This window comes from Phoca vitulina, unplaced genomic scaffold (genome assembly GCF_004348235.1).
Source record: "Phoca vitulina isolate PV1807 unplaced genomic scaffold, GSC_HSeal_1.0 scaffold6, whole genome shotgun sequence".
In the NCBI taxonomy this organism is placed as follows: Eukaryota; Metazoa; Chordata; class Mammalia; order Carnivora; family Phocidae; genus Phoca; species Phoca vitulina.
Window position 1 is genome coordinate 52,146,365 of NW_022589709.1, and position 288,358 is coordinate 52,434,722.

Here is a 288,358-nt window from a genome sequence, read left to right on the forward strand (position 1 = left end):
TTTCTAGTGTCTGGGTCTTGGTTCTTAAGTGGTTCACACACACTTTTCACTTCTAACTATAGCGGAGGGCAGTCAGCCTTTAAAGAGGCCAGCTCCAGCTGTGCTAAGATTTACTCCCCACGGAAGCTGAGGCAGCTTTGATGTCCAACAAACAGCCATTTGGTTTTGGCTGCCCGGTCTTTATGCCCTCCTCCTCTCAACCAACCCTCATGCCCCCAAATCCAAAAGTAGTCCAGCTGAGATGAGATAAAGCTGAACTAATCAAATTCTCTTACGTATAAAAAAAGTTATTTTAGTATACATACAACAGTAGCCTGCCATTAATGTTGTAGGAATTGGAGCATATAACGGAAAATAATAAATGGTCACAGGACACTTAGCAGGAGTTATTAGATTACCACTCTGGCCAGACTTGATTTCAAGCTTCCTGGGCCTCAGGCCAAGGGTTAATCCAAACAAAAAAAAAAGGTTACTGCTTACACTGAACAGCATTAACTTCCTTTTCATAATTTACTGGAACTGAGCAAAAAGTATAACAAAATGTATACAATTTAGTAATTGTACAAAACATTAATTTAGCAAGACAATATTGGTTACAGTCACCAGAATGAAGACTCACACTTCACTGCCACTTCCATGAAAAGTTCAGATAAATAAGAAGTCACTGGCTGAAAGTCACAACAGAAGCAATTTAAACTTTACATACAACAGCAAAGGTCAATCCTCCACAACAGTACTGCAGACACAATCACTCAGAGGCTCTCCATGCTGCCACGGCATTACTGGAATGTTCTTCAGAGTCCATCTTCTCTCTCCAAGACCAATACTTGAAGCATTAGATGTAATATAAAATAAGGAGTTCTTTATTATTTATACAAAACTTGTACATTAAAAAAAAAAATTAAGATTCAACAACTCTGCTGACCCCCCTGAGGAAGCTAAGAGCTTTTATGGGTCTATCAAAGAGCCCTGTGTGAATGTTTCAGTCTCCAACCTCCTGGCCGCAGGAACGAAGCACACTCCTCCAGGGCCATTCACGTGGCACCTTCACTGGCTCTGAAAGCTGATTTCCCTTTCAATGGGCTCCACGAGCAAGCCAGGGTTTCCTGGACAACATTAAAGAAAACTATCTTCTCTGGCCCAAGCTTAGAATGTTTTATCAGTATACAAGTTGATTTTTATTTATTTCTTTAACACTTTCAATAAACTCCTAGCAGAAGAAGCTTTATTACAACATATACAGCTTTGATACAGTTCTTTACAAAAACCCACCTAGATTTTTCCGCTAAATAAATTCAATTGTCTTTTAAGTAATTAAAGTTGGCTTAGAGAAATGGTATTTTTCTTTCAAACCTGTGTTTTCCACCCTCTGAGCTCTGAGAGGTCACAGACTTACATGTTCTTGAGGAAGAGAGTCACCTTTGTCTAGGCGATATTAAAAGCTCTTGTATCTTTAACAAAGAATGCAAAACTCTGTTCCTTAAAGCCTTATGCTAGAAGATACGTTCTAGCAATCTAGACATTTATACTTAGACAAAAGGCCTCTCTGAACAGTCTGCAGAGATTAATGCAGTGATTTGTTTTCTTGACAGAGAACGATTTAGCACTGCTTAGCACATAATTCAGTAGTTGGGGAATAAGAGTAATTCTTCCCTTGAAGAAAGGAAGTCCCCTCCTGAAGAATCACAATGACTACCCCCCAAAAAATCAAAATAGACCAGCACCAAATGAAGTATTAGTTTACAAAAAAATAAACTTAGCTCTTATCTCTTAAAGTCCTATAACCCAGACTTAATAAATTAACTATGAAATCAGTTTGTCAGCTAGAGTATAATTTAAAAACCCACTTTCAACCAGAGGGGAAGGGAGGATGGAGAGGGTCAATCTCACACTGATCATCACGAACTCCATGGATTTCATCAAAAGAAAACACTTTTTTCCAGCCTGTATTCTCTTTCAGAAGTGAGCTGTAGATTACCATCTGTGGATGCTTTAAAGCATGGTGTTCATGTTGAGATCCTTCCAGAGAGCACAGCATGTAAAGTACTACCCTATTTTTAGATCTGAGAAATCTGCATGGAAAGAAGGATCTCAGACCTTTCTGAAACAGCCAAACACCAAGCAGTCGGCTCACAGATCATGTCTATTCATCCTCAACATGTTAACACCGCATTGAGCTTTTTAATTCACAGATTTTATGTTAGTCCTTTAGAACCCAACGCCCATGTTTCAGTTCAGAGCTGCCGGGCTATTCAAGCAGCCTTCTTAGTGCAAGTTCCTTGGAGGTCTTGTAAATTTATTTTTGACCTAGGGCAGAAAAAGACAAAGTAGAGATATACAAAATATCAAGAATGCAGAATTTTAAGTTAGGACTATTGTACCTGCATAGTAGGTCTTTGTACTGCAGATCTTAAGTATAGGGAAAACAAGTTAAATAGATCTTTAAGTCTTACCTGTTGTGAATCATGTGACTTTTGACAAGATGTCCGGCTGCCAACGCTGCCATCAGTGACAGTTCCCCAGCCATTACTGTACCGCACACGATCCTGGCAAGCTGCCGGGCATTTTCCCCAGGATTGTCTTTGCATGCTCCTTGAACGCCTAGCATCTGCAGCCAGGGAGAGACACAGCAGGACTCACCCTTAAAGTCACGGCAACAACTTCCTTCTCTACCAGCTGAAATAAGGGCAACTACAATGGCATCAGAATAGAACCAGACCCCAGCAGAAGTACTCAGTTTCCAAGATTTGATAGCCAGTACCGACAATAGAGACCACAGTGCACATAACATCCACCACCTGGTTTGCAGGGCACTTACTCAGTGTGGATGGACATTCACTCGCTCTCTTAAACTACTTTCTCAATTTACTAAGCATATGCCTCAGCATGCTTACTTGGACACACTAGATTAGGCTGGTGTGAGAAGCAAAAGAATGAAAAGACCAGCTAAAATACAGGTGATTGAGAAGTGATGTCAGGCAGAAATAGAGGATCCCCGGAAGTCAGAACGAGGCTTGAGGTCAGCCGACTTTGGGGCCGAGGTGTCATACCTGCAAGCAGGCTTGCTGAGGGGGCAGGTTGGTGCCGCCACCCACAGTTCCTAGTTCTATAGACGGCATGGTGCAACTGATATATAAATCTTCATTTGTGGGACCACTTGCTTCCATTAAAGTAATACAGTTTGAACTACCAACATTTTGTGCTGCATCCTGAAAAAAATAAAAAGGAAAAGTATAGAACTTCTCTTCCTTAGAAGTACAAAAGAGAAGAGAAGTGGAGGCTGAGCCCTCACCTGTCCGCAGGCAATGTAGATGGCAGTTACAATGTTCGCCGCGTGCGCATTGTAGCCTCCAATACTCCCGGCCATGGCAGAGCCCACCAGATTCTTACTAATGTTGACCTCAATCAGAGCTTCTGTCGTAGTCTTTAATACCTAGCAAACAGAGTTGTGGACATTTTACATGTTCCACCGGAAGATTCAGGGCACACTACCCAGATCTATCTTTCCGTAAAGCAAGAGAGTTTAGATATGGTCCCACTTAAGTCTTGTCCTCAACAAAGAGTATCAGTTAAGTTTGTTCAAGTGAATACCACACACAGATGGGCAAGATACAACAGTCATCTTTAACATAAAACACACCCATATATTAAGCTTTACTTAAAATGTTAATATTCCTTTCCCCAATCTTTAACCCAATTAAAGATTAACAAAATAAAATAATCATCTAGTCACTCACTTCTCTGACAACCTTGGCTGGAATGACAGCTTCACAAACCACAGACTTCCCTCTTCCCTCTATCCAATTTATAGCAGCAGGTTTCTTGTCAGTACAGTAGTTACCGCTAACTGCTACAATCTGCATTTCAGGGAAATATTCATGAAGCTTTGAAAGTGCCTTCTCTGTGCCCTGCCAACAACACAATAAAATTAAAATGCATAGATCAGAAGCTTTATTTGTATCTAATAATACTAATAAGTACAATAACTATAATATTTCTAAATACAAGAAAGTGAGCATAAAATAAAAACAGCTTTATTAGCCATCACAGTCATGAAGTTCTCAGTCAGGTATAGACTCCTAGTGTTTCTTTCTAGGAGTGAAAACTAAGTTCTTTGTAGTCACTGATGAACAGGGATGTAAATGAGAATATAATGAGAATATTAAAATGGGAGAAGATATTTGCAAATGACTTATCAGATCAGGCTACTATCCAAAATCTATGAAGAACTTATCAAACTCAACACCCAAAAAACAAAAAAGCCAGTCAAGAAATGGGCAGAAGACATGAACAGACACTTCTCAAAAGAAGACATACAAATGGCCAACAGACACATGAAAAAGTGCTCAACAACACTTGGCATCAGGGAAATACAAATCAAAACCTCAGTGAGATACCACCTCACACCAGTCAGAATGGCTAAAACTAACAAGTCAGGAAACAACAGATGTTGGCGGGGATGCGGAGAAAGGGGAACCCTCCTATACTGTTGGTGGGAATGCAAGCTGGTACAGCAGCTCTGGAAACCAGTATGGAGGTTCCTCAAAAAGTTAAAAATAGAGCTACCTTATGACCCAGCAATTGCACTACCGGGTATTTATCCAAAAGATACAAATGTAGTGATCCAAAAGGGTACGTGCACCCCAATGTTTATAGCAGCAATGTCCATAATAGCCAAACTATGGAAAGAGCCCAGATGTCCATCAACAGATGAATGGATAAAGAAGATGTGGTGTGTGTACATACATACAAACACACACACACACACACACACACACACACACACACACACACACACAGGAATATTACTCAGCCATCAAAAAGAATGAAATCTTGCCATTTGCAATGACATGGATGGAACTAGAGGGTGTTATGCTAAGCAAGATAAGTCCATCAGAGAAAGACAAATACTGTATGATTTCACTCATGTGGAATTTAAGAAACAAAACAGATGAACATAGGGGAATGGAAGGAAAAAATAAGATGAAACAGAGAGGGAGACAAACCATAAGAGAGGCTGAACTCTAGGAAACACAACTGAGGGTTTCTGGAGGGGAGGTGGGTGGGGAGGGATAATTGGGTGATGGGCATTAAGGAGGGCGCTTGATGTAATGAGCACTGGGTGGTATATGCAACTGATGAATCACTAAATTCTAGCCCTGAAACTAATAATACAGTATATGTTAACTAAATTGAATTTAAATAAAAATTTTTTAATTAAATTTAAAAATGAATTTAAAAATACTCAGTGAGAACATTAATACTCATAATCATGTCACTGGGAGAAACTCAACCCATGATTGATGTGTAATAAATTACCTCTTCTAGTTATTCAAGTGTTACCCAAAAGCCCAAGTTACCAAGTCAGTAAAGAGAAATCAGACATAAAAGTAAATTCTATTATAAATGAAAGTCATTGGGATTAACCTTACAAAAATGTAAACAAGACTTCCAATTAAGTGAAATTAATTCAATTACCAACTCGTACCTCAATAACCGAAAACATACTTACTGGCAATTAAAAAAAAAATGTGTTTTACTTGTGGTTAAAATACATGTGACATAGAACTTACCATCTTAACTATTTTTAAGTGTACAGGTAAGTAGTGTTAAGTACATCCACACTGTGGTACAGCCCATCTCCACAACTCTTTTCATCTTACAAAACTGAAACTCCAAACCCATTAAACAGCAACTCTGTTTCCTTTCTCCTCAACCCCTGGTAACCACCCTTCCACTTCCTTTCTCTATGAATTTAACTAATCTAGGTCCCTCATAAGTGTAATTTTGCATAGTATTTGTCTTTTTTGTTAACCAGATTATTTAACTTAGCAAGTGATCCTCATTTAGCATATGTGAGAATTTCCTATTTTTTTAGGGTTTAATAATATCTCATTTATGTACTCACCACATTTTATTTATCCATTCATCTGTCCATGAACACTTAGGTTGCTTCTACCTTCAGGCTATTGTGAATAATGCTGCCATGAACATGGCTGTACAAATATGTCTCTGAAACCCTCTTTTCAATTCTTTTGGGGAAATACCCAGAAGTGAAATTGCTGGATCATAATTCTCTTTTTAATTTTTTGAGAACCACTGTATTGTTTATTTTTAAGAACTTTTAAAAACTACATATTTAGTCACTATTCTCTTTCTTTTCAAACAGTTCTCATATACAGGTAAACCACAAAATAAATTTTGCTAACCTAATTGACTTTAACACATTTGGGAATGTGTTAATATTCACATTTGTGAATATTTGTAAATAACAAATATCAGTAGAATAAAATGTAAGCCATATACAATCTTCTTATAAGGATATAATTAAAATAAATGGATTATACAAATGAACTTGGCCTCTTACATAAAAGTCTTGGGGTCTCCTAGAAGAGGTGAGCTTTTAAGGCTTATAGGACAATGTTAAGAAACATTACCCCAAGATTCTTCCCAGCCCTTCTGAGTAGACCCAGAACATGTATAATGCCAAATCTAAATTAAACATATCAAATACAAATACTATTCAAGAAACGCCTGATGACACTAATCAATGTGACTGAAGAAAGAGAAATTAAGGAATCGATTCTATTTACAATAGCACCAAAAACCCTAAGATACTTAGGAATAAACCTAACCAAAGAGGCAAAGAATCTGTACTCTAGAAACTACAGAACACTTATGAAGGAAATTGAGGAAGACACAAAGAGATGGAAAAACATTCCATGCTCATGGACTGGAAGAATAAACATTGCGAAAATGTCCATGCTGCCCAGAGCAATCTACACTTTCAGTGCAATCCCTATCAAAATACCATCGACGTTTTTCACAGAGCTGGAACAAACAATCCTAAAATTTGTATGGAACCAGAAAAGAACCCAAATCGCCAGGGGATTGTTGAAAAAGAAAACCAAAGCTGGGGGCATCACAATGCCTGACTTCAAGCTATATTACACAGCTGTGATCATCAAGACAGCATGGTACTGGCACAAAAACAGATACATAGATCAATGGGCCAGATTAGAGACCCCAGAAATGGACCCTCAACTCTATGGTCAACTAATCTTCGACAAATCAGGAAAGAATATCCAATGGAAAAAAGACAGTCTCTTCAATAAATGGCGTTGGGAAAACTGGACAGCCACATGCAGAAGAATGAAACTGGACCATTTCCTTACACCACACACAAAAATAGACCCAAAATGGATAAAAGACCTAAATGTGAGGCAGGAATCCATCAAAATACTTGAGGAGAACACAGGCAGCAACCTCTTCGACCTCAGCTGCAGCAACTTCTTGCTAGACACGTCCCCAAAGGCAAGGGAAACAAAGGCAAAAGTGAACTATTGGGACTTCATCAAGATAAAAAGCTTCTGCACAGCAAAGGAAACAGTCAACAAAACTAAGAGGCAATCCACAGAATGGGAGAAGACATTTGCAAATGACATTACGGATAAAGGGCTGGTATCCATGATATATAAAGAACTTCTCAAACCCAACAACCAAAAAACAAATAATCCAGTCAGTAAATGGGCAGAAGACATGAACAGACACTTCTCCAAAAAAGACATACAAAAGGCTAACAGACACATGAAAACATGTTCAACATCACTAGCCATCAGGGACATACAAATCAAAACCACAATGAGATACCACCTCACACCAGTTAGACTGGCAAAAATTAACAAGACAGGAAACAACAAGTGTTGGCGAGGATGTGGAGAAAGGGGACCCCTCTGACACTGTTGGTGGAAACGCAAGCTGGTACAGCCACTCTGGAAAATATATGGATGTTCCTCAAGACGTTAAAAATAGAGATACCCTATGACCCAGCAATTGCACTACTAGGTGTTTACCCCAAAGATACAGAATGTAGTGAAAAGAAGGGGCACATGCACCCCAATGTTCATAGCAGCAATGTCCACAATAGCCAAACTGTAGAAGGAGCCGAGATGCCCTTTACGGATGAATGGATAAAGAGGATGTGGTTCATATATACAATGGACTATTACTCAACCATCAGAAAGGAGGACTACCCACCATTTGCATCAACATGGATGGACATGGAGGGGATTATGTTAAGTGAAATAAGTCAAGCAGAGAAAGACAATTATCATATGGTTTCACTCATATGTGGAACATAAGGAATAGCAGGGGACCACAGGGGAAGGGAGGGAAAACTGAATGGGAAGAAATCAGAGAGGGAGACAAACCAAGAGAGACTCTGGACTCTGGGAACCACACTGAGGATTACAGAAGGGGGGGAGGTGGGAGGGGATGGGGTAACCGGGTGATGGGTATTAAGGAAGGCATGTGTGGTGATGAGCACTGGGTGTTATACGCAACTAATGAATCGCTGAACACTACATCAAAAACTAATGATGTACTATATGCTGGCTAATTGAACATAATAAAAATAAATAAGTAAGTAAATAAAATAAAATAAAATATAAACCCTCTTCAAAACCTAAAAAAAAAAAATGCCTGATGAGTTATATGAATCAATATTTAGCTTTCAATAAAAATCTTTCAATCAATTAACTCTTTGAGTAAGTAGTATATATACATGAACAAAATTCAAAAATACAGGACATAAACAGCAAGTCTGCTCCCCACTCTTATCTCCCTGACACCCCATTCCCCTCCCCTGGGACAATCAGTCTTGCAAGTTCTAATATAGTCTATCCAGGCTCACCTTTGAAATCATGTTCATCCCCATGGCATCACCTGACCTGGACTGGAAACGAATATAAAGATTGCGACCAGCCATACTCATATGAAGTTTCTGTAGACGTGCAAATCTGTAAACAAAAGCAAAGATTTTTTATTTTGTTATTTTTTTGAGAAGATGGAAGTTATCTTTTTTTTTTAATTTTTTTATTGTTATGTTAATCCCCATACATTACATCATTAGTTTTAGATATAGTGTTCCATGATTCATTGTTTGTGCATAACACCCAGTGCTCCATGCAGTACGTGCCCTCTTTAATACCCATCACCAGGCTAACCCATCCTCCCACCCCCCTCCCCTCTAGAACCCTCAGTTTGTTTTTCAGAGAAGATGGAAGTTATCTTAAAATATCCAGTTCAGCTGATTTATTTTATACATAAGAGAACGCTCACGGAGATTACTTATTAAATGTATTTTCTTCTTTAACTAAACATTACGTTAGAACACTAATTCAACTGTCTCATTCTTATATGCCACAAGAAGAGAGGGCTGCTGCAGATAGCCATCATCACAGACACACATTAAAAGTCAAAAAATAAATAATTAAACAAAGATATGAGCTTGAACTAAAATGGAGCTATCAATGGCGCGCCTGGGTGGCTCAGTCGGTTAAGCGTCCAACTCTTGGTTTCAGCTTGGGTCATGATCTCAGAGTCCTGGGACGCAGCCCCACGTCAGACTCCATGCACTATGGAACCTGCTTGAGATTCTCTCTCTCCTTCTCCCTCTGCCCCTCGCCCCACTCATACACACACGCTCTCTCTAAAAAAAATAATAATAAATAAAATAAAAAAATAAAACGGGGCTATCATTTGTACTGATTATGCTTCTTTATAAATTTAATTTTATGTATTCAAAGTAAATCTACTATACAAATATTTACTTCTATCCTGCTTGGAAAATATTTTTTTCAGGCAACTCCTCCCTAGGGCAATTCTAAAGCAATGCTCTTCTAGGACAAAGTAACACTCTAATCAAAGTGAACCTTGTAAAACCAACACACAAACTTACTAGCTCACACTATTTTTTTCTATTTACTCCTATGGAGGTATTCATTTGGATCAACATTATGTCCTCACCCACATCCCCCAAACCAAGCATAAATATTACTCATTTTGTAGGTTTTTTTTTAAAGATTTTATTTATTTATTCATGAGAGACAGAGAGAGAGAGAGAGAGGCAGAGGGGGAAGCAGGCTCCCAAGGAGCAGGAAGCCCGATGCGGGACTCGACCCCAGGACCCCGAGATCACGATCTGAGCTGAAGGCAGACGCTCAACCATCTGAGCCACCCAGGCGCCCTCTTTGTAGGTCTTTACATGAATCAAATATATGTAACAAATTCAAATAATCACTACTGTGAGATAATTATTACTCATTTTGAATAAATGGACTTCAAGTTAATATTTTGTTAGGTCACCTGAAGCAGACAATATATGTTAATAGTTACATTTACCGATCACAGAAGATGACACTGGCTCTGAAATAAACATAAATGCATATACAACCCCCCGCCCCCCATACCTGCTGGTACTGTCAAAAGCCTCCTTTATCACTGTGAACCCTTCAGGTGTCTCAAGCCAGGCCTTCACTTCCGCAGAGTCACAAGCACGGGGAAGACGCACCACGGGGCCTCGAGTCATTCCATCTGCGAGGATTCGACTGCTGGCACCTCCACCAAGCTACACAGAGGATGTTACAGAAGCACGTTAATCCTGCAAACACTTCTGCTTGTCGCAAAAGGTGTCCTTGATTGTCCCCAAATCTTTTCTCATTGCCTAGCCTCAGGGCCTATCTTAAAACAGGCAAATATATAAATGCCAACTTACACCTATTGCTCTGCAGCCTCTATTAGTGCTGGCCACCAGACAACCTTCTGTTGTTGCCATTGGAACCTGAAATTCTTTTCCATCCAAGCACAGAGGTCCTGCCACTCCAACAGGGATGGGCATATATCCAATAACGTTCTCACAACAAGCTCCCATCACCTAAAAGGTAAAGTCAGGCACCAGGTGACAATCTGTATCGCAAATACACAACCCTTGTCATTAATAATTTTCTTCAAACTTAAACCTTTAGTGTATTTTTCAACAAAATCTTTTATTTACTTTTTTTTAAAAGATTTTATTCATTTTGGGGGGCGGGGCACGCGCAAGCCGGGAGGGGCAAAGGGTGGGAGAATCTCAAGCAGACTCCCTGCTGAGCATGGAGGCCAACGCAGGGCTTGATCTCATGATGCTGAGATCACCACCTGAGCTGAAACCAAGAGTTGGGATGCTCAACCAACTGAGCCACCCAGGCGCCCCTTTTATTTACTCTTTAGTATTTAAAAAGTATTGGGACGCCTGGATGGCTCAGTCGGTTAAGCATCTGCCTTCAGCTCAAGTCATGATCCCAGGGTCCTTGCTCAGTGGAGAGCCTGCTTCTCCCTCTGCGTGCCGCTCCCCCTTGCTTGTGCTCTCACACACACACACACACACACAGACACACACTCTCTCTCGCTCTCTCATAAATAAATAAATAAGTACTTAAAAAAAAAGGAAGTATGTAAAAGTACTAAAATCACTGAGTAATGACTACAAGCAACAGGAAAAATATTTTTACTTTCTAGGGCCTATAATCATAAAGAGAATACAAAATTAAAGTACAATGATTTTAAAAAATGTTTTATAACACTATGTACATATAAAAGACTAGTCAAGAAAAACACTAAAAAGCTAAAGAGTAAAGCTACAAGAATAAAAGCTTCAAAGCAAACTTTCCCAAACCAAGAAAACAACATACCAAGGAGTAATTATAGTCCCTGTACGGTAGATACTGGAGAGAAGAAGGCTCTGGAAGTTTTCTGGAAAGTAACTGTCGGCGAATAGATACACCTCGTTCATGGGTTTCCATCAGAGTTTCTAATTTGTAAGCTGGGATGTGCTTAGCATTGACTAATTGGATGATTTCAGCATCACTAAGGAATTTTGCACCTTTCTAAAGAAATGAAACAAAAAAATTGGGAGGGATTGGTGGGAAGGGGAGGACAAAAAAACCTGAAGAAGTGCATTTCATATTCTTCATAACAAATAAGGCATTTAATACAAACAATGTTCTCAGTAGAGGAGAATTCAAAGAACTTTGGAGTTCTAAAGGAGATGATTTGAATGGAAATAAGAATATCAAAATGAAAGCAAATTCTTTTTTTTTTTTGAAGATTTTATTTATTTATTTGACAGAGACAGAGATAGTGAGAGTAGGAACACAAGCAGGGGGAGTGGGCGTGGGAGAAGCAGGCTTCCCGCTGAGCAGGGAGCCCAATGCGGGACTCAATCCCAGGACCATGGGATCAGGACCTGAGCCGAAGGCAGACACTTAACGACTGAGCCACCCAGGTGCCCGAAAGCAAATTCTTTATAAAAAATGACACTAAACAAATGTAAAACCAAAACACTAAATTTCGCAAGTGAAGTTCGTAGGAAAAAAAATTCACAATTAAGATTCTGAATCCCACCCTCTAAATTTTGTTAACCCTGTATATAAGGAAGACAGTTGAAATTATCGATACACATTTTAAGAGGAACGAGGAAAAGTGAAAAAAATAACAAACCTGATGCTACTCTCACTCATGTGCACATAAATTAAGAATGAACCAGATTAAGCGGATACAGATGGAACACAATATTCACACTAAAGCATGAATGGACTCATATGGTCATGTAGGCAGAACATCCATTCACATGTCAGAAAGGAAAACAAGTTTCCTTGTGAGCATCAAGCTTATTTTCAAAGCAAACAAAAAACAAACAAAAAAAACTTTCTTCTGTCTTTGAAGCTCATTTTTGAGTTAAGCCTTTTCTAGGCCCCAAAACTCACGAGAATAGAGTAGTGGCTTATCTCTCTGGCAAACACTAATAAAGTACAAAGAGCACTGACCTTGAGTCAGTAAATCTTGGACTCTTGATCTGAGCCTTCCCATTTCCTAAATGTATTACTTTGGGAAATACTTAAGCCTCCTAGAGCCTGAGCTTTCTCTTTCTTATCTGAAAAATGGAGGTAATTCCAACTATCTCACAAGGTTGTGGGGAATAAATAAATAAGGCCACTACCTGCAAACCACACAACACAATGCCCAGAATTTAGCAGGTACTCAGGAGCTATGACTTCCTTCCTTCCTCTAATAAAAAAAAAAAAAAAAAAGCTCCTTTTCTTAAGAAAGATACAAACCTTGAGTTAATTTTATTTTCCTCACCTCCGAATTCCCAAGTATCTGTAGACATTCTTCATTAGGCCGAGGCTCCATGGGAAGTTCAATTTCAGGTTCCTGTGTCTCTAGTTCCAGTGAAGTATCAAGTAAGGAGTTACCAACCACAAACGTAGCTCTGTTTGGGCTGTCAGCTTCTGCCACTAAGGGTTTTATGACCTCAACTGTTCAAGAGATCAAAAGGAATCTCACAACTGTGAACATACGTTTTGTTTTCTTTTTTCTTTCCCCCAACCCGCACCCTGGAGACCCTGAGCCCAGTCCCAGGAGATGGTGGGAAGGATATGAATATAAGTTTTAAAATGAACCCAACTTCTTGACAAATCAGAATTGGAAGAATAGAAAATAAAGAGAACAAGAAATCACCTTTTCTTTCTCTGTTTATCCCTGTCTCCTCCTCCGCTGCATGGACTTTCTGGCTATTTCTGACCAGTACAGGCTTACGTCTACAACAATCATCTGGGACTTTTTTGGGAGTCACTACAGGAGATGTGATAGGGTTTTTTAATGAGAGTGTAGATTCTGTCTCAGCCTGTTCAAAGAAGATGTACTTGACAGCCAGAAGGAGAGCTAAACTTAGGGTAATAACTTGTTCAATATCCATGCTGATCATTCTAAAGAAAAGAAAGCAAATTAAAATGTTATTACTCAGAAGTAAAAAAGGCACAACTAACTTTTAGTAACAAAGAGTGCTATGATTAATACACAACAAAGCAGGTCTCAGGTGACTTACTTAGAGAGATAAAACTGCCAGAGGGAAACACTTGGTTCAATTCTCTTGGATACATTTTCATCCAATCCTAAAGAAACCTTAGAATTTTCTGCCGTACTGTTTTGAGGAGAAGGATCAGCTATCCAGCGACTATGGGCATGAACAAGAACCAAGCCTAGAGACTGAAATAAAATGTTATAAATTATGTATCCTCTGCATATCAACGGCACCTCAACTTCTCATCCTTAGCATCTGGATAACCAGATACTATCTCCCATGGCCTCCCCCTTAGCATGAAATGAGAGCCCCACGCTTGTGACTAAAGCAGTGGCCCACTGAACTACTGGAAACATTGCAAACAACAGGTTTTCAAAGAGCAAAGAACAGGTTTTCAAAGAGACATAAAGTGGAGGAACTTGAAAAATCTATTTAGGGGAGAGAGATGAGGAGTCTCAAAGAAATGAGAAACAAGAAAAAAAAAAGGAAGAGGAACATCAATGAAAGAGACAATTGTAGAAAGATAACCAGAAGGAGAGAAAAAAGTCAAAAAGCAGAATATGACACTGAACTAAAGATACTAAAAGGAGAAGAAAACTATGTAATTACCATAATCATCTTAACCCTCTGAGTAACAGGATTTGGTTTATTTTCTTCTTCTTCTAAAACTCGAGCAAAATGGCTCAGTTGCCAAATTGGACGACCCTCGCGGCTTTCCCGAGAAAGCTATGAAGTAAACCAGTGTTACATTAGAAGGTACTGATTTTATCTATGTGAACGGATGTGATAAGAAACATCACTCTTCTATTGATGCCATACGTAGGAACTGCTCTTACCTCTAAAACCAAGGAAACGCAAGCTGGGAAGAAAGTCATGAACACAAAGTAGTTGGCAAGAACTGACATGCAGCCGAAGCAGCACATAATTTCAAGTTGACGCACCCCTGGTTAGAGAAAAATTAAATGTATAATTAGTAAAGTACATGTATTTTTGATAGAGCATACATCACAGGGACTTTTCCTCTAAGCAGACAAATACAAGAAAATATTAGTGGGCACCTGGGTGGCTCAGTCGTTAAGCATCTGCCTTCAGCTCAGGTCATGATCATGGAGTCCCGGGATCAAGTCCCAGGTCAGGCTCCCTGCTCAGCAGGGAGTCTGCATCTCCCTCTGACCCTCACCCCATTTGTGCTCTCTCTCTCTAAGAAATAAATAAAATCTTTAAAAAAAGAAAATATTAGTATATTAAGCTCTTTGCTGTCTACTGGAAGAAGAAGGAGGAACTCCAAGGTGATGCCAAGCCTTACAGCACAGCAGGAATAGCTCCCTCAAGGAAGGAGAACTTGTCTTCTCCCATGTCTCAAATCCGTCACGATGCCAGGCACAGTTGCTGTACGTAATTATACATCTGATAATCCCCTTTTATTAAATGGTAGTACTCTGTTTTGAAATAAGAATAACAAGGCCAGGCTATACTAATGTGCAAACCTCCCACAGTTAGGACCCAATTCCACTCTTTACCAGAAAAGCAATTCACCTGTGGACCAAAGACTTTTTATTAAAGTAAACCTTACTACCAGCTATGCCATTCCTGATACAGTATCATAATAAAGACGTCATGTGTACTACTGAACTCTCATTTCAATATAACCTCTATTGTATCTATTTATGTTCTTATAATTTTGGTTAATTTCACTAATCTATCTGAAAAATTAAATAATGTGCAAAGGCAACTCAAGATCCAAAATTAACAAACATTCCACTATAAAATGTTTAAGATATCACTCGGTAATCTTCTCAAATAGAAGGTAACAGAATTTTAGAGCTGAAGAAGACCTCTGATTACCAAATTCTATTCCCTCAACATTACAAGTAAACTTGAATATAAAACATATTTCTGATGTCACTCATATTAAATATAAAAATGTTTTGAAATGTAAATAAAGTTATTCCCTCCCGTTACAAAACTGCTAATTAGAATACAAGAAACTCAACAGTATATTGTTTTTGAATTATTATAGATCATTTGACTAAATAATAGAACGAAAGCATACACTGTATTGTTCTTAAAATTCTACAGCATCGTGTCAACTATACTTCAAAAGAAATCTACAGCAATTACTCTCAAACGTGGAAATTCAAGAGAATATACAGCTGTAACAAAAGCATTGCAAACAACCTATACTTTAGATAGTAGCCAGATGTAATCTTTTCAGACTTGAGAGCACAGAAACAATACTTGACCAATGCTTTTACAACTTAGTTATCAGCCGTTTCCGCCTGCACACAGTAACTACTGTTGTTGCCATATGCTCTGCATTCTTCCTCACTCCATCCCAGAACAGTCTCTCTGTGCCACTCGGCTACTACAGGAAGAGACAGCACCAATCTATGTATTTCCAAGAAGTTAAGACTTTTTTTTTTAGTGGATTTCCAAAGGGCTACTTCCTCATTAATATGTGTTAAACCTGTCCTCTTCTACCCTAAGCCAAATCCCTAATTATATCATTTCTGTATAGCTGTACATGTCTCCTAATTTCCAACTATAAATCTTATCACGTCCTTTGTCTACTTCTCTGACCCAGCATGCCAAAATTCATCACCCTACTTTCCACATCAATTTCAAATGAATAATCCTTGGTTTCATGGCTTACTGCCAGTTCCTGGCTAATCTTCCTCACCTTCCTACATACTCTTTTATTTGAATAAAATCACATAGGTATGTTTTCACCTAATCAAAAACATTTTTCTTGATTGTGGTGGTGATTTAATAATTTTTTTTTTTTAAGATTTTATTTATTTGACAGAGAGAGTGAAACAGCACAAGCAGGGGGAGGGAGCAGCAGAAGGAGAAGAAGAAGCAGGCCCCCCTCCGAGTAGGGAGCCTGATGCGGGACTCAATCCCAGGACGCTGGGATCATGACCTGAGCCGAAGGCAGATGCTTAACCATCTGAGCCACCCAGGTGCCCGTGATTTAATAATTTTATCTTTGTCAAAACTCAAAACTATACCTCAAAAGTAGATTTTAAGGAATATTCATTTTTTTTTTAAAGTTTTTGTTTATTTATTTGTCAGAAAGAGAGAGAGAGCACAAGCAAGGGCAGTAGCAGGCAGAGGGAGAACCAGAACTCGATCCCAGAATGCTGGGATCATGACCTGAGCCGAAGGCAGACGCTTAACCGACTAAGCCACCCAGGCCTCCCAAGGAATAGACTAGAACTGTAGTTACAAAGGGTAGCTCCCTGAGAAAACCATAAAGTCTAGTCTTAGTGATTAGGAAACCTTAACAACAGCATGATATATTCATTCTGGCAAATTTCCATGCCAGGCCACAATATTTGTCCTGTATAATGGAGTCCTATGTTTGATATTTAACATCTAACTCTCTACTATCCAATTAAGGATTAAGAAACATGTGTTGAGACTAATGCTAGGTACTCACGAAGATGTACTGCATACCATCTGATTAAATCTTCCCAACCAGCCTATTAGGTGGATCTAACTTAGATCTGGCCCACTCCTGACTCTTCACTGTCTCCTACATGACAATTAAAACACAAGGAACCAAGTCACTAATTTAGTCTGGGTAACAGCAGGGACTGGAAGGTGCTTTCCAGATGAACCTTGGAATACAATCTTGGTTAAAAACTAAATAAAAAAAAAAAAAACACAAACACTACAAAGTCATCAAAAGAGTGGAGCATAGAAAGAGAAGGTGGCATTAGTGAAAAATCAGTAACCTGCTACTAAGTTTTCACTAAAGCAGACAGACATAAGGTCAGATAAACCCATATACTCATTCAATTAAAACCTTTTTAAGAGTAATGTCAGACTTTTAAAGTCAGAATTTAAGAATAATCAATGCAATCTAAGATGTTCCTTTTTCCCTTCATCTACAAACTTATTTTAAAATATATTAAAAATTGCTTACAAACCTGACATGGTACCAACTCCAATCACCAGACATTCTACAAGAGCATCAAGGGTGAATGTGGGACCTAAAATTGCCATTCCACGAGCGATGTTTTCCCGCACTTCATCCTAAAACACAGACCAAACATATCAATGAGAATAAAGTACAAAACAACTTTCAAAAACGTTAGAGAGCATCCCAGGACCTCTACTAAAATCTAATTTGCTATACAAAGAGTAAAACAGACAATGTAATACCACTAACAGGCATTCCAGATGCAAAGGATTAAGAAAAAGGTCATGTACAGTGCCCTGCTTTCCCTTTCCACTAAGTGAGATGCTACTTGGGAAGATTCCTCTGAGGCGTGCATCAATCCTGCCATTTAAATACTGCATAATGAAATACTGTAACATTTTATATTTGGCTACTATTGATCGTTCTTAGTTGCAAATTTTTTGAGACCTTAATACTATGAAACCTAAACCATATGTTTGTCAACATGCGCAAGGGGTCTAGACATTCATCAAATACATAATCAAGGCAGAATTACATGCTATTTTATACTAAGGTACTCTGATGCAAGATTATTAAAAATGTTTATTTAAAGTGACTAATGAACATCAAGATAAAACTTTAGATGGAAAATAACGCTAGGGTTAATGCTAAAGTTTTAGAAATAAATCTACCCTGAGCCTCTCTTCCATTACATCCTGTCCTGTTCTCTGATAGGTTTCAGTAGGTAGATACTCTTACTTATCCAAAAGTCTTACTACCTTAGTTTCTAAAACCTTCACATAGGAAAATGGGGAAGATTCCAAATTCCAGGAGCTACGGAATTATAATTAAGTTGTCAGGTAAATGGGACAGTTCCTGGGGCACCTAGGAAGACCAGTGTTAAGTCTTGACAAGTAAACTTAAAACTGCGGGTAAATCCTGAATCTTGAACTATGAAGAAACTATTAATGCTTCCTATTAATGTAAACAAACTGAAAGAAAGGAATACTATTAACATTCATGTCTTAAAAATAATACTTACCTGTGAGTTGGAACTGAGAGCAAACTTTGCTAGAGCACTTGCTCTGGAAAGGTCAATCAAAAGTAGGAAAAATGGCAAAGCTTCACTGGAAAAAAAATCAAGATGATGAGGTACATTTAACAGGAAAAAAATGTGGCTTAAAAATGCTTTCTAGGGGCGCCTGGGTGGCTCAGTCATTAAGCGGCTGCCTTTGGCTCGGGTCATGATCTCAGGGTCCTGGGATCAAGCCCCACATCAGGGAGCCCGCTTCTCCCTCTCCCACTCCCCCTGCTTGTGTTCCCTCTCTAGCTGTCTCTCTCTGTCAAATAAATAAATAAAATCTTTAAAAAAATAAAAAAAAATAAAAAATAAAAATGCTTTCTAAAATAAAACAACCGCCTCATACACTGTACGATTCCTTAGTATGTATACCTTTCTGCAGCCTAAAAGGTACACCTTATACTCACTCCCCTTTGACATCCTGAAAGCTAAACATATGAATTGCTCAAAATATTTGTAATGTTAAAAAATGTAAATGCATTTACACAGAAATACTTTTTGATAATTTTATAGCAAAATATCATCCTAAGTAAAAAATATATCCTTGAATTAACATGGGAAAAAAAGCGGAATATACACAATTTTTAAACATTAATCACTATTTGTGGAAGGATAAACTGAACAAGTTTTCTGGAGAGACAGTTGGCAATATCAAAAGCCCTAAAAACTTAACACAGCCACTGTCTCACTCCTAGGAATATATCCTAAGAATGAATATGAACACAAGTTTAGCCACAGAGACATTAAATAACCTAACAATCCAATCCTGGAGAATTAAGTAAATGAACTACAATATATTCACCCAGGGGAATACTAGACAACGAATACAAATAATTTAGTTTAGCATTAAGAACATGCAAAGATGTTGATAAACTATTATTAGGCATAAAGAAATTATAAAGACATAAAGAAGTTGTATGATCTCAGAATTTTTGTTTAAATGTAAAAAAAAAAGTAGTAAAGAATATATACCAAAATGTTAACAGGTATTAACATTAGCTAAATGACAGCATGAAAATTTTCCCCGTATTTCCTATAAACTTTTTAAAATGTATATATTATAATACTTTATAACTTGGAGAAGAACAGTTCTTAATAATATATTTTGAAAAAAAGTGTATTTATGTTTTAAATACTTACTTCAAGCCTGTCAATTCTTTATCTAAGAAATGAATGACAACTGTACTGAACACAAAACTTGAGAAAATTGTGAAGAGGCCAGCAATACCTAAAATGACAAAATTCAAACGGAAAAAAATCATCCTTTATTACAAAAATAATAACGCACAGTCCCCTACAATATTCTGAAAGAAATATTATTTTCGATGATTAAGATCTTAAATATCAAAATGTTTACTCCCAATTGGGAAATCACTAAATGCGTGCAGTGCACTTTAAGCAATATACACACTTCCATATACATGATTTGAACAAACAAAATTATGTATTTCCATAGCAAATCAAAAATTTGATAGCACAAGAAATTAAATGTATAAAATGATTACCCAAAATATATTTTGATCCAAGTTGACGTAAATTCTGGAACTGGAAGTAAATATACAGGATTGCTATGCATCGTGTTATTGTCAGAATTATAATGTCACTGCTTAACACATCCTATTGGAAGAGATAGAAAAAAAATCCCAATAGCTTTACCTTTTAAAATAAGCAACTAAAAGAATTTTTATTTTGTATGTATCATTAGTTTGTATATTACCATGAAAATATAAATATAGGCACAATACAAGTCAAATAAAAATATTAAACATGCAAATCAAAAATTAAATCCAATTTTTAAACAATCTGTTTAAAGCCAATCATTTTTCTGTTAGTCACTTTTAAAGCTATTATTTTCTCAAGTAAAGTCAATTACACTCATTTTATGCAGAAAAGGCAAAAAGTGTATTTCCAAACTATACAAGTAAATAGAAATTTGAGGTATGTTCATGAATACTAAAAGATTTTACTTGTAACTTTTTTTTTTTTTTAAGATTTTATTTATTTATTTGACAGAGAGATAGAGCGCACAAGCAGGCAGAGCAGCAGGCAGAGGGAGAGGGAGAAGCAGGCTCTCCACTGAGCAGGGAGCCCGATGCGGGGCTCGATCCCAGGACCCTGAGATCATGACCCGAGCCAAAGGCAGCCGCTTAACCGACTGAGCCACCCAGGCGCCCCTACTTGTAACTTTTTTGATTATATGGTCACTAAGAGGAAATGCTCTTCAGAAACTGAAAATGAAATTTAGTGAATATCAAATTAATTTCACAAACCTCTTCAAACTTTGGGCACTCATAATTCCAACCACAGATCTTATTGTTACCAGTAAACATGTTCATGGACATCATACAGATGGTCAGTGTCACTGTCCCCACTATGACTTCCCACGGATGGGAGGCCACAAAAAGGCCGTGCATTCGGAAAAGTCTTGACAACATTGTAGTTACAGAATTCTTGGATCCTGAAAGGAATATCAAGTGTGAACACTCAGTACACAGCTCACTGTATTTTTAGGAAAAGATTTTAAGATTTTGCACTGTAAACCCTGCTTTTGTAGGCACAGTGTCTTATACATATGTATAACACTATTTGACAGTGTTCCTTATTAGTTCCGTAAAATAATTATAAAACTAAAATAAGAGGACTCTGATATTACTTTTTTACTCACAAAACTTAAAACCTCTATCAGTCACTAGCAACCAACTTAAAAACTAGCTATTTCTTACAAGTTGTATGAATTCAAGCATTTATGATGAAACCAAATAAATATCTCAGCCCACGATATTATCTGAGCCAAGGAGGAGAGCAATAAAGCAGGGGGAAAAAAGTGAGAAACAACTATTAACATTTGTTTTCTAATTACCCTGGTATAAAATGCCCATAAGCACCCTCTACATTCTCCATTCTGGTTACACAAAAGGCAGATACCAAACAATCTACTTGTTGAGTGTCCTCCTCAAAGGAGGGGTCCATTACATTTTTCCATCCCATCTAACATATGGCATAATGTTACTAGCAAAATGATGTTTAATAAAACTTCCTACTCTTGCTGTCACCAGAGAAAAAAGTCTTTTCCAAATTTTACAGCTAATAAAATGCCACTACAGTACTGGAAAAAGAGGATGGCTGGCCAAAGTAGATGTCTATGACATTCAAAAATTCCCAACAGATGGGGCGCCTGGGTGGCTCAGTTGGTTAAGCGGCTGCCTTCGGCTCAGGTCATGATCCCAGGGTCCTGGGATCGAGCCCCGCATCGGGCTCCCTGCTCGGCGGGAAGCCTGCTTCTCCCTCTCCCACTCCCCCTGCTTGTGTTCCCTCTCTCGCTGTCTCTCTCTGTCAAATAAATAAATAAAATCTTTAAAAAAAAAAAAAAAAACAAAACAAAAATTCCCAACAGAACATACAGGTAATTTTTTTTTTTAAAGATTATTTGAGAGAGAGAGAGAAAAAAAGAGGGCGCGCACGCAGAGGGGGAGGGGCCGAAGGGAGGGAGAGAGAATCCCAAGCAGACTCCCCACTGAGCACGGAGCCTGACACAGGGCTCAATCTCAAGACCCTTAGATCACCATCTGAGCTGAAATCAAGAGTCAGACGCTTAACAAACTGAGCCACCCAGGCGCCCCTGGAGAACATACAGGTAATTTTGACCTAATGACTACCATGACTAAACTTCCTCATGTCTGTTGGCTAAATTACAATAATTTTGATATTCTGATTTTTTAAAAAATCTGACATAGTCACTGGTCTCTAATACAGGAACTTGTAAACCTACTTATATTAAAATTAATGTTTACAATAAAGCATATTTAACTACCCATAAAAATCTATTTCAAATTAAGATTTAAAAAGTAAGGCTACTGATTGAGACACTAGCAGGAATTCAAATGAATCTCATGTTTGTGGTAATAACTAAGAAAATGACTCATTTATTGAAGACAGAAAATTAAAAGGCAACAAATGAAGAAAAACAAAGTTACTCTATCTAAAGGGTTAAGGGAAAGAAAATAAGAGTAGCTTTTAGGAACCAAAGCAATTCCTGAACATCATCCCCCACTGTGTCACACGATGTTCTCCCCATTTCAGCTGCACCAGGCCCCGACTGGACAGCTGGCTTTCCCACTGTAGGTGACAACCTTTCATTGGATCAATTCAATCATGAAATCAATTTTGTAAGTAAGAACAAACATTGTTTAATAAAATAAAATAGAAAAAAATAGCTGTAAGAATATAGTATAGGTAGGTTTTGTTTTTTTTTTTAAGGTTTTATTTATTTATTCGACAGAGAGACACAGCGAGAAAGGGAACACAAGCAGGGGGAGCAAGAAAGGGAGAAGCAGGCTTCCTGCAGAGCAGGGAGCCCAATGTGGGGCTCGATCCCAGGACCCTGGGACCCTGGGATCATGACCTGAGCCGAAGGCAGATGCTGAATGACTGAGCCACCCAGGTGCCCCAGTAGGTATTATTTCTTAAAACTTGATGTTTCATGAAACTATATATATATATATATATATGAGTGTGTATAGTTCCAACATAACATGTATTACTTACTGTGGGTCTCAATTTTAAAAGGCTGGCAGTCACTAAGTTCTATAAATGTGGCATGCATCTGCCTGTTTATTCATGCTTTTTCAACCTTCTTCCCTGAGCCTTGTTCCTCGTTTTATCCTCCAGAACCTTGCACCCACACACAGCAGTTGCTCAACAAATACCTGCTTAATTAAAAATAAACTCATAAACTACAGTAGCATGTATTTTATTGATCCATCTTGAAATAGACCTAAAAATGACTTTAAGCCAACAAGATATAAATACAACTGCCCACCTGCTAGCACACCCCCACCCCCCTACCCCCCCACCCCCGGTTAAAGGCAGAATGTGGAGCATTCAGTGAACATATTAAAGGGGAATGGGGTAGGGAAGAGAGGCTACAGTCTATACACTGTTTCCAAAAATGAACAATAACAAAAATAGTTTCTATTAAATGAGCAGGGACTTCGACTTAAAGCTTTGGAGAGTATTAATCATATCTTAGATTTGAATCCTACTTCATTATAACCAAAAGCCTCATAAAAGCCTAGATTTTCAGGATAGTTTTCCTTTTTTTTTTTTTTTTTTAAGATTTTATTTATTATCTGACAGAGAGAGACACAGCAAGAGAGGGAACACAAGCAGGGGGAGTGGGAGAGGGAGAAGCAGGGTCAAAGGGAGAGGGAGAAGCAGGCTTCCCGCTGAGCAGGGAGCCCGATGTGGGGCTCGATCCCAGGACCCTGGGATCATGACCTGAGCCAAAGGCAGACACTAACGACTGAGCCACCCAGGCGCCCCTCAGGATAGTTTTCTATCACATAACATCTTTCTTATATTCAAAAACAAGAAACAAAATACTACAAACTGGTCTAAAGGATCAACTAGCATCAATGTTCCAGAAAACGAACCAACTAAAAATACATATCAATACTAGGTCAAAACGATTTCTAACATTCTCTCCCCGCCAAAAAACTCTCAACTTAGGTTATTCCCTATTAAGTGAATGTATTCTTCACTATTAAAAAGTTAATTCAGTTCAATTAAAATATGAGCTGCTAGCAGGAAGACACCCCAATTTGATCACAAATTGGTTTAGCATCATTAACCCATAATTGTATATTAGGCACATTATGTTGTCCCTTTAAAAGATTTCATGGGGGGGTGGGGTGGGAGGATGGGTTAGCCTGGTGATGGGTATTAAAGAGGGCACATTCTGCATGGAGCACTGGGTGTTATGCACAGACAATGAATCATGGAACACTACATCAAAAACTAATGATGTAATGTATGGTGATTAACATAACAATAAAAAATTTTAAAAAATAAAAGATTTCATGGTAGCTTTGTCAATTCTGGGACATTTCTTTCCTAGGTATAAACTTTGCAACACTCAGAAAAAAATTACACGATTCTGTGAACCAGCCCCAAACACAGAGAAGCTCACCTATTTGGAAACACAAACTCAGTAAAAGAACGTACAAGGTGTGTCAAAAGTAACCATAATTGTACACGTTCTCATTTCTCATAAGCACCCTACCCATTTCCCTGTGATTATGCAAAGTATTTAAATGCCAAAGAATCCAGTCTTCCACCTTCATCAGCAGTTGCAAGTGGCATTAGCAGGCTATAGGACAGCTCATGCAAATTCAATGGACACTATTCAGGCTATGCTGCAGTAAAAACATTTTACTTAAAAAAAAAAAAAAACAAACAAGCTAAATAGGCAATGTATGCCTTGCTTATGCACACTGAAATATGCCACAAACATTTCACAGATTCTTCAAAAGAAAAGATGATTTAAATTCAATGGAATCCTCAAACTCCAGTCCAATATGTTAAGAAACCACTACCATAGCCAATTGCAGAAAAGGATGCTTTGGCATCCAACTCAATCTCCTTCCTCCTACCCTGCACTCTTCCTGCACTATACATCCTAGCATTTGATTATACCTTACACAGCTCTCAAATTAACTGCTGTGTAAATTTTGACTCTTTGAAGACAAGAACCATGTCTTACATTGTGTCATTTTTACTTCCAACAGGATCTAGCATTCTGTTGCTCAATCTAGTATCCTAGGGGGGAAAAAAATCTTGCACTGGAAATCAGGAAACCTGGATTCTACACCCCATTCTATTACACACTTGTGAGTAAGTCACATCTTTATTTTTGTAAGTCACATCTCTCTTTATTCACTTACTAAGCTAGAGCTCCAAAGTTCTTTGACAAAGACAAGTATTAAGTGGAACCATATGAAACTACTACTTTTGTAGGTAAAAAAAAAAAAAAAGTCAAATTTCAAATACCTGCAATTTCATAGGGGTCAACCTAGATAGATATTGATATACATGTAGTTATCCATCCATGGTTTAAAAAGTAGATCATACAAGAATTAAAAAAGCACACACGAGCACATTACACACTTCATCCTGAAAGGCTCATGCCACACATGAGCCTCATATGTTAATAATTAATCTTTGCACATTTTTTTAACCTCCATGTTATTAAATCCCATTTGTCCTTACTATCAAGTTTATCACAAATCCTGTGAAGACACAACAAAGCAGGCCCTCAAAAACCAGTCAGTCGATCCCATAGTACACTCCAGGCCTTTGCTAGATTACCTCTAAATCAGAAAATGTCTTTCATTGCATGGAGAGTAAAATATATTCATGAGCAAAAAACACATTCTCTGCATTAAGATGCTGAAATTATCCATGATTATTTAGTATAGCCCAGAAACAAATGTTTCTTATGACTTTTCAGGACCAAATCTAAGGCGGCATGCCCTCAACCAAGCTATGAAATATTTCAGACGACCATTTAAGATGGAATACATCTGCCTTCTACGACAGAAACCGACTGTTCTTTTTTTTTTTTTGTCTTTTTTTTTTAAAATTTTTTTTATTGTTATGTTAATCCCCATACATTACATCATTAGTTTTAGATATAGTGTTCCATGATTCATTGTTTGTGCATAACACCCAGTGCTCCATGCAGAACGTGCCCTCCTCAATACCCATCACCAGGCTAACCCATCCTCCCAACCCCCTCCCCTCTAGAACCCTCAGTTTGTTTTTCAGAGTCCATCGTCTCTCATGGTTCTTCTCCCCCTCCGATTTCCCCCCCTTCATTCTTCCCCTCCTGCTACATTCTTCTTCTTCTTTTTTTCTTTCTTAACATATATTGCATTATTTGTTTCAGAGGTACAGATCTGAGATTCAACAGTCTTGCACAATTCACAGTGCTTACCAGAACACATACCCTCCCCAGTGTCCATCACCCAGTCACCCCATCCCTCCCACCCCACCCCCCACTCCAGCAACCCTCAGTTTGTTTCCTGAGATTAAGAATTCCTCATATCAGTGAGGTCATATGATACATGTCTTTCTCTGAGAAACCGACTGTTCTATATGTGAACCTCCAAGGTACGTCTTTCCTAACCCAAACCAAATAATTCCGGAAAGCCTACCAGGTTTGGACCCAACTATATCAGCACCAAGGAGACTAAAGCCCCTTACAAAAAAGAAAACTGGGGCGGGGGGGGGGGGGGCAGTAGAAGAAGAAGAATACTTAAGTCCTTGGGCAAGTCCCTACATTGGGCTCCGCATCCTCTCAACTCGTCTCTCCTGGAAATGACCCGGCACCTCTCTGCAGATCCACGGTTCTTTTCATGGCTCTGTGTGAGTCAGGAGCATTTATGGAAATCTTCCCCATCACTTTAAAGAAAGGTGCTGACGAACAGCAGCGCCTGGGCGTGAACGCCTGCACCTGATAGACCTCGTCGAGGCCTCTCCTCGAGCTGCGGGCCCAGCACATCACACACACGCACTCCCAGCATTTCTCGAATCGAGGGGCTTCCGAGGTCACGCTACCTGGCACCCTTTCCGCCCCGATGATCGTGACTGCCAGCCTACACCGACTACTTCGGACTGGGCGGGCGACCGCGGCTACGCCCCGCCTACGCACCGACGGTGACGACCGCAGCCAAGAAGCCGGCCCGCCGCCCACCCCTCAGGCCCAGGCCGGCCACCGGGCTCCCCCAGCATTGGTGCGGGCCGCCACTCGGCCGGCCGCGCCTCAAGGACGTCTCCTTGTAGTCTCCGCGGGACCGGGCCGCCACACCCGCAAAGCCGCCACTGCAGCTCCCGCCAGGTCCGCAGGAGCTGCCGGCTGCCCCTTCCCAGGGCCAGGAGGAGCCCGAGAACCACCATCAACCCGGCCTTAATCCCGCTTCCACCCACCACTGCCCCGCTCCCCGCCGCCCCGGCCCCCCTTCGCTGCCACCGCCCGCCTCACCTCCGGATCTCACTAGAGGCCACCGAACCCGGGAGCCGGCGCTCCGCCTGTCTCCAGTCAACGGAGACGCGAAGCGGAAGGAACCTTCGACATACGCACACTCGGAGCCGGCTGAGCCTACGACCAATGAGAGAGGATCGTCCGATCGTCTAACCAATCACCTGGGTGCTGCTCGGCCTCACGGCGCTACGTCACGAACGGTCGCCTTAACAACCTCCCACAGCTCTCACTGCTGCGGAGAACGGGCACCGCACCATCTCTCACCATGGCTCGGCCAACCAATAGCCAGTCGAGTCTCAAAACTAGGGTCTGCCTATTGGTCCAAGGGCCATGGGGGCGCAAGCATGGAAGCTGCTCAGGCGAAGGCGATAGGGGATCTGGCGGGTGGAGTGTCCTACAGGCCAGGACCTGACCTGTGGCCGTCCCGGCTGTGAGAGTACTATGGGAAGCACCAGTGGGAAGCAGTGGGCGACAATAAACGCAGGGTCAGGTTGAGGGTAGAAAGCCCAGTTACTTAGTGGAGAGAGAGAGAGATGGAGAGAAGAGGTGAACCTGAAAAAAAGAGAAGGTGGCAGCCAGGTGCAACCCAAACCTCAAAGGTGACTCATATTCAAAAATCTAAAACGACACCTTCCTGCGACTTACCCATCTGTATAAATAGTTCCAGTCACTGGGGCCCCTCAGCACAGTGCTTCTGTGTGGAGCGCTCGCTAGTCACACACCGCTGATTCTGAAATGTGCTTCTCCTGTGTCTTCTGCATTCTCTCTGCGCTACCCCTCGCTGCAGGCCTTTATTTTCTCTTAGACGAAAGAGTGCAATAGCCTCTCCTATCAGGTCTCCCCACTCTTAAGGCACTTCCACCTTAGGATCCTATTATTCCATAGGCCTGCCCCCTGGAATTGCTCATTGTCTACTTGATTAAAGAACCTGACACCACCAATATGTCCCCCCCCCCACATTTCTTGTGTATCTCTCATTACTTACCTGTATCAACCCTACATTTCAGCCAAGGGTAACTAGCCTTTTTTTCAGTCGCACTCAGTACCGTTTTACCTCTCTGCTAATGTTCTCTTTGTTTAATCTGGATATGCCTACCCATTTTAATTGTTGAAATTCTTAACTATCCTTTAAGGACCATTTCATAGGCCACCTCCTTTCTTGATTCCTTCAAACACATGTCATTCCCCCCTACTTTGAACCCTTATATTTCCATAATATTCTGTGACTTGTCTAATATTATTATGTGGAAATTTCTTAAGAATAGGGATTATAGGGGCGCCTGGGTGGTTCAGTTGGTTAATCATCTACCGTTGGCGCAGGTCATGATCTCAGGGTCCTGGGATAGAGCCCCTGCTCAGCGGGGAGCCTGCTTCTCCCTCTCCCTCTGCCGCTCCCCCTGCTTGTTCCCTCTCTCAAAATAAATAAATAAATAAATAAATAAATAAATAAATAAAATTTTTTTTAAAAGAACAGGAATTATAATCCACTGAAGTTTTAAAGCCCTATATTTTGAAATGCAGTCCCTGGAACATACTATACACTCAGTAGGAGTTTTAGTAAACTATCATCTTGCTAAATTTTCATAATCCTTATAAAACAGATATTATCTCCACTTACCTAAAAAAGTTAAGCAACTTGTTATAGACCCCTTGATAATAATTAGGAAAACTTGGATTTGAGCCCACATCTAAAGCTTATGCCGATCCTTCTATACTTCACTGCTTCAGTATAGGACCTTTATTCACATCTCTTTACCTAATACTTTTGGGTCACCCCAATGCACCATGGTTGGCATTGGAGATACAGTGACAAACATGATGGAAACTACCTTTACGAACCTTATATCCCTTCCCAGAATAGATGGTCATTAAATATTTGTTGAATTAATTATAGTAGAAGGAAACAGTTTTTAGTGAAGAAGATTAGGATTAACCAATGATTGCAATATTCTGAGTCTTATCAAAAGGAAGAGGAAGGAGAATGAGAAAAGAATAAGAAAAAGTGGAAGAAGTGAAGAGGAAGAAGAAGAAAGAGGAGGGAAGGAAGGAACGAAGGAACGAAGGAAGAAAAATCTGTAAGTACTGACAGCTCAAAAATTTTGTCACACTTTTAATGTCCCTAGAAACCTAAAGGGCCAGATATTACAGAATTAGAAGTTATAGTTTACACAAATACATACTAATACAAATCCAAATAAAGATTATGAAGGTGTTTCCACAAAGGCTTTAGACCAAGATTTGGAAACTTTTATTCCCAAATTCTGCTTAATTGAGAATTCCAATGAGTATATCAGTTCAAAATCTAGCAATAAAGAAACTTTGTCTGGTTTTATGTTTTATGTACTTAAAATAACTATATGGGTCCCAAAATGTATTTCAAAAGAATCTTTATTGCACTTAACTAGTAATTTGTACTTAATGATAAATCACAAAATTTGGCATGGACACAAGATAGAAGGGGAATGAGGGGGATGGGGCCAAGGGAATCTATGTGTCTTCTGTGGGTTTACTTGCAGAGCAAGGAGTTTATAAAAGCATAATTTTTTTTTAATTTTAGAGTTTATCTATTTGAATAACTGTTTTTTTATTTATTTTATTTTATTATGTTATGTTAGTCCCCATACATTACATCATTAGTTTTTGATGTAGTGTTCCATGATTCATTGTTTGCGTATAACACCCAGTGCTCCATGCAATACGTGCCCTCCTTAATACGCATCACCAGGTTAACCCATCTCCCCACCCCCCTCCCCTCTAAAACCCTCAGTTTGTTTCTCAGAGTCCATAGTCTCTCATGGTTCATCTCCCCCTCTAATTCCCCCCCCTTCATTTTTCCCTTCCCACTATCTTTTTTTTTTTAAACATATAATGTATTATTTGTTTTAGGGGTACAGGTCTGTGATTCATCAGTCTTACACAATTCACAGCACTCACCATAGCACATACCCTCCCCAATGTCCATCACCCGGCCACCCATCCTTCCCACCCCCCACCACTCCAGCAACCCTCAGTTTGTTTCCTGAGATTAAGAGTCTCTTATGGTTTGTCTCCCTCTCTGGTTTCATCCTGTTTCATTTTTTCCTCCCTTCCCCTATGATCCTCTGTCTTGTTTCTCAAATTCCTCATATCAGTGGGATCATATGATACTTGTCTTTCTCTGATTGACTTATTTCATAAAAGCATAATTTTAAGAGCCTCTTTTAAAGTAATGGATGGCCCATATTGCCATCTTAATCCACATTACATTAAGCATTTATTTATGTAAATAATGTATATGTATATATATTATATATGTGTGTGTATATATTTATATATATATAAAACTTCATTTTTCCCTCTTTTTATGGCCATGGTCATGATTTAAGACAGGGAATTATAACAACAACAAAAATAATAATAATAATAAATACTTAAGTAACTCTGTGTATCAGCCACTTTCCTAAGTGTTTTATTTATATTAATTATTATTAATATTATTTATAGTAATTCTCATAACAGTTCTATGAGGAAGGCATGGAGAATCTGCATTTTACAAATTATGAAGCTACAGAAACAGGAAATTAAGTAACTGGCCTAAGTTCACACAGCCTGGAAGTGGCAAACTGGTATATGAACTTTGAAATCTGACTCCCAAGTACATTCTCTAAACAACTCCACTCTACTCTCTTTTGCATTAACATAATATGTACCGCATTGTATGACACATGTAATTATTTAAGCTTCTGGCACTCCATTGCAAAAGACCTTTCATAATATCAATAAAGAGTTGTATTTATTTATTTATTTATTTATTTATTTATTTATTTATTTCTCATTCACAGTTCCCAGCTGTGCTCGGATTTGTATCTTCCAACCTTGGGCAGTTTTCTCTCTGTGTGTCTTACACAACCTTTTTTTTTTCAGGGAATAATTTTTTAACTAGTACATTGTAAGTGATAATTGGCCATTTTGCTTTTGGCAGATACTATGATTGATTGCCTCTCTGCCTAAGGTCAAGAAATATTCACTGAGGGCCTACTCTATGCTAGGCAAAACACTAGGCATCCAAGAAAGCATGGGGCGCCTGAGTGGCTCAGTCGGTTGAGCATCTGACTCTTGGTTTCAGCTCGGGTCATGATCTTGGGGTTATTGGATCGGCCTCATTGGGCTCCATGCTCCACAGGGAGTCTGCTTGGGATTCTTTCTCTCCCTCTGCCTCTCCCCCTCCCCCTAACTCTCCCCCTCCCCCTGTGATTCTCTCTCTCTCTCAAATGAATGGATAAATCTTAAAAAAAGAAAAAAGAAAGGAAAAGAAAAAAAGAAGAGAAAAGAAAAGAAAAGAAAGCAGACACAAATAGAACCTTTCCAGATAACATAGTCAGTGCTCTGAGTGAGATCTGCAGAGGGTCCACTGAGAAAAGGGATAAGGTATGGAGTTTGGGATAAGGACGTGGTTTGAGGAAAGGCTATCCGAGCTAATAGGGCCAAGATTGTGAGAATAAGAATGGTGGTGAGATGGATCAGGAGTGGAAAGTTTAATTAAGCAATATCTTAAAGTACTGTGGAATATGAGAGATTTAAAAGGTGGGGGAAGTCATGAGCAGGTTGGCAGCAAATCCCAAGTTTCTACTGTCACCCAAGGTGACATCTCCCAGTGGCTAAAAGCCTCAGCTACTCCTCTTCTGCTGCTGCTTTAGTTCAGTGGGGAAACTGCTTCTTGTTTGTTCCTAAAACTTCCTAGAACTGCAGCACCTGGATCCTCTCTTGCAGTTAGGAGCAAAGGTCTCCACAGGAACGGGTGCACACGATTCAAGATGTCTTCTGCCCACCGAACCCGCTTTCACTGTTTAACTGAGTTTTTGTTTGTTTTATTCCTCACAGTTCCCCATTCCTCTCTTTAGGCCTTTCCCCAGCTTTGTAGAACCAATTGGGAGTAGGTATATGTTTTGGAATAATTTGTTTTTCTTTTAAAGAAATTTACTCGCCTCAGGAAAAAAGAATGCTCGCGCAATGTAGAAGCAGCCTATCTATAATCAGAAGTGAGTGTCCTCTATCTCCGAGATTCTTAGGGATTCTTAGCTGAGGTGACTGTTTCACAAAGGAGTCAATGAAAGACCAAGAAAGGAGGGGAAAGGAAAGAGGGAAGAATGAATTTTGACCCAAATATGAGCACTCTTTTTTCCTCCCTCAATAACAAGCAGGGTCCTAGTCTCAGTTGTTAAGAGGGGAGTGCACTGTTCATGACACAGGCTGTAGCCAGCTCACTAATCGTGTCCCCATATCTTCCTCCTGTTTACTTTCATCCTCCCAGTGCCATCTTCTCCTTCCAGCTTTGAATGGCTCCCAGTTGAGATACAGCAGAAGAAAATTGTGACAGTGAAGGGGGGAGAAGAGAAGAGCTTGGAAGGAGGTAGAGAAGATCACACCAGGCAAATGTGAAACAAAGGATAATGACCCAAGGAGGCCCTCCTCAGCTTTCCTGAGCAACCCCATTGAAAGAGAAGCCAAAGAGGAATTGCCCAAGGCTGCACACAGTAGGTAATATTTTAATACAAAATTACTGTCACTGATAGGTAAACGTGGCCCAAGCAGTGTATAGGACCCTAACTATATCTGCTAGAAATTGCAATAAACTTAGTTACAAGTAACAGAGAACCTAAACTAGAAGTGGCTTAAACAAAATAAGCGTTTCTTTCTTTCTTGGGTAAAGGAAATTGGAGACAAGTAGTCTAGGATTAACAGGGCAGCCCAGGATGCTTCCAAGGACCCTTCTATTTGTCTGCTCCACCATCCTTAGCATGTCTTCCATCCTCACGGTCACCTTGAGGTTCAAGATGGCAAGTAGAGCTCTGGCCTTCATACCTTCCTTTCAATCCTCTGGAGGGAGCAGAATAAAAACAAGAGGGGGAAAAGGGGCCCTTTGCAGCAGAGTCCACCCCCTTTTCACAGTTTTTATCTCAGTAACCAGGAGTACAAGGTCATATCTAGCAACAAGGGAGCTGGGAATGTGATCTTTATTTTCAGCAGCAATGTGCCCAGCTCAAACCTGAAGAAAGGCTCCCACTTCTCTTACTTCTATGTTGTCCCTCTACACGGTGAGCACACATATTGAGGACCAAATACAATTGCTGACTAATTAACTCAAAAACAGGAAACAAATTTTACTATCAAGAGTATGGGGACATAGGAAAGGACATAAACCTAAGATCAAAGACACATGATTTTATAAACATGAGCTTAAAATGTCAATGGAACTCTCATTAACACCTAGACTTGACTTTTAGCTAAATCCGCCAAAAATATGTACTGTTACAAATGGTCCAATGTAGAGAAGTAATCTGATAAACTAGCAAAGCGGGCTCTCTTCTTAGAATAAATACTGGGCATCAATAGTCCTATTCATTGCTCTGTCTTCAGCACCTATAACACTGAATGAATGAATGAGCTCCAACAACTTTCTAAACAGTTTTATTGTCTTGATTTTCTCATTATCCAGACTCACTGCTTTTTCCTGTGTATTTTAAATACCTAGCATGTCTCCATGTGATTTTAACTCTATACCACAATAGGTTCCCACTCTGAAGTTTCTTCTGCCTGTGGATCTTGCCTCCCTGAGAAGGTTTCCAGCTCTTTCCACATATGTCTCAGCTGGACTAAACTAAAGCTACAGTTAATGATGCTTCCAAAGGCCATTCCTTCAGAGGTCCAGTGAACCCTGATAAATCAGTGTTGGCTCATCTCTAAAAATTGACTTTTATCCTTCCATTTTGCACTTTCTAGGCTTTGGGTAACTTGTGCTACGTCAATGACAGCATGTTATGAGATGTTCTTGGTAAACTCTCCCTAGTTGGGTCCCAGCCTATCTGAAGCTAATTTTCCCCCTCTCATAGGAAGTGAATAGGGTTAGCAAAGTATCCACTGTTCTCAAGACAGGCACTGCCAACGTCTCTGTGCTTCTTTCAGAAAGAGAGGCTGCTCATTGTCCCCAAGGCAAAACATAAAACATCTGCAAATATTCTGCTCAATGCCTCTTTTTGATCTACCACTTGCTTGTTCTTCTGAAATATACTTCACTATAAATAATTTAGGAAGAAATCTGACCCATATACACCAAGAAAAGTTAAGAAAATTATAATTGATGTCACCATGGGCTAATAATTTTACCCTCAAAAAGGTGATGAAAGCAGCCAGGGCAACCCCTCTCCTTCCCTGGCCCTTTATTGAAAAAGTTGTTCTGGAAACTCTAGAGGCTTGGCTCCAGGCTGTGGACAACACCCTGTGTCTCTACCCTACTCCTCACCAAGAGAAACATATTTCTTTTGGAATCTAGGACTGGTTGGACCACCAGATAATCCCAGTTTTGGTAAAGAGCTCAAAGCACAGATGGCAATATGTGGCCATCGTGTGACATTGTGTTTAATAGGGAATAAAGTGAGAGTAAAGCAGTTGGACTGGTCTCTGTCTTTAGGTGGCCTTCTTGCTGCAACAAAAAGAAAAAGAGAGAAGTATAGTGTGGTACAGAGAAGGAAGGCATCCCGACTCTGACAGGCCTCAGGTACGGTGGAGGCATTCCTCTCCACTCTTTTCCTCCTGACATATCCACTTCCCTCTGGTCCACTCTTCTCCAGCAGGCCCAGCTGAGTCTAAAACTTCAACCTGCCTCTTTAGTGGATCCTGTTCCTCCTTTACCATAGGAAAGGAGTAGGGCCATCTTGGTTTGGGTTCCCCAAAGGCAAAGACTGAGTCAAAAACTGGGGCACAATGGCTTCTTCGGGGGATGACCTGGAAAGTCAGAACAAGCATGCAAAGTGTAGAAGAGAAGGAAAGGCCAATATCCAGCTAGTTACCATTGTGGGCAAGTGGGGCTCGATCCTGCTGGGGACCCTCTGAAGAGCCCTGTAGAATGAACCTCTGAAGGATGGCCAGGTGAGGTGGGACCATTTATTCACCAACCCCAGTCCCTCCTTGGTTGAGAAATGCCTTCTGGAGCATACTTCCAGCTGTTGTGTGCAAGGACTGAGATACTAAGGCTTTGGCAAAGCCCCGAGGCAAAAAAGTTGAAAGACCTGACAGTGGGCACTTGAAGAGAGAAGATTTCAGCCTGCCAGGAATTGTCGACCACACTTGCACCTGAAGGTGGCACGTGGTGAAGAGATGTGACCGCAAGTACCTCATCCGCTATGAGGACTGCATTATGAGCTACCTGTCTTCTCATTCTTTTACTTTCTCATTGGGCCTCTTTTGATTACATCCCTAAGGTACTTTAGGAGATGGCCTGAAACTGTTCCCCTGAAATTGTTATGATTCCCTCCTCGTGGCTAGGCAATAGTATTCCATTCATCAATCATGTTCCAAAGGTATCTTGTTTTCTCACTCTGGTTATCCTTGGCCTCTGAGTTGGCCTGGCCCCTGTAACTGGTACCAGTCAAACTTTGTAAGCTTGCCAGTACTCTAGCTTACAAATGGAAAGTGATCAATATATATTTGTTGATGATTCTAACAGGAAAACTCTCTTAGAAACACTGTTAAGCAGGAACTTGTCTAGTCATATGAAATCAACAAACATTTCTTGCAGTAAGTATTTCAAAGAAAGGAAAAGAGAGCAGATGGGTAGTTAAATAGAAATTCATGGAGAATTTATGAACAGATGGAGTTACTATGTTTCCAGTATCTAAATTTTCATCTTTGCCAGACAGAGGAGGCATATTATCTCTGGGGCGGGGAGGGGGGGGCGAGTAGGCTCTAAAATCAGTGTAAAAATGTAAAATTCCAGTAAAATCTCAGGCTTCTTTTTTTTAAACAGCGTGGGGAGGGAAAATGTCAGAGTCAAAAATATTCTTGAAATCTCTTTACATTTCATAAAATATAGTGTGCATATTTTGTTTTTACAGATTTGACAGAAATTCTTATGCACACTATGTCTGAAACCCCTGACTATTGGGAGAGTCTACCTAAAGATAGTTAAGCATTTTCAATCTTTCTGCCTTTAAGATTTAACTATTGAATCCTAAAATGAATGGGAGGTAGGTGGTGAATGCTACTATGTTCCTGCTTGCCCACAGGATTGCTCTAATCTGTGTCACTCCACTCTGTGCTATTAGATTTGAGATGTGCCTGTTGTCAGTATTCACCCATTACTGGTGATATGTTCTGCAAATACCTTCGTCCAGTTGGTCATGTGTACTTTGACTTGGCTTATAGTGATTTTTTGCCATGCAAAAAGATCTTTAAAATTTTTTTAATGCAGTCTTTTCTTTCACGGCATCTGGATTTTGAAATATAGGTAAAAAGCCTTTTCCTACACCTGGGTAGTAAAGGAATTCATGTGCATTTTCCTTTAATACTTATTTGGCTTTATTCTTTATGTCAAGATCTCTACTTCCTTTGGAGTCTATTCTTGTGTGTAGTGTGAGGTGTAGATATAATTTTATCTTTTGTCAAGTGGTTATATTCTGGTTTTCTTATATACAAAACACTGTGTTCTCTGCAGCCACACCTCTGTAAGCTCTCTCATAGGGTGAGTCACTTCTGCCAATAGTGAATCACGCTCATTTTTTTCTTTGGTTTCAAAGGGTACTACTCTCTGGTACTGTTTACAGATTCTAGGGGTGTACCTTATCTGGAGTCCTAGTGCTTCGTGAACAGAATATTGTATTTGGAAAGCACTTTTCTGATGGTCCAGCCCTGCACAGTGATTGTGGGAATTGTAAATAAGGTGGATGGTATGGCTTCCATGTTTTAAGTAGTTCATCTGGTGGAGGGACATGTGGAGTGATTAGAAAACAATTGAAAGCAGCATAGAATTAGTGAAATGTACATTTTGGTTACTGCCTACTACCAGGAAGTATTTCTCTGCACTAAGACCATGGGTGTTTATGGAGGAGCTGCTTTTGAATAGTTCATTTCAGCTGCAGGTAATGGAGAACCTAACTCATAGAGGCCTAAACATATTTTTCCCCTTTTCCCCTTTTATATCAAGAAATTTGGAGGTAGGTGGTTATGAGCATTTCTTCACCAGCTCAGTGTCAGGGATAGCACCTCTACAATTCTGTTGGCCTTTGGCACATGGTTCCAAGATGGTTGCTGAAGCTCCAGGTATTAGATCCAAGTTCTTGAGAGTAGCAGAATATGCCACCTCAAAATATGCCACTTTGGCAGAAAAATTATTTTGAGCTAGAGACACTTGAAAAATACCCCATCAAAAAAGGGCATTCTGACTTTCCCTTTTCTTCTTGAAAGCAGAAGATAAAAATCCCATGTGAAAGATGCTCTCCTTATGCCAGAAGGAAAAGAACATTCTTATGACCAGAGATGAGAAGTTGAGGCCAACGAAAATCTGTACAAACAGACCTTGTTAAAATAACCCTTATCTTCCTTTAGCCTTCCCATATGTTTTAGTTACCTTTTCACCATTACTACTCTTTATTCAACCTAGTATAAAAACACTCGGATCCAACCACTTTTTGGGACTTCATTCTCCTATGAAGTCTCCCTGTAGATATAAATATAAAATTTGCACGCTTTTGTCCTCTTAATCTATCTTATGTCAACTGAAGAGACCAGCCAGAGACCCTAAAAGAGTGGAGGAAAAGTTTTGCCTCTCCTACAGTTCAAAGGAAGAATAAGATGAAGGGGCATGCCAATTGCATCTATCTCTTTAATAAGAAAAAAACTTGCCCTAAACTTCTTCAGAAGCCTTCCGCTTATGTCTTCTTGGTCAGAACTCCATCACATGGCCACCATTAGATGCAAGAGAAGCAGGAAAAAGAATATTTAAGTTTCTTTATCTTATATTCTCTATCAGGAGAAACTGCAAGGGAGAGGGGTTTAGGAATGGCTACTTAAGTCAGCCAATCAGTGGAGCCAGCCACAATGAAGTATCTCTTTTCTGCTTGCCGAAAGCAGTGCTTGGTATGGTACAAATCTGAAAGTGCAAGGCCAGATCTTGTAAAATCTAAGAAAAAGTTTAAATAAGTGGCTTTCAGGGAGGGTAAGAGCTTCACCAGCACGAGTTCGGGGACCTTCTGGTTAAAGTTCTGCTATGACAGTAGTCCCCCCTTATCTGCGGGGAATACGTTCCAAGACCCCCCACAGATGCCTGAAACTGCAGATAGTACCGAACCCTATATATGCAAGGCTTTTCCTATACATACATACCTATGATAAAGTTTAATTTTATAAATTAGGCACAGTAAGAGATTAATGATAACTAATAATAAAATAGAACAATTACAGCAATGTACAGTAATAAAAGTTACGTGAATGTGGCTTTTCTCTCTCTCTCTCAAAATATCTTATACTGTACTCACCCTTCATCTTCTTGTGATGATATGCGATGAAGAATGCCTACATGGTGAGATGCCATGAGGTGAATGAATAGGTACTCTGACATCTGGTGACTCATGAGAAGGAGGCACATCTGCTTTGGGATCCTGATCCAGGTTGACCGCGGGGGGACTGAAACCACAGAAAGCGAAACTGCAGATGACAGAGAAGTACTGTGATGACAGGCAGCTCCCAGCTCCCAGCCTCTATGCCCCACAATTCAAAATCATGCGGAAGAGGCTAGCTGGACCAGCTTGGGTTAACTGCCCATGCCTAGTGAGGTCATAGGCAGGGGACAGGCCTCCGAGTGCAAGCCTGACCGCTGTGGGGTTATCCCTGGGGACACTGAGGCAAAAGCACAGCATATTTTAGTATATGTAAATATAAGTAACATAAACATGTAAACATTGTGGTATGCTCATATGTGATAATTGATGGTATGTTGTCAGATCCAGAAATGCAACGACAACTGCCCTTTAAATAATTTAGGGCAATTTTTTTGCTGTTAGGTAGGAATATCTTGATTCCCAGTTTCAGAAATTTAGCAACTGATGGTTGAATTGGTTAGTTTTTGTTTTGTTTGGGATACTGTGATATAATTAAAAAATAAAGATTAGAGGGACGCCTGGTGGCTCAGTTGGTTAAGCATCTGCCTTTGTCTCAGGTCATGATCCCAGGGTCCTGGGATTGAGTCCCACACAGGGCTCCTTGCTCGGTGGGGAGTCTGCTTCCCCCTCTCCCTCTGCCTGCCGCTCCCCCTGCTTGTGCTCTCTCTCCTTCTGACAAATAAATAAATAAAATCTTTTAGAGACTCCTGGGTGGCTCAGTCGGTTAAGCGTCTGCCTTTGGCTCAGGTCATGATCCCAGCGTCCTGGGATCGAGCCCCGCATTGGGCTCCTTGCTTGGCAGGGAGCCTGCTTCTCCCTCTGCCTGCCGCTCCCCTTCCTTGTGCTCTCTCTCTCTCTAAAATAAATAAATAAAATCTTAAAAAAAATGTTTTAAAAAATAATAAATATTTGATCTTGTCCTGGTCCCTGGCACACAGCTACTAAAATCCTCAGAACCTGTAGAGCAATGAGTCTTTTGTATGCTAATGAGAAGACGAGTAGCTGGGGGCCTCTAGATACCATCAGGATGGAGGCTGGTCACCGGAAAGACCAAGGCATGATTAGAAGGTTAGAATTTTCAGCACCTGCCCCCTTCCTAACCAACCTCCAGGGAGGGAAGAGGGGCTAGAGATTGAGTTAATCACCGATGGCTAATGATTTAATTGATCATATCTGTGTAATGAAATCTCCATAAAAATCCCTAAACGGTGAGGTTCAGAGAGCTTCTGGGGTGCTGAACACATCAAGGTGCTGAGAGAGTCATGTGCCCTGAGAGGTCATGGAAGCTCCCCCATACCTTGCTCCATGTATCTCTTCCATCTGGCTATTCCTGAGCTGTATCCTTTATTAAAAAAAAAACTGGTAAGATAAAGTTCTATGAGTCATTCTAGTGAATTATCAAACCTGAGAAGGGGTTTATAGGAATCCCTGAATTAATAGCGAGTTGGTCAGAAGAGCACATGACTGGTATCTGAAATGGGGGCAATCTTGCAGGACTGTGTCCTTCACTTGCAGAGATCTGACTCTAATGCCCAGTAAATAGTGTCAGAATTGAATTGAATTGTAGGTTACCCAGCTGGTGTCAGAGAGTTGGAGAAGCGTTGTCAGAAAAGACATCACACATTTGGTATCAGAAATGATAGGAGTAAAAACAGCTTAGAGATACCAACAGAGCAAAAAAATGTAGAGGATGAGTTAGAACAACTCTGGAGGCCTCTCACTATAATACAGGAGGACCAGCCTACGCAAGAGAGGGTAGCACCCTTGACCTGTAATAGTGAGTTCAAAAGACAGATAATGGTGGAGTTAAGAACAGTGAGCTTTAACACAAAAAGAGACAATGCTTCAGAGAGATCAACAATGAGAGCTATGAGTAAAAAGGAGTTTAGAAGGACTTCAGGCATGGCAGGCAAGTTGATCAATGGCTCCGTGGTAGACATTTATGGCCATCTATAGGGGTGAGGTCCAAGACCTGAGAAGTAGACTAGGAGCTGGAGCAGGTTGGCAGTGCCAGAGCTCAGAAGGGGTGACATATTAAGGGCTGGTGTAGGTGGTAAAGGACCAGTGTCAAGGAGACAAGTTGGATCCAGGTCATGTTCCTGAAAAGAATTTCTTCAAAAGCCAATTTACCAATTGACCAATTTGCTAAAAGCTGTCAAACACCTTAAATGAGTCTATAACAATGTCAGTTTCCTAACTTTCAGAAACCGAGCTAACTCCAGGACTATTGGGGGTCTGGCCATCTGATTTGGTTAGATCTTCTCAGCCTACGCCAAGTGGGTTAGCCACTGATGGAAATCCAAGAAACACATAGTTACAAAATTATTTTCCCACCATTTTATGGGAGTTTATATAGCTATAGAATTAAACAGATGGAGATAGTCACAGAATTTCTTGAATTTTTTTACAGCCTTCTGGGACCATCAGTGCTTGGGAGGCAGCTGGGGAGAAAAGTGCTAATGCATTTCCTGCCTTTTTATCTTCTGCTCTCTTCTGGCCCACACCTCCAGGAGTGTCTCCCACTTGCGCTGGACCAGCTTTACGTTCCCTCATGAACTATAGCTGTGGAAGGGAAACCCGTAAGCCCAAGGCAGGTATAGATGGCATTGAAGAGTTGGCCCTCTCCTGGATGTGAGAAATGGATATTGATATCTGGCTGCTTGTTCTGTGTTTACCTAGACTAGCAAATTGCAGAGAAGTTCCAAATGCAGCACTTACAGAGAATATAGTGTTTTTGTGGCTCCTTTCTCCCGTGATATTTTGGCTCTTGACTTGGCTGTCCATGTGGAGACATCTGTCTCTTCAATCTTCTTCCCTGGGGCACTTCAGGGCACTTCCCATCCCTGAGGATGGGAAGACTGTATCTATTGACAAATTGTGCCCTACACCCTGTGATTCTCAGTAAATGATTATTAGTGAGCTTAAGTGTTTTGAAGGTACAAAGCTCTCACTGGTGATCAGAACACGCTGTGTACACAGCTATTTGCCATGAATGTTTGAGGGCAGAAAGTGTGGACTCTGATGCACAAATGTCTGTGGATTCCTCCATATATTTTGAAGAGTAATGAGGATGTTTTCTCCATATCATAGATCATACACATATGAACAGATAGCCCTGAATAGGAGTTCTCAACTTGAGCATTTAACAGTTTGGGACTAGATAATTCTTTGTTGTTGGGGACGGAAGGTATCCTGTGCATTATAGAATGTTTAGCAGGCCCATAACTTCTATCTGCTGGATGCTGATAGTAAATACCACACCCTACTCCCCCAACTGCTGCCCCAGTTGTGACAACCAATAATGTCTCCAAATATTATTAAATGTTTTCTGGGATGCAAAATCACCTTAAGTTGAGAACCACTGCTCTAGAGCCCAGACATGACAGACTACTTTAAACATGAGCAAGAAGGGAAAAAATGGCATGGCAACTAGAGAAACATACCATACTAAAACAAAGATGAATTAAGTAAGCTAGCAAGTAAAATATAGACAATGAACTCACTCTAGAAGAAAATACAACTCAAGGTAAAGAACATTCTCCCAACTCTTTCTCATTATAGAATAGTATATTAATATAAATTCAATAGAACAGAAATTCAAAGACTAGATGATTAAATAACAGAATGGACAGAAAAAGGAGGTTGCAGAACTAAGTAAATGAATTGAGCTCCAAAATAAGGCCATTATAGAACTAACAAATTTTAAATATCAGTGAATTGACTAGACAGGATTAAAATATACAATTACTGGTAAAGAGAAAGGTTTGAGATGCCATAGAAAATGCAAAGTGAAAAAACAAATCAATTAAAGCAATGAGATAATAAAATATAAATATGTAGGACATAAAAAAAATTAGCTAACATAAGATTAATTTGCTATCCTTGAAGTAAAGAACTCTCCAAGTGAAACAAAACAAGTATTCAGAAACAAAATGGGGGGATGTTGATAAATGATGATGCTGGATGATGGATACATGGGATTTCATTATACTATTTCCTCTGTATTCATGTATGTTATAATTAAAAGTTTTTTAAAGCAGCAAAAAACATACTAGAAAAACATTTGTGAATTCAATATATTGACATGCCAGGTGAAAGGACATGCAATGGATCAGAAAAAAATTGAAAGAAAGAATGTTGTAATTAAGACATTGTCCGGTTCAGTTGCTAAACTTCACATATAAAGAAAGAAGTCTTTATTTTTTTAAAAAGATTTTATTTATTTATTTTGAGAGAGAGAGAGCACAAGCAAGGGGAGGGGCAGAGGCAGAGGGAGAAGCAGGCTCCTCACCAAGTAAGGAGCCTGATGCGGGACTGGATCCCAGGACCCTGGGATCATGACCTTAGCTGAAGGCAGACGCCTAACCAACTGAGCTACCCAGGTGTCCCAAGAGAATTTTTAGATTCCAGGCACAAAAACCGTAAGAGAAAAAATGTTTAACTTAGATTTCTCTATAGCAACATTTAATGCCAGAAGACAATGGAGTTATGTCTATAAGCTCTTAAAAAAAAAATATGACCCAAAAATATTACACCCAGCCAGGTTGAACTTAATTGTAAATGCAGCAGACAGAAATTCCTAAACATGAAATTACTTAAGGAATGTAACAGTCATTCATAAAAAATGTATAGATGATGAATCCAGCTAATGAAGAGAACATTTGGAAATCAATATTAAGAGGACAAAAGGCAATCCAATGCTGCAGGAAATGGAGCAATATTTACACATTGTTAGAAGGAAAATATATGTGACCAAAATCTACTGAAACCGAGCAAGTTGTCCTCCAGGTATAAAGATAAAAGGCAGACTTTATCAGGATGAAGATACTCATAGAGTACAGCACTCATCAGTGCTCTTGGATATGTTACTTGTTGAAGAAATTCAGTGACCCAAGAAATAAATGAAAACAGAGAGCCCAAGTATGAAGAAAATGCAGTAATAAGACTAGTAAATTTATATCAATTTAAATATAGAATTAAGACTGGGCACCTAGGTGGCTCAGATGGTTAAGTGTCTGCCTTCGGCTCAGGTCATGATCCCAGGGTCCTGGGATTGAGTCCCCCATCGGGCTCCCTCCTCGGCAGGGAGCCTGCTTCTCCCTCTCCCGCTCCCCCTGCTCGTGCTTTCTCTCTCTGTCAAATAAATAAATAAAATCTTTTAAAAATAAATAAATATAGAATTAAGACTAATATTGGCAAAAGTTATGATTCTATAACTATATAAGTATACCTTTAACTATAAATATAACCTCTGATAGTATAAAAATAATATAACTAAGAAAAATGAGGTGATGGGTATAGAGTACAAAAAGAATACATAATCAGTACAATAAGACTGATAATTTTGTCATATTTCCTAGCAAGCTGGAAGTCAATCCATGTTTGATTAGTCAGAGTATTCTTTGACCACTGGAATTTAGCTAGAAGTCACAAAAAATTCCCTATAACCTAAAAATTAAATGATATACTTCAAATATCCATGGGTCAAAGAAATAATCACAAAGCACATTAAAAAAATTGTTTGAGCTGAATGATAATATTCAATATATCCAAACCTTGAAATGTGGCTAAAGTGGCACATAAAGGAAAATTTGTCATCTTAAATGCATATATTTAGAAGAGAAAAAAATGCTAAAAAATCAGTTACTTAAATTTCCTTGTCAAGAGGCTATGAAAAGTATGTCAAATTAAACCTAAAGAAAGTAGAAAGAAGGAAATAATAAAGATGAGAATAAAAATCCATAAAATAAAAAACCTACAATGAAGAAACAAAGCTAAAATTTGGGTGTTTAAAAAGATGAAGAAAGTTGATAAAGCCAACAAGACTGATTAAGAAAAAAAAAGAACAAACAGAAATTAACAATATTCAGGATGAAAAAGGAGATCATTACAACATGTTGATATTAAAAAGATGAGATAATATCATAAACAGCTTTATGCCAATAAATTTGACAATTTACATAAATGAGAAATTTTTTGAGAAACACAATGAAAGTATAATAGAACATCTGAGTAATGTAGTATCTATCAAGGAAATTGAGTCTATCATTAAACACTTTCCCACAAAGAAAATCCCAAGCTCAGGGGCATCTGGGTGGGTCAGTCAGTTAAGTGTCAGCCTTTGGCTCAGGTCATGATCCTGGGGTCCTGGGATAGAGCCCCACGTGGGACTCCCTGCTCAGTGGGGAGTCTGCTTCTCCCTCTACCCCTCCCCCCACTTGTTCTCTCTCTCTCTCTCTCTCTTTCTCACTCTCTTTCTCAAATAAATAAATAAAATTTTTAAAAAAAGAAAAGAAAAGAAAACCCCAAGCCCAGAATACTTCATCAATGAGTTTTCCCAAATATATAGGGAAGAAATAACACCAATCTCACATAAAATATTCAAGAGAATTAAAACAAAAACATTTTCCAACTTTTTTTAATGAGCATAACCACAATACCAAAACTTGAAAATTACAGCCCAATCTCTCTCAAGAACATAAATGCAAAAATCCCAACAAAAAGATTGAAAACTAAATGCTATGAAATAGAAAAAGGATAATACACTACATCCAAGTGAGATTTAATCGAGGAATGCAATAGATGTTTAACATCTGAAAATCAGGCATTTTAATTCACCATACTAAGAGAAAAATTTTATTATTATCTCAATGGATGCAGAACAAATATTTTATAAAATTCAATACTCACCCATGATTAAAATCTCATAACAAACAATAGACAGGAATTCCCTATTCTGGTGAAAAAAAAAAAAAAGAAGAAAATCATTTTAACAAATTTGTATACACATTAAAAATACTTTGCTATAACAAATTTCAAACATACACAAAAATTGATAGGGAAACAGAAGCAATTTTCCTGCACCCTTCAACCATCTTCCTTTGTGGCCAGTCTTATTTCATCTATACCTATATCTGCTTCCCCTACTCTCATTTTTTTTTTTTTTTAATTTAAATTCTAGTTAGTTAACTTTTAGAGCAACATTGGTTTCAGGAGTAGAATTCAGTGATTTATCACATATATAACACTCAGGGCTCTTCACAAGTGCCTTCCTTTATACCATCACCCATTTAACCCCTGCCCTGCCCACCTCCCTCCATCAACCCTCAGTTTGTTCTCTACAGTTAAGAGTCTCTTATAGTTTGTCTCCTTTTCCTACGTTCAGCTGTGTTGTTCTTAAATTCCACATATGAGTGAAATCATATGGTATTTCTCTTTCTCTGACTGACTTATTTCCCTTAGCATAATACACTCTTCCTCCATCCATGTTGTTACAAATGGCAAGATTTCACCCTTTTTGATGGCTGAGTATTATTCCATTGTATACCCACCACATCTTCTTTATCCATTTGTCAGTTGATTGACGTTTGGGCTCTTTCCATAATTTGGCTATTGTTGATAATGCTGCTATAAACATCAGGGTGCATGTGTGCCTTTGAATATGTATTTTTGTATCCCTTGAATAAATACCTAGTAGTGCAATTGCTGAGCTGTAGCAATTTTGTATCAGATATGTCATTTGCAAATATCTTCTCCCATTCCATAGGTTGCCATTTTAATTCTGTTGATTGTTTTCTTTGCTGTGCAGAAGCTTTTTATCTTGAAGTCCCATTAGTTCATTTTTGATTTTGTTTCCCTGCCTCCGGCAACATGTCTAGTAAGAAGGTGCTACCAACTAGGTCAAAGAGGTTGCTGCCTCTGTTCTCCTCTAGGGTTTTGATGGTTTCCTGTCTCCCATATAGGTCTTTAATCCATTTTGAATTTATTTTTGTGTATGGTGTGAGAAAGTGGTCCAGTTTCATTCTTTTGCATGTAGCCATCCAGTTTCCCCAACACCATTTTTTGAAGAGACTGTCTTTTTGCCATTAGATATTCTTTCCTGCTTTGTTGAAGATTAGTTGACCATAGAGTTGTGGGTCCATTTCTGGGTTTTCTAATCTGTGATAGACAAATAATTTGTGATATATTTCCACAATGAAATACTGTACATATAGCAATGAGAACAAATGAGCTGCAACTACAAGCAACAATATGGATAAATTTCACCAACATAATTTTGTAGGAGAAAGCCAACACAAAATAGTAAATACTATGTGACTCAATTTACATGAAGTTTTGAAACAGGTAAAACAAATCTATGCTGTTATAAGTCAGTGCAGTGATTATATGTAGGCAGGAGAGGGATTGGAGGGGTACAGGAAGGGGCTTCTAGGTGCTGGTAAAATTCTATTTCTTTTCTTTTTAAGATTTTATTTATTTGAGAGAGAGAAAGAGAGAGCATGCACACAAGTCAGGGGGAGGGGTAGAAGGAAAGGGAAAGAGAGAATCCCAAGCAGACTCCCCACTGAGCAGGGAGCCCAATGAGGGGCTCGATCCTAGGACCCTAGGATCATGACCTGAGCTGAAGGCAGACGCTTAATTGACTGAACCACCTACGTGCCCCTGAAGTTCTATTTCTTAAGTTGGTTCCATAGATGTCATTTTGTGAAACTCTCTACACCTGTGATTTGGTCACCTGTTTTTTAAGATTTTATTTATTTATTTTAGAGAGAGAGAGAGAGAGAGAGAGCACACATGAGAGCAAGTGGGGCGGGGCAGAAAGGGAGCATGAGGGAGAAAGAATCTGAAGCAGATTCCACAAGCACAGAACCTGATACAGGGCTCAATCCCACAACTGTTTCTTGTCTTTAAAATGAGGATAATAATATTACCTATCAGTAGAATTGTTGTGATGATTAAATAGTTTAAAAAGTGTGAAAGGACTGAAGAGTAGAAACATGTCAATTCAGCCCACATTAATATGTGGATTTAATGTAACCCCTATCAAGTTCCCCACAGGAATTGTTTGGGGAGGAGAGTGCTTGACAAAACAATCCTACAATTCACGTGAAAGAACTGGTAAGAATGACAAGGAAAATTTTGTAAAGAAGAATCTTTAGGGGGACTAGGCCTACCAGATACCAAAATATCAAAAAACCATGATAATGAAAAGTTTAGACACAGCTCAAGAATGCAAAAAATGAATGGAACCAAAAAGTAAACTCCCGTTCCATTATAATATATAATAGTAATTCAACATACCTTATAATTCAATTGAGAAGAAATGAATTGGTCAGTCAATGATTAAGGAGCAAGGGTTAGCTATCGAGGGAAAAAAATCCATCATTTAAGACTTTAATGCCATCTATGTATCTATCTATCTAATGTTTCCCAGACCATAAAAACTGAATGCATTCCTTAATACTTCCCACCCCAGGCCCCAGACCCCAGTCTAAGTGAAGTGCCTCCCATTTCACATACTGCATTGCAAAAATTGGCTTACTTGTGTATCACTGAACTCAGACTGAGACAAGAATGATTATCTATCTGTACCATCCCTGTTTAGTTCATATTAAATGCACAAGAACTTTATTGTTAAGGACGCCTGGGTGGCTCAGTTGGTTAGGCATCTGCCTTCAGCTCAGGTCATGATCCCAGAGTCCTGGGATCGAGTCCTGTATCAGGCTCCTTGCTCAGTGGGGAGCCTGCTTCTCCCTCTGCCTCTGCAGCTCCCCCTGCTTGTGCTCGCCACCCCCCCGACAAATAAATAAAATCTTAAAAAAAAAAAAAGTGTAGCATTAATTACAGAAGGAGGGCCCAGGATTGCAAGCAAGGACCATATGATAGCTTTTATTACCCAACCAAAAGTTGATGGTTGGATTACTTAAGATTTCCTTTGAGCTGTACAAGTCTGAACAATAACAATTTCAAAACCAAGGTATTAAGACAAACACACACACATACTTTTTTTGACTTTTAAAAATGAAGATAAACAATAGTACCCCAAAACAATAGAGAGCTTTCTGCCAAATCCAATCTGTCTCTCCTTTATTCTATGTGAAATAATACCATCTTCTTATGTAATCCTAGACTCCACGCAGTTGTATTTTTTCATCTACAGATTTTAAGAGGAAACTACAAGACTCTTTGGTATTACATATTTTTCCATGGTGGGCTGATAGTGTAAGTTGTCATTACTTAGCTTGTTATAAACATTCATAAAGGTTATTACTTTCCCTGCTATGTTGGAGGGGACAGCTACAATGCATTCCAAAGAACCATGCATCCTCATGATGGTACAACAGAGCAACAATTCATAGTTGTGCAGGGTAGAGGTAAGAGAACATGATGTTATAGCAGATTTTCAAACAATTTAACAGCAACAACAGTGAGGTTTGTATATATGGTAATGGTGGTAGAGTGTTTTTGTTTATTTTGTTTTAATATATATCTGTTTTGGGAAGATCTTTTTATGAAATCTGACAGGCGGACTGTTCCTTGATGAACTTACTGTTATGTGGAAGGAAGTGTTTTTTGCATTAAGTAATCAGGCTGCCACAAGTAATTCAGAAAGAAAATCAATGTTGCAGGGGCGCCTGGGTGGCTCAGTCATTAAGCGTCTGCCTTCGGCTCAGGTCATGATTCCAGGTCCTGGGATCGAGCCCCGCATCGGGCTCCCTGCTCCGCGGGAAGCCTGCTTCTCCCTCTCCCACTCCCCCTGCTTGTGTTCCCTCTCTCGCTGTCTCTCTGTCAAATAAATAAATAAAATCTTTAAAAAATAAAAAATAAAAAAATAAATAAAAAAAAAGAAAATCAATGTTGCAGAACATATATATATTTTTTACATGTATAATCCCTCATTGTCTTCTAAAGGAAGGCAGATGGTCTATGGCTTGTTATTCTCCTCAATATGGTGACCCTTCTCAAATTAAAGACAGTATTAGTATTCATGAGCAGGTGGAATATGCAGACTAGCGTGAGAAGTTGAATAAGAAGGAGAGCTGGTGGCTGCTAGTTGGGGAAAAGAAGATTAGGGAGAAGTCTGAGGAATTTTCTAGAAAATTCTGTGAGCTATGCGATATAAATTCCTTCATCCATCTCTCCTATGAAGTAATCAGTAAAATTTACATCTTTAACTATTGCTGTGGTGAGTGGATTGTTTTCTTTACGAAAACGTCAGGACAGCTTAACATGAAATATCCAAACAATTACATTCTAGATTTTGCCCCTTCCCACTTTCCTGAAACTGCTTTCATTAAAATAGCCAATGATCTGATGATTACTATGGCCAAAATTTAGGGGAGGGGTTGATGGATAACAATTAAGGAGAAAAAGAGAGACTCGTTAGTTATTGGTGGAAAAAAAAGAACAAAGACATGTCTAAAGGGTGTTTTTCAAGTTAAACATTGGATGGGGCAGTGTAAACTTCATTTTTCATTACTTCTCTTTAACATTTTCAGGGGAAAAAGTGCACAATACGGTGCCATTTTGTACCCATAAGAATGTTTACAATTAAAAAGACATGTATTAAGAACATTAATGTAGCTGCTAGAAAGTGTTTTCAGTTTTCAGAAATACTAAGATAAAATCTAAAATATTATGGTACTTCATAAATAAAACACCAATGGTATAAGATGTACCATAACGACAGCATTATCCTTTGACTTGGTGTGACCTTCATCTAGTGATGTGACCCTTTGAAGCAATGGACCTCAATATATCATTAAGGAAAGACCAACAACCTAGCAAGAATGGGCAAAGGATATGAATAAAGAGTTTATAGGAAAAGAAATGCAAATGGTTCTTAAATATCACTTACAGTAAGATAAAAGCATATTAAAACTACTGTAAGATACCATTTTCACCCATAACATTCTGTCTTGTGGCTGGCACATGAACACATGGGCTATTACAAGTCGCTGCTAGTTGGAGTAGAAATTGGTACAGCCGGCATGGAAGTATTAATGGAAATTAAAAATGCATATATAAAGATTTCCATTTCTGGCCAAGAAGGAGTAACTGGTACTGTATTTACCTTCATACCTAGACAAAATTTAGACCAAATGTATGAAACAATGATTTGGAAGATATTTGTGGTCAAGCAGCAAACAACAGTTGTCTGGGAGAGATAAGAAATAAGCAAGGCAAACCTTTTGAGTGTCCAAGCTCACCACTTAGAGAGAGATTCCAGGCTTATACGAGCCAGAGAAACCCAGGCAGAGCCCAGAGGTCTCCCTGAGTTGGGGAATAGAGTTTGGAACATGAAAGGCCTGGGCAGATAGAATTTGTGAGCAGAATATCAGAAAGGAGGAAGTACAGAAAGAGTGGCCAGAGGTCTGCAGTGGAGTCCCCTCAAGTCCGGCTAAGTACTTATCACTGCAAAAGTGTGAGGAAACCAAGTCAGGGAAAGACCCATGATTACACCTCTGGTCCATTCTTAGGGATGTATCTTCTTGACTCATGTGTGCCCAGGGCCACACTGTACTATTGTGCAAGTTGTTCACTGCTTGAGTGTCTTTGGGTCAAGCTGCTGAAATCCAGTCTGTCTTCTTTTTAACTGAGCACCCTGGAACTGGGGCAGAGGTGAGAAGAGCTTAGAGAAAGGAGACTTTTCCGAATTAACACGGAGATGCTATGAGAGGCAAGATCGCCCCAGCTTTGGGTGGAGCACCTTCTTCTAATTTTCTTTCTTTTTTTAAGATTTTATTTATTTGTTTGACAGAGAGAGACAGCACACAAGTAGGGGGGGAGCAGCAGACAGAGGGAGAAGCAGGCTCCCCGCTGAGCAGGGAGCCCAATGCGGGGCTCAATCCCAGGACCCTGGGATCATGAACTGAGCCGAAGGCAGACGCTTAACCGACTGAGCCACCCAGGCGCCCCAACCTTTCTCTAGTTCTCACACAGGCAAATATAACTGATGTTTCTAGTAATCACATCACATAGCTCAGCCATCTCTCAGCCACATCAGAGTGGACAGTTTTATGGTCTCAGGCTCATCTCTGTTGACAGGAGCCTTCTTTGAGCTTTCTTTCCTTAGGGTAAAATTAGTGCTGGGAATGTGAGAGGATAATGCATCAAGGGGCAACCTTTATCCAATGGGGCATGGGAGGCAATGCATAAATGCACCAACCTTCTCTTCTTCTATGAACAATTCTGGGGTGCTCTGTACACTTCTTAGGAGGTCTGAGAAACTTCTAAAGTACACCCTAATATTGGCTTTTCCTCCTCCCCCATCTCACTCTCTCTACTCCCTTACTTCTGCTTCCTGGGATTACATCTCATTAAACTAACTGCACCCAAGCCCTTGTCTTAGTGTCTCTGAAGTAGGGAATAAGGTGGGGTTAACTAAGACAGCACCGATGGGCCAACAGTGGCCTTGCTCTCATGTGGGCAAAGTGATATACACTGTAGTATTAGTCACAGTAGCAAAATATGTTCATCAATAGGAGATTAAAGGAATTTGGTACATCCATACAATGGAATACTATCCATCTTTTAAAAAATGCATAAGGTCTCTCGATGTACTGTTATGAAAAGAGCTCCAAGAGATATTTGCAAAAAGAAAATGCAGAAAGCTCTACAGAGTGTGCCGACCTGGTTATCTGTCCAGTTGTTTGCTAAGTAACTCTATGTAACACAGTCAATGTGGTGTATGTTGTCTCTACCATAAGAAAGGCCCGCCAAGCATTCTGCCTCTTTTAGGAACAGGCAGCGTAAGGGGCAACAACTTATATTCCACCTTTGAAAGAATATGTCAACATGTTCCAGACTGTTGGATCCCCAGAAACTTTACTGAGAGAGCAGGCCCCTATATATTCATGGAGTCCAAATATCCCCTATTAAAATTGAAGAATTAAGCCTTTGGTCAGAAGGCAAGAACAATGTGAGGAATATCACAGTATTGCTTGGCATTGCACTTGATGGGAATAGGTGAGTGGAACCCTATAATAACTCTATATCCCTTATTAAGGCATCTAAGGAACTTACAACTTCTTGATGATTTATTCAACCAATAAATGTAATTGGTGTGGTGGGACCAGTGTAATGCTTTATAGAATTCAAGACCATCAAGATTTCTGCTAATCTGGGCAAACAGCAGATGATCTGACCTATCCCCAAGGCATGACTCTGAAGGTGTATTGCTGGTCCTGCCAGATAAAAATAAAAGTGTACTATTTATTGTCAACTCATTAAATCCAAAATTACTGGTAAATATCCATATCAATACATTTGGCCTGCCAAGTGTTCAATTTTATCCACCTTGGTCAATGATCCTTAGGACCCACTCATACACTTACCTTCATCTTAATCCAAAGAGATGTGCCTATTCCAAGTTTTGTGATCTCAGTCTTTCCTAGCCAATGCCCTAACTTTTACATGAGAGATTTTGTGGCTAGAAGAAAAAAAAAATTAGAGCTACCATAGAAGCTCTCTGGTTCTATGACTATGATTTGAGCTGAGTTTTTTAAAGGCCTGAGTTCATTTTCCATCTGTAACTATCCCTATGCACTCAGAAAAATCTATTCCTCACCATGTCCTTATAGTCATCATTACTGCTATAACAGTATCAACCATAGTTGATCATCTGGGAACTGTAGTATTACTGCATACACTGTGTGGTAGATACACTCTCAGATGACCTTCCCTGGCATGAGTCACACCACTGTATAATTCCTTACCCTGTGTAGAAATGACACCCATCACTTGCTTCTAGTCAATAGAATATGCCAAAGGTGATGTGGTTTTTTTCTCTATGATTATATAAGACTCTATCTTAACAGACTCTCCCTCGCTGGCTTTGAAGACATAAAAGGGCCAATTAGAGGGTCAGGTGTCAAAGAGTTTTGGGTGGCCTCTAGAAGCTGAGAGTGTCCACCAGCTGATAGCTAGCAAGAAAATGTGGGCTGTGGTCCTAAAATCTACTTAGTTCTGCTAATAACCCCATGATCTTGGGAAATGACTTACCTGTGAGGTGCCCAGGCTCTTGACACATAAAAACTGTAGGGTAATAAATGTATGTTGTTGAAGTTGCTAAATTGTGATAGTTTGTTATGCACCCTGGAAAACTAATACAGATTATGGTACCAGAAGTGGGATGATTCTATGGCACATACTTGAGGATGCAGGAGTGCCTGTGGAGCCAGATGGGGGGCACATACTGGAAGAATTTTGAGGAGAATAATAGGGAAACCCTAGATCACCAACTCACTGTTAGTTTGTTACACAGCAATTGAAAACTAAAATACTATGGATTACTAGCATTCCACTTCCCATTGGTAGGGAGCTCAGCAATGCATTTCAGCCCAGGGACATGACTCAATCAATCCTCAAATCTTCTTTGAGGACCTGTTTTCTAGGACCATTCCTAGGACAAGTTTCTATATTTTTCAGGGTCCAGTCAGGAGAAAGAAACCACACCAGTTACTTTAACAGAAAGAACTTAATATAAAGGATTGTTAACTAGGCGTAAAGTTGTTAACTATGCAACAGAAAAGGTAAAACCAGAACGCTTAGGTAAGGAATTATTAAAATTTAGAAGTTTGAAGGAAGGGTCTCATGGAGGTGATACTCAGACCTCTGAGGAAGGGATAGCGCTTGGTTGGTGACGCTGTCTCTGAGTTTGGAGAGTAATCCTTTTGGATCTAGGACCCATCTCTCTTAGGAGGAAGCATAAACTGGCCATTGCTGGTTCCGTGAAGGGAGGTGACAAGGCTGGTTCGATGAGTGACAGAGAAGTTGCAAACTGGTTTCAGCTTCTGCTGTGGGAAATGAATTGCTGCTGTCTGAGTGGGAAAGGTTGCCAAGAGATCTCACAGGAACCGGAAGCAGGAAGGTAGCTGAGGGGAAGCCAACAGGAAAGAGCAAGTCCTCTTTCCTCTTCTAGCCTCAGGGCGCCCCCCTAGCATCTTTATTGGAAGATCTTGCTAGGGAGCCAGCTAGCAAGGCAAAAATGCGATTTGTTGAGTTCCAGGCATTCATCACAAAGGAGGATAGAGAAGGGTGGTTTGGAGCTGAGAGACAATAACTTCATAACTAGCACAGTCACAGAGCTTCATGCATCAGATCTGCAAAAGTCAAGAATGAATGAAGTTATTTTAATAGTAAGTCAGTAACTTAGAAGAAAGGCTCAGGCTTCAAGACCTAGATATAGGGATACCTATTTTTGTTTGTTTTAGTTTATCCTCAGGTGCAAACTGACTGTAAGACATAATGTACACACTTATCCATAATGGAAGGAGGGGAAGGTGTCAGTTTTCCTTCCAAAGATAAAAATTCCGAACGTTTCATTGTTCGTGCAGCTAAGGGTAACCTACTGTTCTTTAGTTCAGTTTTCTTTCTCTTTTCCAGCTCCTTCCCCATCAAAACAAAACAAACAGACAAAAAAGGATTCCTCCTTGTTGGGAAAGAACACAGGTTCATTGGGGAGAGGGAAAATAAAAGTTACTCAGTAGGCCTGAAGCAAGTCTTTGGAAATTAAATGTGTGAGAAGTTCTGGGACTTCGGCAGGATGCAAGAAGTTGCAGAGTTGAGGGAATTGAGGATAGTCAATGTGGGTTACGTAGTGGGTCCTATTAATGTTCCTCAGCATTTGGAGGAAAGAATGGAACCTCTTATTAATTATGTTTGGCTACTTCAGAGTGCTCCAAAAAGCAACTCTGTACTTGTACTGGATGATAAGGGCCACTGGGTTTGCTAGAGTTGCTCAACTTTCTTTTGTTCACAGACACATTGGCTCTCGGCTGAATTCTTGCTTTGGCTGTTTACACCTTGTCTGTAATTGTCCCAGACAGGTTATTGTACTGTTCCTATGAATTCTCATATGACTTATATAGCTCTTTGGAGATGAACAAAATTGCTTTTGCAGAAGATAACTTGGGTGAGTTGGGCCAGGCAGGTGTTAGCTCTCTGATGAAGCCAGTGCCCCAGTATGACATCTGCCTCAGTTTTTTTCACAGGGCTGCAATCAACGTGTCAGCCAGGAGGCAGCCATTTCGGGCCTTGACTGGGAAGAATCCCTTTCAAGCTCACTGTTATGGTTGTTGTCATTTCTCTCTGACTGTTGGACCAAGGCCTTGGCTCCTCATTAGCTGGTGGCTGGAGGCTTCCCTTGGCTTTTTGTCATTGGGCTTCTCCATAGAATATTTCAGAGTATGACACTGGTGTTGTCAGAGTAAGGAAGCAAGAAGGCAAGAGAAAATCAGAAATTTGGATTACTCTTTTATGGCTTCTGCTTTTCTTTAATGCTCCAGAAAACCTCCTTTGTGTTTTATTGTATATTTTCTTCTAACACCTTTATAAAGCACTGTTTTTAAAGCTTTTGAATACAAAGGTAGTGTGTGTGTGTGTGTGTGTGTGTGTGTGTGTGTGTGTGTGTGTGTTGGGATGAGATCAGTTGGTTGAGAAGGTGAAGGAAATGCTTTTTCTCCATTCCTGTTGTGCCCTTCCATGTGGGGATGTCTTTACTTATAGGACACTCCTGGTGCTTTCTGTCTCTTGTTCTGATTTTCCCCCCAAAAGAAAGGATGACCCAACAGATTGGTGGGATTGGTTAAGTGTAAACTGACAATGTTCAGCTCAACTATACCCTCTTCCTCTTGGGAGCAAACTACCCAACAGAACCATAAATTCTGCCCTTTTCCTCTACTCCCTGTGTTTACTGGGAAGGAGATTAGGGGGACCATGGAGGGGCACTATAGTATTCCAGTGCTGGGTGGTTCAGTCCTTTTATTTTATTTTTTTTACTAAAATATTTTATTTATTTGTTAGAGACAGAGAGAGAGCACAAGCAGGGAGAGCGGCAGGCAGAGAGCCCGATGTGGGACTTGATCCCAGGACCCTGGGATCCTGACCTGAGCTGAAGGCAGACGCTTAACTGACTGAGCATCAGTCCCTGGGTAAGTCCTTTTAATTTTGGATTCCATGTTTGGAATTCTATCTGCTTGCAGATGTAAGCAAATTTTCTAGTATTAGCTTTATCACTAATAAATGTGGTATTGTAGTTTTCTATCTGACATATTCATCTGTCTCATTCCTCAATTATTCATAACATGAATAAGGAAAACAGGGATGTCTTTAATTGGGCTCCCTCAAGTCCCAATGTTTAATTTAGCTCCTTTTAAGTCTCATAACCATTTTGTGAGGTAGTCAGGGATGCATTTTCACACCTCATTTATAGATGAGGAAATTGAGACCTAAAGGAGGAAAGCCCGTGGTTTAATAGAACACTTTCCCCCTCAGAACGATAGAGGGAGTAGGTAGCCAGAGAGGCAAAATAAGCCTAAATAAAGGCTAAAGAACCTTACTCTGGGGGAGTAAGTAAACAATCTAGGACAGGAAGTACCCCATTTGACAGTATGATTATTTGTGTTATGCTTTTCTCCTTTTATTGTCTATTGCTTACTTTACCAAATAAAACATTTTAAAGAAGTCAACAGAAAAATACTAGGATTGGACACATTCTAGACTTTTGGTCCTATCAAAAACAGCCCACATTACAGGCTTTCAGATGCTATCTCTGAGATGACTATCTCTCAAGCCAAAAGCAAGGTCACATCAGGGGAAAATGAGGATGAGGCTTGGAGAAGTAATATCAGAGCTTCTTGTCAACTAGAGCTTTCAAAACAGTAGGTGGCCTGAGAAGAAGGAAACAATGACTGTCTCATCCACTGCCCCATGACTTCCATGAGACCACCCATTTCTAGCAGGGGCAATGAGGCAAGTAGTCCTTTACTCTCCTAAGCGTTTGCCTCTTTTTTTTTTTTTAATTTAAATTCAATTAATTGACATATAATATTTGTTTCAGGGGTACAGGTCTGTGATTTGCCTTTTGACCTGCTCAGTATTCTTTCTGATTTCAAGTGAGAGATAATTGGTCTCAGAAACTCTGTTAGTTCTTTGTTTCTTAGGTAATTTTTCTTTTTTTTTTTTTTTTTTTGCATTTGGAGCAAAGGAGCAGTTACTTGGCCGTTAGCAGTTTCAACTGCGTTCTTATTTGTGTTACAACTTTCTTTCTCTTGCTTTTTGTTGTTTTACTTTGATTAGAGCAAGTCTCGACATTTTCTCCTCTTTTTTGAGGCGTTTCAGCTAAATGAATGATTTTTTAAAAAAGATTTTATTTATTTATTTGACAGAGAGAGACCCAGCAAGAAAGGGAACACAAGCAGGGGGAGTGGGAGAGTGAGAAGCAGGCTTCCGGCCGAGCAGGGAGCCTGATGCAGGGCTCGATCCCAGGACCCTGGGATCATGATCTGAGCTGAAGGCAGACACTTAACGACTGAGCTACCCAGGCGCCCCTAAATGAATGATTTTTTTTTTCCTCCAAGACAGTGTTTTCACTCTGGGTTCCTGTCTCCTTGATAATCTTGCTGTCCCATGTTGAACAACCTGGAGGAAAATATGATGGCCCAGCTCTTTTGCCTCTTTCCTTTGAGTATATTATCAACTCCAAGCACTAGATCCCTGTGTCCTTTCCATTAATATTTAAACTCCATTAACCAAGAAAAAAAACTTGCAAGAAAACAAACAAAAATAAACTCCATTAACTATATTATTTCAATAGTGAACTACACAATCATGTATCATAAAATGTTCTTAATGATAAAATATGGTGTATGGGATCTTTCCCCCTCCATAATACAAAGGAATGAGGAAGAGAAAGAAAATCCAATCAGTTTAAGTGACCAATGAACACCTTATTTACCACCTCAGTGGTAGTCATTGATCAATTTTGAGCAGGTCATGGCAATGCTAATGTTACATGGTATTCTTTTTTTTTTTTTAATTTTTTCTATTTATTTGACAGGGAAAGCACAAGTAGGGGAAACAACAGGCAGAGGGAGAAGCAGGTTCCCTGCTGAGCAGGGAGCCCGATGTGGGGCTAGATCCCAGGACCCCAGGATCATGACCTGAGCCAAAGGCAGCTGCTTAACTGACTGAGCCACCTAGGCGTCCCTTAAATGGTGTTATTAATATTGCCCTATCCTAGTGGGTTTCAGGATCATTCAGTTCATTCTTCTCTGACAAGTGTAGGTATATATAAGAAATTCCCACTCATCTAGGTTTCTAGCCACACACACCACGCACCTTTCCTGGACTTCCATATTCCCTGGGTAATGTAATGTAACACTGGGGGTTGAGGGTTGTTGTTCGGGGTTCAGGAACAGGGAAGTTGCCCACTTACAGTGTTATCAGAGACCATTCGAACAATTCCCTAAATGGGACTTGAGACGTATGCCACAACCATATGATGACTATTGTTCTTTTTTTTTTAATGAGGTATGACTGACAAGCAAGAAGTGGTACATATTTAATGTATACAATTTGATGAGTTTAAAGATAAGTATATACCCATGAAACCATTACTTCATTCTGTGCATTAAACATATCCATCACCTCTAAGTTTCCTTCTGTTCTCTTTATTATTATTTTAATTACTTTTTTTTTTTTTTTACAAGAACAGTTAACATAAGATCTACCCTCTTAGCAAATTTTAATGATGACTGTTCTTAAGCAAGGCATGCCAGGGTTGCCCTAGTAAATAAAACCATATATCTATACCCATGGAGCCTCCTACCTCACTTTGCTGTTTTTCCTTGTTAGACTTATGGAAATTTTCCCCTTTTTCTTTTTGTTTCCCTCAGGTTCTGTCTTTCAAATTGTTGTCTCTCTCTAGGTAGTCCCTGAAACCTAGAACCCTGATCATCAGTAACTGAAAAGTGAATCTCTCTTTTCTTGAGAACTGTAAAGTAAGTGTGGCTGGTGGCCTAATCTTCAAATCTTTGAAGGATGTGAAGCATAAATATTTGAATTTTATTTTTCTTGTGCATGAAGGGGAAATATATAAAAATTACATTTTCATATTTAAGACAATCTAAATACTCATACAGATGAGAGAAGAACTCTCTAAAGGTCTGAATATAAGGGAAACAATTTTGGATTTATTTCTAAATCAGCGTGACTGTACATAAACATTGTTTAAACCAAAAGCCTCATTCGTGGCCTGCCAAGCTTTGTAAATGAGTAGCCTAAAGGAAAACCATCTTGTCCTTAAGGTATTCCCTGAGCTCCTTGATGTTAAAACTCGTGATTCCTACTTATATGTTAATCTACAATTTTTTGTGCTTTTATGAGATGTAAAAAAGTATATACCCCATAAAAACCGTTCACTTTCTGGAACACTTGCTTCCCTGTTAAGACCATGTTTCCTAGGGAGTTGTCCTAACTTGGGCTCAACTAGAACTCTCTTTCTTTCTTTTAGAGATTCTAAAAGGTTTGTTCATTTTGCATTGACAATATTGTAGGGGAGGAGACAAAATTTTTTCCCTCTACTCCCCTAGGTTCCCTAACTGAGGTTCTGCAAATTAGACTATAAGAGACCAATTATCAAGAGAAAAACAGAAGTTCACTGACATTGTGCCTAGATGTGGAAGAACTCAGTGATGCGTAACTCAAAGGGGGCAGTTAGACCTTGAGTTTACATACATCTTAACAAAAGAACAGTAAATTTTTAGAGAAATGACAAGACAAAAGAAAAAAATTGAGTTTCTGGGATGGCAAATTGTGGGAAGGTAAATTTTGGGGGAGCCAATGGAAGATAAGGACTAGTTCACAAAATTTGTTATGTAGATTTCTGTGCACACTCTGGGCAGATAAGAGTCTAGAGTTGTCTCTGATGACTACCTTGTGTCCTTCCTTGTAGAGAGGAGTGATAATGTGATATAATATGAAACATATAGTTTGGTCTTTGACCACCATTCTTGGCTCATGGCTCCCCAAACTCTTGTAATTTCCTAAGTTATTAGAGCAATGGGAACATCTTTTGCCATAATATTTGGTCTTTTGTCCTCAAATAGCTCCAGAGTGATTAAGGTGAAAGTGTCTTTTCTTATTCATAACAAGCCCCTTCAACTACACCTGAATTTATGTTAATAAGGTGACTTTTGGAAAGTTCCTAGATAACAACAGGATGGGGGCTGATGGCCTACAGGAACCAACCTTGTGCGTAGAGGGTTGGAACTTTCAGCCCCATCTCCTGACCTACAGTGAGTAGAGAGGGGATGGAGCTTCAATCAATTACAAATGGCCAATGATTTACTCAATAATGCCTGTGTAATGAAGCCTCCATGAAAATCCTAAATGATGAGGTCCAGAGAGCTTCCAGGTTGGTAAATACATGGAGGTGCTAGAAGCGTGGCTCACCTGGACAGGGCATGAAAGTTCAGGCCCTTCCCACATACCTTGCCCTCTGACTCTCTTCCACTTGGTTATTCCTGAGATACAATCTTCTATAATAGACCGATAATCTAGCAAGTAAACTGTTTTCCTGAGTTCTGTGAGCCATACTAGCAAAAGATCTAACCTGAGGAGGGGATCATGGGAACCTTCAATGTGTAGCTTGTTGGTTGTTACCTGGACTTGTGATTAATTTTTGAAGAAGGGGCAGTCTTGTGGGACTAAGCCCTTAACCTGTGGGATCTAAAGCTATCTCCAGGTAATTTCAGAATTGAGTTAAATTGTAGGACACCCAGCTGGTATCTGAGAATTGCTTGGAGGAAAAACCTCCCACATATCTGGTGTCAGAGTGTTCTGAAATTAGAGTGTAAGAGTAAAAAAGAAACATAAGAGTTTTCTCTTTTCAAGAAGGGAGGGGGGACACCTTTACAAATTTATGTCCTGCTTTTAGACAAATGAGGGAGAACAGAGAGCTTTTCTTGTATTTACTTCTTCTCATTTGCCTTTGGCTCAAAATAATCCTTATGCCAGTGTGGAATATTTGGGGGTGGCCTATTTTTCTACCCTTCAATACCTTGCCACATGATATTTCAAGGTTCATCAGAACCCATGGATTCTATTAATTCAGAGCTCTTCTCAATTTTGATATACTCAAGTCTCAGTATTATAAACATTTTTTTTAAAAAGTGTATTCCAGCTTTTAGATTAGCAGTTATAAAAGAGAATGTTCTTTCACTGTTAGAGGAACCCAAACATTACCTTATGCTTGAGTGAAGCTTGCTAGAGGCCGGAATTTTAAGACAGTTTTACTAATTATATATTAATATTTATCACTTCAGGAAAGCTGTGCCTTCTCAACACAATTTGGTTTCAGATCAGTTTAAACTTATTGGAAAGGTCTGTACTCCAGTTACAAAAACTTAAACAATGATTCATACTCAAAATATCTGAATTCTGGGTTTTCAAAAATGGTGATTTAATTGTGGTGCCCACATGGGGTGTCTCTCCATCCATTGGGGCCCCCCAAATGTGGGGCAATGATTGGGTGGAAGTCAGTGGCATAAGCAGTGAAAGAATTCACTTGAGGTAGAACAAAGGAGAAAGAAGTTTATTGAATACATGGCAAGGGAGCTGTGAGCAGGACAGCAGAGGAGAAGAAGTGGGTGGGGACCGTTTTTAAAGGGGGAAGATGAGGAGGTATGGTGACATATGGAATCTTCCCTTTTTTGGGAACTGTACCTAGTTGTAAGTAGCCCATTGGTCAATTAGGGACTATGGACATTTTGAGGTGGGCCCATCTGTATTCAGCCAGGTGTTCAACGTGGCCCTTTCTACATTCCATTGTGCAAGCCTGTTTGCCTACAAGTGGCCTCCACCAAATAGTTCTGCAGTGTTATCAAGACCTGTGATTTCACTGAACTGATAGCAATTAAGCAGTGGGAAATACCTGTGTCTAAAATTTCTTTTTGAATAATCCACCTGTCTGATTTGTGTTTGAATAGCTGCATTTCCTTAAACAACACAGTGAAGTACAATCTTGATCCCCTAGGATCTCGACTGATTTAGTTTCTTAAAGCCCTTCCACTTCAAAATGTCTTGAGTTTAGAAGACTATAGACTGTGGAGTTGGACCTGGGAGCACGCCTAGTCTCCTTCCAATCTCTCCTTCCCCCACTCTCTGTGACTTGGGGCAAGCTGCTTGACTTCTTTAAGTCCCTTTCCTCGCCTATAAAATCAGATGATTTACTTTGCAGAAATGTTGTAAGGTTGAATATATGTATAGTAATTGGCATGTTCTCACTCAGTAAATTGAGATGACTGTAACTGTATCTTAGAACATTCCCAAACAATATCTTCTAGACTTTCTGCAATCTAGCCATCTGACAGCTCGGCAGACAAACTGTACATACACTCTTTGCTGCAACTTCTTCAGAATATGCCATGCAGTGGTAAGCCCAGAATGAGAGCATAACCTATTTATCCTACAGGTTCGAGAAAGTCTTAGTATGGTAGAGCAGAGGGCCGTGAGAATGGCAGAAGTTCCTGGGAAAAAACTCATTCTCAACCTAAGGAGTTAGGGCACGAGAGCTTGGTCTGAAAATATAGGGCCTCTTGGGAAGGGGCAGTTCTGAAGTCAGCAGGATATGCACTGACCTTACCTTTTCCAAGGATTTGAAGAAAAGTAGAGAAGGAAAAAAAAAAATTCAGTGCCACTTTAAGCTCAGTGCTACTCTAGAATGCCTGACATTAAGTAGGGGAAGTGTCGAAGACAGAAGACATGACATCTGTAGTTGAGGGATCTGTACAGTCAATACCTGGAGCCTAAGAAGGCCTCAGAAACCTGGAGTGGAACCACATGGTGGCAGGCAATGTCAAGTAATGGCCTAGGATCCTTCAGTCAACAGTACAGGCAAATAAAAAGAATAGTGAGGCACCCCAGATGACTCCCTGTATAATTTATGAAAGGGATTTGGACTGACGCAGGAGTGTCATTCACCCAGTTTACCAGGGACTACTGAGCAGAGGGCTCCTGTTTGAAATTATTTAGTGCTGGCGTCACTTGGAGAAGGTGGGTTTCATTGTCAGCTGGCACCAGATAAATATATAAATACAAATAACCCTGTCAGAGCCCCTTCCTTTATGACACAATAAATTTGACTTACAAATGTCACAAACTGTACAAAATGAATGGTGCAATGGCAGCTTGGACACCTGATTTTACTTTGACCTGAATAAATGTTGAAATTTAAAGGCTATATATTGCTTATTCTCTTCCACAGCTTTTCCATTTAGTTTAGAGTTTCCTACAAAGTCATAGGAGATGCCTACTAAAAATACAAGTTATTGAACCCTTCTCCTGGGTGATTAGGCCTTACTAATTGACATATGAAAACAACTTATACATTTGAAGTGTTTTACTAAAAACTAACGTGTGTGTTATAACTGAGGTAGGTCATACAAGCAGCACAAAACAAGGCACCAGGAACCCAGTGAAGGGACTCCAGAAAAACACCATCATCCACCTTCACCCTCTGCTCAAAGACTTAAAATTACATTCAGTCATGTGAGGTCTTAACATGGGAAGGAGAGAAGAGAATGTCTCTTTTCCCTCTTTGTCCCAGGGTAGAAGGGCTCATCGTTCTCTTCATCTTTTCTTGACTGATGTATCAAAAAGCTACTTGGCCTTTCTGCATTGGTTCATTAAACCTCTATTTAGTCCAGACTTGGGGCACTTGATTATCACAGAATCCCTCTCTAAAGAGGCCAAATAGAGGGGTATATGTTTTCATGTCTCCAAGTAGATCTAAGCCAGAACAAGTAGAAACTCAATCTCCATTGTCATCAGGATCTATTGCTTGAAACAAAGAGGCTCCTAATGTGTTCAGCTTGGCCAAGATTCATTTTAATCCTACAGGACCCCAAACTAGGTTTAGGAGACCAGAAAATAACACCCCCTCACTTCTTCCTATCTGCGCCACTCACCTGCCATAGAAATATCCTTGTCCTGTATCTTATAGTGCCTGTATCCCTCATGGGTGGACGTGTGGGCCTATTTGGGTCATACTTAAGTTTTCAAGACTTAAAGCTTCTCAAACTGTAGTGTGCCTAACAATATGCTAGGAGAGAGTTGTGTAATATGCACTTTCCTGAGCCTCCCCACCAGATGTTGATTTCCTAGGTGTAGGAAGGGGCCTGAGTAATTTATATTTTTAAAAAAGTACCCCAGGTGATTTGGATGCACAGTATCAGTGGATCTCACTTAGAGAAAAAGAGGCCTGAATGTCCATAGGTAGGTCTAAGTAAAAAGACCACAGGAGAGTTTTAGGAACATAATTCAGAAGCAGAGTAGGAAAGATCAAAATTCCAAAGATTTTGGAAAGCAACTGAAGTATGCTTTTCAAACTTTTTGCTTGGGCCCAACTGTAAAAAAAAAAATACACTTCTCCCATCATCATAATGTATACATAAAAAACACAGAAACATAGGTAGCATTCTTATGAGATGCACATTGCATCTTTATTCTTTTCTATTCTATTTTCAGCAGTTGCCCTCAGTATGGAATTTTGACAGCCTTGTCTGGTTGTCTTTCCAACTTCACATGGCCTAACTGCTTGAGTCCTTTTCAGACTTTACCAAGGACCCTCATACTCATATCCCCTGTTGCATTGGACAACACCCTTCTCCATTTAAATGGATGTTCTGAGATGGGCCCCTCATGCTTTCCAGTGAGTACCCATTGGCTGTTTTGGGGCTTGCCTGTTCTCAGCTCTGTAAGACATCCCTTGTTTCCCTTGGCTTTCTCCTGTACAGATCTGCTACCACACAACTCTTGTGACTGTGGGTGTTTATTTTTACCCATTTGTGTTTTCTGGTCCGTGGAGAGACCTTGTTGTTGGGTTGACTGGTAAGTGTTATCGGTGAGTTTTTGGTTTTGCCATCTAGTTTCTGTCGTTATGTGAGAATTTGGAGGATTAATTAATTTGGATTAAAAAACTGTGCCACTGCCACTTCACCTTGATTGTCTTTATAATGTTATATGATCTGTGTATCTTTGAACAATGTATTTTGAATAGTTTTGGCTTTTCCTTTGGAAGTTATATAAATAGGCATGTTCTTACCATACCTTACTCTTTGGCCAAACTTTATGTTTCTGAGTTATGTGTGTCTTATAACTGTATTCATTCATTTTTGCTGCTACAGTTATTACAGGAATATTTCACAATTTATTTATCTATTCTCCTGTTAATAACTTTTCCCACTTTTTGCTAATTATGAATGAGGCTCTGGTGAATATTCTATACTTGTCTCCTCATACACATTTGTAAGATTTCCAAGGCAATATACTTGGGTAGATATGAACTGAATGACAGGTGAAGTTGAGCATCTTTTCATGTGTTTACCCACCAGTCGGTATCCTCTGTGTGAAATGCCTGTTCATGACCTTTGCACATTTTTCTATGTCATTGCTTGATTTTTTCTTATTGCTATAGAATATTTCTTTATATACTCTGGATATTAATAATTTCTTGGTTATATATTCTACAAATGTTCTTTTTCCAATTTGTGCACTGCCATTTCTACTCTCTCCTTGTCTTTTCAAAGAACATAATTCTTAATTTCTGTGTCATTTTATCAACCTTTTCTTTATTAATTTTGCTTTTTGTATCTTGTTTATGAAAGCCTTCCCTACCTTTAGATTATAAAGATGTTCTACATTTTCTTCTAAACATATTGAAACTTGGCTTTTTCATCGATACATATGGAAGTGATTTTTGTGTATCATTTGAGGTATGGGCTTAAATTTAATATTTTGTACACAAGTAACTGTACCAATGCCATTTCTTAAATATTTCCTTCTTTCTCTATTGATCTGTGTTGCCAAGCATTTTCATACACGCATAGATCTGTTTATGGGGTTCCCATTTTCTTTAACTGAGCTATTTGTCTATCTCTGCTCCAGTGGATCATGCTATTTTCTATTAATTATAGAGCTTTAAAATACATTTGGATGGCTGATAGGGCAAATCCCCCCTATCCCCAGCCCCATTTTTGTTGCCTCTTCACCATACCGCCTCAAGAATTCATCAGTAATGCCTCTATTTCCCTTTCCCACAAGCCACATTGGAACAAAAATGGTCCCAGACTGCAGAACTAGGTTTCTGAACTCATGTGGAACTCAGCCCAGCCTCACATGTTGATAGCTTTAAGGAGAAACTAGTTTCCTACATGTGCATGGGAATGTTAATACTATTATCTTGTCTTTGTGGATTTTTCCTACGAGTAAAAGCATTTTCATAAATAATTGTTAATTGATTAATTGTTAATTGATAAATAATTGTTAATTGATTTTCATAAATAATTGTTAATTGAGAAATGTCTATGAAAATTTCAGGGCCTGGATTAATCTCTACCTAATTTGCAGCTAGAAAATTAAAGCAGAGAGAGGTTAGAGAAAGTTTCTAAGGTAAGAGAGTTAAGAAGTAAAGAGGCTGAAGGGCCCAAGGTGCCTGATCTCAGCTCATCTCTTCCTTGTTACTGGATAATGTTGAGAGAGGGTCCTCATATACTGAAAACATCAAAGTGCAAATTACTTTTAGGAATGTGTCACCAGCTTTCTAGGGAGAGAGCTGTCTTTGATAGGACTCAAGTTTTGGTAAGGACCAGAGGGGTTGCAACCATGTTTTCTTTATCTACATCTAAAGACTGAAATTCAGAGCTGCTTTTCTGTCACTCATCAGCTACTACCCATTACTTATCTAGGTCCAGAACTTTAGTGAAAGTGAGGTGGGAGAGGTAATGCAGCAAGTCAAAGGGGAAAAAAAAAATGGCAAAGATCTTTGGGGAAGTTTATATTCCTGGAAACTTCTATTCCTTATAGATGCCATTCTCCACAAGTTCTTCCTTTTTGCTTTTGGAGGTTTTTACACAACTCTGTAACTCTTGATAATGCCCATTATATGCAGTAACAACCGTCAAGTTCACAGCAGGCCAGATGAGGAGATGCCAGCGATATTTTACCCTAAGTGTTTGCATACACACCCATATATCTAAAGTTATTTAATCCCAGGAGAGATTATTTTGTCTTGAGGACTTAAGACTTATTTTGCTAAGTCAGATTTGCCATCAAAAACTGTTGCTCTTTAAATTAAATAAGAAAATGTTTGTCTTGTCCTGTCTTTAGATACCCACTAGATGTTGCCAAAGGGCTGTGGGAAAAGGAGTCATCATTTTCATTCAAGGCTTCAGTGATAGAATCAGAACTCAAAGGAACCATAGAGCTGTCAGAAATAGTAAAGATAGAACTTAAACACAGAAACAGGTAGTATATCTTCAAAAGATAGAAAGTAAGTAAGACTGACTAGGGAGGACTGAATATTTAAAGGCAATGTTGGCATAGTTGAAATTTGTGCAATAGCATTGTGACATTGTGACATCAAAAAAAATTACTTTTTTTGGTAAAAGTATTATATTAGCATTTAAGCAATTAGGACAATGTAGAAAATTATAATGGGGAAAATAATTACATAGAACTCTACCACTCAGGGTGACTATCTGTTAGCGTTTTAGCACATTTATACCCTTCCATTTTTTCCCTATACTTCTTTAACTATAAAATATTATATATATATAGTATATGTACACAGGTAATTTTTGTTTAATTAAAAATACATATATACTTTTGTGTTTTATTATAAAATATTGCATGTATATTATATTTGTAATATATATAATTTTTTTATTTTCTTATATACATCATATGGAAGCTATGAAACATAATAATAACAGTCAACTGTGATTAACTACACAACTGAAGACATAGGACATTACCAATTCTTTTGAGTTTCCTGTGAACTCTTCCCCATACCACTCATCTGCCTCCCCAGAGAGGTGATCACTACCCTGAATTTTCTTTTTAAATTATCCCTTTAGTTTGAGTTTTATCACATATCAATGGGTTTAAGTAATATACTTTTTATGTGTGTTTTTAAACCTTGTAAGAATGGGTTCTAGAACGTTCATCAGTGTTGGTATGTTCTTTTTTTTTTCTCAGCCATAAGATATCCTATCACATAATATCCCACAATTTATTTATCCATTCTCCTCCTGATAAACATTTAGGTCTATTCTCCCATGGAAGGATAATTGGGTTGTTTATATTTTCGGTTATTATGAGTAATGTTCATGTGTCCTGATACCAATGTGCAGAAATTTCTCTAGCAATAGAATCCCTGGATTACAGGACACTTGTTCTATTATTTACTCCAAATTATTTTTTTGTGTATGTAATAACATAGGGGGCAAGTTTCATTATTTTCTCCCATATTACTATCTAGTTGTTCTAGCACCTTGTGTTAAAAAGGTTAGTGTTTCTTCGTTTAATTGACCTGGCACTTCCATATATTATTAAAACAGTCATGGCATATTCCCTGACATATGACAACTGCCAGTTAAATGCAGATAAAGCATAATTAGACTATATAGTGTTCGTTTCTTCTATCATCTGTATTATGAAAAAAATGTAAATGTGTATTCGTTAGTTTAAAATATCACTGTAGACAGTGATTACAAAAGGAGAGGTGTGGCACAGTAAAGGAAAGCATTAAATGAGACAAAGGAAGATTGAGAAGAGAAAGGGAGAAAGGATATTCTAGGTAGAAAGACCGAATGTCATGGCACAGGCACAGAATGCCATAAAGCTGGAACTGGCTTTTCAGTTGGTAGTGTTTCCTAACAAAGAAAAAAGTAACATGATTTCTTTATGGCAATTCAAAGTTGAGATCTAGTTCATCATTTCACAAGCCAGTTACATAATTAAAGAAGTCGTAGTCAACCCATGTTGGCAAGTTTGACTGAGGTAGATTACGTCTAGGCGATGCAACCACAATTAACATAAGCCCAAATACAGTGGTTGTTGTTATGTTTTGTCACCTTTCTCCTTTAGCAATCATTTCACCTCTGTTTTCTTTCTTGCCTGCCCCCCTTCAGTCCTCTACCTTTTACATGGTCTTCCTACTGTAATATCTACATTGTTGAATGCAGGGCTAATTCACTCTCCCCCAGGTAGGACTCTCAGAGAACTGAGACTTCCAAAACCTATTCTACACATTACTTTTTCTTTCCTGGTTCCCTTGCCCTCATCTAACCATTAAGTCTTACCACTCTGGCCCTGGAGTATGGGGAAGACAGAGAAGGGGGAAGGAGGCCAGGAAGTTCTTACAATGGTGGAGTCAAAGGAGCACTGGACCAGCTTCTACTAGTTTCTAAGAGCCAAGTGTTAAGTTTTCAGGCATTTGTAAGTTATTGAATATAGTCACTATTAAAAATTAAAGTATATAAACTACAATTGAATAAATCATCTTAAAAATAAAGGCAATAAATACCCACAACTCATTAGTTCCTCATTATTCTATTAGATTTTACTATGGGGCCAGACTCTGTGGTTAACAAAGTGAAGGAGGAGGAGAAAGAGGAAAGAAGAAATAATGTGTAGAATAAGTTTTGGAGTATTTACACCACAGAAATCTGCCAATTCTACAAATCAGAACTCCCCATTCCCCTCCCAGAGGGCGGGTTGTTAAACATTTACCAACATAGCATTAAGTGATACTGTTCTAAGGCAGCTTTGCACTTTCTGGGTCCACCGTTTGTTTAAAGCTGACTCTATCATAAGTGATTTTGTAATGTTTTTGGAGACCTGATCCTCCACTGTTGATGTCTCTCCTGCAGTTCCCTTAATCTGGGAGCACATATCCTATTAATGATCCCTTTTCCATTCTTGGAAGACAGAACACAGAAGTCCACTGCTGAGGACTGTTTTCCCTCCAGACAGGATATAACTAGGCTGGTTCTCTTTTGAGCATACCCCCTATCTAGCTTGTGAGAAACACTGTTTTCCCAAACAAATATTGGTAGCACATACTGATTATACCCTGTGATCTACTATCAGAACCAAGCATAGCTTCTTACCCATTAGGTTTCTCAGTTTCCTCTGCTGATTTAATGGACTTCAATATTATGATATACCTTTTGTCATTTATCAGAATAACAGATGCTATTAGTTATTCTCCAGAAGTTTTTCATCACAAAATATTAATTTTCTATTAGGTTACTATCTTAAATTTCATAGTACTTCTGAAGTGTTTTCATATCTATTTTGTGCCATTTTAAAGTTGAGCTTCTATCTTAAATTCTGCACTAAGAAAGGACATACGTACAGGAGTTGTGGTCAGCATATCCCTATACAAGTGAATCAACTATAGTGATGACTAAAAAACAACGAGGGTACTGAACCTGAACCGACATCCAATCCCGTGTAAGCTTGCCTTTGTGTGCTCTCACATTTTGCAGTTTTTGAGAAATGGTTTCAGGTATCCTGATTTTTCTGGTTATGTCTATATCTCATTCACAAAACAGTTCTTTTATTTAAAAAAAAAATTTTTTTTTTAAAGTAAGCTCTAGGCCCACTGTGGGGCTTGACCTTACAAACCTGAGATCAAAGGTCGCATTCTCTACTGACTGAGACTGTCAGGCATCCCTCATTCATAAAACAGTTCTAAGTTGTGCTTGAGTGGCATTTTCTAAAAAATGTTTAAATCTTAGAGTAAATGAAGATTCTCTTGGAAAATGCATTTTAAAATACTATAGAATACTCGGTGAAACACTTTATATAGCTTTATTTTGGGGGGAGAATATTACTTGAGTGAAAAATATCTGCTGGGTTTACTCTTTTGGAGATTCATGTTGTGTTTGGTTATGATAAAACAAATCTTCCATGAAAGTCTCACCTTTCATAGTTCTGGGATCTAAAGCAACCTGGATAGGATGTAAATGATATGAAGCACTAGGCAGAAAAGAATTTTAATTATAAAAGCAAATATATTGTGTAAGTACAAAATAATAAGTTTTCTTTTTTTTTTTTTCAAAATCCATACTTGCAAACAAGTTTCATCACATTACACCTTGTATATACTCTACTTCTTGCTTAGTGCTTGGGCCTCATCTCATACCACTCTCCCCTACTCCCCAGCTCCAGGCACACAAGCCTCCTTTCTGTTCTTCTAGGTTGTCTCGGAACCTCTGCAATTATGTCCAGGCTTTCGGTCTTAGGTCAAATGTCACCTCCTCAGAGAGGCTATCTCTAATCATATTCTCTATCTCAGCAACCTATTTATTTCTTTCAGGCATGCATCACTCTCTGGATTATCTCATTCATTCATGTACTTCTTTGTTGTCTGCTTCATCCATAAGAAGGCTAGGCCAATAAGGGAAAGGCCCTTATTCTCAGCCCTCCTTCAGGGCACTGACCCTCACCAGCATTTGTGGGTTAGCATACATGCTATTGGATATGATTTTGGAATTTTTCTTCCGAATGCAAATTTGAGGTGGTAGAGCTGACATTCTCCTTTTAATTCACCTTTAAAACAAGTAAAGAATTCCCATATAGGACTTTTTATTTAAAGACTTACAGCCTAGGGGCGCCTGGGTGGCTCAGTCGTTAAGCATCTGCCTTCGGCTCAGGTCATGATCCCAGGGTCCTGGGATCGAGCCCCACATCGGGCTCCCTGCTCAGGGGGAAGCCTGCTTCTCCCCCTCCCACTCCCCCTGCTTGTGTTCCCTCTCTCGCTGTTTCTCTCTCTGTCAAATAAATAAATAAAATCTTTAAAAAAAAAAAAAAAGACTTACAGCCTAAATGGAATCAAGCTATAAAATTTGATTATAGTTCTTAAGGATTAATTGGTTTCATGAATCCTCAAAGATTTAAATTTTACTATAATCAAATTTAATTTTATTCTACCTTGTGTTATTCAATTTTTACAAATATTTGTTGGTTTAAAAAGGATATAATGCTCTTCTCAAGGTTTTTTTCTTTTTTTGCTAATTCACTCTGTATTAGTATTTATATTAACAATCAATTTTCCTTTTTAACTACTTGATTTTTTTTCCCTTTTCTTAGGGTCTCTCTCTCTTTTTTTAAAGATTTTATTTATTTTGACAGAGACAGAGACAGCAAGAGAGGGAAAACAAGCAGGGGAGTGAGAGAGGGAGAAGCAGGCTTCCCGCTGAGCAGAGGGCCTGACCCCAGGACCCTGGGATCATGACCTGAGCCAAAGGCAGACGCTTAATGACTGAGCCACCCAGGCGCCCCTCTTAGGGTCTCTGTAAATGTAAAAGAGTTCTCATTCCCTTTTTTTAAATCCCATGATATTTAATTGTTGAAAGAAACCAGGTCATTTGTTCTATAGAATTTCCCATAACCTAGGTTTGGTAAATTTCATCTTCATGGTGTTAGTCTATTCCTCTGCCCCCTCTTCCTGCATATAAATAACTGACAGATCTAGAGGCTTGATTAGATTCAGGTTTTTAACTTTTTTTTTTTTTTTTTTTTTGGCTTAGACTACTTCACAGGTATTAGGTAAGTGCCATTTATTCATATAGTGTTGTGCCAGGAGGTACATATTTGGTTGTCGACTTTTATTGATGTTAAGATTATTATTGGACTTAAGTGTTGTCATCCTGACTTGTCTATTATAAAATTCTCCATCAGCCTTTTACCTAGGAATTTAGGAATGATTTCAACATGGAAGATGTAGGTGTGCAGGTGTGAAAAAACAAAGGTGTAGTTGTTTACTTTACTTTTTTTTTACTGTTCTGCCTAACTATTGCAGCTATTGCTGACCATTGCCTAGATCCATTGCTTCATGGGTTGCAAAATGATGATTTTCTAATTCTATTGTATCTCTTGTATTTGTTAGCTGTGATTTCTCTCTAAGGAAAATTTTCCCTAATCAACAATTTGGTCACCTTGAAATACTGATTGTATAGAAACATCTGGATAAATGCTTTCTTTCCTCCCCTTTATTAATTTTTAAAATAATAAAATGGTACCTATCCACCTTCTAAATTACCAATTATTATTTTAAAATGAAGTTCTGGATTTTTCTCTTGATGAAGTCCCAATAGTTCATTTTTGCCCTTGCTTCCCTTGCCTTTGGCGATGTTTCTAGGAAGAAGTTGCTGCGGCTGAGGTCGAAGAGCCTGTGTTCTCCTCAAGGATTCTGGATTTTTATACATTTGATGTGTTTCAATTTATTTCAGTGTTTAACTAACGAATTCAGAAGAAAGCTGAGCTAAATTTCCTCTCAACCTGGGTACTTATGGATGGTTCAGTTACATGACCCAGCTCACCCTTTTTATCTGCTTAAATCAGTTTGAATTGTATTTTTTCTTGTCATTTGCAACGTAGATTTCTAACACAGATCGGTCATTCTTCTTTCTCTGTCCTGCAGTGAAACTTTGGATTTTATAAAAACAAAAAAAGTTTCCTTTAAAATCATACTGGCATTTATGTGGATCATCTTTGCTATTTCTTCTTTATGCTTTGAATCTTGGCAACTGTCTTGAATAATATAAAAGAACTGAAGATGCAAAAATAACTGACTCTTATCCACCAAAGGAGAAAGTATTTTAAAAAGGAATCTGAATTTCAGACTCCGAGTTTTCTATACTTAGCTAGAGTTACCAGACGCCTGCAGCAAAGTCTTTTATTAGTGCAAAGTCACCTTCTGGCATAGGGCATTTAGAGCCACCCACCAGCCTTTTCATGGATATGCACTTTCCATTGCTGGCAATTAACAGAGTTAGATGATCAAAGGAGTAGGTGAGCAGGAGAGTGGATGGGGATTTAGGACTGATTTAAACATGGAGGATGTAGGTGGAGAGGTGTAAAAACACGGAGAGGTCTAGTTCTGTAAGATAAGAATGGAAAAGCCATTGCATGTAAAGAAAAGAGCAGTGAATTGGGGAGTCAGAAAACCCTAGTTCCATCCATTTATTCAACAAACCTTTAAAGACCCAATATGTGCTAGATGCTGGAGATTTCAAAGTGAATACTAAACACTTGATGGGGGAAGGGGTTCTCATCCTTAATCTACCTCTCTTGGCAAATGGAGTTCACTTGGTTTTGTTTTGAATGTTCAAATATATAAAAATCTAGTACTTCATTCAAAAGTCATAATTGGCTATTCTTGGAAGTTGCTAGACACTATCATTCTAAAAATTTATATAGGAAAAAAAATAAAGCATTTATTCTCCTCTATCTACACAACCTGTATTTCAAGGCAATTAAAGAGTTAATGAGGGAAAAATACAAATACAAAATACATCAGTTAGATGGGTTGATGATCTATAAACTTAGGATAAACATGTTTGTCTTGCCTACCCGAAAGGACACTCGAGGAAGGGGTGTCAAAGGAATTAAGGAGAAAGGCAGCACTTGGTGGACTGCAACAAACACTCTTCCGGTGTAAGGTAACATTCTGGCTTCAGAATGTCAGACGGACAGCGGGGGTACTGGATCGGGCAGAAGCTGACAGTTCTTTCCAGGTCTGGGTCTCACAAGTACGAGGCGCACTGCAGGTAAGGTGACCTAAGTCTCCCTCCTGCCGGTGGCGTTAGGCAGGCTCGGACTGCGGTCTTGTCTGTGGCAGCGCTCCCTTTCTGGTCCCCACAACCGCAACCCCAGTCACTCCGCCCAGCGAATGAATAGGTAAGAAAGCACGGAAAGCGGATGCGGCGGGGGGCGCCACGCCCCGGGCGGCGGGGAAACCCGGAGCGGGCGGGCGCTCCGCCAGGCACTTCCGGCCACCGGCGTCGGGGGGCGGGGCCGCACGCGGCTGAGACGTGCGGCGGGCGGCGAGGGGGCCGAGCGGGACCGCGTCCCCAACGACGAACGTTGCTGCTGCTCTGTTCCAGGCATGTTTCCCGCGTCTCGCCTCGAATTTCATATTTCGCTCAAAGTTCCCCCCGACCCTCAGCGTGCCCTTTCTTTTCGCAGGAAGCGGGGCGTTAGAGAAGGAGAATAAACAAGGCTCCGGACGTGAGGCGAAGATGGAGGAAGGCGCCCAGGCCCCAGACTGGGACAGTGATGAAACTGTGATAGACGGGTCGGTGACGGAGAGCGACCTGGATGACGAGGAGCTGCCCTGGAGAAGGTGACCACCGTTAGCCCCAGGCCTTGGACAAGGCGCCCGCCATTGTGCTGGGTACTGGAGGTGGAGTGGCCCTCGCAGACTGAGTAGAAATTATTACCAGATGAATGTGTAATGAATGGCAGGCGGAATTCGAGTCTTGTGAGGTAGCCAGGCGTGAGCTAAGAACTTGTAAATAAACGAAACACAATCCCCCCAGCCTCCAGTTTAGGACAAAATGAGCTTTATGGTAGATGGCTTTATGGCATCTAAAAAAAAAAAAAACCAGAAACAAACAAAACCCTTTCCTTTTAGCCTGAGGCTAAGTCCTTTTGTACAGGCAAAAAAAGTGTTGGGTCTAGATTTCTGAAATGCATTTTTTCAGAAAATGCTGAAAAGCAACTGAAAGCTGAAAAGCAACTGGAAGCTCTGATCTAGGAGATGGTTAACATAATTTTAGGAAAAGAATGTGTGATGGGGGAACTGTTTACTACTAAATTGGAAACGAATAGTTTTATAAGAATCCAAAAAAGATGGTGGTTCAGTTCATCAAAACCTTGAACATATCTAGTTCTCTGTGCTAGATCCAGGGGAACTATAGAAGAGATGAGTCTTTGAGAAACCTACAGGCCAGGGAGGACACATAAACAGATAATTTCTTTTTCTTTTTTTTTTTTTTAAAGATTTTATTTATTTGACAGAGAGCGAGAGAGGGAACACAAGCAGGGGGGGTGGGAGGGGGAGAAGCAGGCCTCTGGCCGAGCAGGGAGCCTGATGCGGGGCTTGATCCCAGGACCCTGGGATCATGACCTGAGCCGAAGGCAGACGCTTAACGACTGAGCCACCCAGGCGCCCCCTTTCTTTCTTTTTTTATAGGCAGATAATTTCAATAAAATGCGATAGTCCAGGGATGGAAGTATGCTTTGGCTGGTTTAGGAGCCCAGGTAGTCCTTAGAGATTGGTACAGTTGACTTCTGAATAGAGGCTTGAAGGTGGTTTAGGAATTAGGCAGATGAAGAAGAGGTGTTCTAGGCTGAGGGAAATGCATGGGTAAAGGGGACATAGCATTGTGTTGTGTGCTGGAATGTACAAATAGTGAATTCTTACTCAAGTGAAGTGTTAAATGGTGAGGTGGGGAGTGGTGAAAGATGAGCCTGGAGAGGAAAGTAGGGTGAGGTCATGGAAGGCCTCATATATCCTGCGTGTGTCTTTTGTAAAATGTTAAGTGGAGGAAAAGCATAATCAGATTTTCATTCACTCGAGCATGCCCTAGAGCAGGGCTTTTCAAATTTTAATACCCTTGGGGCGACTGGGTGGCTCAGTTGGTTAAGCATCTGCCTTCGGCTCAGGTCATGATCCCAGGGTCCTGGGATCGAGCCCCTCATCGGGCTCCCCACTCTGTGGGGAGCCTGCTTCTCCCTCTCCCACTTCTGCTCCCCCTGCTTGTATTCTCTCTCTCTGTCAAATAAATAAATAAAATCTTTAAATAAATTTAATACCGTTATAAAATCACTCCAGAATCCCATTAAAATGGGGAGTTCCAATTCAGGAGTTCTGGGGTGGGATCCGAAATTCTGCAGTTCTAGCAAGGTTCCAGGTTAAAGTTGGAATTATTTAGAGCAGAGATGATGATACCCAGGTTTTTGGCTCATTTATATATACACACAGTAATATTTGCTCTTGCTGTACAGGCATCATTTCGACTAACACAGTGAGTCTTGTAACAACCATCACAGTTAAGATCCAGAATAGTTCCATCACTCCAAAAAAACCTCCCGTGTGCTGCCCCTTTGTAGTTAAGTCCTCTCACCCATTTAAATCACTATTCTTATATGTATAATGTGTCATTTTTTTTTATCTGATTTCAGTTTTCCCCCATCTTTGGTTCTCAGCAGTTTGATTACAGTATGTCTGGGCATGATTTTGTGTGTGTGTGTTTTTCCTGTTTGGGGTTCATTGAGCTTATTGAATATATAAATGTCTTATTGAATATATAAATGTCTTGTCTTTTAGCAAACTTGGGAAGTTTTCTGTCATGATTGCTTTGTATATTTTTTTCTATACCAATCTCTTTCTCCTCTTTTTAAAAAAAATTTTTTTTTAAGATTTTATTTATTTGACAGAGAGACAGAGAGAGGGAACACAAGCAGGGGGAGTGGGAGAGGGAGAAGCAGGCTTCCCGCTGAGCAGAGAGCCCAGTGTGGGGCTCGATCCCAGGACCCCGGGATCATGACCTGAGCCGAAGGCAGATGCTTAACGACTGAGCCACCCAGGCGCCCTTCTTTCTCTCTTCTTCTGGGACTTCAAATGACATGAATGTTAGACCTTTTGATACTATTTCCCAAATCCCTGAAGCTGTTTTTTTTTGTTTTTTTTTTAAAGAAAATTTTTTTCAAGATTTTATTTATTTATTTGAGAGAGAGAGAGAGAGAAACAGCATGAGAGGGGAGAGGGTCAGAGGGGGAGAATCAGGCTCCCCACTGAGCCGGGAGCCCAATGTGGGACTCAACCCCAGGACTCCGTGATCATGACCCAAGCCGAAGGCAGTCGCTTAACCAACTGAGCCACCCAGGCGCCCCCCTGAAGCTGTTTTAATTTTCTTCTCTCAGTTCTTCAGACTGTATAATTTCTGTTGCTCTATCTCTGAAGTTACTTACTCTCCTTTATCATCTCCATTCTGTTGTTGAGCCCATCCAGTGAATTTTTAATTTCAGATATTATAATTTTCTCTTCTAAAATTTCCATTGATTCTTTATAGTTTTTATATCTCTGCTGCAAACTTCAGTGTTTTCATCTATTTTATGAGTGTTTACCTTTATCTCATAGATAAGTGCTTTAAAGTCTTTGTCTTGTCATTCCAACATTTTGGTCATGGGGGTGTGGTTGGCATCTGTTAATTATCTTTTCTCTCAGGGCACCTGGGTGGCTCAGTCGTTAAGCGTCTGCCTTCTCGGCTCAGGTCATGATCTCAGGGTCCTGGGATCGAGCCCCACATCGGGCTCCCTGCCCGGCAGGAGGCCTGCTTCTCCCTCTCCCACTCCCCCTGCTTGTGTTCCCTCTCTGGCTATGTCTTTATCTGTCAGGTGAATAAATAAAAAATCTTTTAAAAAAAATTATCTTTTCTCTCAAGAATTCGATTTTCCTGTTCTTTGCATGTTGAGTAATTGTGGATTATATCCTATGTATTTTGAATCTTATGTTCTGGATTGTTGGTCCTGTTAAAATCCTCTACAGGGTTGATTTTTGTTTTGACAGGCAATTAGCCTAATGAGTTAGGTTCTCACTGCACATTCTGTTTTGCCTCCTGTGGGTGGTGGTTATATCAGTCCAATTTTCAGAGCCTTTACTATGCTTTTTGAGTCTGACTCTACCACTCAGGGGTTAATCTGGAACTTGAGCAGTAGTTAATATCGTAGTTCAGTTCTCAAAGTCTTTGTCATGTTTCTTTGAATCTGCTTTACATGTGGACAGCTCAGGGTTGAGCCTGAGACTTATGTTGAATCATATATAGAATTAGGTGATTCCCCTTTTCTGCTCTTTTTTTTTTTTTTTTTTTTCCGTGCAGGAGTCTCATGCACCCTTCCTTCCCCATACCCACATGCTGGTTCATATGACCAGAAAGATTTCTCTGGGCTTTCTTACTTCAGAGCAGTCCCTTGCAACTAAGGCCACCTCCAGGGAAAAGGGTTAAGAGAGAGAAGGAAATAAAAGAGATGCTCTCCATACTCGTGAGCATGTGGTTCCTCTAGCAAGAGAGACAGGTTCTCTCTTGGGTTTTAAGTGCCCAAATTGCCACGATTGGTAGCAGTATATTTCTGAGGCTAAAGAGAGAAAACAAATAAAACCCAGAGATTTCCCCCCCATGCTTTCTGGCATTCACAGGGATCCCTTTCCCTAGTCTTCTGGATAGAGATGGGGGTTTCTTCTGGAGTTTTTGCTGTCTGAGCCCACTGTGCAGTTTCAGGATTAGGCCAAAGCTGGAGACAAAGGACTAACAAAACAACAAAAACAAACTCTGAAATTCACCTATTACATGGTGTTTAGATTTTGACTTCAGTCCTCAATCTACCTGCTATTGTTTACTTTTCAAATTAGGTAGCTTTTAAAAAATACTCAGAGTTTTTGTGTAATGAGAGGAGAAATAGGCTTTAGATGGCTCACTCTGTCTTGGCTGGCCAATCTTTTTCTTCCCCCTTAATTCATTTAAAATGCTTCTCTGCAGTACCATACAAACATCTTTTTTTCAGACCTTATAGCTCAAGGTTAAAAACTAGTGTTCTTCTTATTGGCATGGCAATATGGCCAAATTCTGAGCATTGCTGGAGCTGAATTGGTGGGGCCATTGTTTTGTTTTTTGGTTTTTTTCATCTTCTTTGCTTGTGTGCAGTTCACTTTGGCTGTTTTTTTTATGCACAAAGTCTCAACTTTAGTATGAGGGACACAAGTTCTAGTAGAGATCCCCAAGAGGGAAAACATACAGGTTCACGTAGCTAAAAAATCCTTTTTTTTTTTTTTTAAAGATTTTATTTATTTATTTGCCAGAGAGAGAGAGAGAAAGTGTGAGAGCACAAGCAGGGGGAGCGGCAGGCAGAGGGAGAAGCAAGCTCCCCGCTGAGCAGGGAGCCCGATGTGGGGCTCGATCCCAGGACCCTGGGATCATGACCTGAGCCGAAGGCAGACGCTTAACTGACTGAGCCACCCAGGTGTCCCGTAGCTAAAAAATCCGTAAGTGTTGCAGCTATTAAGGTCTTTTTGCTGGGCGCCTGGGTGGCTCAGTGGTTAAGCGTCTGCTTTTGGCTCAGGTCATGATCCCAGGGTCCTGGGATCAAGCCCCGCATCAGGCTCACTGCTCAGTGGCGAGTCTGCTTCTCCCTATCCCACTCCCCCCGCTTGTGTTCCCTCTCTCACTGTCTCTCTCTCTGTCAAAATAAATAAAAATAAAATCTTAAAAAAAAAAAAAAAGGTCTTTTTGCTAAGACTGGAGAAAGGGTTTGATGACCTTTGGGATTAGGAAAGGCAGGGCTATTATAAAGAACCAGGCTGCCAGGTGTGTTAACTGTGTCTGAAAAAACACTCTTTGAGAGTCTGGATTTAGTCCTAGCCTTCCCTCAAAACCATGTCCGAAAATGCATCCAGTGTTTTTTTTTTTTAAAGATTTTATTTATTTATTTGAGAGAGAGAGAGAGCACAAGCAGGGGGAGGGGCAGAGGGAGAAGCAGACTCCCCACTGAGTAGGGAACCCACCATAGGGCTCAATCCCAGGACCCTGAGATCGTGACCTGAGCCGAAGGCAGATGCTTAACCGACTGAGCCACCCAGGCACCCTGCATCCAGTCTTTTTTTGTGGCTTGGTAGGTGTTGCTCTTCATCTTTTATAAAAATTCAAGGTGCTGAGTAGTAATATTTTGTTAGCTTGTAATTTGTTTTCTAAAAGGCATGATCCTTTTTTTCTATGTGTGCCCTGGGAAATTTTTACCAACCTTGTATTCTGTTACAGCCTCTGGTTAGGTTAACTACTCTATAACATGAAGGGATATATCTCAAATTAATCCTATTCAATAGATTAAAACAGAACCACCTTAGTTCATTGTTACATGGATTTCCGTATGTGTTCAGGTCACATGTCTTCTGAACATTATAATTGAATATAGTAAAAAGCTAATTCAACATAATTACCCTGCAAGATGAGTGTTAATTCTGTCCCTCAAGTCAGACCAACACTGTCTTCATGTGAATTGTCTAGATAGAAAAATACTTGTTACAAAGGATATACCTGGGGAAGGAGGAAAAGAAAGCAAAGTACAAGGAGACAAGGATTTAATAACCACATTAAATTGGCTAAAGAAAGCAACATTTGGGGGGCTCCTGGTAGCTCAGTCATTTAAGCGTCTGACTCATAATTTTGGCTCAGGTCATGATCTCATGGGTCGTGAGATTGAGCCCCACCTTGGGCTGCACACTCAGTGGCGAGTCTGTTTGAGATTTTCTCTCTTCCTCTGCTCCTCCCCTCAGTCATGCGTGTGTGTGTGTGTGTGTGTGTGTGTGTGTGTGCGCTCTTGCTCAAATAAATCTTTAGGAGGGCAGCACGTGATGTAATGCGCACTGGGTAGTATATAAGACTGATGAATCACTGACCTCTACCTCTGAAATCAATAATACATTATATGTTAGTTAATTGAATTTAAATAAAAAATAGTGGATGGAAAATAAATAAATAAAACAAAAATAAATCTTTAAAAAACAAAAGGCAACATTTTGGTCAGGGTGTATATCAAAACGGTGGCAACTCCAATGATAAAGCACAGTGGTGCCAAGTACTATGTTTAGAACTGTTAAACTGAAAGGATAATTAATTAGATTTTTTAATGAATCAAAGCCTTAGCATGATATTAGGACTGTGCTATCAAAACTTTGATAACATATAAAGTTGAAACCCCAGTTGTCCCCCAAAATTTTATTTTACTTTTAACAAAACAGTGAAAATTATTTGAAAATTTCAATCAGATTTTTGCCTGCAAGTTTTCCTTTTTTTTTTTTTTTTAAAGATTGTATTTATTTATTTGACAGAGAGAGACACAGTGAGAGAGGGAACATAGGCAGGGGGAGTGGGAGAGGGAGAAGCAGTCCTGATGTGGAGCTCAATCCCAGGACCCTGGGATCATGACCTGAGCCTAAGATGGATGCTTAACGACTGAACCGCCCAGGCGCCCCCCCCCCTTTTTTCTTAAAGAAATTTTCCTTTTAACCCAGCCATCTAATTTCTACTTCCTCTTCTGTTGTTAGTACTTGGTACTATCTCATTTTTCCAGTATTTCAAAATTAAATTTTATTATTAAAATACTGCATCTGTAATGAAGTGGTCAGTGACTTTTAGAGTATTAGTTATTAATGTAGTCTAGTAGTTTGACTAGAATTCACTAAGAAATTAATGTCTATTTTCAGTTAATTTATTGACTGAACATGGATAAGTAATTTTTTCTGGGCCGCACTCTTCATTTTCCTTTTAGTATTAAAAATAGCCCTGACTCCTTTCTTAAAGGAAAAAAAAAAAACCCAAAAATTTATGTATAAGGAAATTATCTCAGAGGCATTGCAATAATGAAAAATTAAAAACAAATGTTTTGGAATTACATAATGCTTAAATAAATTATACCCTCATGCTTAAATAAATAAATCATATATCCTTATGAGGGAGTATTATCAATATTTAATGGTTTTAGGAAGAATTTTAGTGACATTGCAAATATTTAAATATAATGCTAAGTGCAAAATGTAGTTTCTAAAACTTTCTACAGATTGATCCAAATTTTGTGAAAGAATTTATGGTTCTATCATAGATAAGCCTCCATAGAAAGCTGAAAGGAAGTCCACCAAAGTCTTAATACAGGTAGAATCATAGGGGATTTCTATCTTATTATTTATACTTCTCTTTATTGCCCACATTTTCTACAGATTTTGTGAATAGGTAATATATTTACATGGTTCAGGAAAGTTTTTTTTTAAGTATAAAAAGGTATATAGTAAAAATCTCCTTCTCATCCCTATCTCCTCAGCCACTCAGTCTTCTTTTCCACAGGCAACCAATGTATTTGATTTTTTGTCCTCCCAGAGATATTTTCTAAGTTATGTATATATGTTCTCAAACATATATAAAATTGTTTATTTTGACAGAGAAATACTCTGTCAAAGGGTTTGGGTGTTTGTAATCTTAATAATTGAATTATTTGGGTTTATCTCATAATTAGAAAGGCTTTTTTTCCTTCACAATGATAAAAGAATCCCTCCTTGGTTTCTTTTATACTTTTTGTTTCATTTTAAACATTTACATTTTGAGGGATGCCTGGGTAGCTTAGTTGTTAAGCATCTGCCTTCAGCTCAGGTCATGATCCCAGGGTCTTGGGATCGAGCCGTGCATCGGGCTCCCTGCTCGGCCGGAAGCCTGCTTCTCCCTCTCCCTCTTCCACTCCCCCTGCTTGTGTTCCCTCTCTCGCTGTCTCTCTCTCTGTCAAATTTAAAAAAAAAATTCAAAAAAAAATTTACATTTTGAGTCATGTGGGATTTTTCTGGAGTACAGTGTCAAGTATGGATCCAACTAAATTATTTTCCAGATGTCTCCTTCATTGTCCCAATATTATTTTTTTTTTTAGAAATCCTATCTTTTTCTCTGATTTGAGGTGCCACCTTTTTAATATACTAAATTCTTATATGTATGTGAGTTTATTTAAGAGATTTTATTCTGTTCATTGGTCTGTCATTTTATGTGCTAGTTTCACATTTTAAAAACATTTTATATCCAAAAATATTTTAATGTCCTTTTGGTTATTACCTCCTTACTGTTAATTTAAAACATTTTCCTGGCTGTTCTTATTTATTTTACCACATGAACTTTAGAATCAGTTGTCCAGTTCAATAAAAAGTCTTGGTACTTTTATTGGTATAAAGTTAAATTTATAAATTTATTTATGGAAAATTAACATCATCGTGTTACTTTTTTCACTTTTTTATTAACATGCAAATTACATACAGCAGAATTCATTCTTTTTAATGTACAGTTCTGTGTGTTTTGATAAACACATACAGTTGTGTAATAACCATTACCACAATGAAGATATAGAACAGTCCCATTAGCATCCACAATTCCTTCCTGCCTTTTTTGTGTTATTTTTAGATTAAAAAAAAAAAAACCTCAAAAATTTTAAAAAGTAAAATAATTCTGACTTTTAGGGACATTAAGATGAATAGATTTTTTTACTTCTTTTTTTTTAAGATTTTATTTATTTGTCAGAGAGAGAGAGGGGGGAGAGAGACAGCACGAGCACAAACGGGGAGCTGCAGGCAGGAGAAGCAGGCTCTCTGCCAAGCAAGAAGCCTGATGTGGGACTCCATCCCAGGACCCTGGGATCATGACCTGAGCCGAAGGAAGACACTAAAGCAACTGAGCCACCCAGGCATCCCTAGATATTTTTACTTCTTAGAAAAATGTGCTATAGTAATGGTATTACCCATATTTGAATAATAAAATTTTCAATCCTTGGTAATGGCCAGTAGTAATTGAGCCAAAAAAGATGCTTTTTCTCCTTATAACAGGAGCCAGCATTGACTCTCATAGAGGGTGTGTTAGATTAAGGACTGGAGTCCTTTTCATTATTAGTTTTGCTGGTGCTGAGAACTATTAGGAGGTATGGGTTTTGTTGTTGTTGTTGTTGTTGTTATTGATGACTTATTTTTCTTAGTAACCTGTTCTTTCTTCATAATGTATGTGAAATTATATATGTGATATATATTTGTGTTTGGGAATGGAAAACAAGGTAGTTCTGTAAATTTTCTTACTCTCTCCCCATTTTTTTTTTTTTAAACTTCCACAATCATCTTTTACTAAGCTTTTAAAACTGAGAATAGGAGTGCCTGGCTGGCTCAGTTGGAAGTGCAACTCTTAATTTCAGGGTTGTGAGTTCAAGCCCCATGTTGGGTATAGAGATTACTTAGATGAATGAATATTTTTTAAAAAGTGTGTGAGAATCCACACAGTGGTATACTATGAATTAATAAAGAGGAATGAAGAAAGTCTCTTTCCCCTAGACTGATCAATCTACTGGATTTATTGTTAAGAAAAAAAAAAAGAAAGTAAAGAGATATATATAGAATGTTACTGCTTACCTAAGACTGGGTGACGGCATGTATACTCATATTGCTTATATTTTCAAAAACACATTGGAAGGATAAACCATACAATTTTAAAAAATGGGAAGTGAGAGAACAGATGGGTGAAAAGACAAGACGAGACAAGACTAGACTTCTCTAAATAGATCTTGTCTTATACATTTATGGTTTACATAATTATAAAACAAAATTAAACCAACATGAAAAACTTTCTAAAAAGCAAAAATAAAAAAGCAAGATTAAACAGGTGAACCTAATTATATTTTGACTTGATGGCATAATTACACCAAAAGGAACTAAGTGCCTTTTAAACATAGAATTAATCTATACATGCCAGGTAAGATATACTCCAAGGACATAAATAATTACAAAGTAACTTCAGTAATCATACTGTTAATGATAATATTAGTATTGTGGACTCTAAATATTATATGATATCTAAATACGATATGATACCTTATTTTGGGAAGCTAGGGAAGACTAGTTGTGTATTAGTTTGCTCAGGCTGCCATAAAAATACCACAGACTGGATGGCTTACCCAACAGAAATGCATTTTCTTATGGTTCTGGAGGCTGGAAGTCCAAGATCTAGGTGGTGGCAGGCTAGAACAATACTTGACTCATAGAGAAGAGACAAAACAAGATCAGCTTCAGTAGTAGGTATCGGCCCCCACAGCTAGCAGTCACTCTCTGCAGTTGATGCAGGCCATTGGTCTGTACACACTCCTCTTGTGCCACAGAATGACTTCATCTTGTCCCAACAGAGGACATATATATTAGTGGGGTTTTCCAGGTAACCTATGACACACAGAACTTTCACAGCAAAGGAGTACACACCAAGTCTGAAACTGGGAAAGGTATTCTCATTCAAGGTAATAAGTCCAGCACAGGCTGGGAGGACTCTAAATCTTGGTAAGAAAGTGTTCTAGGCCCAAGGCTGAAGGGGGGCTGAAAGACTATGCACAAGACTACCTTTCTCAATACATACTTTATTATTTCCTGTAGGAAGTACACACATGCCTCCCACCCCCAGTTAACTTGATAGATAAAACTTCTAGCTCTAATAACCAGTTTATAGGAAGTATATGGGATAGAAGAACCTGTTAAATGACATGCAGTTAGAAAATTCAAAATGTGGGAGACTGCAGGAAAAAAACAGTCCAGTTACTTCAACTATTAAATTGCAGTGGGAGGGGGGTAATTTATATATTTAAAAAGATACTTAGATATAGTAACCAAAAGCAATGTGGGCACCTTGTTTGGATCTTAATTTGAACAAAACAACTAAAAACAAATAGTTGGGGAAATGTGACAACAATCTGTTTAGTTTTCCTTTGCTGTAGAAAAGCTTAGTCCAAAACTTAGCAACTTATAACAGTAAACATTTATTATCTTGTAGTTTCTGTGGGTCAGAAATTCAGGAGTGGCTTAACTGGGTCATCAGGCTCACAGACTCAGAAGGCTGCAATCGTCTCTAGTTCTAGTCTTTTTGTCGTTGTTGTTGTTGTTACAGATTTTATTTATTTGAGAGAGAACCCAAGTGGGCTGAAAGGCAGAGGGAGAAGCAGACTCCTCACTGAGCAGGGAGTCCAATGCGGAGCTTAGGACTCCAGGATCATGACCTTAGCAGAAGGCAGACGCTTCATCGACTGAGCCACCCAGGCGCCCCTCTAGTCTTGAGAAGGATTCACTTCCTGTATAGTGCTTGTTAAGATTCAGTTCTCTCTGATGGTTGACTGGAGGCCTACCTTGGTTTCTTGCTACATGGGATTCTCCGCAGAGTGTTTCACAACATGGCAAGCTTCCTTTTTAAGGCTGAATAATACTCCATTTCATTTATGTACTGCATTTTGTTTATCTACTTCTCTGTTGATGAACGCTTGGGTTGCTTCCACCTTTTGGCTCCTGTGAATAATGCTTCTCTGAACAGGAGTGTGCAAATATCTTCAAATCCCTGCTTTCAGTTACTTTGTGTACCCAGAAATGGAATTACTAGATCAAATGGTGATTAAAGATCTCTTTTTTGATGAACAACCATACTGTTTTCCACAGTGGTTGTACCATTTTACATTCCCACCAGCAATGCACTTGTTATTTTCTGTTTTGTTTTTGTTTTTTGTTTTTGATCATAACCTAATGGATGTGATGTGGTATCTCACTGTGGTTTTGATTTGCATTTTCCTAATATTTAGTAGTGTTGAGCATCTTTTTGCGTTCTTGTTAGCCATTTGTACATCTTCTTTGGATAAATTTCTTTTCAAGTCCTTTGCCTATTTTTGAATTCTGTAGGGTTTTTTTTTTTTTTTTAACAGAACAGATAAACACTTAAGTCTGCCTACTAGCATACTCACCATGGTGTATCATTGCTGTTTTTTAGTTTTGTATTTGTCACTGGATTTGAAGCTTCTTGAGGGCATGGACTGTGTGTCTTCTCTCTTTGTTACCTTGGTGCTGCTTAGAACATAGTAAGAAGTGAATCCAAAATCTGAAGGAATTCTGTCATTTTGTATTCTGAAAATACACACTCAGATTCAGTCCTTAGATTTTAATCTCAAATTCTCTGTGGTATAGACAAATGTGAAGGAGAAAACCTACCAGCACTGTTCCCTCAAATCATCTCATTTCATCTCTGTTCAGAAACTATATTGATATTCATTCCTTACTCCCAAGTATTCAGAAATAACACGGTATTATAAAAATAAACTTGACCATATAAGTAAGTCTTTATATTTCATCTTATATAAATTTTTAATTAAAGGGTACACATCTGAAAAAATATTTTGGTATAGATATTAATAGTGTGGTGTAACTAAGAATTTTAGCAAGTTTAGATGTAATAAAAAATTGTGGTTAAATTGTTAGTCTATGTTTAGGAAACATAATCTGTATCTTCTGTTTTGGTATTTGAAAGGTTGCTCTTTGATCAAGACACATCTCTTAGATCTGAATTCAGTCTCCATCCTGGTATAAGTGAAATGTACAAAGGTGAGAAATAATTTTTTTTCACTAAGTAGTCCCTTTAATTTGCCAAGTGTTATTATTCTATCAGCTTCTCCTTTTATGGTTAGTTTTGTTTTTAACTTTACACAGAATTAGTTTCTTATACTCATCTGTAATAGACCCTAAGGTCTACTAAGGTCTATTACTATAAGGATAGCAAAGGGAATGATAACTTCTGGAAGATGTTTATGACTCCTAGAGAGGCCGTCAGAGATATGCAAGTGACACCCAGATAGTTCTTCCCCTTTACAAAAATTTCCAGCTTCACCCTAGAACTTGTTTATTTGCAAAAGTGAATAGTACTTTCTAATACCAGTCTGATTATTTCAGAATGAAATACCAAATATCCTTGGTATATTTATATATATTTAATTTTTAATTTTTTTTATTTTTTATTTTTTTTACTAAATTTATTTTATTTTTTTTTAAAGATTTTATTTATTCATTTGACAGAGAGAGACACAGCAAGAGGGGGAACACAAGCAGGGGAGTGGGAGAGGGAGAAGCAGGCTCCCCGCTGAGCAGGGAGCCCGATATGGGGCTCGATCCCAGAACCCTGAGATCATGACCTGAGCTGAAGGCAGATGCTTAATCAACTGAGCCACCCAGGTGCCCCTATATTTAATTTTTTAAACTTGAGTATAGTTGATGCATGATGTTACATTAGTTTCAGGTGTACATCATAGTGATTTAATTTTATGGGTTATGCTAGGCTCACCACGGTTTTAGTACCATCTGTCACATACAGTGTTACTACAATATTATTGACTATATTCCCTATGCTATGCTTTTATTACTGTGACTTATTTATTCCATAGCTGGAAACCTGTATCTTCCACTCCCTTTCACTCATTTTGTCCATTTTCCCAACCCCTGTCTCCTCTGGCAACCATCCGTTTGTTCTCTGTATTTCTAGGTCTGGTTCAGCTTTTTTTGTGTGTGTGTATTCGTTTGTTCTGTTTTTTAGATTCCCTGTATGAGTGAAATCATATGGTATTTGTCTTTCTTAGTCTGGCTTATTATACACTAATAACAAAGTAGCAGAAAGAGAAATTGAGAAAATAATCCCATTCATAATTGCAGCAAAAAGAATAAAACACCTACGAGTAAACTTAACCAAGGAGGTGAAAGACCTATATTGTGGAAACTATGAAATACTGATGAAAGAAATTGGAGATGACACAAATAGAAAGATATTCTATGATCATGGATTGGAAGAATTAATATTGTTAAAATGTCCATGTCACCCAAAGCAATTTACAGAGTCAATGAATGCTTATTGAAATACCAACAACAACATTTTTTACAGAACTAGAACAAATGCTAATATGTATAGAGCCACAAAAGAGTCTGAATAGCCAAAGCAGTCTTGAGAAAGAACAACAAAGCTGGAAGTGTCACAATCCCAGATTTCAAGGTATACTACAAAGCTGTAGTAATCAAAACAGTATAGTATTGGCACAAAAGATTGATGGAACAGAATAGAGAACCCAGAAATAAACCCATACTTTTAGGGTCAATTAATCTATGACAAATTAGGCAAGAATGTGCAATGGGAAAAATAGTCTTTTCAAAAATGGTGCTGGGAAACTGGACAGCTACAAGCAAAAGAATGAAACTGGACTAATTTCTTACACCATACACAAAAATAAACTCAAATGGATTAAAGACTTAATTGTAAGACCTGAAACCATAAAAACCCTAGAAGAGAACACAGGCAGTAATTTTTCTGACATCGGCCCTAGCAGCATTTTTCTAGCTAGTTATGTCTCCAAAAACAAGGGAAACAAAAGCAAAAATAAGCTATTGGAACTACATCAAAATAAACTTTCCTGCAGTAAAGGAAATCATCAACATAATGAAAGGCAACCTACTTAATGGGAGAAGAGATTTGCAAATGATATATCTGATAAGGGGTTAATTTCTAAAATGTATACGACTTATACAACTCGATACCTAAAAAACAATCTAAGTAAAAAATGGGCAGAGGACCCGAATAGACATTTGTTTTAAAGAAGCCATGCAGATGGCCAACAGATATATGAAAAGATGCTCAATATCACTAACCGTCAGGGAAATGCAAATCAAAATCACAAAGCGTTACCACCTTAGACCTGTCAGAATGGCTAAAATCAAAAAGACAAGAAATAACAAGTGTTGGTGAGGATATAGAGAAAAAGGAACCCTTGTGCCCTGATGGTGGTAATGTAAATTGGTACAACTGCAATAGAAGACAGTGTGGAGGTTCCTCAAAAAATTAAAAATAGTAATAACATATCCAGTAATTTCACTACTGGGTATTTACCCAAAGAAAATAAAAACACTATCAAAAAAATATGTGCACTCTTATGCTTATTGCAGCATTATTTACAGTAGCAGGATATGGAAGTAACCTAAGTGTTCATTGATAGACAAATGGATAAAGAAGATGAGCTGTGTATATATAGTGGAATAGTACACAGCCATGAAAAAGATGAGATCATGCCGTTTGTGACAACATGGATGGACCGAGAGGGTATTATGCTCAATGAAAGAAGTCAGACTGAAAAAGGCAAATACCATATGATTTCACTGATATGTGGTATGTATATTTTTTGAAAGTACCTTTTACCTACCAATTTTTTCTACTTCCTGAGTCCACTTCTAGGTCAGTTTAAATGCTTCTAGAAAAATGTATCACTGATCATCACTGTTCAAAAAGATAAATTTTGCAGTAGCTGTTTAAGGGGTACATTATTTCCTTTTATGCTTCCTTCTTGTGAGCCATTTTTTATTTTCAAGGATGTCTGAAAATAGGTATGGGAAAAAAGAAAAATTTCCTAAACGCCACAAAGATCTTTTATATATAGTTCACAGAGTCTTTTCACTGTACATCATCTTACTTGGTACTCCAAAGGCAAGTTGCAGTTTCATTTTGGAGGGATTTTTCCTACATGTAGTTGGAAGAGGCAATGTGTAATAGTAGTCTCCAGAACCTGCTCTTATGTTATATAAAGTACCACTAGGAAGAAGTTAGAGGTATGTTTTAGTATTCCAACCAAGTTTTTTCTTTGCTTTCCTTCTTCTTTTTCTTTCCTTTTCCAAATTGATAGACTTTTATTACTTTTGCTAATTATTAAATGAATAAAAATTTTCTAAATACAAAATTATATAATGTAGAAAGTGTAAAGTCCCACCCCTTACTCTTCCCTATAATTCTACTCCCAACAATTGCCAGTGTTTAGTATTTGTATATTTTTCTAGACTTTTGTATGCCAATATGAATATCTTTTTTCATAATTGGTATTATGTTAAATATATTGATCTTCCTCAACCTTTTAAATTGCTACATGTTATTCTGTATGAATGTACCCTTATTTAATGAATTGATAATATTTTTGGTATTTCTCAATACTGTAATAAATGTGAATATTCTAATATTTACACCTTTGCCTGCTTTTCTGATTATTTCCTTAGTATAACTAGCTAAAATTAGATTTGTTTTTAAAGGATGGGCACATGTCAGATCTTGACACATATTACCCCTAAAAAAGATGGCTTTTTCCTTTAGATCCAACAAAGGATATATTCAGTCTTTGCCAAACTACTAAATAAAAAGTATCTGATTATTTTAATTTGCATTTTTGAAGAATACCAAGGTTAGACATATTTTAATATTGAGTATTCATAGTTTTTGTGTATCTGAATTGCCTTATTTGTCTCCTAAATTATTCTCATTTTATTATTGATTTATAAGACCATTTTATATATTAAAGATAATAAAACTTTGTCATATATATGTTGCAATAGTTTCACTCAGTTCCCTAGTTAACTTTTGATGTTATTCATGATATATTTTGTATGCAGAAATTTTAAGGTTTTTTAAAATTTTACTTATTTTTATTTTTTAAAGATTTTATTTATTTATTTGTCAGAGAGAGAGCACAAGCAGGGGCAGCGGCAGGCAGAGCAGGCCGAGCAGGCAGAGGGAGAAGCAGACTCCCTGCTGAGCAAGGAGCCCAATGTGGGACTTGATCCCAGGACCCTGGGATCATGACCTGAGCTGAAGGCAGGCACTTAACCGACTGAGCCACCCAGGCGTCCCTAAGTTTTTTTTTTTTAAGATTTTATTTGAGAGAGAAAGAGCGAGCATGAGCGGGTGGGGGGTGTGATGGCATGGGGGAAAGGGCAGAGGGAGAGGGAGAAGCAGACTCCCTGCTGGGCAGGGAGCCCGATGCGGGACTCGATCCCTGGACCCTGAGATTGTGACCTGAGCTGAAGGCAGATGTTTAACCGACTAAGCCACCCAGGTGCCCTTAAGTTTTTACATAGTAAAACCTGTCAGTCTTGTCTTCTGGGGTTTCTTGGTTTTTTCAAACTTGGAAATATTTTATCTACCACAAGACTATAAAGGTTTTTCTTTTACCTTTAGTTATCTTTGTTATATTTATTCATCTCGTTGTCACTGTTTAAAATACCATCATTGGGGCGCCTGGGTGGCTCAGTCGTTGAGCGTCTGCCTTTGGCTCAGGTCATGATCCCAGGGTCCTGGGATCGAGCCCCGCATCGGGCTCCCTGCTAGGCGGGAAGCCTGCTTCTCCCTCTCCCGCTCCCCCTGCTTGTGTTCCCTCTCTCGCTGTGTCTCTCTCTGTCAAATAAATAAATAAAATAAAATAAAATAAAATAAAATAAAATAAATAAAATACCATTATTATTTTATATTAACTTCCCAGATATATATAGGTCTGTTTTCTACTTCTTGTTTTGTTTCATTGTTCTATTTAACTATATTTAGTAATGTACCATCACTACGTTATTTTATCAGCCTTAGCTTTTAGTACATTTCTTTATCTGGTAGGGAAGATATCCTCCTACACAAAGTAACTGGCTATAGCATTCATTCTGAGCTCCTTTGGAACAAATAGCAATCTCTGTGAAGTAGGAGAGTACCCATTGCCATCTTCCAGTGTACCCTCTTTCATCTTTGGTTGGTGGGATTTGCTCTGAGCTGGGTGGTTTTCTGAGATTCTCATGGAAGAAATCCATATAGTTATTTCTGAAGGAGCCGCTCCTTTTCCCATGTAGAGTGACATAGTGTTTACCAATGTTTGGTTTCCCTTTAATCCATTATCATCTTCTGACCTATAGTGGGTATATTTCCTTTTTTCTCATTGCTGCTTCAGATTTGCTTTTAAAAAAACGAATTTCAAAAAACAACAACTAATTTCTTTGGATTCTTCTTAGGAACCAGGAAGGGAAGAAAAGTTAAAATATGAGCTCACTTTCCCATCTTAAAAATACAAACTCTGTTTTTGGATTATATACTAGCATTATGAGTTTTTATTTTTATTTTTTTATTTTTTAAAGATTTTATTTATTTATTATAACATATATATTATATTAAGTTATTATATATATATTAAGTTATATATATATATATAACTTACAAACTTTGATATATAAAAATGGCAGTTAGGAAATTATAATTTACAAAATAATTTTTAATGACATTTGTAATTTCTATAAAATCATAGAGTCCTTGTCAAAGCAGAGCAATAAAACTTGCAAGTGATTTATGATTATATTTCATTCTAGGCACACCTTCTCCTGAGATTCAACTTGCGTTCAAATTCAGAGAGGATCCACAAGAGCAAAAGAGTAAAAATAAGATAATGCCTCTTAGTGAGAATGCAGTCTTACAGGTATGTAGCATATTGATTAAATACATACTTATTAAAAATTGGAAATGCTGTTTCAAAGAGCGGTAAATTACTAATGATTAATTCTTTTTGTGTATTATTTTCCTTCTTTCTTCTCTTACTCAGTTTTTACCCTTTCTTAGCTAGTCATTCTGTTTCTTCTTTGCAACTTTGGTGAAAGGCAGTTTTAGAAGGGGATGTTTAAAATATTTCATTTCTTCCTCTCTTTCCTTTTCTCTCTTTCAGGTAGAGATGTGGAAGTGAGAGAAACAGAAGGTTAAAATAGAATATAATAATTATGATTTTCATCTCCATTGTATGTCAGAGATCACTTTAAATTTGTGAAGAAGATGTTAGTCTGCATGGTATAATTTGAGATATGGGCTACTGAAAGTCCCTTCTATTATCTTATGTGTGTGTGAGTGCATGTGTATGTATACACACTTACATACACAAATTTTTATTTGTTTCTTTTTAATGCAGTCACCCTGGGGAAAGATTAGGGGTGATTTAGTTAACACCTGTGGCATAAATAAGTCAGCTAACCAGAGATACCTACAAAGTCTTAAGGAAGGAAGGGATGATAGATATATTTTTTTCCTCTGAGGATAAAAAGTAACATTCCAGTGTGTTCATGTTTTAATTTTCTTCAGAAAAATACCAAGAGGTGGAATTACTGGATTGTATGGTACTTCTATTTTTAATTTTTTTAGTAACCTCCACACTGTTTTCCATTGTGGCTACACCATTTTACATTCCCACCGACAGTGCATGACAGTTCTCTTTTCTCCATATCCTTGCCAACATTGGTTGTTTCTTGTCTTTTTGGTTTCAGCCATTTTGACAGGTGTGAAGAGATATCTCGTTGTGATTGTGATTTGCATTTCCCTGATGGTTAGTGATGTGTATCTTTTCATGTGTCTTCTGGTCACCTGTTTGTCTTCTTTAAAAAAAATGTCTGTTTGGGTCCTCTGCCCACTTTTTAATTGTACTGTTTAGTTTAGGTTTTTTTGTTGTTTTTTGCTGTTGAGTTGTATGAGTTCTTTATCTATTCTGGATGTTAACCTCTTATCAAATATATCCTTTGCAAATATCCTCTCTCATTCTATAGGTTGCCTTTCATTATTCTAATGGTTTCCTTCACTGCATAAAAGCTTTTTATTTTATTTTATTTATTTTTTAGAGAGAGAGTGAGGGGGCGGGGCGGGGAGAAGAGGGAGAGGGACAGAGAAAATCCCAAGCAGGCTTCTTACTCAGTGAGGAGCCTGACACAGGGCTCAATCCCACAATCCTGAGACCATGACCTGAGCTGAAACCAAGAGACAGATGCTTAGCCAACTGAGCCACCCAGGTGCCCCATGATTTCAGTCTTTTAAATCAAGAGTTGTTTTGTGGCCTAACATATGATCTATCCTGGGGAATATTTTATGTGCACTTGAGAAGAATATGTATTCTGTTTTGGGATGGAATATTCTGTATATATCTGTTAGGTCCATCTGTTCTAAGCCATTGTTGGTGTCATTTAAAGCCATTGTTTCCTTGTTGATTTCTTTCCGGAAGATGTATCCATCGATGTAAGTGGGGTGTTAAAGTCTCCTAGTTTTATTGTATACTGTCAATTTGAGAGAAAAGTATTTTAAACAGATGTTATCAGTAACTGATGAATAAATAAAACACTTAATACCGGCAATGTTTATTCTGCTATACTGAATGTGAGGATAGTTTGTGTGAGTATCTGGTGCTTCCTGGCAAGCCAGGGTTGGTTAGGCTGATTTGACTGTCTAGACTTTTTCCACTCCACTCCCAGTGATCCACGATTCAGTTGAAGAGAATGGTTTCAGATATTTTTGGTTGAGGATGTATAAATAGATTTGCCTCTTTTCCAGATCCTCCAAATTAGCACAATTAATTTAAACTCTTTTTCACCTCCTACACCCTACCCCCAACAGATGAAATAAAACAAAACCTGTACAGCTTAAGGGACCATCAAAATATAGGGGTGGTAAGGGCAGAAAAAAAATGACAGACACATGAATCAAAAGGAAAGATAGCAATTTGGATCCCTTAGGAAAGAGTTGATTGAAATGTGTCCTTGCATTTTGTTAATTAACAAATGACCAACTCCAGCCCCCATTATATTCAGAGGCATTAGCTCTTAAGTGTTATTTTTGCCTATGGAGGAGGGGAAAGAAAAAAATGGCTGTCAGGAGCAAACTTCCTTTTTACTTCCTCTCTTATTTTTTGCATTTTTTTTATGTAGGTAGGGTCAAGTCACTGATCTATAGTAAGGGAAATAAACTGGGTATTACAGGTATTTGGATGAATTATTTTGTGAAGATGCAGAAATATCTAGTAAGCATATAAGTATACTCTATTTAGTTAATACCTGGGAGTGTCTAGGTTTACTTCTTGTCTCTGGGCCTCTGAGCTTTGTAAGGTCTGCTTGGGAAGTATATGTATGTGGAACCAATGTGATAACCTTGAAGTATGTAAAGATTCATTATCAGTAAATAACAGTGAATGTTCATTGGAGAAGATTGAAATTCTCACAGTACTTTGTGTTTTCCTGTTATTATAGCTTTTCATTGATTGAACAATGCTTGGAAATTCATGCTAAAGGCTTTATTTTCAGAAAGCTTTGTTACTGATCATAGAAACATAGAAGGCCCTCCAAGAGACATCTTTTTCTAAAGATCCACTTTGATGGTAACAAGATATTAAATGTAAGGATTCCTTTTAAAGTGATGAAAGCCAGTATGCTGTAAAACTTAAAATGAAGTCATTTTATCCGTGCATTTTATCTTTTTTTTGAAAGGGAAACAACTTCAGATTTTCTGGCATGACTTGAGAATTAGGCAAAAGTCATTTAGCACTTAACATTGTAATGCAGAGGTTGTATGATTTTTGGCCCTCAAGAGAAATATTAGAACTGAGAACCTGACAAGAATGGCTTATCAGAACCATTATGGATTAATGAACTAGGAATAAAAACAGGACACACATCCTTTCTCTTTATTTAATTTCCATAAATTCTTTTATGGAAAGAAATTAAGGAAAAAACTAAACACAAGAGCTAAAACTCCTTGAGGAAAACATTGGGAAAAAGTATTGCAACATTGGATTTGGCAATGATTTCTTGGACATGAAAGCCCGGCAACAAAAGAAAAAATAAATAAAGCTAGACTCATGAAAATTAAAAACCTTTGTGCATTAAAGGACACTATCAACAGATGAAAAGGCAACCCAAGGAATGGGAGTAAGTCATGTATCTCATAAGGGATTGCTACCCAGAATATATAAAGACTGTTAAAACTGAGCAACAAAAAAACCAAACAAACTGATTTAAAAATGGACAAAGGGCATGAACAGACATTTCACCAAAGAAGATAGACTAGTGGCCAATAAGCACATGAAAATATGTTCACCATCATTAATCAATAGGGAAATGCACTTCAAAACCACCCTGAGATCCCACCTTACACTCATTATGATAGCTGTTATCAAAAAACCCCAAAATAACCAGTGTTAGTGAGGATGTAGGAAAATTGGAATTCTTTCTCATTGCTGGTAGGAAATGTAGAATGGTGCCACTGCTGTGGAAAATGGTATGGTGATTCCTCCAAAATTAAACATTTTATCATATGATCCAGAAACTCCACTTCTGGGTTTATACCCAAAATAAGTGAAAGCAGGGACTCAAAAATATATTTATACATCCATGTTCATTGAACCGTTATTCACAATAGCCAAAAGGTGATAGGAAACCAAGCATCTACCAAACAGATGAGTGGATAAACAGAATGTGTTACATACAATGTAATTAGAAAGGGAGGAAACAACATGGGGGTGAACCTTAAAGACCTCATGCTAAGTGAAATAAGTTCAGACACAAAAGGACAAATGTTGTATGGTTCCTTTTATATTAGGTACTTAGAGTAGTCACAGTAGAGACTGAGTAGTAGAAAGAAAGGAGCAGGGTAGGTACCAGGGATTAGGAGAGGGGTGAATGGGGAGTTAGTGCTTAGTAGGTGTGAGTTACAGTTGGAAAAGATGAAAAAGTACTCTAGATGGATGCGGGTGATGGTTGTACAACAGTGTGCACAAAATGCCACAGCACTGTATGTGTAAAAATGGTTAAAATGGTGAATTTTATATTATATATATTTTACCACAGCAGAGAAGATGCTAAGAAAGAATAACACAAGAATTATTTTAAATGTTAAATTTTTAATTGTTGCATTGTATTAGCATTTATCAGTTAAAAGAAAACTACCTTTTTCCCCCTAGCAACCTCAAGATGAAATGGAACAAAATGAAGCTCTGTTCCAGTAGGTATACTAATTTTTGGCTTTATTAAATTGTAGTGGTTTTTTTGTTTTGTAATTTTGCACTCTAAAGTGAGTCTTCATTGTCTTAAGAGTTTTAGAATTATTGTGTATTTTTTAATAATTGCCCCTTTAGCAGCATAAATATGTTATTTTTAAACATTCTAGATAAGCTTCATTTCATGAGAAAGATTGGTTCAGATTGAGTTGATTCTCTATTAATATTATTTAAAAAGAAAATTTATAGCATAGCATGAAGGAAGGATTTGTAGACTTTATTGAAATTAGACTTTATAGGACTATTATACTTTAAAAAACTTTATCCTTTCAGTTCTTTTGAAACCGTGGTTCTCAAAATATGGTCTGTGGACCCCTTGGGAGTCCTTGAGACTTTCCAGATGGTCTTTGAGGTCAAAACTATTTTCATAATAATACTAATACATTATTTGCCTATTTCTTAGTACTGACATTTGCACATAGAGTGCTAAAGAAAATGGTAAGTAAAATGCTGAAGCCTTAGTAGGAATCAGGGCAGTGGCACCAGATAGTACTAGTAGTTGCTGTATTTTTCAATGCCATGAACTAGCAGTTAAAAAAGAAAAGGAAGGAAAAAAAGCTAGCTTCACTTAATGCATTTGATGAAGCAGAAAACTTCTTGTTTTATTAAATTTCTACTCTTGAATATGTATCTCTTTGATATGCTGTGTGATGATGGAGGAAGTATGCCTAAGTACTTCTGTGCATACTGAAGTGTGGTCGTTGTCTTGAGAGCACTTGTGTGACTTGTTTGAGTTGTAAACATTGTAAGAAAATTAGCTCACTTTTTCTTTTAACTTGAAAGAATAATTGACAGACAAAATAACATTCACACTTGGGTATATGGCAGACATTTTCTTGAAAATCAATGAAGTAATAAGCCAGTCACTTCAAGGAAAACAGCTGATGGTATTTGTTGCCAATGAAAAAATTCAAGCTTTCATGTGAAAATCAGTGTAGGAAAACTTGTTTTTACCACCTTGACTTTGATGGCTTGCCAGTACTTAAAATTTTCCAGTGAGATCAGTGGTAATATTTACAAAGGTGATCTTTTTGATGTTTAACAGTGTTATCAGTATAAGGAAGATTTGCATAATTCGGTGAATCAGTATTTTCTAAAAGACAAATGCACAATGTCACAATCACACACAGGTGAAAGATTCATTCAAAGTACAAGGTAGACCAATGGGTCATAGTGCGACAGAATACAGAAAGTTCATTGGTGTTGTTTCAATTTTTACATTTCCAGTAACCTTTAAAGAAGTTATTCCTTTTAGAGTTTTGGTATGATATTTGCTTTGGTGTGATACTATAGTTATCCAAAAAGGCTACTAAAATACTCCTTCCTTTTCCAACTGTATATCTGTGAGAGGCCAGATTTTTGTTATAAATAAAACAAAGTATGGCAAAAGATTGAATGCAGTAGCAGATATGAGATGACAGCTGTCTTCTATGAAGCCATATATTTTTTTAAAATGTGAAACAGTGCCATTCTTTTCACTGATTTTTTTTCATTTTGTAAAATATAATAAATTTTCATAAAAATATATTTACATGTTAATGGATTATTACTGTTATTTTTATTTATTTAACTTTAAGTTTTTTATGTTAATTCCAGTATAGTTAATATACAGTTATATTAGTTTCAGATATATAATGTAGTGATTCAGTAATTCTGTATATTATTCAGTGCTCATCATGATAAGTGTTCTTTTACTGTTCTTTTTAAATTAATGATTATTTAAAATTTTTCCTATTTTAACTTCTAGTATGTAAGTGTAATTAAGTATATGTCACATAAATAAAAACTTTGGGTTCCTCAATAATTTTTAAGAGTGTAAAGGAGACCAAAGATCAAAAAGTTTGAGAACCACTGTGTTTAAATAACGCTATTACTGAAGAGATCAGCACTATAAGTTCATCTACAGAAATGGGGGAAACAAGAAAACTAGGGAAGACAAACACAGTATACATAATCTCAGTGCCCAGAGAGAACCATTGTTAGCATTTTCGTACATTTTATTTTAGGCTTTATATATAGCTTTATTTATGTTTTCTATGAAATTAAATCATTCTGCAGATAGTTTTTTGTATCCTATTTTAAAATCTTAAGTAATAATTTATCATAATTATTTTCTCATGTCATATTTTTAAAAACATGAATTTTAATGGCCTCACAATATTTCACTGTATAACTTGACTGTACTATAATGCATTTAATTATTCCTCTACTGTTAGATGTGTACATTGTTTGCTGTCTTGCCTAATATAAATAACTATTTTTTAACAATTTTGTTAAGAGTTTGCTCTATTTTCAGACTTATGTCTTAAATTCTCTTGTAATTAAGGGGGAAAATTCTGTTGTTGACTCAAAGTATGATTCAGTTTTGTTTTAAATCAGCTCGTTCTTCTCAAAGAATTGCATTTTAGGGAAAAAATCAGAATTCTTTTCTATTTGCCTCATAGAAATTATTATATATATATAAATATATATATATATATATATATATGAGCAGTTTCATTTCCATTTTCAAGGTAGCTTATATTGATCACTTCTGGGTTTTTTTTTTTATTAACATATAATGTATTATTTGTTTCAGGGGTACAGGTCTGTGATTCATCAGTCTTACACAATTCACAGCGCTCACCACAACATACCCTCCCCAGTGTTCATCACCCAGCCACCCTATCCCTTCCCCTTCCACCCCCCTCCACTCCAGCAACCTGTTTGTTTCCTGAGATTGAGAGTCTCTTATGGTTTGTCTCCCTCTCTGGTTTCATCTTGCTTCATTTTTCCCTCCCTTCCCCTATGATCCTCTGTCTTGTTTCTCAAATTTCTCGTATCAGAAAAATATGGAACGCTTCATGAATTTGCGTGTCATCCTTGCACAGGGGCCATGCTAATCTTCTCTGTATCGTTCCAGTTTTAGTATATGTGCTGCTGGAGCGAGCACGATCACTTCTGTTTTTAGACAGGAGAGAGTGTTCAATTTATTATTCTTGCTTAGGCTTCAAGTAGCTATACCTGGTATATAAAAACTGCTGTTAAAACAGCTGAAACAAGAGGCTTTTTTTTTTTAAGGGAGTTATCTTGATTGCGTTTGCATATAGTAAATTGGATTGAGGAAAAAAGTAGTTAACTGACTGCTTTTCTTCAATCAACTTTTAATTATCCCAAGGCAGATGATAAAAATTGCAGATTAGGCATGACCCTTATTTTGCTTTCAACCTCTTTCCATCAATATTTCATATATGTTCTTTGCCTACTGTGAAATACAAGAATGATAAATAATACCTGAGAATTTTCTCATTAGTGACTTGCACTTACATCTAAAACTATAATGACAAACTTTCAATGTATTTAAGGATTTAGATAACCAAGATACATAATTCAGAACCAGTTTTTTCTCCTCCACTACCCTTATTTGATACACAGTCATCCCAAAGTGACTTTCACACCTAAACTTAAGGTTATCTTGTTTACACTCCTGAATTTCATCCATTAATTTTTCAGCTTGTTCCTTCATTTTTGCAATCACTTGAAATGTAAATGTTAACAAATTTGTAGTAATTGTAAAAGTAATTGGAAGGATGGAGCAAAAAAAAATTATGCAACTTCGAAATTCCTTTAAATGAAAAAAACCCTTAAATTATATTTGAATGAGAAATAGTGTTTTTTGTTTTCATTTCAAAATTTATATTTATTTATTAAATAATTGATTTATTTTTTAGGAATAAAAAAAGTTTTCCAATGATCACTAGGTCATTTTCCCAGGCTGAACTTTCAGTGAACCACCAAAGCATTCAAGGTATGTTTTTATGGGTAGAGTCATATAAAGTAAATTTGTCTTTGCCTAAAAATAGAAAGCTTAGTTAGATATGGATTTATTTGCATTAATGGCTCTCAAAAGGCCAAATGGGTAGGAGGTTAGAAGTGTGGGAAATGCAGGACATTTGGCATTTTGGGAGCCATTAATGCCATATGATGCTTTTGGCATCTCTGTACTTTTACCACCACCCTATTGAACTTCTAAGTCCTAAGTCCAATTTATGCTTTAACTGGCTGTTCCTTTATAACTTTGTGGTGTTTCTTGCTGCCATAAAGCTGATGTTACTACACCATAGAATTGGTAGTCCCCTTTCCTTCTGATAACTTCATTGCAACTCCCTCTTCCCTTCATTCCTTTCAGAGTGTTCAGAACAAAAGTTCGTTTTATTTTCATCCTCGATTTTAGGTAAATCACATATAAGGAAACTGTTAAATTGTTCACTAGTTTAGCTAACTCTGTTTTAATACAATCCTATCTTCTTCCTCCCAATTCAAAGAGTAATTCTAACCAAATTGTAGAATGGTCAAAATAAACAAATTATCTTTAGTAATTGTTGTATATTGTATATAAGTTAAAATTCCGCTCTCCTGAGCATTTTCTTCTCATTTGGTACTTTAGAATTTTATGTATGTATGTATGTATGTATGTATGTATTTTGAGAGAGAGAAAGAGCACAAGCAGTGGGGGAGGGGCAGAGAGAGAGGTCAGGAGCAGACTCCCCGCTGAGCAGGGAGCCTGACGGTGGGGTTCGATCCCAGGACCCTGTGATCATGACCTGAGCAGAAAACAGACGCTTAACTGACTGAGCCACCCAGGCGCCCTTAGAATTATTTTTTATACATACATACTACTATTACTACCTGTTGTCTCTTTCAGGTGTTAAGTAGAAAATGTACAAAATCTTTTAATAATTTATTAAAGGATAGACAAAAGCTCAAAAAAAATTTTTTTAAGTTTTTTTTTTATTTATTTGAGATAGAGCAGGAGTGAGAGAGAGAGAGAGAGAGAGAGAGAGTGCACACAAGCAGGGAGAGCAGCGGGCAGAAGGAGAAGCAGGCTACCCACTGAGCAGGAAGCCCGACGCAGGCCTCAATCCCAGGACTCTGGGATCATGACCTGGGCCAAAGGCAGATGCTTAACCAACTGAGCCACTCAGGCACCCCCCCCAAATTTTTTTAATTTGTAAAAACTATTTTAAGTGAATTTTGTAGTTAGAAAATGAGAATTCCTTAAATATGTTTATTTTTATAAAGTAGTCAAATTAGCATAATAAATACCAACTTACCAAATTTTAAAAATACCAACTATTGGCATAAAAGAATGATCATTTTGATTATGAGGTGATTAAAAATATAGAAAGAGATGGCTTTGAGGATTTTCTTTGCAATTGAGAGAAGGAGAAAGGAGGATGAAGTCATCTTCTCTTTTTTTAAACTAACCCACCGAGGATCTGACAGTTAAAAAAAAAAGAATATTGAAGATGTATCTATTACAGTGTTTCTTTCATCTGTACTAAATTTTAAGCAATCAGAGATAAAACTTTAAATAACAAGATATACGTAGTAGAACATATTATCATCATTGCTTGGCATAAAGGATTCTAATGCAAGGATAAGTTATTTATTCCAGGGGCGCCTGGGTGGCTCAGTTGTTAAGCGTCTGCCTTCGGCTCAGGTCATGATCCAGGGTCCTGGGATCGAGCCCCACATTGGGCTCCCTGCTCTGCGGGAGGCCTGCTTCTCCCTCTCCCACTCCCCCTGCTTGTGTTCCCTTTCTTGCTGTGTTTCTCTCTGCCAAATAAATAAATAAAATCTTAAAAAAAAAAATTTTTTTTAAAGTTATTTATTCTTAATGTTTTGCTCATCATCCTGTGAGGGTGTGCAATACCATGATGTTAGCCCTCCTAGGTGATTTTCATAGCTTACCATCATCAAATGGCAAAGGTGAAGCAAAACAAAATAAAAACAGAAACAATAAAAAGCAGATTCTTGTACGATATAAAGCTCAGCAAGCATATTTATGCTTATTTTTTTCCCCTGAAAAACCTGTCTTGCTTGTGAGGATGCATGCTAAGGTTCAGCAAATAATTACTTATGCTGTAGCTCTAGATATGGCCTAATCAAAGGAAACCAAAAGAATGACTCAAACATATGCTTGAAACAGCAGTGAGCCCTAAATTCCTACCTAAATACGTCAGAGTGCCTGGGCCTTAATGGTGAAGGTAGGAGGCAAGAGGAGTGGTATAGGAGAACTGTCTTTTTTCCTGATCATCCTTCAACTTCTCTTGGTATGAATGAGGGAGCAGGATGAGGAGGGGATGATAAAGTGGCAGTCACTTAGGACAACCTCCTGATTCCTTTTGGCCCCTACATGGGTTGGTCCTTTTCATGCCTAACTTGACAGCATGATTTTAATTTATATTCTGTTACCTATACTGGAGGAGATAATGACCCTGAGAAAGTAGGTATGATTTTTCCTCCTGTAATTAACCCATACTTAGAATAACCCAGCCAAAACAGTGAGAGGCTTTTAGCTAAACTAATTCTAAATAATTATAATTTTACCGATCTTCACGTAAAGTATTTTTTTAAGAAATGGAAGATTTTTTTTGTAAATTTATTGCCACTGTAATGATACTTTTATATCAATAAATAGGTATGATATTTATAAAATATTTTATATATCACATGAATGCCTGAGAGAACCATTTCAAGTTATTTTGATTAAGAAATGCTAAATGAGAAGGTATGTTTTTAGTGCTTTAATAAAACTGGAGTAAAACATATTGTTGTCTTCTAGGGCCTGAGGCTGAAAATCCTGAAATTTTGCCAAACCCAGATAAGGTTGGTCTATATAACAGACATTACCTTTGCAGATCATGTGTTTAGATTTTATTTAAAAATTATATTGAGGGCGCCTGGGTGGCTCAGTCGTTAAGCGTCTGCCTTCGGCTCAGGTCATGATCCTGGGGTCCTGGGATCAAGCCCCGCGTCGGGCTCCCTGCTCGGCGGGAAGCCTGCTTCTCCCTCTCCCACTCCCCCTGCTTGTGTTCCCTCTCTTGCTGTGTCTCTCTCTGTCAAATAAATAAAATCTTTAAAAAAAATAAAAATAAATAAATAAATAAATAAAAATTATATTGATTAAAGTATCAAGCCCATTAGGTTCTTTCCCTGGGTGAGAATATGACTAAACCATTTCAGTAGATAGAAATGTATTCTTGTCTAAAAACCCCTTCCAATATTTGTTCTTCCCTATCTCTAATGAAATAGTATTTTCTTGATCTGTGTTTCTTTTTTGTATTTTAATTCCAGTATAGTTAACATACAGTGTTTTATTACTTTCAGGTGTACAAAATAGTGATTCAACAATTCTATAAATTACTCAGTGCTAATCAAGATAAGTGTACTCTTAATTCTCTTCATCTATTTCACGCATACCCCCCCATCCACCTCCTCTCTGATAACCATGTTTGTACTCCATTTAAGAGTCTTTTTTTTTTTTCTTGGTTTGTCTGTTTTTTCTTTATTTGTTTGTTTCTTAAATTCCACATAGGAGTAAAATCAATGGTATTTGTCTTTCTCTGACTAACTTATTTCACTTAGCATTACTCTCTCTAGATCCAGGCATGTTATTGGAAATAACAAGATTTCATTCTTTTTTATGGCTAAATAATATTCTTGTGTATGTATATACCACTTCTTCTTTATCCATCTTTCAGTGGACATTTGGGCTCCTTCCATAATTTGGCTATTGTAAATAATGCTGCAATAAACATAGGGATGCATATATCCTTTCAAATTAGTGTTTTCATATTCTTTGGGTAAATGCCCAGTAGTGCAATTAGTGGATCATATGGTAGTTCTGTTTTTAATTTTTTGAGGAACCTTCATCCTGTTTTCCAGAGTGGTTGCCCCAGTTTGCATTCCCACCAATAGTGCAGGAGGGTTCCTTTCTTCCTACATCCTCGCCAACACTTGTTTCTTCTGTTTTGATTTTAGCTCTTCTGACTGGTGTGAGGTGGTATCTCATTGTGGTTTTGATTTGTATTTCCCTGATGCTGAGTGATGTTGAGCATTTTTTCATATATCTGTTGGTCATTTGTAGGTCTTCTTTGGAGAAATGTCTGTTCATGTCTTCTGCCCATTGCTTCATTGAATTATTTATTCTTTGGGTGTTGAGTTTGATAAGTTCTTTATAGATTTTGGATACTAACCCTTTATCTGAAAAGACATTTGCAAATATCTTCTCCCATTCTGTAGGTTGTCTTTTGGTTTTGTCGACTGTTTCCTTTGCTGTGAAAAAGCTTTTTTATCTTGATGAAGTCCCAATAGTTCATTTTCGCCTCTGTTTCCCTTGCCTTTGGAGATGTGTCTAGTGAGAATTTGCTCTGGCTGAGGTCAAAGAGGTTGCTGCCTGTGTTCTCCTCTAGGATTTTGATGGATTCCTGTCTCACATTTAGGTCTTTCATGCATTTTGAGTTTATTTTTACATATGGTGTAAGAAAATGGGTTAATTTCATTCTTCTGCATGTGGCTGTCCAATTTTCCCAACACCATTTGTTGAAGGGACTGTCTTTTTTCCATTGGATATTCTTTCCTGTTTTGTTGAAGATTAGTTGACCATAGAGTTGAGGGTCCATTTCTGGGTTCTCTATTCTGTTCCATTGATCTATGTGTCTGTTTTTGTGCCAGTACCATACTGTCTTGATGCTTACAGCTTTGTAATACAGCTTGAACACATTGGACAAAATAGACTTTAAAACAAAAATTAAAACAAGAGACTAAGAAAGACAGTACATAATCATAAATGGAACAATTCGACAAGAAGATATAACAAATTGTAAATATTTACATACCCAACAAGGGAGCACCCAGATACATAGAGCAGTTAATAACAAACATAAAGGAAGTAATCAATAGTAATACAATAATAGTAGGGAACTTCAACACTCCACTTACATCGATGGACAGATCGTCCAAACAAAAAATCAGCAAGCAAACAGTAGCTGAGAATGAACATTGAACCAGGTGGATCTAACAGAAATATTCAGAACATTCCATCCTAAAACAGCAGGATACACATTGTTTTCAAGTGTACATGGAACATTTTCTAGAACAGTTCACATATTAGGCCACAAAACAAGTCTCAACAAATTAAAAAATGTCAAAGCCATACCATGCATCTTTTCTGACCACGATGCTATGAAACTAAATATCAACCACAAGAAAAAATATGGTAAGACCACAGAAATATGGAAGTTAAAAAATATGCTACCAAACAATTAATGGAACAACCAAAAAAATCAAAGAGGAAATCAAAAGATACATGGAGAGAGGGGCGCCTGGGTGGCGCAGTTGGTTAGTCATCCCACTCTTGGTTTCAGCTCAGGTCATGATCTCCGGATCATGAGATCAAGCCCCATGTTGGGCACCATGCTGAGCTTGGAGTCTGCTTAGAGTTTCTCTCTACTTCTCCCTGTTCCTCTCCTCCCACCTAAAATAAATAAATAAATCTTTAAGAAAAATACATGGAAACAAATGAAAGCACAACAGTTCAAAAGTTTGGGATGCAGCAAAAGCAGTCTAAGAGGGAAGTTTATAGCAATACAGGTGTAACTCAAGAAGAAAGAAAAATCTCAAATAAACAACCTAAACTTACCCCTAAAGGAGCAAGAAAAAGAAGAACAAACAAAACCCAAAACCAGGAGAAGAAAAGAAATAATAAAGATTAGAGCAGAAATAGGCAAAATAGAAACTAAAAAAATAATAGAGCAGATCAATAAAACCAGGAGCTGGTTCTTTGAAAAGATCAACAAAATTGATAAACCTTTAGTCAAACTCATCAGAGAGAGAGAGAGAGAATTCATATAAACAAAATCAGAAATGGAAGAGGAGAAATAACCAACACCACAGAAATACAAAGGATTGTAAGAGAATACTATGAAAAATTATATGCCAACAAGTTGGACAACCTACAAGAAATGGATAAATTCCTAGAAGCATATAATCTCCTAAAACTGAATCAGAAAGAAATAGAAAATTTGACAGACTGATTACCAGCAATGAAATTGAATCAGTAATGAAAAACTCCCAACAACAGAATGTCCAGAACCAGATGGCTTCACAGGTGAATTCTACCAAATTATAGAGTTGATATTTATTCTTCTCAAACTGTTCTAAAAAATTGAAGAGGAGGGAAAGCTTCCAAATTCATCCTATGAGGCCACTGTTACCCTGTTACCAAAACCAGAAAAAGACACCACAATAAAAGAGAACGACAGGCCAGTATCTTTGATGAACATAGATGCAAAAGTCCTCAACAAAATATTAGCAAACTGAACCTAACAATACATTAAAAAATCATTCACCACAATCAAGTGGGCTTTATTCCCAGGATGCAAGGGTGGTTCAGTATTCACAAAACAATCAACATGATACATTACATCAACAAGAAAAAGGGTAAAAACCATGTGAACATTTCAGTAGATGCAGAAAAAGCATTTGACAGAGTACTGTGGGGATTCACAGTGCCTGGATAGATAAAATCTGACTTGTATATACCTCCCTGGATGAGACTAATTGAAAAGCAAAGGAGGAGTGCCCAGAATGCTGGGCGTCCTTTGAAGTTTCTTGGCTGAAAGCGGCCAGATTCTTACTGTGGCTCAAGGTTCTCATCTAGGGAGAAAATGTTTAAATTTTGAAGAAATACAGGTACCTGTAGTGGTCACGTACTTCACGAACTCCTTGCCTTGCACGTATGTCACGAGCACTACTCCTACCACATGCTGCCCCATATATTGCTGTCCTGATCATTAAGGCTACACTTTCCTTCTTGTTTTTCTCTTGCATGTGGTGTATTGATAAAATTAACAATAAAAGTGGAGACAGAGCTTGGCTCGAGACCTTTCGCCATTAGAGTGTCTGTCCCCTCACCCTCTCCTTTCTCCTACTTTGGTGTCTGGAGTAATCTTTTCATTTGCCGTCTCAGGGTTTGCTGGCCAAACCCGACAAACATCCATTCATGATAAAAACCCTCAACAAAGTAGGTTTGGAGGGAACATACCTCAATAATAAAACCTTTATATGAAGACCCATAGCTGACATCATACTCAATGAGGAAAAACTGAGAGCTTTTTCCCTAGGGTTAGGAACAGGGCAAGGATGTCCACTCTCACCACATTTATTCAACATAGTAGTGGAAGTCCTAGCCTCAGCAATCAGACAACAAAAAGGAGTTAAAGGCATCTAAATTGTGAGGAAGAAGTAGAACTTTCACTATTTTCAGATGGCATGATACTATATTTAGAAAATCCTAAAGACTTAACCCAAAAACTACTAGAACTGATAAATAAATTCAGTAAGGTGGTAGGATACAATATCAACATACAGAAATCTGTTGCATTCCATACACTAATAAGCAGCAGAGAGAGAAATTTAAAAAAAAATTCCCATTTACAGCTGCACCCAAAACAATAAAATACCTAGGAATAAGCCTAACCAAGGAGGTGAAAGACTTATGCTCTGAAAACTATAAAACAATGATAAATGGAAGACAAACAAATGGAAAGATATTCAACACTGATGGATAAGAAGAATATTGTTAAAATGTCCATACTACCCGAAAGCAACCTACATATTTAAAGCAATCCCTATCAAAATACCGACAACATTTTCCACAGAACTAGAAAAAAATGATCCTAAAATTTGTATGCAACCACAAAAAATCCCAAATAGCCAGAAGCAATCTTGAAAAAGAAAAACAAAGCTGGAAGTATCACAATCCCAGATTTCAAGTTATACTATAAATCTGTCATAATCAGAACAGTATGGTACTGGCACAAAAACAGAAACATAGATCAATGGAACAGAACAGAGAGCCCAGAAATAAATCCTCGTTTATATGGTCAGTTAATCTTTCACAAAAAAGGCAAGAATATGGAAGGGAAAAAGTCATTTCAACAAGTGGTGTTGGGAAACTGAACAGCTACCTGCCAAAGAATGAAACTGGACCACTTTCTTAAACCACACACAAAAATAAACTAAAAATTAAGAACCTAAATGTGCTGGCTGAGTAGTATTCCATTGTATATTTGCAATGATGTGGTTGGAACTAGAGGTTATTATGCTAAGTGAAATAAGTCAAGAGAAAGACAGTTATCATATGATTTCACTCATATGTGGAATTTAAGAAACAAAACAGAGGAGCATAGAGGAAAGGAGGGAAAAATAAAACAAGATGAAACCAGACAGGGAGACAAACCATAGGAGACTCTTAATCATAGGAAACAAACTGAAGGTTGCTGGAGGGGAGGTGGGTGGGGGAATGGGGTAACTGGGTGATGGGCATTAAGGAGGGCACATGATGTAATGAGCACTGGGTGTTATATGGAACTGATGAATCACTCAACTCTGCCTCTGAAACTAATAATATACTATATGTTAATTAACTGATTTTTAAATTAAAAAAGTGTTTTTTTATGAGCTATTCAAATAAAAGGACAATGAAACTCCACTTGTAAAAAAAAAAATAAAGTCTATTTTGTCCAGTGTATCATTACCCTGGATTTTTGTTCATATCCATTTGTGTGATTAATGCTTCTCCATCCCTTCACTTTCAATCTGCATGTTTCTTTAGGTCTGAAACAAGTCTCTTATAGGCAGCATATAGATGGGTCTAGTTTGTTTTTTTTTATCCATTCTGACACCCTCTGTTTTTTGATAAATGTTTTAGTCCATTTACATTCAAAGTAATTATTAATAGATATGTATTTATTTCCGTTTTGTTATTGTTTTATGGTTGTTTTTGTAGTTCTTTGTTCCTTCTCTTGCTCTCTTCTCTCACGATTGATTGGCTTTCTTTAGTGATATACTTGGATTCCTTTCTCTTTATTTTTTATATATCTATTACTGGTTTCTGATTTGTGGTTACCATTATGTTTGTATATAATATCTTCTTTATATAAGTTGATGGTTGCTTAAGTTTGAACCCATTCTTTATTCCTCTCCCCCTGTGTTTTAGGTATATGGGATCGTACTTACATCTTTTTATTTTGTGAGACCATTGACTGATTTTTACAGATACACTTCTTTTTACTGTGTTTGTGCTTCCTACTTTTCTTACTCCTCCTTATGGTCTCTTGTTTCCACTCAGAGTTCCCTTTAACATTTCTTGTAGGACTGGTTTAGTGGTGATAAATTCCTTTAACTTTTGTTTGTCTGGGAAACTCTTTCTCTCTTCTCCTTTTCTGAATGATAGCCTTGCTGGATAGAGTATTCTTGGCTGCAGGGTTTTTCCTTTCCACACTTTGAATATATCATGCCACTCTCTTCTGGCCTGCAGAGTCTCTGCTGAAAAATCAGCTGATAGTCTTAAGGGGTTTCCCTTGTTTGTAACTATTTTCTTTTCTCTTGCTGCATTTAAAATTCTCTATCACTACTTTTGCCATTTTAATTACTATATGTCTTGGTGTGTACCTCCTTGGGTTGATTTTGTTGGCAGATCTCTATGCCTCCTGGATCTGGATTTCTGTTTCCTTTCCTAGATTCAGGAAGCTTTCAGCTATTATTTGTTCAAGTAAATTTTCTCCTCCCATATCTCTCTCTTCTCCTTCTGGGATTCCTATAATATGAATGTTATTATGCTTGAGAGTGTTGCAGAGTTCCCTGAATCTATTTTCATTTTGTATTTTTTTTTCTCTCACCTGTGTGGCTTGATTCTTTCCATTACTCTGTCCTCCAGGTCACAAATCCATTCTTCTGCTTCTTGTAGTCTACTACTTATTCCATCAAGTGTATTTTTAATTTCAGTGAAATTCTTAATCTCTGATTCTTCTTTATGTTTTCTATGTCTTTGTTAAGGGTCTTACTGAGGTCCTCCACTTGTTTCTCTGGTCCAGCAAGTATCTTTATGACCGTTATTTAAATTCTCTCTCAGGTACATTACTTACCTCTGTTTCATTTGGCTCTCTTTCTGTGATTTTGTCTTGTTCTTTCATTTGGGACATATTCTTCTGTCTCCTCATTTTGTCCGAACTCTGCATCTGTTTCTATGTGTTAGGAAAGTCAGCTACATCTCCTGCTCTTGAAAGCGGTGGCTTTATGAAGAAGAGTTCCTGTAGTGTCCTGCAGTGCAGCGTTCTCCAGAACCTGGTGCGTTGGGGGCGTCTTCTGTGTGTGTTGTGTTCACCTTGCTATTGTGGCAGAGCCACCTTTTCCTTCAGTCCAGTTGTCTGCAATGGCTCTCTTTATCTCTTGTGGGTAGTATTTGGTCCCTGTGTTGTTAGTGGGCTAGTTTGGAGCCATCTTGGGGTTGAGTTGAGTCAGACCAGGCATTTGCCAGAGAGGCAGAATCACCAAACTGTGGGGCACTTTCCCTGTGTTGTCCCCTTAGGAGCTTTTGTTGGTGGGCAGTGCCTGCAGTTAGATCAGCAGTCTGCCCCTAGCCCACTGCTGGGGCTGCATTTGGACTGGTTTATGTGGTTTGTCTTTCCTTCTCCCTGAGGCAAGAGTCACTTTGGAGTGGTGCTGGCCCCTGTTGGGGCTGCTTACACACTGGGAGTCTTATTGTACCTTTTTGGATGGGCTCTGGCAGAGAGCTTATTGGAGGGGGTGGACCCACAAAATCTGCGGGAGCAGGAGGTGTGTTGTTAGCAAGTTAGGTAGCAAGTGTCTGCATCCCACTCGTTCCTCCACATGGCCATGTGTTTAGACTGGGGCGTGGATAGGGTGTGAAATGGCACCTGCCAGCCAGCTCCTTTGTTTCTAGAGAAGTCTCCCAAGGATCCCTGCACCTCTAGCACATGCTCTGAGATGAATAAACAAATCTTCCTCCCCTATTCTCCAGGTGTTTTTCCAACTGCTGCTTCTATGGTGTATCTCTGCAGGCTGTTTTTTTGTGCCGTCTCTTTAAGTGAGGACTGTTTCCTCTCATCCTCCTGGCCGAGCCCACTGATTTTTAAAGTTCTAGGTTTTAAGTTCCACTGGGGTTGTAACAACTTACGAAATTTAACCCCTTTGGTTTTCAAAGCCAAATGTTATAGGGATTTGTCTTCCCCAGCAGGCTTCCCCTCAGGGTGATAGTATGTTTCTCTCCTCTCTCTATCCACGTGGAGTTCGTCCCTCCCAGGGAGGGTCCTGCAGGTCTGTTTAGCTCCCCACTGCATCTCTGCCCTTCCTACCCTCTTCATTGTGGCCTCTTCTCTTTGTTTAGCTATGAGTTTGTTCTGCCAGTCTTTGGGTCATTTTCTGAATTATTTACACCAATGTGAGTGTTATCTAGTTGTATCTGTGGGATGAGGTGAGTTTAGGGTCCTTCTGCTCCACCATCTTCCTTAGAATGTACCTTGATCTGTGTTTCATATCTAGTATCATTAGTCTTTTATTGTGTATCTAGAAGAGAAGTGTGTAACTTATTATCAAACTGTTGAGATGATGTAGCAAAAATGCCTTCTGTTGGTTTGTCTGTTACCACAGTTCTTTTAATATTTCCTGCTAGATACTGCTTTCCCATCTTCCAGATGTTGTTCAGTAACCACATATTGAGTGCTTCTTTTGGCTTTGCTTTCTGCTTGGTGCTATGGGAAATTAGAAGACTGTGAGACTGACTCTGCCCACAACAGACTCAAGGAGTCCAGGATCTCTCCAGGTCAACCCTACCATACCTATACCTGTACCTTATTTTATCTCAACTATAGCTTATACATTACCACCTCCATGCCTTTGTTCAAGTCAGGAGCCAAAAAGCAAGGGAAAGAACATAAAATATGGAACCAGAAAGTGTGTGTTTCAAGGGCAAATATGTCCATTTTCATGTGTAAAATACCAATAGCAATACCCATTTCAGACGATTATTGTGAGAACTGAGAGCAATGATAGGTCATGGTGTCTGGCACCTCCTTGGGGCTTAATATGTATTTTTCCCTTCTTCAACTCCTTCACAAATCTTTAATTTCTGGTTCAAGTCCTTCTTCCTGTGCGGATCTATCTCAGATGACTGGTGATCTTGACCAAAGTAATTGTTCCCTCTTAAACAATCATTATTCACTGACTATATTAGTATTTCTCAATCATTTGCATCCTATGACATTAATAGATCTTCTGAAAAAAAGGATCTTTGTGAACAAAGAAGTTTGGAGATTACTATATTTTAAAGTCTTCTCAGAGATTTTAATGCACATGTTCTGAGAAGTCTTGTGGTAAAGAAACCTGGTTAACTTTGTTTAACCAAGCATTTTTTTAAGCAATCGTGAAAACCCTCCACTGCCTCCTGTTCCTCCCTCCCCAGAAAACTTCTTGTAACACACTGGGCTCTTTTGTTTATGCCATTCATTTGAATTCATACAGTGTTTTTGACATTATTTATATTTATTTAATGTCTTATGTATTTATACCTTCAGTCTTCATTTAGAAATTAAGTTCCTTTAGGGCAGAGTCCAATGTATATACCTTATTACATCTATGGCCTTGAATTTAGTAGATATAAGTTCTTCAAATAGGAGGACTGTGACTTAAAGAATGGATAGATTCTGGTTCTTTAATTTTTTCTAAATTCCTTTTATCTTTCTGAGCAAATTATATTTTACATTACTAATAAATATATCTTCTTAAGCTTTGTATGCTACATATAGAGAAGCAAAATGGTGGCAGGTGGAAAGGAAGGGGAGAATAAAATGGTTTTCACTTCTCTTATTCAAATCAAATCAGAATACCAGAGAGCTTACAGATTACAGTGCATTGTGTCAGAATGGTGTGTCAATGGAAGATGGATTTGATTTTTAGAAATAGCCAAAAGTCATTGAAACCCATTCTGTTATTTAAGGTCAAGCAAATTAACAGGTTTTTTTTTTTTTAAGATTTTATTTATTTATTTGAGAGAGAGCACACGCACACATGTGCACAAGTAGGGGAAAGGGCAGAGGGAGAGAATATCCAAGCAGACTCCACTGAACACAGAGCCCAATTCAGGGCTTGATCTCACGACCCATGAGATCAGAACCTGAGCCAAAACCAAGAGTTGGACACATAACCACCTGAGCCACCCAGGTGCCTGGCACATTAACAGTTTTTAATGGTAAAAAAAAAAATGTTCAGTGTCTTCAAAGTATTGAGACTTTTTTGAATGGCTTATAAATGGTTTTTGACAGCAATTTCAAAAGAGGAAGTCTAATAATATCTTGATCATTGGAAAAATTATAAGAACAGGTATATATAACCTGTTAAGATGATGTCTTTGAAAAGTAATAGTCATTTAGAAATACAAGTTTTGTGTAATGTGTTTAAATTAACCATAATGCAGAACCATTGATTTATAGCTAAGGCCCGTAATATTTATATAGAGCTGTGTCTTTATTTTTCTTCTTTTTCCCCTCTGATCTTCTTTCCTTTGGCCTTTTCACTTCATAGTCACATCGTGATACAGAGGTGGGGAATAAAAAGAAGGTGAAACTACACCAATTTTATTCTTGATTAATGATTTTTATAAAGTTCAATAGTGATTTTTAAATATAATTAATTTATTTAGTTAGTTTTAAGTAGGCTGTGCACCCAGCACAATGCAGGGCTTGAACTTATGACCCTGAGATGAAGACATGAACTGAGATCAAGAGTCGGATGCTTAACCGACTGAGCCACCCAGGCACCCCAGTAGTGATTTTAGGCAAGGGATAATTTTACAGTCATTAACTGCAATGGAGTTTTGAGATGAGCTACTAATTTAACTATTCATGCCACTCTATCTCTTCTCTTTGCACAAATAATTTAAAGTTAGCTGAATAGATAATTGGCATCTATAATTATGACGCAGCCAATTTTACTCTTGGTCCTCTGTGAATGTTTAGCCATGTATTCAGAGTCATTAGTAATTTGGTATAGGAGATTAGTAGAGTATTTTTATTTATGGAAGGGGAAGAAAATTGATAAAACTTGTTAGTGGTAATTTACCTAGATGATAAACTAGAAAACTATGAAGTTTTAATTTTAATTTTGGCATATGCTGTAGTGACGGAATTTCTGTTTCTACACAGGAACTAAGCACAGACAGAGACTCTCCTGAAATTAGCTTTCTCTCAGGTACTACTACTAAAGTATCTGATGTGGTGGTTGTAAAGGAGAAACCATTACTAGAGCCAGAGAAGATCTTAGCAGTACCAAACAACTTTTCTGAGTCTGGAAAGGAAGCCACATTGACCATGAATTCTGAAGAAACCAAGGATGAAGAAAGTTCTCTTAAAACTTTTGTGTCTGCCTTAGAAAGGTTACTCACATCACCAGAAATCACTCAGGAGGAAAGACTGTTGGAAATAATGAGTGATTTTGAACCTAAAGAGTTGGCCAACCCATTGAGCAACTCTCCAAGTTCCATATCAGTATCTTTGACATGTCACAAAGATTTACTAGAAGACACAAAGGATGATGCATTGCCAACTGAGTTGTTAGCAGTCCTAAACACATTATCAGAGGGCAACGTGGGACCCGTCTGTCATGGAGAAGAGGGAGGCAGCAGTCTCAGGGCTGGAAATGAATATTCTGGAGTGGAGCCCAAGAAGTCTCAGACCACTGAAGATTGTACACAAATAGCAGAGGTGAATTTTGAGTCTCTTTGTTCTGCTCCACTCTTTGAACAAGATTCCAAGTTAGGGGAGCTGCAGGACAAGCATCTTTCACTGCAGCATGTAAGTGCAAGTGTGAGCCTATGATTTTGCCTTTTATAGTGACCTTTACCAAGTCTTCATTGCCCATATACTTTATTTTAAATTCAGATCCTCTTGGGGCACCTGGATGGCTCAGTCGTTAAGCGTCTGCCTTCGGCTCAGGTCATGATCCCAGGGTCCTGGGATCGAGCCCCGCATTGGGCTCCCTGCTCTGCGGGAGGCCTGCTTCTCCCTCTCCCCTTCCCCCTGCTTGTGTTCCCTCTCCCACTGTCTCTCTCTCTGTGTCAAATAAATAAATAAAATCTTTAAATTAAAAAAAAAAATTCAAATCCTCTTCCCAAATATCAACACTCAGAAGATGCTTTTTGAATTTGAAGCATAAACTGATCTTTCTAGAGATTCCAGGGGTAGAGTTTTCAAGGGATTTAAGTGTTGAAATAGATAAGTTTCTCATCAAAGACCTGAGACTTATTATTAGATTGCTTGTATATAGGAAGGAAATAATTATCTACCAGATTTTTTCCTGTTAGCTCAGAAAATCACTATGCCTACCTGGGTGCAGAGTAGAGAGGTAGATATCCCACATTAATTTCTAGTTGAGGATAGAATATATGCGGTTGGGCTGCCAGGAGAGGGAAAAAGTTATGCTTGGCTTCAGCAGAACTTTGCAATCAATGTCTGAGGCTACTGTCAAGTAGCACAGTTCCTGGGGTTTAGAATTCCTGCAGTATTATGCCTGGAGACCGTGCAGTGGGCTACCACTAGCCAAGTCTCTTTTTTACGTTAACAGGTTTTTTTTCCTTTTTAAAGGAATCTTATTTTTTTTCCTGATTACAATAGTAATACACCCTCATTATAAAAAAAAAAATCAAACATTACGGCAATATACATAATAATATAATAAAAAAAGTCCCTCACAATTCCACATTTCAGAGATAATCACCATTAACAATTTGGTGTATCTGTCTTCAATTTTTTCTATGCATATTCTATGTAAGTTTATTTTATATAAATGAGACTATATTATACATAATGCTTTGCAACTTTTTAAAATATTTTTTATGAAAGTGTAGTTGACATTTTGCAACTTGTTTTTTAAATTTAATAATACATCTTGGTTATCTTTGTCAGTGAATGTAGCATACTAAAATCTTTTTACTTGCTAAATACTATTCGACTATATGGATATTTTGTGTGTGTGTGTGTGCGTGCGTGTGTGTACATATATTATATAAATATAATTTACTTAACTAATTCACTAATGATGGTCATTTGAATTATTTTCTTTCTTTTGGCTATTACCAGGCAACTTTAATGAACATCCCTGGGACAATTTGAATAACACATTACTAAGCTCATGTTGCAAAATACATACCTGGCATAATACTGCATGCAATTCTCATAGAAAACATCTCAAAACAGACATAATAAAATTTAAAAAATCCAGAAAAAGAAAAACTAATCATGGGGATAGGGTATGAAGATTAAATTAAACATTCCAGTATTCTAATCTGAAAAGAGGTAATATAAGTAAAATGTAGGAGATTATAATTGATTGGTATTAATAGAGTGAGCATGAATTTAGCAAGTGTTCAAAAAAAAAAAGAGGTAAAGTAAAAAGTAAAAAAGAGATTGATTTAGAACAAATTAAATACCCTTTTACTCAGCCATAATAAAAATATGGAACTTGTTATGCTAAAAAGCTTTGCAAGCTGGATATATAAATAAGCTCAAGAAAGGTTTACATGATATGTGTAAAAACATGTATCTTCATGAAAGTTAAATCTATAATGGATTATTAAGGGGAAGTTAGAGCCATTCATGATATACTGGTAACCTTTTAAAATCAATGTAATAGAAGTTATGTACAATCTTGTCTCACAAAATATTACTCCCTGCTGTCAAACAACAAACACTGGGCTGAACAGAGCATTGATCTGGTCTAGTATGACGTTTCTACTGTTTTTATATGTCATTTTTTGCTGCGTAGTTAAAGCATCCAGAGTAACCTTAGTTTTGCTCTTGAATTTTAAGGATGAATATTGATAAGAATAATTTTTACTTATGCTCTTCTCGTCTGAGGCTTTTAAAATCTGCATTGGCTTTTATTATATTATTAAATTTTTATTGTGTAGCCTGTGGATTTTTGTACTTTCATCTTATAAGAGGCATTTTTGTATAATCAAAGGACAAGATAAAACTTAATTTCTTCTCATTTTAAATCTTTTGCATTGTTATAATTATTTGTGTATTTACATCTTATTACAGACTCTAGAAGATCCAAGTCTATCTGGGCTGCAAACTTTAGTTCATCAAAGTGTCACCTCTTGTGATCCACTAAATAATAAGGGAAATTCAAATTCGGTGGAAAATAAGTCTGACCAGGACCCTCCATGTGTGTTAAGGAGATCGTCCAGACTGAGAGCAGGCAGAGATGAAAAGCACACAGATGACAAGTATAAGATGCCAAAAAAGATTTTACCAAAGATACTTGTCAGTGAGAATCAAACAAATAATAACTCTTCAACTAAGAATTTCAGGTATACTCCCAAATTACATCTCTCTCTCTAGATATGCTACAGACTTTATAGATAATTCTATGCTTGGGACACTAGAGTCAATATACAGTTACCCCTAAGTGAAGAACTTTATTTTTTAGTGTTGTTGCCTTATTTACTGTGCAGTTATTTTTTTTTAACCCAGAAAATTCTACTTTTTTTTAAAAAAAGAGTAAAGGGAGATTTGTTGGATTTCAGCCTAATGCTAATTTCCATTCTTTCTTTTTTAAATTAAGTTAGTTAGCATCCATCATCACACAGTTACAAAATTTTCTTTTCTTGAGAATTTCTAAGATTTACTCTCTCAACAGTTTTCAACTGTGCAATACGGTATTGTTAACTACAGTTACCGTGCTGTACATTCCATCCCCGGACTTATTTATCTTATAAATGGAAGTCTGTACTTTTTGATCACTTTCACCCATTTCACTCCCCACCCCCCTGCTTCTGGAAACCACAAGTCTGTTCTCTGTATCCTTGAGTTTGGGTTTTTTGTTCGTTTGTTTGTTTTTTTGATTCCACATATAAGTGAGATCATACAGTATTTGTCTTTCTCTGTCTGACTTATTTCACTTAGCATAATGCCCTTTAGGTCCTTTCACATTGTCACAGATAGCAGGATTTCCTTTTCTATGGCTATTCTGAATAATACTCCATTGTGTGTGTATGTATGTATGTGTGTGTGTGTGTGTGTGTGTGTGTGTGTGTGTATGTATATACCAATTTTCCTTATCCATTTATCCATCAATGGATACTTAAGTTGTTTCCATGTCTTGGCTATTGTAAATAAAGCTGCAGTGGACACGGGTGCAGATATTTTTCAAGATAGTAATTTTATTTCCTTTGGATAAATATCCAGAAGTGGAAATGCTGTATCATGTGGTAGTTCTATTTTTGATTTTGTGAGGATTTTTTGATTTATACTGTTTTCCATAGTGCCCTCACCAGTTTACGTTCTCACCAGCAATGCACAGGGGTTCCTTTTTCTTCACATCCTCAGCAACACTTGTTCTTTCTTGTCTTTTTAATGATACCCATTATAACATGTATGAGGTGATATCTGACTGTGGTTTTTATTTGCATTTTCCTGCTGGTTAGTGATGTTCAGCACCTTTTCCTGTACCTATTGGCCATTTGGATGTCTTCTTTGGAAAAATATCTTTTCAGTTCCTCTTCCATTTTTTAATTGGATTGTTTGCTCATTTGCTATTGAGTTGTATGAGTTCCTTATATATTTTGAATATTAACCCCTTATTAGATATATGATTTGCAAATATTTTCTCCCATTCAGTAGGTTGCCTTTTTATTTTGTTGTTGGTGTCCTTTTCTGTGCAGAAACTTTTTAGTTTGATATAGCTCTAGTTGTTCATTTTTGCTTTTGTTGCCTTTGCTTCTGGTGCCAAATCCAAAAAATCATTGCCCAGACCAGTGTCAAGGTGCTTACCCCTGTGTTTTTTCCTACGAGTTTTATGGTTTCAGGTCTTACAATGAAGTCTTTAATCCATTTTGAATTGATTTTTTGTGTATGATTTAAGATCGATGCTCAGTCTCATTGTTTTACATGTGGCTATCCAGTTTCCCAAACATCATTTATTGAAAAGATTGTCCTTTCCCCATTGTATATTTTTGGTTCCTTTATTGTAAGTTAATTGACCATATATACATTGGTTTATTTCCTAGCTTTACAGTATTCCATTCAGCTGTGTGTCTGTTTTTATTCTTTATTCCACTATTTTGCAGTTTTTGATCAGTGTAATCCCACATGGCAAGTCCTGTTTTCTTGCAAAGAGCCTATCTTTTTCCCTAGAAGGTGATTAGATAATGGCATGCCAGCTTAGGGAGTGAGGGGCAAGAGACTCAGAATACTTGTAGATGACTGCTCCTAAAGGAGAGAAACCCACAGGTGGCACAAAGAAAAGGCTAGAAGCCACAAAAACTGGCATGCCTGTCACAGAATTATCTGCAGTTTACTCAGGAGCCATCTCCATATTTTAAACTGCCATGCTCTTTGGGTCCCTGGGTGGCTCAGTTGGTTAAGCGTCTGTCTTTGGCTCAGGTCATGATCCCCAAGGTCCTGGGATTGAGTCCCACATCTGGCTCTCTGCCCAGTGGGGAGTCTGCTTCTCCCTCTTCCTCTTCCTCAGTACTCAGTACTCTCAAATAAATAAATAAAATCTTAAAAAAAAAAAAAATAAACTGCCATGCTCTTTGATAGCAGCTCAGTAAAATACCTTTCAGTTTTAAAAATTGAGTAAAATTTTTTTTTTTTTTTTTTTTAAAGATTTTATTTATTTATTTGAGAGAGAGAGTGAGAGAGAGAGAGAGCACAAGAGGGGGGGAGCGGGAGAGGGAGAAGCAGACTCCCTGCTGAGCAGGGAGCCCGATGCGGGACTCGATCCCGGGACTCCAGGATCATGACCTGAGCCGAAGGCAGTCGCTTAACCAACTGAGCCACCCAGGCGCCCTAAAAATTGAGTAAAAATTTAGTATGATTCTCTATGAATTGTTGCAGAGAACATGATAGTAATTTTAAGAACACATTTATGTTTCAAGAATGCAGGATCCTACTTTAATGATTAAAGGTAAAGGGAAGAATATGCATTCAACCAGACTCAAAAGTGGAGAACAGATGCAGAGAAACAAAAAACTTGCTGGAAAAAATGGTGAGGCATATTTGATTTTTTTTTTTTTTTTTTTAACCAAGTAACTTATAGAAACATAGAATACTGGTACTGAAAAGGATTTAGAGATCATCTATCTCAACTTTCTCATTTTACTGATGAGGAAGTTCATAAAGGTTAAGGATTTTTCCCAGCATTGCACAGCTTATTAGTAGCATAACTAGGACTTGATCATGAACTTCTGGCTTATAGGCTGGTATTTTTTCTATACTTCTATTTGGAGAGAATAGTTACAGAACCCTTTTCAAATTTAGATATGTTATCTATTTGTGGTGTGGCAAACCTAGCATAAGGCTAGGTGTTGGATGTTATTTCTTTGTTCCTATAAAACCCCAAAGAATAACCTAAGAAACTGAGAAACTGTAAGAATCTAGAAAGACTGGTTAAAATATAATAGGGGTACAACTGCCAAAATTAAAATATGGATTGTAGGTTAAATAATAATATATCATTGTTAAATTTCCTGAACTTAATAATAATTTGGTTATTTAAGAGAATGTCCTTGTTTTTAGAAAATACACACATAAGCATTAGTGAGTAGTGGGACATGGTGTATGTAAGTTATTTATATATATGTGTGCATGCATGTGTTTATATAAAAAGGGAGATAGAATGATGTAAACAGGTGGCAAAATACTAACAATGGGTGAATCTTTTGTTCTGTCTTTATAACTTTTTTTAAGTCTGAGGTTTTTTTCCAGATAAGACATTTAAAAAATTCAGTGAACTGAAACAAGACAAAAATAAATACCTTTCATATGTGTAAGTATTACCCAGTTAGAAAAATATAGGAGAAAGTCCCATTTATAATAACTATAAAAGAGAAAATACCTGCTTGTATACCTAATAAGAAATGTGCCTTACCTGTAAGAAGACGGTTGAAAATTCTGCTGAGGGACTTAACAAAAAAAGAGACTTGAATAAAAAGAAGAACTTTATTCTTGACCATAAGTGTTCAGTCTTATAAGAAATTTATTGCTCCCTAAATTACTCTATAAATATGTGAGAGCTCAATCAAAAACAGATTTTTGTTTATTTGCTAATTTGTTTTGCTTTATAAAGCTGGAGATTAGTTATGAGAATGTTATAAAATGATACTAAATATGAAGGACTAGCCTAGAAAATTCTGAAAAATAAAAGCACAGGGAGAGTGGAGAGACAAGAACCTGCTGTACATAATATAAAAGCAATTAGAAGGCCATAGAAATTAAAATAATTTGGTACAGGCAAGGAATAGACAGATAAATTGTTGAAACAGAATAGAGTTTAAATGTAGAAGCCTGATACAGTGTGAATTTTGGGGAAGGTATATAATAAAGATGGCATCTCAAATTGGTGGCAAAAAGAAGGACCAAGCAATAAACAGTAAAAACATAAACAAAATTGGGTGGATACCTATAACATTCCTTATACTAAATTTAATTCCATTTTGGCCAAAGATTAAATGAAAAAAAAAATTCTAGAAGAAAACATAAGTGAATCTTTTTGTAATCTCTGAAGAGGAAAAACCTTCTTAAAAAATGACAAACCCAGAAGCCAGGAGGGAAAAGAATGATAAAATTGGCTACATATATTTTAAAAAGATTGTACGGAAAAATACCCTAAAGAAAACCAAACATTGAGCACAGAAGAAATATCAATAACACATAACAGGGGTTAATTGCATTAACATGCAAAGAGCTCCTACAAAACAATAAGGATAAAGAAAAATGAGTAGGGAACATGAACAAGCAGTTCACAGGAAAAAAATATATACATAAATATATATAAATAACTGGGACGCCTAGTTGGCTCGGTCAGTTAAGCATCTAACTCTTGGTTTTGCCTCAGGTCATGATCTCAGGGTCTTGAGATCCAGCCCTGCATCAGGCTCCTTGCTCACCTTAAGATTCTCTGCCTCTCCCTTTTCCTCTCCCTCTACCCCTCCCCCTGCTTCACTCTCTCTCTCTCTCTCAAATAAATAAATAAATAAATAAATAAATAAATAAATAAATAAAATCTTTTAAGAATTAATTGAAAGGATGAACATCTCACTTATGATTAAAAAAAATGTAAATTAGGAAGTATAGTTTTCACTAAGAGAATGTCAAATGTTTAAACACTTGAGAATTCCCAGTGGCAAGAATATGGAAAAAGTAAGCATTCTCTTATGTTGTGGGTAATAGTGTAAGTTTATTCAGTCTTTTTTTTTTTTTTTAAGATTTTATTTATTTATTCGACATAGAGAGAGCAGGGGGAGGACCAGAGGGAGAGGGACAAGCAGACTCTGCACTGAGCACCGAGCCCGACGCAGGGCTCAATCTCAGGACCCTGGAATCGTGACCTGAGTTGAAACCACGACTGGGACGCTTAACTGACTGAGCCACCCAAGCGCCCCGTTCAGTCTTTTCACAGGGCAATTTATTTACATTCTTCAGACTTTTAAGTCACAATTCTTGAATTGGCAATTCTACATAAAGGGATTTATTCTAGGCGTACCAGGGTGGCTCAGTTGTTTGAGTGTCTGACTCTTGATTTGGCCCAAACTTCTAGGCCCAAAGCCTTTTGGATTAGTCTTCTCAGACTACCATAACTAAATACCACAAACTGGATTGCTTAAATGGCACATTTATTTTCTCACAGTTCTGGAAGCTAGAAGTCCAAGATGAAGGTAATAGAAAATTCGATTTCTGGCAAGACCTCTACCTGGCTTGCAGACAGCCGCCTTCTCTAAGTGTCTTTCCTGCATATGTGGAAAACTCTAAAGTCTCTTACTTTTTTTTGTAAGGGCACAAATCCTACTCTATTATGGCTTTAACATACAAATTTTGAGGGGATGGAATTCAGTTCATAACACCTTCAGTGGTGAATTCGACAGACATTTAAGGAATAAATAATACCAGTTTTCCACAAACTCTTCCAAAAAGTTGAAGGTAAGGGAATACTTCTCAATTCATTCTGTGAAGCTACTAATAAACTGAAAACAAAATCAAAGACATCACAGGAACAGAAACCTACAGATGAATATGTCTCATGAACATAGATACAAAAATATAAACAAAACTTCAGCAAATCAATTTCAACATTGTATAATACATCATGACAGAGTAGGGTTTATCCCAGGAATGCAGGATTAGTTTTAGCATTTGAAAATCAATCACTGTAATTCACTAACTAACAAGCTAAAAAAGAAAACCATATTACCATCTCAAGGGATGTCAAGAAGGCATTTGACAGCACCTCACATGTCTTTCTGGTGAAACTCCCAGCAAACTAAGAATAGAGTGGAACTTTGTCAACCTGACAGAGAGCATCTACAAAAAAATATACAGCTATTATACTTAATGTAGTGAAAGATTGAATGCTTTTCCCCTAAAATCAGAAATAATGCAGGGGATGTCTGCTCTCACTATTTCTGTTGAACATCATAGTAGAGGTTCTAGCCAGTGCAGTCAGAAAGAAAAACAAATAAAAAGCATCCATGTGGGAAAAAAAGAAGTAAAACTGTGTTTAGTCACAAATGACGTAATCATCTATTAGAAAATCTGATGGAATGTATAGTAAAAGCAACTATATGTAAGTGAATTTTGCACAATTAAAGGATACAAGATCAATATACAAATACTAATTATATTTCTATATTCTAGTAACATTTAGACAGTGAAATTTGATACCATAGTATCAAAAATATGAAATAGAGATAAATTTGACAAACTATGTAAAAGACAGGTACACTGAAACTTACAAAACATTATTCAGAAAAATCAAAGAAAATTTAATGGAGAAAAATGGGGAGATATTGCTTTGTTCATCAGTCAGAATACTTAATATTGTTTTTTGGGGGCTTTTTTGTTTTTTTAGAAAGACAGAATTCCAAGCAAGCTCCACGCACTGAGCAGAGCCCAATACAGGGCTTGATCTCACAACCCTGAGATCACGACCTGAGCCAAAATCAAGTCGGACATTTAACCAACTGAGCCACCTAGGTGCCCCAGAAGATTAAATATTGTTAAGATGTTATTTCTGCTCAGATATTATCTATGAACTCTACACAATCCCAATCAAAATTCCTGTAGGGTTTTTTGTAGAAATTCACAAACTGGTTCTAAAATTCATATGGAATGTACAGGACCTAGAATGGTAAACAGTTTTGAAAAAGAACAAAGTTAGAGGGCTAACACTGCCTTATTTTAAGAATTATATGACAGGATGGGGTGCCTGGGTGGCTCAGTCAGTTAAACATCTGACTCCTGATTTCGGCTCAGGTCATGATCTTGGGGTCATGGAATCAAGCCCCACGTTGGGCTCTGTGCTCAGCGTGGAGTCTCCTTGTCCCTCGCCCTCTACTCCTCTCCTGGCTCTCTCTCTCTCTCTCATTCTCAAATAAATAAATAAATAAATAAATAAAATAAAATCTTAAAAAAAAAATATGGCGGGGCACCTGGGTGGCTTAGTGGGTTATGCATCCGACTCTTGATTTCAGTTCAGGTCATGCATAATCTCAGGGTTGTGAGATGACTGTGTTGGCTATGGAGCCTGCTTGGGATTCTGTCTCTCCCTCTCCCCCCTGCTCCTTCTCCCCTTCCCCACTCACATGCGCACACTCTCTCTCTTTCTCTCTCAAAACAAAACAAAAAAATGATATGGCTCTAGTCATCAAAATAGCATGACATTTCCGTCAAGATAGGGAAATAGATCAATGTAATGAGTTCAGAAATAAACCCTGAGGGCGCCTGGGTGGCTCAGTTGGTTAAGCAACTGCCTTCGGCTCAGGTCATGATCCTGGAGTCCCGGGATCGAGTTCCGCATCGGGCTCCCTGCTCAGCAGGGAGTCTGCTTCTCCCTCTGACCCTCCTCCCTCTCATGCTCTCTGTCTCTCATTCTCTCTCTCGCAAATAAATAAAATCTTTAAAAAAAAAAAAAAAGAAAGAAATAAACCCTGAGTTTTGACAAAGGCACAAGGCTTGTAGAGAAGAGCAATTAGAAATCCACATGCAACAAAATGTTATTGAATGTATATTTTAAAAATACTGAATTTTGTTGTGGCCTACAAGTTACTTGAAGATCAGATTGATCCTTTCAAAACTTTTTTATTTTTATTTTTTTATTTTTTTAAAGATTTTATTTATTTATTTGAGAGAGAGAATGAGAGAGAGAGCATGAGAGGGGGGAGGGTCAGAGGGAGGAGCAGACTCCCTGCAGAGCAGGGAGCCCGATGTGGGACTCGATCCCGGGACTCCAGGATCATGACCTGAGCCGAAGGCAGTTGCTTAACCAACTGAGCCACGCAGGCGCCCTCAAAACTTTTTTAAAAACCTTATTAGGCAGGCTTGATGTAGGCTTTACTATATAGCTAGTTTAGCCCCTTCTACTAAGACGTGACCTGTCAAGGGTCTCTACTAATGCTCCGGTTGTTAGCAAGGTCTCTCTCCTCAGGCTGTCAGGAATGTAAATGTTTCCCAGGCCTGCATGATCTCTCAGGATTGTTATTTTATAGTTCTTGGGTAGTTGTTCTTGCCCAGCCTCAGGAAGACTCAACCTACATATGAGCACTTTAGTATTTAGATAGTGACTCAAGGAGTCCCTTTTATAGATTTCGGTACCTGTTCTCTCTCCCCTCATCGTACCCTACTGTGCAAAAGCTAATCTCCCTAGCCTCCTGAAACTTGAATCTCTATTTCCTCAGCTCAGCAGGATCACCTTGCTATGCTTTTGCTATATTCTGGAAAGTGCCTTCAGGCAAGAGTGATCTTAGGGCTCACTCTCTTGTTTCTCTTCTCTGGAAGGAGTCATAGATCTGAATTGCCTGTTTTCCAGTGTCTAAATTTTTTTACCCCATATATTTTGTGTAGTTTTTTTAGTTGTTTGCAATGGAAGGGCAAGTCATGGCAATTATTTAGTCATGATTGGAAGTGAATGGCTTCTACATCTTAGTTTTCATTGAAAAATTTTGTATTCTTAATTTGTTATTTCTAATAAATTATATAACTAGCAAGTACAACTGGCAAAGACAGAGCTTGGAGTAAAAACTACTTTTTTTTTTTTTGGTAAGCATGCAGTTTATCTGGTAGGAGCAGAATGCTTTGTAGTCTTGAGTGGGGGAAGATAGGTTCAAATGTTCAGAAGTTGGTTTGTTTTACAGTGGAACTGAATGGAGGGAATCTAATAAAGGCGAAGCAGATAAATTGTGATCCATTAAAAAATGTGCTGCTGTACTCAGTTACTTTTGTGAGATTTTAGGATGGGGCAGATTAGCTAGATCAAAATTGGAAAAGCTATAGTCATAGTTATTCTGAAATTCAGGAAAACCACATGAACTAGTATCCATAAAAATTGACAGAATTTAGAGTATCTAAATAAGGAATGTCAGTATTTTAGGAGACACAGTGGAGATATGATACCTGATATGTATAAGCTGGGAATCTATTTTAATTGTCTATTTTCTGGCTTAGGAAAGAAAACTATTGTACAGATCAAGACCATATGTCTTTATTTAATTTTGTGACAGCTATTTGTAGCAAAGAAAGAAATTTAGCATTCTCTTTTCTGGCCTCACTGGGTTAATTTCTGTATCTTCCTTATATACTTCTGAGATTTTTCTCCTCATGGTGTTAAAACACATTTTGGTACTATAGTATTTTGTTGGGTTTAATAACACCTAATTCTAGATTTAAATAATCCTTTTCACCAGAACTTTTAAGAAAGTAATCTGTTAGTCTTCTCATGTATTCACTTTCATGGGGTTTCAATAAACATAAACTGCTTACATAATTTATAATGTACTGCAAGTATTTTCAAACTAATGATATTTTTCTTTTACCTTTTTGCATGTAGATAACATTATCGTTGGGTTTATGGATGAAATACTCTTTCATAAAATAATTCCAGAATGTTGACTGGATTCACTCTATTACCTGTATTCTTCCCGATTTTTAAATAAGGATTATTACTTTTTGTTTTCTTTTGTTCATCCCCTTGTTTCAGAAAAAATGAAGAGGAATAAAGTATCTCTGTCTAGCATTAACCGTAGAAACATTTTTGGAGAGAACTTACTGTATCAGGCTGCTCTGCATAATGACATTGATCTTGTTCATCATTATATAATGAAAGGGGGAAATGTTAATCAGCCAAGTTATGCTGGTAAGTTGGGGTTAACCCACAATTATCTTGGGAGTGGTTTGTAGTTTCTGCTTAGTAACTCCTATGAAAGTATGACAAAGTGGGTATAAGGCAAGTCTCAAACAGAAAGCTTCCAGGTAATTTTTCTGCTTAGGTAGCTGATCACCATCATCTCCCAGGGAAGTGGTAAGGTCGGGAGGGAGGGGCAGGAGAAGAGCATTCTATTGCACCTTCAAAGATTTTGCCTGCCCAGGGCCCACCAGGTGGCCCACAGGATGTGGTTCCTGTGGCTGACTTGCTGGGTTTGCATGGGCATTGTTACTGTGAGACTCAACTTTGAATGGAAGAGAGGTGAGCTCAAAAGCTGAAAGAAGCTGATGGTATGCTGAGCTATGGGGGAAACTGAGATAACATGGTAGATGTACAGTAGATGTACAGCAGGGGCAATGGCCAGGGATATGGAGAGAAGAGAGTATAAGGTAGAGATGGTGGGGCAGGGAGCTCAGAACATTCTTTCTGCAAGGCTGGATCTCTAATACAGTCTTTTTTGTGGAGAGAAGCTGATGTTCTTCTGGACAGGAATGATTCCTTAAGGACACTTAAGTACGTAAGGCACTTAGCAGCACTGGGCCAGTCTGGGTAGTGCTTCTGTGTGTCCATACTTTTACTAGTGTTTCTAGACTTTCTCAGTTTATGAAACTGTGAAAAGTCTTAGGATGCACAGGGGTGAACAGCACAGTCCATGGACAAGCTGGTGATTACACTTACTTTAGCAAAGCCTGCATTTATGTGATAATCAGGGTTTTAACAGGCTGTTATTCTAAATCTCATACCCAAGTGAACCGCCAACATCCTGTAACCCTCAACCTTGGATCCTTATTTGCTAGCCAAAGCACTTGCTTCCTTGCGAAATGTGTGGTACTTGCTGTTAGTCTCTATCTGCTCCTTAAGTTCAGGAGTAGCTCTACATGCAGCTAACTTTACTTTATGGACTTCCCAAGAATCTCTTAACATACTTATTTTCATGAGCCATTTTCTGTGCCATTGTTAACATCCTTGGTGTCTGTTCCCTGCTTGTCTTCGGCAATTTATTGTGCAGTTTCTCCTCACTGCCCTAGATACTTCTGTGACCTTAATGAATTTTTTATCCTTAACATATTTTCCTGGCTTTTTGAACTCTTTTGTTCTCTACTTTTCCTTCTCATTTTGCATCTTAGCTCTGATCTTTACTTCTGGCTATTCCATCTTATAAAATTGCAGAGGGTAGTGTTTTTAAAGACTTGACTACAACCATTTTCATCAGAGTCACCTGCAATGTTTGTTTAAAATGCAGTTTGTTTAAAATGTTTATTTTGCCCTCCAAAACACACACATGCACACACACACACAGTCTCACAATTAAAATCTGTAGGTTAAAACCTTGAAATCCGCATTTTAACATATTTCCCCAGATGATTTATATTCTCAGTGAAGTTCAAGAGCTACTGGCAAGAGATGTATGACCTCCATGTAATATACCAGTTCATTGAGGTGAGCTTTTACAGTATGCCCCTTATGTACCAGGTATTATGAAAACAGAAAGATAAATATACTAGAAAAGTTTAAATATATTCTGTGATACAGTCCAAAAAAGGGTAAGTGCCTTTTGAGAAATTCTTAAGATGTTATGATAACAGACCAATGGTCTTGTCATAGGTAACATTTGCATTATAAGTCTCATTTGCATTTTATGGTATCTTTGTCTTTGATTTAAAAAAAACGATTGCAATAGTTCTTCATCTATCAAAAACAAAGGTGAAACCAGGAAGTAGGCTGAAGAAACTCTGAATACCCAAAAACAGATCTCATTAAGCTTCATTGTTAAAACCCTCTCAGACCAATGCCTTGAGCATTATTTTACACAGAATTCTACCTGACTCCTAAGTCTCTGGCACATTAGAACACAAGGAAACGTGAACTTACACCTCTGTGGGTGTTAACAGTTGCTACATTAGAGCCTATAAGTAATATTATGATCTTTATTAAAATTTGTTATTTTCACTTTCTGGGATAGTTATTATCTTATAAAGCTTTAGAGAGATTTTCTTTAAGATGGTTAAATTTTTTAAAAAGAAAAGAAATTGTTAAGGATCTTCCAACCTGCAGATCTGGAAGATAATAAAAGATCTGTTGTAAAATGTGATCCATCTTTATTTTGAAGGAGTGGTTTTATAACACAGAAGGAGTAATCCCCAGGGAAAGGGAAATTCTTTGTACGTTTGATTTCTTTCTGCATTGTGTAGCCATTTCTGGTCTACAGTGGCTCTGTCTACAGAATAAACATCCTTCTGGCTTTGTCAATGCTGGGAATTTCTTTCAACCTTAAGATTGATACTAATCAGGGGCACCTGGGTGGCTCATTCAGTTAAGCATCTGACTCTTGATTTCGGCTCAGGTCCTGATCTCAGGGGTCCTGATTGCAGGGTCCTGGGATCAAGCCCCGAGTGATCCCCGAGTCGAACCCTGCATCGACTGGCTTCTCGCTCAGTGGGGCATCTACTGGAGATTCCCATTGCCCTCCCCCCACCCCATAAATAAATAAATCTTCTTAAAAAAAAAAAGACTGATACTGTTCATCACTGGGTCATCCTTGCTTGGGTCTCACTTAAAGTGGCATTCATTTTTTAGTCCTTTCCTGAGCCCCCATTGTTTATTCTGAATTACTGACATGCAGTAATTCTCTTCTTTGGGAATTTTCTGCAGTGAATTTAAAATAGGAGACTGGTTTTCCACTTTACATTTACCTTATCTTTTAGTCATTCTGGCTCAGGGAAAACAAAACTAATCTTTTGTTATGGTTTTCTCATTCCGATAGCAGTTGTTTTTGTCCATTTTAGGAAACTAATTTTTATTGTAGCTTAAGCAAAACCTAAATAAGGAAAGGAAGTTTCCTAAGAGGAAAGTCATCATCTACATTTCAGAGTTAATAACTTTTGGATTTCTTATATTTCATTTTTCATCCTAGACTGGTGGCAGATAATCAGGTTAACCAATATACGCATTGATAAGCAAATTTCCACAGGTCCCGAAACCTAAATGAGTTCAAATTTTTTATCAAATACTATTGGAGATAATTTTTATATTATGTTTTTAAAAATAGGTAGTCCTTAAGTGGTTATGTTTTAAAAGTTCACATGTGAGCTATATATTTGAAATTTCTTTTAACATTATGAGAAATTTTAAACATACTGAAAAGGTAAAAGAATTCTACATTAAGCATCCAGATACCTAATACCTAGATTCTACATACTTATTTTTATTGCATACTTACTATAAAGGAAAAACACTAAAGGAAAAACACTCATGTATTTCTCTTCTACTTATATTCATAACACTTCTGATACCAGATGTGTGGGATTTTTGATACATCAGGCAATTCTCCAACACCTGCAATTTAGTTCATGTCTGACTAACCCAAATTTGTACAGATCCCACAGGTTAAGGGATCAGTCAGCCACCCCTACTTCAGATGCCAATCACAAGTAGTAGGTCCCTGGGTTACCTGCAATTTCTGTTCAACTTGGCTACAAATTGGAGGTTCCCACAAATTCCTTCCTCGGATTTGATCTTTTCCTAAAATAGCTCACAGAACTCAGGGAAACACTTACGTTTACCATGTAAGTTTATTATATAATAAAGGATATGACAAAGGATACAGATGAATATCCAGATGAAGATACAGAGTGAGGCATGGGAGGGTCCTGGAGCACAGGAGCTTCTATCCCTGTGGAATTGGAGTATGTTACCTTCCCAGCATGTAGATGTGTTGAACAAACTGGAAAAGTTCTCCAAACCCCAGAGTTTGGGGATTTTTATGGAGGCTTCATCGTGAAGGCAGGGCAGGGGAGAGGGGGACATGGAGGTGAAACTGCCAAGTTTCTGATCATGACTTGGTCTTTCTTATGACCAGCCCCCATCCAGGAGTCCACCAAAAGTTGCCTCATTAGAACAAAAGATACTTCTGTCACCCAGGGAATAGCAAGGGATTTAGGAGCTCTGTGTCAGACACTTTTATCACTTATGAAATTGCAAAGCTCTTGGGGTTTCTGTATGAGGAACTGGGGTGAGAGACCAAATATTAGAACAAAAGATTGTCCTAGCACCTCTGTTTACAGGGGTTTAGGAGCTCTGTGCCAGGAACCAGGGGGCAGAGATTAATAAATATTTATTATTTCATTCCTATCCATCTTTAAATCTATCTGTCCATCAATCCATCTTTATGTTGATGCATTTCAAAGAAAGTTAGTACATTTTACCACTGAACACCTCAGCATTAATATCTCTGAGTTCAGTAGTTTTTTTCTTTTTTGAGGTAAAATTTCCATACTATAAAATGCAGATCTTAAATGTGCTGTTTGATGAATTTTGACAAATATATTCACCTGTGTAACCCAAACCTCTATCGAGATAGATTTTTTTTTAAAAGATTTTATGTATTTGACAAAGTGATAGAGAGCACAGATAGGCAGAATGGCAAGGAGAGGGAGAAGCAGGCTCCCCACTGAGCAGGGAGCCTGACGCGGGGCTCAATCCCAGGACCCTGGGATCATGACCCAAGCCGAAGGCAGACACTTAACTGACTGAGCCACCCAGGTGCACCTATCAAGATAGGATATTACCAACATCCCAGAAATTTCCCTCATGCCTCTTCCCAGTCGTTCCCCACCCCCACTCTCTAGAAGCCACTATTCTGATATTTCTCTGATATTTTTCACTATTTCTTATAGTTTTGCCTCTTCAGTATTTCGTCATTAAGCATGATGTTAGATGTAGGTTTTGTAGCTGCTCTTTATGATATTGAGGAATCCATTCCTAATTTCCTGAGTATTTTTATCAGGAATGGATCCTGGGTCATGATAAATCATCCTTTTATATATTGCTAGATTCAATTTGCTACTCTTTTGTTAAGGATTTTTGCATGTATGATCATGAGTAATATTGGTCTGTAATTTTATTTTTGTTGTAATGCTTTTGTCTGATTTTGGTATCAGGATTTGCTAATATTTTGTTAAGGATTTTTTTGGTAACCTATGTTTGTAAGTAATATTGGTTCATAATTTTCTTGTAATGATTTTGGTTTTGGTATCAGGGTTATGTAGATCTCATAAAATGAGTTAAGAAGTATTCTCTTCTACTTTCTGGAAGAGTTTGTGTAAGATTGGGGGTTTTTTCTTAAATGTTTGACAGAACTTAGAGTGAGACTATGTGAGCCTGTAATTTTTTGTGGCAAGATTTTGATAATAAATGCAAATTTCTCCTATGTGTGAGCTATTCATATTTTGTTTCATCTTGTGTCAGTTTTGGTAAGCTGTACTTTTTCAAGGAATTTGTCCTTTTTATCCAACTTATGGAATTTATTGGCATAAAGTCATTTATAATATTCCCCTATTAGTGTTTTAATATTTGCAGATCTTTAGGGCTATTTATATTTCATTCCTGATATTGCTCATTATCCCTCTTCCTTCTTTCCTTTTTCTTTTTTTTCCCTTCCTTCCTAAAGTAGTTTAAGCTAGAGGATTATCAATTTTACTGCCTTCTTTTTTTTCAAAGAACTACCTTCTGGCTTTAAATTTTTCTCTCTTTTTTTTTTTTTAAAGATTTTATTTATTTATTTGAGAGAGAGAGAATGAGAGATAGAGAGCACGAGAGGGAAGAGGGTCAGAGGGAGAAGCAGACTCCCTGCTGAGCAGGGAGCCCGATGCGGGACTCGATCCCGGGACTCCAGGATCATGACCTGAGCTGAAGGCAGTTGCCCAACCAACTGAGCCACCCAGGCGCCCCTAAATTTTTCTCTCTTATCTGTATTAAATGTTATTAATTTCTGCTTCTTTTGACCTCTACTTATTTTGGGTTAATTTTTTTTCTTTATCTAGCTTCTTAAGGTTGAAAATAAGGGCACAGATTTTTGTACATTTTTCCTGCCATAGTCATTTAAAGCTTTAAATTTCCCTCTAAATACTGCTTTTGCTGCATCCAACAGATTTTACTATGTTGTATTTTCATTATCATTCACTTTGAAATACTTTTAATTTCTTGTATGATCATTTGTTTGACCCCAAGATTATGTTAGAAGTTGTTAAATTTTTAAATATTTGAGGATTGTCCAGGTATCTTTCTGGTATTGATTTCTAACTTAATTCCTTTTGGTTAAAGGATATACTTTCTGTGGATTTGATCCTTTTACATTTATTGAGAATTGGTCTGTTGCCTAGTATATGGTCTTTCTTGCTTACTATCCCTTGTGTACTTGAATGATTATTCTTCAGTTGATCCAATGTTCTATAAATGTCACTTAGATGAAGATGGTTGGTAATATTCAGATCATGTCTGTATTTATGGATTTTTTTGTCTAGTTGATCTATCATTTTAGAGAAGGGTATTGAAATATTAACAACTGTGATTGTGGCTTTGTCGATTTCTCCCTTTAATTCTGTCCATTTTTGCTTATATTTTGAAGTTTTGTTATTAGGTACATATAAAATTGTAATTTTCATGTCTTCTGATAAATTGACCTTTTAATTATTATGAAATACGTCTCTTTATCTCTGGTAATATACTTTGTCTTGAAGCTACTATATATGATATTAATATAGGCATTCTAGCCTTCTTATGTTTCTTGTCTGTTTGTTGTATCTTTTTCCATCCTTTTATTTTCAACCTATGTCTTTTTATTTAAAATTTATTTCTTGGGCACCTGAGTAGCTCAGTCAGTTAAGCGTCTGCCTTCGGTTCAGGTCATGATCCTGGAATCCCAGGATCGAGTCCCGCATTGGGCTCCCTGCTCATGGGGAGTCTGCTTCTCCCTCTGACCCTTCCCCCTCTCGTGCTTTCTCTCTCTCACTCACTCTCTCTCTCTCAAATAAATAAATAAAAACAAATTTTTTTAAGTAAATAAATAAAAGTTATTTCTTATAGATAGCATATTTCTTATAGACAGGTTTTTTATCCATTCTGACAATCTCTGCCTTTTAATTGGGGTGATTAATCAATTTTCATTTAATATAAAAGGTTGGATTGAGGACTGCAGTTTAATTAATTTTTTCTTGTGCACATTATCTTTTTTTCCCCTCTCTTTGTCTTTGCATTACTTTGTAGTAGTTACTCTGGTGATTGAAATATACATCTTTAATGTTTCAGTCCTTTTAGAGTTAGTATGTTAATATTTCTAAAAATGTAAAAACATTGACCACATCTCCCTTTTGTACTATATATATAACATCTATATACATTAATAACACCAAAATATAATGTTATAATATTCAGTTTAAACAGTCACATGCATTTTAAGGAAATTTATAGGAAAAAAACTCTTTTATTAATCATTTGGTACTCTTCATTTCTTCCTCAGAGCTTTCTAATTATTAATATAAGAGAAACTGCTTCTATAACATTTATAGCGATGGGTCTTAACTGGAGTGATACTGCCTTTCAGGGGACATTGGCAGTTTCCGGAATCATTTTTAGTTGTTACAACTGGAATGGGGGTGGGGTGCTATTGGCATCTAATAGAATGCTCAGAACCACAAAGAATTATCCACCCCAAAATGTTAGTGCTGAGTTAGAGAAACCCTGGCTTATGGAGAAGGTTCTGGAAGGAGTGAAATACACTTTTAACATGCAACTTTTAGGTTTTCTTTCATCAGTCCTATGATTTATTGGAATTTAATAAATATAACTTATACCATTGTCTCTGGCTAACAAGGATAAAGGATACTTGTCTGTACGACTGGTTTTCTTTAAATAGTGGTGTTAGAACTACTGTAAATAGGGGCACCTGGGTGGCTCAGTCAGTTAAGCATCTCACTCTTGGTTTCAGCTCAGGTCATGATCTTAGGGTCGTGAGATCAAGCCCCACATCTGGCTCCGTGCTCAGCGTGGTGTCTGCTTGTTCCTCTCTTTCCCCCTCTGCTTCTCCCCACACTCTCTCTCTCTCTCAAATAAATAAATAAAATCTTAAAAAAAAAAAAAAAGAACTACTGTAAATAGCTTTTTAAAATAAGGAGAAAAGAAATATATGTTTTTGAAGTGACTTCTGTGCATTCCTACTAGCTGTGTTACTTTAATGGAAGTACCTTGAGCTATAAAGTTTTTTTCCCTCTCTTCTCTCCAGGAAAGTAGCCTGCAACTAGCATTCTCTGTGAGCTAATAATGACTCCCTTACAACCTTTTTATTTGAGGAGGGCAGGAATAGTTTCAAATATTTTACTTCTTTAAAAAAAAATTTTTACTTTTCATATTTTTTCACAACTGAGTTGGGGGTAGGAATTTGATTTGGTCCTCAGATTTATTGAATTCATCTAATAATACAAGTTATTTCATGGTAAGATTATCTTGTCTCATATAATCAAAATATTTTTAAAGAAACAACATAGAGTTTTTATTTTATGGGCAAGCACAAAACATTAAGATAGCAAACATAACCATTTCCTTTTTGTATAATAGGTTGGACAGCACTTCATGAAGCTAGTGTAGGAGGATTTTATCAGACAGCAAGTGAGCTATTAAAAGGTGGAGCAGATGTAAATATCAAAGGAATGTACCAGATCACTCCCCTACATGATGCTGTGATAAATGGACATTACAAGGTACTGTGATGTTTTTGTTTGCAAAGCAAATACTACATTCTGCAAGTATTAAAAATCTCTGGAACCTATCAGTTTTAGGAATTCCGTTTTAGTTCATTCTGCTAATGAATAATCAGAATATGTAATAAAATTTTACTGTGTAATAGATTTGTTGTTCCTAATATGGTAGATGCCATTTTACATGTTACTTTTAATAAGTACAGATCATGTTTTGGTTATACATAGTCTTTCTTAAACTTACACTTCTTTAAGACTCTTTCAGTATGGTGCTTTATAGGTTTTACCAGAAAGTTTCCTGCTTGTAGAGTGTTACACAGTGATGTCCAGTCCTAACAGGAGGCATCCAGCTTTATGGACACTAATGTCACTTTCAGAGTCCACATAAGACCTGAATTTCTTGGGTTTAATAATCTGCCAGTATATACTAGCATAGATGTACCAATGGTTAAAATATCAAAACACTGTAGTTCCATACAGATTGGTTAATAGTAGCTGCAATTAGGATGATTGATGGTAATATTAAATTAAGATGATTGATCCCAGCACATACAGTTTATTTCAGAAGTCACTTAAGCTCTGAGCTTCCCAGACATTTTTCTGGTCTAGGCACTTGCTAGAAATATCCTGTTATTTATTTCAGGTATTGGAAGTTGTCTCTGGGTTCGAGTTCCTAGGGTAGGAAAGGGAGCTAATCAGCTGGGCTCAGGAAGTTATGTTCTACATACTTCCAGAAGAAATGCCTGACACGTAGAGCTGGAGATGGCTGCCTGGAGCCACAGGCATAGACAGAGCATATCCCTTCCTAATGTGAAACAATACTTCAGGGAAGTTTAAGCTGTTTTTCCTTTTTTTGATAATATATCACTTGCTAGTAGGTGGTCACCCCTGCACATTGTAGAGAGGGCTGGGGGGAGGGAATTCTGCTTGGGACCTAATTTAATGGCCAGAAGAAAGCAGGCTTGGACAAGTGATGGTGTGAGCCCTCTCTGTCCTTTATCCCCTCTTCAAAGCTGGCCTCCATTAGAGAAACCTCCCCAAAGCACTTCTTCCTTCTACTCATGGTAGAAGTTGTCTGCTCTTCAAGTTGTCAGGGCTGACCTATCCTAGTCAAGAGTCTTTTACCCCTTTGGGCAAGGTAAGCCCTGAGCACTTTACTTTTTCCTTGTTTCTTTCTCAGTTGTTCTTTTGTCCCATCCGGTAACTTGGCTTTAGTCAATTTCTGCCTCATGGGCGACAACTGGCTGTCTCCTGTGTGGCCTTTCCAGATATGTAGCCTTATCCTACTCCCTCAGTGTAGTAAAAGGGACCAAAGACACATGCCTCTGACTCCAGAATTTAATTTCCTCACTACTTATCTTACTCCCACTTGTGTTCTTGTGACTCGTGTGCTTCTGGCACTGTGGGATGTCCTGACTGATGGCAGGAGAAAAGAGAATGACAAGACAGAAGTGGAAGTCTCAAGAACGGTCATGAGAATTAAAAGCTGAAACCCAGTGGGGTGGGGTAAAATCACTGTCTTCTTCATTGCCTTCCCGTTTTGTTTAGCTGCGGGGAGCCAAAAAGTTGCTTAACCCAGTCCAAGAGAGATTTCCAAAACTCCAGGTCAGTTCTGGACTGACTTAAGAACGAAAGCCTTAAGAATCAAAGTAGGGCAGGATATTGTTTTGGAAGATGGAGTAGGGATGGCAGGAGCATCAGATGAGGATTTAGGCTAACCTTGAGGGAATCTCTTATGTGATGCAAAGATGATCAGAAAAATGGTCTAGACCCTGAATATTGTATTGCTCCCATGCCTTAGTTGTCACAGGACTCATATGTCAGACAGGGAAGCCCTGGGAACCTGATGCTGGACTCAGCACCTGGAGAGTGTGAACTTCTTAAATATTCCAGAGTTGAAGAAACTTGAATGTATGTTGTCTTACAGGAATTGACTTTTATACTAAATGATGGGAGATACTAAAAGATAATACCCTATTTTTTAAGAAGTAAAAAGCCATTAATATTTGCAATAGTCCAAATCTTTAGAGACAGAGAGAAGATTAAGAATGGAAGGTAGAGAGGCGCCTGGGTGGCTCAGTTGTTAAGCGTCTGCCTTCTGCTCAGGTCATGATCCCAGGGTTGTGGTATCGAGTCCCACATCGGGCTCCCTGCTCAGCGGGAAGCCTGCTTCTCCCTCTCCCACTCCCCCCTGCTGTGTTTTCTCTCTCGCTGTGTCTCTCTCTGTCAAATAAATGAATAAAATCTTTAAAGAATGGAAGGTAGAGAGTAGAGAATGGAGAGTAACGGGTCATGGTTAAAGGGTTTCTTTTAGGGGATATTAAAATGTTTCGAAATTAGGGATGCCTGGGTGGCTTAGTCAGTTGGGTCTCTGCCTTCGGCTGAGGTCATGATCCCAGGGTCCTGGGATCAAGTCCTGCATCAGGCTCCCTGCTTAGCAGGGAGCCTACTTTTCTCCCTCTGCCTGCCACTCCCCCTGCTTGTGCTCTCTCTCTCTCAAATAAATAAATAAAATCTTTAAAAAGAAATGTTCCAAAATTAGATTGTAGTTATAGTTATACAACTCTCTTAAGAACGTTGAATTATATTTTTTATTTATTTATTTTTTAATTTAATTTTTTTTAAAAAGATTTTATTTATTTGACAGAGAGAGACACAGTGAGAGAGGGAACACAAGCAGGGGGAGTGGGAGAGGGAGAAGTAGGCTTCCCCCGGAACAGGGAGCCTGATGCTGGGCTCGATCCCAGGACCCTGGGATCATGACCTGAGCCGAAGGCAGGCGCTTAACGACTGGGCCACCCAGGCGCCCCTGAATTATATTTTTTAAATGGGTGAATTATATCTCACTGAAACTGTTAAAAAGAAATACATTTTTTAAATTGAAAAAGATGAAATTTGAGAATTATAGATGATTGGCTCATTCTGATTCCTTAGAAAAATCAAGAATAAATTCTTAGACAAAAGGGAGACATTTAGACAAGAATGTAGTGATCTTTGAGAATCTGTAGGCATTACTAAGAACAAGTTACCAAAATACACCCAGGATCTAGTGTATTGCTCTGTTCTGTTCACTTGTCTGATTATATTCTCTCTCTCTCTCTCTCTTTTTTCCCCACTGGAACAGACTTCTAAAAGTTTTCATTTTGTGCTCTGCTGCTATACTTTCCAGTAGCCGGCTGACAGAGACTCCCTTCTCCTGCAGTTTATCTTCCGATATATCACTTCAGATTCACTTCTCCGTACGTCCTACCTTGCAGAAAGTGGTCACTTTCCTATTTGTAGAATTACAGCAGTTCTTTTTTTAGACTCCAGTTAAGTCCACAGGTGTTCAGAATGATTTGATAGCTATCTAGCTGAATTCTAGGGACTAGACAAAACTAGGGCCCCCTACTCCTCTGCCGTCTTCCTCCCTCCCTCCCAAAACTTCTTTTCCTAAAAGAAAGCTGTATACTCTTTATTTTCTTTGCTGAACAAAACATGAAGATCCAGACATAAGTTCGTTATCCTCTTACACCTGGCTTATATATGAATTATAGATTTAATTATATATACTATTACTTTCAATTTCCCTATCTAGCATTAAATTCTCATAATAAAATAGTTTGAGAAACAGAATTGCTGAGTCTTAATAATTTTTAAGGGATCTGGCTTATATTGTCTCTTTGTGGTATTATGTTTTTCTCTCCTAGTATGGTCTGTTATAAAAGGAACAATGCATATATATTTAATTTGAGGGGTATATACAATTTACAGAAATTCAGATCCTTTTTCTCATTCCAGATATTAACATGAAAATTTAGTCTCCTTTTAGTGTAGGGTTACTTAGATCCTACTCCGCATATCCTCCCTGATTACATGCATTCTTTTATTAAATAATATTATTGACTGTTTACTCTATGCCAGACACTGAGATAGGCACTGGCAATATAAAGATAATTAAGACATATATCTGTAGCTTGAAAGCAACTTAAACATCTATTGGGACGGTACTGGTTAAATAAAGTACAGTACATTTAATAGTAAACTATTCCTCAAATGCTAAAGATAATGAAGTTTATTTTATACTGGTATGGTACAGTCTCAAAGCTTTGTTGTTCAGGGGCAAAATATAAGGGAACGTATATACTATATGACCACTTGCATAAGAAAAAAATATATGTATACATACATACATACATACATACATATACCTGTTGGACTAGATTAACTGTGGAAAAATTCAGAAGAAACTGTAACAAGGGCCTAGGAAAAAATTGGATGACTGGAGGACAAGGGTAGAGGAGGGAAACTTATTTCTCATTGTATACTTTTCTGAGCCTTCTGTATTTTGAATGATATTCATTAATTCCCTATTCAAAAATAATAAATTTTAAAAGAAAAATGTAGTCCCACCCTCAGAAACCTTAGCATACAGGCAAGACAGATATATAAGAAATAATGTAATAATAAATATATATATTGTGCACTATGGTAAAATATGTACCTGAAAGAAGGGAGAGGTCATTTTTCTCTAGAGCAGCAATGGATGGGAGGTCAGGGAGTGCTTCATAGAGGAGGTTACTTGAGGAGTAGTAATAGATTAAGGGTTGACTGGTTTCTCCCTGACACTCTGAGGAGGGGCAGCAGCAACATAGTTATAGACAGAAGACATAACCATCTCCTGGAACCTGCTAAACTTACATTTACTATTACAGAACCCAGTGCTAATTCTTGGTATATCTGCCAGCTCCATTTCACCAGCATCTGAACTATATACATTTCTCACCTTTCCTCTTTTCAGTCCCTCCCCCCCCTCCCTCCCTCTCCCTGTCTGCCCCTCTTCCTCTCTACCCCTCTCCCTCTCTCCCTGTTTCTCTCTTTTTTTGGTAAGATAAGGGTATGTATATCAACAAATTATGATTCAGTCGCAATTACATTAATTTTTTTATTGGGCAAAGTTGTTGTAGGTAAACCCAAACTCTGTTATTGAAAGAAATATCAGATGTTGCTTAGAGTTGTATGTTAGCACACATTTACAATAATATACCTTTTGTCTGGGCATGCTCACATGAACAATCTTCCCATAGGTGGCAGAGTTACTTCTTTTGAATGGAGCCGATCCGTTACTTAGAAGTGACAGTGGAAAGTGTCCTTTGGATGAGGCCAAAGATTCATGTATGAAGCGTCTCCTTGAGAAATATATTCCTAAACACCAAAAACCAGGTAAGATTAAACTGCCCTGTTATATCTGTTTATCATATTCATAGAGAGTTACAGAAATTGAATTTAGAATTATAGAAATTAAGTTTCTTTTCCTTCTTAGTTTTGAGAAAATCCATCCAGTGGTGTCCTTGCCCCATTCCTTTAATAAAGCACACTGACTTGTTTGCAAGTGCACATAATGGTAGGACTCTAAAAGAACAAAGAGAACAAAGAGAAATAATATCAAATGTACTTTTCACTGGTGCTTTGCATTGCAAACAGTTAGGAAAACTTTTATAAAGTTCTTTTTTTCCCTGACAATTTTTTGGCTGAATAACATGATATGATGTAAATTATATTTGGCTGTATCTTTCTCGATGAGTATGGCCAGGATTGTTTATTTCCATTTCTATTCTCTAACAATCTTTTCTTATGGCTGTATTTTTACCCTGTCATCCATTACACTGGTAAAAATTGAACTACAAAAGAACTCGATTTATGGTTGTCAATAAGAAGAATTTACATATATGGCACTTTCTTTATATTCTCCTTAATGTGTCTGTTAGATTTTTGGTAAGATCACAGCATTCTTCTGCTCAAGACCCTGCAGTGGCTCTCCATTTAATCTAGAAGAAATGTCAGTATCCTTATAGTGGCCTACAGGCCCCTATATCACCTGTCCACCCTAATTAATTTCTTCTCGTACCATTCTCTACCTCTGTCACTAGACTTCAGTCACACTGGCCTCCTTGCTGTTCTTCAGATGGGCCTCCTCCACCTCCTTCAAGTCTTAGTTCAAATGTGATCTTCTCAGGGAGGCCTAGACCATCCTAGTTAATACTGCTGCAACCTGCCTCCTTCCCACCCTCACTGTACTAGTTATCTATCACTATGCAACAATTACCCAAAATTTAGCATCTTAAAACAACATTTATTATCTCTCAGAGTTTCTGAGGATTACAAGTCTGAAAGCCTTTCAAGTGAGTAACCAGTTCTGGATCAGGGTCTCTAATGGGTTGCAGCCAAGCTCTTAGTGAGGGATGGTCATCTTGAGGCTCAGCTAGGACAGGAAAATCCACTTTCAAGCTCACTCACATGGTTCTTGGCAGGCCTCAGTTCCTCACTGCTTGTTAGCTAGAGGCTTCAGTTACTTGCCACATGAGCTTTTTCCTTAGGCCTGCTGACAGCCTGGCAGCTGGCTCAGAGCAAGTGATCCAAGAGAGAGAATGCACCCAAGACAGAGGCCACAAGCTTTCTATAACTTAATCTTGGAAGTGATATACAACCAGTTCTGCTATATTCTATTTGTTCTAAGTAAGTCACTAAGTCTGGGAAGTTCCACGTTTTGAAAGGAGGAGTATCAAAAATTTTATGAACATATTATTCAAACTGCCACACTCATTCCAATCCCTCTTACCCTACTCTACTATTCTATTTATCCTTTTCCCATAGCACTTAACACCTTCTAACACATTGGACAGTTTGTTTATTTTTTATTTTCAGTCTTTCCCCAAGAATCTAAGCTCCATGAAGGAAAGGATCTTTGTTTAGTCTGGTGATGAGTACTAAAATGCCTTGTATACAGTAGGCATTCAGTAAATATTTGTTGAATAAGTAGTGTGTTAGTCCTTTTAAACACAACAAACAAAACAAATTCTTTACCTTCAAGAGATGTGTATGTGCTTCATTCAATTTTATTAAACTATATTTTATATTTTTAAATATTTATGTATTTGAGAGAGAGAGAGAGAGCACGAGGCAGGAGCAGAGGGAGAGGGAGAAGCAGACTCCCCGCTGAGCAGGGAGCCTGACATGGGGCTCTATCCCAGGGCCCTGGGATCATGACCTGAGCCGAAGGCACATGCTCAACTGACTGAGCCACCCAGGCACTCCATTAAACTATATTTTAATAAAGTTTTCCCTAAAGAGGTAACTGTTTAAATGCTATTGACTAAGGACTAAGACTTGGATTAAAACAGCCTACTTTAGAGGGGAAGAATGAAAGGGGGGAAATCGGAGGGGGAGACGAACCATGAGAGATGATGGACTCTGAAAAACAAACTGAGGGTTCTAGAGGGGAGGGGAGTGGGAGGATGGATTAGGCTGGTGATGGGTATTAAAGAGGGCACGTTCTGCATGGAGCACTGGGTGTTATGCGCAAACAAGGAATCATGGAACACTACATCAAAAACTAATGATGTAATGTATGGTGATTAACGTAACGATAAAAAACAAAAACAGCCTACACTATAATAAAGAGATAACATCATTGATAATTAAAGTCCACCAAGAGGTAATTAATTAATGGTTCTTTAGAACAAAAGACTTCTTCCCCTTTAGCCCAATCTCATCAGAAAATAAGAGGGACAGACTCCACCTTGTTGAGGCCAGGTCTATAAAAGCACATTGAGATAGATTATTATATTCGTATTTATATAAACTGTATAGATTATTGCACTCATATTTACATTTCAAGCTATATGAAAAATTGCAGATACTCAATTGGAGGCAAAAGTATGTGTATTTTTATGTTTTTTGTTTTGATAATCTGATTAATTGCTTGACTTCTCTATTTTATGGTAGCATGCATTGTTTTGCTCTGCTGAGAGTGCTTTCTCCAGCATTTTAGCCCTTTCTCCAAATCCAGAATCTCCTGTTCACCAGTGCCCACTCTGACCTATACTTACCCAAGGGAATTTCATTCAGGGAAGGAATCCCAAGCCTTTCTTCTTAGGAGTTAGCTCCCACTCTTCTTTAGGGAGGCAATTTACGAGGTGGGCTGTATTATCGTGCTTCATCAGGTGGTTTGAATATTTCTTAAGTTTGAACTTTCAAAGTCTGTCATTAATTATCAGCTTACTTATCAATATAAATGAAAAAATTAGTTTACTTAAATAAAGAATATCAAACAGAGTATTTGTTTTTAAATTTCAGTTGAAGAGCTTTTAATTATGGGAATGATGGATAAAGGACCTTCCTCATGCAATATATATTTGGTGCTTTTCTGTTGTAGAGTACAATACATCTACTTTGGTATAGGACAAGAGTTCATTCTTACTAATTTTATAGCCTGGGGTAAATTAACACTCTCAGTTTTCTCATCTGTAAATGTGGGCTTATAATATCTACTCCTCTACCTACATATCTGTGGGATTGTTATTGTGAGGATTAGAGTTGATGTATGTAAAATACTTCAATACAGTATCTTACATATGACAGAGCTTGGAGCAACAGAGTGAAAAGAATTACAGCTACGTCACTAAAATTCACCACTTCAGAATTTATATCTGTGTAGTTTTTTTTTTTTTTTTAAGTTGGTTATAATAGAGCATATAGACTCTTAAAACTGAGATGGGCATGAAGGAGGGCATGTGGTGTAATGAGCACTGGGTGTTATATACAATTGATGAATAACTGTGCTCTACATCTGAAACTAATGATATACTATATGTTAATTGAATTTAAATAAGATGAACAGAAAAAAAAAGATGTTAGTTGAAAGATGCTTTCTATACAGAAAACAAAACAAAGTGAGAGGGGAGAAAAGCCCCTTTCTTGCTTCCAGATTCTCTTAGGAACCATGCCCCAAATGGTGGTTCCTGTAATACATTCTTCTGCTTTTTTATTTAAAACATTTTTATTTATTTATTTTTTTTAAAGATTTTATTTATCTGAGAGAGAGACAGAGATAGCGAGAGAGAGCAAGAGTGGGGACAAGAGGGAGAAGTAGGCTCCCCACTGAGCAGGGAACCAGATGCAGGGCTCAATCCCAGGACCCTGGGATCATGACCTGAGCCAAAGGCAGACGCTTAGCCCACTGAGCCACCCAAGTGCCCCCTGCTCTTCTATTTAAGAACCAAAGTTAGGAGAAGGCACACAGTCCTTTTTGCTCTTGAAAAATAATAATAACAAAATTAATGATGGAGCATTTTCTTTGTGCCAAGAACTCCTCTAAAGTCTTTACATGGATTATCTTATTTAATCCTCATAACAATTCTATAAGATAAGGACTGTTACTACTTTGATTTTATGGGGCTGAGGCAGAGATGCTAAGAAACTTAACCCAGGGTCACCCAGCTGTTAAGCAAATGAGTGACGATAGAAACTCAGGAATAGGTTCCAGAGACTGTGCTCCCAGCTCCTTTGCTTCATTGAAGGACATTCTGTGTGTCAGCTCTCCTGCATGAGGTGTATAGGTGAATGCCAAGCCTCATTATGTACATTATAATTTGATTGCTGTCATGAAAACTACTCCCAAGAAATAAAATGTTCTTTTTCCCAGCTACATCCCTGTTAAAATATTTTTAAATTTCTAGTTCATAATGTATTTAAAGAATTTTCATTCATTTATTCCTTCCTCTATTAAATAATCATTGAATACCTCCTATGTGCAAAGCACTGTTTCTAGGTTTTTATCTTTTGTGGCCAAATGCATATGTAGGTAACTAATTCCACCTCTAGTATTTTTTAAAAGAGACACTAAAGTACTTTTTTTTTCCTTATTATCAACCTAGGTATATTTTATTCAAACCGTCTTTTTTTGTCTTACTCATTCTCAAGAGCGACCTTTTCCCTGCATGTATGTTTCACTTTTAAGAGAATGAAGCATTCAGGGACGCTTGGGTGGCTTAGTTGGTTAAGCGGCTGCCTTCGGCTCAGGTCATGATCCCAGGGTCCTGGAATCGAGTCCCACATGGGGCTCCTTGCTCAGCGGTGAGCCTGCTTCTCCCTCTGCCTGCCGCTCTCCCTGCTTGTGTTCTGTCTTTTTCTCTCTGACAAATAAATAAATAAAATCTTTAAAAAGAAAAATAAAGAGAATGAAGCATTCAAACTAGAACCTTATTAAGCAGACATATTAGGAAATGATAATCCAGTAAATTATGAAAGAATCTTGCTTTCTAAAAGTAGTTTGCCAACAGTTGTGTTTCTGGATATATCTATGGGGAATGTTAAAATAGTGAGTTTATTGCCAGCCTTTGGTATTACTTTGTTGGAGCCATATTGCTTTTCCTACAGAAATGTTTTCAGCTTTCTCAAGATAGTATGGGGCTTCTAAAACATAGGAGAACTATCAGTTATAGAATGTTACATGTGCCAATTTGAGTGGAAAATGTTTGCATAATTTCACTTATTTCTCTGGTTTTCTCATGGCAAAGGACAGGTGGGTTTTAGAAATCTAGAGTCTGACCACTGGAGGCTATTTTCTTTGATTTTCTCTTTTTGTTTACAGCTCAAAAGAACAGCACCGACCCATTAGACATAGAGGATGCACACCAGCACAAGGTATAGCTCTGTTTAGCAATAAACATGTTTATGGAATGAACCTGCTGCTTATTTTATAGATAATCAGAGTGGAAGGAAAGATGCCGAAGCATTCATTCATCAGGAATAGTGACTTCACCTTTACTTTTAAGAAACTTTTAAGAATAATTACATGAGAATCAGAGGGTTCTGGGCTGTTAGTTTGCAAAGCAATTGAGTAAATATAGCTTGTCTCGGCACACTGACGTATCAGTAGCCATTTCCTTTGTCCTCCTCTTCATGGAGCCAGGAGGTTTATCAACCATGTCGAATTTCCTCTGGCCTAAGCACAGTACAAGAGCCAAAGGTGTTGATCCATTCCTTCAAATTTTATATGGTGGGCAGTTACTCTTCATCTGGTGCTTGAGTTGTGGTGAGTGAGAGGAAGTGGTGTCCCTGTTTTAATCTTAGCAGCCCACAATAATTTTTTCATGCAGATCAGTTTGGGAGCATATCTCTCTTCTTGTTTTTAAATTCCTTCTTCTGCTGCCCTACCTATAGTCTGTCACAGACACTAGACGAAAGAACTCTCTTAATTCTAGCTGTATCTATATAACAATTAGGAGAGGAGAGTGTCTTGGAAGCATTCTTGTTTGATTATGCTTAAAGCCCATAAAAATTAAGTAGATTAAATTTTTTATTATGCTTAATGAGATTAATACTGCTAAATACTGGCAAAAACAAATTAAAATGTGAAGCAGAAAATACAGATTAGTACACATACTGAGTCTTAGTCTACTACATTTGCCTTTTTCTATTAGTCTTTTTTAAATATCAGGTTGTATATATCCCATCAGGCCCTGTGGTTAGATCAAATCACAAAATTGAATGGAGTAATGGTTTGATTTATCAATAATCCTGAATTAATTGAGTATAGAACTACAGCTAAAATTAAAGCTAACTATATGTTTTATTTCTTTAGAAACCAAAATTCAGTTCTAAAAATCTCATTGGGTTCGTTTGTAATGAAAATTCCAACAGACAGAAGTCAGAACTTGAAAAAGTTGATAAAGGAAGTAAAGAAGGTTTATTTATAAATAAAGAAGACGTATATGAACCTTACCAAAAAGATTCCAAAGACACAAAATTTGGTAAATCCAAGCATAAACAATCAACTCTTAACGAAATACACTCTACTAGGGGACTCAGAAAGAAGAGTCTTCAGAATGTCAAAGGTCCTAACACAAATGTGTCTAATGATAAAGGAAGAAGAAACACACAACATAAAAGAACTCAAGTGGATGATGCAAAACAAGAAATACACATTCCAAGAAAGATAATAGCTCTTTCTTCTTTCAGAAGAAGAAACAGATTGGTTAATGGTCAGCAAGATAATCTCCAAGCCTTTGATGACCTTCCAGAAAAGTCACATAAACTTTTTAGCCCACCTCTGTCAAGCCTGAAAGATGGATTAGGTAACAATATTGAGGCTTGTTCAATTCCCAGAGAGACACATACCCAGAGCCTAGATTTATCAGATAATCAAGAAATAAAATTCTTAGAATCCACTGACAAAGAGGAAGCTGTTCTTTTCTCAGGACTTTCCTTACAGAAAGAAATCAAGTTACCACTTGTTACTACAGATCAGCAGTCTCATACTCACCAAGAACAGCAGCACATTAGCCCTTATAAATCTCCTGAAAACAGTAACTCAGGTCAAAAAGGTGAGAGCCTTAATAAGTGGGAACATTCTTTTGCATCCTTTATAAAGGAAAATTTTAATAACGTTGATGATGATGATTGCTTTACCTCTGAGAAGACTATAGCATGTAAAAGACTGGTATGTTTTACAGGTTGCAAAAACCACTGTAGTTATAACGAGAATATAACAAATAGAGAAGAAATGGATTTTCATCAGTTTTTCCCTTCTGAAAACCATTTTTCACAGGAAAATGAATTAAAAGAATACAGTCTAACCATACTTCCACAACAGGAAGCTGTTAATCTTTCTGATTCAGATAATACAATAGGTCCTGAACAACATATTGCAAATTATGAACAATGCGCATGTGAAACTTCTTTTGATCACTCACATGGCAATCCTGAGCATACTTCCCTAGCTTGTCCAAGAACATTTTCAACACAGGAAGCTTCAAAGTTGACTAGTCATGTGAAGCCATTCAAAAGGTCTCAAGACTTTAGCTCCAGAGCACCGACTCCTTTAATGGATCAAACAGATACACATATTGTGGAAAAGGTAAATGAGGGAGAAGACACTAAAAGGAATTACAATGATGAAAGCCAGAAAACAAGTTCTTCAAATGGGCCTTCATCCACAGTTGTTAATTCTCAAGTAATAGAAACAACTACAGTTAAAAAAAGGAAACAAGATCTTCCAGAGAGCAAAACCATACATGATATAGTTTTTTATTCCACTGACAATACCAGTAAAGAATTGGCCAACATCTCACAACTTAGACAGAAAGAAGAAAAGGAAATTTCTCATAAACCAGGTATTAGTAGTATATTGCTTGCTTTGTACACATCTCCTGTAGATTTACTTATTTTATAGAAATTTCTAACTGAATTCCGCTGAACTTAGCCAAACTGACAAGAATGAGGACATGTGGACTATAATTTAGGGATATTGTTAGTTAAGTAATATTGTTTACTTTGAAAACCAAACCGTTATTATCAAAGATTATTGCTAAATTGATATTTACAGAAGTTAATAAACAATATTTCTACCAATTTTTATGTTTCTTTTTAATATAGCACTTATTTAATATCAGTTAACCTAACATTTCCATAGCAGGAAATTGTGAGCTCTGTTGATTTCAGTGATTCACTGTATTCCCATCAGAATTGCATCCAGCAAACTTTGTTATATAAAAACATTTTTTATTTATTTATTTTTTTTAAAGATTTTATTTTTAAGTAATCTCTATGCCCAATTAGTGCTCTAACTCACAACTCTGAGATCAAGGGTCATATGCTCTACCAACTAAGGCAGCCAGGTGCCCCTAAAAACATTTTTAAAGGGTTTCATTCCCTTAAAAAACAAATAAATAAAACAAAATAAAATTAAAAAAAAATCAATCCAGCTAGGAACAGAAATTTGGAACAGTTATGAGGCTAGACTCTTTTCTAATCATATAACCAGTAACGAGAACTGCAACACTGAGGTTGCAAAATGTTTGTTTTTCAGATGAGGAATTAACTAATAATATCAATGGAGATGAAAGCACTATGAGAAATGGTGAGAAAAAAGAAAAAACAAATTCTGAAATTTGCATGTCTAATATCCAAGAACACAAAAAAGTTCAGAATTTCAGAAAAAGGCAAAATTTCTTGAAAGCTACCTGCAGCCAAGGTTTGTATTCCTATACCTGTATAGGTAAAAGTTGACATGATCAAGCCCAGCAATTCTAAACTTTCAGATTTACTGTTGGTTTTTTTTTTTTTCATTCACTAAGTTATAAGATTATTTCAGCTATATTTTTTAGATTGTTTTACTATAAAGTACCACATGAGAATCTGTTAGTCTTCAGATACATTCTTGTCATGTTTCTGCCTATGACTTCTAGTTTTAAATATTAGAGGAGGTAAGATAAAGAGAGAGACAGCAAGAATATTGAGTGGGGGCAGTGCATCTGAATTTTGCCAGATCCTTTAGATACTTCCATTGAGCCCTTTCACCATAAGGCAAATTAAAGAATGGCCACCGGTTTCTTTTTGTCAGATGAATGAACTGCATGTGTTTGGCACTATGGACAAGTTAACTATCCTTTAACAGTTCTTGGAGCTAGTTCTGTGGTGAACAATAGGCTAAGCCAGGCCACTTCAGGTTAAATAGTAAATACTGAAAAGTTCATTTATCTATTGTCTATTAAGAGGTAGGAAGAGGGCGCCTGGGTGGCTCAGTTGGTTAAGCGACTGCCTTCGGCTCAGGTCATGATCCTGGAGTCCCGGGATCGAGTCCCACATCAGGCTCCCTGCTCAGCAGGGAGTCTGCTTCTCCCTCTGACCCTCCTCCCTCTCGTGCTCTCTCTCATTCTCTCTCTCGCAAATAAAAAAAAAAAAAAAAGAGGTAGGAAGGACACTGGATTAGGCATTCTCTGTGAACCTTCTCCCATTGTCCCCCTCTCATATAATCTAAAGCCCTTCTTATACATCCATCCTGTAGTGGGTTGAATAGTGGCCCTCCAGAACATGTCCATGTCCTAATCCCTGGAACCTGTGATAATATCTTATATAAAAGAGTGGATTTTACCTAAATAGAAAAAGAATCTCTGCAGATGTAATTAAGGATCTTGAGTTTCCAGAGAGTAAAAAAAAAAAAAAAAAAAATAGATCACATACAAAGTAACTAAAAGCTGAGTATGTCTTAGTAGCATTATACTTTATTAATAAATAATATTGATACCAATTATTAAATATATTATCAATTAATATTTATTAATTTGTTAATAAAGTATAATGCTATTAAGAAGTACTCAGCATTAACTGCAGTGGACTTTATGAAGAAGTTTTTTGTGAAGTTAGTGTGAGTCCTATTTGCTTCCTTTCCAGTTTTTTCTAGATTTTATTTTAAAATTTTAGTTACATGCTATAGAAATTTATGATGACAGTAAAATGGAATAATTTTTGAGTTTTTGCCCCAAAATGTTTACCATGTGCCTACCTTCTTTGCTACAGCACACCATGAACTAGGTGAGAGGATTTGTACCACTCACAGTAACAATTATTGGAGAGATTTTCAATTCAAACTTGCAAACTACAGGTTTGCTGTTTTGGATATTTCATAATTTTAAAATATATTCTCTATATATACATGTATAATAAATATATATAATAGATATATCTTTATTCTTTGAATAAAGAATTTCTGAGTACAGATTTGTAAGAGCAGTATGATTTGTCTAGATGTCAGGGGAATGTAGATGTGAGGCTGTCAGTCTCCCCTGTGATTCACGTTAAATAACTGAAGAATCCATCTTTTAGAGAGTAATTCTCTAAACTTTTTATCTCTTGCCCTGAAACTATGTGCCTAGTTGCTGTGGCATTTAGGAAATAGAACAGGGAGAGAGTCTTAAGGTTTAATGCAGTGGTTCTTAAACCTTATCTTGCATCAGAATCACCTGGAAAGTTTGTTAAAACACAGATTACTGGGCTCTACCCCCAGAAAGTCTGAACATTAGGTGTATTATCTTTTAGTGTATTACACATTTGCAAACTTAGCAGTTTAAAACAACACACATTTTTTATCTTATAGTTTCTGTAAATCAGGAATTGGGCATGGCTTAGGCAGATCTTCTGCTCAGGATATTTCATAGGCTACAATCAAGGTGTTGGCCAAGACTGGGGTCTCATCTGAAGGCTCAACCAGGGAAGGATCCATTTTCAAGCTCATGTGGTTGTTGTCAGAATTCTCTTCCTTGAGGGTTGTGGCCACCTTGTGGTCATCCTCGGTTTCTTCCTTCATGAGCTTTTCCAGTGTGTCCTCTTGGTTCATCAAAACATGCAAGCTGAAGGTGACAGAGCAAGTTTGCTAGCAAGACAGAAAATGTTACAATCTCTTATAACCTAATCAAGGAAGTGAAATACCCTCAATGTTGAGGTATTCTATTGGTTAGAAGCAAATTCTTCAAGAGGAGTGGATGATACAAGGCCATAAATACCAGGAGATGGGGATCATTAGGAGTTACCTTAAAATCTGTCCTCCACAGTAGGCTTGTGGGGTGGGCTGGAGAATTAGCATTTCTTTTTTTCTTCTTAATTTCATTTTATTATGTTACGTTAGTCACCGTACATTACATCATTAGTTTTTGATGTAGTGTTCCATGATTCATTGTTTGTGTGTAACACCAAGGGCTCCATGCAGTACATGCCCTCCTTAATACCCATCACCGGGCTAACCCGTCCCCCCCACCCCCCTTCCCTCTAAAACCCTCAGTTTGTTTCTCAGAGTTCATAGTCTGAGAATTAGCGTTTCTAACAAGTTTCCCAGGTGACACTGACACTGCTAATCTGGGACTACATTTGAGGACTGCTGGTTTAATGAATATTCTTTTCTGTTTCATCACTCTAATCCTCTACTTTGCCTTCCTTGTGTCTCACTCTGAAGCTTCTTTGATGTGATTTCTACAGAAAATAAATCTCCAGTTTCATGGCTTGGGTATGGGGACCTTGGGTAAGAGGAAAGGTTGCCAGACAATTCAGGGTTGGGGAAGGGAACTTGGGAGTCCCAACTTTTGTATATATATACTTTCATTCAGTCTCCATGTTTCTATCCCAGTTCCACAAACACTGCCTTTCACCGCACTTGATGCCCCCAAGTGCTGGGTTTAGGTGGGCTCTCTCCCTAATTCTCTTTGCTGGCATTTGGGTTGAGGCATTTCCCCTACTTCATCAAGTTGGTAAACTCTTCTCCAGCAGTGATTTTCCGGTTCCCAAAAAGTTGTTGAAGTCTTTGTCTTCTATTGTTTCCTCTTCTATTTTCTTTTTATGGTATTAAAAAAAAAATGTTTTACGGGGTGCCTGGGTGGCTCAGTCATTAAGTGTCTGCCTTCGGCTCAGGTCATGATCCCAGGATCCTGGGATCGAGTCCCACATCGGGCTCCCTGCTCGGCGGGAAGCCTGCTTCTCCCTCTCCCACTCTCCCTGCTTGTGTTCCCTCTCTCGCTCTCTCTCTGTTAAAAAATAAATAAAATCTTTAAAAAAAAAATGTTTTACTATCATTTTAGCATGGTTTGGGGAGGAAATTGAGGGGAAAACATGGTCCTTTTTTTTAGCTCCAATTTAAGTCTCTCTAACTTGTGGTGCAAGAAGATTTTTAGAAAAATCTTTGGATAATGATGTTGTATTGCATGTTTTTTGAAAGAAAAATAATCCATTGGGCCATGGTTCAGTTTTTGGTGTCTTTTGTGATCAGAAACACACTCACTGGGATAGAGAAGAGCTATAGAAAGAGATGTTTTATAAAATCACAATTTGTTTTAAGAAAAATTTTGTCCATTGTTAAAAGACTACTGAGAGTGAAATGAGGGTAGAACTGAAGCAAGTTTGTTTTAATCAAGCTCATGGTAGGGTGACTAAACAGCTGTTGGAATGAATGCAAAGTAATGTACTTAGATGCTCTACAATTCCTTCACAAGTTATATTTTAAAACAGTAATAGCAATGATGATATTGATATATGTTTTGTATAGTGCACCCTACTTAGGATATTTGAGGAGGTTGCTGTGTATTTTCTAAGCTCCTTTGTAATGATCAGCATTTGACAGAAAAGAAGCCTCAGTTTTACTTGGCAAATTTACAGAAGTAAAAACAGCTGGGATCAATAAGAGGAATGCCAGAGGGGAAAGCCAGCTTCATTTGGCTGCCAGAAGAGGAAATTTGACTCTGGTGAAGGCTCTAATAGAATCTGGAGCAGATGTGAATCTAAAAGATAATGCAGGTTTGGATTCTTGAAATTTTAATTGTGTTTATAACTTGAACTCACTGAAATACACATTTCATCCACCCTTCCCCGGTTTTGATCCTGGCTGCTAACTTTGAACTGTTTTTTTAAAAATATATTATTTGGTTGAATAGTTAAATTTATCTTGGTTTTCACCAGTTGCTAAAATAACCTCCTCTGAAACAGTTTTTAACATACATGTGGGAGCATTCAGAGGAAGTATACAGAATGGGGAGTAAAGGGAGCTTTATTTAGGTCTTTTTCTTGGAGATCTGAATACTAAACTCTGACTTTGGAGAGAGTGCCAATTTTTTCCCATTTCCCTATCCCTTCTCTTTCTCCTCTCTTTAAGTTATTCATTGTTTCTCTCTTTCCTTATTTTTATTTTCAGCCTCCATTTTTAAATTGATCTAACATTTTGCTTGGGCACAAAAAAATCTTGTGTGAGGAGTTAACAGGGAAAAACTCAAAAGATTGATTTCAAGAATCGTATGTCATTTTAGAGGGATATATGACAGTGCAGTGATACAAATAGGGAAGGCAGACTTGATCTTACTCTATTTTAATATCTGAGTTGAAACAAATTGACATGATTAGTTTTACTCTAGTCCCATTATATTTTATATTCTGTGAGTCTTCTGTTTTGGCCCTTGGATCAACAAATATTTTTGATGAGATTGGTTTTCAAAATTGAAACATTTCAAGGCCATAGTTTTCAATATTATTTCTTGTCTAATACTTAGTATATACATTTGAATCAATATAGATATTCATTGCATTAGTGCAAATAAGCTTAATAATGAAGATAGTACATGAATGTTGATTTGTAAGCAACAGCTTGTTTTGTTTTTTTCTTTTTTCCTTTTTTAGGTTGGACACCACTTCATGAGGCATCTAGTGAGGGATCTAATGATATAATTGTAGAGTTGTTAAAAGCTGGTGCTAATGTTAATTGTGAAAATCTAGATGGGATTAATCCCTTACATGATGCTGCTGCCAACGATCATTTAAAGGTACAGTGCACATCAGACTGGGTTCCTTTTATCTTTTCTCATAAAAATGAGTGAAGAAAATTAAGGTATTTCAAACTGAGCACTAAAGTAATTCCTTAAAATAAATGATTTTTAAAACCTACTTAAAATTTTAAACGAAGATAGGATATTGTGTATAGATTGGAAAATCATATTAACTAATGAATTGTTTTTCCATTGTCTCTACCTCATAAAATTCATATAAGTCAGAATAAAATGAAACATCTCAGGGTAAACGTAGGCTATAAATCTAATACATTCCATTTTTAATTGTCTTAAATGATTTGCTGTTGTGATAAAAGAGTCTAATTATGGTGATAATATATGTTGACAGATGTTTTTTAACTCAAAATTTCTCAGTGGGTTTGAGGTTTCAAAGAAATGGGTAAAAATGCATGTTCCTGAGGGTTTGTTGTATATTTTTCTCCTTTGTTTTTCTTAATCAGACAGCCATCACAAAAGAAAATTACTAAGGTCATTATTTCAGTAACACTGAATTTCAAATCTAGACCTTAAAATCCTTAAGATTTTTAAACTCATCTTTGACAAATCTGAGAAGACTTTTATTGTTATCAGTAGGCATGTACACTTCAGGACTAATCATTGGCTTTGAAAAAATAGTGAAGGAAACCACCACCAATAACAACATATGAAACCAAGGTTCATATAAAAAATACCTTGAACCCCTCACTAACACCAATTTATCTGTCTCTAGATATTTTTAAGACCCTGGTGATTTTTTGTTAATTTTATGAAAGCATATCCCCACTGTTTTCAGCCTAAAGGTAGTCACATGAAGGAATAGTATTGACTTTATGATTTGCAGCAATAAGAGATATGAACTAATGATTAAGAATAATATCAGAAAGGGGCACATGGGTGGCTCAGTTGGTTAAGCATCCAACTCTTGATCTCAGCTCAGGTCTTGATCTCAGGGTTGTGAGTTCAAGCCCCGCATTGGGCTCCATCCTGGGCGTGGAGCCTACTTAAAAACAAAACAATATTAATAATACCAGATGGGTGGACTAATGTCCAGAGTGGCTTCTTTTGAGCAAAGAAGCTCTTTGGCCTTTAAGATATTTAAATTAAAAAAGAATCTCAAGGTTATGTGATCATGAAATGGAAGAAGGGAAACAGGAAGAATCATTAAATTAATGAGCTTACTGGTTATATGTACAGGGAAAAGGCCACTTAAAGTGAAACCACTTAAATAAGGGCCAAAATTCTGTAGTAGGAAAATCACATTTTTAGACATTATCCTGAAAAATGCAATATAAAAAAAAGAAAATAAGGAGGTCCCTAATACCACCCCTTCATTTGGGAATTGATTAGAAGGACTTTCAGAACTCAGCATACAGTTGTGCTCATAGCTAAGATTTCTTTTTTCTTTCCTTTTTTTTTTTTTAAGATTTTATTTGTTTGAGAGAGCATAGGCGGAAGGGCAGAGGGAGAGGGAGAAGCAGTCTCCCCGCTGAGCCGAAGGCAGATGTTTAACCAAATGAGCCACCCAAGCACCCCTCATAGCTAAGATTTCTTACAGCAGTGTAGTAAGGATATGCAGCTGACTCATCAGAAAAAAACACAGGTGGAATCTGGAGGTATTTATGTGAAGGCTTTATTAGGCTGTCTTCCTCATGAGAGGTCACTCACAGCTTACCTTTCCCCCAGCAACAAAAATGTCATTTCCATGTTTCCACTCGAGGAAGACCATTAGAAACTCAGTTTCAAAGATTTATATTGGGGCTGTAGGTCATGTAAGCACTCTCTGCCTAGGACATACCAAGATTCCAGACTCCTAAGAGCACAAACCACGTTGCTTGTGTAGAATGTTTAAGCAAAGAAAGCTACCGTTATCAATAGGGAAAGTTTTCTATCAACGTAGGGTACTGTTTACCAGCCAAGTTCATTGATGTCAGCTAAAGGCCGCACCTTGCAAGCAGCTTCTCTGGATAGCAGTCTCAGGCCTGCTGTGTTGACTCATTTCTAAGCAGTATTTTATTTAGGTTCTAATTGCAACATATACTAATTTCTAAAACAGGAAAAGAGTGAATAAAGTTTGCTTTCATGGCCTCATTTTTCTGGCAAAATTGTGTGACAGTACAGGATATACTTCATCTCACACTTGATTTTTCTGTACCATTACCTCAAGGAAGTTCTTTTTGCAAAAATTTTGAGAGGTATAACAAGTTTTTCCTAGGTCTTCTGTCAGTCCTTTTATATTCAAATTCTTATGGTATTTCTTTTTTTAGGTTAACAGTTTTAGGTTAACCAGTTTCTGATTCATCAGTGGCTTCACAGGTGCTTCAAGTATTTCTCCAACATTATTTTAATGTTTGACTTCAGGAAATTTTATATCTGAACATTTGGACTTTGTAATCAATTTGTAGTGTATTTCCATTTTATTGTTAGCTGTTTATAACATTGACCAGTAATAAACTGAACAACAAAGCTGTTGACTTGATGGCTAGGAAAGATGCCATGTTAGTAAGGAGGGAGGTTATTTGGGTAACATTTTGTAAATGGTTTTCATGAGTGAGAACTTTCCTATTTTGAAGACTCTAGCTTCCTTTATAACAATTTGGTAACTTGAAGGGACAGAGAAAATGATTACTCAGATATAGAGGACCTTCTGTAAAAATAAATGTCAAGAGCTAAAATTAACCACAGAAGATAGAAGGGGAGCTTGGTTTAGTGGATAAGACACTGAACTAGGTATTGGAAAGCCCGAGTTCTAGGCCTAGTTCTGCTTGAGAAAGATATAAATATCTTTACCCCTGAAAAAGGAAATTGATCTAGAGTTGTGCTGTCCTGTACAGCTGTACTGTAGCCATTAGGCACATGTAGGTATTTTAATTTAAATTATTTAAAATTAATTAAATTTAAAAATCAATTCTTCAGTTGCATTAGCCATATTTGAAGTACTCAGTAGCTACATGTATCATACTGTATTGGAAGTGGGTACCATGGTGGAAATGTACATTAGAATGCTTCCATTGTCACAGAAAATTCTGTTGGACAGCTATGGTCTAGAGCAGGGATTGATAAATATTTCTTGTAAAGAGCTAGACAATAAACAGTTTAGTTTTCCTGGGCCACACAGTCTGTATCGTAGCTACTCAACTGTTGTAGTGAAAAAGCAGTCATAGACAATATGTAAATGAGTAAGTATGGATATGGTCAAATAAAACTTTATTTATAAAATCAGACAGCAGACTGGATTTGGCCCATGGGCCAGAGTTTGCTATTGCTTGATCTAAAGAATCACTTGAGTGTCTTCACATAAGTGGCAGTATAGACGAAGTTTGCATTTAGAGTAAACTTCCACATCAATATTGCCTTTATTTTAAGGAGAAATGTTTTATTTGAAAAGAAGGAAGTAGTATTTTTAAGGATATTTTCGTTCCTTGGATACTGATACATTGCCAACATCTTTCCTCATATCTTCATTAATTTTCCTTCCATGTGACAGTTCTTCTATCATTGGCTCATTTTACTTCTAATTTCTTCACTTTTGTCTTTATTTCTTTATCTTGAGATAGAATATTGATAGATAACCTAGAAAGATTAAAGAGAGAGCGCAGGAGAGGTAAATATATGGTATCGTAGACCTAATCAATATCAATTCTATTATAGCCTATACATTTAATTCTTAGATTTTTTTTTTTTTACTCGTGCATTACTGCATGGAAAGTTATTCAATCACCTATTTTCCCAACTTTTAACTTCTTTTTAAATCTTAATCTCTGTTTTAAGTTATTTTCCAAAATGGTCATGTATTTTATCTTATAAAGCAAAGAGGATAAAAAGATAAGGAAAAGAAGAGTGAGAGGAAGGGACGCCTGGGTGGCTCAGTCGGTTAAGTGGCTGCCTTCGGCCCACATCATGATCCCAGGGTCCTGGGATTGAGTCCCACATCAGGCTCCTTGCTCAGCTGGGAGCCTGCTTCTCCCTCTCTCTCCCTCTGCTTGTGCTCTCTCTGTCAAATAAATAAAATCTTAAAAATAAATAAATAAATAAAATAAAATAAAAAAGAGTGAGAGGAAAAGAAAAGGGAAAAAGATAAAAAGTGGGTGGGGATGGACATCTACTTTTGTACAGGAAAGACTAGAAAGGACAAGATATACCCTCCCATCTTAACAAATTGAAAGGTGAACAAAATACATAAAATAGCAGTTTTGAACCATTGTACAAAATGCAGCACAGGGCAGCAATCCTTGAGAGAAGGGAAGCAGATGAATCCTGTGGTTGCCTTACCGTATGGACTAGAGGGGGTTTCCAGGCATAGAAAGAGAAAAAACAAACAGTCCTATGGTCTCAAGTTCAGAAGACAGAATTTGGAGTTTAAAAGGCTCAACAGGTAGAATTTATGGGGCAAAATTACAGATAGAAAGGATCTGCATACAGAGAACTTTCCAGAAATTTGAAGGAGAATCCCCTTGATTCTTTGGCTAATCTACAAATACGTTTGAGAAAACTCTGTAAGATTAGGCAAAGAGCCAACAGGAAGGATCGGCAGAACCATTGCTGGAGCTTATAGAGGGCTGAGTAGTTTATGTTTCCACCAGCCAGAATGGCAGGAACTCTTAAAACATGGAAGCATCAAATAGAGGGTATTTCTTGCATAGTTGAGGTAAATTGGTACTAAAAGTTTCTCTGAACTAACCTTAAAATTTGAAAGAAAATGTCAAAAAGATCATACTAATTCCAGTAACCTAAACATGTCCCAGAACAAAGCCCAACAACATCTAAAGGAATACAATGAAATTCAGCACTAAGCAATGTAAAAATCACAGTGTTTATCAATCAATCCAAAATTTTTTAAATAAAAAAGTACAAAATATTATCCATAAGCAGGAGATTAAAAAATGATCATTCAAAAGAGACCCAGAAATGACACAGATAATAGAATTAGCAGAAAAGGATGTTAAACAAATATTATAACTATATACTCCACATGGTAGGCAGAATTCTAAAATGGTCCTCAAGATTCTTACTCACTGGCCTATACACACTATGTATAATCCCCTCCCTTCCAGTGTGGATGGGCCCAACCTAATGAGGTGAATCCTTTAAAAGAAGGAAAGCATCAGAGAAAGCCATGTGGCAAAGAACTGCAGAAGCTTCTAAGGAGCTGAAAGCAGTCCCCACCCCACAGCCAACAAGAATACAAGAACCTTATAAACTTTCAAGGAAATGAATTATACCGAAAACTAGTGAGCTTGGAAAAGGACCCTAAACTTAGGTGATAATCAGTCTATGCTGACACTTTGATTTCAGCGTGGTGAAGACTCTGAGCAGACAACACAGCCACTCCATGCTCAGATTTCTGATCTACAGAAAAAGTGTGAGATAATAAATTTATATTATTTTAAGCTATCACATTTGTAGTAATTTGTTATGCAGTAAAAGAAAACTAATACACTCTCTTATGTTCAAGGAGGTGGAGGAAAACAGAAACATGATGGGAGGAGAAATGGAAGATATAAATAAGACTTAAACTACTAGAGATGAAAATAAAACATGTGAAGTGAGATATTTACCAAATGGGTTAGTTAACAGCATATTAAATACTGAAAAGTATTTAAGCTGTGGATTTGAAGATAAAGCATTAGAAATTATCCAAAATAAAACAAGAAAGACTGAGAGAACAAACAAAACAAAGACAAAGTAAGAAAACCTCGGTGTCCTGTAGGGTAATCTCAAGTTATATAATATACTTGCAAGCTTAATCCCCGAAAGAGGAGGGGTCAGAAAAAATACTTGGAGAATAAAGACCAAAATTATCCAAATTTGATGAAAACTGTAAACCCACAGAACCAAAAATCTCACCAACCCTTCAGTAAAAGAAAAATGAAGAAAACTGCACCAACACATAACAAAACCAAATTGCTGAGAATCAGAGAAAAAGGGAAAAATATTTTATTTATTTAGTTAGTTTTATTCTCATAAAATATATTTATTAAAGTAGCACTATCAACATAGTACAGTAAAATAGTACATAAAGGGAGACAATTTAATTGATGCCACCAACCAAGTCATCATGTATCCTACAAGAAAAATATACTTCTAAGCATTAATAAATGATCATTACAATAAAAATAAAGATACACAATAAAAGGAAAGATATACCATGCTCAAGAACTGGAAGAATTAACATTGTTAAAATGTACATGCCACTATTTTTTTTATTTAAATTCAATTAGCCAACAAAGTACACAAAATATACATCATTTTCAGATGTAGTGTTCAATAATTTATCAGTTGCGTATAACACCCAGTGCGCATTACATCACACACCCTCCTTAGTGCCCATCACCCAGTTTCCCCACCCCACCACCCATCTCCCCTCCAGCAACCCTCAGTTTGTTTCCTATGACTAAGAGTTTCTTACGGTTTTTCTCCCTCTCTGATGACTTCCCATTCAGTTTTCCCTCCCTTCCCCTATGACCCTCTGTGCTGTTTCTTACATTCCACATATGAATGAAACCATCGAAACCATTTGATAATTGTCTTTCCCTGATTGACTTATTTTGCTCAGCATAATACCTTCCAGTTCCATCCACGTCAATGTAAATGGTAAGTATTCATCCTTTCTGATGGCTGAGTGGTATTCCATTGTATATATATACCACATTTTTATCCATTCATCTGTTGATGGACATCTCAGCTCTTTCCACAGTTTGGCTGTTGTGGACATTGCTGCTGTGATTATTAGGGTACAGGTGCCCCCTCGGATCACTACATTTGTATCTTTGGGGTAAATAGTAGTACAGTTGCTGGGTCATAGGGTAGCTCTATTTTCAACTTTTTGAGAAACCTCCATACTGTTTTCCAGAATGGCTGCACCAGCTTACATTCCCACCAACAGTGTAGGAGGGTTCCCCTTTCTCTGCATCCTCTCCAACATCTGTCATTTCTTAACTTGTTAATTTTAGCCATTCTGACTGGTGTGAGGTGGTTTCTCATTGTGGTTTTGATTTGTATGGGAAAAATCTTTAAAGCAAAGTTTTAAAAGATAATTGTATACAGGAACAAAATAATGGCAGCCAGCGTCTCATCAAAAATTTTGCAAGCCACTGGACAAAAGAGCAACATCTTTAATAAAGTACTGCAAGGGGAAATAAACTTGTCATTCTAGAATTCTATACCCAGCAAAAAAATCTTTTAAAAGTAAAGGTGATGTTGGCAAAGATGTGAAGAAATTGGAACTCTCATACATGGCTGGTGGTAATGTAAAATGGTACTGCTGCTATAGAAAACACTCAGGCAGTTCCTTCAAAAGTTGAACATAGAATTGCCATATGATGTAGCAAATTCCACTCTTAGGTATATAGCCAAGAGAATTGAAAACATGTTCACAGGGTGCCTAGGTGGCTCAGTCTGTTAAGTGTCTGCCTTCAGCTCAGGTCATGATCTCAGGGTCCTGGGATTGAGCCCCACCATCAGGCTCTCTGCTCAGTGGAGAGCCTACTTCTCCCTCTCCCCCTGCTTGTGTGCTTTCTTTCTCTGTGTCAGATAAATAAATAAAATCTAAAAACGAAAAAAAAGAAAGAAAACATGTTCACACAAAAATTTGTATATGAATGTTCATAGCACTATTTTCCAAATAGCCAAAAAGTGGAAACAACCCAAATGTCCATCAGCTGATGAATGTATAAACAAGATGTGGTGCATAGCAATAAGATATTATTAAGCCATAAAAAAATGAAGTGCTGATACATGCTACCACATGGGTGAACCTTGAAAACATTATGCTAAATGAAAGAAGATGGATACAAAAGGCCACATATTACATGATTTTATTAATATGAAACATCCACAATAAGCAAATCCATACAGGCAGAGAGTAGATTAGTGACTGCCAGGGGCAACGAAGAAGAGGAAATGAAAAAGATAACACCATGAAAACAATCAAAAGAGTGAGTGACTCTAGAAACGTAAGACAAAGTAGATTTCAGAGCAAGGAATATTGCCAGGGATAAAGAGGGACATTTCATAAGTATAAGGGGGATATTTCACCAAGAAGACAGCAATCCTGAAAGTGTGTGCACACAATGAGTTTCAAAATAAATGAAAAAACAGAATTGAAATGAGAAACAGACAAATCCACTATCATAGTTGGCAATTGCAATTTTTCTCTTAATAAATGATATAAAAATACACACCAAGAGACCCACTTCTTTCTTGCCTCACCCAGATTACTGAGTTGATCTGCAAGATTGAAGGGCTGGGAGAGGCTGGGGACACAGCAGCAAAGGCTTAGAATTCACAGAGGGATGCTACTAACTGCTTCACAGTTCTTCCTACTAACCCAGTTTGCAGACTCCCATCAGGAAGACTACCTACAAGTTGCTGGAGATGCCTTGCCTGTAGAACTCCCCAACTAGCTCTTTGAATCTCCCTATTGCTCTGCACACCTCACCCGCATACCCCTTCTACTCCCTCTACTCCAATGGCCAGCTCCTAGTATGCACTCTTGTGGGCAGCAAAAGTGAGCCTTTACAGACTTGCTGGTAAGCCAACACAGAAAGTTCAATTCTGTAGGATTTCAGGGGACATTTTAGAGAGCTACCCTTGGAAAAACAAACATAAGTCTCTCAACAGTTGGCCTGGCTTTGTGGGATCAAGAGAAGGCATACAGTTTTAAGAACTTCCCCCAAGAGAAAACGGAGTGTGGAGTAAGGACATCTAAGAAAAGCCTCAGAAAAGATCTAAGAAAAGGTCTAAGAAAGCCTCAGAATCTGTAGATGGACTGACAGGTGAAGATGTCTCTTCCAAAGCTGGTTAGTGAAGACTAGAGGAGTCTTCAAATGTGAACATGGCAACATAAGACTTCAGGGAACATAACAAATCAGGGAAACATGGCTCCACCAAAGAAACATGGTAATTTTGCAGTAACTGACTCCAAAGAAATGGAGATCTATGAATTGCCTGGCAAAGAATTTAAAATAATTGTTTTAAAGAAGCTCAGCAATCTACAAGAGAGAACACAGACAACTCAGTAAAATTAGGGAAATAATACATGAACAAAACTAGAGGTTTAACAGAGAGAAATCATAAAAACCTTTTGTTTGTATAAAGATGTGTACTCAAATGTTCACAGTAGCTTTATTCATAACAGCCAAAAACCAGAAAGAACCCAAATGTCTATCAACTGGTAAATAAATAAATAGATGGATACATAGATTTATAGTTAAAAGGATCAAACTATTTTTTCTTAGAAACATCTTTATTACAAGTGTCCTCTCATACTACATACATTAAAGAGTGTCCTTTTCATACTACATTCCTTACACCCTCTCATACTACAGTCCTCTTCATACTACATTCCTTACAGTCCTCTCATACTACATACATACTACATACATTGTGTATAATTTCCATTCACTGAAATAACAGTATTCTCATCATACCTTGCAAGTAGCATTCTTAGAAACATTTTATTTTTAAGATTTTATTTATTTATTTATTTATTTGAGAGAGAGAGTCGGGGGGAAAGGGCGGGGAGCAGAGGGAGAGGGACACACAGACTCCATGTTGAGTGCAGAGCCCGATGCAGGGCTCGATCCCATGACTGCGATCATGACCTGAGCTGAAATCAAGAGTCAGATGCTTAACTGACTGAGCCACCCAGGCGCTCCTAGAAATATCTTTTGTAAGTGTTCTTATACACTTCTCTACATGCATGGAAGAATAGGTATAACTTCCATTCACTGTTCTTACACTGTTCTCATACCAGCTAGCAAGTAGCCAGATCAAACTGTTGATATACACAGCAATATGGATGAATCTCAAAACCATTATGCTAATTTAAAGAAGACACACAAAAAAAGACTTTATACTATATGATTCCATTCATATGAAATACTACAAAAGGCGAATTTTACAGTGATTGCAGCAGATTACTGAGTGCCAAGGGCCAAAGGGAGGTCGGGAGGGATTGACAGTAGAGAGGCATAATGAATTTTTTTATAATGATGGAATGTTTCTAATTCATGGTTATAGTAGTGATTACTCCAGTAAAGCTGATTAAAAAAAAAAAAAAAGTCAGAAGAGGGACCTACTTCTTGGTCACCTAATTTTTGTCAAGTTCTTTGTTCCTAGGTCTTCCCATCGTATTACCTGGAGCTCTCTCCCAACTATAGCTTTAGCCTTTCCTATTTAGTGCCTTGTGGCCCTTTTGCTGTTCTCTTAGGCTTTTTAGGCTTTTTCCTACTAATGAGTGTTACGAAAACAGAGCTGTTCAGGGTCCTGTTCCCTCTGAGCTGAGTTCTGTGTCTTCCAAACCAATAGATTAAATGAATCCATGTTAATACGTTAAAGGTCAAGCCCTTAGGGGAAGGCCTCATCTTAACACACAGAATAGTCATCATTAATATGGCATGATTTTTAAGTCTAGAAAAGCTTCCTTTGTTAAAAAACAAACAAAAAAACCCAGCTTTCTCCTGACCCCATATATAGCAGTGGAAAGAGGGTGTAAGGAATATGTATTTTTAAATATTCCACAGGTGACTTTATACTAATCACTCAGGCTTAGAAACCACTGGATTGAGGTACTGCTCACCCCATCTTTTAAAAACAAAACAAAATACCTTTACTCAGACTTCACTAAGTTTTCATCAAAAATCTTTGCAGGAGACTTTTTTCATATGCTATTTATTATCTACTGTCTCTCATTAGCTCGGTTGGTCTTTTCATTCTTCTAAAGAAAAAAGGTTTTAGGGGCCCACTTTCATTAAGAATCCACTATGTACAAGGTATTTGACAAGGGCTCGTATTTAGTTCTCATAGATGATAAAAATGAGGTACAAATGGTAAATAACTTGCCCAAGGACATAGCTAGTAGGTAGCAGGAGTGGGTTTTGTATGCTCGACTTTAAAATAAACGTGTTTCCTTTTATGCTGTGCTAACTCTGGGAGGATGGAACAAATGAGGAGCTATCCTTATCATCTTCACTGACCCATTTGCTCCTAAATTCTCTGCTTCTCCATACCTGGACATACGGAGAAAGAAATAAGTCACTAACACAGAGCATATCTCTGTTCTTAAAAAATCCTGACCATCTTTTCCTAATCAGGTTTTTCAGTGATTTGAGTCACTTGCTTGCCTCACACAGATGGAATCATGGGCTTTTTTTTCACTAGTTGACTTATACTATAACCTAATTAGTAATATCTTTACCTTTGATCATTTATAAACTTCTAATATGCAACAGCTTTGAGTTACTCAGAGAAACCTTACTTATATTAGAAACTGCCCCCCAGCCAATGGCACAACCTCTATGACTTCAGTTTCCTCTTCTGTAAGATGATGGGGTTGGAGTAGATTATTTCTAAGTTTCCTTTTGCATTCTGTGCATATAAGTCACTTATTTCGGACACATGACAGATTTGCACAAACATTATTAGAAGGGTCATTGGATTTTCAAGCTAGCTCATTAAACTTCTTGAACAAGCAACATACCTAAAATACAGTAATGCATGTTGGAGGAAGAGACAAAGGGCTCTGTTAAAGAGATAGTCTTGCATATCATTCTGCCTGTGTTTACTTCTTGATTGCAATGAAGACAGCATATCTGGTACTTCTGTGTCATCATGTTTTGTTATCCTCTGCGGAAAGATCGGGTCAAATTCATGAAGCAGTTTACAGTTTTCATATCAAATTGAACAAAAAATTTTCTTGGCCAGAGTTTGAAACCTCTTTTGATAACTTTTAATACTTCGATAACTTTTAATAGTGGTGACTTATAATGAAAGCAGAAATTATTGATCTTAGGTGTCTATCAAGATAACTTTGGAAAAATATCTTCTAGGCAGCTGAGATTCTACTACAACATGGAGCAAACCCAAATCAAAAGAATCAAAAGCAGAAGACTGCTTTGGATGAAGCAGATAATGAAAAAATGAAAGAGCTGCTGAAATCTTATGGTGCAATTGAGACTGATAATAGAGATGAAAGTAATGTTATAGTCACTGGTATGTATGTCAGTATTGCTTGCTATTTTAGACAAGTGTATACCTCAGCTTAGAAAAATCTTCAGATTTGTAGTGTAAATTGTTTCATAACTGGGGTAGATGTTTTGTGTGTTTATTAAATTCTTGAAAAGCATTATTTATTTTTAGAAGTTAACATTTCCAAATTGGTTTAATTTATATACCATATGATCCTGTTGGATTAGAATTACATGTTGAAATGGAACCCATATTATTCATTAAACAATTATTAATCTCTAGAGATAGAGATGTAACTGAAACCACACAAATTGGCTTACTGGTAGTGGGGTTGGAAAAGGTTGGCATTATACTAAAATCTTTGCAACTAAGGTCCCATTACTTCAAAATTTGTAGTGGTTCATGTGAAAGGGCCTGATGCAAACTTTTCAATACTCTAATGTTCTAATGCTAGAATATGAATTTGTTAATAAGCAAATATACTTGTATGCATATATGTATGTGTAAATATAATGTAAAAAATATTCAAGGGAATTTACAGTGAGGCAAAATTTTATGAACCATTTTTTAGAAATAGTTTGCATTTAAATAATATAATGAACTATCTATAAGAAATAGGCATGTAGTAAACACTAATTTAGAAAACATATATTTGTTAAGAACCTGCCAAGCAAATTGAGTATTTGCCTATGAGGAACTTATTCTTGTGGGGAGATCAACCAGAAAACAAACAGTTAAACACAGTTTATTAAGTGTTGAGGAGAGTGATTTGTTCTTCCTTTTCTGTCCTGCTTGAGCCTTGACTCATACGAGAAACCCAGAAACATATCTGCCCTTTCTCCCTATGAGGCAGAATAACTGGGAAGAGAACCCCTGTCACACACATTTCCCCCAGCCTACCACTATCTTTACCAATTGTTGATTTTCAAGAGAGGAGTTATATTATTGATATGATTGGTCAGAGCCAAGGATAATCACTGCCTCATATTTTACTAGTGAGATAGATCATGTGTAGGTCAAGGTCAAGACTGATACAAGTTCCTCTTTTCATTGCCTGCTCCAATATAAAGCCCCAGCCATGTCTCTCTCCCTCTCCACAGCCATGTTTCTCTCCCTCCCTTGGAGTTATTGGGCACTCTGTTATGAAGTGCTGTATCAATTCCCACTTGTCTGTTGTTTCTTGTGTATACATTTCCTTGATCAAGTACCCTAAAGGGATGAGGGATGAGGGATGTAGGTTACAATAGTTATATGAAGAAAGGGAATCCAGAATGGGAAAAGGGTCAGAGACAATGAATTGTAGACATAGTGATTAACAGCCTGGATTTTGGAATCAGATCTGTTTTTAGTACTAGCTGTGTGACATTAAGGAAACTTCCGGAATCCCTCTAAGCTTCATTCTCCTCTTCTGTAAAATGGACAGAATAAACTACCTATGAAGATTAAATAAGATGGTTCAGGAAAAGAGTTTGTCATCCACTGTGTGATAAGTATTCAGTAAATGTTAGCTGTAATCACTCAATTGATACTAATAATGAGATGCTGATCAACATTAAGTTATTATAGTAATTGTAGACTTAATTTATTTCTGTTCGTCACCATTAAAATTGATAAAATGAAGCTAAATTTTTACACGTTATTATATTTTCTAATTTTAATTTTTAAAGTCAAAATTCCTGCTGTCCGACCAAGAAGACTTAAACGGTGTTTTTGTGATGACTGCAAAACTGTTGATCCACCTTCTCTTTCACACAGAGAAAAAACAAGAGAAAGCCATCCTGTGGTGAGTAAAGTTAGAAATCCTTTCATTTTTCATCTTAGAAAATGCCATTCTTTGGGCCAGCCAGCCATTGGCTATTGGCAGTATTCTTTGCATTTTAAGGACACACAGGTTGAAAATATTTTTTGTTACAAGAAAATAATACAGTTAATGAGCCAAGAAAATATGTTGTACAGTTAACTCACTTATCTGCATTGAATACAGAATTATGGATTAGCTGCTATTCTTTACAACTAGGTTGTATTCTTTAGCTACTTCTTGTCCCACTATCATAGTGTGTCTTCATCCACCCACTCCCACAAAAAGTCTAGGATGCATAGTAAGTAGAAAAGATCCTAGAACCCAGACAGAGAAGAGAAAAACAACTGGGGTTAGCCAACGTGGAATCTCACATGGTTTATAGTGATAGTGTTTGCTATATGTGAAGCTCTTCATATAAAAGTATATTTATACAAAAATAACATAGTAGTTGCTCAATAAAAAAATGTTACTTGTTAAGATGGATATGTGTAACTTGATTAAAAACATAAAGCTTACTAGAAACTAACTCCTTAAGAAAGTAGCATCCTCAATGAAATATTATTTTGAATAATACTATGTATGTTGATGGGCACCTGGGTGGCTCAGTGGGTTAAGCATCTGCCTTTGGCTCAGGTCATGATCACAGGGTCCTGGGATCGAGCCTCACATCAGGCCCCTTGTTCAGCAGGGAGCCTGCTTCCCTCTGCTTCCCTCTGCCTGCTGCTCCCCCTGCTTGTGCTCTCTCCCTCTCTGTCAAATAAATAAAATCTTAAAAAAAAAAAAGACTATGTATGTTGATGAGACTTCTCTTACATGCTTTCTGTTAGTCATTGTAAAGAAGACGTTGCCATTCATTGAACCTAAACTATTAATCAACAAATTTGTAGCTTAAATATTTTATCTTAAGTGGTATTCAAACTAAATTACATTTGCCTCAGCACTTTGAAAATGTTTTACACTGTTTCCTGGTGTCTGTTGCCATGGACAGAAAGTCAACCATCAATCTGTCATTCCCTTGTAGATAATCTGTCTTTTAATCTTACAGATTTTATATTCTTCACTTTCACTAAGTTGTGTCTAAATGTGGAGTGTTTTTATTAATTATAATCAGGCCTAGAAATGCTCCTTTAATCTGAAGGCACATTTCTCATTTGTATTTCAGGAACTTTCAGTCCTTATACCTTTGAAAATTGCCCCTGCTCCATTCTCAGTATTTTTCTGTTTTTGTAACCTCTATTCAGATGTCTTTTAGACCAGTCTCCATGTCTTCTAGTATCTTCTTCATATTTTCCATCTCTTTAACTCTCCACAGTATATTCTGTGTGATATCCTTTGACTTCTCTTCTAGTTCATTATTATTCTCCTCAAATATTTCTAATCTATTTAACCCATACATTGAGTCTTTAAATTAAATGACTTTTTTATTTCTAGAAATTATTTGCTTTTCAAATTTTTTGTTTTAAAGAAAGAACAAAATAAAACAAAGACTTTTCTGCTCTTAAAATATTGATAGGATTTTTAAAAATCCAAACATTTTTTGGGGCGCCTGGGTGGCTCAGTTGGTTAAGCGGCTGCCTTCGGCTCAGGTCATGATCCTGGAGTCACTGGATCGAGTCCCGCATCGGGCTCCCTGCTCAGCAGGGAGTCTGCTTCTCCCTCTGACCCTCCTCCCTCTCATGCTCTCTGTCTCTCATTCTCTCTCTCTCAAATAAATAAATAAAATCTTTAAAAAAAAAAAAAATCCAAACATTTTTTGAAAGGAATTTCAAAGTCTCTTCCTGATTCTTTCTCATGATAACATGATTCTTTATGTGGTTTTTAATTTTTTATTATAATCCCCTTTCCATGAGGACTGATTACTGTGGGAATTTTGGTGCGCCTAACCTTTGTGTTGAACATTTGCATCTGCTGAGGCCCTAGAAGTTTATCCATTTCACACAAGTTTTTATGCTAATTTCTCAATTTGGGTTCCTAAACCACACAAATTATATAAATTTAATTCTTATATATATGTGTGGTATAGGCTTGAGTCTCTAATTTTCTACCCAAAGCCTTGGGTGGTGACAAGTAGAGTTTTTCTAACCTTTAGTTAACCTAAAGGTCACTAACTTTATGTGGGGATTCCATGCCTCTTTTTCCTTTGTGAGCATTAAAAACCCAGCCCCTAATACCTATATTTGTTCCAAATCCCCGATGGGTCACCACTAGTTTCATTTCTGACACCAGGGAATTTTTCAGTCATTTTCCATTCTTAGCTGTGTGTGGGTATATATATATTTTTAAAGATTTTATTTATTTATTTGACAGAGAGAGACACAGCGAGAGAGGGAACACAAGCAGGGGGAGCGGGAGAGGGAGAAGCAGGCTTCCTGCTGAGCAGAGAGCCTGATGCAGGGCTCGATCCTAGGACCCTGGGATCATGACCCGAGCTGAAGGCAGGCGCTTAACGACTGAGCCACCCAGGCGCCCCTGTGTGTGTGTATATTTAAAGTTTATTGTATTTTGTATACTGTTTCCATGTGTTTGGAGTAGGCAGAGGTTCTTCTCTATCAGCTCAGCCCACCATATCTTTAAGGTGTGTTTTCATGTAAAAATTAGAACATCTTGGAAAAACTGCCTGTTGTTATTAACTGTATAGGTGTTTGCTTCAGGAGTAATGTATATTATTTCACATGCCAAGCTTCAGAAAAAATGTAATGGAGATACAGGAGTCTAAAGAAAACCAACTTTGGGTGGAGGAATGGGTAAAATGGGGGAGGGGAGTGGGAGGTAGGTTTCCAGTTATGAAATAAGTAAGTCACAGGGATAAAAGGTACAACATAGGTAATATAGTCAATGATATTGTAATAGTGTTGTATGGTGACAGATGGGAGCTACACTTGTGGTGAGCATAACATAACATATAAACTTGTCAAATTACTGTTGTACACCTGAAACTAATGTAATATTATGTGTCAACTGTACTTCAATTAAAAAAAAAGAAAAAGAAAACCAACTTTAGAAAAGGAGAAAAACTCAAGAAATATAAGGACTTTAAAGTCATTAGGGGTTAGTCTTTTGTAAATGTAAACTTATTTTTGAATGTTGGAAACTTCAAATCAAATTGGGGAGAGGGGTGACTCTATGGCCAGATACAAAGGAAATGAGATGATTTTAGTTTGCTGCCACCTTATAACACCTTTAGATCACAGCATGTAGTCAGCTTCCTTCTCTATACCCGTGTAGATGGAGTAATAATACTAATAGTTGGTATTCACTGAATACTTATTATATGATAAGCTCTCCTCTAAGTCCTTATATTAACTCATTTTAATCCTCATAATAACCCTTCTGGGTGCGTTCTGTTATTCTCATTATTCTTCCTTATTACAGTTGAGGAAGCTAAAGTAAAAGACGTTAAGTAACTTAATCCAGAATTATATTTCTGTTAAGTAGCAATACCAGAATTAAAGCAGTGCCAGGCAGTCTAGCTGCAGAGCCTGTGCTTCTTTTTTTTTTTTTTTTTAAGATTTTATTTATTTATTTGAGAGACAGAGTGAGCAAGAGAGAGAGTACAGGAGCAGGGGCAGAGGGAGAAGGAGAAGCAGACTCTCCTGCTGGGCAGGGAACCCGATGCGGGGCTCCATCCCAGGACTCTGGGATCCTGACCTGAGCTGAAGGCAGACGCTTAACGACTGAGCCACCCAGGCGCCCCAGAGCCAATGCTTCTGACCACAGTGCTATACTGTACAAAATTGTAAGAGAGGTGTCAGAGTCAAAGATGATCCTGCCATGAAAAATAGGAAATTTGGAATAAAATTATAGTGAAGCTTTCCATAACCACAGTATAAACTGTCTAAAGCTGCTTGTTCCAAAGACAGATCATAGGTTGGGTTTTTTGGTATTTCTTTTTAAGATAAAAATGCAGTAATGAAGGACTAAGAAGGGGGATCTTGGAGGGAAGGTTATACTGGCCTCTTCATGATGGAAGGTAAAGCTGGTGTGGAGTTGAAGGTTATTGCCCATGGTAGCCAAGACTGAGTGCATCCACAATATGAGCAAAGCAAAACGGAAAATCAGCACCAAAAAAATGTTTTCTTTATCCTGACCTGTAGGTAGACGCTTAGCCAGGGCTCAGATTCAGACCTTTAGTTTGCTTTTATAGACGTTCATTGTAAAAAGAGATAAATCTCATTTTGTTTGTTTGTTTTGCATATTTATGTTTTATAGTTCTGCTCTGATGCATTTCATAAATGACAGCAGTGAGATTGCTTTTCCACATAATTGGATGGTTTCATTATGTGCATTTTTCATGTCCCTGTAGGCACCAAAGTAAAATTTCAGGGCAATGTACTTTAGAAGGCTTTGAGGACTGTCACATTGTTTAAATGAATGTATATTGAGAATATATTAAAGGATAGGTAATATGAGTCAGTCCATCAGTCTTTGTTTATTGAGCGCCAGCTATATATCCAACAGTGTGGGAACCATTCACAAATATAAAAGCTATGCTCCTGCCTAGAAGATGTTATTTTCTTGATAGAGAAATATAATGTGTAAGACATTATATATATTAATGCTAAATTATATACCACCAGAATTCTTAACTAATTCTGAAAAAGGAGAAATCCATATGAATTAGATTAGCCAGAGATTTCATGTATGATACGGGTTTTATATAATAATAAGCGGTACTTATTTGAACTCTTGTGTTTTGCTGGCACTGCCTGAAGCATTTTACATGTGTTACTCTATTCAGGCAAGGAGAGGACAAGTAACATGCTGGAGCCATCCAGCTAGGAAGAGGTGAAGTCAGAATTCACACCCAGGCAGTCTAGTTCCAGAATCCACTCCATGATTACTTCTCTCATAAGAAAGAGATGAATCTGGGCAAAGTAAATTGAGGACATTCTAGGCAGGACAGTCAGTACTAACAAGGGCATGGGAAGGTGGCCTTAATTCCCATTTGTGAATGTTTGAGAGAGTAGTGTTTTGTATTTTTAAGATTATGTGGGAGATTTTAATAGTGTGCAGTGATAGTCATAAAGCCTTAAAGTGTACTTATTGCATATATGTGACCTTTAAATATTATGTGCTGAGTTGTTCTTTTATCACCTACAGCTATAATTATAACAGAAGTCAGTGAGAAATTATGAACCTTTATATGGCTGCTACTCATATATTCTGTTTACCAGGAGTAGATCTGCTACATAAATCAAAATACTTAGGTTTACTTGTTCTCCACAAATACGCAACATTTATACAGTTAAGTTTAAACAAAGCATGAATACATTTCGAACATAAAGTGAAATGAGCATTTTATTTTAGCAGCACTTTCTTTAGCACTTCTACTGTGCATTTGACAATTGTATATCAGAGAGAAATATCTACCTTCTTGTAATGAAGTCTTTAATGTTTTTATCTGATAGCATCAGACCATCAGTGCCATTCTACAAGATATAGAAGAAAAACAAGAAAATTTACTAGAATTTGAAATAAGAACCCCTGAAGATGCAGGTAAATATGGACCCATACTCAAGTTTGATTATTTCATACATCCAAGGTCATTGCTCCCTCTGCTTCTTAAGGTACAGGTTTATGTCAGAGCTTACTTATGGTGGCTGAAAAGTAACCTTTTTTTTTTTTATGTGATAATAAAGTGCCAGGAATGGGCATTATAAGTCATTTATGCAAACCAGGAGTTAGTGTAATTGTTGATCAAGATACTTCTAGTCTATACTAGACTTCAAGGTATAGCATGAGTAAAATGAGAGATACTTAGAACCATGATCAGAGATAAGCTACTACTGGTGATATGTTTAGATGAAGATGTGGGGAAAAAAGCATAAGATAGTGACTAGAGATGAGATTATGTTACTCCTTAGTTCCTCAGCTTCACCCAACTATGGTAACCCTTAAAAACAGATCAGAAAAGGAATAGGCAGTTGTGACTCAAGTAGGGCAAATCCTCATACCTTTCAGATGAACAGATAGACCAGGTAAATGTCTCACTGCATAGATGTCTTCCTGTTTACAAAACACTAGTGATTCAAAATGGTAAATTTGACTTTGATTTCTAACCTAATAATCTGAATTTCTCAAAATTTCAGTGACTATTTGCAAATCTTTGATAGATCACGCTTGTGTTTTCTTGAGTTATGACTTACAAGGTAGAAATTAGCTCCTGATAGATGCAGATCTGAATGTTTAAGTAGTTAGCTAAAAAGTAATTTGAAGTATCTTATCAATCTTTTGTGTAACAGGATACAACTATTAGTTCATCTCTTGTCCTCGTCCATACTGTATAGTCTTTAAAAAATTATTTCCTGGGCGCCTGGGTGGCTCAGTTGGTTAAGCGACTGCCTTCGGCTCAGGTCATGATCCTGGAGTCCCTGGATCGAGTCCCACATCGGGCTCCCTGCTTGGCAGGGAGTCTGCTTCTCCCTCTGACCCTCCCCCCTCTCATGTGCTCTCTCTTTCTCATTCTCTCTGTCTCAAATAAATAAATAAAATCTAATAAATAAATAAATAAATATTTCCTTTTAAATTATACCCATTCTGCCTTTCATCTTGGCCTAATACATGGGACATGTTATGATTTGAGGAAAATAATACAAAATAACTTATACCCTCAAATAAATGTGAATAGTTCATATATTTTATTTAGTATTTATAATATCTTATACACCTAAGGTGAATTTCCTAATTTTATAATTTTTTTTATTAAAAAGGCATATAAATATACTTCAAAAAATAATAAAGATGAAAAAATATGCTAAAATTACCTACTTTCCCACCACAATATTTGTTTCCTTTCTTTTTCTAAGAATTTAGCTATGCAGTTATACCTCACTAAAATTATTAAAAACTTAGTTTGGATCATGCCAAATTTGCTATTTTAACATTTTTTCCCCCATAGCTGTTATTCTTAGTGGTGCATAGTATCCTGTTCTGTAAATGTTCCAGGGCTTAATTTTTCCCTTTTTGTTGAGCAAAAAATTTACATTTTTCAAATTTTTGGCTATTCTATAGCATATATTTTTCTTAGGAAATATTAACATAATTGAGGCACCTGGGTGGCTCAGTCGGTTAAGCAGCTGCCTTTGGCTCAGGTCATGATCTCTGGGTCCTGGGATGGAGCCCTGCACAGGGCTCCCTGCTCGGCGGGGAGCCTGCTTCTCCCTCACCCTCTGCCTGCTGCTCCCCCTGCTTGTGCGCTCTCTCTCTCTCTCTCTGTCAAATAAATAAAATCTTAAAAAAAAAAAAAAAAAAAAAAGAAATATTAACAGAATTGGAGCTACTGGGTCAAAAATATATAAACATTTTTAAATCTGTTGATTTGTATTGATAAATTGTTTCATAAAGTATTAGATACTAATTTAATTTGCACTTTCACTGACACACATTAGTGTTTGTTTTCCTTTACACTGCTAACAGCTTCAGTATTTTCATTTAAATTAATTTTAGTAGTTTAATAACAAGAATGCCTAATGCCTCATATTTTCACTTGCCTTATTGATTATTAGTGGTATTTTTTCTCTAGTTTTATTTCCTGCTTTGTGAATTGACTATTCCTGTTTGTCTATTAATAAATAGGAGCCATTTTATGTAATCAAGTTATTGACCCCTTTTCTGCCTTAACTGCTGTAAATATGTTTTTCAGCTACTTAACTGTCTTTTTATGTGTAACGTGTTAATTTATGCTTAAGTACATACATTTTCAAATTCTGTATAGTAAAATGTATCAGCCTTTCCTTTGCTATTTCTTTTAATGCTTTTAAGATTAGAAACTTTTCTCCCCTCCCCATCCCTATGCTTCATAACTTAATTTAATTCTTTTTAGTCAGGATCCCTTTATTTTCGTCGCACTGCCCCTTTAAGGGAGGAGAGGAAGGCAATGGGACTCTAGAGTTCTTGGCTAGTAACTAAATACTGACTGCATTGACTCCATCAATCCTTGGCAAATGTCTAAAACTTAGTCTCTTCAGAGCAGTTTTCTGAGGCTGTTCTGAAGCTTCTGCCTGGCTTCTGTGTGGCAGGACAGCGCATTTTCCTTTCCCTGGCTCCTCTCAGTCTCCTCCTCCTCCTTCTACCCTCCTCCTTACTCCCTCCCTCCTTCCTTCCTCCTTTCTTCCTTCTTTCTTCTTCTTCTTTTTCTTTTTTTTTTTTTTGGTGTCCCATCCTATACAGGCTCTTTCTCTGAGGGAGAAGCCATCATAGGATCACAGGGCAGGCTCCACACCAAGTCATCAGGATCCTGGCACTCTGGACCTGTGGTTAGAAGGGAGGGCAGTTAATTTCTAGCAGCAACTTTCCCTTTCCCCAGCTGTCCAAACGTCCTGCTCCTTAGGGTCTCAACCTCTAGATGTTCAAGGAGGAAGCCAGGTGTGAGTCCATCATCACCTCAAAACAAAGTTACTACTCTCTTCTTGAGAGACTCCCCACCCCCGCCCCCGTTAGGCTTGAATAAAGGAGAGAAACCTCGCCTCTCGCTTTAGCTACTCATATTGGAAATTCCCATCCAGTTGAGCAATAGCTCTCTGAAGTATCTTTACAAATTCACCACCTCCGTATTCTGACACCTTCTATATCTTTGATCTGGCTGAGGGATCCAAGAATAATGAATCCCATTGTGTACATTTCTTTGTAAGTTTTTCTTATAGATGTCTTGCATTCACTTGGATATCAGATATCTTTAATGCCTCAACCAAACAGACCAGAAAAATGTTTACTTTGAACATTTCGTATGTTATTTTTTATTAAGTGTTTTAACTCTTTTATTCATTTGAAATCTCTTTTCCACACGTGGCACAAGATAAGGATAGAATAGAGTCTCCCACCCCCATATTACTACTCTATTTGCCTCCTCTTATTTGTTGAATAATTTCTGTCATCCTTGTTTTTCTAATGCCTTATTACCATATATTAAAATCTTACACATATTAGGGCAATTTCTAAGTTTTCTCTAAGATATCAATGATTAATGTATCTGGTAAATAAGTATATAGTATCAAGTTAATGTAGAATTTTTTTTTTTTGAAGATTTTATTTGTTTATTTGAGAGAGAGAGAGAGCGCACAAGCAGAGGGAAAAGCAGGCTCCCTGCTGAGCAAGGAGCCCGATGTAGGACTTGATCCCAGGACCCTGGGATCATGACTTGAGCCAAAGGCAGATGCTTAATTGACTGAGCCACCCAGGTGTCCCTAATGTAAAATTCTTTATATCTTTTTTTATAGAAACATAGAGAATCTTCTAGGTTACTATGATAATGTTATTTTTACCTGTGATTTAAATTTAAGTTAGAAAAACCCAATGTGGGTGCCTGGGTGGCTCAGTTGGTTAAGTGTCTGCCTTCAGCTCAGGTCATGATCCCAGGGTCCTGAAATTGAGTCCCGCATAGGGCTCCCTACTCAGCAGGGAGTCTGCTACTCCCTCTCCCTCTGCCCCTCCCCCTGCTTGTGCTCTCTCTCTCTCTCTCAAATAAATGAATAAAATCTTGAAAAAAAAAAAAAAAAAGAAAAACCCAATGTGACAGGGTACATAGTGTGAACATCTTTTATTAAATAATGTCAAATCTGCCAAACAAATTTATATCTAAATTTTTCGTGATCATCCATATTTCCCCCCTTTTTTGGCACATGCATCATATGAAATTAATCCTCAGTCATAGTATTAACAAGACAGAAACTACTCTGGGAACACTGACTATACTGATCAAATTATTTGTCTGATTTGCAAAGGGAACAAATTCCTACTCTGAACTTGATTTCATTTCCCACCACTGATTTTCTCTAGTTAAATTATCTAGAAAAATATGCATTGGTCTAAAAAAATTAGGAAAAAACTTAAGAAACAAAGCCAAAACTGAAATAAATAACAAGTAACTTAAAAGAGGTAAAATGTATTCATCTAAGCCTTTCCATTTGCTGCTTGGGAATCTGAATTTGGACATAGTTGACATTTATGTGTAAATCTTGTGGATTTGTGATGGGTGACGGAGGTCATGATGCCTTTAATTAGGAAGTAGTGGAAGAAAGTAAGAAAATTTTAAGTAATTATTGTAAAAGTAATTTTTTTTTTTTTAAAGATTTTATTTATTTATTTGAGAGAGAAAGACTGAGAGAGAGAGAGCATGAGAGGGGAGTGGGTCGGGAGGGTCAGAGGGAGAAGCAGACTCCCTGCCGAGCAGGGAGGCTGATGCGGGACTCGATCCAGGGACTCCAGGATCATGACCTGAGCCGAAGGCAGTCGCGTAACCAACTGAGCCACCCAGGCGCCCCTGTAAAAGTAATTTTATATATTACATCTTTAAGTAACCTAGATATCATATAGTCCTATCTAAGTGTTAAGTGTAGAGAACAAGAACTGATAGCATCCTTCTTATTTTTAAGTACATGTAATATATAGTTACATATAATATAAATATATAGAATAATACATTAAATATATTAAAAACTTTTACACACACAAATAAACACACTGCTACCAAAGTATTAATGGTAATCTCTTTTGTGGAGTGAAAGAAGAGGAGAAGCAGGGGGTTATTTTTCTTCTGTGTTAACGTTCATGTTGTTTGAAAATTTTTTTACAATGTATTCCTTTTATATTTTAAAAAGTAATTTTAACAAAATATTTATTTTCCTATTTATCTTTCTTTACTAACCTCTTTTCACAGATAAGGAAGGTGACCATAGAGGTCATTTGACATGTCCAAGCTCGCAAAGCTTAGTGGAGTAGCAGGATTAGAACTCAGGCTGGCCTGCTGTATTCAGGGTACTTTCATAGGGTGGCATAGTTCAGTAAGCCTTGATTTATATATCTGGGCCACTGATATTAGGGAGCAGGATAGGGAAGTAATGGCTTTTTAAGAGTAACAGTAAGGCTGAGTCCTGTGTGATCAAATTTAACGTTTACTATCTCGCATTTAACTGACTTTTTTTTTTATTACCGTGTTTCCAGAACAATACATTGAAAAGATGTTAGAGATAAAAGAGGTTATGGATAATGTGCTTGCCAAACAGAAAGCAGAAAGGGATGATCTGGCTAAAAAATACAGGTGAGTGAAAAACATAGGAATGCTTTAGAGTTTTCATAATTTATCCCTTTTTAGGTATAATAGTTAGATCTAGAATTTCTTAAGAGTACAAATGTTGTTTAGGACCAAAGAATGACTTTATGAGGTCATCTAATCTATTACCTCCATGGGGAATTGTACTTCCCAGAAAGATATTTTTCTATTTTATTACTTGAAATATTCGGAAAAAGACATTTTAGTAACTTTTTAAAAAATATTTTTTATTAACATATAATGTATTATTTGTTTCAGAGGTACAGGTCTGTGATTAAACAGTCTTACACAATTCACAGCACTCACCATAGCAAATACCCTCCCTAGTGTCCATCACCCAATCACCCCATCCCTCCTACCCCCCTCCACTCCAGCAACCATCAGTTTGTTTCCTGAGATTAAGAGTCTCTTATGGTTTGTCTCCCTCTCTGGTTTCATCTTGTTTCATTTTTCCCTCCCTTCCCCTATGATCCTCTGTCTTGTTTCTCAAATTCTTCATATCACTGAGAACATATGAAAATTGTCTTTCTCTGATTGACTTATTTCACTTAGCTTAATACCTTCTAGTTCCATCCACGTCATTGCAAATGGCAAGATTTCGTTTTTTTTATGGCTGCATAATATTCCATTGTGTATATATGCCACATCTTTATCCATTTGTCTATGGAAGGGCACTTCGGCTCTTTCCATAGTTTGGCTATTGTGGACGTTGCTGCTATAAACATTGGGGTGCACGTGCCCCTTCAGATCCTACATTTGTATCTTTGGGGTAAATCCCTAGTAGTCTAGTTGCTGGGTCGTAGGGTAGCGCTATTTTCAACTTTCTGAGGAACCTCCATACTGTTTTCCAGAGTGGCTACATCAGCTTGCATTCCCACCAACAGTGTAGGAGGGTTCCCCTTTCTCCCCATCCTCGCCAACATCTGTCGTTTCCTGACTTGTTAATTTTAGCCATTCTGACTGGTGTGAGGTGGTATCTCATTGAGGTTTTGATTTGTAGTTCCCTGATGCCAAGTGATGTTGAGCACTTTTTCATGTGTCTGTTGGTCATTTGGATGTCTTCTTTGCAGAAATGTCTGTTCATGTCTTCTGCCCATTGCTCGATTGGATTATTTTGTTCTTTGGGTGTTGAGTTTGATAAGCTCTTTATAGATTTTGGATACTAGCCCTTTATCTGATATGTCATTTGCAAATACCTTCTCCCATTCTGTCGGTTGTCTTTGGTTTTGTTGACAGTTTCCTTTGCTGTGCAAAAGCTTTTAATCTGATGAAGTCCCAATAGTTCATTTTTGCCCTTGCTTCCCTTGCCTTTGGGGATGTTTCTAGGAAGAAGTTGCTATGGCTGAGGTCGAAGAGGTCGCTCCCTGTGTTCTTCTCAAGGATTTTGACGGATTCCTGTCTCACATTTAGGTCTTTCATCCATTTTGAGTCTATTTTTGTGTGTGGTGTAAGGAATTGGTCCAGTTTCATTCTTCTGCATGTGGCTGTCCAATTTTCCCAACACCATTTGTTGAAGAGACTGTCTTTTTTTCCATTGGATATTCTTTCCTGCTTTGTCGAAGATTAGTTGACCATAGAGTTGAGGGTCCATTTCTGGGTTCTCTATTCTGTTCCATGGATCTATGTATCTGTTTTTGTGCCAGTACCATACTGTCTTGATGATGACAGCTTTGTAATAGAGCTTGAAGTCCGGAATTGTGATGCCACCTGCTTTGCTTTGCTTTGCTTTTTCAACATTCCTCTGGCTATTCAGAATAGCCAGAGGAACGTGGAAATATATTCAGTATTTTTTAATTTTTTTTTTTTTTAAAGATTTTATTTATTTGACAGAGAAAGAGACACAGCAAGAGAGGGAACACAAGCAGGGGGAGTGGGAGAGGGAGAAGCAGGCTTCCCATGGAGCAGGGAGCCCGATGCGGGACTCGATCCCAGGACTCTGGGATCATGACCTGAGCCGAAGGCAGACGCTTAACGACTGAGCCACCCAGGCACCTAGTATTTTTCAATTTCTGTTGAAATTTATATTACATATAAATTTTAAGATTATTTGTTCCATTTCTTTGAAAAAAGTTGATGGTATTTTGATAAGGAATGCATTAAATGTGTAGATTGCTCTAGGTAGCATAGACATTTTAACAGTATTTGTTTTTCCAATCCATGAGCATGGAACATTTTTCCATTTCTTTGTGTCTTCCTCAATTTATTTCATGAGTATTCTATAGTTTTCTGAGTACAGATTCTTTGCCTCTTTGGTTAGATTTATTCCTAGGTATCTTATGGTTTTGGGTGCAATTGTAAATGGGATCAACTCCTTAATTTCTCTTTCTTCTGTCTTATTGTTGGTGTATAGAAATGCCAGCGATTTCTGTGCATTGATTTTATATCCTGCCACTTTACTGAATTCTGGTTGAGTTCTAGCAGTTTGGGGTGGAGTCTTTTGGGTTTTCCACATGAAGTATCGTATCATCTGCAAAGAGTGAGAGTTTGACTTCTTCTTTGCCGATTTGGATGCCTTTTATTTCTTTTTGTTGTCTGATTGCTGAGGCTAGGACTTCTAGTACTATGTTGAATAGCAATGGTGGTAGTGGACATCCCTCCGTGTTCCTGACCTTAGGGGAAAAGCTCTCAGTTTTTCCCCAATGAGAGTGATATTTGCTGTGGGTTTTTCATAGATGGCTTTTATGATATTGAGGTATGTACCCTCTATCCCTATACTGTGAAGAGTTTTATTCAAGAAAGGATGCTGTACTTTGTCAAATGCTTTTTCTGCACCTATTGAGAGGATCATATGGTTCTTGTTCTTTCTTTTATTAATGTATTATATCACACTGATTTGTGGATGTTGAACCAACCTTGCAGCCCAGGAATAAATCCCACTTGGTCGTGGTGAATAATCCTTTTAATGTACTGTTGGATCATATTGGCTAGTATTTTGGTGAGAATTTTTACATCCATGTTCGTCAGGGATATTGGTCTGTATTTCTCCTTTTCAATGGGGTCTTTGTCTGGTTTTGGGATCAAGGCATTGCTGACCTCATAAAATGAGTTTGGAAGTTTTCCTTCCATTTCTATTTTTGGAACAGTTTCAGAAGAACAGGTATTAATTCTGCTTTAAATGTTTGGTAGAATTCCCCTGGGAAGCCATCTGGCCCTGGACTCTTGTTTGTTGGGAGATTTTTGATTACTGCTTCAATTTCCTTACTGGTTATGGGTCTGTTCAGGTTTTCTATTTCTTCCTGGTTCAGTTTTGGTAGTTTATACGTCTCTAGGAATGTATCCATTTCTTCCAGATTATCTAATTTGCTGGCATATAGTTGCTCATAATATGTTCTTATAATTGTATTTCTTTGGTGTTGGTTGTGATCTCTCCTCTTTCATTCGTGATTTTATTTATTTGGGTCCTTTAAGACATTTTAGTATCTTAAAAAGTTGTCTACAGCCAAGAATTTTATGAAAATGTCTCTAGTCATGAATCCCCAAAATAAATTTCTTTCTGTAGTGAACTCAGATTTTTTACATTACAGATTTTTATTTTGCTATCATAAATGTCGTCTTTCCAAGCAGTGTAACCATGTATATTATTTAGTTTTGTGTATTTCTAAACTTCTTAGAGTTTTTAAGAGGTTTCATCTTGATGATATTGGTTATATACTGCTTTTTGTCCTTTTCTTGAGAAAGATGTGTTATACGCAACTAACGAATCATTGAACACTACATCAAAAACTAATGATGTACTATATGCTGGCTAATTGAACATAATAATAAAAAAAGAAAAATGTTATATATTTTTTTTCTTGTTTGGGCGTTATTTTTATTAGTTTTTCATAGACTTAGCTATATATGCCTCTTCTTTTCTCAATGATGAGAACTTTTAAGATTTACTCTCTTAGCAACTTTCAAATATACAGTACAGTATTATTAACTATAATCACCATGCTGTACATTATATCCCCATGACTTACCTATTGTATTACTAGATATTTGTACCTTTTGGCTCCCTTCACCCATTTCACCCACCCTCCACCTTCCGCCTCTGGCAACCACCAAACTGTTCTCTGTATCTGTGGGTTCAGTTTTTTGTGGTTTTTTAGATTCCACATATAAGTGAGACCATACAGTATTTGTTTTTCTGTTTCTGACTTATTTCACCTAATATAATGCTCTTAGGGTCTATGCATATTGTCAAAAATGGGAGGATTTCTTTCTTTTTCATGGCTGAATAATATTTGTGTGTGTGTGTGTGTGTGTGTACGTGTGTACATACCACATTTTATTTATTTATCCTTTGATGGACATGTAGGTTGTTTCCATGTCTCGGCTATTTTTAATAATGCTGCTGTGAATATGGGATTGTAGATACCTTTTTGACCTTATTATTTATTCACATGTGTTCTTTCTAATTTCCTTTATATTCTTGTAAACATTTGACATCTATTGCAATTCAATTTTTTTTCTGAACTTACTTAAAAATCAGTTTCCTGTTTTCATTTATAAATCTTCTGTCTTCATTTTGCTTTTCTTTCCAGTGAATAAGTATCACAAATTCATGTCTATTTCCTATTTTCCTGTCAGTATAATGCAAGTGAGCTTAAAAGACCTATAGGTGGGTAATTGACTGCAGGATATTTTCTAGAAGGCTTTGGAGAAGGCTAGCTTCTATTTTCTTTTATGTCCTATGATTAACAATATACCAAGAATTTTGGAAAGTTCTTGATCAGTTGGGTTTGCAGGTGTGTAAATCCTTATTAATATTGCTATAAGACTTAAAATCTTGTAATCTGAAATGCACTTTTATTTTTCTATCTGAACTCCTGTTTTAAATGTGATATTACTAATTTTCTTCTTTCTCCTCTATCCAGCTTCTTGCATTTTATGCTACTAGTTGTTTGCTTATCTAACTTCTTCTGCTGCTTCTTCCACTTACATCTGCTACTCAGTTTAACATCCATTCTGCTTGGAATTCAATACTAACAACTCTAAACTGCGATAGGAGAGACAGATACCTATACTATTGCTGTCCCTTAAAGCAGCTGCTTAAGGGCGATCCCTGAGGGTCCCTGAGACCATTTAAAGGGGTGTGTGAAGTCAAAACTATTTTTATAATAAAATTGAGATGTTATTTGCCTTTTTGGCTCGCATTCTCTCATGAGTGTGTAGTGGAATTTTCTAGAGGCCACATGAACTATGATGACATCATTATTCTAATAGCTAATGGAATGTATGCTTGTATATTCTTGTGTTTTAAAATTTTCTGTTTTATTTTCTAAAACAGTAAATATTAATAGATATACCCATGTAAACAAAAGCCCTTTGGGTTCCTCAAAAATTTTTAAGAGTATAAAAAAGTCATAAGACCAAAAAGTTTGAGAACTACTGGAAACAAAGAGTCTAGTATCCTGAAGGTCACTGTAGAATAGGTGGGTATAACCAAAAGAAAAAGTGTATGGATCAGCCATTTTCTCTCAAAATCAAGCCCCTTATAGTCACACAGGATAATGTTTATCTGGGTAGTCCCTCTGTACAGCGTTAAAGTATAATTACAGTAATTACTTGATGGACTAACATTTCTCAGGTCTAGCCTAGGTATTACTCACAAAACAGTCTCACTTCTCCATAGCTCTAAGGGAACTTAAGTGGAACTTATTCCCAAATGTTACTTCCTGATACACCTTTCCACTATAAAGAGGTAAGCAAACTCCAGATTTAAAGAATGGTATTCCTCCTTGGCCATCAGTTGCTACCTTCCAACTAAACAACGCCAGTTTTGTTTTTCAGAGCTTACTCACAACTGGTAAATAATGTAAATGTGGATAACCACACCATCACCTCTATGAAAAGGCAGTCTTATTCACCTTAAGAGTCATTTCCCTCTCAGAGGAAATTCGTTGCAAAAATAGACTCTTGTGTACTTTGGGCTGATTAAATTTAAATTGAGACAAAGTATCTTTAAAATCTAAATGACTACTAAAAAAAAGTTTTCTACTGTTTTTGTATTTTTTTCTCTTTCTGTTTCTTTCTCTAGGGTGTCCGTAGAGTCATTTAAGCAAGGAGTCCTGAGAGAACAGCTGGCTAACTTGGCCACAAGACAGAAGAACCTTTTAGTTGTGGCAAAAAAACAGAAAAAAATTAGCCAGAAAATTCAAAACTATAAAAACATTACATCTTTGTCTAGTCCTAGTTTGAGGAATCTGCCATCCAGCTCAGAAATCACTAGTGAAAAGGACAGCCAAGAGCTTACCAGTCTGGAAAATTCATTGCAGCCCCAATCAGGTTCACTTTCTCCTGTAGGCCATATTTGTGGAAGCATGCAAGAAACACAGTTGTCTCTGGATATGTGGAATGGCAGCCAAAATACCAACACTTGTGTAAACTCAGAAACAGTGAGAAGAGAAGAATTTTCTGGAAATGAACTGAATTCTAAACAAAATGTCAATGACTGTACCTTGGATGGGTTATCAAAATCCAGACATTCAGATGGCAGTAAGAAGATTAAATTACCATCCCAACCTGTTGTCTTTATTACTCAAGAAGAACATTCGCAAAAAGAAAATGATCTTATAGAAACTCCAGCCGAAGGGCACAAATCCTATAGTAGTCCTTCAGCAGTAACTAGTACATTAAATATTTCAGAGACTACAAGCATACTTGCTGAAAATGATGCCCATCCATCGACTTTTATTTGTGATCAGGCTCCTACCAGTTGTGATCCAAAAAGAAGAAAGAGGAAAATAGCTTCCCAGCAACAACCTAGGGGGACATTAGAATCCCTGGCACATCAAGGGACTGATGCCTTAGGCAGCAGCAGTACTGGGTATCAGACGAAATCATATCTTAAAAAATCAGCTTTTGCTGTTCCCCATGCTAGTGACAGTCAGAACTCCTCTTCCTCTGGGTGTGGCCGTCAACGTACTATAAGAAAGCCTTTAAACTACAGCACTAGGAAGAAATGTATGCAGATAAAGGATCTGATATTACTCGGAAGAATTAACCCAGGAAATAACATTCTGGAATTCAAAACACAGGTATCCTATTTTTTTTCTCTAAAATCATGTAATTTTATAAATAAGTTAATAAAGGTTGCTCTCAAAAAGTGTAGGCTTTTAGCTCTAATTAGAGAAATAGTGTTTGGCTGGGCTTCTTGAATGAAGGGATATGCCACTATGTTCTTAGTGAGTGAAATCATGTTTTTAGGATTGCTCTATACATTTTGGTCATAAGCACCTTTGGGCTCTGAGGACAGAATTAATCAATTATATTGCCTCAGGAAGGATTTAAGAACAACATAAACATAATAAATTGGAGCTTTCTTTGGTTCCAGAGTTTAGGGAATTACTGCATACTGCTAAAGCTTCCCCTGATAAGGGATAGGCATAAATTCCTCTTCCATAGGAGCTCAATTTAGAAACAAGAAGTAACTTGGAATTTGGATAAATCTGACTCAATTAAAACAATATCACATAATACATAAAAATAGAAAAGGAAAAAAATTGTTCTACTAGAAATGCCTACAAAAGAGTGTTCCTCTCTCCTTTGCCCACATTCACTTTTTGAAAGAGGAATTCAGAGTGGCAGTGACTGCAGGAGTCCTAGAATGCTTCTTTGCTTAGGGATCACCAGTTGAACAGAAAGCAGTCCTGGCTAACCAGAATTTAATGTGAATGACCACTGTTTCTAGTCCTTCCATTTCTGGTTAATAAGGTTTTTCCTAATAAACTTTACTTATAAGTTAGGAGCAAAAAAAATTAATTTTAAAATTCCAAACAGTAGTGTAAAGACCAAGTTAGTAGCTTGATCTCAGGTCCCTTGATGTTCCTGTTTGCTTGCCTGTCAACCAGTTTATTGTTAAGTAGTACCTACTTCAGATTAGCCAAAGCAACTCAGATTTTAGTTAGTAAATTAGTTATGTTAACTCAGATTTTGACAGTTGTGGCTATTTCTCTGGATCAGCTATAATAAAATTTCAATATAACTTTTCATATTTCGACTATTTCTTAACAGCTTTATTGAGATATGATTAACATACACTACATGTATTTAAATTATGCAGTTTGACAGATTTTGACATATGTATACACCTGTGAAACCATAACCCAAACAAGGTAATGAACATATCCATCACCCCCAAAAGTTTCTTTTTGCCTTATTGTATACCTCCTTCATACCCCTTTCTTCCCATGCTGAGCTCTAGACAATTACTGTTCTGCTTCTTGTCCCTGTACTTTAGCTTGCATGTCTAAGAATTCTGTAAAAATGGAAATACACCATATGTATTCATTTTTGTCTGGCTTCTTTTTTCTGAACATAATTATTTGAGAATCACCGCCATTAGAGCATGTATAAGTAGTTAATTCCTTTTTTATTGTTGTGTAGTGTGTAGAACAAACTACAGTTCATTTGTCACTTCATCTGTGATAGACATTTAGGTTGTTTCCAGTTGTTGACTATCACAAATAAAACTACTATGAACATTGGTGTACAAATTTTGGTATGACACAGGCTTTTGCTTTTCTTGGGTAAATACATAGGAGTGGAGTGGCTGGATAAAATATATGGTAAGTATATATTTAACTTTTTAAGAAACTGCCAAAGTTGTTTGTAACATATTACATTCCCACCATGTGTATGAGTATTCTAGTTCTAGAATGTAACATATTACATTCCCACCATGTGTATGAGTACTCCACATTCCTACTTAGCTGACACTTAGTATGATCAATCTGTTAATTTTAGCCGTATGACATGTAATGTAGATGTATGTATGTAATATGTATGTATGTGTAATAGTTTATCATTGTGGTTTTAATTTGCATGTAATAATGATTAGTTATGTTGAGTATCTTTTCATATGCTATTTGTCATCCATATTTATTCTTTAGTGAAGCTTTTTTTCAAATATTTGCCCATTTTTTAATTAGTTGCTTGTTCTCTTATTTTGTTTTGATATTTGTTTTGATATATTTTGGATGTAAGTCCTTTATCAAACGTATACTTTGCAAATATTTTCTCCTAGTCTATGGCTTGTCTTTTCATTCTCTCAAAATTATCTTATAAAGAACAGAAGTTTAAAATTTTGACGTAGTCCAACTTAGCAATTTGCTCTTTCACTGATTATGTTTTTAGTATCATATCTAAGAATTCTTTGTCTAACCCAAGGTCACAAAGATTTTCTCCTAGAATTTAGGTTTATGATCCATTAATTTTTATATGTGGTACAAAGTAGGATCCCCATTCATATTTTTGAATTTGGATATTTAATGCTTCCAGCAACATGTGTTGAAAAAATTACCCTCTGTTGAATTGTCTTTGCACCTTTGTAGAAAATCATTTGTTCCATACATGTGCCTATTTCTGGACTCCCTATTCTGTTTAACTTATCTATTTGTCTGTCTTACTATGAATACCATCTTGATTGTATAGCTCTATAATAAGTGTTAGAATCAGTAACACTGATTGTACAGTTACTACACAGTAGTGTTGGGGCACCTGGGTGGCTCAGTCGGTTAAGCAGCTGACTCTTGGTCTCAGCTCAGGTCATGATCTCAGAGTCCTAAGATTGAGCCCTACGTCAGGCTCCATGCTCAGTACGGAGTTGACTTATCCCTCTCCCTCCCCTCTGCCCCTCTCCCTGCTCATGCATGCGCACCCACTCTCTCAAATAAATAAATAAAATCTTTTCTAAAAAATCAGGTAGTGTTAGTCCTCCAATTTTGTTCTCCCTTTTCTAAAGTGTTTTGGCTATTCTAGGTCATTTGCAATCCCATATGAATTTTAGAGTGAGTTTTTCAGTTTCTTTTTTTAAAAAGGGGGTGCTATTATTTTTAATGGTATTGAGTTGAATCTGTAATTTTGAGACAAATGACATGCTTTTAGCAATATTAAGTTGTCTAAACCATGAACATGATATAGCTCTTGTTAATTTAGGTCTTCTCTTTTTTTTCCCAGCAGTTGTAGGAGTCAATATAAAGGTCTTTCACGTCTTTTATCAGATTTATCCCTAAGTATTTCATGTTTTTGATAGTATTATATATGACATTTTTTAAGTTTTAATTTTTGGTTGTTTATTGCTAATAGGTAGAAATACAATTGTTTTTTGTATATTGAGATGTTATCATACAATCTTGCTAAACTCACTTACTACTTCCTATAAATTTTTGGAGATTTCATTGGATTCTCTATATAGATGATCATGTTGTCTATAAATAAAGACAGTTTTACTTCTTTCTTTCCATTGTGAATGCTTTTTATTTCTTTTTTGGATGCACTAGCTAAAACCTCCAGTACAGTGTTGAAATAAAATAATAAGATCAAACTTCTATTTTTTTTCCCTAAAACTATATTTCTTAGAAAAAATTTAGTCTTTCACTGTTAAATACAATGTTAGCTGTAGGTTTTCTCATAAATGCCCTTAATCAGGCTGAGTAAGTTCTTTCTTTTCCTAGTTTCTTGAATGTTTTTATCAGAAGGGGTATTAGATTTTGTCAGATGTTCTTTCCACATATATTGAGATGATCATGTGGATTTTGGTTTGCATTCTATTGATATAGTGTATAACATTATTTGATCTTTGGATATTAAACCAACCTTGCATTCCTGGGAAAGCAGACAAATTATACTTGGTCATGGTATATAATTCTTTTTATATATTGCTGGATTTGGCTTTCTAGTAGGCTGTTGAGGATTTTTGCATCCATATTTATTGAAGATACTGATCTGTAGTTTTCTTGTATTTGTCTGGTTTGGTATTAAGGTAATACTTGTCTCACAAAAGTGTTTCTCCTTTTCTATCTTTTGGAATATGGTAATACAGAATACTGGTTTTAAGTCTTCTTTAAATGTTTGATAGTAATCAGCAATGAAGCCATCTGTACTGGGATTTTTTTTGTAGATAGTTTTTTTGTGTTAATTCAGTCTCTTTACTTACAGGTTTTTTCAAATTGTCTCTTCTTGAATCATTTTTGGTAGTTTTTATCTTTCTAGAAATTTGTCTATTTTATCTTATTTATTGGCATAGAATTCTTGATAGTTTCTCTTGTAATCCTTTTTTATTTCACTTGGTTCAGTAGCAGTGTACCCATTTTCATTGCTGACCTTAAGTAATTTGAGTCTCTTCACTTGTTTTTCTTGGTCAGTCTAGCTAAAGCTTTGTTGATTTTGTTAATATTTTCAAAGAATCACTTTGATTTTACTGATTTTATCTATTGTTTTTCTATTGCCTCTTTTATTTATTTCCACTCTAATATTTATTTCCTTCTTTCTGCATGCTTTGGGTTTAGTTTGCTGTTTTTTTTCCAGTGTCATCAGTGTAAGTTTAGGTTAATGATTTGAGATTTTTCTTCTTTTTCCATATAGGCATTTACAGCTATAAATTTCCCTTTAATCCACTGCTTTTGCTGCATCCCATAATTTTTGGTATGTTGTATCTTCGTTTTCATTCATTTCAAAGTATTTTCTAATTTGCCTTTTGATTACCTCTTTAACCCATTAGTTATTTAGGAGTATGTTGTTTGATTTCCACATAACTGTGAGTGTTCCATTTTTTTATTATTTCTAATTTCATCCTGTTGCATTTAGAGAATATACTTAGTATTATTTCAATCCTTTTAAATTTTCTGAGATTTATTTTATGGCTTTACTAGCAGATGGCCCATCCTAAAAAAAAGTTCCATGAGCACATGAGAAGAATATTCTTCTGTTGTTAGGAGAAGTTTTTTATAGATGCCTTTTGGGTCTAGTTGGTTTATAGCGCTGCTCAAGTTTTCTCTTTTCTCATTGATCTTCTGCCGTTTGTTCTAGACATTAATGAAAGTGGAGTTGTGTTGTTAATAGAAAACAAAGTGGAGTTCTGTTACTGTTGAATTGTCCATTTCACCCTTCATTTCTGTTAATTTTTGTTTCATGTGTGTCAGTGCTCTTTCATTATGTGCATGTGTGTTTATAATTATATCTTCCTGATGCATTAACCCTCTCCTCATTACAAAATGTCCCTCATTATCTCTAGTAACATTTTTTGTTCTAAAGTCTATTTTGTGTGATATTAGTTATAGCTGCTCCAGTTTTTTTGAGGTTGCTGTTTGCATGATATATCTTTCTCCATCCTTTCATGTTCAATTTACTTGTCTCTTTCAATTTAGTCTGTTTTGTGTATGCACAAATTGCTAAATTGGATCTTGTTTTTTTTAACTTAGTCTGACAACCTTTGCCTTTTGAGTAGGTTTTTTTAATCCACTCTCATTCAATGTTATTAATATTATTGGATTTATGTCTGCTGTTTTACTTTTGTTTTCAATATGTCTCATGTCTTTTTTGTTCCTCTGTACTTCTTTATTACTTTTGCATTAAGTGAATATTTTCCATTGTAGCATTTTAGTTTCTTCAGTGACTTTTTTTCACCATATTTTTCGAGGTATTTCCGTAGTGCTTACCCTAGGACATCTTCACTTATCAGAATCAGCTTCAGATTTATACTAACCTAATTCTAGTGAGACAAAGAACTGTAGTTCCTACATAGCTCTGTCCCTCTTTCCATAATATTATTATTATATGTATTATATATATAAATGTTATAAATGAAACAATTCATTGTTATGATTATGACTTTATCTTGTGATTTGTAAAGAAACAGAAGTAAGCAAGTGTATGTTTATAGATTTTGTTATATTAACCTTCTTATTTACCCTTTCATTTGTTCCTGTGGATTTGAGTTGCCATCTGGTATCATTCCCTTAGCAAAAGAAAACTTTGCTCCCACCCATCTCCTTTTTGCTATTTCCAAATATGTACATTATATACCTATTGTTTTATATAATTATTTTTTAAATCAGTTAAGAGAAGAAAGGAGAAGAAACATTTGTCCATACTGTCTTTTATAATGTGTAATTACCTTTACTGATGCTATTTGTTTTCTCATGTGGATTCATTTTACCATTTGGGGTCACTTGCTTTCAACGTGAAAAACTTCCTCTGGTATTTCTTATCAGGTATGCTAGCAACAGATTCTCTCCATTTTTGTTTACCTGGGAATGTTTTTATTTAACTTTATTTTTGAAAGTTAGCTTTGCTGGATATAGGATTCTTGGTTGACACTTTTTTCTTTATACCTTTGAATATGTTATTCCACTGCTTCTGGCCTCCATTGTTTCTGATAAGAAGCCAGCTAGTAATCTTCTTAGGGTTACCTTGTAAGTGATGTCATTTTTCTCTTGCTTCTTTCAATATTTTCTCATTGTCTTTGACTTTCAGCATGTATCTGTTTATGAATTTTTTCATGTTTATCCTACTTGGAAGTCACTGAGCCTCCTTCTGAAAATACAGATTAATGTTTTTCAGTAAATTTGGGAAGTTTTCAGCCATTATTTTTTCAAGTATGTTTTCTGTTCCTTTTTCTCTCTCTTGTCCTTCTAGTACTCCCATTATGCATATGTTAATGTGTTTAATGGTGTCCCACATTTCTGTGAGGCCTTTTCATTTTTCTACATCCTTTTTTCTTTCTGTTCTTCAGCCTTCATAATCTCTGTTGATCCTTCAGGTTTATTAATTCTTTCTTCTGACATCATGAATCTGTTGAGCCCCTCTAGTAAATTTTTCATTTCAGTTATTATACTTTTCAAGTCCATAACTTCTATTTGGTTCTTTTTTATAAATTCTTTCTCTTTATTGATATTCTCTATTTGATATGACACTATCATCATACCTTCCTTTACTTCTTTATTTATGGTTTCTTTTCATTATTTTAACATTTTTATAATGACTGTTTAAAAGTCTTTGTTACGGGGCACCTGGGTGGCTCAGTCGTTAAGCGTCTGCCCTCGGCTCAGGTCATGATCTTGGGGTCCTGGGATCGAGCCCTGCATTGGGCTTCCTGCTCGGCAGGAAGCCTGCTTCTCCCTCTCCCACTCCCCCTGTTTGTGTTCCCTCTCTCGCTGTGTCTCTCTCTGTCAAATAAATAAATAAAATCTTTTAAAAAAAAAAGTCTTTATTAAATCCAACATTTAGTCATTCTCACAGATGTTTTCTGTTGCTTTATTTGTTTTGATGTATGTGTCATAGTTTCCTGTTTTTCCACGTGTCAATTTTTGGTTGGAACTGGACATTTTATATATTTTGAAAGATGTAGCAACTCTGTGTACTGGCCCCCACCTTCTCTTAGGCTTGTTGTTGTTATGTGCCTGCTTATTTAGTTACTGGCTAGATTGTTTTAGTGGAGGTTATTTTTCCCTACTATAGTGTCAAACTTTTGATACTCTACCACATGGACTGAGACCTTGGCAGGTCTCTCTTTGACTGTCTCTTTCCCTGTCCATACCTAGCCATTAAGCTCCAGTTATTGCTGGTTAATTATTATATTGTTTTCAGTGATGACCTGGAGCATAAATTGCTCTACAGACTAATCCAGTCAAGTGTGTGCTCCTTTGAAGGGATAGTTTATGAAGTCAGTGTTTGAGTTTTATCCTGACTCTAGGAATGCTCTTCCCTACTATTTCTTTTCCCAGTTCTCTCCTAAAAACTAGCCAGCCTACAATTCAGCCTGTATCCCCAGTGAATCTACCAATTTACTTCCAACTGCTTTTTACCACAACCTGTACTGCCTTTAAAGTGCCCTTGAGCTTGAACTTCTCCATGTTCTGTTGTAAATGAAGTCATTTCCTTTGGAGGAGATTAGGAACCATCTGTTTTAAGGCTTGCTTCTTTTCCAAGACAAAATCTCTGTGCCATAGCTCTGGAGCTGGGGTGGGGACATAGCAACTTTTCTCTGAAAGACACCCAGCTTTAGGAGCTGAGCATTTAGCCAAGGCGGGCACATTAGCCTCATGCCTTTACAGCTTGTCTCTCCTGACATGAAACCACTACCTTACAAGCCAGGTAGGGGTGATCAGGGTCCTACTAGTCTCAGTGCCACCATGCCAAAGGTGGAGCCTCTGCCTCACCAGTACAGGCTACGCAGAAGGGTTCCCCCACCTCTTGGCTGCACTCAGAACTTAGCCTTAGCAAGAGATAGCTGAGGGCAAGATGAGAAAAGCTGATATCCTTCCCCTAACAAGAAGGTAGCCCTCTGATTGGAGGCTATAGGGAGAGGGAGCCCTGTGTTCTTGGCTGCAAGTGGAATCTGGAGTGGAATCTGCACCTCACTGAGTTGGGAAGGGGGAGGAAGAAAGCAATCTTGGTTCACATACCACAGACTCACCTTTTTTTTCCCACCTAGTTGTCATAGATTTTGCTGAATAGATGGCTCTTTATTTGCTGCATGCGTTTACGACCATTTCCAGATTTAAACTATTTTTTTAAATACTTTTCATCTGGGACTGGATCCTCACATTGTCATACCAGAAGTTGATTCTAGAATATTTACATTCGGGGCGCCTGGGTGGCTCATTCAGTTAAGCATCTGACTTTGGCTCAGATCATGATCTCAGAGTCCTGGGACTGAGCCCCACATCGGGCTCCCTGCTTAGCGGGGAGTCTGCTTGTCCTGCTCCCTCTGCCCTTCCCCCCACTCATGCGCTCTCATGCTCTCTCTCAAATAAATAAAATCTTTAAAAAAAGAATATTTATATTCAGCGGGACTTTTGATATAGTTAGGTTTAAATCTATCACATGGCATCTGTTTCTATTTCTCTCATCTCTTCTTTGTTCCCTTTTTCATTTTTTTATGCTTTATCTCCTTTGTTAGTTTATTAGCTACAACTCTTTAGTTCAGTTGTGGCTTTAGAGTTTATAGGACATATTTTTAACTTCTCCCAGTCTACCTGTAAGTAATATTATACCACTTCATGTATACTGTAAGAACCTCAAACTAATATGCTTCCATTTCTCTACTCCTGACCTTTGTGTTACCATATATTTTACCTTTACCTAATGTTATAAATTCCACACTACATTATTATTTTTGTTTAAGCAGTCAGTTATCTTTTAAGCAGATTTAAATAATAAGAAAAATATTTCTGTCATGTAGTTACCATTTCTGCTTTTGTTTCCTTTATGTAGATCCTGATTGCCATTTGCTACCATTTTTCTTCTGCCTGGAGGACTGTCTTTAACATTTCTTATATTGAAGGTCTTCTGCTGATAATGAATCCTTTTGACTTTTGCATGTCTGAAAAAGTTTATTTCACCTTCATTTTTGAAAGATATTTTTGCCAGATATAGACTTTTATGTTGAAAGCGTTTTTTCCTTTACTTGAAAGATGTTGCTCCACTGTTTTCTTGCTTGCTTGTTTTCTTTCTTGTTTAAATACACTGTTGTTCTTAACCTAGTTCCTCTGTAAGTAATGGGTCTTTTTTTTCTCCTTCTGGCTGCTTTTTTTTTTTTTTGGATTTTTTTTTTCTGTTTTTTGGGGTTTTTTTGCTTTTAAGATTTTACCTGGTTTTAAGCAATTTTGATTATGAGGAGCATTAGTGTAATTTTTTTTATGTTTCTTATGCTTAGGGGTTATTGAATTTCTTGAATCTCTGGGTTCCACATGTGAATCTCAGATGTGGAAGAATTTCAGCCATTATTTCTTCAAATGTTTTTTCTTCCCTTCCCTCCTTTTAGAACCTCTTATTACACACATATTGGATTGCTTGAAATCATTCCACAATTCACCGATGATCTGTTCATTTTTAAAAATTCTCTTTTCGGGGCACCTGGGTGGCTCAGTCGTTAAGCGTCTGCCTTCAGCTCAGGTCATGGTCCCAGGGTCCTGGAATTGAGCCCCGCATCAGGCTCCCTGTCTGTGGGAAGCCTGCTTCTCCCTCTCCCACTCCCCCTGCTTGTGTTCCCTCTCTCGCTGTGTCTCTCTCTGTCAAATAAATAAATAAAATCTTTAAAAAAAAAAATTCTCTTTTCTCTGTGTTTCATTTTTTTACAGTACTTATTGCTTTGTCTTTGAATTTACTAATCTTTTTGATCAAAATGTCTAATCTGTAACTATCCAGTGTATCCTTCATCTCGTACATTGTAATTTTCATCTCTAGAAGTTTGATTTTGGTCTTTTTAAAAATATTTTCCATGTCTCCACATAACTTTTGAACATGTGGAATATGATTGTAATAACTACTTAATGTCTTTATCTGCTAATTCTAACATTCTTACCAGTTCCCAGTCATTTTCAGTTGATTGCTTTATCTCTTCTGTATGGGTTGTATTTTCCTACTAATTTCCAGGTCTGTTAACTTCTTACTGAATCCCACACATTGTGAAATCTACCTTGTTGGATGCTGGATATTTTTTTATTCTTATAAATATTTTGTAGATTTGTTTTAGGATACAGTTAAGTTCCTTGGAAACAATTTGATCCTTGTGGGTCTTGCTTTTAAGATTTGGTAGGCAGGGAGCACCTGGGTGGCTCAGTCATTAAGCGTCTGCCTTCAGCTCAGGTCATGATCCCACGGTCCTGGGATCGAGCCCCGCATGGGGCTCCCTGCTCCACGGGAGGCCTGCTTCTCCCTCTCCCACTCCCCCTGCTTCTCCCTCTCCCACTCCCCCTGCTTGTGTTCCCTCTTTCGCTGTGTGTCTCTCTCTGTCAAATAAATAAATAAAATCTTTAAAAAAAAAAAGATTTGGTAGGCGGGATTGGAGCATGTGTTCAATCTAGGGCTAATTATTTCCCACTACTGAGGTAAGGCTCTTCTGTGTACCCAACCAATGCCCCACCAGTATTGAGGTTTTCTAGTCTTGCTATTGGGAACAGGCACTATTTCTGACCTTTGAGAATGCCAGGTGTCATTACTTCTAATCTTCTCAGGTGGTCCTTTTCCCAGCCCTGGGTAATTTGCTCTCAAACATGGCCAATCACTACTCAGCTGAATACTTAAAGAGGACCCCCCTGAAGATCTGCAGAGTTCTCTTTCTTTGTATGTCTCTCTTCTCAGTATTCTGTCCTGCAAACTCTAGGCACTTTGCCTCCGTGGACTCTGGTCTGTCTCCTCAACTCAGGGAGTCCACAGGCTTTGCCTGGATTCCCTCTCCCTGCACCATGACCTGGAAACTCTCAAGGCAGTGAGCTGGGACACTTGGAAGGCTCACCTCATTAATTTCTCACTTCTCAGGGATCACTGTACTATGTTGCCTGATGTTTGGTACCTTGCAAACCATTGCTCCATATATTTTGTCTGTTTTTTGTTCGTTAGGGTAAGTCTGGTTCCTATTACTTCATCATGGCCAAAAGCAGAAGTTCACATATTTCAGGTATTTTTCCTTCTTAATTTTTGTTTTATTTTTCACTTCAGGAGACTACTCACAAAGCCAGTGTTTTACTGAGTGGTAAAATTAAGGTAGAAAATGGTCAGATTTATCAAAATCCAGTCACCTGGCTCAAGGATCTTCTAGGAGGCGACAGTTACGTGACTTGGAATTACGCTTGGAGTAAGGTGGGTCATTCTTAAGTTTATCTGTAACTTTATATTCAAATGGAAAGGTACCTATTTTTTTATGATAAAACTATTTTTTAAGAAATCTGAAGTTCTCCAAGCTAGTTTTTGTCCTCAGATGTTCCTTCTACAATATGCTATGTGCTCCCACAACTCTTATTTGCCAGAAATCCCCAGGGACAGAGTTGGACAGCTGACAGCCTCTCCTTCTTTGTTCCTCATCTAGTCTCAGAAATTCAAATGCCCTCGGGGCGCCTGAGTGGCTCAGTCGTTAAGCGTCTGCCTTCGGCTCAGGTCGTGATCCCAGGGTCCTGGGATCGAGTCCCACATCGGGCTCCCTGCTCAGCGGGGAGCCTGCTTCTCCCTCTCCCACTCCGCCTGCTTGTGTTCCTGCTCTCGCTGTCTCTCTCTTTGTCAAATAAATAAATAAAATCTTAAAAAAAAAAAAAAAAAAAATTCAAATGCCCTCAATGTTCCCCTATTATCCTCCCAGGTGATTTCAGATCTTTGTGACTCCACGTAGAAAATTTGAGACCTCTGGTGTGTTGACCATTTAGTTATATGTTAGTATTCTGATGCAATGAAGGAAAATCTTCCCCTAAAGACAAAGGAATGAGCAAGCAGCCTAAGACCCACAAAAGTTATGGTGCACTTTTGTTTTAACAGTTTTATCATCAGTTGCCAATCCCCCAAAAAGAAGTATTTCTTTTCATTCTGACTTCCTAGACTTAGTAGTCTTCCACACAATTCTGTCTTCTGAGTTATAAGCCCAGTTTAACCACCAATTTAAAGACTATTAATGACTGACACCCTTGAGGTCCAGTGATCAGCCACCTCCAGATGTCCATGGCCACACTTAAGGGAACAGTCTTGCAATGATTCACTCAGGAAAGTGAATCATCAGACATCCACAATTACTGTTGAACAGGAGTGCAGATTCCTTCAGGCTCCACTAGCCATTACAGTAAGCCTCAGTGCCTGAGTAGTAAAAGGCAGTTTCTTCTCTCCTTTTTTGTCCCACTTAGCTCTGCCCACCATTCCTCCTAGCTCCTCCTCTCCTTCCTCATCCCTAAACTGTTTTCTGGTATCCTAGACCTTTGTGGCAGGTGCTTCCAAAACTGTGTTTTAGTTCCTTCACTTAGATCAGCACATCTTAGATTTCCTCTACTTTATAGTCTTTGGGGTTTTTTTTCTCAAAAGTTTTTTCTCATTTATTTTCCACCCCTGGAGTCACCAAACCGTCTGCTTTTCACCTGCCCAGTCCTTTCCATAATTCATAAATCATATTTGTATGCTAGTAATTAACATTTTGCCCTTGGAAATCCCTTTTTATTAAAAAGTTTCTTAAATTTGGGACACCTGGGTGGCTCAGTCATTAAGCGTCTGCCTTTGGCTCAGGTCATGATCCCAGGGTCCTGGGATCAAGCCCCGCATCGGGCTCCCTGCTCGGCAGGGAAGCCTGCTTCCCCCTCTCCCACTCCCCCTACTTGTGTTCCCTTTCTCGCTGTGTCTCTCTGTCAAATAAATAAAATCTTTAAAAAATAAAAATTAAAAAAGTTTCTTAAACTTGTGATAGATTATATCATTTTGCTATAATAGTCTATGCTCGCAGCATGAATATAATACTGGTTTCTATAGTTGAGTTTTTTTGAGCTACTGTGTGCCCAGTGATGACTCACTTCTCCCACTCTTTCTTTATTGGAACTACTGCATTTTCTGCTTTTGAATAGCTGGCTGTGACATCGTCTGGCCTCACTCTGTACTTAAGCCTCATTTATATATCACATTGCCTCTGGTCTTTTCTCATCAGCCATGTCAGTTAGTCATATGGTTTAACACCTATGTGATAGTGAAGCCAAGACAAATGTAGGCACTACAATTAGAAGAATTCTTGGATGTAAGATATTCATACAGATTATCTAAGTACGCTTAGTTTTTTTTTTTTATTTTCCTAAAAACAGTTTTAAAAATTACCATAAGGCACTCATGTACTTCTAATAAAGTCCTTAGGCTGAGAAACACTACCCTCATGAGATTTTTTACAATATTTAAAGTCCCCTTTTAAAACTTACCACAGAAACCTCTACCTCTTCTTGTCTTGAGGGAACTCTTGAATTTATAGTCACTTCTCAATGACAGGAGTTCTTTGCTGCATTAGTAAATGTGAACATTTCTACTGACTAATTCTGCGACTGCTGGTGTGGCTAGGGGGCTAGGAATGGTTGGTTGTCAGGGAAGAAATGCCAGAAAACTAGGTCTTTTCCTGCCTCAGACAGAATGACAGAGCCGCTAGACACAGATGACTCATACTTCCTACCCAAGCAGCTGGACTACTATACAGGGAATCCTGATGCTGACTTCCACCGGGCATCACTGATTCCTCTCATTCCTGCAGTCTCTTGGCTATTAGGCATCATCCTGATGTGGCAGAGTGATCTCTGGATGGGAAACAGGAGGCCAAGCTAGGTCCTGATTCCACTCTTGATAAGTTAAAAGATCTGGGAGTGGTCTTCAATTCTGCCATTTGAATCACTTAGGGAGCTTTTAAAAACTACTAATGCCTGGTGGACCACAGCCCCATACCTTCTGATCTAATAGTCTTGATTGAAGACCAGGTGGCAATATTTTAAAAAGCTTTTCAGGTAATTGTAATAGGCAGCCTGGAGTAAGAATCACTGATCTAGATCAAGTTACTTAACCTTTCTGAACCTCATTTTTCTTATGTATAAAATAAGTAGTAGTGCTAATTGTCTCTAAAGACCTTTCCAATGTGGAGATTCTAGGACTTGCATAGCCATGTGTGATTTATAAAGCCTTTTACATATATTCTTTCACAACCCCATGAAGTAAGAAAGTCAACTATTTTTCTCTATCTATGGATGTAAAACCAGGGTTATAGGAGATTAGGTGATTTGATTAGCCTCAAGGCCAGTAAGTGCCAGAACCAGGACTAGAACCTGGTCTTATGGTTCCTTGTACGTTATTTTCTACATTTACAACAAAGACACGAGGGAAACCACATTCCTTTCATTGGAAACAGGTTGCCCTGAACTCAAAAGAGCACACACAGTATTACCTAGCTGTCTTTATGAATTTATGCAAAGTCTCGTTCTTGTGCAGCAAAAATTGTCCACTTCCACAGGAAAAAAAAATGCCTTTCTGGAATACAGTTGTGGTATGAAAATCCTAAGAGTGGCAATGACAGTTTATTTTTGTGAATGCTCAGGACTGGATTTTGCAGATGACAAACAGACTGCCATTTTGGGCAGTGACTGAAGGAACATTGACAGCTCTCTTGTGCAAACATACTTCCCATTCAGATAACTCACTCTCTGAATTTCCACCCTTATAAATTCACTACTTTGGATTTAGTATTAACTTTTCTCTATGGTTACCCCTCACCCTACACACTTTCTAAAACAATTCCCCCTACCACCATGATTAGGAATATCAAGATACTGAAGGTTGAGGTAGGAGTATAGAAAGTGATGGAAATTATTGGGGTGCCTGAGTGGCTCAGTCAGTTAAACATCTGACTCTTGATTTGGGCTCAGGTCATGATCTCAGGATCCTGGGATCAAGCCCCGGGTCATGTTCCCTGCTCAGTGGGGAGTCTGCATGTCTCCCTCTCCCTCTGCCCCTCCTCCCATTCACGTATTTGCTCTCTAAAATAAATAAATCTTAAAAAAAAAAAAAAAGTGATGAAAATTGTTGATCTGGACAGCCAGCCAGCCTCATTGAGTCAATTAATCATTCCCAGGGTATCTTAACGTAAACTTCCTATGAGCCCTGCTTCTACTCAAGAGATGGTTGGAGATGTGGGCCCTTTTTTTGTTTGTTTTTGAATTTTTTTAATTTAAATTCAATTAACTAACATATAATGTATTATTAGTTTCAGAGGTAGAGGTCAAGGATTCATCAGTCTTATATAATACCCAGTGCTCATTATATCACATGCTCTCCTTCATGTCCATCACCCAGTCACCCCATCCCCTCACCCTCCTCCCCTCCAGCAACCATCAGTTTGTTTCCTATGATTATGAGTCTCTAATGGTTTGTCTCCCTCTCTGATTTTGTCTTGCTTCATTTTTTCCTCTCTTCCCCTATGTTCATCTGTTTTGTTTCTTAAATTCTGCATATGAGTGAGATTATATGATAATTGTCTTTCTCTGATTGACTTATTTTGCTTAACGTAATACCTTCTAGTTCCATCCACGTTGTTGCAAATGGCAGGATTTCATTTTTTTGGTGGCTGAGTAGTATTCCATTGTGTATATATATATCACATCTTTTTTACCCATTCATTGGGTTGGACATCTGGGCTCTTTCCATTGTTTGACTATTGTAGACATTGCTGCTACAAACATTGGGGTGCAGGTGCCCCTTTGGGTCACTACATTTGTATCTTTGGGGTAAATCCCTAATAGTGCAATTGCAGAGTTATAGGGTAGTTCTATTTTTAACTTTTTGAGGAACCTCCATACTGTTTTCCAGAGTGGCTGCACCAGTTTGCATTCCCACCAACAGTGTAGGAGGGTTCTCCTTTCTCCGCATCCTTGCCAACATCTGTCGTTTCCTGACTTGTTAATTTTAGCCATTCTGACGGGTGTGAGGTGGTGTCTCATCGTGGTTTTGGTTTGTATTTTCCTGATGCCAAGTGATGTTGAGCATTTTTCTCATGTGTCTGTTGGCCATCTGTAGGTGTTCTTTGGAGAAATGTCTGTTCATGTCTTCTGCCCATTGCTCAATTGGATTATTTGTTCTTTTGAGTTTGATATGTTTGATAAGTTCTTTATAGATTTGGATACTAGCCCTTTATCTGGTAGGACATTAGCAAATATCTTCTCCCATTCTGTAGGTTGTCCTTTGGTTTTGTTGACTGTTTCCTTTGCTGTGAAAAAGCTTTTTATCTTGATAAAGTCCCAATAGTTCATTTTCGCCTTTGTTTCCCTTGCCTTTGGAGACATGTCTAGTGAGAAGTTGCTGCGGCCGAGGTCACAGAGGTTGCTGCCTGTGTTCTTCTCTAGGATTTTGATGGATTCCTGTCTCACATTTAGGTCTTTCATCCATTTGAGTCTATTTTTGTGTGTGGTGTAAGGAATTGGTCCAGTTTCATTCTTCTGCATGTGGCTGTCCAATTTTCCCAACACCATTTGTTAAAGAGACTTTTTTCCATTGGACATTCTTTCCTGCTTTCGAAGATTAGTTGACCATAGATTTGAGGGTCCATTTCTGGGCTCTCTATTCTGTTCCATTGATCTGTGTGTCTGTTTTTGTGCCAGTACCATACTCTCTTGATGATGACAGCTTTGTAATACAGCTTGAAGTCCGAAACTGTGATGTCACCAGCTTTGTTTTCTTTTTCAACACTCCTTTGGCTATTAGAGGTCTTTTCTGGTTCCATACAAATTTTAGGATTGTTTGTTCCAGCTCTGTGAAAAAAGTTGATGGTATTTTGATAAGGATTGCATTGTCTAGGTAGCATAGACATTTTAACAGTATTTGTTTTTCCAATCTATGAGCATGGAACATTTATCCATTTCTTTGTGTCTTCCTCAATTTCTTTCATGAGTGTTCTATAGTTTTGAGAGTACAGACCCGTTTCCTCTTTGGTTAGGTTTATTCCTAGGTAACTTATGGCTTTTGGGGCAATTGTAAACGGGGTCGATTCCTTAATTTCTCTTTCTTTATCATTGTCAGTGTATAGAAATACAGCTGATTTCTGTGCATTGATTTTATATCCTGCCACATTGCTGAATTCCTGTATGAGTTCTAGAAATTTTGGGGTGGAGTCTTTGGGTTTTCCACATAAAGTATCATGTCATCTGCAAAGAGTGAGAGTTTGACTTCTTTGCCAACTTGGATGCCTTTTATTTCTTTTTGTTGTCTGATTGCTGAGGCTAGGACTTATAGTAAGTACTATGTTGAACAGCATTGGTGATAGTAGACATCCCCGTTTGGGGTGGATGGATGATCACATCCCTGTCATACTCCTGATCTTAGGGGAAAAACTCTCAGAATGATATTCACTGTGGGCTTTTCATATATGGCTTTTATGATCTCTATCTCTATCCCTACACTGTGAAAAGTTTTAATCAAGAAAGGATGCTGTACTTTGTCAAATGCTTTTTCTGCATCTATTGAGAGGATCATATGGTTCTTGTCCTTTCTATCATTAATGTAGTGTATCACATTGAGATGTGGGCCCTTTTAAAATACAAATATCCAAGAGGTGTGAATCCTGAAAACAGAAATAGTATGAAAGGCATACTGCCCTTCTCTTGCCTGGATCTGCATAGAGTGCCTGGGAGAAGTAGAGAGGGGGAGGCTCTAGGATGGGGATTGAGAGGAGGTAGGTGGTATGAAGATGAACTTCACTTCCATAATGATTTTCCCAGGATCAGCTCTTTTGTGGCAGTTATTACACTTTGATACTACCTTCTCAAATATTTGAGAATTATTTTACTTTTTAGCCAAAATGTGTTTTTGTGTTACAGTGACTCTAAAAGAAAACCGACAGTTTTCTTTTGCTTCTTTGCCTTCCTCCCCCTCCCCCCCACCCCCTGAGATCAAAAACAATTATCATTTCCTCTTTCTTCCTCTTGGGGTAGTGCAAATTTGTTAAGACTTGCTTCATAAAACTTGAAATGGAATTAAAACAGTCATTTGATCATCCATGAACAGATTCTCTTTAGTCAGTACCAACAAATGGTTTGCTGAAGACATAGGAAAAATGGACTGATAGTTTCAAATAAAATGGAGCCCCAGCAGGGAAATAAATTCTTGGACACCTCTTTAATATTTAAAGGTGGGTTATAGGGATGCCTGGGTGGCTCAGTCGGTTGGGCATCTGCCTTTGGCTCAGGTCATGATCCCAGGGTCCTGGGATCGAGTCCCACATCGGGCTCCTTGCTCAGCAGGGAGCCTGCTTCTCCCTTTGCCTGCTGATCCCCCTGCTTGTGCTTTCTCTCTCCCTCTCTCTCATTCTGACAAATAAATAAATAAATGTTTTAAAAAAATAAACGGGTTATATTTTATATTTTTTATTGATGCATGTTAGAACATAAGGTATAGAGAAACATTTGTTACTGCAATTAATGACAATTGATATTAAACTTTATTTCTTCAGAGACCTTACCAAAATAAAGTTAATTAATAATTTCACTTGGCTGATTAACTACATTTCCAGAATAGTGGCTAACTGAATCATCCATCCACCCCAAACACACACACACACACACACACACGTATGCACACGTGCCATTTCTTTTTTCTTTTTTTTTAAGATTTTATTTATTTATTTAACAGAGAGCGAGATAGCGAGAGAGGGAACACAAGCAGGGGGAGTGGGAGAGGGAGAAGCAGGCCTCCCGCGGAGCAGGGAGCCCAATGCGAGGCTCGATCCCAGGACCCTGGGATTACGACCTGAGCCGAAGGCAGACGCTTAACGACTGAGCCACCCAGGCGCCCCCACATGTGCCATTTCTTCCCTAAGTATGGTGTTAGGGAGTCAGCATAAACTGATTTCTGAGGATAATGGACCTTCTGCCTAAGAGCTTCAGGGAAGGCATGAGTCACCTTAGGATGAAGCACTTCCTGCAGTTCTACCATTTAGAAAAGTAAGAGGGTGCCTGGGTGGCTCAGTTGGTTAAGCGACTGCCTTCAGCTCAGGTCATGATCTTGGAGTCCCGGGATCGAGTCCCACATCAGGCTCCCTGCTTGGCAGGGAGTCTGCTTCTCCCTCTGACCCTCCCCCCTCTCATGCTCTCTCTCTCTCTCATTCTCTCTCTCTCTCTCTCTCTCAAATAAATAAAATCTAAAAAAAAAAACTTTAGAAAAGTAAAAAACAACCTACAGATATCCTCACAGAACGTATCTTACCTTAGCTCCAGCTTTGTTACTGTTCTCATCTGGGGGAAGGTGGCATCCTATCACCCATCCCAAAATGTGTTTTGAGTGGTGAGTTTGTCAAGATTGCTGGCAGCTATTCAGTCTAAGACCCTAAGAACCTCGCCTACAGCTCTTCCAACATGCCTGTCAGAGCAGGCATATGAGCTAGATTTGGATTCAAGATTTAGTTGAGGATTCAAAGTTTGAGTTATATGCAAATGTGATGACTGTTTACTCTTATTTATTTATTTATTTGACAGAGAGAGACACAGCGAGAGAGGGAACACAAGCAGGGGGAGTGGGAGAGGGAGAAGCAGGCTTCCCTCAGAGCAGGGAGCCCAATGCAGGGCTCAATCCCAGGACCCTGGGATCATGACCTGAGCCAAAGGCAGACGTTTAACAACTGAGCCACCCAGGCGCCCCGATGACTGTTTACTCTTACGTTTTAGCCAACTAGAGCACAGACACTATTATGAAATGGACAGTTTCCAGGAGTGACCTAGTGCCTGTTCATTTTAAGGTGCATACATTATTATCCTTGTTGAATAAATCGCTCCCACCTTGTGGAAACTAGGTCTTTAACTCAGTGGATTTTCTTAAAGCTGTGTTCTTTCAATGTCTGCATTACCCCAGTGGTGTGTTTAAGACTTATGCAGACTCATAACCTCTAAGGCTACTAAGGTACAATTTTACCACTTTATATTACCTAGTATTAACAGATAAAAATATACTTTAACTCTGAAATGTTGGTGAGAACATACTGAGCCTGCACATTGATGAGTGTGTAAGGTGTTTTGGTTATTGTCAGGGCACAACATAAACAAACCCTATTGTTTCTAATTGTTAGTTGTTTGGAGAACTGACCAATGGCATTCAGAGGCCTCATCTCTCCTATGGCAAGTGGTGATGGGTTAACACACTGGGTAGACAGAGCTATTCCATTTCCATTACCAAGTTTGTTTAGTCATGGGATTGAGCCCAGAGGGGGCCTAAACCTTCCAGATCCCTTATGTCTGCCCCCATTCCGTTAAATAACAGGAAGTTATTGAGCACTCAGGATGTGCTAGACAGTACGCCAAATGTTTTTCATATATTATTTATTCTAATCCTCACAACAACCTAATAAGCTGGAGGTACTTGTTTTACAAAAGTACAAATTGAGGCTCAGACAATTTAAGATTCTTGCTTAAGGGCTGGGACATCAGAGGTTTTTTTCCCCAGAATTGTCAGGCACTATGTGAAATGCTAAGAGTATAAAAATGAATATGACACAGACCTTGTCTTCAAGGAACTTATGTTAATGGAAACAGACATATTAACACATACTTTCATTTTAATGAGATAGTGCCTTGACAAATAGGGGCACAGATGGTATGGGGGCCTAGAGGAAGGGAGTGATTATTGCTTGAGCTTAGAAGTTAGGAAAGCATCCTGGAGGAAGGGATGTTCGAGTGGAGACTGGATAGTTTAACCACAGTGAACCTAGCTTCTGGTTCCTAGTTCTAACTAATTAGAACACAAAGGCTGCCCTAGAACTAGGAGTGGAGAATCCAAAGACCCTCTGGCAAGTGTTTGCCAGTCAGCCTCAGCACAGCCTGTTTGTGTGTAGGTATTTCTAAGAGCTGACCTTTGGGGCTGATAAACAATAGCTAAGTTCACAAACCAGAAAAAGCCAAAATAGTTTGAATGCATAGACTGAAATATTATTAATCAGTTAAATGTCTGATTTCTTGAAAAGTACTATTCCTCTATGGCTTAATTTTCTTAGTACAACATTAATTTTTTAATGTTATAAAGTAGTGGATGCTGGTTTAATGGTTGTTTAATAAGTGAATGGATGAGAGAATTAATGATAAACAACAAGGTTCAACAAATATTTTCTCTAAAGGGTCAAATAATAAACATTTCAGGCCCCGTGGGCATATGGTCTTTGTCATGAATATTCAATCGTGTTATAGCACAAAAGCATCCATTGATATGAAGTAAATGAATGGATATCTTTGTGTTCTAATAAAACTTTACTTATAAAAAAAGGTGGCAGGCCAGATTTGGCTGAAGTTAAAACTTGCAAGAGACAGATGTATTTGCTTCTTTTGAAATGCAGAATTTTAAAATTCTGTGCTTGATTATGTGCAGGTGACATATCTGGGGAAGGAGCTTTTAAAGTATGTTTCTGAGGAAGTACCCATCCCCACAGAGCCATCCGTGGTGCCTCAGCAACATCAACCTTGTCTTCCAGGTATGTTCAGACCAACACCCATTTCTTAGCCATGAGGAAAACACCCAAAGCTACTGAGATAGCACTGCTTTTTTTTTTTTTTTTGGTATTTTTTTCATTCACATAACTTTAAAATAACTGGTTTAAAGTGAACAATTCAGTAGCATTTTTTCTTTGTTTTTATTTAAATTCTAGTTAGTTGACATACAGTTGAATATGCGTTTCAGGAATAGAGTTCATGGTTCATCACTTACATACAACACCCAGTGCTCATCATAACTCGTGCCCTCCTTAATACCCACCACCCATCTAGCCCCATCCCCCACCCACCTCCCTCCATCAACCGTCAGTTTGTTCTCTATAGTTAAGAGTATCTCATGATTTGTTTCTCTCTCTTTCTCCCCTTCCCGAATGTTCATCCATTTTGTTTCTAAAATTCCACATATGAGTGAAATCATATGGTATTTGTCTTTCTCTCATTGACTTGTTTCGTTTAGCATGATATTTAGTACATTCACAATGTTGTGCAACAGCCACCTTTGTGTAGTTCTAAAACAACTTCCATTACCCAGAAAGAAACTCCACACCCATTCAACAGTCCCTGCCTTCTCTAATTCCCCCAATCTACTTTTTGTCTTTATGGATTTGCCTATCCTGAATGTATCACATAAATGGAATCATATAATTCTTGTGTCTGGCATCTTTCACTTAACATAATGCTTTCAAGGATCCTGCCTGGATGGATATTCAGTTTCCACTTTTTGGCTATTGGGTATAGTGCTGCTGCGAGCATGTGTATACATATATTTGTACCTATTTTTAGTTCTTTTGGATAGATACCTAGGAGTGGAGTTGCTATATCGTATAGTAATTATATGTTGAACTTTTTGAGGAACATCCAAATTGTTTTCCACAGCAACTGAATCATTTTACATCGTACCAGAAATGTACAAGGGCTCCAGTTTCCCCACATCCTGACCAACACTTGTCATTTTCTATTTGTTTGTTTACAACACTGCATTTTTAACCACAGTTGATTCTAGGAGAATTTTTTAAATGACACCTTCCCTCACAGTTCCTTTCTCTGAACCTATGCTATACTTACCTTGAGTAGATTTTTTAAAGTGTCATACAGAAAGGAAAAATGGTATTTTTTGCTTCCTGCAGGCATGATTTGGTTAGTTTTCTAAAAGCAAGTACTAAAATCTTTGCTTGTTAGTGTAAACTAATGTGCTTTATCTGATGGAATAAACTTTAACCTGAGAAAACTGAAGAGAATGTAGTCTTTACCAATTAGCAGCAGATTTTGAAACGATCTGGGTAGAGGCAGCACACATTGCTGTAAAACAAACATAACTGAGGTTGTGTTAACCCTTCTCTGCTGCAGCACCCCCTCTTTTTCCCCTAGTGCCCCTGCCTCAGCCCAGCTGGGGACAGTATAGGCAGAAAGGAGATACAATACAGAAGATGATAATTCTGTGGTAACCAGAGTCAAGAACCAAACAGGGATTACTATCACTAAGCCTCTAACCAGGGGCTCCCGAGGGCCATTTCTTCCTACAACAAACCTTAATAATTCACTACTTCCCTCTCCTAACTTTATTTATTTTTTTTCTCTTTTAACTCTTTTAATTCAATTGGCCAACAAATTCAATAAGCATTTTAAAGAAGGATCAGTTCAATCAAAGAAACAGGGAATTCGGTATAGCCATCGGTTTTGCTTTTTTGGGAGGGTCAGGGGGAGGGGTTATTTGTGGATGAGCCGCGAAATTGCAATAGAGACAAAATGGCTGGATCTGGATTCCATCAATCTACTTTAAAGCACTTTCAAGGAAGTCGCCTTGACCAAAGGGTGAGAAGCCGGCATTTCACTGCCTTCTCAGCAAATGCTAATTTTTTCATCATCCCATCAGTACTGTTTGTGGCTGCACACTAAATAGGAATAATTTTGGAAGGTTCCAGCTGGCCTTCTTCAAAAGGTAAAGAAAATCCAACATTTTTAAGATTTCCCAGAAAGAAACTCCACACCCATTCAACAGTCCCTGCCTTCTCTAATTCCCCCAATCTACTTTCTCCCTCCCTCCTTCTCTCTCTCTCTCTGTCTCTCTCTCTCTCACACACACACACAAAGGAAAGCCAAGCAAAACCTTCATCCCCCTAGTTTCTAACTTCAAGAGTCAGAGCAGAAATACAGGATCTTCCTTGTATAACAAAGGTTATCTGCTCCTCAGATTTTCTAGTTCTGAGCAGGCATTTCCAACCCTCGCCATGCTTCTCCTTCCTCAAGAGGGCTCATAGTGCCCCTGCTAAGTGAGCATGAAATAAAAAATGGGTTCTGAACTGCTGCTTCTGTTGCCTGCAATATAAACAAGTTTCTTGTTACTAATTTCTTTCCAGAAATACTGAATTTTCTTTTCTTTAGAGATGTCAGAAATTGTTAACGCTAATATAAGAACTATGGAGGGCCCATAGGCCAGCCAGCTTCTTGCTGCCTTAATCTGGACCTAGAAATCTGCAGGTCCCTGTTGGCATTCCTTTTTTCTTTTTCTTTTTTTTTTTTTTTAAGATTTTATTTATTTATTTTATTAGAGAGAGAGCATGAGCAAGGAGAGGGGCAGAGGGAGAGAATCTCAGGCAGACTCCCGGCTGAGCACAGAGCTCCATCCCAGAACCCTGAGATCGTGACTTGAGCCGAAACCAAGAGTAGGACACTTAACCTACTGAGCCACTCAGGGGCCCCCTACCTGCTGGCATTTTGTAGGCTGCTGTCGGAGTTTTACTTGAACCTATTTGATTTATGATTCTTTTATATGTGGTTTTATAGTACCTGACAGAAATCCAAAGACCTGGTAAGTTAGAAAAATGTAAACTCTATAACAAGCAAACTATTCAAGAGAGATTATTTTTCATTCTTTTGCATATCAAAATGTGGTCATGAAAATCATGGAACTGACACTATAGAGTGCACAAAGTTTAAAGGAAAAACAACACTTTTTTTTAAAGATTTTATTTATCAACTCAAGAGAGAGTGAGGCAGGCAGGCAGTGTGGCAGGCAGAGGGAGAGGGAGAAGCAGGCTTCCTGCCGAGCAGGGAGCCCAATGTGAGGTTCGATCCCGGGACCCTGAGATCATGACCCGAGCTGAAGGTCGCTTAACCGACTGAGCCACCCAGGCGCCCCTCTCTAACACTTTTTAATGATCACCCTGCAAAATAGTGTTTTTTGGGAATAGGGGAACTAGGAAGAGCTATTTACATTACATTTCCCAAAACTAGAGTGACCATGCTTCCCAGCTGGACCACAGCAGTCCTCAATCCAGCCAAATTATTAGTAGCACTCCCTTTCATTTTCAGATATGCCTTGTTTAGATGACCCAGTACAGGAACCAAATAGATATTGGAACAAAATGAAATTTGGACATGGTAAAAAGAGAGCAATTCTTCAATTTCATTTACTTTTTTAAAAAGTTTTTATTTAAATCCCAGTTAGTTAACATACAGTGTAATGTTAGTTTCAGGTATAGAATTTAGTGATTCATCATTTCTATACATCACCCTGTGTTCATCATGACAAGTGCACTCCTTAATTCCCATCACCTATTTAACCCATCCCCTACCCCTCTCCCCTCTGGTAACCATCAGTTTGTTCTCTGTAGGAACTATATAGATTCTTACATACTGTTGTCCAAATAGATAGGCAAATCTTACGCATATCAGTTTATATTATACATAATTGCTGGTTACCTAATCTTCACCCCCTGACAGAGAAGATCTTTGAGTTTAGAGTGACTTTTCTGAACTCTTGCTCCCTATTACATTCCCCAAAGACTGGCACAGTAGCTTCCCAGTAAATGTTTATTAAATAATGTTCATCAAATAAATAACGAATGGATGGAAGCATGAATATGGTCCCAAGGACTGCTAATTTAAAACTGGGTTTACCTGGGGCGCCTGGGTGGCTCAGTTGGTTAAGCGACTGCCTTCGGCTCAGGTCATGATCCTGGAGTCCCTGGATCGAGTCCCGCATCGGGCTCCCTGCTCAGCAGGGAGTCTGCTTCTCTCTCTGACCCTAACCCCTCTCATGTGCTCTCTCTCATTCTCTCTCTCTCAAATAAATAAATAAATAAATCTTTTAAAAAAAAAAACTGGGTTTACCTGTGATTGACTGTCCTGATAAGTAGACATGCCTAGATCTCACAGGCTATAATGAATGGAGTTTGTTGTGAAGAATGCAACAATAGTCAATGGGATTTTGGTTAGTTAATATTACCTCCTTTATTTGAGCTTTCTGCTTCTAAATGTGAGCTATAAGGGTGATGGCCCTTCACATTTTCTCAAACATATATTTTAAAAACAGCTATATCCCTCTACCTCCTCCACTTCCTCCTCCCCCTCTTTATGAGAAATCATAAATCTGTTTAGCTTTGGTAACCAACATTTCCTAAACTTCTTTAATCAGATGGTATCAACACTTCACGGGACAAATAGCAAACTCAATATCCAGTTTATTTCTACATATCATTTTGGAATCCTGGTATCAAGAAAATCCTGAGTCATAAAGATAAGTTATGAAAGTTTTGTTTTGTTTTGTTTTAAAGATTTTATTTATTTTTTGACAGCAAGAGAGGGAACACAAGCAGGGGGAGTAGGAGAGGGAGAAGCAGGCTTCCGGCCGAGCAGGGAGCCCGATGTAGGGTTTGATCCCAGGACCCTGGGATCATGACCTGAGCTGAAGGCAGACGCTTAACAACTGAGCCACCAGGCGCCCCCCCCCCCAGTTATAAAAGTTTTTAATCTTGACATTTTAAGACTTTCTTCAATGAGTCAGAGATGATGGAAGAACTTTATTCCTAGTCCCGCACAAAAACTAGTTAAACTGGTAACTCAGACTAATGTATTGGTGGACTCTAGTATTAGAATATGGTATATTAATACATTTGAAAGCATATGTTATTTCTAATTAAAGATTTTAAACATACAAACACTAGCCTTTAAAAAATGAAATTCTGTTGATGAAATCCTGAAGTATCTATCCCTGAAGTCCTTAGAAGCTGTAAAATGGAGTGAATCTATGGTGCATTTTCCCTTGAAATTTCACAACTTCCTCCCAAGCCTGTCTTCTCTCTGCCTACCTGGCTGTAGTCTCTCTTCTGTGTTACTGAGGGAATCTTGCAAGATATTTCAGGTATTTCAGAATAAATTGGAAGGGGAAAAAAAATGAACATTCCCAAACTTCTACATAATTTGTGATCACTGTGTACAGATATATCAACCTTTTCCACAGTTCTTTAAAAAGAATCTGTTGGGGCACCTGGGTGGCTCAGTCGTTAAATGTCTGCCTTCGGCTCAGGTCATGATCCCAGGGTCCTGGGATCGAGCCCCGCATCGGGCTCCCTGCTCAGCGGGGAGCCTGCTTCTCCCTCTCCCGCTCCGCCTGCTTGTGTTCCCTCTCTTGCTGTGTCTCTCTCTGTCAAATAAATAAATAAAATATTTAAAAAATAAAAAAATAAATAAAAAAGAATCTGTTAAGGTAGATAACATTTCATTATTTACCTGAAAAGCCAATTTTATATATAATCTATGTCACCTGTCACCATAGTATTAGGACAGTCAAAGCAGGTTATGCCAAATGTATTCATCTAAGAAAAAAAAAATTATCTCCTGAAATCTTTCTTTTCCCAAGCCATCATTTAATGGATATTAATTATGTCATTTTCTTTTAAGGGGACCTAACATTATTTCTTCATTTGAAAATAGAACATGCTTTTTCAGAAAAAAAATAGACTTTTTTGTTTTTAATAAAAGCTGTCCTTGACCTACTGATAATATGTTGCAAATAAATGACTTTAGAGAAAGAGTTTTCTTCATGTCGGTGCTGTTACTGTGCGTCATTGCTCTGTAAAAGTATGTGTAATAGAGCACAAACACTCACAGGTGCTTCTGTTTTATGTGGTTAAGAACTTCTTCGAACTTAAACACCTAAGGGAGATGGGTGCCTGATAACAGAACAGAAGGTGTTTATTTCAGCTCCTGTTTATGATTCTTGATTGTTTTTCATTACTTCAATCATAATTTTTTTCATCATGGTATCATGATTAACTTTGACCTAATTCATAAAATGGAGGATACATCTACTGATAGGGGAGGAAAGAGAAGAAAACTAATTTTCTGTTGAGCACCTGCCCTGTGCCAGGCCCCCTGCCAGACCACTGTCCATACATTAGGCCAGTGAGGAGCTTCTTATTAGTAAAACTCCAGCGTTCATGTCTGTACCACAAAGGCAGAAGAAACACGAATACTTTACATATAAAATTAAGCATCTCAGACCCAATTCAGCTTAAGAAACCACCTATTAAATTTATTTTCCCACAAAGAAAGAGGGCTTACATAGTTTTAAAATTAGAATGTCCAAGTCTGTTTCTTCATTCCAGTACAGTTTTCACAGATGGCTTTTGATCTTATCGGTGTAAATCTGTCTCAAACTATTAATTTAGTTTTAAATATCAAATCACCTAATACTCTACCACCATATTTATCCTTTAGAATCCTTTTATTTTAAAACAACATTGAACTTTGTATTTAAATAGCCATAATTGAATTTTTTCCCCAGTGTAACTACAGCAGATGTATTTTTACAATCTATTAAAATAATTCCCAATCATTTTCCCTTTGATTGGAATTATACTTTTTGTTCAGAATGAGAATGTGTGCATAAATAAGTTCATTTCCATTTATAACTAGAGTAAGCAAAGTTTCATTCTGTAATCCTAATGAAATGTAGAATGCTTAGTTTGTGAGAATAAGTTCTGGAAGTCTGAGTTCAATAATTTTAGTGTTAGAAGTAAAATTTATATATGATCTTGGTCTTGGACCTGTTTTACAGATGATGGAACAGAGCCAGAGAGGTAAAATGGGTTGAATGAAAAGAGTTCAGGGGCGCCTGGGTGGCTCAGTCGTTAAGCGTCTGCCCTCAGCTCAGGTCATGATCTCAGGGTTCTGGCATCGAGCCCCGCATCGGGCTCCCTGCTCCGTGGGAAGCCTGCCTCTCCCTCTCCCACTCCCCCTGCTTGTGCTCCCTCTCTCGCTGTGTCTGTCTCTGTCAAATAAAAAAATAAAATCTTTAAAAAATATAAATAAATAAAAAAGAGTTCATAGGTTAGTGATGTTTCAGAAGTGAAGTATCAGTTAAAATAATGAATCTGATTATTTTTGCTTTTGATCTATTAAGGGAAATTTTTTTAAAAACTAGAGGAAAAAGAAAAGTGAAAGTTAAAATTATTTTTAACCTAACTAGTTAGCTTGTCATTTTGAAGTGCTAATTTAGGCAACTAGATAACATGAATAGTTGCATGAGCCTGTTCTTTTGCCTAGTGATCAATCTCGCAGTTCACTTCAAGGAGACTTATGCAGAATATCTAACATTTGGTGATATTACTTGAGAAAGATGTATTTCTCCCTACTTCTTGCATGAGCAGAATAGTTCTTTAGCTGTGCAGTGCTTGTTGGGGATGAGGAGCAGCAAGAAGAGCCAAACATTCACTTATATGGCTATTTTCCTAGTTATACTGGGCGTGAGAAGCCATGTAACTTGCTTGAGATCACACAAGTTTGTGTGGCCTAGGAAATTGATTATCCATCTTCAACCTAATACTATTTTCAGTAAGAAATAATGATAATAGTAGCAGCTTATATTTATTGAATGTTTGCTATATGTTAACCAGTAGCCAATCATTTCACACCAACTTCCCATCTAACCTTCATAACTGCTTTATTCTCAGCTTACTGGAAATTGAGGCACAGAGGAGTTTGTACAACTACCTTCAGAAGCTTCAGTCATCCTTTTCTTCCTGTGGTGTTTTAGACTGCAAACAGGCTTCTTTTTCCTAAGATAAGCCAATGCTGATTTACAGCTTTATCTTGGGTATAGAAATAGAGTGAGACGGGACGCCTGGGTGGCTCAGTCAGTTAAGTGTCTGCCTTCTGCTCAGTTCATGATCCCAGGGTCCTGGGATCGAGCCCCGCAGAGGGGCTCCCAGCTCAGCGGGGAGCCTGCTTCTCCCTCTGCCTGCCGCTCCCCCTGCTTGTGTATTCTCTCTCTGACAAATAAGTAAATAAAATCTTTTAAAAAAAGAAAAAGAAAATGGAGTGAATTATGACTGGTCCAAAATCTCATTTTGTGCTCATAGACTTGACTAGGGTCTAAGATTTGTAATAAGTAAATTTATATCTTATTTTGTAAAGACAGTTTTTAATTTGTTGGCACGTCTTCAAACAGGAACTTCTAGAGAGTCAACGCAAAGCATCCCACATTATCTACAAATAAATGAAGTACTATTAATCAGCGATCAAGAATTTCTCCCATGCCATATAATGGATCAGCATTGGAAGTTCTATGTGGAATGTGAAGAGCTAACATTCTAAAACCTTATTTTTGTAATAATTTATTAGACATGTGTTCATGTTATTAACCCACATTCATATTTTATCTTATATGGGCTGGAGGGCCTATTGTAATACACACTTCATGAGTTGCTACTTAAAATGTTTATGGTGTAAGAAAAAATATAACTCAAATTATTGTAGTAAGATTAATACCTTTTTGCCATTGAAATAAAGGCATTTTTGAATTAAAACATATTGATTCTCTGGCTTTGATTTTACTAAAATAAATGTAAAACTAATATTTCAATCAATACCTCAACCTTTGTATAAATTACAGTTGTTCCTTAAGGGAAGTAAGGATAAAAAGAGTGATAATTGGTCCATAGAAGGCCCAGATAAAGGGAATCTACTTAAAACAAGAATTTAACGCCCCAGTACCTTCACCCATATACTTTAGAATTTATCTTGTAACCAAAATAAAAAATTGTCAGAGGTTTATTTTAAATTTCATAAAAGTTAGCATAAAACTGTAACTGTGGTAAGTCATAGAACAACAAAAATGAATCAAATGTTGATTTGGGGGCTTATTTTAAATAGGATACTTAACCTTTGACTTTTGCTACATTATCATCATGAAGATTTTCTTTTTTTTAAGAAAGATTTTTATAAAAGACACTTAGTAAGTTTTCTCAAGGGTCTACCTTCCTCCTTTGATTGCCATCTTATTCTTTACTTGTCACCATCCCAAGCTCCCAGAGAAGCTTTTTGACTTTGTGGCTTGAGTCCATCCTTTCTTAATTGGGGAGAGAAGTCGAGCTGTGGTAAAAATTACTCTTACAAGTGCTAGACTTTGGGAGATATATTTTTTTATGTTTTCTTATTGTAAATGTACAGAATCTTAAATATCTTTGGAATATATAGGAAACTGGTTAACGGTTTCCTGTGGGTAGAAAAATCATGGGGCTAGAGAGCTGAAAAGGGGGATTTTTAACTACATGTGCTCTTTGGCAACTTTTGAAGTTGATAATATGTGTGTGTTCTTACTATTCAATTAAAAGTTTTAATTATCTGAAAAGCACCTGGAAAGGTTTCATATTAATAAAAGTGTAAAGACGGCTTAGATCATTTTTTCTTCTTGTGAGAGTCCATTGAAAATATTTAGGTTAGAATGCCCCTACATGTTGTAATATTTGAGAACTGACAAGTTTATTATGCCATCATTTTCTTAGACTACACTCTTTTTCTAATTCTTGAATAATGTACATGAGGTAGTCTATTTGGCTTTTATTTAAGGAGATATTTAAAACATGACTCATTTGCGAATATATGTACTAACATGGGAAGTTGTATATATAAATGAAAAAAATGCACATTGTTAAACGGTGGTTAATACAAGTCCTGATTGGGGCGCCTAAGTGGCTCAGTTGGTTAAGCATCTGCCTTGAGCTCAGGTCATGATCCCAGGACCCTGAGATCGAGCCCCACACTTCTCCCTCTTGCCCCTGCTCATGCTTTCTCTCTCTCAAATAAATAAAATCCTTTTAAAAAAAATACAAGTCCTGATTGTGTTAAATAAAAAATGTGCTTTTGAGTGTGTGTATAATATATATAGCCATATAAATATGCATGTATTTATATCATGTATGCTATATATACTTGATGAGTCATGAAATGTGTACTTGTATATATGAACATGTGTGTGGGGTGGGGGTAGAGGTATGTTGAGTAAAAGGTCCGGAATGCCACCAAAAAAAACATTTGCCATGTCTGGCCCTAAGGGAGTTGGACTGGGAAGGGTGGAAGGATACTTTTGGAGTGTACTTTTAACTTAAGAAAAACAACACATATTTCTTTTGAAACTTAAAAAATATTTTTTAAAGAATAACTTAAAAAGGTACTTTGCTTAGTTATTATAATTTATGAAAGTCATATATTCTAAGTTTATAGTATAAGAACTTAAAGATCTGACTTTTCATGTTAATGATCAGATTCTTAAAGTTAATTTCCTAAGCCCATTAAAAAAATGTATATACCAACTGGTAAATAACATAACACCCAGTGCCCTTGAGGCATGCTGAGTGTTGCCCAAACTAAACAATAAAAGGGTCTACTCCAACCAGGGTTGGAGTCCAGAAAGCTATGTTACACCATATCATCCCTGAGAGAAGACAACATTTTGGATGGTTGCTAGATGTTTTGTCTTTTCTGGGTTGAAACCCCCAAGCTTCTGGCCCTAAGCCATATAAGGGACCTCCAATAATAGCTAATAATCCAATCTCCTGCCTGATATTTGTATCCTTTCTATAACATTAACTTCTTGAACACCTCTGAGATACTCCATACCCAACAAGGAAGCCTATTGCTTTCATACAGGTAGTCCTAAGTGTTAGAAAGCTGGAACCACAATGTCCCAGGCCTCACAATCTTATTAGGATAAAAATACTTCTGTTCATAAAGTTGAATTATTATGGCACAGACTTCCACAGGCCCGATTGCTGAGAATGTCCAAGCATACATCTTGTCCTTTTCTCCTCAATTTCTCTTTCATTTGGTTCCCTTCAACTTACCTCCCTGAGTTCAGTCATTTATCAGTGCATGTCTAGACTGTATGCAACAGGAATCCTGCTCCATTTCAACCCAGTTCTTTACTTTTACTTTATAAAACCTATGGCATGCTATGCCAAATTATTCTTAAAGATCTCTTTTCCTTCCCTGCTGCTGCAAGAGTAAAATGTAGGCCCAACATTAAAGGCCCATGATTCTCTGGTCCTAACATAACCTTCCAGCTTCATCTCCCAATAATCTCTAACCTTTGACTCACTCTTAAGAGCAAGTCATTCTTTCTTCTTCCCTGTTATAGTCCGAATTATATTCCCTCAAAATTCATATGTTGAAGTCCTAACCCCTGAGACCTTAGAATGTGACTATATTTGGAAATAGGTCCTTTAAAGAGGTGGTTAAGGGGCACCTGGGTGGCTCAGTCATTAAGCGTCTGCCTTCAGCTCAGGTGATGATCCCAGGGTCCTGGGATCGAGTCCCACATCGGGCTCCTTGCTCAGTGGGAAGCCTGCTTCTCCCTCTCCCACTCCCCCTGCTTGTGTTCCCTCTCTGGCTATCTCTCTCTCTGTCAAATAAATAAAATCTTTTTAAAAAATAAATAAAGATAAAGAGGTGGTTAAGTTAAAATAAGGCCAGTAAGGTAAATCCCAATATAATCTATTGTCCTTATATGAAGAAATTTGGACACATAAAGGAATACCAGGGATGCACGTGCACAAAAAGACCATGTGAGGACACAGTGAGAAGGCAGCCATCTGCACACCAAGGACGGAGAGCTCAGAATAAAACCCACGCTGCCAACTCCTTGATCTTGGAGATCTATGCTCCAGGACTATGAGAAATAACTTTCTGTTGTTTAAGCCACCCAGTTTCGGGTATTCTTTTATGGCACTCCGAGCAAGTTAATACAATCCCTAACTCTCCCATACATTTGCTTATACTACCTAGAATGTTCCCTCTCCTGTCCATTGATGTGTTCTTTATTCTTTGAGCCCTTTCCTCATATAGAACCTCATGTAGTGTGGTCTCAGACCACCCCGATCCAAGCACTTAATATTTATAGCTTAGTATTATTAGTTTTCATAGCTTTTTTCCCCCAAGTAGCGGGAAAACTTAGCAAGGTTTAGAGTTTTATACTTTATTTCCTATAAAATATCTCAAACATACTAGATGCTTAAGAAATATCTACCAGTTAGGATGTTTCAGGCACAATAACAGAAAACCCTACTCAAAATGGCTTAAGCAATAAGGAAAACTTATTATTTCCTGTAAGGAGTCCAGACGTAGAAACTTCAGGGTTGGTTAATTCTTCAACTCAACATTGTCACTGTTGCTTTCCTCTTCTAGTTCCCTCCACGGTGCCAAGATGGCTCCACTGTTACAGGCAGATGGACATGTAGAAACAGCGTCATTAGAAGAAGAAAAGAAATACTTGCTTCCAATGCACATCTTTTCTGAACCCCACCACCACCCCAGGACATTGTGTCTCATTGGCTAGAATTGTACCGTCTGCCCATTTGTACATCAGTCACTGGCCAGGGAAGTGGGGTTAACTTGACTGGCTGAGAGGAGTAAGTATATGCCCATGCGCAGGAGAGTACTCAGCTAGCTGCACAGATTCCACACTCTGCCAGTAAAAAAAAAAAAAAAAAAAAAAACAGAAACAGAAACAAATAAACATGTGAGGGGAGGGGTTGGACTAAGAGCAATATTTATTGAGCACTAAGCAGTCACTGTTACAAGCACTTTCAATGTATTAACTCATTTAATCCTCACCACACCCTATGAGGTAGGAGATACTACTTGCATTTTATGAATGAGGAAACAGAGATATAGCATGAAGTAACTTGGCTCAAAGTCACACAGCTACCAAGTGGTAAAGCCGGGATTCAAACCTGGTCATCTGGCTTCAGAACTCATGCTATCAGGCATCATATATTTCCTCTCTCTCAACCAAAAGTTTCTGCCTGGATATATATGTTAAATGATGAAAAGAGTGTTGACATCATTCTGAGTGATGGTGACTATTGACTTCTTCCACCTACACACTCTGAGGGTCAGTGTTTGCTCACTTCGGTGAATGACAGGTAGGGGTCAGGCCAGACAGAGGTGGAAAATGGAAGGCAGAAGTCTTACTGGATGAGTTGTGATATGAACACATTGGTATCTGCTTTTAGGCTCTCTCTTTTTCAACCTAGGGCGTTCCAGGTATAAAGAATGAGTAAAGCTAATTCATCTGAAATATTGCCCAAACTCAATTTTCATGGGGAACTATCTTGTTGTTTTTAAATGAATGCATGTGCCCAAAAGTCCTGGACTTTAAGTCCCTTTGGATTCTCAGTACTTTGAGGGGTAACAGCACATACCCTCCATGTGTGTTTCTTTGGACTCCCTCTCCTATTTGTCCTCAGCTCATGTATGTTGAAGCCTATTTTACAGAAGGAAACCAGAGACATACCATTCTTTTTTTTTTTTTTCTTTTTTTGGGCAGGAGTGGAATTTTTTTTTTTCATTTTTTTTATTATGTTATGTTAGTCCCCATACATTACATCATTAGTTTTTGATGTAGTGTTCCATGATTCATTGTTTGTGTATAACACCCAGTGCTCCATGCAAAACGTGCCCTCTTTAATACCCATCACCAGGCTAACCCATCCCCCCACCCCCCTCAGAGACATACCATTCTTAAACAGGTTAAAGCCAAGAAATATAGTAAGCTTCTGCTTGAACTCAATCATAAGGTTCTCGTGTCCCTAATTCCTTTACCACCTAAATAAGAGGAACAGAATTTGAGGCCATGTCAGATCAGCTTGCCTCAATCTTAATTCAAGCCCTGAGTACAGACTGCATGGTCAACCTTAAATTCCTTGGGCATATTTGTAACTTCATACTCTTTCATTTAGGCTACTTTGCCAGGGACTTTAAAGTAGGAACAGCAGATGCAAACATTTGAAGCTGTAATATAAATAGTGGTATTTCTAAAAGTAAAAGCAGTTAACATTTCTGGTTTTAGATTTTCACAAGACACCTTAATGTCTGGCAGTTTGGCTGAGATATGAAGTTGGGTCATGTCCTTCAAAGCTGGAGGTAAGGAAGTGGTGAGGCAAGTTACCCAGCTGGTGGGTGAGCCTCACCAATCACCCAACATCTGCACCTCAGCATTTTTGTTCTCTGTTCATTTTGCCTACACATTAACTGTCATGAAATGATTAGACAGAGCAAAACAAAAATTATCTTTCTTTGTGTACAAATGGCCCAAGAAAGAAAAATGCTGGTGGTGGATATGGAGAGGTTTAAGAAAATTTTGATTCTTAGTCAAAATATGTATATGTATAGGTGTATGTATGTACAGGATAAATAAAAGAGTAGACAGTCAAATTTGGAAGAACCCAGCTCTGTGCCACAAATTATTTTATGTGTAGTCCTGCGAGCTGAGAGAGCCCCTAACTCTCTCGAATTGCGGACGTCCCTTTCCTTTAGAACCAATGGAATGACTTGAACCCTGCAGTCAACATAAGGGCAGAATCCACTACCACCCTGTTTTATGTCCCTCTGCTCCTGTTTCTCTACATTTTCCCAAGAAGGGACTTATGTTCCCCACTCTGCTGCATTTCCATGAAACTCCATCACCTACTGGTCAGGTTGGTCCTTGGACATTTCTCTCAGCCACTAGAGCCCTTACCACCTCCCACGTCCCTCTGCCTCACACTAATCTCACCCCAGCCGGTCCTTTCCCCAAAGGCCCACCCACCCCAGCTCTTCTCTGAAGCCTGGTAAAGGGGAAGGAGTTATAGCACAGGACAGCACAAAACTTAATGACTGGACATGACCTCTGCCACAGGGAGTTTCTTCCTGGTGATGTTCTCGTCAGACCCTGTCTTGGTTGAAGCAGTACAAGACAGTGGACATGAGGGCAGGCGGTGGGCCAACATCCTGGCTCTACCACTCTCTAGTTATAGAACCTTGTGACCCCCCCCCCCACTCAGGCTTCCATGTCTGTAAAGGGAGCTAGCAATGTACCTCCCTCCTCAGATGTCTGTGAGGATTAAATTAGGTAAGCTGTGTAAAGCAGGCATCGGCCACTGTGGCTGGCACAGAGTGATCGCTCAATAAATGATAGCTGTTGTTGTTATGATGGGTAACTTGCCCAGGCTCCCCTCTGTAAACCTCTGAGAACAACCTTGCTGCATCTCACACACACACACATACACACTACACCCCTATACTTATTAAAGTAGAATCTTTGAGAACAAGTCTGGGGATCAGTAAATTCTTAAGCTCCCTACGCGACTTTAATATGCAGTCAGACTGAGAACCACTGCTCTAGACTCTTCCCATATCTTCTCCTTCTCCCTCTTTCCTGGGCCACCTGTCATCTTTCTCTAGGCATTCAAGAGAAACTCAAGATTCTCCTATGCATTCTCCCATTTTGTTATAAGCATAGCGTTTTTGCTCTCTATTAACTACCTAGGCTCTGCCCAGGGGGCCTTGGCTTTCTCACCTTCAATATATTGTAGGTGTTTTCTGCTCTGGCCATGAAGTACAAGAGGTTATATTCAGTTGTTGCTTTAAATAACATTTTTTTTTTTTTACAACAGCAAAAAGTTACTATAGTTCTCCCCAAATGGGGTTATTGTGTACGTTTCTGCACATGTTTCTTCTAGACTAGGAGATCAAGGATTCCAGCTGTGGGACATAAGAAGCTGGAAGCAACAGGAGCACAACCTAGTAGTATACTTGGAGTACTTATAAAATATTTCTGCAGATCCCAAGGGCTTTTCAGCCTTGACTATGCGTTAGAATCACCCGGTGAATGTTAAGACCTGGCCCAAATCCAGGCCCCACCCCCAGAGATTCTAATTTCATTGATCTGGAGTATTGTCTATGCTGCCAGGAATTTTTTCATCTCTCCCAGATGATTCCAGTGAGCAGCCACTGCTCTCTGGAAACTGATCTTGTCACTTCACTTTTTTCTCCCAACCACCATCAATCATTGCATTAATCCCGTGTTTCCCCAACTACCTCTTTAAAACAATCAGTTGGGATGTTTCTTAAGAATACAGATTCCTGGGCCCCACTCCAGGCTTCCTGAATCAAAATGTCCATAGAAGTCTTATCAGGCAAATATGAGAAACACTACATTAATTCAAGTTATCTTGGCCCATTTTCAGTTAATTAATATGTACTTTATTTGTTTGAAAAATATTTAATGAGCACCTAATATATGCCCAACATTGTTTTAGTTGCTAGGAATACAGCAAAAAACAAGACAATTCCATGTCCTTGTGGATACTATGTCTAGGAGCAGAGTAAACAAGCAAAAACTTCATTTCAGATAGTGATCAATGTCATAAAGGCCCTGAAGTGAGATAAATGGCTAGAAGGTGATATGAAGTTATGGCAGGCCATTATTTTAAAAAAGGTGGCAAGTGAAGGCCTGGTTTTGAGAAGTGGCATCTGAACAGACAACTGAGTGATAAGAAATTGCTAAAGAATTCCATTGCAGCCCCACTTATACCATTTTTAATCTTCTGAATTAGATGGGATTTTCTTCAAGGTCAGGGACTGTCTTTTATATTTTTGTATTTTCCTATAGCAACCAGTGTAGCACTTTGCACAAGCAAGAACTCCATGAATCACACTAGACTCAAAAGCATTTCATCCTTAAATATACGTTTAAAGACAACCAGCAGAGGTTGCAGTAAGTTACCTGCTTACTAAGTAAAGGAAAATCCAGGAAAACACATTCAATCATCAGATACTCAGCCCAAGGCTAGACTTTCTGCTTGCTTCCAGCTGCTAGCCACAGTTACAGATTCTTATTAGAAAGTCTTTAAAGCATGCCAAGATCTGGTCCTCTGTGCATGACTCCGCACTGATGAGATCAGACACTGAGTTGTGATTATCAGTTTTTGCCAGCTTATCATTTTGTGATGTAATTTATGGTCTTTTGTAATCAACTTCTCAACTTCTCACCGATGTCTCTGTGTGCCCTCAAGTTCCATTCAACCCTTATTTTCATAAGATAATCAGCTGAGTTTTTCAGAAGGCCATTGTATCCTATTATCTCTGGAGGCCAAAAGAGATTCTTTAATACAGAGAAAAATCCTCAGAAGTTTTAGTGAAACCAATTCAGATGTCTGGGGAAGGTTTATCACAATTCCAATTTGGAATTCACATGGCTTTGAGGAAGGCTTTTCATTTCTTGCAGGATCACCGTGTTCTTCAAATGCTTTCCTTGAGCCAAGAACAACACAACCAGTACTGGAAGGCTCACCCAGGGGGAAACATCATTTGGTAAGGAAATTCCTGAACAAGGACTATTGAGGCCAATGTGTTTCATACCAATTCTACAACTGATTTGCTGTTTGACTTAGGCAAATTACTTGCCCCCGTTGAGCCCCAGAACCCTTAGTTGTAAGATATGATGTCCTTTTCTCTGATGACACTCAGGATTGTCATGAAGACCAAATGAAATTAATGAAAGGAAAGAGCACTTTAAAGCATGCTCATTGCTATGGCATTACAACATACTATTATTATAGCCAAAGTAATTCACCATGTTCTTATACTCCATATGGTAGGTGTTCACAACCGTTCAGTCTCTCATGTCTGCAGTGAAATTTCAGAAGTAAGATTCTGCCCGGCACACATACCCCCTTAAGGGCTGTGCTTTTGATAAGCCCTCCTGATTTATCTTTGTTTTCCTTCAAAGACGTGCTTAGATTACCCTCTGCTTAGAGTAAAGTCCTTTAGTGGTGTTCTCAGTGACTGTGTCCCCTTGGCTGAATTCCTGGGCATGGCTGTCATTTGGCCCATGGATTGTCATTTGGCCCCAGTCAGTTGGCTCTTAGCATCTCCTGTCTTGCTGGTTATCTATGTTCTGGGTATAGAGAGTATGTCTGTAAGTACAGTGTCTTACTTTGAGGGGAGGGCCTGTGATTTATACCTCTTTGCATCCTTAGCTCAGGCAAACATTTTCATTAACAATGACTTTTAGGGATGGTACTGGGTTGAACAGCATCCCCCCAAAATTCATGTCCACCCAGAAGCTGTGAACATGACCTTATTTGGAAATAGAGTCTTTGCAGATGTAATGGAGTTAAGATGAGGTCATTACTGGATTAGGATGGCCCTAAATCCAATGTCTGGTATCCTTAAAGAAGAGATAAATCTGGACACAGAGAAGACCCAAACAAAGAAGACTAATGCAGTGAAGGAAGCAGAGGCTGGAGTGATGCTTCTGCAGGCCAAGGAATGCCAAGGAGTGCCAGCAACCACCTGAAGCTAGGAAGAAGCAGAGAAGGATTCTTCCCTCGAGCTTTCAGAGGGAGCACAGCCCTGCCAACACCTTAATCTCAGGCTTCTAGCTCCAGAATTGTGAAAGAATACATTTCTGCTGTTTTAAGTCACCCAGTTCGTGGTCATTTGTTACAGCAGCCCTAGGAAACTAATCCAGGAATGCTGAGCATGCTATAGAGTGTAGGAGAGGCCTTCTGGGGCCACCATCCAGCCTTGGACAGTTGGCTTTCAAAAGAGCTGAGGCACTGTTTTAAGGGAACGGAGTCATTGAAGGCAGCGAATGCAGAGGGCAGGGAAAGACCTCGTATGGTCTGAATACAGAACAATCCAAAATAATGTTTACAAACTTGATGTTAAAGGCATTTTCAAGGTCCCTTCATTAGAAACAGTTTGCTTTATGACAAAAAGGTTGATCTGGGAGTCGGAGACAGGGGAGCAAGTGAATGAAGAGATAACTACTTATGATAGGATATAATCAAAATAATAGAATCAACCTATGTGAGTGTGGATTGCACAGCACCCCTTGCTTGAGATCATTGGAAGCTCCCGTGGTGTGAGCTGGGGCTGATGTGGGCTGGTGGACCACTTGAATTCCAGGCTGGAGGACTCAGTCCCCTCTGTTGTTCACAGCATGGATACTTGGGACAGAGCACCTGGGGCTGAGTTCTGGTTATTCCATTTACTGGCAAGTTACTACGCTTTACTTGCTTCCTCTCCTCATTTATAAAATCAGAAGAGAAATGGCACCTCCCTCCTAACTCTGTGAGGATTGAAAGAGTCCGCATAAATTGCTTAGAATGTCACCCAAGATAAATGATAGAAGCCTCACTTGCTTTTATTGTCATCATCATCATCTTGTGCACATGAGGGAGACCAGAAGGGTGAATCATCTGACCTTTAGTGACTCTTGCAGGAAAGGGAGGTCCCGCTGGGGAAAAGGAGGTAAGTGCAAAGCTGGCCATTTACTTGAAAATGTCTGCTTGAAAATACTTTCTCCCCTGGCACAGAGAATTTTTTTAAAAAGGCAGAGTAGTCTCAGAGTTTCTACTACTGTGGACAGACTCTGGATACTTTGAGTAAAGGATATGGTGTCCTATGCTGTGCTCCCTATTTGGGATTCATGGGGTGGCAGGGCCTGGTCCTATCTGACTCCCCACCAACCAGCCAGGCATACAGCAGTCCCTTAGTCAACATAGACTGACAGAGGAAGGAAGGAACAAACTAACTGTGATTGACTGGCCTCGAGCCCCTCCTATTCTATAAGGCAGGGCCTAGGATCCTCTGGCCCTGAAAGGAACAGGAGCGGGGCAGGAGACTTCTGGAAGTATGGCAATTGCCAGCACAGGTAAAGCATCTGAAACAGGAAAACCGAAGAGACTCCATTTTTAGAAGGGCTCCATCTCTGCTGTTTTTCTGCTAGGTCCCATTTACTCATGTTCTATTTTTTGCATCTGAATAAACCAGAGAAGCTATGTTCCCACTCCAAGGGGGAAACAAGAAAGTTAATCATTCTCTGAGTTTTGCACTGGGCCCTCAAACACCTGATAATATCCAGCCAGATCCCAAAAGCTTTAGCTTTGAACAAACCTGGGCTGACGCTGGCATCACCACCCCCTACCTTCAATGACTTATAAAATAACACCTATTAATCACCTGTCACTCACCTTCTATTGGATCGTACCCTGGATTACCGAAGGAACAGGTACCCTGCACCCCTTTCCAATAGAAATCCCTAACCCCAAGCAACCACTAGATTCATTCCCCTTTTGGAGTCTCCCAGACACACACTGTTATTCTCTGTCACTCGCGCTATTCAATAAACTCTGTTTCCGCTTCCTCCTGGTAAACATTTGATTTCCATCTTGCCTGAAGAACCCTCTTGGCTGATCCTGTGGGACCCCCACTCTGAGTCCTCAGACTAGTCTGCCTGCATCACGTCCACATCACAAAATTGGTATATTTCAAGTCGTAGATACTGCCCAATTGGCTAAGTAGGTCTGTGCTTGCTTTCATTCAGTTATTCGGTGAGCAGGGTTGGTACCGGATCCGGTGCCCTCAAGGCTGCCGTCCTCACCCCCGCTTTAGGGTAAAGAGGAAGCCTTAGAGTGTCTATTTGGCATGTAGGCACTGATTGAAAAACAACTTTGTACCCAATTTATTGGCCATAAAGCTCCACCTTCCCACGCTGTTCCTAGATATTTCGCCAAGCTGCGTGGGACACTGTCCTCGGCTCACCAATGAGAGCCGGGCGATTGGTGCGGGGCCAGCGCCTCACAGAGCACAGCCTGGGGGAAAAGCAAGGAGTCGCAGATGTAAGTTTGCTTTGTCACCGCCCTCTGAGCGACTCTGGGCCAGTCTCTTAGGTCTCCAGACCTCGGATCTTGTCTGTTTCCCGCGGGGAGGAAACCGAACCTGGGTGACGCTCAGGGCAGCGGCAGGGAGCCGCGCGGCTCGGCCGGAGTGTAGCGCGCCGCGCGCACCTCGGAACTTTGTCCCAAGCGTGGAGCGGGGACCCCGGAGTGCAGGGGTGGGGAGCTCCGGCTGCGGGAGCGCGGCGACGGCGCTCCTCCTTTCTCCACGTCACGGGGGCCGCTCGGCGCTCTCCCACCCCCGGCCGAGGGAGAGCAACTCACTAGCAGGGCGCGCCGCCGAGTTGGCGAAAGGGGAGGAGGCGGGAGCGAGCCGCCGCCGCCGCAGCAGCAGCAGAGGAGCCGGGATCCCGGAGCACAGCTCACGGCCCCCGCCCGGGTGGCCTCTGCAGCCGCGGGGACCCCGCGTTCGGGGCTCCCCTGCTCCCTTTCGTAAGTCGACTTGGCCACGCAGGCCAGTGAGGAACGTCCGGGGCCGGGGTGCAGAGCTGTCCCGCGGTGGCGGGTGCGGGGCTCCTATCCAGCCGCGGGGTACCCGGACGCCCCGACCCTCTCCTCCTCGAGACTTTCACTTTCCCGCTGGGGAAAACTTGGGCGCCGCGCCGCTCTCGGGGGTGAGGGCTGGGGCGTCGGCCGCGGGGTGCCGCATCGGGATCCCGGGCTGAGCCCCCGCCTGGCTGCGCGCCTGCGGGCTCCGGGAAGGAGGGCGCCGGCACCCGGCGGGCGCAGGTGGAGCCGAGGGCTACTGTGGGCGACCCCGCCGCGCGCCAAGCGGACGCGGCAACTTCGGGAACCCGCGCGGCGGCCGGGAGTCGCGCGGCGTGTGCGCACCAGGGTTTCCCCAGACTCTCCCCGAGCGGTGAGAACGCGGCTCCGGCACGCGCTCTTTCCCGAGGCGGGCGTCCGGCAGTCTAAGTCCTCCCGGCCCGAGGGCCAGAGAGACCCGCTCAGGTGAGGGGCGCCGAGGGGCGGGTCGCGACGCCCGCTTTTCCCGACTAGCCCGCCAGCCCCGGGCCCGGCGACGCTGCCCGAGACCCGGGCCGTGGGCGTCCTCGCTCCTGGTGGGCGGGAGGCGAGTGGGCGGGAGAGGGACCAGGCGCTCGGGAATGGGCTGCTCCAGTGGCTTCTCCATTAGGACTAGGTGCTTGGAGGAAGGGGGTCTTTCCAGTTTGGGGATCGGAAGCTGCGGGACGGACCTCCCGGCCGTGCCCTCCCAGGGACGAGCTTCTGCGCTTTTTAAGGTCAAGTTTCCATGCCGCAGAGCTGACCGGGACGTCCCCCGGCGAGGTGGCAGCGCCTCTCCAGCAGGCTGGAAACCTCCGAGGATCCGAGCCAAGAGGTCTGGACTCTCAAGTCAGTTTACCATCTTTACTTAGGCTAACGGTGCGAGTGAGCTGGTATTGCTTGGTAAATTTTAGAACTAAGTCCTCTGTCTTGGGGAGGTTTTCTGGGTCGTTGTAGCCTGAGAAACTTGTGTTTTGCCCCCTTACTGGGCGTGCGAAGAGGTGGTGTTAGCCCTTAGGCCCTTGTTCTTTCCTCTTCTCATCCGTAAAATTGAACCAGAATATTAAGGGAATTAGGAATAATATTAAGTATCCATGCGGTTTGGTAGACATAGAAGTCACCCTTTTTGATCTTTAAAAATATTTAAAAAATAAATGAATTATTGCAGAGAACATTTCCTATGTTGCACTTTCTAAGGATCCAATACTGTCTGAGAAATGACCAATTAAGATGCTGTTGAATTATCTTCTTTATTGGCATAGAAACAGTAGCCAAAGAATTTGGTTGTATGGTACTGAATTTGGAAAACTGATAGGGGAATGGGGGGGAGGTGATTCTCTCCTGTTTATTACTTGTACTCATTCCCAAGTTTACAGTAATTTGCTAAATGCCACAATAATCACCAGAGGTAGGTAGGGGTGAATAGCATAATTGGGGAGTAAGTCAAAGTTGGTACTTGATGGCATCATGCTAAATAAGTACCCTCAAGACAGGCAGACCATAAATAGTTATCAGTCTGACTTGGAATGAACTCTGATCATGGGGCACGGGGAGGTGGGCAAGTAGAGAGTATACATGATGGTGCCCAGCTTCTGCTCTCTCCTGTGAGAATCAGTGACTCCCGGAGTTAGTTGGGGGAGTATGAGTTGGTGATCTGGGCGTATCTTAGCACCCCTACCAGAAGTGTAACTGTGTCTGCTTCAAAGAGTTTCCTCCTTCGGCTGGGAGGCAGGAAGAAAACAGCAAGATAGTGAGATTATGTGATGCAGGGTTGAAAACTCAATTCATGAGTCCAGATTTGTTGAGCGCTTACTGTGGGTCAGGCCAGTGCCAGGTGCTGTGGGAGCGCAGGTGTGCTGAGTCTGGGGTAGAGGCAGGAGGCCTTCTTGGGGAGATTTAAGGTGGGCCTGAAGGATGAGTAGGAGGGCTTACACTAAGCGCTGGGAGAAGGAGGAAAGGAGCATTCTCCCCCCCCCCCCCCCCCCCCCCCAGGGAACGGTGTGCCCTAAGACAGAAGAGGGCTAGCAGAGAGCTCATGGAATGGAGAGGTCCAGTCTGACATGAGGGGAGAGTAGCACAGGTGGGATGAGATGATACCACATCTTGGGGCCATTTTGTGGAATTCATCCTCTGGACAGTTTCACGCCTGAGATATCCTGCTGAGATTTCTTTTTAGAACACGGAGGTTGCTGTGTGAGAATGGATTTGAGGTGCCCGGAAGGTGAACAGGGCTGTTCCAAGGGTGTGAGAGGCCTGGTGGTCTAGGCTGAGCCGGTGGCAGCAGGGTTACACAAGTGCTTGGATTCAAGGCCGACTCTGGAGTGACTTGGTGGCTACTTTTGTGTAGCAGAGGGCAGGGCGATTCCCTCCAAGTTTGGGCAGATGTTGCTGCCATTTACAAAAAAGGGAACATTAGACGAGGGGCAGATTTTGGAGGAAAGATAGATGTGGTTAGTTGAGTCTGAGCTGCTTTCCAGACCCCGGCTGATGCTCCAAACAAGTGGGGGCCATCTGTGTTGGGGCACTATTTAAAGCCTGGGGTGGATGGGACAGGGGTTCGGGCCTGTCACAGAGCCCCTGCCTTCGTGGGGAGGGGTGAGAGTGTCAACCAAAGCCCATGTGGGAGCCAGCACCCTACACGGAGTGGGGCACGGTGTGGGCCTAGGACTGGCAGCAGCCTCCACGCTTAGCTCCTTGGAAGCCACTCCTCAAGGGAGAGGCAGGACGGTGGGAAGGCTTTTTTAAGATGAGAGAGCCTCGCACATAATTTATATGTGAATGGGATGGAGCGAGTGGGCAGGAAAAGATATCGGAGTCCTTTTAGGTAAAAACAGTCTGATTGTGCTGGATTGGGATATCAAACACATAACTAACTATCACCATCTTACAGAAACAATATTTTGAAGCACATATGACCGTGGAATTTGAATTTTTACTTCATAGGTTAGGCAAACTTCGCGTTTGGGAAGACACGGATGGGAATCATGCCACAAAGCTGCGGCATGGCTGAGGGGCCCTGGAGCCAGACGGCGGAGGCCTGGCTTCCGGCCATGCCCCTGCCCCTCTTGTGGCCTTGTCTGAGCTTCCTGGTCCCCGAAGTGGCGCCACACCTGTGCGGTGCATCTTTATGGTACCCTGTCCACGGCTGTTGGGAGGACAGCGTGTGTGCGTCGTGCACGCACAATGTGCACATGCTGTGCGCACGTGTGCACGGGTATGGGCGTGCATGTGCCAACCTCTGGCTCAGTAAGCCCGAGTGCTGGTGGTTTCTATTACGATGATGTCACTTCCATCATTTCCAGATGTAGGATCTGAGAACCAGAGAATTGCGAGAACTTGTACAAGGCCATAGAACCAAACGGCGGCGAAGTTAAGTCTTGGACTCCATTTGCCTTACTCACAGGCAGAAGCACCTCTTCCATGTAGCCTGCTACCAAGTGTCAGGTGCTGGGGGCCATCGAAAATAAATGCTAATAAAAGAATCTGGTCACTGCTCACCAGACTGTAGAGAGGCAAAGCAGATAATATCAATGTCAAAGCTTGGAGACTTTTCCCAAGCAATTTAGAGGTGTATGGTTTGTATTAATTTGCATTGCTTTGCATGTCATTTTATATGCATTCCATATGCTGGTAATTTTCCTACTGGGATCGAAAGGCTAAAGCTACAAGTATATAAGATCAAATAAAATTAATCAGGAATTGAATGCAGCTGGTTTGAGACCTAAAGGGCCCCTGGGCACGGTGGGTTCAGTGTGGGCTCTTGGGGGAAAAGACTGGATCAATATTTACTATTTTAGAAGATGTGGGAAGCCAGATACCACTTGATAAAAACAGGTCACATTTTAATACATAATGAAGCTTGACTTGCTGAATATAATACACCAGTACAGGAGGCATGGAAGGAGACCAGAGGGAGACTGCCTGCCATATAAAATGTCAGAAAATGAGGCAGCAACAGAAACAAAATTTTGCTCTATGAAGCTGAATTCATAAGAAACACTAAGGGTCAGAAGTAAAGGCGGAACTTGTGTTTAGCAACATAAAATTTTAAAAAGAGCATAATCTTCAAACTAAATGTGTGGGCTTTTAAAACCAGTAAATTCTCCCTAATTTGGACTTACTGGGGACTGGCCATGGTATCTTAGGAAAATCTCAGAAATACATATATATTTTTTTCTGAATTACAGGGTTTTTTTGTTAGAGCACTTGTTCTCAGAGTGTGGTCCCTGGACCGGCCATATCAGCATCCCCTGGGAACTTAGAAATGGAAATTCCAAGACCACTCACATCTGCTGAATCGGAACCTCTGGGGATGGGGCCCCGCAGCCTGTGTTTTAATATTTGGAGCCAGCTTTCATTCCTCTTGAATGTTTATTTCTTCAGTCTTGACCTTCCATTTCCCTCTTGTGCACTGGCTTCTCACTGTTCTGCTTAACTTCTGTCAGTCAGTACCCTTGTGGAGGGTTGTACCCAGACACAAACCCATCCCTTCCTCCGCCCCAAGGTCTAACCCAGTGGAAGATGCTTTCTTTTTTTTTTTTTAAGATTTTTATTTATTTATTTATTTGACAGAGAGAGCATGCGCACGAGCAGAGGGAGCAGCAGAGGGGGCGGGAGAAGCAGGCTCCCCGCTGAGCAAGGAGCCGGATATGGGGCTTGATCCCAGGACCCTGGGATCATGAGCTGAAGGTAGACACTTAACAGACTGAGCCACCCAGGCATCCCAGAAGATGCTTTCTAAGAGCGCTCTGGGCTCTTATGTTCTGCAGCTCTGTGGTTCTCATGCTGTCCAGGACCACACTGATTTGGGGTTTGGTTTGCATTTGCTGCCTTTTTAAAAAAAAATCTTTTGGCAGTCTCATACCCAACAAACTGTGACTCCTCCCAAACATACAGTCTGCCAAACCCTGAACTGTTCTCTGCAAATGCTCCTGTTAAACCCCATTTCTCCATCTGGTATGAGTGCAGTTAATTTCTTGGACCTAAATGTTAGTCTTTGTGTTTATCGGCATTAAATCGTATCGTACTAGATTCAAGTCTGTCCAAATCTGTTTGGATCCTCCTTCTGTCCTCTTTCCTCTAAACCTTTGTGTCCTCTGCTGATCTGGCTGCTGATGTCCTGGCCAGAGGAATTAAAAACAATGTGAGTATCTTTGTTAGAGGCCTTCCTCACAGTTAATGAGGCTTAAAAAGTTGGCATCTTTTGCAGTCCTTGTGGGGCTGACATCCGAAGAATTGTCCTCCCCCCCCATCATTGTTTGCATTTAAACTGTAGCTGCTCTGGAGCATCCCTCACGGGGTCGCTCCATGAGGACCGTATTCTCTGACTCCAGCCTCAGTGCCCACTTCCCCCACCAAGCACCTGCCAGTACGCAGTCAGGAACTCCATGTCTGTGATGAGCGTTGCCCTCTCCCTGTTTTGTTTACACCGTCAGCTTAAGGGAGTTTATTTTGTAGGTAACAGAGCTAAGTTTCAGCTTATTTATAGTCAGATTAAGATGAATTCAGAAATTTCAAAGTAATCAGAAGCAATAATTGCGCCTTGTCCTTTCTCTCTGCTTTACCCCACCCCTCACTGCCACCACCAAGCTCTAGGCCTCATGAGTTTTGTGCTAAAGCTGACTTTTAGCCAAGAGATTCGGGTTCTTTAAAATTTCTTTAATGTAGGATTTTGTTCACATATGATTCTTAAGGGAGTACAATTAGATAATATAATTGCACACAAAAAGTTTAAGAATGCAAAAAGCAAAACAACTTGATGGCAAGAATGCTTTTAGCCATGGTTGCTAGAGCACGAAAAAGTGCCTGGAATCCTACACTGTTATTCACGATCCTTATCCAGTCCTACTCGAGCCCTCTCCCGCTTCCCTCCCCTTGCACTGAAAGACTAGCCTTAAACCGAACTGCAAAAGGCTCAATAAAGGGCGCCTGGGTGGCTCAGTCGTTGAGCGTCTGCCTTCGGCTCAGGTCATGATCCCAGGGTCCTGGGATGGAGTCCCACATCGGGCTCCCTGCTTGGTAGGAGGCCTGCTTCTCCCTCTCCCACTCCCCCTGCTTGTGTTCCTGCTCTCACTGTCTCTCTCTCTCTGTCAAATAAATAAACAAAATCTTTTAAAATTAAAAAAAAAAAAAGGCTCAATAAAATCTAAGCTCCACTTTCCTCCCGCAAGATGCTACCAAACGTCTTTTGATGGAATGTGCTCCCTCACCGGGGCAAGCAAAAAAAAAAAAAAAGGTGCCTGGTGGTAAGGGAGCTCTTTGTAACCTCAAGTAAATCTCCACGAATACTCTGTACTTCTAGCTCTTTGGTTGCTTTTCTTTCTCCCCCTGTCCCTTTGGAGGAGAGCTTCCTGTCTGTGTTCAGACTTAGACAGCTGGCCTGTCTGCTCTTGGATAGGTTGTACCTATTTCTAAAGGCTCTGCAAACCCAGGTATTTCTCCCGGTCATTTTCCTGATCCAGACAGCCCATGACGGAGCAGCTCGTTGAAACCGCAGCAGAGGGTGGCCAGTTGTGCCCACGACCAGGAAGAACAAGGCTTCGTCTAGCTCCTGGGCTTGCCAAGCTTCCTTTTCTCTTCCTTCTGCTCCTCTGCGTCACTGTGGCATATTTGGAATATTTGCATTGTTGTGTCCTTTCTCCACATTCCCCCCGCAGTCCACCTGAGTGCAGCAAGGAGGGGCTCCCTCTGCTCAGCTCTTCCACCCAGTTCTTTCTTCCTTTCGCCTTCCCAGCAAGCACCCTGCCCTATGCGGGCAGAGTTAGATGTCCCAGATGGGTCCAGAGACAGAAGTGGAGTGACACACAAGGTAGACACTGGTCTGTGTCTTTTGGACATATGTCCAAAAGAAGTGAAAGCAGGGACATGAATAGGTATTTGTATTCCCATGTCTATAGCAGCATTATTCATAATAGTCAAAAGACTGAAGCTTCGCAAGTGTCTGTTGACAAATGCATAAACAAAGTGTGGTATGTACATACAGTAGAGTATTATTCAGCCTTAAAAAGAAGGAACTTTTGACACTAGCTGCAGCGTAGATGAACTTTGAAGACATTATGTTAAGTAAAATAAGGACAAATACTATGATTCCTCTAATGCAAGGGTCCTGGAGGAATCACATTCATAAAAAGAGAAAGCAGAGGGGCGGTTGCCTAGAGCTGCAGAAGGGGGAAAATGAGGAATTAGCGTTTAATGGGTACAGAGTTTCAGCTGGGGAAAATGAAAAAGTTCTGTGGATGGAGGTGGTGATGGTTGTACAACACTGAATATATTTAATGCTATAGAACTTAAAAATGGTTAAAATGTTAACCATTGATCCATCCGTGTCCATCTACTTCTCCATCCATCATCGTTCCATCTATTCGTCCACCCGCTCATCCATCCGTGACATCTCCAATATTCATGGAATGGCTTTTCTAGGATAAACTAAGAAGCAGAGACTTTTTAGCACTAATGATCAAAATGGTAAATTTTATGTTAAGTATATTTAACCAAAATAAAATAATAGAAGAAAGAATATTTTTATGATCATCAACTAGTTCATAAATATGGAACAACAAAAGAGAAGATATTTTTATAGCAAAGTATTGAACCATGTAAGCCTTGGAACCTATAATTACAGAAGGAAGACAGCAGTGACACCAGACTTACAGAGATGTTTAAGACCATGCTACTAAAAATGAGTTGCCTGAATCCCAGTTTGAGGCAGGGAATTTTGAAGCCTTTTAATCCTGCACACTCCTGTTTATTCCTATGATTCCCACTTTAAAAAAGGAGAAAAAAAACCCAAAAAACCCTTTTCGAAAAATTTCAAGCCTACAGAAAAGTTGTAAGAATATTACAGTGGGCACGGGCTGATTTCCCCTTGACCAGGAGAATGTGGAAGCCTTCGGTATGGCTTCTGAGCCATCGGGCCCAGCAGAGACCTCTGGGAGGTGGTCTCCGGGTGCAGGTTGCGGGTGAAGCCCAGTCCTTGCTTGCAGAACAGCCCCTGGCCTATGATCCTCGGTGCTCCTCCTCTGGCTGTTGCTTGTTTAAATGCTTTTGACCCCTTACTGCCATGCAGCCCATATGCCAGTCTGCTTTTCCTGCCAGAATGTACGCAGTGCATGGGCTCAGTTAGTCATCACAGTATCCGTGTGAGTTAGCACCCTGGCCCGCTTTCTCAGGGAGGGAGGCAGAGGACTCACTAGACTGGCGACGGCTTCTTAGTAAAGTCAGGACTTAAATTCAGAACCATTGGCTTTAAATTCCAAACCAATTACATTGTACACAGAGGTGTAAAGCAGGAGGGTGAGATGCAGGGGATCAGGTGTGGCAGGGAAGAGAGGAATGGGGTCAGGCAGGTAAGGGAGGGAAGGAGGAGGGGCTCAGAACGACGCAACATGGTTCACCCTATGTGGTACTGATCCCTTCCTTGATAGGTAACAAGCTTGTTACACATAAGCTCACCAGAAGGCAGCCTGCCTGCAAGGTGACTTGCAGAGATCTCGCGGCCCACCCGCCTGCTTGTGGCTAGAGCCCGACAAAGTAGACGTTTGCTGAGAGCTGGGTAGTGCTTACCTGAAGCGTGGCGAGCATGTTGGTGCCAGTATCAGAGTTAATTTGGTAAATCGTGGCATCTACTCTCCTCAGATCTTTACCTGAAGCTTCCATCTGCCTCTAAACACAGACAGATGAGAAGTTCACATCGCCTGAAACCTAGAATTTGACACTTGACCATCTACAGGACTGTACTGTTGTACAGGTAGTTGTTGTAACCTAGTTTAAATGTAAGCTTCATCTTGCTTTTGTGTTTGTGTCCGTGTGTGAAACATTACCATTTTCACATGGTCATCTTTCAATGTGTGTCTTTGCAAAGTTGCTTAGACATATAAGGGCTTATTTTTCTCATATAACAGGAAGGCACAGTGGGTGTTTGCTGCTGGTGGTTCAGTGGTTTGAGGATTTTCAGCTAAGGGCTCTGATATTCCCTTGGCCTTTTCTTCATGGTCCCAACATGGCTACTATAACTCTAGCCATCATGTCAGGAGTTCCATGCAGAAGTGGGCAGAGGGGAAAAAACACAAAATGGCATACCTCCTCCCGAAACCAGGCTCCTGTAAAGAACTTTCCAGATACCCCACAGTATCCTGCATTGACCATGCCTCTACAAAGGAGGCTGAAGGGAAAGGCTGTGGGCGGGGGGGGGGAGCACATTTCTGCCAGCAATGATGTCGGGGTTCTCTTAGTAAAGAAGGAAGGGAGGAGGGGTGTTGGAAAGCAGCTGGCCGTCTCTACCAGAGCCATAGATCACATCCTTACCTACCGGGTCTGTTTCCGAATTCCGTCCCCCTGAGCTGTTGTCTGTTCGGGTACTCGCATCAGACTGTTTTCACGGCTGTGATGTTATAATCTGCGTGGAAATCTGAGGAGTCTGGTTCTTACTTTTGCATTCTATACAGTTGGCGAGTATGTTTGCTTAGTCTGCTTTTAACTAAACAATCTTTTACTGTTTTATTATATTAATCTAAAATATAAACCTGTATGTTGAGATGTGTTATCTTAATTAAAACCATTGCTAGAATGCATCCTTGTAGGAGATGCCAACTGGAGAGCTTCCTGGAGTCATTTCTAGATGTGACTTCTGGAGACATTTTACATGAAATCCCTGCTTTTGAAATTCCTCTTTGGTCAGAATTTTTTCAAGCACTGCAGATTGTATTTGTTACACCTCTTTACCTTAATTTTAAATTCCTGGGTCTTTGTTGTGTCTGTACGCACACAAGCTCTCAGGACAATACGTACATTTTCAGCCAAGAAGCACAGATCTTTATGAAATGATCGAGTCATGCCAGGGTAGCTGGTCTTGAATTTTTTAGGGGAATTGCAGAAGCATATTGAAGTCTCCAGCTCAGCTCCCCACCACATCAACAAAACACAGAAAACTAACAAAGGCCCTTTTCGGGTGATTTAAAACTGAGCATGTCTAATCCATTCACGGAGAGTGTGGCCTGGCCTTAAGCCATTTCTGCCATCCCTATTCTTTATTCACATCTGTTTATCCCCGGGCTGCCTCTGTGATGTAGTTACGGACATTAAAGATTCTACTTTAAGTGCACACATACAAATCAGAGTTACTATACCTCTTCGGCTGCTACCTAACCTTTGAGGAACTAATTATGGCCAGTATAAAATATAGAGTTAGCCGTATACCAAATAAATGCTTCTAGAAATTTCTGGGGGGTGAAATTATATGCCGATCTTGGGTGAAGAAAGTTTTTTTCTCTTTCTAGCGTACATTTTAAAGAAAGACACAACTGTTTTTCGGTTCAGTTTTTCTTCCTTGTAGAAAAAGAAGCCAAGATATTTTCAACCCACATTTTACATTTAGAACATAAAAAAATATATTTTGGCTCTATATCATGTCCAGCTAAGTGTGGAAGGCAGAGAAGAGAAAAACCTAAGAAAGGAATGTAACATTGCTGTTCATAAAGCTTGAGAGTCAGAGGTCAAATACATTAATTAACCTCTTTTTTTGTAATCTTTTCTATCTAAAAAGGAGGAAACATTTTATTTAAGCCGTTTCCATCGAAGCTAAAATTTAAGGTCATAGATGTTTTTGAAATCCCACCCTTCTTTTTTTGTTTTTGTTTTTGTTTTTTCTATAGAAAAAAGCTCTTAATGTTTTGCAACATAATGAGGGTCACAAACCATTACAAAATAGAAACTTCATTCAGTAGTATAATTTATGGCCCTTTAGACTTCCTGCTAAAGACTTGGACCCATAGTTTTGTCCAGCAAGATACACAATCAACTTTTGATGTTTGCCCTGTGGACCAGGTGCAACAAAGCCAGAACCAAGTTGGCTACCTCCCAATTTTTGTGACTATAAAAACCTGGCTGAATTCTGCACTTTTTTTTTTTTTCTCCATTGCTGCAGCCCAGATTTCTAATGACTTTGAGGGACCACCATCTGGTAAATACAGCCTAGTATGGGTTGCTCGTTTCTCCTATGACTTTAAATGACCCCATGAATCTCCCCGAAATGAAGAAACTCCAGTGAAGTTACTAGTTGAAAGAATTACAAACAGGTGGTTGACACACTGATGTTCATGCCCGGCATTTTCATTCAGACCTTTATTCTCAAAGCTGGTGACCATAGCGTTCGTCCTTGTAGACCGAAGCTCTCCGTCGTGCCATGTTCTGCAGATGCCTCCACCACATCTCTGCTGGATGAGGGGCGTCCTGCTTTCCTGCACCCAGACAGTGTTAACTTGACAGTCTGAGCAACTGAGCGTGGGCAGAGGCCCCGTTTGAGGGTATGTTTTGTGTGCTCACACCGCTGTGCGGTCCTCAGTCCTGCTTTGTTTGTGACGTGGTCTTTAGGGATGCTCTAACGAGTCACTGCGGTTTTGCACTATCTGGAGAACTGCCCGTAAAGATACGGGACTGATATGATACCTTCTGTCATGCATAGAGTTACAGAAGCCGGTTAGCCGATTATAACTGCACAGAACTGGCTGCTTTGAAAGGAATTATTTGGTTATCAGTCTTTCAAAAGATATTGAGCAAATGGAGGAAAAAAAAAAAAACCCTTTACTGATTAACTAGAGTAACTATCTTCCTGTCTTTCAAAATCCAAGACAGGTGTATGTCCACAGGAACAATATATGCACCAGACAGCAAAAAAGAATGTCGTCAGGGAGTGAAAAACAAACAAACAAAATAATTAGAATGTCAGAATGCAGGAAACAGTGCATGTGCTGTTTCAGAAAAAGAAAACCATAGAGTTTGGTATGGAGTCTTTCCCAGTTTTCCCAGGAAACCATTCCTCTTGTAGAGGTCCATGCCTGTGACCTTCATGATAGCAATGCCGGATAGAGAAAACATTATTCCATTTAACACATGGGAAGTAAGGATGTGCCCAAGATTAAATGACTTGCCAGGGTGACTTGAGTTGTTTGTTTGTTTTTAAGATTTTATTTATTTATTTATTTGAGAGAAAGAGCACATGAGCGGGGAGAGAGACAAGCAGGCTCCATGCTGAGTGCAGAACCCCATGAGGGGCTCAAGCCCACAACCCCCAAGATCATGACCTGAGCCGAAACCAAGAGTCAGACGCTCAACCAACTGAGCCACCCAGGAGCCCTGACTTAAGGAGTTTTTGGTGGCACAGCCCAAACTGCAACTTGGGTCTTCTGATTTTGTCCCACTGAATAACTACCCTGTGCCAGTTAGGTATGTACCTGAAGCTGGACGTAGAGCAAGAACAAGGCCTGTCGGGGAGACAGAAATAAACAAGCAAGCAGAGTTACTGCTGCTGTGATGAGTGCTTGGAAGAAAACAAGGAGTTCAACAGTCAGGAAAAAGACTAGAGAAGGGTGATCCGAGAAGACCCAAGGAAAGGACATTTCTCCTACAGCTTGAAGGACAGAGAGGGGCCAGTAACCCCAGGATCCAGAGAAAAATGGTCTGAACATGGGGACAGCAAGTGCAAGGGTCCTGAGGCAGGAAAGAGACTGGTGTTCTAAAAGCTTTTAGAAGGCAGGTGTTGCTTAGAATGTATGGGCAAGAAGAGCAGAATAAGATGCAGTTGGAGAGAAAGGTACAGGCAGGAACTGGCTGGGCCTTGTGGCCATGGAAAGGATTTCTGATTTTATTGCAAGTGCAATGAAACCCTGGTGAAGGGTTTTAAGTATAGGGAGTGGAACTAGGGAGGGGGAGCGGTCTGATTTATGTGTTTAAATGATCCTTTTGGCTACAGTACAGAAAATGGATTAGAGGGACACAAGGGAGGCTAGTGAGGAAGTTATTTCCTTTAGAGGCAAGAGTTGATGATGGCTTGGCCTGTGGTGGTTCCCGTGGAATGGTGTGGGTGTGGTGGTGGGTGGATTCAAAACACATTTTAGATGTCGAACCAACAGCGTTCTCGAACCAACAGGGTCTACTCCTGCCAAGAGATTGGAGAGGCACCCTGGCACTGTGGTTAATACTGTAGTCTCTGAAATTAAGCTTTGGTGAAGAAGGCCCAGAAAAGTAAATTCTATTATACAAAAGGGTTTTTTTCCTATAGGAAAGTATGTTGATCTCAGAAGTGGTTTAGTTTTTAACAATTTACAGACATAGTTTAGAATAGGACTTACAGACACAGTTTAGAATAGGACTTATTCACAGTATATTGTGAAATGAAAGAAACAGGCAAGACAGTACCTATATAGTGAGACTCCTTGTTAAAAAGCAAGCCCACAAAGGTGTCTTTATTGAAAACAGTCTGGAAGGACATCATGGCCACAGAATGCTTTTGGCAGGTGGGTGGATTACTGGTGAGCTTTATTTTCCTCTTTAGACTTGACTGACTTTCTCATTTTTTTTAAAAATGAAAGTGTTTACTTTTATAAACAGAGAATGGAAAAACATTTTCTTTTCCTTTTTGAGCCTATAACGTTTTATTACTTGAGGATGTGTCCTCCGTTTGTATTGTATTTCAGACCGAGTCACACCATTCTTGTGTTTTCCGTGGTTACCGTTTACCTACTCACAGTCTGATCATTACTTGCCTTTGCGGTCTTCCCTGTGGAACAATGAGAATGTAAGGTCATCTGGGCAAGAAACTTGCCTTTCTGCTCCTTTACAGACTCTTCAGGTGCTGTGGGGGTGTTAAGGAAATCCTAGCTCTGTATAATCTTGGGTGATTTCTCAGTCACTCTGTGTTTCAGTTTCCTGTCTTGTAAAAGACGGCTAAAGGTAGCACTTACCCCACTGATCCATTGAGGGGATTACACACATGCAGAGCACTTAGAACATTGCCCCACGTAACGACTCTTCGGGGATTCTACGTTCATAATAATGATGATATTAAATTAATAAAGCATACATGGAGGCATTCAGGATTAATTCTAAAACATTGAATTTATGTCAGAACTTTGGGGGGAAATAGAAGATAGGCTAAGGGCGCCTGGGTGGCTCAGTTGGTTAAGCGACTGCCTTCGGCTCAGGTCATGATCCTGGAGTCCCGGGATCGAGTCCCACATCGGGCTCTCTGCTCAGCAGGGAGTCTGCTTCTCCCTCTGACCCTCCTCCCTCTCATGCTCTCTGTCTCTCATTCTCTCTCTCGCAAATAAATAAAAAAAAAAAAAAAGAAGAAGATAGGTTAAAAAGATAGGACAGTAAGCCATAGGTCTGGGCAGGATCTTTAAGGAAGTCAATGCGGAGGAGGAGGAGGGTAGCTTGACGCCCAGGTAACAGTGATGCAGGTGAAGACAATGATGAAGATGAAGCCACAGCCAGCCCTGGTCAGGCAGTCACCGTGCTAAAGCGCTTTGCATGCATTACCCCATTTAACCTCCAAATCCCCATAGGTAGCTGCTATTATGAACGTACTTGTACTGATGTGCACACGGAGATGTGGAGAGTTTGAGCGACTTGTCCAGGGTCCAGGTGCTCGATAGGCTGTTTCTGAGATGAATGGGGGGCCTCCTCTGAGCAGAAGTCCTGGCTGTGGGGCCGGAGCGGGGAACGTGTCCTGTGGGGCCCTGTGTGGCTTCCACCTCTGGCTCAGCCTCTGAGCAAGGTCTTAGCTCTCAGTTTCTCCTGGATTGACATTTCCACCTCCTACTTTGGTCAGAAAAGGGGTCAGTCATTTCCCTAACATTGTCTGCCTATCAGCGCATCCTATGTAATGTACTAGGAAACCCCAAGGTTTGGAGTCAGGCAAGCTGGGCACAGGTGTCAGGTACGTTGCGCCCCTCTGTGGGGTGACCCTATTCACATGCAGGGGCTCCTGAGCCCTCACGGCAGCTCGGAAGGGGATTTCTCATTCCCATTTTGAGACAAGAAAACTGGGCTTCAGAGGTTAAATAGTTGGATCAGTCTCACAGCTGCTAAGTGTTCCCGCAGGGATTTAAGCCCAGGTCCGCGGCATCCTGAAGCCCCCGTACTATTCTCTCCCAAGTCCGCACTCCCTGTCTGAGTTATTAGAGAGGAGTGCAGGTGTGCAGGGAGGGAGCAAGAGGGTCAGGGGAGTGGAGGGGGCATAGGCCACCTAATCTGCAAATATGGATGGTGGGTCCCTCATTCTTGGTCCCTAAGCTAAACCAGAGTCAGTACTTTGCTCTTCAGCCTCCTTCCTCTGTGTCCTGATTTACCATTCTCCCTCCTCCCTTGGGAAAGCAAGCATGCGCTTTTTAACAGTCGATTGCTGACTTAAGGAGGGTTCCTGGAAGAGCGGCTAATGGCTGTGGCCACTTAGCCCTGGCTACAATTATAATCACTTGGCTGGGTGTACCTTTCGTGTGCCTGCTGTCTTTTAAGGCTGTAAACAGTGCCTGGAAAGGCTGGGTAGGGAAGAGGGTTTGGGGGAAAAGGCTTCATTCAACATCCTTGTTGAGTTTTTATTGAATTATCCAAACAGACCTTATTTCCGCGGAGCTGTAGCGATCCAGCCTTGTTACCATGTCCTTCTCAGTCCTGTCTTCCTCGCTAGGGACTCGCCCACCTGTGTGGCAGTGAACTCTGCGGTGGACCGGGCTCCTTATTTGTCTGGGCAGGTGGAAGGCGAAGTAGCCCTTCTCCTGTGGGTGGGCACTTATTTGTAATGTAATTATCAGACTACTTCCTGGCAGCAGAACACCTGCCTGCTTCCTGCTCCTGGGGCCTTTAAGAGGGAAGGAGCCAGGGCTCGGTGTTTGCACAAGGTGGCATTGCTGCCCTAGTCTCCTAGGAACCCCGTGGCCAGCGGGACTGCAGCCTTACCCCCACCAGCTCTGCGCACACCTCAGGAGCTCATTCCCATCCCTCCAAACCTGGGGCCTGCGGGGATTCATGAGTTCGGGCTGCAGGTGACAGGGAAGGGAGACAGGTGCCACCCCGGGCAGGTGCCTGCCCCCAGCCCGCCTCTACCCTCTGCAGCTTCCCCGTGGGTGTCACACACAGGTTCTGTCCAGAGGAAAGCAGAGCCACGGTAGGGAACTGTGGTCTCTCACTTCCTGGGGCTTTTGTGCCCTGGGGTATTCTCGCCAAAGCTGGGAAGAGGCCCACAGTCCCTTTCGGGATTTGACAAAAGCTCCTTCACACAAAGGACTTGCACCTCCCCCTTTTTTACTTCTAACTTGGGGAAAGGAATGCTTTCAGGCAAAGGAACTTCTGGCCACGGTAAGCAAGGGAAGGGGTTTTACTTTGACTTGGGACAGGGTGGCATTGGACAGCTGTTTGGTTCCCCCAGTGTCTAGGGCTGATCCGTAGACAGACAAGCTCTCCTACTTAAAGATGCCCAGAGTAGGAAAGGAGAAGAAGAATCCGAGAGCCAGATGCCCGGGCTGTCCCAATTCCCTCCCCTTGTTCCTTTAAAATTACCTCTCATCCCTGGCTGATGAAGCTCAGACATGGGCCCCAGCGCCAGTTCCCACAGGATGCGTTTGAGGATCACAGCATGCCTGCCACCTTCCCTCTCTGGGCAGGCAGCCATGCCCCTTAGCTCAAATCGGACTCTCCAGGCACCAGGCTGGAGTCAGGAAGTGTGTGCTCCTGTGTTCTCAGGAAGGACGGGGGAGCGTGGGTGCAAGGAGCCCTTGCACATGGGTGACAGGACAGGGAGCCAGTATTTGCCTTTTTATGTACGTGTGAAGATGATAGTTAAACAGGATCATAAATACCACGACAACTCTGGAAGACTTTGCGAACCTCTTTAGAAATTAAAGGGGATCGGGGCACCTGGGTGGCTCAGTCAGTTGGGTGTCTGCCTTTGGCTCAGGTCATGACCCCAGAGTCCTGGGATTGAGCCCCAAGTCGGGCTCCCTGCTCAGCGGGGAACCTGCTTCTCCCTCTCCTCCCTGCTCATGTGCACTCTCTCTCTCTCTCTCTCTCTCTCGCTCTCAAACGCAATCCTTAAAATGAAAGAAGGAGAAGGAAAGAAAGAAAAAGAAAGAAAGAAAAGAAAGAAAAAGAAAGAAAAAGGAAGAAAGAAAAGAAAGAAACTTAAAGGGATCTTTTCATTTTACCACTGTGGTATCAGGGGGAACTATTAACTGGCACTAAGGAGAGATCCCGTGGACCAATAAAGGGAGAAAAGACAAAGCAAAAATTTACTTTGGGTAAGATTCTTTCTAATTCTAGCCATTTATGTAAGCTCCTTCCTGTGTATGCCTAATTACCATGCATTAGGACAATGATGAGATAGGTTGATTTGGGAATGATGAATCTTCTAAGTCAAATTTTATCACAACACCTACTTCTAAATGCGTGCTCAACGCTGTGAATTGTGTAAGACTGATGAATCACAGACCTGTACCTCTGAAACAAATAATACATTATATGTTAAAAAAAAAAAAAAGAAGAAGATAGTAGGAAGGAAAAAATGAAGGTGAGGAATCGGAGGGGGAGATGAACCATGAAAGACTACGGACTCTGAGAAACAAACTGAGGGTTCTAGAGAGGAGGATGGTGGGGGATGGGTTAGCCTGGTGATGGGTATTAAGGAGGGCACGTATTGAACGGAGCATTGGGTGTTATATGCAAACAATGAATCATGGAACACTACATCAAAAACTAATGATGTAATGTAATGTATGGGGACTAACATAACATAATAAAATAAAATTTTACAAAAAATTTAAAAAAATAAATAAACGCGTGCTCAAGCTTCTGGGGTTGTAGTTTGTGTGGCCCTGTGCATAGGGAGTCAGTTTTCCCGTGCTCTTTAACAACTGGCAAGAACCTTGGCCTTGAGCCTGAGTGGATGGAACCCTCTTCAGTTTGCTGACCCAGGGCCATGAGCCTGACTGCAATTCCCTGGATGCTGATTCAGTTAATGGGGATGGACAAGAAGGGCTGGTCTCGAGATGATTTGATAATGTGGGTGGGAGGGAAATGGAAGAGTCACATGACTTTCACATTTCAAGCTCGGGTCACTGAGTGGGTGGTCCCACCATACACTGACACAGAAAACACCGGAGAGGTGAAGATGTCAAGTTCAGTGTGGGACTCACTTGAGGTGGGGAGCCTGCAGGTTAGCTGGTAGAGATGTCCATCAAGCAACTGGATGTTCGTGTCAGAAGCTTGGGCAGCAGGTGAGGGCTGGAGACAAAGGCGTTGGCAATGCATGCATGGAAGTCACAATCCAGACAGCTAGGGACAGCGTGTGTGAGAAGAGCAGTGCGAAACAGGACCCCGGGGAAACCCACAGAGGAGAGACTGCGATGCGACGGGGGAGGACAGTTTATTGTCCGTAAGGTGTTGTTCTTTAATGAAAGTGATTCCGTGAAGGTGAATGAGGCTATGTCCTTCCCGGGAGAGCTATTTCAATTGACTTGTAAAGGAGAAATCTACAGGGGCGCCTGGGTGGCTCAGTGGTTAAGTGACTGCCTTCGGCTCAGGTCATGATCCTGGAGTCCCAGGATCGAGTCCCGCATTGGGCTTCCTGCTCGGCGAGGAGCCTGCTTCTCCCTCTAAAACCCTCCCCCCTCTCGTGTACTCTCTCTCTCTCTCTCTCTCTCATTCTCGCTCTCTCAAATAAATAATCTTAAAAAAAAAAAGAAATCTGCAAAAGTAAATCAGGTTCAAATTTCTTGTTAATTCTCTCTAAGAAAATTGGGAACAATGATATGTCCTCATTTAAGATTTATTGAGATGTGTTAAGAAATTGCACACAGGCTCCTCAGACCTCCCCAGGTCTCAGGATTTGAACGTCTTTGAAGCAACCCCATGAACTCAGCCGGCCCTCCTGTCCTCAGACCTGGAGACGGTGCTTTCTTGTTCCCCCTTCCTGCTGCTCCCAAAATAAATTCATCTGTGCCTCCGTTTGATTAGCCTGTTTTTATCTGAAAAAAAGTGTATAATCATTTTTTAAAAATCCAAATAGTCCAGAAGGATATTCAGTGATAAGTAAATCTCTGTCCTACCCAGGCCCCTAATCCTCCATCCTCTCCCACCCCGCCCTGCAAAGCAGCTCCTGTTCCTGGTGTCATGTCTATACGGTATCCTTCTGGAAATAGCCAGCCACCTGCCTTTTTGTAAATAAAGTTTTATTGGAACACAACCAAGCCCTCTCGTTTACGTATTATCTGTGGCTGTTTTCTCACTACAATGGCAGAGTTGAGTAGTTGTGACAGAGGAATAAAAAGCTTGCCAACATGTGCTTTTTTGTGTAGATACTGTTTATATCTTTTTTTTGGACACACGTGTGAGCACACTGTACACAGTTACGCATTTTGCTTATTTGTCTTTCACAGTGTATCATGGGATCGTCCCACAAGGGCAGGTGCAGATGTGTCTCAGACTTTTTCCCACAGTATGGATGTAATTAATCCATACCTCACGTGGTGGAAGGGGTAAGGGAGCTCTCTGGGGTCTCTTCTTACAAAGGCACTAATTCTATCAATGAGGGCCCCACCCTCATGACCTAATCACCTCCCAAAGCCCCACCTCCTAATGCCATCACCCTGGGGCTTAGGTTTCAACATGTGAATTTGGGGAGAGACATAAACATTCAGTCTATAGCAGTAGGGTTCACTGGGCTTTCCCCTTCTGACTTCAGATCTATATCTCATAAGGATCTGAAGGTAGACTCACGATGGATGCTCCTTTTAGGCTCACGTGGGCCATTTGCATCTCCACTGATCCCTTAATGACCTCTAATTGTGTAGACCAGTTCTGCCCAAACCAGAGTAATCTCTCCCCAAATATGCTAAGCAGAAGTGCAGACACTAAAAGTTACACAGTACCTATATTTTAGGAGTTTACATAATTGGCTATTCTATTTGGTAACCAATATCTCTCACAATTCAGATATAGTTAACACAGAATACCACAAAATACCACCATTCTATATATTCTCATTCCCTTATTTCTGGATTCTCATAAGGGTGAGAACCTTGTTTTATTTACCTTGGGGCCCAGCATTCTGCCTGGCATGTGAAAGGTACCCAGTGAATTTTGATTGAACGGAACTAATTTTCTCTTAGTTCTCTTTCTCTTATTTTAACTGAATTATTCCTTTTTCCTCTTACAGAATGAAGACATTCAAATGTTGTTTTAAATACCCAGCACAGCAGAAAGTTTTCATCTTATTTGTAACTCTATGGCTGTTCTCCTTGTTGAAGCTTCTAAATGTGAGAAGCCTCCTCTTCCCTCAAAGAGGCATTTACTTGGTTGAATCCTCCCTGAGTACCTCGCCTTTTGTAAGGAACAGATACACCAGCGTGAAAAATGAAGTCAGGTATGAAGTTAACTGTTCAGGTGTCTATGAACAGGCGCCTTTGGAAATTGGCAAGAGTCTGGAAATAAGAAGGAGAGACATCATTGACTTGGATGATGAGGATGTTGTGGCGATAACCAGTGATTGTGACATTTATCAGACCCTGAGAAAGTACCATCAAAAGCCTGTTTCAAGGGAGGAGAAGAGCTTCCCAATAGCCTATTCTTTGGTCGTTCATAAAGACGCCATTATGGTTGAAAGGCTACTTCATGCCATATACAACCAGCACAATATTTACTGCATCCATTATGACCATAAGTCACCTGATACTTTCAGAGTTGCCATGAACAATTTAGCTAAGTGCTTCCCCAATGTTTTCATTGCCTCCAAATTAGAGACAGTGCAATATGCACACATTTCCAGACTCCAAGCTGATCTGAATTGCTTGTCAGACCTCCTCAGGTCCTCGGTTCAGTGGAAATATGTTATCAATCTGTGTGGGCAAGATTTTCCTTTGAAGTCAAACTTTGAATTAGTGTCAGAGTTAAAGAAACTCAATGGAGCAAATATGTTAGAAACGGTGAAACCCCCTAACAGTAAAATGGAAAGATTCACTTACCACCATGAACTCAGACAGGTGCCTTATGAATATGTGAAGCTACCAATAAGGACAAACATCTCCAAGGAAGCCCCCCCTCATAACATTGAGATATTTGTTGGCAGTGCTTATTTTGTTTTAAGTCGAGCATTTGTTAAATATATTTTCAACAACTCCCTCGTTAAAGACTTTTTTGCCTGGTCTAAAGATACATACTCGCCTGATGAACATTTTTGGGCTACCTTAATTCGGGTACCAGGAATACCTGGGGAGATTTCTAGGTCAGCCCAGGATGTGTCTGACTTACAGAGTAAGACCCGCCTTGTCAAGTGGAACTATCATGAAGGGCTTTTGTATCCCCGTTGTACCGGCTCCCACCTTCGAAGTGTGTGTATCTTTGGAGCGGCGGAATTAAGGTGGCTTATAAATGACGGACATTGGTTTGCTAATAAATTTGATTCTAAGGTGGATCCTGTCTTGATTAAATGCCTGGCAGAAAAGCTTGAAGAGCAACAGAGACAATGGATTACTATGTCTTCAAAAAAGTTACTTATGGCTAAAAATCCCGTAATCACATCATGATAAAATCATGATAGAAAGAAGATATCTGATAACTAGAGCTCATATGGACTTGTGTGCTACACCACACCCAGTACCATTCGAGCTTAACCTCCTCATAGTTCGCGAGGTGTCCAAAATTCCACGCACAAAGGCGACAATTAGCCTGCATTTGGTTGGGTGTTTTTTGTTTTTCCTTGTAACCTTATGGAGCTAAATCAGAGATTTTAAACAGTCCATCATCAGAGCTCAGCAACTACTGATACTGAGCTCCAACTGTATGCCAGGTACTTTTATAGAAATGTGTAGGAATTAAATTCAAGTTGTAATGAGTTATACAATGCCTTCAAGGCTTGCCCTAGTTCCACAGCAACCCGAGTATCAGGTTCTCCACATAGCAGTCAGGATCCTACTGAAAAGGTGTTGGAGAGTGGGATAATCACATAACCACTGAAACCACCAATTTCAGGGTAGTGTTTAAGTTTAACGACCAACACTCCACTTGTCTCTTAATTCAGCTCCCCAGACTTTTCTTAGCCATTAGAATATTAGGAGAAACTCCACTACCTCAGGAAAGCTCAAAGAAGTGTCCAGTTTCCTGCTTGCCAAAGCATTTTCCTATTGGTGCCTCACCCTTTCAATTCAGAGTCAGAAGACTCTGTTGGCGGGGCATATAGTGTGTGAATGTTAGGGAGGCTGGGTGGGGGGTGGGGGGACTGGGACAGGTGGTGCCTGAAGGGAAACAAAGGGATTTATAGGACTTTAGAATCATGTTGCACAATGGTTTCGTGAATGGTCTCTTTTTAAATTCAATTAGTTCTTTAAAATTATTGATTAAAAATAAGAACTTGATTATTAGTTCAAAGCGTTACATTCCCGAACGTTGAACTTATGTCTTCTAGCTCATAGATTATTATTATATGTAGGTTTTTTACAGTGGAATTAGTGTAATTTTGTGCTATGGAGCCATTAAGCTAAGAGTCACTGAATTTTCTTGGAAAGGTTGTGTAAAATATGACAGCTTTCTAAATTAACTCTTATGGTCATTTAAAATTTTTGCTTACGTCTCCAGTAACTATCCAAGTAGAATCCAAACTTAAACTTACAAAAGCTCTAAGCCCACTGAAGTCTTCTCAGCCCACTGAAGTCTTCTCAGCTTAGATACAGAGAGAAAAAGCAAAGTTTCTTTAGGACATAGCAAGAATATTCATTAGTGGTATTTTGTAAAACCTACACCTTAGAAAACCCCTAAACGAATCAAATATACACCTATTTTAATGTCACCGTATTGTGCTGGAGGTGAAATGGGACAGGAGCAGCATCCTGAGAACAGGTTGTAACATTTTTTTACATCTCTTGGGAAATCATGGAACTCATGTAAAAATTTCTTGCTGATCTTATGTTTCAGTGTCAGCCTCAGCATCTACGTAAAGATGTAGTAATCATGGCCAATATGAGACTATTTGGAAGACTAGAGTATTTAAATCTTTTTGTAAATGTCTGTGTTCTACATGTGAAATGCACTTTGCTGTTTTTAAAGTTTATGATACTGACTGCCAAGTGGTACCACTTCTCTCCAGCTCATTTTTCTTCCTCTTTTCCCCCTGCCCCCTTCAAATTACTTCATTCTTCAGAAAACAACTATGACCAAGCTCCTGTTCTTAAAAATAAGTAACTGTTGGGGGGTGGGAGGATGGGTTAGCCTGGTGATGGGTATTGAGGAGAGCACGTTCTGCATGGAGCACTGGGTGTTATGCACAAACAATGAATCATGGAACACTATATCTAAAACTAATGATGTAATGTATGGGGATTAACATAACAATAAAAAAATTAAAAAAAAAAATAAGTAACTGTTGGGGGCGCCTGGGTGGCTCAGTCGGTTAAGCGTCTGACTCTTGGTTTCAGCTCAGGTCATGATTTCAGGGTCATGAGATCAAGCCTCACGCAGGGCTCCATGCTCAGTGAGGAGTCTGCTTAAGATTCTCTCCCGCTGCCTATCGCCCCCCCAAAATAAATAAATGTTTAAAAATAAATAAATCTTAAAAAGAAAATAAGTAACTGTTGGATAGAGTTAAGTTCTGCAGAAGATACTTATCAGTTTGATTGTGTGTGTGACTGTGACAAGCTAAGTCATTTTGGTCTCTATGAGCCTCAGTTTTCCTGGTCTTTAAAGTGAGTACTTGGAGCCTACCCTGGCCTCCTCACACATTTGTGTGTGTGTGTGTGTGTGTGTGTGAGAGAGAGAGAGAGAGAGAGAATCAAAATAGTGTGTGAACTGGTTTGAAAATGGAGACAAACAATCAACAGTAAATATCAGAGAGTAGTCTCATTACAGGGCAAACAGAGATCCAGCCCCATTGTGTGACTTAACCACTTACCTCCTCTGGAAAACCTTTGAAATATAAAAGAAGCCACAATCATAGGAGCAACTTCTGTGAATGAATCCAGGTACAAAGAACCCCTGTTACCACATCTGAAGTTCTTTTTAAGCCAACAGGATCAGCACATCGATCCAGTGGCTTGGATCAGTTTTTTCTGCCTTGTAGGCTTCAACACAAGGTCCCACTGAAATCTTGGTTTTTATGCGTTTGGCCATCAGAATAAATGAAAAGTAAATATCGATCTCCTGTCCAGTGTCTTGCCTCCTGGTGAGAAATCATTCTATCCCTGGAAATTTTCCAGTTGTTAATTACTTTCATGCCATACTCCAATGAAACATGGCCCCAGTGCCTTCTTGTCCCCATTAACACATTTCCTGGGATTCAGTTCAACATTTCAGGGAGCTTGTCAGGTCATCTCTTTTGCCTTGGGAATCCTGCAGTTTCCTTACATGTCTTTGAACCTCCTTCAGACCTGATTAAAACCTTTTGGTATGATTTTTTTCTGGTCTAGAAAATGTTTTACAGTCTGTGTTTTATAATCATCCTTTGCATAGTATTTATTGAATCTAGATTCTAAGTTATTTGGCAACGAGACCAGGACCTTGAAGTCTGTAAATTGTATTAGATGTTAATAATGAAAGAGCTACTAATATAGATCTACATTATGTGAACGATCTACTATAACATTTTAATATTTAAAGATCAATGTTGCTGCTATTTTTAATGTTTTGGTTATTCTAAGTGGAAAAAATATATATATATACACAAATAAAATGTTTAAATTTACAGAATTAAATTTGAAGATTTCTCTTGCCTTCCAGAATGTGAATATTATACAGACACACACGTATATATATTTTGACATATTTCATGAAAACAAAAATGACAATCTTCTTTGAGAATGGAAAGTGAATGTACTATATGTATGTTACAGCTGTTTTTGTTGTTTTTTTACCATTTTTGAAAGACATATTTCCCATTATAGGAGTTTTAAATAGACTGATGTTGCATTTTGGTATTATGCTGCTAGCAGATATTAATTCTCTTGGATTGTAAAGTAAAATATGCTCCGAAAACCAAACCCCTGGAATTTGTGATGTTTCCTTTCTCTCCTGGTACCGGTTCCCCGCAAAGACTCTTTCCATTTATGACACTTGCCCAGTATTTGAAGAGCACAGTTAATTTCACTTCAGAGTTAAAGAATTCGTGTGTGTATAATACACAAAATACGGGCACTTGAAATTGAATTGTTTAATTTGAAGGAATCTTTCAGGATCTGTCTTCATTCTCCTCCAGATTGACTTCTCGTCTAAGATGAATTATCTGAACAAGTATTCCTGTGTGCTGGATTACTTTGTGGACGTTATAGATAGGGGAGACCGAGCTCTTCATGTCAGGTCCCTCGGTCCCTGGAGAATCAAGCCTCTTCTCTCCACACCAGGACCCCTGCCTTGGGGTGAGCCGCCTGGGCCCTTCGGTTTGGTTGGTGGCTGATTCCTGATGAACTTCCCCTCTGTTCTGAATATCACCACCTTTCCTAGCTCTGCTAAGCTAAGGACTGTTTCATATGGCTGATCTCTATGCCTCCCACGCACTCGGAAAATGCCCCTGACCAGTGTTCTTCTATCATCCTGTGTAAAGCCATAAGTCACCAACGTCCCAAGCTGGCAAGGAGTATGCAGGTCACACTCACAAATCACAATCCACCTCAAGGAGTAAGGCCATTTTGGGAATCTTCGACATAATAAAAATTAACATCTACTCTTAACCTATGATTAATTCTCGCTCTTGCCAAACTGGACAACAATGCAAATCCACAGGACTCTCATGGAAGGATTTGGACTTTTGGTAGCAGTTGCGGGTCGGGGTATTTATCATCATATTGAAGACCCATAGGTTTGATTCCTAGGTGATCAGTTCTATATCTTTTTTATTCCCTTTGGGATCTACAAATCTACATATGAACTAGGACAAGTGGTTTCTCATTTCATGAAACTGATTATGGGGAAACCCTGGCAGAGAGAGCAGATGATTGCAAATTTATTCCCACTGTTGGAAAGATATTCCTGGGAAGATGCATAACAAACAGCTTGAGCTTTTCTTCAAAGACAAATGATCAGTGTATCAACACACATGGGTGTGTTGACTATTCACCTGGCCTCAGGTGTGGCCTTCACATAGAGCAGCAGAGTCCTTCCTGGGAGCATCTGGGATTGAATCATGGAGAAGACAAACAGCCAGAAGAGAATCTGAGGGAAAAATATGGTCTGTGACTTGGGTGAATTTATTTTACTTTTTTTGTTGTCATTGTTATAGAATAAAAGATATGTAAACAGAAATCATTTATATTCATAATTCTAACACCCTGACAAAACCATTATAGTTCTCTGAATGTTCTTTTTTAAATTTATTTAAATTCAATTAATTAACATGTAGTGTATTATTAGTTTCAGAAGTAGACTTCAGTGTTTCATCAGTCTTTTTATTTTATTTTTATTTATTTTTTTATTTTTTTAAGCTTTTATTTATTTATTTGACAGAGAGAGACACAGCGAGAGAGGGAACATAAGCAGGGGGAGTGGGAGAGGGAGAAGCAGGCTCCCCGCTGAGCAGAGAGCCCGATGTGGGGCTCGATCCCAGGACCCTGGGATCATGACCTGAGCAGAAGGCAGATGCTTAACGACTGAGCCACCCAGGCGCCCCTCATCAGTCTTATATAACACCCAGTGCTCATTACATCACATGCCCTCCTTAATGCCCATCACCCAGTTACCCCCTCCCCCCACCCATCTCCCCTCCAGGAGCCCTCAGTTTGTTTCCTAGAGTTAGGAGTCTCTTATGGTTTGTCTCCCTCTCTGATTTCATCTTGTTTTATTTTTCCCTCCCTTCCCCCATGCTCCTCTGTTTTGTTTCTTAAATTCCACATATGAGTGAAATCATATGATAATTGTTTTTCTCTGATTGACTTATTTTGCTTAGCATAATACCCTCTAGTTCCATCCACATCATTGCAAATGGCAAGATTTCATTTTTTGATGGCTGTGTGATATTCCATTGTATATATATATATACCACGTCTTCTTTGTCCATTCATCTGGCTCTTTCCATAGTTTGGCTTGTGGACATTGCTGCTATAAACATGGGGGTGCACGTACCCCTTCAGATCACTACATTTGTATCTTTGGGGTAAATACCCAGTAGTGCAATTGCTGGGTCATAGGGTAGCTCTATTTTCAACTTTTTAAGGAACCTCCATACTGTTTTCCAGAGTGGCTGCACCAGCTTGCATTCCCATCAACAGTGTAGGAGGGTTCCCCTTTCTCCACTCTGAATGCTCTTCTAATCTTACCCACATACATACACACTTTTTATCTCTCTGCCCACTGCCAATATATTTGCAATCACTTTCCCATGTTCCTGCATGATCTTTATGGCTATCTAATGGTCATACCATAATTCATTCAGCCTTTTCTTTGTTATAGGACATTTGGATTGTAAACTACATAACTTTTTTTTCTTTGCTCTCATATAAAACAGTGCTGTGAACAGCTTTATACATATAGCTTCTCCTTTCCTTGAGTTGCTTTCTGAAAAAGGAATTACAATTCTGAAGAGAATGGATTTTTTTTTTACTGATCACTTTTCCTATGTTACATATTCTTTGACATATCACCCTGTCAGAGAATTGCATAGGACATTTGGTTGGTGTATATCAAATATGTGTGAAATAAACTGTATATACTTATTCTGATAAATGACTATTCTGATTCTCAAAGTGAGCAAAAACCTTTGTCTTACGCAAGGATGCAGCCATTCCTCTAACAGATCAAAGAAGGTATTTTAATGTATGGTTAATGAAGTGCTCATATTCTGAAAGCCTTACTTTTGATGTTTAACTCTATTCCAGGAAGGCTCTAAAGGCTGCTGGTTCCTTCTAATACCCATTCTCCCTGGCCTCTGTGTATTTTTATTCTGAGCAATAATCTGACCAACTGTTATTTCCCAGCCTCCCTTTCACTAGGGATTGCAAATAAGAAAAAGCAGAAGTCATTGCGTGGGGCATCTGAGAATACAGTTAAAAGACGGCTTACTTGGTTCACCTTCCCTACACCTGCCTTGCTTTTTCCTACTGTTTAGAATGTGTTTATAGTAGCTGTAATTTCAGCTGCCATTTTATTTTTTTTAAGATTTTATTTATTTTACAGAGAGAGAGAGACACAGCAAGAGAGGGAACACAAGCAGGGGAGTGGGAGAGGGAGAAGCAGGCTTCCTGCCAAGCAGGGACCCAGATGCGGGGCTCGATCCCAGGACCCCGGGATCATGACCTGAGCCAAAGGCAGACGCTTAGCGACTGAGCCACCCAGGCATCCCTCAGCTGCCATTTTAAAAACATGGGGATACAATTTCTATGGCAAGGAAAGAATGAAAATATAACATTTGAACCATCCAAGACCACCTACTTCGGCTTCTTTTATGGGTAAAAAAACCTGATACATACTTTAAGCTACTGTTACCTTGGTTCTCTGTTACTAACTTACAGTGTTTTCCTAGGACGATGGTTTTCAAACCTTAGTCTGCAGCAGAATCACTAAAAGGGTGTGTTAAGACACAAATTGTTTCCTTTCTCCCTTGTTCACTTTTTCATTAAGTGGAGCAGTGACAGGAGAGGTGAATTTGCTCATGCTGTTCTAGACCACACTTTGAGAACCACTATTAGGATATCTTTCCTGAAACTGTTTCTTTACATTAGAAACATTTGGCCAAGTTAGCATTTAGAAAGCCCCAAATATTACAAGAAGCACACATACCTCCAGATCCTAAAAAGCTGTGATCAGAAGTTCAGAAATAGTTTACATGCTCTCTCTACATTGTTGAAGAGGTCGTTATCTATATATATTTAATAACGACTGAAGCTGATATATTTCCCTAACTATAAGTCCTCCCAAAATTATTTTCAACCACACTGCTGCCTTATTAGGAACCGTTTTATAAAATGTAATTAAAAAAATGAATTTTGGGGGTCTAGTTAACCTGAAATTAGTGCAGTGAAGTCTCAAATTCAGACCTGGGTGTTAATTCTCTTCAAGATGTATGCTGGTGAGGCAGAGTACCCAGATGGAATTTTTCACGAACATTTCAGTGTGACAGCTCTAAAAAAATTTAAAATATTGAAACAGAGAGCCATATCATCCTAACCTCACTGTTTCAAGCTGCTACAGGAATGCTAATGCAAAATAGATACAGAGTTATATGTCATCTTTAAATGTTTCTAAGTTTCTACTTCAACCATGGGAGGATGCTCAAAGAAAAGGGGGGGGGGATCTAGAAAACTCAGCAAAATGTATCTGCCTAAGGGAAACTAGCTCCTACGTTTCCCATTGTTTTAAACAGCAAAACGGAACAGGTAAGTTTCATTGCAATAATTATCGTCCATGATTCAATTTACTCTTAACGGCTACTAATTCTTTTTTATTCAGGATAATTATTGGTCCAGTTTTACAGGTGGTTTCACCAATGGTTGTTGGGAAGGCCACCTCCATAGGAAGTAGGGAGTCCAACATGGAAGGAAGGGAAGTGGCGTCCAGTTCACACTGGAGTAGGTCAGCAAGCTTCAGATATTTCTTTGGGATGATGAAGATATAGAATGCCTCATAAATCTGAATGTATTTGTTTAAGGCAAAATAGACCATGGCAGAATTAGGGACTGAATGTCTATGGGGAAAAATGATGAGCCCAAAGGAGAGCAAAAGCTTGTGCAGCTGTGGCTCAGCTGGAAACTGTTGACATGGTCGTAATCCTGTAATGTTAACCACTTAACATTTAACCTGTGACTTTTAAATCCTGATCCAGTCAACATGATACTGATAGAACTTATTGTGAGTTTGGGGGATAGAAAGGATGAATGTGTGGGGTGGGGAGTGTAGGTGTGTGTGTGTGTGTGTGTGTGTGTGTGTGTGAAAGATATTATCTCGCATGGTAGGAATCAACAGATTATGCCTAAAACTGAAAAATCAAGTATAGCAATATAAAAATGCCATTTCGCTAGGTGGAAATAAAACCGAAAGAACCAGTTCAGAGAGTTGAAACTAGTTGCCACTGAAGAAGGGAAATGGGGGAAGAAATGGAAACTGCTACTTTTTTGCAACAAAGTTTGCAGCCAGCTCTATAAACTTTAACATAAAAGCTGGGAAAAAAGCCAACTAAGCAACCACGAAGGAAAAAGACATAATCTGTAAGCCAAGATGGTTTATAATCTAATAGCTAGTACAACCAAAGGCCTTAGAAGGATGGCTATCACTTGGGTCTGCTGAGCCCTTCTCCCTCCCAAGTCTTCAGAAAATACTCCTCCTGGCTACAGACGGGGTAGGCACAGGGCCTCACGGCCGCAGCCACAGTGATTGGTCTACGGAGTGGAAACACTGCCTAAGTTAGGCTAATCAGGGTCCCTGGGACTTTCCAAATCCCTGCCAGGGGATAACTTCTTGTTCCTGAACAGAAAGCAAAGAGGCTGGCCCATTTTTAAAAAAGAAAAAGAGAGAAAGAGACAGAAACTCTTGTTTCTCTCTCATAACAAAAACCCAAGGATACGGGCCTCTCTCCACCCTGTTTTCCCCAGAAATATTTTAAAAGAAAATCCCAGAATCATATTACTTCACTTAGCCCCTGCAGTCTACCTGTGCTTTATGCTCGGGTCCTGGTGAGCAGGGAAGTGCCGGATACATACCTGTTTTGTCCATATTTGAGCCATATGCAACTGCTGTTTTTATAGGTCAAAAGAAGTCAAATGTTGGCAATATTAGATGATCTTACCTAATGCTTTAAGATGAATCTAAGTGTCAAGATCTTTTTTTTTTTTAACATAACCACACCTAACAAAATTAACAATTCCTTAATATGTAACAATGAGTCCATTTTCAAAATTTCCCAATTGTATCACATATATCTTTGTAGCCACCATTTGTTTAAATCAGGATCCAAATAAGTTCTGCACATTAATTTGTTTAAAATAACTTTTTAAGGGGCGCCTGGGTGGCTCCGTCTGTTAAGCAGCTGCCTCTTGATTTCAGCTCAGGTCATGATCTTGGGCTCCTGGGATTGAGATCCTCATGGGCTCCACACTCAACATGGAGTTGGCTTGAGGATTCTTTCTCACTCTCCCTCTGCCGCTCCCCTCACTCACACACACACTCTCTCTCTCTAAAATAAATTAATAAATCTTTTCAAAATAATAATAAAATAAAATAACTTTTTAAGTGTTATTACTCTCATTTAGCACTCTCGAAGGAACCTAGACAGGTCACAAAGAATGGTGAACAATCTTCCGACAAAAAAAGCCAAAAGAATCAGGTCTCAGTTCCTTCTCGGATTATCATTTAATATATATTATGTATTAAATATATTAAATACACATAAATATATATATTAAAAATATATCAAATAATATACCATATGTACGTGTGTGTATGTGTATATCACTGTGCCAAGCATGGTAGTCTTTGCTTCAAATCCTTCTGCATTTACCATTATGAGTGGTTGCCCTTATCATCTTTATTTTGTAGATGATGACAACCCCAAGGAAGTCAACTGACTTGTCCAAGGTCCCCAGTGAGTAAGTGTAGAGCGGAGTTTGGAATTGAGGCTTTGTGGCTCCAAAGGCCAAGCCCTTAGCCACTTCACACTACCTGTGCTTTATGCACCAGTTCCAGTGAGCAGCAAAGGGCTGGACACATGCCCACGGTTATTTTATTCCACACAGTACTGAGATGTTGTAGAGAAGGAGGCAACCAGAGCTTACAGAAGTAAACAGGAAGCCAGGGTTGAGGAACGCATCTGTGGGGCATGGGGGGAATGGGTACTTGGGGCCACTGTTGCCTTTCCTCTGTTAGTCGCTCTGTTGGAGGCCACCAGCCCTCCCTGTTGTGCTCCCCACCCCCCCAGCTGACTTGACCTTCGTCTTCCTCCCCTGGCTTCCTTCCTCTCAATGTCATTCTCTTGGTCTCATGCTTGAATCTGCTTTTCCACTGAAGTCTCTTACGCCTGTTTCCAACCCTAACCTCCAAGTTAACCCCAATTCTTCAATTATAACCTATTCAATTAATCCAACCAGAGTGGTTTTTACTCTTGTGGATGTTGAAGTTAATGAACCCTGTATCGATGTTTCAGACTAAAGGGCCCAAGCCCCTTTCCCTGTTGGAAGATCGAATTCTCTCTATTTCAAACACATTAGGCTTAGGGAATGACAGCAGGCTTGCTATCTATGCGGCCGAATCAGACTTCTCCGCTGACACCATGTGCTGGGCAGGACACCTGGCTCACATAGCACGTCTCAGGGAGCCGTCTGCTTCGTGAGGATAGCCATCGTGGGGGTTATAGGAGGGTCATCTCATCAGAGTTTCTCGAACTTTAATGTGCATAGAAATCACCTGTGGATCTTGTTAAACTGCAAATTCCGATTGGGTAGGTCTGGGGTCGGGTCTGAGACGCTGCCTCTCTGCCAAGCTCCCAAGCCATGCCAATGCTTCCCGTCCGTGGACCATCCCCTGAGGAGCAAGACTCTAGATCACGGGTTCTCAGCACCAATGACACTTTAGAAGCCCCTAAAGTGTTTCTAATTAGGGGACACCTAGGTGCAGGGCGCTATAATAGCTCCGCAGGGGATTCTACTGACCAATCAGAGTTGAAAATGGCCCGTGTGGCGGCGGCAGTTGGAACTGGGGGGCCAGTTGAGTGCATACCCGGCTGGTGGAAGATGTGGGGTGACTGCGGGAAGGTGGAGCTCCTGGCTCATGAGTCTCCTTATTTCCTGTGTTTCCTGCCTCTCCTCCCTGTCCCTCATGTTTTCTCTCTTTCTTGTTGTCCCCCTACCAATCCATCCTCTTCTGAACCATCTCAGTAAGGAGAGCTAAACAAACTGAAAATCAACAACTCTTTTTTGGATGCCTCAGAGAACAGATGTCACGAGGTGAACTGTCACCCCAAACCTTGGAGAGACAGGCAAATACAAAGCATCACCAACCTCCCAGGAGCATAGTCCACGGCTAGAGCCAGTACCAGAGGAATTACTTCAACTCTAAGTGGCACATTGCTCGGGACTCAGTGGGGACGAGCTTAAGAGTGGAGGAATTCCAGGAGGACCCTGCACTTGTGTTTATCTCCAGGAGCCCCATCAGATTCTCAGGGTGAAGATGGGAGAAAAGTCCCCTCATTCTTCAGCAAGCAGGGCCCAGGGGCGGGGGGGGGGGGGAGGAGGGGGTGTGCAGGGAATGTGCTTCTAAGAAATAAATCTTTCTGAGAAAGGGATTGGAATTTAAGAACCTTGAAATGGAGAAGCATGCAATTCAGCACACAATCAATGCTGAGTTACTGCATGTTAAGCACCGTGCTTTGGGCTGGGGATTGGGGATGAATTAGACTCACTCCTTCTCCAGGAGCTCATGGTCTAGTGGAAACACACCTGTGCATACAGCTCTGCCAGAGACTGATAGTTGCTGCCCCTCATGTCTTGTCTTGGCTTCTTCTGGAGTAATAGAACTCTCCTTCCTAGCTGAAGACATATTTCCCAGGATAAAGATTATGTATCCTAGCCTCCCTTGCAAGGTAGATGTGGTCATATGATCAAGAACTGGCCAAAGGGATATAGTGGAAGTTTTTTGTGCAACTTTCTGAGAAGTGTCCTTAAATTGAGCAGACGTACAAGACCTCCACCCATAACTGTGAATATGACCTTATTTGGAGGAAGGGTTTTTGCAGATATAATTAAGTTAAGAAGCTAGAGGTAAGTGGTGCCTGGGTGGCTCAGTTGGTTAAGCATCTCCCTTCGGCTCAGGTCATGATTTCAGGGTCCTGGGATCAAACCCAGTGTTGGGCTCAGCAGGGAATCTGCTTCCTCTCCCTCTGCCCCTCCCTTCGCTCATACGCTCTCTCTATCTCTCTCATTCTCTCAAATAAACGAATCAAATCTTTAAAAAAAAAAAAAGACCTAGAGGAAGTGAGATCATCATCCTGGATATGAGGGCCAGCAGCTCACCCTCTCTCTTTTTCTCTTTCTCCTGTCTAGAAAGCAGATAAAAAAAAAAACTGGCCCAAAGTAGACCTCTTGGATAATAAAGTCGAAGGCCCAATCAAGAGCCTGGGTTCCTGATTATTCTGGAGTTGCCATAAGAGCCTACATTTATATAAACAGAGATAAATAGATTTCTAATTTGGTTAGGCCTTTGTTATTTCTAGATTTCTGTCTACTGCCTTTTTTACTAACAAATAAGCCCACTAGCTGCAATAAATTTATTTCTTTTTAGGCCTCTCATAAATAAGCAAAATATGAAACAACATATTATGCGAGTTCTATTTTACTTAAAATAAAATATAAACTCCTTAAGAAAGAAAGGCCCTGTGTGATCTGACCCTGGTCTACTCCACTCTCATCTGAGGCCCTTTTTCTCTACCTTGGCACGTGGTATACTTAAGCCTTCCCTATGTATACATCCTTTCGTTCCACAAAAAAATTGTGAGGGCCTATTATGCACTAGATACTAGGCACACAACAGCAAAAAGCAGCCAAAGAACCTGTCCTTAAAGCCAGGTTTTCTTTCTTTCCCTTTCTTTCTCTCTTTCCTTCTTTTCAGGAAGGACAAATATTTTATTGGGGAAAGTATATTCATTGTGTACTTTATTTTTTTAATTTAATTTTATTTAAATTCAGTTAAGTAGCACATAGTGTATGTAAAGCCAGGGCTTTTTTCTATTCCACTTCTAAGTCCATGTATGTTCTAACTCAGAGAACTGGCCCATACAGTTACATCCACCCAGGGCAGCACGTCCAACAGAACCTCCCACAGTGCTGGCTGTGTTCTCCAACATGGTGGCCCCTAGCCACGTGCAGCTCTGGAGTGCTTGCAACATGATTAGTTTCCACTTATTTATTTATTTTTAAAGATTTTATTTATTTATTTGACAGAGAGAGACACAGCGAGAGAGGGAACACAAGCAGGGGGAGTGGGAGACGGAGAAGCAGGCTTCCCGATGAGCAGGGACCCTGACTCGGGGCTCGACCCGGGGCTCGATCCCAGGACCCTGGGATCATGACCTGAGCCGAAGGCAGACGCTTAACTGACTGAGCCACCCAAGTGTCCCTAATTCCCATTTAAATAGCCCCATGTGACCAGCTGCTTCCAGAATGGACAGTACAGATCTTGACCATTCTACTCCCTGCTCCAAATGGCCAACTCCTTGAGGCAGTTTTAGAAGATGGTCACAAATTCAACAATTGAGGGATGGAGCCTATATCCCCTCTCCTAGAATCTGAGTGAGCTTGTGACATATGATGGAAGTGATGTTAGTGTGACTTCCTAGGCCAGGCAAGAAAAGCCTCTGCCCTGCTCTCTGGAAGGTTATGCTCTTGGGACCCTTGCTCTGGGGAAGCTCTGTCTCCGAACCTCACTACCATACTATGAGAAGCCGAGGCCACGTGTAGCGCCTGGGTCCTTGAGGCATCCCAGTATCGGCACCTGTGGCTACATAATATACAACCACAAATTTGGTGTGTTGTTCGGTGCTCTGTTCTGTATGCACCAAGCCCCCCGTAAACGCCCAGTAAGCAGGTGCTGAATGACTGAAATTCTGAGCTTTGTGACTGAATCTACAATTGCTGCTTGTCCTCTGAACAGATCTTGGAAAACATTCTTTATTTTGCCTTTTTGCTCTCAGCAGACTAAATAAGATAGATTGCAAGCAAGTGGAAAAGCAAAATGTTCAATTTCCAAGAGCCAAACATTAATTCTTGCTGTTTCAGTTCTTTGCATTTGAGTAATTGCTGTGGTTTTTAACCGCGGTGAAAACAAACACAAAAGGCAGAGCTGGTCCGATAGCCACGCCGTAAGAAAATGTCTGCGGTTCTTTAGAGAGCATCTGTAAGTTCACAGAATGAACCTGAAATTGTCCTTGCATGTTAGTGAGAATCTCACGAAACCTCCTTTCATGAAATGAAATCCTAATGACAAACCAAAATGAATAGACTCTTCTTGACATCTTAGCCATGATCCAACTTGTTCTAGAAAGTCCACTGGCGCAAATCCTGTTATTTCTCTTGGAACATAAATAAAAACAGAAACTGGATGAAAAAGCACAACATGCTAACACCAGGTCAGATAAAACGGGGATAACCAGCTGTAACAGCTGAGTTGACCAGTTGGGACAGAGCCAGCCTGCACAGTGGAAATGTTGAATATCTAGACCTTGACAGAGAAAGTTTGCTGATCTCTGATAGCTCTTAAAGGAGCAGGTGACTCACCAGGCGATTTTGATCATGGTCTGAATGAAATATTTTTTTTTTGAATGAAATATTTCTAAGGACTAGGGGCTCAGTCAGTTAAGCATCTGCCTTCAGCTCAGGTCATGATCCCAGGGTCCTGGGATCGAGCCCCACATCGGGCTCCCTGCTCAGTGGGGAGTCTGCTTCTCTCTCTCCTTCTGCCGCTCCCCCTGCTTGTGCTCTCTCTCTCCCTCTCTGACAAATAAATAAGTAAAATCTTAAAAAAAAAAAAAAAAAAGAAATATTTCTGGGGACTATATAACTCCCTTCACTTTGCTTTCCTCTTTATCAAGCGACCTTCTGAATGTAATTAGACTTCTTGAATCTGTTTCTCTATTGAAAGAACGTGCAGACTTGGTAACAGAAATTTCCAGTTAGCCTTCACAGTTACATTTCTCCCTAAATTGGTCCTCTGGTAAGGTCCCTTCTAAATTCACCCCAGGAACTCCAGTTTTCCAGGGGTCTAGCTTTCCTGGATATGATGGCCACACCTACCCTGTACTTTTATTTCTAGGCCTCTTACCCTTTTAGTATTTTTTTATTTATTGAAGTAATAAATGAAGAGTTTTAACAATCAGACAGAAGTACAGGGTTAAAACAAAAAATAACAGTCACTCCCCAAGGCCCTCCTGATCTCCAGTTCCCACGACCCAGATTTTCAAATCTTCTCCATTTTTCATATTTGCCTTCATAATTCTAAATAACACGGTGAATGAAAACTCTTCACAATAGTCATATCAAGTCAATAATCAGGTCCCCTTGCCCCCTTCTCTGAACAATCCCTTACCATTGTCCCCCTCCAGCCTACACTAACTGTCCTCGGAGCTGGCTGCACAGCTATCACCCTGGAGCTCCCCACCTCCGGCATTTTCCAGGGGGTTCCCACGGTCTCTTGTTCGAGATGCCTCGTTTTCCGGACCCTGGGTTGTCACTGTGATTGATGGGGCACATCCTTCTGCTGCTTCATGAGAATGAATGGAGGGTCAAATTTTTGTTGCAGTGAGTATTTGAAAATACTTCTATTAGACCCTTACATTCACTTGGTAGTTCATCAGGGTATGAATCTCCAGATGGCAATCATGTCCTCTTAGAAGTTGTAGGCACTAGCCTATTGTCCTCTCATTTCCTGTGTCACTGTGCCTTTCTAATCCTTGACATTTTGTATGCTTCTGAGAGCATCTCATTTGTTCAGGTGTCCTGAGTTTTGGTCATGGTTTACCTGGTGAGGATCTTTAATTCATTGAGCTGAGCTGTCAGTGGCCTTTTTCAATCTAGAGGCTCACACTCTTATTTGGGAAGTTTTCTTTTCTTTTCTTTTTTAATTTTTAAAGATTTTTATTTATTTATTTGACATAGAGAGACAGAGCGAGAGAGGGAACACAAGCAGGGGGAGTGGGAGAGGGAGAAGCAGGCTTCCCATGGAGCAGGGAGCCCGATGTGGGGCTCGATCCCAGGACCCTGGGACCATGACCTGAGCCAAAGGCAGATGCTTAACGACTGAGCCACTTAGGCGCCCCGGAAAGTTTTCTTTTCTTTTTCCATAATTTCTTGTCCTCCTTTTTTTCTATAGTTTTCCTAAAGATACTTTGAATTGAAAATTTGGGCTCTCGGGCGCCTGGGTGGCTCAGTCGTTAAGCGTCTGCCTTCGGCTCAGGTCATGATCCCAGGGTCCTGGGATCGAGTCCCACATCGGGCTCCCTGCTCAGCAAGAAGCCTGCTTCTCCCTCTCCCACTCCCCCTGCTTGTGTTCCTGCTCTCGTTATCTCTCTCTCTCTGTCAAATAAATAAATAAAATCTTTAAAAAAAAAAAAAAAAAGAAAATTTGGGCTCTCTTGATCAATCCTGTGGTGGATTTGTCTCTTCTCTGGTACCTTCTATCTCCTTGTCTTTTTGTTCAACTGTCTGAAAAATTTCCTCAGTTGTATCTTTGATACTTTATACTGAATTTTTTCTTTCTTCTAGCATATTTTTAATTTCAAAAACTTTTTTATTCCCTGCATTAAAAAAAATTCATGGCATTCTGTGATTTCAGTGATGCAGTATCTTCTTGGGTCCCTTTTAGGGTTTTCATTAAAATTCTTTTAAAAACTTTGCTCTCTGAATCATCTGGGGTTTTCTTGGTCCTTTTTCCCCTTTTGTCTTAGTGTCTGTGCTTCGTAGTGGGGGCTCCCTCAATCTGGTAATCCAGTGCTGGAAATTCAAATGTAAGCCTGGAGCACTGACTCTCTTTTCGGCTTATTGTGGCATGGCGCCATGAGCAGCAGTCTCCCCGGACACCCTGTAGGGGGCGGCTCGGGAAGTCCCGCATGGAAACCAGCGTGTGCACTGAAGTCTTGGGAGATGGTGGAGCTGCACATCAGCTTGAAGAATTAAGGCCCTCAGAAGGACAAACCCTTCTTGGGCACCAGCAGGTTTAAGTCCACTCCCTGCCCCAAATTCCCCGTATGTGTTTTGGGGGGACCAGCAGCATTGTGATGAGGCCGACTGTGGATATTTCCCCTCATGGATACTGAGGCACTGAGGGAGCTCAACAAGAATAAAACATGAGTCAAGAAGCTAGCCAAAAAGTATGATGCCTTTTTTTGCTTCAGAATCTCTGATCGAGCAGATCCCATGAATCCTGGGCCCAGGCCTCAGGAAGGCTGGCAAGTTCCCCTCCTTGTTGACCCACAATGAGAACATGGTGGCCAAAGTGGATGAAGTGAAGTCCAGAATCAAAGGCCAGATGAAGAAGGTGCTGTGTCTGGCAGTGGCTGTTGGCCCCGTGAAGATGACAAAGGACGAGCTTGTGGACAACATCCACTTGGCTGTCAGTTTCCTGGCGTCATTGCTTAAGAGGAACTGGCAGAACATCTGGGCTTTATGCATCCAGGGCACCATGGGCAAGCCCCAGCGTCTGCACGAAGGCACAGCTCAATAAACCCTAGTGCTACAAAAAAAAAAGAGTGGGGTAGTTACTTGTGCACCCATTGATAAGATGATCCAGAAGTACCTTCCCACCATAAACAACTAGAAAACTGGAAACAATATAAAAAAAAAAAAAACAATTTGCAGGCTTCTCAGCACAAAACTGAGAAAAGGGAGAAAATGAGGTGAGCCTTACTACCACCTAGGCTTTCTGCCTGGAGGAAATGTCCAGACCATGGCCCAGAAAGAGAAATCTAAACAGAGATTGGAGTTGAGAGAGATTGAGGTGGCTACACTTTCCAGGGCAGAGTACTTAAAAAGGGCAGGAATTACCCAGACCTCCACTGATCTGTTTATGCCTCTGGTGCAGTCCCATTAGTCTGGACGACAACTTCAAAGAAAGGAATACTTGACAGGAAGGCAGGACATAAATAAATTTCAGATCTCATGTAGGCCCGAAACCATTTAAGTTCTCACTAGGCAGGGTGGAGAGATCGCCTTGAATACCTGGGGCATTCAGTAGAGACCCCAGAAGGGCCATGCCTTAAAAGTGGGGTTAAACTGGCTTTGGGCTAATGGGGACTCTACAACTCCCCTACAAGAGCTGAAAAACCAGGCTTCAAATGGATCAGGCTTCAAACCCACAAGTAACTTAAACTGCCTGCCAAAAAAGTTTGATCTTCTTTAAAGGAATATAAATCCAGCATTTGGTGATAACAAACTCACCATGTTAAAATCACTAGCCAGGGCAGAGCAAGATGGCGGAGGAGTAGGAGACCTAAATTTCGTCCGGTCCCAGGAATTCAGCTAGATAGGGATCAAACCATTCTGAACACCTACAGACTCAACAGGAGATCAAAGAAAAGAAGAGCAACAACTCTCTGAACAGACAAGCGACCACTTTCTGGAAGGTAGGACGTGCGTGCGGAGAAGTGAATCCGAGGCGATATTTCGGTAGATACACCGCGGGGGAGGGAGCTGGCTATGGGCAAGTGATAGAGCCGCGGAGCACAAAATCGGAACTTTTAGAAGTCTGCTCCGCTGAGCGACGTCCCTCCAGTGGCTAAGCGGGGGGTGGAACCGTTGCGGGACAGTGTGGTCTCAGGACCCTCGGGGTCACAGAAAGACCAGGGCTGCCTGAGTGCGGCAGAGCTCCCAGGTTTCGGAGTGGGGAAGCCGGCCGCAGAGACAGAGCCGAGGCGCGGGCTCTCAGCTCGGGGTTGCCATAAACCGTGATCCGGGCACAGTCGGGCCACTGCTCCTCCAGCAGGGACCCAACAAGCGGCAGATCCGGGGAGACTCCCCTTCCTCCCCCGGGGAGGAGCAGCGCGGGAGCGCACCACCGGGATCTGCTGGGTTTGGAGACTCCACACGGGGTCGGGTGCCAGAGATAGAAATGCTCAGTCACAGGCCGGGTGAGCACGGAGTGCGGCCGGAGACCAGGGAGACAGGAGTGATTGACTACTTTTCTCTGGGGGCGCACTGAGGAGTGGGGCCCCGAGTTCTCGGCTCCTCCGGGCGGAGATTAGTAGGCCGCCATTTTCACTCTCGGCCTCCAAAGCTGTACGGAAAGCTCGCAGGGAACAAAAGCTCCGGAGAGCAAACCTGAGCAGATGACTTAGCCGGGACCGGCAAGGGCGGGGCAATTCCGCCTCCGGCAAAGACATTTGGGAACCACAGCAACAGGCCCCTCCCCCAGAAGATCAGCGAGAACAGCCAGCCAAGACCAAGTTTACCGATCAGTGAGAACGGCAGAACTCCAGCGCTAGGGGAATACTGCACATAGAATCCATGGCTTTTTTACCATGATTCTTTAGTCTTTCAAAGTTAAATTTTTTAATTTTCTTTTTCTTTTTTTTGAATTTTTCTTTTTCATTCTTTTTTCAACAACTTCTTATCAATTCCTTTTTAAAAATCTTTTTAACTTTTAATCTTTACAGTCATATTCCATCCCTTCATCATATTTACCCTTATTTTTGTATATATGTAAGTTTTTCTTTCTTTAAAATTTTGAGAGGCAATTTTTCTAACAGACCAAAATACACCCAAAATCTAGTGTGTGACTCTGTTCTATTCACCAGCCTAATTATATTCTTTTCTTTTTTTCCCCCTTTCTTTCCCCTCCCCCCACCCCCAGTTTTGGGTCTCTTCTGATTTGTTTAGTGTATATTTTTCTGGGGTTGTTTTTACCCTTTTAGCATTTTGTTCTCTCATTCATCTCTTCTCCTCTGGACAAAATGACAGGACAGAAAAACTCCTCAAAAAAAAGAACAAGAGGCAGTACTGACTGCCAGGGACCTAATCAATACAGACATTAGTAAGATGTCAGAACTAGAGTTCAGAATGACAATTATAAAGATACTAGCTGGGCTTGAAGAAAGTATAAAAGATACTAGAAAATCCCTTTCTGGAGAAATAAAAGAATTAAAATCTAATCAAGTCAAAATCAAAAAGGCTATTAATGAGGTGCAATAAAAAATGGAGGCTCTAACTGCTAGGATAAATGAGGCAGAAGACAGAATGAGTGATATAGAAGACCAAATGATGGAGAATAAAGAAGCTGAGAAAGGGGCGCCTGGGTGGCTCAGTCGTTAAGCGTCTGCCTTCGGCTCAGGTCATGATCCCAGGGTCCTGGGATCAAGCCCCGCGTCGGGCTCCCTGCTCCGCAGGAAGCCTGCCTCTCCCTCTCCCACTCCCCCTGCTTGTGTTCCCTCTCTCGCTGTGTCTCTCTCTGTCAAATAAATAAATAAAATCTTTAAAAAAAAAAAAAAAAAAGAAGCTGAGAAAAAGAGAGATAAACAACTACTGGATCACGAGGGCAGAATTCGAGAGATAAGTGATACCATAAAGCAAAACAACATTAGAATAATTAGGATCCCAGAAGAAGAAGAAAGAGAGAGAGGGGCAGAAGGTATATTGGAGCAAATTATAGCAGAGAACTTCCCTAATTTGGGAAAGGAAACAGGCATCAAAATCCAGGAGGCACAGAGAACCCCTCTCAAAATCAATAAAAATAGGTCAACACCCCGACATATAATAGTAAAACTCACAGTCTCAGAGACAAAGAGAAAATCCTGAAAGCAGCTCGGGACAAGAGGTCTGTAACCCTTTCTAATGGTAGAAACATTAGATTGGCAACAGACCTATCCACAGAGACCTGGCAGGCCAGAAAGGACTGGCATGATATATTCAGAGCACTAAATGAGAAAAATATGCAGCCAAGAATACTATATCCAGCTAGGCTGTCATTGAAAATAGGAGAGATAAAAAGCTTCTAGGACAAACAAAAACTAAAAGAATTTGCAAACACCAAACCAGCACTACAAGAAATACTGAAAGGGGTCCTCTAAGCAAAGAGAGAGCCTAAAAGTAACATAGACCAGGAAGGGACAGGGACAATATGCAGAAACAGTGACTTTACAGGTAATACAACGGCACTAAATTCATATCTTTCAGTAGTTACCCTGAATGTAAATGGGCTAAATGCCCCACTCAAAAGACACAGCATATCAGATTGGATAAAAAACAAGACCCACTGATATGCTGTCTGCAAGAGACACATTTTAGACCCAAAGACATCTCCAGATTGAAAGTGAGGGGGTGGAAAAGCATTTACCATGCTAATGGACACCAAAAGAAAGCTGGGGTGGCAATCCTTATAACAGAAAAATTAGATTTTAAACCAAAGACTATAATAAGAGATGAGGAAGGACACTACATCATACTTAAAGGGTCTATCCAACAAGAAGATCTAACAGTTTTAAATATCTATGCCCCTAGCATAGGAGCAGCCAATTATATAAGCCAGTTAATAACAATATCAAAGAAACACGCCAACAATAATACAGTAATAGTAGGGGACTTTAACACCCCCCTCCCTGAAATGGACAGATCATCTAAGCAAAAGATCAACAAGGAAATAAAGGCTTTAAATGACACACTGGACCAGAGGGACTTCACAGATACATTCAGAACATTCCATCCCAAAGCAACAGAATACACATTCTTCTCTAGTGCACATGGAACATTCCCCAGAAATGGAAAAAAGACAGTCTCTTCAACACATGGTGTTGGGAAAATTGGACAGCCACATGCAAAAGAATGAAACTGGACCATTTCCTTACACCACACACAAAAATAGACCCAAAATGCGTAAAAGACCTAAATGTGAGACAGGAATCCATCAAAATCCTTGAGGAGAACACAGGCAGCAACCTCTGTGACCTCAGCCGCAGCAACTTCTTCCTAGAAACATCGCCAAAGGCAAGGGAAGCAAGGGCAAAAATGAACTATTGGGACTTCATCAAGATCTAAAGCTTTTGCACAGCAAAGGAAACAGTCAACAAAACCAAAAGACAACTGACAGAATGGGAGAAGATATTTGCAAATGACATGTCAGATAAAGGGCTAGTATCCAAAGTCTATAAAGAACTTATCAAACTCAACACCCAAAGAACAACTAATACAATCAAGAAATGGGCAGAAGACATGAACAGACATTTCTGCAAAGAAGACATCCAAATGGCCAACAGACACATGAAAAAGTGCTCAACATCACTCAGCATCAGGGAGATACAAATCAAAACCTCAATGAGATACCACCTCACACCCGTCAGAATGGCTAAAATTAACAAGTCAGGAAACAACAGATGTTGGCGAGGATGGGGAGAAAGGGGAACCCTCCTACATTGTTGGTGGGAATGCAAGCTGGTGCAGCCAGTGTGGAAAACAGTATGGAGGTTCCTCAGAAAGTTGAAAATAGAGCTCCCCTACGACTCATAATTGCACTACTAGGTATTTATCCCAAAGATACAAATGTAGTGATCTGAAGGGGTATGTGCACCCCAATGTTTATAGCAACAATGTCCACAATAGCCAAACTATGGAAAGAGCCTAGATGTCCATCAACAGATGAATGGATAAAGAAGATGTGGTGTATATATATATATATATATATACACACACATACACACAACACACACAAAATGGAATATACGCAGCCACCAAAAAATGAAATTTTGCCATTTGCAATGATGTGGATGGAACTAGAGGGTATTATGCTAAGTGAAATAAGTCAATCAGAGAAAGACAAGTATCATATGATCTCACTGATATGAGGAATTTGAAAAACAAGACAAAGGATCATAGGGGAAGGGAGAGAAAAATGAAACAAGTTGAAACCAGAGAGGGAGATAAACCATAAGAGACTCTTAATCTCAGGAAACAAACTGAGGGTTGCTGGAGCGGAGGGGAGTGGGAGGGATGGGGTGGCTGGGTGACGGACACTGGGGAGGGTATGTGTTGTGGGGAGTGCTGTGAATTGTGTAAGACTGATGAATCACAGACCTGTACCCCTGAAACAAATAATATGTTATATGTTAATTTAAAAAATTAATAAAATTTTAAAAAAGGAAAAAATATCACTAGCCATATGAAGAAGCAGGAGAATGGGACCCATAACAAGAAGAAAAATCAGTCATTAAAAACAAACTAGGAAACGATGGAGATGATGAAGTCAGTGGCAAGGACATGAAGACAACAGCTATTATAAATGTGCTTCATGTACTCAAGGTTGTGAGAGAAAGCAGGGGTGTGATGAGAAGAGAAATGAAAGATAGAAAAAATCAAAAAGAGTTTTTTAGGGGTGAAAAATACCTGAAATGAATTATGTACTGGGTAGGATTAACTAATTAGTGCAGAGGAAAACATCAGTGGGCTTAAGGATGTGGCAATAGAAGCTCCCCAACCCGAAAGACGGGCAGAAATCCTTGAACACAGCCTCAGGGAAGTGGGCGACAACATGCTATAGAACATACATGCAATGGGGGCAGGGGGTACGGAGAAATCTGGTCCAAAAAGTCCAAAATTTGATTAAAACTATAAACACACTCATCTAAGAATCTCAGTGAAATCCAATCAAATTACCAAATCTATAAAGAACTTATCAAATTCAACACAATCAAATTACAAAAAATATAGAAAATCACAATCAAATTACCAAAATCACAATCAAATTACCAAAAATCAATAATGAGGAAATACCTTCAAAGCAGCCAGAGGGGAAAAAACAAATTACACACAGAACAAAGTTGAAAATTAAAATAGATTTCTCATGAGAAAGTTCAGTCCACAAAGACACTGAAGTGACATCTTGAAAGCACTGAAAGATTAAAAAAAGTTCAGTCTAGAATGTTACATCTGTCAGAAATATCTTTTTTAAATGAAGGCAAATTAGAGGCTTTTTCAAATAACCTGGGAGAATTAACAGCCAGCAGACCTGAAATACACAAAAAAACATTAAAGGAAAGTCTTCAAGCAAAAGCAAATTGATACCGAGTGGAAATTTGGATTTACACAAAAAATGAAAACTGCTGGAAATTGTAAATATGTAGATAATTATAGAAGATATTTTTTCCTTATTTAAAAAATTTTAAAGGGGCACCTGGGTGGCTCAGGCAGTTAAGGGTCCAACTCTTGATCTCAGTTCAGATCTTGATCTCAGGGTTGTGAGTTTGGGCTCCACAGAGGGCCCTGCATTGCGCGTGGAGCTTAAAAAAAATTTTTTTTTTTAAAGATAATTGTTTAAATTTTAAAAAATTAAAATGTATTGCAGGGTTTAAAACATCTGTAAAATAGAATTTATGCCCACAATAGCACAAAGAATGGGTGGTTTTGAGAGAATGATAGTACTCTGTTACAAGGTCCTTAAGATCTACTTTTATGTAGATGGAGGCTATAATAAGTTAAAAATATAGACTGAACCCTAGGGCAAATATTTAAAAGTGAAAAGCAACAACAAAAAATATAAACTATACTATGTGAAGAAAAAAGTGAAAAGGAACAAAGAGGTATAACTAATCAATGGTAGAGATCAAGTGGAATCATAAAATACACTAAATTTAAAAAGAGCAGGAAAAGAGAGGAAAGGGGACAAATAACAACATAGAAAACAAATGGCAAGATAATAGACTTACACCTGACCATAATAATAATCACATTAAATGTAAATTATCTAATCCCTCCAATTAAAGGTAGACATTATTACACTTGATTAAAAAAACAAAAAACAACTTTTTTTTTTGAACTGCTGTCTCGATGCAATCTTGACCTTGGCTGGAAGCCAGTGAGTTCCCCTCCTGCTGATTTGAGTCTGCACCCCAACCACTTCCTTTATCAGGGCAGCCACAAGCCAGGACATTGTGCACCAGCTGTAATTGACCAGGGCCAGGTACCAGACAGCTAGGGACAGCCTCTATGCCCCTGGAGCCCTTGATATTATTTAAGGGGTCCCACGAAACCTAGGTAACCCTATCCCACTTACCAAATCCAAACTGTTCACTCCAGCTCTGGCTTCCTGTTCCCCCGGGGGGCAGAGCCCTGTGTGGCCCTGCCTGGCAGCCTGCCCCCCTTTGAAGCTGTAAATAACAGAGCTCTGCCTTTTGGTTATCCAAACAACATTCTGTTGTGATCTCCCATCAAAAGAGTCTTAAAATCTTGTAAAACAACCCATCTATATGCTATCTATAAGAAACCTACTTAAACTATAAAAGCAAATAGATGAAAAGCAAAATGATTGGAAAAGATATGGTGTGCAATTACTGATCACAAGAAAGCTAGAGAGAGGTTATATTGAATTGTATTCAGATAAAGTAGTCTTTGGAACAAATAATATTACCAGGGATAAAAAGAGATATTTATAACAGTAAAGGGAACAATCATCAAGAAGACATCATAATTCCAAGTGTATAGGCACCCAATAACATAGCTTTAAAGTACTTGAAACAAAAACTTTTAGAACTGAAAGAAATAGGCAAAGCTAAAATTATTGTTGAAGATTTTAATACTCCTTTCTCAACAATGAATAGATGAAATAGACAAAAAATGAGTTAGCATATAGGCAGTTTTATAACACTCCCTAATTGACCTCTATAGAACAATTTACCCAACAACAGAGTACGCATTTTTTTTCAAATGAACATAGAACATTCACCAGGGTGTAACATATTCTGAGCCGTAAAACAAGTCTCAATGAATTTAAGAGGATCAAAATTATACAGAGTGTATTCTCTCTACAATAGAATTAAAATAATAACAGAAAGATGAAAGAAATCTAGAAAAAAAAACCAAATTCTTAGAAATTAAGCATCATACTTCTCAATAATTCAAAGTCAAAGAAGAAATCACAAGAGAAATTAGGAAATATTTTTAGCAGAATCAGAATGAAAACCTCACACATCCACATTTGTGGGATCCAGCTACAGCAGTGCTTTAAGGGAAATTTATAACATTAAATGCTACTTTTAGGAAAAAGGAAAAATCTAAAACGGGTGCTTTATGTTTCCACTTTAAGAAACTAGAAAAAGAAGGCCAAATGAAATCCAAAATACACAGAAGAAAGGAAATAAGATGGCAGATCAATGAAATAGGAAATGGACAAAGAATAGAGAATATCGATAGAACTAAAAATTGGTTCTTTGAAAAGATCAGGAATGAGACACTTAGAAGACACTGTGGACCAGTAGGTTTCATTAAAGCGGGATTTCTCAGGTTTGTCTGTACATTAGAATCAGTTGGGGAACCTTAAAAATTCCTGATGCTGGGCTGTCCTGAACAATTTCATCAGCTCTGGAAGTGGAGCCTAGCCCCCCAGGTGATTCCAATGTGCAGCCAAGTTTGAGAGGCACTGTTGAGAGATCAGGCTCCCACCCCACTGCACCCTTGTCAGTATCCATCTGGGGCTGCTCCGCATCCACAGAGCAGAATCCTCTAATCCCTCACATGGATTGTACATGGCTGGCTGGAGGTGTACTGAGAGGGAAGCAGAAGGTGTCTGGATCTCTCCGTTTCATATACAGACCTTCATCTACCTTCACTATGGTGCCTCCACCCTGCTGGAGTCCCCTAGACCACATCCTCTGTGATTCAGTTTGTCCACAGAGTCAATCTCCAGTTTCCTGCCAGGTCAGGAAGAGGCAGCCCTCTGGCTATGCTGGGTCAGGGAGGGACTCTGCCGCCTCGCTCATCCCCTATATTCAACCGATCTTCCAGTTCTCAGCCCTACTCTGCACCCCTGCTTTCAGATTCCCAAAGCTTTGTGGGGTTCTGCAGGGGAAGTTAACTCTCTTCCTGCTGGCTTCCCCCACTGCAGGCTTCAGTTCCTGGGACCTTCGGTCTGATTAAGTCTCCTAACAGTCATTTTTCTCTTTCCAGCTCCCCCTCACTTTGTTCTTTGGATGTGTCTTAGTTACCTCTATTCTATTTTCTTAAAACTTGGGATTTATGGCTCTCCCCCTCGACTTTGTTTACTATCATTTGGGTGGAATTTCAGGAGATAGTGGAGATAAAAGCAAGCGTTTAATGTGCCACATTTAAGCAGAAATTTTCCAGAGCCTCTCTGAGACATCGGTGTATAACTATGATAGTCACTGTTAATTGATTTCCCTTCCCAGGAACGTAGAGTGAGAGCTACAGAGGCCCCGGGGATGTGGGAGTACTAGCCTGGCGTAGGATACTGGTTTTTCTGATCAGACTTCACAAGGTGTAATTCTTCTTAAGTCTTTAAATAAAATGAAATTGGATTGCAAAACTCTTTAAATCTAGTGCCTTCAGAACTGTTAGCCAAGATGGTTGTATTTTGCTAGTAACAGTTAAATCTTCCTCATGAATACTCCAGTGTTTTGTTCTCCCAATAAAGCCACTAATGATAATGATTCTAATGGGGGGGGGGGCATGTAAGTTACTGTCTTCTCAGGAGGAAGTCACAATAGGCGGGTTCTTTCCTGGATGTCAGAGAGCATGTCCACATTTGGCCCCTGTCCATAGTCCTGGCTTGACTTTTTCACCTTAAGTTTGAACCCATGGAAGAAGGTTCGGGTCCCTGCAGCTACGGACCTGACTGCAAAGTCGCTGGCAAAGCAATAGGCTGAGCAGGAGAGAGAGCATCTTGGTTCTGATGACCCTGAGGCAGGGGCTTGTGGCTTTGTAACATAGAGGGATGATCCAGACAACTTGCCTTTTAGCCCTACAGTCACTGAATCTATACCAGTGTTTAGTAAAGGGAAATATCCCCAGAGGGATGTGGAAATATAATCCGCTTCTGTAGAGAAATGACATTTCAATGCTTAGGTGGAGTTGGGACAGATACTGCCCCCCCCCCCCCCCCCCCCCCCCCAGGTATCCCAGCCGAGGGCTGGAAAGTATGCCTTTGTGCCCTGAGGCCAGCTTCTAATCCCTGGCGGTCAGGGCCTGTGTGTGGTTTGATGTAAATCCTCAAAACAAAACAGCTTGACTGTCTTTGGAGGAGGTGGTCCGTGTGAGGTTCCAAGGAAGTAGAGGAAGTACAGAGAGCCAGAGCCTGATCTCGTGCAACTGCAGATAAGTCACAGCCTCCCAGGTTCAGCTGCTGGTGATGCACTGGGCACTCACTGTATGACGTGGGCCACTTGCAGGGTGTGATGGGTTGAATTGTGTTTCCAAAAAAGAGATGTTAAGGACCTAACCCCCAATACCTCAGAACGTGGCATAATTTGGAAATAGAGTCTTGCAGATGCAATTAGTTTAGACACTGTCATATTGGAGAAGAGTGGGCCCTTAATCCAGTGTGACTGATGTCCTTGGAAGAAGACGATGAAAACACATGAAAAAAAACACTGCATGAAGGTGGAGTGGAGGTTGGAAACCAGTAGGGGGGTGGGGGGGGGGGAGGTTGGGGACCCGTACGTCTGTACAGACCGCCGAGGTGGAAAGCACCTTTGGCCATCACTGGCGATCTTCTAATTAAAAGGGCATCAAGGAAATGCTTAATCCTGGTAAACTTCAGAACATCATTAAATGATCATCAGTGTTTAAATCCTCAAGATAGCCTGGTCAGTGAAACAGAAAATTTCATACTCTTCTAGATGAGTCCCTGCCGTCAATCCATCTATATCTAAAAGGTTGGAGTTTGCTTCTTGGGTCTTGTTGACAGTCTGCCAACAAAATTATTAAGTATGTATCATGTGCTATTAGCTGTGCCAGGTGCAGGGAGTACAGAGATCAATAGGGGACATCATGCACCCTGACATCTCCCTCAGAGAATTTCCATTCTTATGAGAAACACAGACATTAAACACACTATTTCAAATAATGAATTAAGGGCACCTGGGTGGCTCAGTTGGTTAAGCATCTGCCTTCAGCTCAGGTCATAATCCTAGGGTTCTGGGGTCAAACCCCACATCAGGCTCCCTGCTCAGCAGGGAGTCTGCTTCTCCCTCTCCCTCTACCCCTCCCCCCTGCTTGTACTTTGTCTCTCTCTCAAATAAATAAATAAAATCTTTTAAAATAATAATAATAAATTAAGAGATTACAAGAGTGAAGAGAACCAAACAGAAAAGTCTAGGGTGTCCTGGCAGCATGTAAGGGAGATCTGACTGGTGTGTTGGTAAACGTTACCCCTGCACTCCCCACCAAAAAAACCCTGATTTGTAGCCTATGCATAAATACTTCCCCCATGACTGATGGCAGGCTGTCCCTGCCACCAAAGGCAGACTTGGGATGAGATGCAAGTAGCAGAGCAGTACATTGTACCGTCAGGTGTAGGTGGCTTCAAGAGCATGGATAATAGCACAACGTCATCAACTAATAAGGAGGTAATGTTTCAAGTGTTTGGTTTGAATATAATGCCTTTCATTGTGTTTATATAATTGAATTTCTAATGGTGGCTGTTTAGCATCCATCTTGCAAAACTGCACCCGTCACAAGCTGGAACAAGTTTGGGGCTAAGAGTTAAGGAAGGCTCCTGGGGAAGTGACACTTACCTGAAGGATGAATTGGAATTACCAGAAAAGGTGAGGGAGAGCCTTCCAGGCAGGAGCAGTGGTGTGTAAGAAGGTCCTGGAATTAAAGAGAGTCTGGAATACTTGGGAAAATAGGGGAAAGAAGGTGAAGAAAAATGTGGCAAAGTGAGACTCAGGAGAAAGACGGGAACCAAGTCATGCAGAGCCTCATAGCCCATGGAGAGGAGTTGGGGCTTTAGCCTCAGCGTAGTGGAAAACTACAGAAGTGTTAAGGAGGGGAGTGATTATCTGATGTAAATATGTAAAATATCATTCTGCTCTATGAATGGATTAAAGGACTCAAAGGTGAATGCAAGACACCAAACGTGGGGTGCCTGGGTGGCTCAGTTGGTTAAGCGTCTGCCTTCAGCTCAGGTCATGATCCCAGGGTCCTGGGATCGAGCCCCACATGGGGCTCCCTGCTCCATGGGGAGCCTGCTTCTCCCTCTCCCTCTGCCTGCCACTCCCCCTGCTTGTGCTCTCTCTCTCTCTGTCAAATAAATAAATATATAAATAAGTAAAATCTTAAAAAAAAAAAAACCAAACGTATAAGCAACAAAAGAAAAAGAATAAATTGAATGTCATCAGAATTAAAAACTTTTGTGCATCAAAGGGCATTACCAAGAGAATGAAAAGACAACCCACAGAATGGAGAAAATACTCACAAATCAGAGTTCTGATAGGGATCTAATATCTAAGATATAAAGAACCCTATTTCAGCAGCTGTAAACCAAACAAGCCAATTAAAAAATGGGCCACGGACATGAATACACATTTCTCCAAGGAAGGCATACAAATGTCCAATAAGCACTTCAAAATATGTTTAATGTCATTAGTCATTAGGGAGATATAAATCAAAACCACAGGGAGACACCACTTCACACTCATTAGCATGACTATAACGAAAACAAAACAGAAAATAACAAGTGTGGTGAGGATGTGGAGAAATTGAAACCCTCCACTTTCTGGTGGGAATGTAAAATTGTCCAGCCACTGTTAAAAAATGTGGGCACTTCCTCAGGAAGTTAAATGTGGATTGCCATATGACCTGACAATTCCATGCCGTAGGTATCCCAAGGAAATTGAAACAGGTGTTCCAACAAAAACATACACAGTGTTCATAGCAACACCATTCACAATAGCCAAAAGATAGAAACACACCAGGTATCTCTGATGAGGGGATAAACAAAATGTGATCTATCCACACAATGGATATTAATTGGCCATAAAAGGGAATGGAATACTGATACATAATGCAACATGGATAAACCTTGAAAACATTATGTGCAGTGAAAGAAGTGAGACACAAAAAGCTACATATGCTATGGTTTCATTTATATGAAATATCCAGAACTGACAAATTCATAGAGACAGAAAGCAAATTAGTGGTTGCCAGGAAGCAGGGGTAGGGGAGAATAGGAAGTATTGCTCCATGGGCATGGGGTTTTCTTTGGGGATGGTGATAATATTCTAGAACAAGATAGCGGTGATGTTTGTACCACATTGTGATTGTAGTAAATGCCACCAAATTTACACATTAAAATGGTTTGTTATGTGTATTTTACACAATAAGAAAAATAGTCAGGGCGCCTGGGTGGCTCAGTCGTTAAGCGTCTGCCTTCGGCTCAGGTCGTGATCCCAGGGTCCTGGGATCGAGCCCCACATCGGGCTCCCTGCTCCGCGGGAAGCCTGCTTCTCCCTCTCCCACTCCCCCTGCTTGTGTTCCCTCTCTGGCTGTCTTTCTTTCTGTCAAATAAAAAAAAGAGAAAGAAAGAAAAATAGTGTGCAGAGCCTGTTGGGCGATGCTTTGTTGGTAGAATTGCAGGGACTTGGGAGTGAAGGGAGTGGCTCAAGGGTAACTTCCGAGTTTTTGATGATAGCCACAGCACACGTGGTGAAGACATTTAGCAAAACAGAAAATTCTAAAGGCAGATACCGAGTTCCCTTTTGGGCATGTTGTGATTGAGATGCCTGAGGAGCATTCTTCCTGACTGAGAATTTCAGGAAGGTGGTTGGCTCCGTGGTCTTCCTCATGCTTTTTACCTTTATCCCCAGGTGGCTGCAGCACCTCTAGGCTTCCTGTCCATGTGACAGAAAAGGGGATGTGGAGGAAGGGGTGCAGGAGAACGGGGGCGGGGGGGAAGCAGTCCAGAAACTCTGAGCTTATGTCCCATTGGTCGGATGAGTGTCCCATGGTTACCCCCGGCTGCAAGGGAATGTGGGAGAGTGGTTTTGGTGCGCACGCTGCCACTCCTAAACAAGACCCGGATCCTGTTTGCGGGATGAAACTGGAATGGATATTGGGTAGGCAAATATCAGTGTCTGCCATATGGTGTAATTAACTTCATAAAAAATTCCAGCAGAATTTGGACAGGAAGGCTGGGTGGAGATCCGCTATCCTCTTGTTGAGGCTGAGTGATTTCAATTCCTTTCATCTTTCTTCCTGGTTCATTTATGTGTTTCAAAATTCAGTCATTTCAGTAACTTTACCCCAAGTCTCTTAGATTTTCCAACATCCCCTGTGAGCCAGGATTTGGAGTTACTCTTCCTGTAAAGGAAGAATAGTAGAAATCAGCCTTTCTCAGCCGGGAAGTTCTGTAAGGTACGTGCATCGGTGGTGTGCCCTAGAAAAATAAAATTAACCACACAGACGAAAGCCATGTTCCTAACTTTTGTTTGACACATAGGATATTGATAGCATGTGGAGCCAGGAAGGTTTTCAGGCACCTACGACTCGGTAAAATACTCATTTTCTTATTCTACCTCAGTCCCGCTTTGGGAGTCAGTGTGGTTCTATTCCTGGATCTCCCAACAGATCTGGGCAAGTCCCTCCACTTTTCTGGGTTTCTTTTTCCTCATCGGTATATATTTAAAAAAAAAAAAGAATGCTTTGCATGGTAGTCTACCTCTACCTTTTCATTGTTTGGCCTTGGCTCAAAGATGAGAACACTTAAGGAATAAAACAAACTTTGAGGCCTTCATGAGTAAGCCTAATCTAAAACAAATTTAGTGTTAAGTTACAAAAAAAGATATGCCATTTAAAAAATGTCAACTAACACAGAATGACTGCATTTTTGCACTTCACTTTTAACATGTGAACACCCTCAGAAACTTCAGGATTGAAATGTCTGATGCTATTCCAGGCACGCACGCTCCGAGGAGCACTTACCAGAGGCAGATGTTGACTCCTGGAAGTAATTCTATGTTTGAGAATTATTTAGGGCAGGTGGTGTCATTTTCCTTGACTTGCCTCAAGAGATCGGTGTTCATGTTTGCTCTGTGAGTCTAGGAGAAAATATCACCTTTCTCTCCTGTACCTCAACGCTCTGTTGTCTCATTTATAAAACATACAGCCATTCCTCTAGCTAATTCCACTTGTATGCATTAAATTCCACTCTGCATTTTTTTCCTCTTTGCCGTTTTAAGAAAATACAATTTAGACAATAATAATTGAAATGGCACAGTGCAGTATGCTGTACTAGAAAGAACCCCCTTGGGGAGTCAGGCTAGTGTGGTTCTCTTCCTGGATCTCCCAACAGACCTGGACAGGTCCCTCCACTTTTCTAGGTTTCTTTTTCCTCATTTGTATATATTAGAGAAAAAAAAAAAAAGGTGATTAGAGGAAGGTTTTGCAGGCTGATCCCCAATGTCCCCTCAAGCTTTAGTTTTCTGTAATTTTTATATGTAAACCAAGGTTTGAGGTTGATGTAGCAGTAAATTTTGCTTCCACCTACAAATATGGAAAAATGACTTGCCACATTTAGAATGTTTTTCATATTCAAAGATTTGGAGAGAGACCACTATCATTGGTTTGAATGGTTCAACAATGTCAGGGACAGCATCTTTTTTTTTTTTTTCTTTTTTACAGGTTTATAGAGGTTTAATTGACATACAATAAACTCCATTAATTAAATTGTACCACTTAGTGAATTTTGACATTTTTATATACTCGTGAAACCATCACAACACTCAAGATAGTGAACATTCCCATTACTCTTAAAAGTTTCCTCATTCTCCTTTTTTTTAAATTTTATTTTATTGTTAGGTTAGTCACCATACAGTGCATCACCAGTTTTCGATGCAATGATCCATGATTCATTGTTTCCGTACAACCCACAACGTTCATCATCATTAGCCATCAGGGAAATTCAAATCAAAACCACATTGAGATACCACCTTACACCAGTTAGAATGGCAAAAATTGTCAAGGCAAGAAACAACAAATGTTGTAGAGGTTGTGGAGAAAGGGGAACCCTCTTACACTGTTGGTGGGAATGCAAGCTGGTACAGCCACTTTGGAAAACAGTGTGGAGATTCGTCAAAAAATTAAAAATAGAACTACCCTATGACCCAGCAATTGCACTACTGGGTATTTATCCCAAAGACACAGATGTAGTGAAAAGAAGGGCCATATGCACCCCAATGTTCATAGCAGCAATGTCCACAATAGCCAAACTGTGGGAAGAGCCGAGATGCCCTTCAACAGACGAATGGATAAAGAAGATGTGGTGCATATATACAATGGAATATTACTCAGCCATCAGAAAGGATGAATACCCAACTTTTACATCAACATGGATGGGACTGGAGGAGATTATGCTAAGTGAAATAAGTCAAGCAGAGAAAGTCAATTATCATATGGTTTCACTTACTTGTGGAACATAAGGAATAGCATGGAGGACATTAGAGAAGGAAGGGAAAAATGAAGGGGGGGAGATCGGAAGGAGAGATGAACCATGAGAGACTATAGACTCTGAGAAACAAACTGAGGGTTTTAGAGGGGAGGTGAGTGGGGGGATGGGTTAGCTCATTCTCCTTTTTAATCCCTCCCTCCTGTCTCTCCTCCTCACTCTCCTCTGGCAACCATTGATCTGGCACATTACAGTATGCCGTACTAGAAATTAGTTGGCATTTTATAGAAATTTTTATGAATAGAATCAATAGTATGTATCCTTTCTGCCTGACTTTTTTTTTTTTTTTTAAGTAGGCTCCAAGGCCAGCGTGGAGCCCAGTGCAGGGCTTGAACTCACAACCCTGAGATCAAGACCTGAGCTGAGATCAAGAGTCAGATGCTTAACCAAAGTGAGCCACCCAGGCGTCCCCTGCCTGTTTTTATTTTGAGATTATCGATGTTGTGTTGTGTATCCAGTAGTTCATCCCTTTTAATTCCAAAGTGGTATTCCACCAATGGATATATCACAGGTTGTTTATCCATTCACTTGTTGAAGGGGATTTATATTGTTTCCAGATTTTTTTTTCAATTTTTTCCAGATTTTGACTATTACAAATGAAGTTGCCATGAACATTTGCGTAAAAACCTCTGTATGGATATGTATTTCTTTATCTCTTGGTAAATATCTAGCAGTAGAATGGCTGGATCATATGATAAGTAGTTTTTTGTTTCTCTGTTTGTTTTTTTAAGGAAAGTGCCAAACTGTTTCCAACATGGTTCCACCATTTTACATTCCTACCAGCAGTGTAAGAGAGTTCCAGTTCTCCATTCTGACGACACTAGGTATGGTCATTTTTTTTTTCTACTTTATCATTCTAAGAAGTATATAATTGTATCACATTCTGATTTTAATTTGCATTTCCCTAATGATGTTAAGTATCTCTGTATGTGTTTATTTCCATACATTTTCTTGGTGAAGTGTCAGTCCAAAAGTTTGTTCATTTCTTTACTGGGTTGTTTGTTTTCCTCTTATCAAGTTTTGAAAAGTCTTTATTTATTCTGGAAATAAGTCTTTTATCAGATATATGATTTGCAAAATTTCTCCTAGTATGCAGTTTGTCTATTAACTGTCTTGACTATCTTTCAAAAAGCAGTTATTTTGTTAAATTCAGTTTATAAATTTTTTACTTTATGAATTATGTTTTTAGTGGTATATCTAAGAAATCTGTTTGTAATCCAAAGAAACAAAGATTACCTACATTTTCTTCTGGAAGCTTAAAAAAGGGTTTAGATAACAACATTTTGGTCTATTGAGTGAAATTTTGTATGCGGTGTGAGGTATAGATCAGACTTCACTTTTTTTTTCTTTTTGTCTATGGATATTCAGTTGTTCCAGCATCATTTGTTGAAAGGACTTAACTTCTCTACTGAATTGCTTTTGTAATTTTGTAAAAAATTGTCAAAATATGTCTGAGTTTATTTCTGATCTCTCCATTCTGTTCCACTGATCTATTTGAGTTTTGTGTCAGTATCACCGTGTCTTAATTATTGTAGCTTTATAATAAGTCTTGAAATTGGTAATATAAGTCCTATAATTTTTTTCCGAAGATGGTTGGCTATTTTTTGTACTTTGCATTATAATATGAATTTTAGAATCAGCTTGTTAGTTTCTATTAAAAAAAATCCTCTTGGGGGCCCCTGGGTGGCTCAGTCAGTTAAGCGTCTGCCTTCGGCTCAGGTCACGATCCCGGGGTCCTGGGATCGAGCCCCGCATCGGGCTCCCTGCTCTGCGGGAAGCCTGCTTCTCCCTCTCCCACTCCCCCTGCTTGTGTTCCCTCTCTCGCTGTGTCTCTCTCTGTCAAATAAATAAATACAATCTTTAAAAAAAAAAGCCTCCTGGAATTTGGGGTGGGATTCATGGAATCTATAAACTGGGGAGGAATGGTGGTGGTACTATACTGAGTCTTCAGACTCATGAACACAGTTTAGCTGTCCATTTATTTGTGTATTTTAAATTTTCTTTCAGTAATGTCTTCAGTATACAGATGTGCACTTTGTTATCCTTAAGTGTTTCATATGTTTTATGCTATTGTAATTAGTATTGCTTTTAAAG

General features: G+C 39.1%; 3 protein-coding genes, 1 non-coding gene and 1 pseudogene across 10 annotated transcripts; 3 read left to right on the top strand and 2 right to left on the bottom strand.

Annotated features, from left to right (window-relative positions):
• Positions 1-486: 486 nt before the first annotated feature.
• Positions 487-27,607, bottom strand: HMGCR (3-hydroxy-3-methylglutaryl-CoA reductase). Of its 3 annotated transcripts, XM_032404183.1 has the most exons (21): positions 27,491-27,607; positions 23,215-23,375; positions 20,940-21,127; positions 20,175-20,286; positions 19,810-19,897; positions 18,631-18,715; positions 17,617-17,722; positions 14,518-14,624; positions 14,291-14,407; positions 13,706-13,866; positions 13,339-13,586; positions 12,961-13,136; positions 11,511-11,705; positions 10,556-10,714; positions 10,251-10,408; positions 8,693-8,798; positions 3,738-3,908; positions 3,293-3,433; positions 3,051-3,209; positions 2,454-2,608; positions 487-2,307 (listed from the first exon to the last, which is right to left on the bottom strand). In XM_032404183.1, the coding sequence occupies exons 2-21, from the start codon at positions 23,270-23,272 to the stop codon at positions 2,253-2,255; spliced, it is 2,745 nt and encodes a 914-aa protein (XP_032260074.1). In that variant the 5' UTR covers positions 23,273-23,375; positions 27,491-27,607; the 3' UTR covers positions 487-2,252. The 3 variants fall into 3 exon arrangements, with proteins under 3 accessions (XP_032260074.1, XP_032260075.1, XP_032260077.1); XM_032404184.1 differs by lacking the exon at positions 23,215-23,375; XM_032404186.1 differs by lacking the exon at positions 11,511-11,705.
• Positions 27,608-75,126: 47,519 nt separating this feature from the next.
• ANKRD31 (ankyrin repeat domain 31) lies at positions 75,127-218,240 on the top strand. The gene is made up of 26 exons (XM_032404187.1): positions 75,127-75,203; positions 75,286-75,442; positions 87,990-88,063; positions 93,653-93,759; positions 98,044-98,084; positions 101,850-101,926; positions 104,747-104,790; positions 115,968-116,615; positions 118,863-119,134; positions 121,706-121,815; positions 128,797-128,952; positions 137,413-137,555; positions 142,619-142,754; positions 147,964-148,016; positions 148,957-150,487; positions 151,183-151,347; positions 155,250-155,432; positions 156,306-156,448; positions 168,280-168,442; positions 170,086-170,201; positions 175,628-175,715; positions 181,158-181,254; positions 187,289-188,288; positions 199,474-199,614; positions 209,641-209,743; positions 217,996-218,240. The coding sequence occupies exons 2-26, from the start codon at positions 75,339-75,341 to the stop codon at positions 218,139-218,141; spliced, it is 5,841 nt and encodes a 1,946-aa protein (XP_032260078.1). The 5' UTR covers positions 75,127-75,203; positions 75,286-75,338; the 3' UTR covers positions 218,142-218,240.
• LOC116632541 lies at positions 100,965-101,071 on the bottom strand. The gene has a single exon (XR_004299456.1). It is a non-coding gene; the product is annotated as a U6 spliceosomal RNA (small nuclear RNA).
• A 12,015-nt stretch (positions 218,241-230,255) lies between the features above and the next one.
• Positions 230,256-252,815, top strand: GCNT4 (glucosaminyl (N-acetyl) transferase 4). Of its 5 annotated transcripts, none has more exons than XM_032404192.1 (2): positions 230,256-230,275; positions 250,821-252,815. In XM_032404192.1, exon 2 carries the CDS (start codon positions 250,822-250,824, stop codon positions 252,184-252,186), a length of 1,365 nt encoding a protein of 454 aa, XP_032260083.1. In that variant the 5' UTR covers positions 230,256-230,275; position 250,821; the 3' UTR covers positions 252,187-252,815. The 5 variants fall into 5 exon arrangements, with proteins under 5 accessions (XP_032260083.1, XP_032260081.1, XP_032260079.1 ...); XM_032404190.1 differs by lacking the exon at positions 230,256-230,275 and adding an exon at positions 230,297-230,764; XM_032404188.1 differs by lacking the exon at positions 230,256-230,275 and adding an exon at positions 231,441-231,671.
• Positions 252,816-263,055: 10,240 nt separating this feature from the next.
• On the top strand, positions 263,056-269,773 carry LOC116632019 (annotated as a pseudogene).
• Positions 269,774-288,358: the final 18,585 nt, after the last annotated feature.

What these genes read in the sequence shown, in the direction of transcription:
- HMGCR (XM_032404183.1), bottom strand. Translation starts at nt 23,272, where the DNA reads ATGCATGCCACATTTATAGAACTTAGTGACTGCCAGCCTTTTAAAATT. An exon ending in TTTTAAAATTGAGACCCACA is followed by an intron (nt 21,128 to 23,214) that starts GTAAGTAATACA and finishes TATTCCTTTCAG; the next exon opens with GATCCAAGAATTCTGTAACT. An exon ending in GAGGCTGCAGAGCAATAGGT is followed by an intron (nt 10,409 to 10,555) that starts GTAAGTTGGCAT and finishes TCCTCTGTGTAG; the next exon opens with CTTGGTGGAGGTGCCAGCAG.
- ANKRD31 (XM_032404187.1), top strand. Translation starts at nt 75,339, where the DNA reads ATGGAGGAAGGCGCCCAGGCCCCAGACTGGGACAGTGATGAAACTGTG. An exon ending in GTGAGAATGCAGTCTTACAG is followed by an intron (nt 93,760 to 98,043) that starts GTATGTAGCATA and finishes TTTTCCCCCTAG; the next exon opens with CAACCTCAAGATGAAATGGA. An exon ending in CAAAATGAAGCTCTGTTCCA is followed by an intron (nt 98,085 to 101,849) that starts GTAGGTATACTA and finishes TTTATTTTTTAG; the next exon opens with GAATAAAAAAAGTTTTCCAA.
- GCNT4 (XM_032404192.1), top strand. Translation starts at nt 250,822, where the DNA reads ATGAAGACATTCAAATGTTGTTTTAAATACCCAGCACAGCAGAAAGTT.